The sequence below is a fragment of the Balearica regulorum genome, chromosome 27 (assembly GCF_011004875.1).
Source record: "Balearica regulorum gibbericeps isolate bBalReg1 chromosome 27, bBalReg1.pri, whole genome shotgun sequence".
Classification (NCBI taxonomy): domain Eukaryota; kingdom Metazoa; phylum Chordata; class Aves; order Gruiformes; family Gruidae; genus Balearica; species Balearica regulorum.
In genome coordinates this window covers 4278118-4549986 of record NC_046210.1, presented here as the reverse complement: position 1 = coordinate 4549986, position 271869 = coordinate 4278118, and the positions used below count along the sequence as shown (strand labels likewise).

The 271869-nt window shown below is 52.9% G+C and overlaps 19 protein-coding genes, 3 long non-coding RNA genes and 1 other non-coding gene across 34 annotated transcripts; 13 read left to right on the top strand and 10 right to left on the bottom strand.

The window, feature by feature from the left end:
• Positions 1 to 33105: 33105 nt before the first annotated feature.
• Positions 33106 to 37730, top strand: LOC142598290 (uncharacterized). The gene is made up of 3 exons (XR_012832566.1): positions 33106 to 33214; positions 36691 to 36757; positions 37449 to 37730. It is a non-coding gene; the product is annotated as an uncharacterized LOC142598290 (long non-coding RNA).
• A 15655-nt stretch (positions 37731 to 53385) lies between these two features.
• TGFA (transforming growth factor alpha) lies at positions 53386 to 60022 on the top strand. Of its 4 annotated transcripts, XM_075736628.1 has the most exons (6): positions 53386 to 53534; positions 56450 to 56503; positions 58318 to 58441; positions 58667 to 58816; positions 58947 to 59056; positions 59140 to 60022. In XM_075736628.1, the coding sequence occupies exons 1-6, from the start codon at positions 53501 to 53503 to the stop codon at positions 59145 to 59147; spliced, it is 480 nt and encodes a 159-aa protein (XP_075592743.1). In that variant the 5' UTR covers positions 53386 to 53500; the 3' UTR covers positions 59148 to 60022. The 4 variants fall into 4 exon arrangements, with proteins under 4 accessions (XP_075592743.1, XP_075592740.1, XP_075592741.1 ...); XM_075736625.1 differs by having other exon boundaries at positions 58947 to 59226; XM_075736626.1 differs by lacking the exons at positions 53386 to 53534; positions 56450 to 56503 and having other exon boundaries at positions 58043 to 58441.
• A 1924-nt stretch (positions 60023 to 61946) lies between these two features.
• Positions 61947 to 63171, top strand: FAM136A (family with sequence similarity 136 member A). The gene is made up of 3 exons (XM_075736603.1): positions 61947 to 62064; positions 62745 to 62885; positions 62983 to 63171. Exons 1-3 carry the CDS (start codon positions 61978 to 61980, stop codon positions 63169 to 63171), a joined length of 417 nt encoding a protein of 138 aa, XP_075592718.1. The 5' UTR covers positions 61947 to 61977.
• An 854-nt stretch (positions 63172 to 64025) lies between these two features.
• Positions 64026 to 65433, top strand: SNRPG (small nuclear ribonucleoprotein polypeptide G). The gene is made up of 4 exons (XM_075736604.1): positions 64026 to 64154; positions 64396 to 64418; positions 64856 to 64980; positions 65241 to 65433. The coding sequence occupies exons 1-4, from the start codon at positions 64123 to 64125 to the stop codon at positions 65289 to 65291; spliced, it is 231 nt and encodes a 76-aa protein (XP_075592719.1). The 5' UTR covers positions 64026 to 64122; the 3' UTR covers positions 65292 to 65433.
• A 763-nt stretch (positions 65434 to 66196) lies between these two features.
• PCYOX1 (prenylcysteine oxidase 1) lies at positions 66197 to 70033 on the bottom strand. Its single transcript, XM_075736767.1, has 6 exons — positions 69862 to 70033; positions 69575 to 69781; positions 68857 to 69031; positions 68185 to 68396; positions 67767 to 67919; positions 66197 to 67614 (listed from the first exon to the last, which is right to left on the bottom strand). Exons 1-6 carry the CDS (start codon positions 69950 to 69952, stop codon positions 66956 to 66958), a joined length of 1497 nt encoding a protein of 498 aa, XP_075592882.1. The 5' UTR covers positions 69953 to 70033; the 3' UTR covers positions 66197 to 66955.
• A 27-nt stretch (positions 70034 to 70060) lies between these two features.
• On the top strand, positions 70061 to 70131 carry TRNAG-CCC (transfer RNA glycine (anticodon CCC)). Its single transcript has one exon. It is a non-coding gene; the product is annotated as a tRNA-Gly (tRNA).
• Positions 70132 to 70350: 219 nt separating this feature from the next.
• Positions 70351 to 85080, top strand: TIA1 (TIA1 cytotoxic granule associated RNA binding protein). 4 transcript variants are annotated; one of them, XM_075736768.1, is made up of 13 exons: positions 70351 to 70560; positions 75489 to 75585; positions 76050 to 76148; positions 76699 to 76753; positions 76925 to 76957; positions 78241 to 78328; positions 82050 to 82125; positions 82554 to 82662; positions 82821 to 82916; positions 83008 to 83092; positions 83670 to 83793; positions 84204 to 84343; positions 84802 to 85080. In XM_075736768.1, the coding sequence occupies exons 1-13, from the start codon at positions 70535 to 70537 to the stop codon at positions 84923 to 84925; spliced, it is 1152 nt and encodes a 383-aa protein (XP_075592883.1). In that variant the 5' UTR covers positions 70351 to 70534; the 3' UTR covers positions 84926 to 85080. The 4 variants fall into 4 exon arrangements, with proteins under 4 accessions (XP_075592883.1, XP_075592884.1, XP_075592886.1 ...); XM_075736769.1 differs by lacking the exon at positions 76925 to 76957; XM_075736771.1 differs by lacking the exons at positions 70351 to 70560; positions 75489 to 75585; positions 76050 to 76148; ... (1 more) ...; positions 76925 to 76957; positions 78241 to 78328 and adding an exon at positions 79156 to 79232.
• Positions 85081 to 86491: 1411 nt separating this feature from the next.
• Positions 86492 to 95989, top strand: C27H2orf42 (chromosome 27 C2orf42 homolog). Of its 2 annotated transcripts, none has more exons than XM_075736583.1 (9): positions 86492 to 86595; positions 88144 to 88987; positions 89802 to 89912; positions 90279 to 90383; positions 91837 to 91941; positions 93311 to 93418; positions 94290 to 94390; positions 94473 to 94635; positions 95678 to 95989. In XM_075736583.1, the coding sequence occupies exons 2-9, from the start codon at positions 88156 to 88158 to the stop codon at positions 95887 to 95889; spliced, it is 1737 nt and encodes a 578-aa protein (XP_075592698.1). In that variant the 5' UTR covers positions 86492 to 86595; positions 88144 to 88155; the 3' UTR covers positions 95890 to 95989. The 2 variants fall into 2 exon arrangements, with proteins under 2 accessions (XP_075592698.1, XP_075592697.1); XM_075736582.1 differs by lacking the exon at positions 86492 to 86595 and adding an exon at positions 86680 to 86862.
• Positions 95990 to 99976: 3987 nt separating this feature from the next.
• On the top strand, positions 99977 to 101643 carry LOC142598279 (small ribosomal subunit protein uS3m-like). The gene is made up of 4 exons (XM_075736436.1): positions 99977 to 100027; positions 100888 to 100956; positions 101030 to 101141; positions 101313 to 101643. The coding sequence occupies exons 1-4, from the start codon at positions 99995 to 99997 to the stop codon at positions 101594 to 101596; spliced, it is 498 nt and encodes a 165-aa protein (XP_075592551.1). The 5' UTR covers positions 99977 to 99994; the 3' UTR covers positions 101597 to 101643.
• A 223-nt stretch (positions 101644 to 101866) lies between these two features.
• NPC1L1 (NPC1 like intracellular cholesterol transporter 1) lies at positions 101867 to 109786 on the bottom strand. 2 transcript variants are annotated; one of them, XM_075736663.1, is made up of 19 exons: positions 109717 to 109786; positions 107951 to 109488; positions 107616 to 107716; positions 107349 to 107521; positions 107142 to 107270; positions 106868 to 107050; positions 106460 to 106574; positions 105965 to 106092; positions 105564 to 105701; positions 105145 to 105234; positions 104490 to 104680; positions 104285 to 104412; positions 103658 to 103778; positions 103511 to 103566; positions 103266 to 103416; positions 102936 to 103167; positions 102447 to 102560; positions 102182 to 102344; positions 101867 to 102085 (listed from the first exon to the last, which is right to left on the bottom strand). In XM_075736663.1, the coding sequence occupies exons 1-19, from the start codon at positions 109768 to 109770 to the stop codon at positions 101940 to 101942; spliced, it is 3951 nt and encodes a 1316-aa protein (XP_075592778.1). In that variant the 5' UTR covers positions 109771 to 109786; the 3' UTR covers positions 101867 to 101939. The 2 variants fall into 2 exon arrangements, with proteins under 2 accessions (XP_075592778.1, XP_075592779.1); XM_075736664.1 differs by having other exon boundaries at positions 102447 to 102504.
• Positions 109787 to 110861: 1075 nt separating this feature from the next.
• Positions 110862 to 115640, bottom strand: DDX56 (DEAD-box helicase 56). 2 transcript variants are annotated; one of them, XM_075736764.1, is made up of 14 exons: positions 115552 to 115640; positions 115071 to 115232; positions 114672 to 114838; positions 114390 to 114560; positions 113716 to 113806; positions 113246 to 113490; positions 112756 to 112878; positions 112208 to 112324; positions 112006 to 112100; positions 111842 to 111915; positions 111664 to 111753; positions 111435 to 111540; positions 111176 to 111273; positions 110862 to 111085 (listed from the first exon to the last, which is right to left on the bottom strand). In XM_075736764.1, exons 1-14 carry the CDS (start codon positions 115612 to 115614, stop codon positions 111005 to 111007), a joined length of 1683 nt encoding a protein of 560 aa, XP_075592879.1. In that variant the 5' UTR covers positions 115615 to 115640; the 3' UTR covers positions 110862 to 111004. The 2 variants fall into 2 exon arrangements, with proteins under 2 accessions (XP_075592879.1, XP_075592880.1); XM_075736765.1 differs by having other exon boundaries at positions 114672 to 114832.
• A 298-nt stretch (positions 115641 to 115938) lies between these two features.
• TMED4 (transmembrane p24 trafficking protein 4) lies at positions 115939 to 117769 on the bottom strand. Its single transcript, XM_075736559.1, has 5 exons — positions 117583 to 117769; positions 117250 to 117350; positions 116603 to 116728; positions 116378 to 116524; positions 115939 to 116280 (listed from the first exon to the last, which is right to left on the bottom strand). Exons 1-5 carry the CDS (start codon positions 117752 to 117754, stop codon positions 116131 to 116133), a joined length of 696 nt encoding a protein of 231 aa, XP_075592674.1. The 5' UTR covers positions 117755 to 117769; the 3' UTR covers positions 115939 to 116130.
• A 273-nt stretch (positions 117770 to 118042) lies between these two features.
• Positions 118043 to 119675, top strand: LOC142598306 (interleukin-36 receptor antagonist protein-like). Of its 3 annotated transcripts, XM_075736563.1 has the most exons (5): positions 118043 to 118247; positions 118464 to 118524; positions 118626 to 118714; positions 118803 to 118927; positions 119318 to 119675. In XM_075736563.1, the coding sequence occupies exons 1-5, from the start codon at positions 118244 to 118246 to the stop codon at positions 119654 to 119656; spliced, it is 618 nt and encodes a 205-aa protein (XP_075592678.1). In that variant the 5' UTR covers positions 118043 to 118243; the 3' UTR covers positions 119657 to 119675. The 3 variants fall into 3 exon arrangements, with proteins under 3 accessions (XP_075592678.1, XP_075592676.1, XP_075592677.1); XM_075736561.1 differs by lacking the exon at positions 118043 to 118247 and having other exon boundaries at positions 118257 to 118524; XM_075736562.1 differs by lacking the exon at positions 118043 to 118247 and having other exon boundaries at positions 118258 to 118524; positions 119358 to 119675.
• Positions 119676 to 120355: 680 nt separating this feature from the next.
• LOC142598307 (interleukin-36 receptor antagonist protein-like) lies at positions 120356 to 122597 on the top strand. The gene is made up of 6 exons (XM_075736564.1): positions 120356 to 120448; positions 120634 to 120670; positions 120782 to 120936; positions 121357 to 121506; positions 121589 to 121713; positions 122297 to 122597. The coding sequence occupies exons 2-6, from the start codon at positions 120642 to 120644 to the stop codon at positions 122495 to 122497; spliced, it is 660 nt and encodes a 219-aa protein (XP_075592679.1). The 5' UTR covers positions 120356 to 120448; positions 120634 to 120641; the 3' UTR covers positions 122498 to 122597.
• Positions 121586 to 122303, bottom strand: LOC142598308 (uncharacterized). The gene is made up of 2 exons (XR_012832580.1): positions 121794 to 122303; positions 121586 to 121763 (listed from the first exon to the last, which is right to left on the bottom strand). It is a non-coding gene; the product is annotated as an uncharacterized LOC142598308 (long non-coding RNA).
• A 4151-nt stretch (positions 122598 to 126748) lies between the features above and the next one.
• LOC142598287 (PH and SEC7 domain-containing protein 4-like) lies at positions 126749 to 132221 on the top strand. Its single transcript, XM_075736473.1, is given in 12 exon segments — positions 126749 to 127495; positions 128434 to 128577; positions 128665 to 128745; positions 129424 to 129536; positions 129773 to 129831; positions 129948 to 130037; positions 130137 to 130306; positions 130308 to 130414; positions 130809 to 131085; positions 131174 to 131318; positions 131420 to 131563; positions 131656 to 132221. Coding segments are annotated over 12 exon segments (1980 nt in total). The 5' UTR covers positions 126749 to 127100; the 3' UTR covers positions 131911 to 132221.
• A 1023-nt stretch (positions 132222 to 133244) lies between these two features.
• On the bottom strand, positions 133245 to 141112 carry STARD7 (StAR related lipid transfer domain containing 7). The gene is made up of 8 exons (XM_075736474.1): positions 140677 to 141112; positions 136888 to 137093; positions 136563 to 136612; positions 136154 to 136264; positions 135979 to 136061; positions 135727 to 135826; positions 135070 to 135154; positions 133245 to 133642 (listed from the first exon to the last, which is right to left on the bottom strand). The coding sequence occupies exons 1-8, from the start codon at positions 141066 to 141068 to the stop codon at positions 133455 to 133457; spliced, it is 1215 nt and encodes a 404-aa protein (XP_075592589.1). The 5' UTR covers positions 141069 to 141112; the 3' UTR covers positions 133245 to 133454.
• A 794-nt stretch (positions 141113 to 141906) lies between these two features.
• On the bottom strand, positions 141907 to 146513 carry TMEM127 (transmembrane protein 127). The gene is made up of 3 exons (XM_075736496.1): positions 146117 to 146513; positions 144839 to 145003; positions 141907 to 144080 (listed from the first exon to the last, which is right to left on the bottom strand). The coding sequence occupies exons 1-3, from the start codon at positions 146511 to 146513 to the stop codon at positions 143773 to 143775; spliced, it is 870 nt and encodes a 289-aa protein (XP_075592611.1). The 3' UTR covers positions 141907 to 143772.
• CIAO1 (cytosolic iron-sulfur assembly component 1) lies at positions 146512 to 148627 on the top strand. The gene is made up of 7 exons (XM_075736495.1): positions 146512 to 146650; positions 146866 to 147014; positions 147104 to 147215; positions 147335 to 147423; positions 147620 to 147821; positions 147935 to 148022; positions 148123 to 148627. The coding sequence occupies exons 1-7, from the start codon at positions 146512 to 146514 to the stop codon at positions 148361 to 148363; spliced, it is 1020 nt and encodes a 339-aa protein (XP_075592610.1). The 3' UTR covers positions 148364 to 148627.
• A 368-nt stretch (positions 148628 to 148995) lies between these two features.
• On the bottom strand, positions 148996 to 169666 carry SNRNP200 (small nuclear ribonucleoprotein U5 subunit 200). The gene is made up of 45 exons (XM_075736847.1): positions 169518 to 169666; positions 168901 to 169064; positions 168302 to 168473; positions 168034 to 168226; positions 167767 to 167822; positions 166477 to 166575; positions 165948 to 166100; positions 165444 to 165543; positions 165120 to 165256; positions 164352 to 164435; positions 163960 to 164133; positions 162355 to 162492; positions 162056 to 162211; positions 161530 to 161700; positions 161085 to 161278; positions 160340 to 160463; positions 159928 to 160077; positions 159648 to 159758; positions 158948 to 159079; positions 158421 to 158609; positions 157735 to 157932; positions 157113 to 157265; positions 156926 to 157006; positions 156617 to 156700; positions 155976 to 156082; positions 155649 to 155767; positions 155236 to 155390; positions 154914 to 155103; positions 154567 to 154740; positions 153806 to 153966; positions 153313 to 153540; positions 152838 to 153029; positions 152578 to 152756; positions 152232 to 152383; positions 151844 to 151952; positions 151529 to 151637; positions 151197 to 151386; positions 150905 to 151069; positions 150592 to 150713; positions 150334 to 150477; positions 150061 to 150237; positions 149811 to 149971; positions 149639 to 149720; positions 149457 to 149549; positions 148996 to 149337 (listed from the first exon to the last, which is right to left on the bottom strand). Exons 1-45 carry the CDS (start codon positions 169560 to 169562, stop codon positions 149194 to 149196), a joined length of 6411 nt encoding a protein of 2136 aa, XP_075592962.1. The 5' UTR covers positions 169563 to 169666; the 3' UTR covers positions 148996 to 149193.
• Positions 169667 to 174246: 4580 nt separating this feature from the next.
• On the bottom strand, positions 174247 to 203549 carry LOC142598301 (uncharacterized). The gene is made up of 3 exons (XR_012832578.1): positions 203459 to 203549; positions 188183 to 188332; positions 174247 to 177737 (listed from the first exon to the last, which is right to left on the bottom strand). It is a non-coding gene; the product is annotated as an uncharacterized LOC142598301 (long non-coding RNA).
• A 2172-nt stretch (positions 203550 to 205721) lies between these two features.
• Positions 205722 to 210518, top strand: NEFL (neurofilament light chain). The gene is made up of 4 exons (XM_075736602.1): positions 205722 to 206833; positions 207448 to 207572; positions 208542 to 208858; positions 209928 to 210518. Exons 1-4 carry the CDS (start codon positions 205778 to 205780, stop codon positions 210113 to 210115), a joined length of 1686 nt encoding a protein of 561 aa, XP_075592717.1. The 5' UTR covers positions 205722 to 205777; the 3' UTR covers positions 210116 to 210518.
• Positions 210519 to 215274: 4756 nt separating this feature from the next.
• On the bottom strand, positions 215275 to 220047 carry NEFM (neurofilament medium chain). The gene is made up of 3 exons (XM_010302064.2): positions 218871 to 220047; positions 218476 to 218600; positions 215275 to 217234 (listed from the first exon to the last, which is right to left on the bottom strand). The coding sequence occupies exons 1-3, from the start codon at positions 219930 to 219932 to the stop codon at positions 215863 to 215865; spliced, it is 2559 nt and encodes an 852-aa protein (XP_010300366.2). The 5' UTR covers positions 219933 to 220047; the 3' UTR covers positions 215275 to 215862.
• Positions 220048 to 271869: the final 51822 nt, after the last annotated feature.

Below are 271869 nucleotides of genomic sequence, written 5' to 3'. Positions count from 1 at the left end.
TTCTTACCATTGCAGTTTGACTTGTGAATTATATTTTTAATAATTTTTTACTGTGCTATGCGCTGGAGCATAGAAAGAAGCAAAGCTGTATATCCGAAAGCAACAGTTACAAAGGGAACTTTTTAACGGAGCTCTTACTAGCTGTCCTGCTGGCTTTGACCACTGCCATCTCCTCCTAAACGGGAATGGAAAGCATAAAATGTCTGTCTCCAAAATTCTTGCCTAGCACTATTATGAGTGTCTTAATTAAAAGAGATTATGGAGTGCTACAGATGATGGACAGGGTGGAACTAGAATAAAAGTTTGTAACTACGACGTTCATATGCATCTTTTAAAACTGTTAATTAGATGTCTTTCAATAATAGTCTGGAGTTTTTTTACAAAACAAATACCTTGAGAGATGTAATATCCTGCTCGGAGTTCATGACGCGGTAGTCTAGTGCGTATTGGTATGGGAAGGCTGTAAAATTATTTTCTTTCAGAGAAAGGTTCAATATTGTATTATTCTTATTATTTTTTTGCTTCAGGCACTGTATCTCCCACAATGCAACGTGGATGACAAGAAGTGACCCCTTCTTTTCCCCTTAGAGTTATAATTTTTTCCGAAGTCTGATGTGAACAATGAATTACCATTCCTGGAGCTCTGTATTTATCAGGAGTGGCAGAGGAGTTAATTGCCCAGCCAGGGAGCTATGCATTAAACAATGCCTGGCGATTTGTTTGGAGGGTTGTTCGTCGTTATGGCTCCGATCAAACACCGCTGTGCTTCCTTTTGTGCTGTTTCAGCTTCTCCTCCACTTACTAAAAATAGTGGATAACAGACTAGTGAACAGTAGTGTCAAGGGATTCTTTTTTTTTTCCCCCAGGAGCTAGTTTCTGTAAAGAAATATTGTTTCTTAGTTAATCATTTATCCACTTCATTAGGTATTGTCAGCAACCGAATAAGAAATAGGGCTGCTAAGATGATGCATGTTTGTATTTATTTTGTTTTCTGGGGAGTTGGAGATCGTTTAAACGAGCCGATGTGTTAGAAACGCTAAAAGCAGAGTTTTCTGATGGGCAGAACAGGGCTTGCGGGTCGGGGCAGGGGTTGTCCATCCACCAGCTCAGCTCTCCAGACGATGCCCCAGCCTTCAGCCCGGCCCTGAGGTACCCTCTGGGAAGAGCGTTTCTCTTCCCACCTCTTGCTTCTCCAGGCATCTCTTACTGCACCTGCAGACCTTCGGTCTTTTTAGGGATCTGCTCTGCGAGCTATGCTCTAGCGAGGATAGAATTGATGTGGAGGTGACATCTCTAACTTAAAAGATAAACAGCTCGGCATCGGAAGGTGCTGGGCTCCCCCAGCTGTCATTGACTGTATCGAGGTGTCTTAAAAGGTTGGTCGGAGCCGTAGAGCGTTCTTTTCATTAGCAATTACTTAATGCGTGATTAAGAAGTGTTAGGAGCGCATTGCAGGCATGAATAATCTGGGAAAGACATAGTCATAAGTATCCTCTTGAGTGACTGCAATACTGTAAAGATGGATTTGCCATGTGTTAACTCTTTATAATCTGTATAATTACTCTTTATACTCTGTACATTTTCAATACTTTATCTCACGTTCCCTTTAGAATGAGCTAAACCTGAGAGATCCTTACCACTTTCTGAACGATATGGAAGACAAAAGATGGAAACAGGGAAATGAGCTAAGCGTTCGTTAGACTTGCTGTGGCCTCTGGTAGAGCCAAATGAGACCTGCCTCAGGAGGAGATCTGCAGTGGGCACCTTTGCTGCAGGATTCAGGCGTTAAGCGAAGCGGGAGGTGCTGAGCTCAGACCAAGTACTGCCCGTGTTAGGGGAAAATTGGGACTGTGTGAGGGCAGAAGCTGCAACACGCTGGTTTCCTTCTCAGTGGGAAAGGCGAAATAACCAGGGAGGAGGAGGATGGGACCTTTCACATCTCCGTTTAGTGCCGCGCGTCGAGCCAGCGGTGTGGGGATGGCCCGACAGGGAGGGTTATTTCTCCTGCTCAGGGTTTATCCTTTATAAACTCGGTAGCTCTCAACCAGGGCTCTCCAGTAAACTTCATTTTAATCAGTTCCCAAGTGATTCTCACGTCCGGAACCCAAAGCGTCTGCTCTGCTGATGGCACGTTGGTCGCTCAGAGGCTGGGCAGATGAGCAGCAGCAAAGGCTGGCTCAGAGGCTTGGCTGGGGGCACGCAGATCAAGCAGGACCTTAAATGCTTGTCCCAGTGGGCATCGCTGTCGCTCGGTGATCTTCGTCATCTCCCTCGGAGGGGCTGAACAGCTGCTCCTTCTCCCCTCTTCCTCCTCCTGCCTGGGGGCCATAGCCAAGCTCGGTTTCTTTCCTCCCGCTTGCCACGTTCCTCTGGATCAAAGGTCTAATGGGCTGTGGGTGGAAAACTGCCCAGCAAGAGTCGCGGATAGCAGTAGTGGCAATTCCAGCTCTTTGTTGGCTACTAATCACCTGTCAGATGTTAACGTGGGGCTGTTGCAGCTCTGGAGCCCCAGCTGGCAGCCAGTCCGGTCCGCGGCAAACCTTTTAACCCCTGCACCGACTTTCACTGACAATAGCTCATATTTGTATAGTCACCTCTCCCCTTGTCTCTGTTAAATGAATAAACATCTCTCCTTGTTATTAATTCATCCCTTTTTTTTTTATTTTTGTTTTCTGCTGCTGTCACTCTGTCAATCTGTTTGGTGGCAGAGACAGGCATGAAATCCATTTGACTAAATAGAAATGCAAAAATAAGATGGCCCAAAGGACAAGCTCTGGGAAAACACAGGAAGAAATAAAAGAAAATGAACCTGTAATGCAGAGAGTCCATTCAGTGATTTTTATATTTCTTTAATGATTGTCTAGTTTCCTAATGCTTCATGCAAATAAAAAGGACATGGTACAAATGAAACATGGACTAACTTTTTATGCATTCATCATCAGCAATTACTCTTTGCTCCATATATTCCAGACTTATATCTAATGACAATAGCTGAACACACTGAATTGATTATAATCAATTAGGAACCCTTTTTACCTAAATAGAGATTTCTTATTCATGATGGTTTTTTATAATCTCAAAAGTCCTTATTTAAAATTCAAAATCAAGAAACTTTGACCGAGAAGAATGTGGGATGTATTTTAAAAAAATCAAAACCAGAAAACCCAGAAAGATGACTTAAAGCAAACCAAATAATTGAGCAATTTAATCATCACGCTGCCCATCAATCTTTGCTCTTATCATTGCACTTTTCAGCTGCGTGGAGGATGCAATGCTCAGGAGCAGATGTACGTTTCTTCTGTTGAAAAGAAAGCAACGGTGCCGGCGATGCTCCTTGGGAAGGCCTGGGCAGAACCCACGGGTCCCTGCAGCATGCTCCCACGGGCTCACGGTGCGGACCTTGGCCATGACCATCTAGATTCACCGACAGACTGGCCTTCGGTGCCCTCGCCAGTCAAAACCAGTGCGATGTAGGCATGCAGTTGCATTGGAGTCATGCCAGGAAGGTTCTTTGAGAGGATTGATGCGGAATATGTTGGCCGTATTTAAAAACGTAACGTTGACCTGCATCTTCCCTGACTCTATTCCCGTACCCTGAAGCAGCAGCAGCAACGAGCAAACTCTTTCAGAGACCAGCTTTGGAATGGACACCCCAAGGATTTAATTATTTCCCTGGGTCCGATTCTTGACGATTTCCAGTGCAACTCTGGCTGCTCACGTATTAATTTCAGTTGAGATTGCTGGCATGCAGCCAGAGCAAGAAAGTATATGGATTAATTATAGGCCTGGCCACCTGCTTCACCCAGCACAAGCTCTCTGAGTTTGCAGCTAATTTCACGTTGGCAGGCTCTATCCTTGTGACGATGGAAATGGAAGCAGGCTTGTACAACGCTGCTTTCACCAGCGTAATAAATTCTGAATGCTCCGCTCAATATTCTGCAAAATAGATTGGAAGCTCAAAAGTAGATTTTGCTCATTAGATCCGTGTACATTTCTGGAATGGAATAGGGAAGAAGTGATTAGGTCCCGCTCAGCCTCTTCGAGCTGCCTTTCCCTTGGGCTCTGATGACTTATGGAAGGAGAGCAGGATGTTTTGGGGTAGGTGACTGCAGTCCAGGGAAATTTGCATTTTTAGGGCATTTCCAAGAAAAGTGAGGCCAGTGATCACTGGCAGTTTCTCTTACTGAGGTACTTTTTCTCCTTGTCTGCTCTCTCCTGTCACTCTGACTTTGTAGGTTAAAGGACTGAAATGGCACTTGAGATGAAGCTTTGATTGCCTGCTCTGTGTCTTCTCAAAGCTTTTTTATCAGGATACTGAGTTTCTCTATGCCTTAGTTTCCCATTCTGAGGGGAAATGAGTATAGTAGTTCTTAATCCTTTCTCTGTCCTTTGTCTTTTGTATAATTTAAGTTGTAAGCTCCTTGAGGTAATGAAAGTTCTTGCTGTGCCAGTACAAAGTGCTTACACGTGTGCTGTGATCTTGTCCTGGGCTTCTAAACCCTACTGCAATGGAAACAATATAATGATGAAGAGTCTGGGAAGCGCTTGGGATTCAGCGATGACCTCTGTAATACCTGCTCTCTGTATCACACCACAGGGAGCAAATCAATCAAAGAACAAGAAGTAAGGAAATAAGGATACTCAACAAGTTCCCTCACTCACCTTAACCTGCAAGGAAAGGAAACAGCAGAGACAACCCTCTTTCCCTCCTGGATACAGGATAAGACCATTGTTTCTCATGGCAAATTAAACCAGGTTCGTTTTCCTTGCTATGTTCGTTTCCCTACCTCGGCTAACTGCGCAAGGCTTCTCGATCTCTCCAGCCGCAGTCTCTCTATCGGGGCTGGGTGACGCACCGGTCTCTGCCACAGGAGAAAAGCTGCTCTCCGCCGGCTGGTCCCGTTCCTGTTAAAGTTATCGGAGCTCTTGGACTTTTGTGAACGCGTGGTGTGCTAGTGGCTGATTTATGGGTGATGTTTTGCTGTGGAGTACCACGCAGGATACTTGCAGGTATCAGCAAGACGATGCTGTGATGATAGGGTAGCGTGGATACCCGAATAGACAGGTAGAACATCTGGAGAAGGACCTGAAGGTTTGATCCTTCTCCCGCCTGCCGGATGTCTACCCTGTTGTAACTTTACTGATGTGAATCCTCTTTCTTGCGGTTCTTGGTATCTTTGCTCACGCCTTGCTTGTTATGCACCACGCTTGTGGACTGAGCAGTGAGAAAATCGCTCCTGAATGCTTCGGTCTTTTCTTACCCATAGGTTTTAAATTGCTTGTCCAGTCCTTGCTCTGTACAGCTATCTGAAATGTAGTTTTACAGAAGACAAATGGTGTTTGTGCAAACTCTGGGTTAAAAAGAGACATTTCTCTGTTCTAATATATGAATTGCCATTGGTCATTTCTTTCCACGCACATGAATTAGAAGGGGGTTGCCCTATTTTTAAAGAGGGTGGAGAAGATAGATGCTGGAGTCTGATGTCTGAAATGAAATTTAATTAAGCTTTCTGCTTCTTTATGGCAGCCTGGAGTTTGTTTAGCCTGTCCTGGTATCTGAAAAATCATTATTAGACCAATAATTTCTGATGAACATGTCCTAGGAAATGGTGTCAATTATAACTGTGTGGGACTTGGTTATTTCAGTCTATTACCTGTAAATGAGTTATTCAGGAACAAGAAGTTCAATTGATAAAAGGCAAAAAATCAATAGGTAAGATTGTTGAGATTAATTCTGAGTTCGTAATGGATTTTCCCCCCACTGAAGTTTCCAAAAGCTTTTGTAGACTATCTCTCTCAGACCTAAATTTAAGTTTCTTGGAGCCGAATTTGTGACTGAACTCAAGTGAAACTTTTGTAAATCCTCGGTTTTGCATTAAGTTTGTTAATAATTTCAAAATTACAGCCATTGGGGTTAAGTGATGAGAGCTATAAAAACGCACTGGACCTTCTTTAGCAGAAATTGCAGCAAGTTTTGTGGCTGCAGTGCATTAATGAATGAAGGGGTAATTTAGTTTAATATTAAGGCTATCGTGTGTGTCAAAGATCAGGATGCTATTGTGCAGGCTGCTGTACCGGCTCAAGGAGAGTCATTCAGTCAGACTCTCATCTAAATCGAGAAGAAAAAGGGAATATTATTCTCAGTTTCTACCTGGGCATGAGGAGCCTAAATGCTTTGCTAAGGGGATGCCGTGGCAGACTAAAAATCTGAACCTCCAGCATCCCAGCCAAGAGCAGGATTATTGCGGTGCTTGTAAACAGCAGGTACCACCGTTAGACTCCAGTTCTGACCTCGTACTTCTACACACCACTGCCTTAAAAGCAAATGGGTGAAAAGAGCTTCATTGTACTGGGTCATTTTGATCTGACATGGAGAAGACTAGGAAAAAAAAAAAGTTGTTCTGGGTGATGTTTTTGTGTAGGTTATGGAGGAAATGGTGAAAGATGGCAGGATGTAATTCCTGTATGTTGAGACCGAGACCCTGGCTCATTAGAGAGTTGGAGCGATTGCCTAACTGTAAGTAAATGTGCGGAATTTCTTTTGAAATCCATTTTCTCCTAACACGTGTGAAGCAAGATGGGCTTAGCCTTGGCTGTAAACTTGTCCCTCCTCTCCAAAAGCCAGCACGCGCCTTGCCAGCCTGCCTCCCATCGCCCTCTTACTGTTCTCGTTGCTGAACAGTCCGTAAATTCTGGGAACCCGAAGACTGGAGAAGCGTTGAGCATCCTTGAAGATTCCTTCTTCAGTCTTTTCATGTCACCAGAGCAGGTCCCTCAGGATGTTTGGAGAAAGTGCTGCTGACTCTAGTCTTGTCCTACTGGCGTTTGCACCGGTGACACCCAAGTTTCTCATTTCCTTTTACCTTTTTCTGCTGAACCAGCGTTGCCCGGCTCTCTATCCAGCCACCTTTCACTGTCACTGGTCAGAAGCTTGGAGCCATCATCTGCATCTCCAAGCCCATCAATTAGTTTCTATTTTAATCAAGGGATCATATCCTTCTCTTCAGGTCCATCAATCATCTCTGGCTCTTTGTGAAGCTGCAGTCATCCATCCTTCACCTGCCTCATTACTCAGAGGAAGGTTGGGCTGCCACGGTGGGCAGGGAGGTTGCTGTGCCAGCACTCCCCGGGAGATTGCAGCCCGCGAGGCGTTCCTCTCCAGCAGACAGGACCTCAGTATTGCTTCCTTTCTTCTCCTCTTTCTTCAGGGGACTCAGACCACTTGGGATGAGCTGCTTTTTCTTCTGCAGCCGTAGCTCATTCCTGCTCAGGCTGGGCAGGGATCCCCACGAACTAGGATGTCCCACAGTATCGTCCAGCATCAAACAGGCTTTGGCAGCGACTCTGCCTCTGCAACAGGGAACGGCACACACAAGAAACCCGCTCCAAACAGGCAGTATCATCCATCAGGTCTCAACTGGTGTGTCTCTAATTAATTAAGCATATAGTAGACCTAATTAAATGGGAAACAAGAGTTTACCTGCACGTAAATCCCTTTTTAGGGTTAAGGAGAACATGACTAGGTGCTGCCAGATGTCTTGTGCTCCTGGCTGGCAGTCCCGGTATCGCGACCTGCAGTGGGATTTGGGCAGAAAACAGTTCTGACTACAGAGAGGTGTCCCCACGCCCCGTGTCCCCCATTTGGAGCAGGGGACGAGCTGCATTGGAGCTTCCTCTGCCGCACCCCGTGGCTGGCTGCGAGCAAAAGCAGGGCTGCGACGCTGCTCGAGGAGACGAGGGTTAACAAACAGATCCTCTACCTTACACGCAGACACGCGAGGTGAGCGAAGAAGCAAATAAGACAAGTGTAGTGAGGCATATTTCTCATTAAATATAGCAACTGGAAACCCAGCTACTGGAAAAGGGAGCTCATTCATCATATCTCCTGGGTGACACTGTGTTTTATTACTTCTGGGGCTGTAGGTAAACTTCTGTCTTACTGGGTAAGACGAGGAATCAGAGTGGTGTAGTTGCTAGGCTTTCAGCTCCTGGTTTAATATTTCCCGTCTGCTCCGTTGCAGCTCTTGTTAATTGTGTGGCGTAATTTTGGGCATCGTCATCCAAGCCTGATAGGACGAAACCCTCTGTGCGCCTTGCGGTGCTTCTGTTCCCGGGCACAGAGACCTCCGTTGCCTGCAGGGACTTAACGTTTGGATCCTGAAGCTTTGCACCCCCAAATTGCTGCTCTCCCCACCTTGCCTGCTCTCTTGCGTTAAGCCCATCCCTACAGAAAGTGATTTTTTCAGTGCTCACACCAGGCCTTAGCTGACATGTGCAAGACAGTGACAATGGCTGCTGTATCGTGTATTTATTTCTTTTACAGATGGCAGCAGCTACAAATTTAGGCCCTTCCAGTGAAGTTTCTGACAGTAATTGTCCTATTAAATTTGCGTGCGAATTTTATACCAAGAAGTTATCATTTGATGACTAAACGTTCCACTAACATCTCATTTGTATCAATTGTTGGGGTATGCAGGCATTAGTATGGTTGCGCAGCCTGTGAAAATGTCTGAAGACTGGCTGAGTAGAATAAACCGCTGCTAAAACATCTGATCTTTGGTTTAATTTTTGCCGCTGCTCGCAGCACTGCGCATCCTTCAGGTGCGGGAAGATACTGCAGCTAAACCCAGAAGGGTTTGCCGCGCTCCTCTGCCGCAGAGGCTCCAGCTGACTCCAGAGCACCTCTGCAGCCCAGAAGCGTGCGACCCTTTGGGGTTCAGCCTTGGCGTCTGTTCCATCGTGTCGTTTGACTTCGCGTGATGAGAGGACAGAGATGCGGCGGTGCTATATCACAAGGCAGTCTAGGGAAGCTAACACCCATGGTGGTTCCCGGTCAACCTTTTGCTGCCACGCACGAGGTGCAACGCCGGGATCCCTGGTCCAATTTTGAGGTCAGCTTGAGGTCCGTGATGGAGCATTACTTCACCATGGCTTTGCTGTACGGACCCAAGGGTGCTGGTGGGCAGGAGAGTTGGTTTGCAAGCAGGGGATACGGAGGTGGCTTGTGTGGCGAGATTTGGCTGTGTCGAAGCATTCCAGGCAAATCTGAGCAGGGATGCTGACTGCGTCGGTGCCTTCCAGAGAGGACACCCAAATGTCATCCTGGCAATACATAAAACACGTAGCATCTGTTTTAAAACTCGTATATGAATGTATGTTTCAGTCTACGAGATGTATAGGGATCAATAGAAAAGTTTGTTGCACATCAAAGGCTGACAAAAGGCTGCCTCTGCACGTTATTGCCTAGCGGTGTCTTAATTTGCTTTATACATTTTCTAACCTTGTGTGTTTATTGGTCTTCCCTGATTTGTGTATCAAATGCATATCTTGTATTTCTGCCATGCTTCACCTTGGACATCTTACAGCGCTGATATATTCTGGCTGATATGAAGCGCCTGATTCCTCCCTTCCTCCTTTCCTTCCGTGCGGTAGGATTAATTGCTCCATTTTGCCCAGGCCTAGGATTAGCCTGGGCAGAGCCGCTCCTCCTTCGGGCTGGCCCGAGCTTTGTCCTGCTAATTGCTTCCTAAACATATACCGAAGAAACTGTAATCTAAACGATGGCCAAATCCAAGTGGTGCCAGATAAGGGTTACTGGTTATGAACCCGCTGGAGCTTCGCTTGCTGTTTCCTCTCTAAAACCCAACTTTTTTTAACGTTCAAGATGACAATTCTTTAACTCATCCCTGGTACTTTCCCCTCCATTTTTCAGGGCACTGGCCCTGGTGGGATGGGTGTTCCAGTGGCTGGAGACGCGTCTCCGTGGCTCGGTTCACCTGGGTTTTCAGCTTCCCGGTGAGGGTGAATTAGAAAGGCAGAACAGATCTTCATGCATCAGCTGCAGCCCACTCAGAAGTGGAAAATTGTAGGTGACGATGATAAATCTTACGAGGAAAAATGTCAAACACTAGTGAGCTTTCTAGTTAAAACATTGCTACTCATAAGTGTCATATGGAAGGGAATCACTCTTTGCATGTGATATAAAAACTCATAGATATGAGAAAGCTGCACAACCCAGGCAGAAAAATCTATTTTTGCATTTAGTGTGATTAAGCACAAGGCAGTTCTGCTGACATGAAGTGCCTGCCCAAGAGAGTTATGCAAGCCAGGTGATAATAGCCGCGGGAGATGAATTTTAAAACACCGGGACATCATGTATGGATAGTGGGTGGACTATTCATTAAGCCATAGTTTTATTGCAGGGACAGAACTCATCCGTGTATTTGATGGGAGAAGAGAAAACATGGTCAATGGATAACAGAGTAATTTTCCGTATTGTTGCTTACCATTATTACAGCAGGTCACAAGGAGGACTAGGTACCGTAAAGGTCATATTTCTAATTTTAATGGCTTGAATTTGCTCTCTGGACTGAGGTCAAAGATGGCTGTTAATCTTTGTAAACAGTTTTGGTGTATAAATGAGTTTAATCTTCCTTTCTGTAAGGAAATGTGTACTCTAGATTAGGTATAAAAATAAACAATTTTTTGTTCTTTATTATCACATCTCTGCAGCAAATGCCTAAGTTATTGGTTGCAGTTACAAAAAGCTAGATTTCTTCCTTGACTGGCTCAGGCTATATTCAATGTTGAGACTCAAACAGAGCTTATATAATTTAAAAATATTATATGAATAAAATGTGAAAGTGGCATTCTCTCTAAGCTATCGGTTTGCCAGTCTCAGTTGGAGAGAGAGTAAATGATTTTTACAGATTACGTGCCTTTATAGCGTAACAAAAGATGTAGGGTAGAGTCTGAAGAAGAATTTTTTGTCGTCTTTTTCTGCCCTTGAAGGTTTCGCTGAATCCACCCAGGAATAAAGAATCGGGTGTTAGAGTGGAGGGAGAACCTGGGTGTCTAAAGGAACCTGAACTGCCGTTCTCAAAATCCCTCATCCACCACCTCGCCTGTTGGGTGCTGTTCAGGGGTTCGTGCCGTTGGGCACAAGTCAAGATCGTTTTCAGCCCTCCTACTCTAGCAGCTTGTGATAGAAAAAAGCCCCTTTCCTTTTTCACTAATTCTGTTGTTCCACTTGAAAGCTGCCTTCTCCCCCGGACCCCTCAAGTGGCTGAAGGAAGCCCAAGAAACACTTTGTTCTAGGAACAGCTTTTTAAATGGAAACTAAACCATATTACCAAAGGCCAATTTTGTACTAGTGTTTGAATCAATGTAGGCAGGAAAGGCATATTTTCCCCTTGAGAAAACAGTGGAAACACATGATGCTTCCCCTGATTTTTATTCTAATGCTAGGTCCCTCTGTAATAAGTATATTGTCTTTTCCCTACTACGGTTGCTTTGCTCGGCTTTGCCACATCTGACCTGGCTTCGTGGCCTCTTCCCATCACTATAGCCGTGTCTTCTTCCACGCAGCTTTCTCTGCCACCATATTTCCCCCTGTTCAGCATTTCTGAAAGAGCCTGAAACCTCTTAGCTACTGGCCCGTGCATGGGGCTGGGTGATGGAAGCTGCTTGTGGTCGGTAGTCTGTTGGCTAACGCGTAGGTCCGGAAGTCCGTAGGCATGTCCGTTGTTCTTCATTTGACCCAGTAAGTGCCTGGAGACAGAAAAATTCCTCTGCCACAGCCTCAGGTTTCCCTCTCTGGAAATTGGGAGCAATGATAATTTTTCTCCCCCGAGTACTCCAGGAGAAAATCAATGTTTAATGGCTGAACCTACGACCTTAAAAGCTCCTGAACCGCTCTGAACTGGGACTTGGGCATGGAAATATCGCACTAGCCAACGCCATCCATGCTCTCTAGATAGTCCAGGGATATTGCAGCGGTGTCTGTGATTTACAAGCGCAGAGAGGGAAATATGTTGTCAGCGAGTTCCCACTTAATTTGCATTCTTCCAATCTAATCAAACCTTTGTAAACACCAGCTCTCTGAAAATAATAATCAACAGCAAGAGACACATTGGCAGGCTAAGGGAAGGTGAATTAAGATGCTTTTCTTTCTCCTATGCTAATCTTTTCCTAATTATGTTTTATTAATATTATGATGCAGACGCTCCCCTTCTTGTTTTCACTCATCTTGTCCGTAGTTAAAATCAAATTGCAAATGAATGAGCTATATATTTGACTTAATCACTTAAGCCTCTGACTTTCATCATTTTCATAAGCAACCCCTACAGTCATACCAGAATTGGGTGCATTTCTTCTTTTCTTTTTTTCCTCTTTTTGAAGTATTCTCGCATGATTGTTCTATGGGTGACATTGACATTTTGTTATGATAAATTGCCAGAGTCATTATCATCAGGAGATGGTTGGGGTTTCTTATATTTATAATAAGGTGCTTTTCATTCCAGAATGGGGGGGTGGGTGGAAAAAAAGCAACTCCTTTTTGTTTTAAACAGTCTAATATTGCAGCTTTTATGTCAGAATTGCTGTAGAATAATGTTATATTCTTCCCTTTTTATTCTTGAGGGATGCTTTGAAAGGCCTAATCAAAAAGAAATTGGAGTCTTGAGCTTGGTTGTTCTCTGTAGATGAGCAAAAGTCTTTGAAGTTGAACAGTTGATAATCCAGGCTCTTCCAGACGTATGGAGTCCTCAATACCCCTGGCGCAGGCCATTATTTTTGTGGGAATGTATGGCAGGACCCAACGTCCTCAGATACCACGCGGTACGGTACCCAAGACCCCGGTATTTAGTGTATAAGCTAGTGACTCGGTTTCGAGTGGGCTGAGTGATGCTCATCGCGTTGCAGGGTACCACAAAGTGGCTAGAACAATATGTTTGGGTTTGTTTATACGTTATTGTTCAGGTGCGGCAATGGAGTGGAAAAAAAATTGTAAAAGAAATGTAAATGTATGTCACGCTGAATTTAGAAGCTTTTGCTGGAGATCTGTTGTGATAGAAGTGCCAAATTCTATCAGCTCAGTTTATTTCAGGTGGCTCTTGCAAATCTTCCCGCTGGCTTGTCCATCTGTTGAGGCTGATGTTTTTTATTTTCTGGATGGGGTTTTTTTTTCTTTTAATGGAGAAATGAGGATACCCTTCACCACTACGGACAATTTTGAAAATATTGCCGATGTTCTGTAGCTTGTCAAAGAAATGTCAGCCCATGAGTTTGTTTCTTTCCCAGAAGAAACAAAATAATGCCTTGAGAAGAGAAAATATTTCTTGGTTGACAGAAACAATTTAAATACATAATTATCACTGGGAGGGAGTCATTAAGATGAAACTTTTTTTTTTTTTACTCTGATGAATGTATTGAATTATTAGTTGCATCAGAACCATTTATAGATCTAGCTTAAAGACAGATATGCAAATAAGACATGGTGGCATACACTCAAGCTGACGTACCCTCTCCGTGGTTGGCGTGATGATTAAGGGCTCAGTTCTGATCCCGCAGCTCCTAAAAACGGACGTGAATCCGTTATTACCCAGGCGGTTGTCCTGGATTTGCCCAGGTATTTCTGAGATGAGTCTGCGGACCTCCGTTTATCAGGGGGTGAAATTCAGTTTGGGGCGGAGGATCAGTTCGAGCCGCGTGCGTGCTTAAACACCGCTCGGCGTTTGAGGAGAAACGCGAGGTCTTTTGGAAAGCATAGTTTTAAAGGCTTAAGCGGAGCTGAAGAGGCACAGAGGCCTCCTGCAAGGACTCTGTTTTCACCCTGATGGCGAGGAGGAGAGGATCCTCATCGCAGAGTGCTCCTCAGCGCTTTTTCCTGCTCTCTCTTCCACTCCACAGATCTGGCATTTGCTGCAGAGTCAAGGAGATGAGCAAGCTGCTAAGAACGGAGCCGCTCTTAAAGGAAGATTTATTCATGGCTGAGGAGCAAATATTCACATTAATGTGGAAAGAAAAGGACTGGTGTTAAGAAAATGCTGCAGCAGTAAAGGCTCCGTGGAACCCGTTTCTCATCTGGCACTAATCGACACAGTCGTCAGGTCACACGAGTTGACCTGGAGTATTTTTGTGCAAACGAATTGCTTTATTCATCCTTTCTTGCTGTGCATTTTCCTCTGTCTTATCCAGACTTTTTTTCTTCCCGTTAGATCCAGCTTTTATCTAATGGCAGAGTTCTCTGTTTTCTGTCTGCGCTAAATGGTGGTCACAAAAAGATAGAGAACAGTCACCGACACAGAGAGGCAGGGACTCAAAGAGATGTTTAATGGACTTGTACTCCAGAAAGTGCCCCAGAGCCGGTGTATATTGCAATAAATGGCCGACATTCTTGATTAAATTGCCTCCATTGACGGAATGAAGTGTGCACATCTTGCCAGAAGACTTGATTTTTCTCCCGCTATGCGCGATATATTTGCTTTCAAAGATGCAAATACTTTCAAGAGGAGCAATTGAATATGCAGCCTGTCACACCGATCTAGGGACATTCTCAGGCTGAACGCTGTGATCTATAGCATAACATGTTGGAACGGGGAACCTGTTCCTGTTACTCATTAATCTTGAAATGCTGAGAAGAGATGCCCTATGCGGTGTGACAAAGCGCTTCAGACACGTAAAGTTAAAGAGCGGTAATTAGCGTCGCCCCTGGCTTTCCAGCTATTCCCGCAGCACTTCCCTGCACACGCCGGCTCTCCACGTGCATTTTCCCCGTGGTCCTGTAGCTGATAGACCAAGCCACCGGGTCATTTGGATCGGATACATCTCAGATAATGTCTTAAAACAAGCCGTACACGTGGTTCCAGTTGGCTTCAGTAACAATTAAGCGTGCGTAGGAAAAGAAAAAAAAAATCAAGGGGCCTGCAATGAGTATTTTTTCAACCAAACTTTAAGCAGGCAGGTTTCAATATTGTCGTCACTCATCTTAATTGCAATTATTCTTAATTGTAGAATTCTTCTTTGGTTTATAGATAGTACGAGTGAGTCACTCCTAGGCCAGAGATGACTACCGGCTGTAAAACAGTTGATGGATGTTCAGGGCCGGCATAAGACGATTTGGTCGCAGTCCAGCTCCCAGCAGACGTGTGTCCACATTACAAAAACAGGACATTATTAAACAGCCATTGAATTGATGGAGTCAGAACAAAGACTCAGCAGGCCGTTGATACTGAGCCGGGATGCTGGATGCTTCAGTGCGTAGGGTACAGCCTCCCCGCTCGGGCAGCACGGTGCTATGCGCACCCGTCCGTGACGTCTGTGACATGCAGATTGCCGCCCTTGCGGGAGAGCTGCGGAGACGATCAGCTAAAGGTTGTGATGCGTGCTGATCACAGAGGAAGCTGTGAAAATAGGTAGTTTCTTATTTCTCGTTACCGTGATAGTGCTTTTGATAGCTAAATGGGCGCGCATCCGTGTGTCTGGCCGGGTTGTTGGTTTAGTGTACGCTGTCGCATCCTGCTGTAGAAACCCAAAGGAACATCTTCCCTGAGAGGTACCAGGTACTTTCGTACTTTCTGGCTGTGCTTGGGAGTACGAGAGCTGGGCTGAAAAGGGTGGACGCTGGCATTCTTTTTTCCTAAATTCCAAATTTCATGATTTATCAAATACAGACGAGCATTAAAAGATCGGGCAGCTCCAGTGATGGAGAGGAAACTCTACGGAGGAGATTTCACCGAAACCTTAATTGCGTGTTGTTCGGCATTGTCAGTTTGACACGCTGACAGTTGCCGATACTGAGCATCTCTTTTTACAGCGCAGCAAAGCCCTAACAGTGACCATCGATTATGCCGGTAGTCGCCGTCTTCCACTATTGTAGCATGAACGTTTACTTTGTAAATTAAAGAAGAAACTCTATGACTGAACAGCCAAAGAGGGCTCGCATCTTCTTCTGAAGACGCGTGTTCTTCTCTGTACGCACATCGCAGAAACACGGGGGCAAGTGCCGCCTTTTTGCCCGTTTGGTTCCGGCTAATGCCGTGCGGTTCAGGGGTCGAAAGCCTGGTTGCTCACTATTACAGCTGAACAAGTTCTCCTTCATCTTCAGCAAAGCCTCAGAGGGAAAGCAGAGATAAAAATAAAAACCTGGTAAGAATAAAGGTCACCATGAGAGACAGGGATTCAGGATGAAAAGCCTCGAGAGAAAACAATTGGTAATGGCTCTCCGGGTGTCAGAGAGGAGAGGAGGGAGGTTTGTGCCCACGACCTCTGCTAATAAGCTGCTTGAAACGAAAGGCAGCGGTGCTGGTGAGGAGTGTTTGCTCTTGTGCTTTCGCATCGAAAGACGACCAGCAGCAGCGGAGCGGGCTGCAGCTCACGGGGCAGCGTGACAGCGGCGGAGAAAACGCGATGGAAACATCTGTTTGTGCAGGAAAGGGGCAGAGAGGTGGTGGGAATGTTACTGATTTAATTTGATTACAATGGCAGTGATTTTTCCATTGTGTTGGGAAGTGCCAGATGGTTTTGCTTTTCATTTCCTTTTTATCTGATATAGATAATAGTGAAAAGTCTTTGAAGGATGGGAGGAGTAAGAATTACCGGCCCAGATCGTATCAGGGGGTCTTGTCTCTTGGGTTCTGGCCACTGCCAGGCGTTGGAGGGGAAGGTGGGATGGGAGAAGCTCCACTAGTGTGGGATAAAGCAGCCCCCTCGTGAAAGCTTCATCCGTATTTCATCATGGCAAGGGAGGACTTCAGGGGCTAAATCACAAGGTTGAAAGCTGGAGAGGGGCTGGTGACAAGGGCAGGGAGTGACAGGCCAAGGGGAATGGCCTGAAGCTGCAGGAGGGGAGATGGAGATGGGATGGGAGGCAGAAATCCTTCCCTGTGAGGGTGCTGAGGCCCTGGCACAGGGTGCCCAGAGAAGCTGTGGCTGCTCCTGGCTCCCTGGCAGTGTTCAAGGCCAGGTTGGATGGGGCTTTGGGCAACCTGGGCTAGTGGAGGGTGTCCCTGCCCATGGCAGGGGTGGCACTGGGTGGGCTGGGAGGTCCCTTCCAACCCAAACCAGTCTGGGGTTCTGTGACTCTGAGGTTTTGTATCCCACTGAGCGGAACGAAGTACGACTGTGGTACCCCAGGCCACGTTTGTCTTCTGCCCACGTATCCAAGGACTGGAAACACATTTGGTATTGGGGGTGGTGGTACGGACTTTTGTAGGAAAATGGAGGAGCTTTGCTTTTTGCTAGAGAAGGTCTCATGTACTGGATGAAAAACGTGAAGTGCTAATGTATTCATCCTGAGGCGGAAACCTGAATCTAAAACCTCAGAGCTCAGCACGGGTGCGCGTGGTGGACGTATTTCTGTGTTCTGCGTATATGAAGGGCTGAGCCCAAAACACCCATGGCTCCTTCAGGACACGTCTCACCCTCTCGACCCTCTGAAGCTCAGTCTGACTCCGATCAGGACCACAGGAGCCCTCGGTGGCCTCGGACAGGTCATGAGCCTTCCCCAGGGGGCACGTCCCTCCCCGAGTCCTACCTCTCTGTCACCCAGGACCTGGATCCTCCCCCTGGATCTCCGGGCGATAGCTGCAAGCCGCTGGTTTGTTGTCTGTTTACTCTTTTCTCATCTCTTACATTCATGTATATTTATGTGAAGCTCCAAAATAGCCAAGAGCACTTTAATCAGAGGACTATCTGCAACCTAATCAGGGATAATACTAATCAGGAAGTTCAGAGCACGCTTTAACACTTACTGCAGGAGGGGAAAGTTTACTCCCAACTCCAAAACAGAGTTTGGCGATGCGTCTTTTGCATTTGCCCCAGTTACCAGAAGAAAAAACAAAGATTTACTGTTTACATCTGGTGTTTTAAAGCTTCACGGCAGGAGCAGGGAATGCTGGATATGTCTTAGGAGCCGGTGTTGTCATGAGGAAATTATGCAAACAGCGCAATGCTAATTTAGATCCAATGTCTCTTGTGTTTCCAACCATAGGGATCTCATTTTTTGAGCCAATCTCTCAAAATCCCACTTTTTCTTTTTTCTTTTTTGTCACGTGGCTTGGGTTGGATACATGCTCTAGCTTGCAGGAGGATAATTTTAATGCAGAAAAGCTGGTGTGCTCCTTCTGTGTAAGTTTTGGGTTTGTTTTTTTTTTAAATCACTGACTTTGCAATCTTGATAACTAGGATTTTCCAACAGAGATTGTATTCAAAAGGGAGGAAAAAAGCTCTGATACAAATAAAAGTAAAACTTTTTAAGGTTTAGCAAACTTAAAATTAGAGCTCAATGAGGGTTTTAGACCTGCCGGGCAATATTGTACGTCTGTTTAACAGGCTGCCCTTTCTGGAGTTGAGATTTATTTTTTTTTTTATTCTCACTCAGACACAGTTTTGCAGAAAATCCTTTTACATGATTCACATGAAAGTCTCTGCTTCCTGAAGTCTTCTCGGCTATGAATGACAAAAGCTCACATTATCTGCCCCGTTTTTCAATTGCAACTTTATGGGATAAGGAGCCACAATGCCACTGGATTATGTCTTTAATGCAGATTTTCCAGTAAGGTTTTATTTTTAAAGCATTCATCTTTAGAAATACGTGGATTTGAAAATAAAGAAACCATCTCTTAGGTCACAATCCTGCTTCAAGTGAAGCCGAAGGAAGCAGCGTTAGGCAATAATTTCCGTCTCGTTAGCGTGCATCTCTGCTTGCTGGGTGTCTGTCTTCCCTTTCCCTTGGATAATAAGAAGCCGTGGGCCCGATCCCCTGCGGCGCCAGTCACGCGGACGGAGCTCTGACACAACGTGCGGTACCCCGTCGCGGGGGGACGCTGTTCCTTTCTCCGCTCTTGAGACCGACCCTTCTCAAGCCGAAGCAGCAAAGCAGGTACTTGTTTTACAAACGGCGAAACGCGGTGTCGATGCCGAATGGTTAAGTTGGCTCCGGCTCGGTTTGGCGTCAGTGTAAATGTAGTTCTGGCCGCGGCCGTCGTATTGTCGAGTGCCGGGTATCGCTTTGTGGGGGGAGGAAGGCTTTTTGCCGTGTTCTGCAGCGAGCAGAACCGAAGGCTTCTCTGTTACCGTCGCCAGGTGCCCTGAGGTAGATTTTTTCTCAAATTCAGCCAGCGTCAAACATAATGTACGGCCCAACAGCTCGCGGTATGGACTGACCTCAGTCGAGCTGCCTACGCCTTTGTCTCTGGCTAAAGCGGCCCATGGGGTGGTTGCCCCCCGTCAGCCGCAGCAAATTGGTGGGTTTGGATTTGCAAGGGTCAGGTGGGCCGTACAAAACAAAAAAACCAACCCGAGCTGGCTACGCGTGCCGATCCTCTCAGATAATTATCCTGTTCTCCCTCTCGCTTTAATGCCGATGCAGTTGCATGGACAAATTCTCAGTAGCAGTTGTGGTAGATTTGAAGCCGTCACAGTCCTGATGAGCTGATAGTTTATAGCTCTTGCAAAAAGATTTTTTTTCTGTTGTTTTAATCGCTAGCACAAAATAATTACGTTCCTTTCTTTCCCCCTGCGAAGCAACAAAATGACAAAGCACCAAAATAAAAATTTTGTGTGATCTTCTTCACAGAGCAAGCAAAATTGGGTTTGCAAAATAAAATAAAGGAATCAATCACTTTCCATACAAAGACTAGTTTTAAGTCATTCTTGAAGCAGGAGATGTTTTAGGATCAGAGAAGTGGCTGTAATCAAAATGCTGGAAGAAAATGGGATTTGTTCAGAAAACTAAGTACCTCATTAAAAATTAATCTCTTTGCTCCTCATTCAAATGGTGTATTGATTATAATACATTAGCAGATCTCTTTATAGTTACGTTTCCTTGGGGGGGGGGAGAAGCACGTTGTGTCATGTTTGCTGAAGTATTTGGCCGTCCATAGATGTGGTGTAAGGCTCAGATGATTTATGAAGGCAGTTAAGTACCTACCACGATGGTTGCGTGGGGAAGGGCCGTTATGCGCGGGGTTTATCTCTGTTGCTCAGTTCCTAATTGTCACCCTGACCCTCGGTGACGAGTTGGTGGCCGCCTCGCGCTGCTTCGGTCGCTCTTTCTTCAACACCAGGGCTGTTCTCCCAGGGAGACGCGAGATCCTCCTGTCCTTGCGAGGTGCGTTGCCCAAGATTTGCAAGTGAAAACAGGGAAACAAGCGGTTGAGGGGAAGAAGGTTCATTATTCAAATTCCATTTCCTGATTACCAGCGCGCGAACTCTTTTAGTTTACATGGGGGCAGCTCCCTTGGGTCTCGGTGCCCATCGGTTATTTTTCTCCTTTTACCCAGCAAAGCTGACGCAGCAGGTACGAGACTTCGTTAGCAATATCGTGGTGGTCCTCCTTTTCTTACTGACAAAGCCTCTGAGCGTAACCTTAGTGCGAATCGAGATCATGGTATATATCTGTCCCTGAGTTAGACTTTAAATGGTGCTTCTGAATATATAGGTGTGAGCCTAGATACGAGTCTCATCTGACCACCCAAATGCTGATCTCTCCTCCTGCGCTGAATCCAGCAATTGCTCCGTATAGCGGACACGTTCTCTGCTTGCATTTACCTCTTTAGTCCTCAATAATTACAGCTGATGGTACCCCCCAGTGACACTCAATTCTCTCAGAAACTCTCTTTTTATTTCCCTATCTGCTCTGAACTGCTAGGGACCGGAAAATCCGACGGAGCTGACAGTGTAATCTGCTGATGATCGGCATTCACAGATCTAATCTAGAATAATCTCAAGCTTCCTTTAAGTGCCAGCGAGTACGTTATTCGGTTGCAGTTGCCTCGCTGCAAACCATACCGCCGAAGTCGCTCTCGTGCTGTCTGGGACACGGGCTTTGCTGTCACTGCCCTGGTGCCTCCACGGGAGGCTCAGCCCAGGATCTCCAGCCAACAGCATCATCGGGGGCACATTTGTGATACCGGGGAAAAAATGCAAATGCGGCAGAGCTTCCCAGTGCCCTGCTTGCGAAGCCATGGCAGGCACTGATTTTTATAAGACACAGGTGCTAATTACTGGGAAACAGTTTCCTGAGAGATACCAGTCCCCTAAGGGGAAGTGTTGGGGGAGGCATTATTTTCCATCTCATCTGTTAAATTTAGAAGCTAGGATGGCTGCCACCTGGGAGACCCCTGTGATTATTGACTTATGCAAGCACACTAATTTCCACTGCTACCTTGTCTCCACTCTCCTCCCACTGCATTTTCTCCATTTATATGTCAGCTGCATATTTCCAAAATCGTAGACTTTTTTTTTTTTAAATACTACACGAGCACCCTGGAGCTGTGGCCAAGATCAGGTTTTTTGCTGTGACGAAGTGCACTGAGAGGGACAAAGTCTGTATCTACCCAGGACATACAAGGTAGGAAAGAGCAAAACCAAAAGCAAGCCTAGTATCTTGGTCTGATAGCTCTGAAAATAATACGTGGTGTGGTTGGGTGTACGCAAGGTAAGGCTGTGAGCAGCTGTGGGTGGGGTGTAGTCAGCACGTAACAAAAAAGGACATTTCGTGTGGAATTTCAATCACAGACCTGAGTCATCTCCAGGCTTCTTGATCTTGGTATATAAAAAAAAAATCAATTTAAAAAAAAAAAAGTGACTTTCTAGCTCTTCTTCCCAAACGTTACTCCCCACAAGATACAGAAGTTTTGTGAGGTTCTTGATTTTACTGTATTGTAATGAGTACTTGAAAGAAACAATGATGGATAAAACTTGCTATGAAGATGCAAATTGACATGAAGAACCTTATTTTAAGTCAGAGGTACAGTCAGGGTCATCTTTGGTGATGATCCAAGCTGTGTACATCTTCCACTCAAATGCCGACCCTTTGGGACAGGAGGCAGCCGCTATGGAGGAGCTGGACCTTGGAGCTGCCATGGGAAGAGCAGTACCCTCTGCCATCACCCAATGCTTCAGGGGACACTTCATCGCTCAACCTCTCCAAAGCTTGCTCTGGGCAGGCAATGTCCTTGGGGAACCCTCCCAGTCCCCATGACATTCACCATCTACCATCTTCTTTCTGCTCTATCCTGTTGTTGCCTACACCTACCCATATGCTTACCCAGCCCAAGGACGTTTCTGCCCAAGGTGGCCTGTTCCTCAGCAGCACGTACGCGTGCTCCACGGCACCCTATAGCCCAAATAGATCTCTAATGGCCGAGTAATGGGCTTCAGCTCCTTCTGTCACTGTGCCGTTGAGTTCAGTGGGCTTTGGATTGGACACCAAGTCTTTACGATGTGTTTTACTTCTCACTTCCTAGCTCCTTGCTTTTTTTTCCTTTGGTTTAACGCAGGCCTTTCCACGTTACTTTAACAAAGTTTTATGTGTTTTAATTTTCTTTTATTACTTTGTAGCCAATTTCCAACTGCTTCACAAGACAAGTCAATGAGACAGAGCTCCTAATAAACCTGCATTCATCAACGCCTTGTTTTACTCTCTTTCATCTCTAACTACTATCCAATCACTTGGACAACCGATGCTTCTGAGCTTGCAATTAGACCCATGCTTTCTGCATCTGATGAAGGAAGATTAATTAAATCAGTGCTTTTCAAGACCAGAACAAATGCAGGAACATTTTTTGGCAATTTTCTCCTTCCTTTAAACCTGCAGCCTATTAATTTAAGACACCTGGCACAGAACTAACATTTTGCCCTGATAGAAAACAATAAATGGAGATTTATACACTGGAGCCTTATGGAAAGGCTTCTTTTTCCTTCCCAAAATGCAAATTACAGAATAAAACAACATGAGATCAGGGGAAAAGTTTATAACCCTTCATCCAAAGAATAAGACAGACTTCTACAATGAACCTTTTATTTTTTTAACCACACCTAAGAGAGAGAGGATAACACAGTGGTATACCAGTATCATGATTTATCCCATGGAGCATTCATACTGCTCTGTCATCTGAAACTCCCCAACCACAACTCCTATGAGGAGCCGTGAGGGAACTGGGGTTGTTTAGCCTGGAGAAGAGGAGGCTGAGGGGAGACCTTAGAGCTCTCTACAACTACCTGAACAGAGGCTGTAGTGAGGTGGGTGTTGGTCTCTTCTCCCAAGTAACTAGTGAAAGGACAAGAGGAAATGGTCTCAAGTTGTGTCAGGGGAGATTTAGATTGGATATTAGGAAGAATCTCTTCACCAAAAGAGTGGTCAGGCATTGGAGCAGGCTGCCCAGAGAGGTGGTGGAGTCACCATCCCTGGAGGTGTCCAAAAAACTTGTAGCCGTGGCATTTGGTTTAGTAGGGACATGGTTTAGTAGGCATGGTGGCGTTGGGTTGACGGTTGGACTTGATCTCAGAGATCTTTTCCAACCTTAAAGATTCTATGATTATGCCAGCGCCGTATGTGTCCACGTGCACATTTAAGAGCATATCTCAGCGAGGCTGCAGCCTAAATAACCAAAACAAAATGGGTAAGAGAAAGAAATCAGTGTGATTCCTATTGTATAGAAAAAAGAACTGAGTTGCAGCAAGATTTTAGATTGAGAGAATGGGAACTTGGCTAAGGGGCAAAAAGTCAGAGGCGAATGAGTGCTGGTGTGCTGCAGAACAGGGTCCCGGGACTCTCTATACTTTTCATTTCCCTTCACGAGCTGTCCACTCTGGCGTTCAAGCTTTGATGCCGATAGATGAATTTGAGCGCGATTCTGCCCAGGGCGACTTACCTACTGTGGGCTCTGTTGTAGGCACTACAGGTGACACCAAACGCTTCCCCCTGTAACTCCTGGAGAAGACTTTTCCAGCTCGTTTGTGCTCTGGTGACAGTGGGTTTTAAGTGACCTTGGCGGATTTGCAAGTGGGCAGTTCCCCTTTGCTGAGGCTGAGAACAGCTTGTGCCTTTTCATACATCATGCTTCTCAAAGACAGGCTTTTCTGGGAAGAAAAAGGAGATCAATTGATCTTTTTTACAGTCTATTTGTGTGAAGAAACATCGGAGATAACAAAAGACTAATTATTTTCCTATATTGGCAGTTGCTAAGAGGAAACTTCCAGACAGCGCAATTAGCTTGTGACAGGTATTCTCCATTTACTAATTACTATATATTTAAGACCCTTTGTTCAGGGTTGGTCATCCGTGTCCCAACTGCTGATATCATGTGGACTTCTTCGTTTTGTGGTCACTCTTACAGGTTCAGCCAGTCTCTACTGAAGCCAAAAATAAAAGCTTAAAGAATCCGGATAGGAGTCATCACGTTGGCTGGAATTCACCCAGGGTTCAGTAGATTTTCCCGTGTGTTGTTAAGTCACTTAGATGTGAAAGGCCTAAATCCTCCTCTTCTCCTCATGTTTTCTGTTAACTGGCGCTTCTGAACAATCCAGAGCCAGGCGTTCAGTGAGACGATTTCAGCTGCCGGGTTTGGGTGGCAAATTCTAACGTTGCTTTGAGGTGGTACGTGTGTCTGTGCACCTCTGCGCTGATCCGATAACCGTAGCTGGGTGGTTGCTCGGTAGGCGTCATTGTATTTGTAATGACCATACATGCAAAAATATATTCCTGACATCATCTCTCTAAATACCAGTGACCACGCACCTGCACTGAAGTACAGGGAAGAGACTGCAGATAATTTTCCTTGGTTTAAGTACCTTATAAACAACAGAATAAGCTACATATACTGCCCAAACCTTTGTGAGAGATTCCCTCTCCATTGCCCAAAAGCTAATATTCATTATCATGCTCGTTCAGCGCTAGCCGCCTCTTTGTTATCAATCTTTTGGTTGGTGCGGGTGCAATTTGCACAATTCTGTGTGTTGATATCCATCGCCGCCGCGAGTCCCCTGGCTGGTTTGTCAGTGTTGGCCAGGGCAGCGTTTTTGGGAGCTTGGGAACAGTTTTGGGCGCTGCTTTAGTCAGTCTTAAAATGTGCAGAGTCCTTGTTGGCATCTGTTGTCCACCCGTAACCTGCACGTTGCTGGGCTTGGCTCCAAACGCCGCTCGACGGTGGCCCGCGTGCCGTGTTCGCTGGACGAGGCAGTCTTTGCGTGGCAGAAGCTGCTGGCATTAACGTCCTCTCCTTTTGGAGCGGGCGAGACGATAAGCGCGTTTGTCGATGTCAGTTGTGTTTTTCAGACACAGATGGCGTGTGAATCCCGGCGATTTCGGAAGGTGTGCTGAAGCCTTCCCTACTTGTCCACGCTGCAGGAACAGTTTGCATAAGATTTAGGGCTCCTTTCTTCGCAGAGATAGCTACGAGAAGAAAAAAAAAAATGCAAGCCAAGCGGTACGCTGCGTGTGTCGGTTCCAAGGCAACGTGCTATTTTATTAGCGTCGGCAAATTTTCCCTGGGTTTGCGTTCCAGCTCCCTGCTACGGTCGGTGAGACCTGACAGTGCTGAACCTGAGGCAGAGCACAAAGATACCTGTGTTTTCAGCTCTGGGGTTTTTTTTCCCTTTATTTATTTATTTGTACCTGTGTTTTAAGGCCTGGAGAGTGCTGGTGAAATACCACGTTGTCCGTGTCCTTTATCCGGGATGCTTTGAGGTGTTCAGGTTCCTCACGGCGATCTTTGATTAGCTTGAAGCGTAAGAGTTCCCCAGATCTTAGTTAATTGAAACACACATCAAGTAAGTACATTCATAAATGAGTCATTTATAAATAAGACAGCCAGGGAAGGAGCTTGGCAGGAGCAACAGCGAGAATTGCTAATACGTACCTGGGCTCCTCCAAGTGCGCAACGTGGATGGGCCCGCATCACAAATTCTCTGGCGCCACGAAAAGAAGAGCAGAGGTAACAGATGGATGAACGCGACCGATACGATGTAATCCAATTTTCGGTTTGGTGGCAACCTTGGAAAATCCAGTAGCGTATCAGAAGTCTCTGCTTTGGCCCAGGCGTTGGCACCTGAAGGCACCTGGCTCGTGGGCTGTAAGCAAGAGACCCCTACAGAGAGGAAGGCTTGAGTAGGATGCTGTCTGATTTGGGTCACTTACACCTCTGAGCGTTAAAATATTAATTTCAATCTCTGATTCTTTGCCCCTTCGGTATCATTTATAACCTCTCCAAGGTCAGAGAATGCCTCTTACTCTGTGCACACGCAGTGTGTATCGTCAGAAGAACTGCACTTTGATGTCTCCTTTAGCATTGCTGCAGTCTAAATATAGACGTAACAAGGTGTGTCAGTGTTGTAAACCATCATTATCTGTAAGTAAAATGTTTTCCAATCCACAGATGAAAGAGCTTTTCAGTGCGAAGCATTGCTATTACTGGAACTTGCTTCTTGTTGGGTTTTACTGGATTTTTTAAAAAAAATTTTGAATATCTTCTCTGGTTTTCTGGCTAATGTTTCACATGCTATGCCTAGACACGCAGATAACAGACACTAACACTTGCCACAGTTCGAGATTTATAAAAGAGGGTAATACTGTTCCATATTTTCCTTAAAAAAAACCTTCTCTCTGGAGTCTTGCACTATTTGTGCAAAATACTGGGGTTTCTTTTAAAACTACACCAATGTTGCAACTGAAAAAAAAAAACCCAACATGCTAATCAAAGGTAAGCACCAGTTTGTGTCAGTCGTTCTCAAGAGCTTTTGGGAAGATTTTTCATGTGGGGAGGCCGAGGCATGAATGGGCAGAAGGATTTGCTTATGAATGCTGCTAATAGACGCGACTAAATACTTTGGGTTTCCCTTCTTGGGACCAGCATTGTTGGCCCCGGTGGCTGCATCCTTGGTGTCTCCTCTTGTTTTCCTATCGAAGGAGCCTTGTGCGTCCCGAAGCTGGGGCGGACATCTCTAGCTGGTGTAGGAGCAGGACTGCAGGACTCTTCCCACTTCAGCATCACGTTCCCACCAGCAGCAGCCAAACCTTTGTGTGTGCCGTTGAGGGGTGCGAGCAAACGAATGGGCACCTTAATCAAAGATACTCAGTCTGTATCTGTAAAAGTTAAGCCATATTTGCGTGTTGGGTAGGAAAGGAGGCTTCGTAACTGCAATAGGAACTGACAAGCGAGATTGTCCATCTTCGGTAAAATTGCCGAAGGGTTGCTTTGGTGTAAACCCACCATTTACTCGATGCGGGGGGAGTGGGATCCACGGGGTGTGTTGTTTCGCAGGGTCCCACCCCGCTTGCGTCCGTTCACTGCACCCTGATGAAGCCACCCTAAGTCAAGCGAGCCCTTTGTGGCTGCTTCTGCTCACCGAGGTGGGGTTTATGGAAGCGAATAAAACAGATCCACGTTGGAATCGATCAAAGTCGGATGTGCCGAAACAAATCGGGTACCCGTGAGCGTCGCAGCTTTGCTGAACAAGGTCTCGGAGCCCCGAGAACGGGGGTCTGCACCCCCGTAAGGGACCGTGCCGCCCTGGGTGAGCGTAACCAGGGTTCTCCGTCCTGGGAATCCCTAACCGTACCGGCGTGAGAAAGGTTCTGGTTCCATCTCCTCCGTGGTCCGTAGGGAAGGTCAGGCTCCAGAGCTGCCAGTCCAGCGTGAAATTCCCATTAAAGCCCGTACAGTTCACACCTCCGAGAGCCGGGGGCCGTTAGCCCTATAATTGGGCGGGTTAGACTCGCACTGGAGTTTAATGGCAATTTAAATCTCTCCCTCGCTCCGATGCAGAAGCATTCGCACTTTGATCGAGGCCGCTCAGTCTTTCAGCTCTTTATCGAGCACGGTGCAGAGCCGATTCTCTCGTAATGAACCAGGGGACCCAAGTGTTTAAGACATCAAAACTAGGCAAATTTCTGTTGTCTTTTATTTTAAACCCTCCAGTCTGCTGTTCAAACCTGCCCTTTTCATACTTCTTCACAGTCCTTGTTATGAATGAATAAAGCAATTGGGGATATTGTGTTTGTAAGGCTAATAATAATTAATGCATTGATTAAAAATAAGAAATGCAATTGGAGCAGAGAAGAAACCCAAACCCTTTTCTACTGGAGACTGTTTCCTAGGAGGTTTCCTTCTGTTACAGAAATATTTATTTGCAATCAGAAAAGCATTTCTTTCTAGGGGAAGAATAAAAAATTATTTTCTCCACAGCCTAATGGGCAGAGGCATATGTTTTTAGTAAACATATGGAAGGGTATTTTTTCCTGTAGTCAGGAATTAGTATTCAGAAGCTTTACAATGCTTATAAATCTCTGTGCCTTTTCTTTCTTTTTATTTAATTAAGGCAGTTTTCAGTCTGTGTCCTCTGAAGTCCTAGTAGTTTCACCGAGTCTTTCCACGATCTTTTCGGCTGTGCGAGTGTTTTTGGCATCTGAGCTTTAATTACGATTTGAAATTTGAATTTTACTCCTTTCCTGTTCTGGCAGGTTTTTCATTTGCAATTTTTTTTTGGATTGTGGCCTTTGGTGGAGGGAATCCGCTGCGATCTTTCAAACTCAGTTGTCTTCACACAATGTCTTTGCGTCCGCTGTAGAGCCCCATCGTGAAAAGAGACAAACCCCCCCCCCCCCCCGGTTACATCCTTGGGTCCGGTTTTCTTCCGTGTTGTAGGTGGTTTTGAGAGACACGAGGGTGTCATTTTTTTAAGGGTCTGATCCTACCTCGATAGCTTTGCAAAGAGGTTCGCACCGGTTTGAAAGTTGGGTCATATCGTAAGGCGCGAGGATAATACTCGGTTTACAAATGCAGAACAAGATGATGGGTTTTGCCATAGAGATTGAGCAGCCTGCCCGTCTCCTGGTGTCTTTTAACCTCCGATGGGCCGAGGTGCCTGTAAGCATCCGGCGATCACCGGCTTGAGAAGATGCTGGGGTGGGTGGATGGGAGCCTGCGGTACCTTTCCCTCCTCATTCCTTTTTATTTAGAGCACAGCGTCGTTATTAGCAATGAAGTTTTTATACTTTACAGTTAGCCCAGCCAGGTCATGATGTGTTATAAATCTTTGAGAAGTCAAGTGCTGCTTTTTGCTGGGTACAGTATATGCTTGGCCCCATTAAGAATAATAGCGTGAATAACCATAAGCCATTAATTTTGACGAGATCAGGCCCATATCACCTTAAAAAGAGTGCGCTGATACCGTGGGAGACATTTGGCTATTTCCGCTGCTCACTCCCTTAATGAATAAAAATAGGACAGTAGCTGCAGTTTGCCTGACGGACAAGCACCCGGAGCCCACGAGAAAGTTCATCCTGTCAGCACGCGCGGGGGAAAAATGCCGAGAAATTACTGCCGGTGCTCCGAGAAGCTGCAGCGTGGAAAGAGACACTAACCCCCTGCGCCCCGGACGGACAGCTCCGGGGTCTGGCAAAGGCCTTCTGCAGGGTGAGCGGATTTATTTCCTGCAATAATAAGGAATAAAAAGCTTTCTCCTTTGAGATTGGCCAGAGATAAATCCGTCAAGATTCCCAGGTTTTGGGGATCTTACTTTATGGAGAGCCAGCCAGAACTGCCATTCAACACCGAGATGTTGGATGCATCTCCCTCCTTAGCGCCCGTCCTCGTTAGCGCGGTGTGCCGTTCGCTAGCGCCTTGCTTTTACCTGGGGGGGGTTGGGTGCTGGTGTTGGGTGCTGGGTTGGCTATTTTCAGATTTCCCTTCAAGAAAAGATCCTTTTTGGTATTTTTTCTCGGGGGGAGGGGGGGAGGAAAAAAAAAAACCAAAAAAACCACCCCAGGCTGGGACAGTTTGTTCCCTTGACTTTCAAATGCTCAGAGTGAAAAAAAAAGAAAAGGAAAATTAAAAGGGGGAGGGGGAGGGCAGGAGGAGAGCTGCTGTCAGTCCCACATGTCGACAGCGTTCTTTGTAAGGCTGCAGGTATCGTAGCTGCTGCTGTCATTTAAAGCAAGGTATTGTTTTGTTTAAAAGCAGCATCTTTCCTGGTTATTTTAAGTAACTCTGTGCAAGGCTGCTGCGCGTTCGCTGGATACACCAAGTTCCTCATCAAAGTAAACACCGTTGTGCCGGCATCGAGGGAAACGATGTGCAATTACGAGCTTTTCTCATCCCATCTCTTCTTGGTTCCAGTGCTCCTCTGGGATCCGTAGTGGAAATGAGGAGGGCAGGAATGGCAAAAACGTATATACCGTGCGATGGTAATGGAGCCTCTATGCTTGATTTGGAGGGTGACGGATGCTGTCATAGCGGGCGCGCGGATGCCTCGTTCTATTATATGGGTGAACCCGGTGAGCCGAGGATGCGTGACCTCGTGCCAGGGGCTCTGGGGCTTTTGGAGGGGTCCTGCTTCTGCCTGCATGCAAACCTCTGTGCTTTAACACGCCTGGTGCGCAGCAGAAGCCCGCGGTACCCCGGTACCCTCTTCGAGAGAGGGCCACGTCCGCGTGAAGCTTTCCAACCAGGCAGTCGCCTGCAAAGGACTCGCGACTCCCTCAGCCCTTGAGGTGAGAGCAAGCAGGAGGCGTGCGGACCGGGCGCCGGCCTTTTCTCTCCTTGGTTTTTGTTTCTGCGCAAGATAAAGGCATAAATGTCTAAATATTTGGGGCAGGACTCATTCCTTGTATGTCTTCCCCATGAACGGTGTTTCCCATGATTAAGGAGCCAGGCTTAAGGCGAAGGGGGAAGGATAGAAAGGTTTTAACCTGTGTAATTATTTCATAACGAGCCTCCGGTTTCTGGGTTTTGCTATTCATTTATTGCTCTTATTCTTACGTACGAGATCGGCAGTGACGATTTTGTCGCGGCGGCCCGCCGCTCGCTTCCCCGCTCGTGCCAGAAACGCATTGGGTTCCCAGGTAGCTCTTTGAGTAGTTGGCAGGCCACGAGCAGCCCGTCTCGGATCAGACAAAAGTCGGTGCTTTCACTCTGGCGTGGCTGTCATCCAAGCATTTCAAGATGTAATTTCCACTCATTTGCAGAACTGTACCGTTAATTACATGAAAGATTTACTTAGAGCTACCCCTTCCGTAATGTTCTTAATGCCTGCATTAACTGTGTTGCTTCTCGCTTGTAGTTCTTGGTTGCTCGCTGAGGTTACGGTGATGGAGCTGATGCCCTCTGCTCGCTCAGAACATACCGTACCGAGCACGGTGTGTCCCGGCTGCCCTCAGAAACCGGGCACCATTCCGACATGGGCAGGTGGGTTGAGGCCATCGAGTCCCTCTGAGCTGAGGAGAGACGGTCCAACAGCAAATCTGTCTTTGCTGGGAGATGAGGGCTCTGCAAACCACCGTTAAACACCTCCCGCAGGTACCCGACCTCCTGCACCTCACTGTAGCCTCGATCTTCCCAACAGCAGCCTTCCTCTTCTTTTTCCCTTGGGTCCTCCTCTTCCTTTACCAGAGGGTAAGGACGATGACAAGCGCCTGCCCTGCAGCCCCACTATTTGGGGCACTCTTGCTCCCAGTCTTAATTTTTCCATTGAACTATTAACTCAGCTTTGATCAGGGCATCCTTACAGGACACGGACTCCCGTATTCCACCCGGTCACTAATAGATCCCCTACAGCCCTGCGCCGGCACGGGCAGCGGTGCCGATCCGGCTCCTCTCTTCGGTGTCCGCATCGGGCAGTCCGTCACCGGCACAATTTCACACTCAATTTCAGTAATTGCTTGGCATAATTTCTGTCAGGTGAAGAGCAGGAAGATGGTTGTGCTTCGTGAGAAGATGGGCTATTCATCACGAGAGCTATCCGACGCCGGGACACGATCTGATTTGTTCCCGTCTCCCGTAGGACACCTGCCAACACGCTCCTCTCCAGGCAGCACGAGAGGGACAGCAGAAAAAAGAAACAAAGTTCAATTGCTTGGTAGTTTCCCATCTACACGCTCCTTTTTAACGTTATTTATTTAAGGTTGTGCCCACTATGGGCGAGGCGCACTTAGTCAGAGCTGCTAATCGTGGCAAACGCGCCCAGCCGGTACGGTTTATCTCTGCGGAAAAACAGCAGGCAGATGGACCTAGAGCCGGTTGTTCAGCTGCGAATGCCGCGTTGTCAGCTTGTGTTACCGGTTAAAATGGAAAGGCACGACGCAACCGAAGCCAGGCGTGTAGAGGTGCCAAGAAAAAAAGGAAAAAAAGGGTGAAAGCCGACCTGGACTCATCAATAACCTGACGCACGTCCTCGCCCGTGCTCTGAGTTGAGAAAACGCAGCGATGATCAGCACGCGGGTCAGGGTTGCACCGAGCTGCCCAAGGAGAATTTACTCTAGCTTCTTCCTGACAAGAGACAGAGGTATAAAAAACAATGCAGTGACTTCTGTTCAAGCGATAGCCGTGTAAAATATTGTTCATCGGAGCTATAAAGGTTACCTCAGTAGGGAAATAACGTCTGCAGCAGCTTTCGGCTTGGTATTCCTTTGGGCGACACGTCTGCGAGTTTGAAGGCAAGGAGAAAGAGCTGGCAAGAGGCGATGCAGCACCCCTGGTCTGGACTTGAGCATCGTCGAGGAGTTGCATTGGGTTGGTGCAGGTTTGTGAAACAGCCGGAAGCCATCCAGTTATAACCCTAAATATATATTCTATAACACGAAATACCTTCGTGGGGCCGTGTCATGCCACACGCCAGCCTGGGGACGCAGTTAAGCGTCGATGCTTCGCACTGGGTGAGCAAGGTGAAGGATGAAGAGGGGTTAATCACGAGATCCGACCACCCTACGTCCCACTTCTGGCTGTCACCAGATGGTTGAGAGGAGGTCAAGCCTGAAATCGTTTGCTCTAGAATAACCTGATGACAGGGAAAGTTTCCTAGTGCTGATGATTTCTCAGTGATTCCGATAGAAGGCCAGGAAATCCTGACTCGGAGCAGATCCCTGTACGTATCCAGCCCATGAATCCTGTCTCGTATTTATAGGCTGCACAAATGGCTCCAGGATGCGTAAGGGCACCCGATATTCGCTGTTGATCGCCCACTTCCACCTCTTCAAATACGTCAGTTCCGTCCCAAAAATCCAAGCGAGTGCTAGGGAAGGAGACTGGTGAATAATTGACATAACAAACAAGATTTGTATTTAGTTTGGAGCTTGTTAGGTTACATTTGCGTAGCTACAATGTCAGATTCATTATTCCTGAGCATAAACTGCAGTGACCCCCGCCTCCCCCACTTGCACAGACGTTCGCAAACACCGGCTCCCAGAGTCCCAAGATTAGACATCTTTCTTGCTGCTTTAAGCAATTTCTCTTTAAAAGGAGCACGGCAGAGTGACAGCCTGATTTTTTATTCATGTGTGGGTCTTTTCAAGGCATAACATTTACCACAGTACATAAAAATCAAGCTTGCGGGGGGAGAAATGACTTAAGCAAATTGTGTTTAAGAGGAGTTCTCAGCGCTCGGTGGTAGCGGGGAACGGGCACGTCCCTCCCGTGGTCCCGTCCTTTCCCCGGGCAGGTCCCATCACCCAGCAGCTCCTTTCCCACCGGGTGACACACCTTGTGCCCCAGGTGACGTGGGAAAAGGGTCCCCAAGCAACGAGACTGATTTCTGTTTGTGTCTCCTAAGCAGGGGGACAGGCGAGCCCGTCCCGGGGCAGACGGAGGACGGACTGACGATGCAAAAAGATCCCGTTCACTGGAAAAATGGGCTGGAGTTGAGAGGATAAAGAGAGGTGGGTGCAGAAATACCCAGTGGGGGAAATACCCGGGTGCGTTAGCGCAGAAAGGGATGAGGGGTAACAGCACAGCCCGCAGAATAAGCCAACGCTCGCGCACCGCCAAGAAAGAGTAAGAGAGAAGCACGCGCGGAGGGGTGTTCAGCCCTTTCCCTAGGGGAGCAGCCGGGCAGAGCCCTGCCAGGAAGGAGGAGGCAGCGGGAGGACAGAGCGCAGCCTGAAATATCTCCGTGCATCGCAGCGCTGACCATCAGGTCCGCTCCGTAGCCACTGAGGCAAAGATGTTCTTGGCTTCGTTTGCAATCAGGGGAGTTGCGTTACCGCTTTAGGAAGACCCTCCTGGGAAAGGGTGCCGAAGCTGTTTCACGGGACCCTTCGAGAAACGCCTCTCCGAGGTGGCCGGGGCTGAGTCTTCCTCTGCGCAGGAGGAAGAGCAAAATGACCTTGGGGTCCAGCCACAAACACCGGTAGGAATGAGCGTCGGAACAGCTCCCTCTATCAGTACGTGGCCTGCAAGAGAGAAATAAAAAAGATATTTGGAATTGTTTTGCATTGTTTCAGGACCCCATTAGCATGTTTAGCACCAGGAGGGGGTGATCAGAAGCCGTTCTGGGAAGCGCTGCCAATCACACAGTGATTTGCTCTCGGTGTGAGGCACTCTCCTGCTCTCTTACCCAAAGAAAAAAACCGTAATCAACAGAAACGATGCTAAGAAAAGTAATTAAACATCTCAAAAATGCTAGAGATTGGATTTAGCATGTGACAGGCACAAAAGAAAGATGATGAAAGGGAGCGTTTCCAGTAGGCAAAAGCGAGACTGCAATAGGATGCTAATTGCTGGATATCTTGACCTTTTCTTGCCGTTCAGCAGCAAGTAGCGAGAGGAACGTGTCACCCCCCCGTGTCCCTTCACCTCTCGCAGAGCAGGGCTCTGGGGGGGCGAAAGGCAGCAGCAGAGCCTTCACCCTGTCCTCACCCCCCCTTCACCCAGGTCTCATTCACGGCGACTTCCCTCCCTGAGAAACTCTGCGCAGCGTCAGGCGAAAGGAATTTGAACGAGAAACCGGCAGAGGCTCGGGGCTGAGTTACTGCTCGGGGGCTGGCTCAGATTTGCTCCCAGTTTTGGCCACTCCAAGCTCCCCCATCTCCGCAGGGGGTGGTAACGCTGTTGCACAGGGGTAGAGGGGAAACGCGGCGTCTTTGGTGCCTGCCGGCCAAATTATCAACCTGACCAAAAAACCTCTCCTTTATTATCATTTTAACCAAAGGGAATTTATTCTGGAGAGATGCACGGTCGCTCGTTACAAACAGGAACTTACCTCAAAGCCTCTTTCTGCTCCTGGAGCCCAAATTTAATTCCAGCATCGACCTCTCCCCCTGGCCAGGGCATTGCGGGGGGCTTCACCCCCATCCAGGGCCGGGCTGTCCCCCGCTGACCCACCGCTGTCCTTCCCCGCTCGCCTGGTGCGTACGTGCCATCTGCTGGCAAATTGGAGGAAAGAAAAGATGTTTAAAATTATTTTTGCCAAAAGTCTCTGTTAAAGGAAAGGGGCCGGAGGAGAGGTCAGCTTTCGGGGGAACGCAGCCTGCGCGGCCCTTGATCCGTCCAGGCGCTGCGTCATGACAGCTCTGATCAATATTTGGCCAGGGGGTTGGGTTTTGTTGATGGAAGTAGTAATTTGTCTCTCTAAGAGGTATTCTGATTTCTGATTCTAAGAGTTGAAAGCTAAAAGCCACCTGCAAAGGCTGGCTTTGAAAACCGCCCCTTTATCTTCACTTACAATTGGAATTTCTTCCCCGTTACCTGGGCTTCTTCCCCTTCTTTTCATACTTTTTCCCTTTGCCATCCCCTCAGTGGATAAATGAACAAAGGAGAAACAATCAAAACTGGACACCAAAGTCAAGAGTCAGAAAACATCCATGTATTTTCTGTCTCTGAATTTTTATTTTTTTTTTTGCTTTCTGGTACAGGAAGAAAGCAGGGAAATGGGTATTGGGGTACTTGGATATTTCTCTGTAAAATACATTTATCAAGCACTGATAATTATATTACATATTATATTTAAACTCAGAATGAGGTATGTAGATTTATGGGGAGGTTTTTTAGTGTACAAAGTTGGTTGCCAGCACCCAAATATGAGCTGTCTGTCTGAAAATACGGCGACAGAAACAAGAAATAAATGCAATGGGTTATTATCCACTTGGTATTGAACAGGATTACAAGGAGAAGGGACGTGCGGAGACAGAGATTTCATAAAGCTGTACTTCACCCCATGTAAAGGAACAGTGCAAGGCCATGCATCACTTACGCCTTATTTATAGGTATTAAATAAGACTTCAGTAGAACACAGCTCTTGCGCTGACCCTCTGCAGATGGGTGAATTGCACCCTAAAGCAAATATAGGAAACTTGTATTATTCATCAGCCTCCGTTGATAGGGTTACCGCAGGCTGAGATGTTGCCCGTCTTGACTGAAGAGCAGACGCTGCCCTCCGTGACTTACGTTTGCATAATTATACTGTAAATTCTGTCCCGCTGTGTCTGTCTAATTACATTTTTAAATAAGAAAAAAATATTTATACGCATGTAGGGCTTTTTTCTGAAGCTTTCAAGGCCAAGTTTTCAAGCGTTCAGGTGTAGGGGTGGCGGCAAAACAACAGAAAAATGGAAGTTAGGATTCACATTTGTGTTATTTGGTAGCAGAAGGAAACCAGGCGCTTCTGCCCGCCCAGGAGGACAAGCCTGGCTTTTTTAGGATGTTCAGCCGGGATGAAACAGGCTCCTTCCCTACTGAGAAGTTCTTGGGAGACCTTCAAAGACCAGCTCCGCTTGGCTTTACACTTTTAGTGATGACTTTAAGCACTAAAACAGTAACGAGGGTCCAGATAAAGTTTTCTGAGAAGAAAAACAAAACTCAGGAGAAACCCCAAGCCCGGAGGAGTGGCCTTACGGTAAAAAGGGATCAAAGGGCTGGTCTCGCAGTCTCACGAGGCCCTTTCTAGACCAGTCTCCCTATTTTGACTTGATACCTGAAGTTTTCCTAGGCGTCATTTTCTCTTTTAATAAATGTAGAGCGTTACCCTTTAGCATAGTCGCCTTGTAACCAACACATCGCTGCCACCACGGAGACGGACTCTTCTCGGGGGAGTTTGCTGAAAGGACAAGAGGCAATGGGCACAAATTGAAATACAGGGGTTCCAGTCACACACAAGAAAAAGCTTTTTTTGCCACCCCCCCCCTTTTTTTTTTTTTTAAGCATGGGAGCTGTCAAACACTGGAATGGGTTGTGCAGAGAGGTTGTGGTGTCTCTGCCCTTGGCAATACTCAGAACCCAACAGGACACGGCCCTGAGGAACCTGCTCCGAATGATGCTGCTTTGAGCAGAGGGGTTGGACTGGGGACAAACCTGAACTATTTTACTGTTATTTTAGTGATTTAGCAGCAGAACCTCCCGTCTCTTGCTTCCTTCCCAGGTATCAGCCACTGTTGGTGCCGCTTCGTGACTGCCTGCGTCTCAAGCCCCCAATCTCCTGTTTCCAGGTAAGGAAACCCAAAACCATCCCATCTCCGCATCCCTTTTTGTCTGTTTTCCTTTAGGGACCAGAGCAAGTGGCAGCTCAGGGCTAGAGCCTGCATCACGTCAGGGGCTGCAGCTGCAGAAAGCGGTTCTCTGCAGCCCTCTAGTGCTTATTAAATACCGAGGAAAAGCAGAATTTGCAACAGCCACGGGGAAAAGGGCGAGGGCAGCCCGGGCTCAGTGTCCTTTACCTCCTGCGGCCGGAGTTTGCCAGCCCAGCGACGGTGGGTGCTGACCCCGCAGCAGGGGCTGGGGGCTCTCACAGCCTTTGCCCCAAGCAGGCAGGGATGCAGGCAGCTGCCAGTTTTTACTGCGTTTCTATCCCTGCCTCTGCTGCTGGGGAACCCGAGCAAAACATTTTTCTGTGCCTCCTTCACCACGGCCATAATCCTAATTGTTCTCCTGTCCCTGTCCCCGCAGCGCAGTGCGGCGACGATGCTGATCTCCCGGTGACCGCGGCGGTTTAGCTAGAGCATTTTCCCCAGGAGTTCCCTGTGCCGTTCGTATTTAAGTTATTTATTTTCCAGGAGAAGACAATGTAACTACTTAAACATTGTTCTTCCCTGCAACACTAATTTAAAATAGAGGCTTTTATTTGCTAACAGGACAGAGTACCAGCTGGTATTTACCTAAACAGTTTTAATGTTTGGACAGGCTCCTGATCCGCAGAACGCGTTCCCACCAGAGAAGCTGTGCTCAGCCTACAGAAAGAGCACGTTGGCCGCACGGAAGGGTAGATTGGTTTCGCAGCACCAACATCTGGTGTGGAAATGATCTAATAACTTCATCCCACGGAGCATCACTGCGGGGTTCGTTATAAGCCCCCTCTCCCCTTCTTCCCGCCCTGTTCCGCTCCCTGGACCCTTTTCCGTTCCTTCAGCCTTCCTCTCCCCGAGCTCTAGTTCCCCACGTCCCACAGAACCAGGGATGAACGCAGCACGGCCGGGAGGCCCCGCAAAGGGAACAGATTGGGAAAAGGGTACAAGTTGCCTGTCCCTTTCCTGGCAGCTTGTGTGTTAGGATCCCGCTGTGTCATCTCCTTGATAAAAATACAGGTGGAGCCAAGTTGGGAAACTTTTTCTGCCTGTGTTTCGCTTCTGACAGAAACACTCCTCCAATTTTCTTTAAAAAAAACAACCCCTTTTGCCAAATAACAGCTACAAAAAATTAAAAGTTAATTAAATGAAATACCTTTGCTTCCCAGGCTCTTTCTGATAAAATCCTGAAAAGCTTCTTTACAATTGGATTTCTCCCACAAATCTCCACTTCGACAAAAGAAGTCGTCTGCATATAAAATACTTTGAACGATTAATTCTCCGGAGCTCCGGAGACAGATGTTCTGATACCAGCTACACCAAGACTGTGCCGTATAGCTCTAGGATTAAGCTCTTCCCCATCCCCACGCTGAGGTCCAGGTCCTCCCACACGGTGCAGGCAGCACGAGCCCGTTCCAAATTTTCACTCCCCCCCCCCCCCCCAAATCTAATGGAATAGGGTTTCTGTAAAACGAGTCGCCTGTTCTTTCACTTCATGCTTTTGCTATTAAGGATCTGAAAAGCCGCAGCGTTAAGTTTTTTTTATCCCTGGCAAAGTTCAGAGGTTTAGCCAGGAAGGAGCTGCTGGAGCCGCGATGCTCCGGCTCTGCCAGGGCTTGGGCTGGGACCTGCGTGTCGGTGGAAGGAGCAGGGAAGGTCCGTGAACCACCACGTGCCCCCCATGAAGGGGACAGCGATGGCTTTACAAGGGCCAGGTCTTTGCAAAAACTCAGAGGCAGAAGTAAAAAAAAAAACCACCAAAGTAAAAAGCAACTAGCGGGGGTACACCCGTGAAAACTTAAGTTGAAAAGTGCTTTGGGGTGTCAGAAGATGTTGTATAAACCCTCCTCAGTAGAAGAGGAATCTCAGCTACTCTCCTCTACCACCTCTCCAGGCTGAAGCTGCCTTTAAAAAAAAATAAAAACAACCTGAATAACCTTGTCATTTCAATTTTTCACACATTTTTCTGTGCTGTGTGTTCTCAAGATCTGGGAAGTTTAATTTTCCCAGCACGACTGCTAGAGGCTGCTAGTTCCTATCAGGGCTCGCTCAGCCACATCAAAGGGAACAGGACACATCAGAGGGGAGCAGAAGGGGCCGCCAGTCCCGTCCCGAGGGGATGCTGCAGGCTCTGAAGCATCCCTCGGCTCCTGGAAGCAGGGTTGGATTAGCAAAGCGCGTTACCAGCACTGGGGTAATGCCCAAGCCGAAACAACAGAAATGCTGTTGCGTCGCCTAGGTTCTATCTGAGCAGCACCGGCCGACTGCAGAGTCATGGTGAGACCCTCGTCAGGGTGGTAGAGGATGATGCTTCTCAAAACTCACTCTTCTTCCAAAAAGCAACAGGAAGACAACTACATGATGACAGCCTTTGCAATCATTGCACCATCATCCCAGAAAATGGATGCAAGGAGAGAAATCAAGAAGGTTAAAAGGCTCCGTTTTTCCTGGCGTGGGTCCCTGAGCTAGCTCAGATGCTGAGCGCAAGCCCTGGCAGCGAGAACAAGCTCTCACTCACCTCCAGCAGAAGCCAAACCTAGAGTTTGCCACCCCTGCCCAAGCACTGCATAGGATGGAGTCCCAGTCCCCGGCCGAGTCCCGAAAGAGGACTGGCATCCACATGAAGCCATCTCAGCTTAAAGTCAATGAGGATGCAGACAGTCAGCAAGGAGGGTTGTCAGAAACCCGGAGATTGAAGCCACCTAACGCAAGAGGGCTGGATGCCTCGGCAGATTTGCATCCCTTTGTTTGTCCCAGCTGGGTCTCTCCAGAGCCTGCTGCAGTCAGCAGCATTCCCCGATGGTTTAGGGCAGGGGGGGCTCCCTTTGAAGGCTCTGCTTGCATAGGAAATGAACTTCTTGGTTCCTGTTGACATTTGCAGCAAGGTGTAGGTGGTGCTTGTAGCATTTTATTTTTTTTAAAGCTCCCTAGCTCTGCGTGTTCAGCCACTTCACACTCCTGTGAAATGTGATAATACTAAGCAGTGGGTGGAAGGAGCAGCACAAGTGTATCCCTTCAGGAGACAGTGGGTTTCTAAACTGCTCTGTGTGTAAAGACAATTCCCTCTGTTACCAGCTTCCACTGTCACCACGGTCCCTGCGCACACGGAGCGTTTAACTGGGGGGGGTGGCAAGATGCACCGCTGTATTTTGTTCCAACCCTGCAGCAGCCAGAGTGACCCTTGTGTTGGCTTTTCTCTGGATTCCTAATAAAAAGGCAAGAATGAGGTTTTGCCCTCCCGGTCTCACGGAGTGAGGACTTGTCTGTTACAGTAATACAGGAATATTATCACTCCCGAGGCTAAAAAAAAGCCCAAAGCAGTAAAAACTGCACCATGAGCAGTAGCACAGCTTTCATCAAAGCTATAGCAAAGTCAGTTAACAGTTTCAGGATTAGAGCATAGCAGTGCCACTATGTGTCCAGCTCTCCTTTTCAAGCGCCAGCTCCTGGAGTCAAGTTATTAAGTGGAGATCCTACCTGGCCCGCCCATCCCTACCTTGGTTGGGCTTGACGATCTTAAAGGTCTTTTCCAACCTAAACGATTCCAACGCTGGTGTTTGGTGAGGAGCTCGCAGTGACAGTGCTATGGGATGGCCAAACCCAGGCCCTGCAAGTCTTGGCCTCAAAGCTCACAGTGCCCTTGAGAAAGCACTCAGCATCCCACAGGATTGTGGCCCCTAGCATTAGGCTGGCTGCAAAACTAGGCAGCTGAAGAGCAGCCAATTTGTATTTTTGCAAGACAGCAGCATTAGAAATACAGTGTCTAGATGTTGCAACACTCCTTGCAGTCACAGATCTTTTATATTAATGCTGGCCACTTCTGACACCTACCTTGTTTCACCACATGCTCTAAATTCACACTCCCTTTTGTTCTTTGTGTTGTAACCCACCAAGAGCTGTTCTTTCTCCCCACAAATACCTTCTTTTTTGCCTTCCAGGTGCCTGGGAAGCTCTGCTCTTTAAACAAGGCAGCTCCCTGCAGCCCCCACCAAGACCAGGCTCTGAAGGATCCCAGTCTGCATTTGCCCCACAACTGCGCCATGGGGCTGATCGAGCTCCAAGACCCCCTAGAAGCTGCGCAGAAGGAAGGTGCTGAGTTTTGCTATCTGCTTCCCAGAGCAAAGCAACCTGCCTTAAATCCTCCCCAGCAGAGCCTGTCCTGGGGCTGAGGGCACGCTGACATCCAGCGGCGTTCCCTGCTGCTGCCAAGCCTTTCCAAGGAAAGGGAAGAGCCCCCCCACATCTCACCTGGCTGTAAGGAACACCACAACATCTGGAGAGCAGAACAGGGAGCACTTATCTCTGGAGAGGCTTCTGTCCTGACACCTTCTTTAAAAACATCTGCACAGGATTGATTGATTTCTTAACAAATCATTTTAAAAGCCTACCTCATAGAGCAGGGAGGTCTAATGACCAGAGCCCCAAAACCCCCACGTTCCTTGTTGTGTCCTGGGGACTCAAGACACAATACCTAGGACATACTTCTTCTTTTGCACTGGCAGAGTGAAGTGGGGAAGCAGCAGAGGTTTCATACAGGCTGTATGATGATAGTATGGACTTACCCCTCCCAGAACTCATGGCCCAAGTGACGCATCTTGCTTAATCAGGGAGTGGCCTTATGCTGCTCGTCGTCCCAAGGAGGATCACTGACCAGGCACCATCTCTGGAGCCAGCTCCTGTCCTGCCTGTAGGTGCTGAGCACCAGGGACCTCCCCAGGAGGGATGGATGGAGACCCAGAGATGATCCTAGTACTGCAGATAGAGCTTCTGTAGCAGCACCCCACACCCAGCACATAGGTGCAGCAGGACAGGGTGCCTCCAGGGTCTCCCCAACAAATGCACCATGCAGAGGGATGGCTTCTTCTAGTCAGGGCCACCCACAGCACCCTGCAGATGAGAGCAAGGGCCCCAAGGCTGAGCTTAAATTGAGCTCCTGGGCCGTGGGCGGGGAGGGTGGAGTGGGGGCTCAGGTGGGGCTGCTCAGGGCAGGTCGGGTTTATAATGCACCCAGGGGCTGGGGGGTGCTGGGTGCTTCTTGGCTTCTCTCAGCAGGTGGTAAGGGGGTGCCTGGGCTTGTCCTTGTCACTGCCAGCCCTGGTGTTTGCAGAGGGGTGCCCCATGGTGTGTGTCACGGTGGTGTTCAGGCTGTCGGTCAGTAAGTAGTGCTGTGTTTTGGGTTGCTTTCTTTACAAGCTGGTTGGTTTGGGTTTTTTCCTGTGTGTGACTGTAGCTTTTCTTGAGTTGTTATAGCAAGAATTTAATTTGGGTGCAGCAAGAAGGGAGGATAATCAAATGTTTTTCCTGCTGTGTTGGTTTTGCTTTTATTTTGGCTGAAGATTATTGTTTGCTGGTAGTGATGGTATTTGTGGTTGTTGCCCTGTTTACAACCTGGGTCTCATGTACAGCTCTGGTAAGGGGGGAATAATTTTATTGTTCAGATATAAACAAGGTAGGAGCTCTGAAGGATGACATCTCTGGATTAAGCCTCTCTGGGCAGTGTAAGACAGCCCCTCCTAATGCCTATGAGGATATTTTGCTTCCTGCAAGTGCAGATGTTCTGTGCTCCGTGTGCTTCCTGGGCTCAGGCGCTGACTTGTGCAGCTCTGTGCTGGGGCTGGCTCCTGGCAGCAGTCTGAGATGCAAAATAAGTGGGAGAACTCTGCTGAACAGCGTCACGGGGGGATGTACGGGCACTTAAAGGCTTTGCAAAGCCTGGTTAGCCTTCCCCACTTTGCTCTTGGAAAATGGAGGGAGCCCTCTACAAACCTGAACAGAAATGCTAATTCCTGCCCATTTCCTTCAGCATCCCAACCTGCACGTATCCACCTCGGGTCTGGGTTTCGTTTAACCACCTGACTCCTTCAGGCTAATTGCTCCCCATGATTATTGGTGCTGTAACTAGCTCTGGCACAAACACTTCCCAGCTGGCTGCCAGCAGCGAGGGGCTGGTCCCCAGCCAGCCCTCACGGGCTACAGACCGACGCTGCTCGGGTTAGTTAGACCCCTTTGCAGTTACTCTGAGGTGACAAGGGGTAGTTGTCCTTGAGCAACTCTTCATTCTTCCGTATCCCTTTGCTGTGGCTCAGTGGAACAGGACTGGCTCTGCAAACAGATTTTTTTTACTTTCTCGCCGCTTTGCGTACAGTAACAGAGTTCCTTGCCCACAGCTTGATTGCTGTTTGCCGTGCGGAATCGGGATATGCCCTTAGGGATGAATAAGATGATTTATTGCCCTGCATTGCTGCTTCAGGCCCTGCTGAGCCCCGCAGGGAGGGTTTATGTACTGCTGCAGCCCGTGCTCGGGGCAGTTGAGATAGTTGTTGGCAACGGACTTTGCCCTTGCCGCGGCTGGAGTGCACTTGGGAGTAAATGTTGGTTTTTGGGGACCCTGTGCGGTATTTCATAAGGGGGACGGAGCTCCTGCAAAGAGCTCGGTGTTTGTTAGTCCAAGCCGCTGTCGGCCCCATTCCCCCCCGCTGGAGCTCGCTGAATTTCTTTATTCTTTATCTTTTCATTAGAAAAGCCCAAGCTGCCAGTGCGTGAGTGTCGGAGGGATGTGGAAACCTTTCTGCTGCGGCCAAGCAGGTTGTGGACCGCGAGGAAACGGGAGTGATGGCAGAGGAGAGCGAACCGAGAAGCAGGAAAGCTGCGCGTGTGAATAAAGTGTGGATAACGCTTTCCGAACCGGGATAAGCATGGTGCAGACGTGCCACTGTGTATTAGAACCCATTAAAAAGAAATTAAAAGTGTATTGTGTCTGGATCTTCTGGGCTTGTTAGTGATTAGTTAATGATAAGAATTGTACCGGGGCTCTGGGGGATGATTTGTGTATGGTAGAAGGCAGTGAAACAAGAAAAGCTGAGGAGGGTATCTATCGGGAAACTTGGGTGGTGGTGAAAGCTAATCCTGTTAAAGCTATAATGGAAATATTCCAGGGAGTGTTTGTGCTGGCTAAAGGGGAGGGGCGCTCTGTGTTTCTACCCATGGTTCTGCAAGGAAATTCAGTAGTTTCCCCTTTTTGCCCCACGTGTCTGCTGAAGAACTATGGCAATCTGGCCCGTTCTCCCCAAAAAGTCAATGTATCGTATCTGCAAATCCATCGCAGGGTATAACGCATCGGGTGTCTGCAGCAGACCAGAGCGGCATTTCAGGAATGCCAGCGGAGCTGCTTGCGATGGAGAGGGAATTCTTGGTCATCCCACTGCGCGTGGCCGACACGGCGGAGGTGGGTTCCCCCATGGGGACTCCTCCGGTAACTAATCCAGAGGAGGAAACTGCTTACCAGTGGCCGTCTTACACGGGCAAATTTCTCAATCTAATCTAAATAGGAAATACTATGGTCTTGTGGATTCTTGCCAGCCCCTCGGAGCTTTAAAGCAAGTTTGAGGAGCAAAGCAAAAAAAAAAAAAGAATATGGTATTGCATTATTCATGCATGAAAACAATTCCTTGTGAGTGCTCCCTGGGGATCCACCCCACCTCCCAGCCCTCATGTCCCTGGCAATTTATAGATATCCTGAGAGCGCTAAGGGGATGGATCCTCATGCTGGTGTAAATCAGGGCAGAGATGAAGCGTTTGGCTCTGTACTGTGATTATTCCCTTTCCACATGATGTACATTCCTCGAAAAAGGGACCAAAACTTTTTGTGAACTGGATTTAATGCGACAAATCATCTTGGCTGAAGAGGGGGCAATACTTGCAAATGTCAAAACATTCCAATCTGACAATTAAAAATATGCATTTTGGAAATGCTCCAGTGCTGCAGGCAGAGATTTACGAGCGGAGTGCTTTGGTGGAAAGCGGTGGTTTTCACTTGGAAACAGCCCTGAAGCAAAACCAGGGAAGTTGAAGGGAGGACAGAACCTGAGCGTGACGTTTGGTGCCAGCGCCGTTCTTTCCGGGCTGACCCGTAGCTCCATGTGGGCTTTGTCCCTTCCCTGAAAACCCAAAAGCTGCTGGTTCTGTTTCAGCCTGAACTAAAAAGTTTGATTTTCTATAGTGCTTTTCTTTTTTTTTTTTTTTTTTTGCAGTTCAGCTATTGAGCTGCGCATCCCCTGTTATGTCCATTCGCGTGGTCGTGCTGGAGGAAGATGAGGATTTCTTCCCTGACGTGGGTGTAAATAGGAACGTGCGTGGGGAGGGGTCTCGTTCCTGGTGTTGCTTTGCAGGGGATGGGTGGGCTCGGTGGCAGGAGGGTCCCCGGCTCTCGCAGCTACGGGCGCTTATGGGCCCTCTGTGCCTCAGTTTCCCCGCCTGTACAGAAGGAGATTCGCTCTGGGACTTTGTGGAGACGAGCATCCTTGGTCCCTGCCGCTCCGAGGTGTGATGGCGGGGTGGCACAAGCCGGTGATGCCAGGAGATGGCACCATCCTCCCGGCTCCGGGAGAGCCCTGGCCCGGGGTGCCCGGCTCCTGCAGATGGGCACAGGTTGGCCTGGCCCTTGGCCCGGCTCTTGGCCCGGCATTTCCGCAGGGGCTGTTGTCCCTGAGCACCGCAGCGAGGCCTCGGAGCACGCTGCCCGCGTACGCCCCGTAAAAGCCTCTTCCCGCCAACCTGCACCCGATCCGGCGCTGCTTTACGGGGTGAGGTCAGCGGCCTCGGCCGCGTCCAGGCTCCGCTCGCCGCTGGTTCCCTTTTCAGTCAGACGGGATTCCGGAGGCGCTGGGAAGCGGCGTTTTGCGTTCTGCACCCGCCGCAGCCGGGGCAGAGATTGTTGTTTCTGCTTTCTGGTGAGCAGCCCTGACCGGAGGCGGGCGGGCAGCCTGCCAGGTGGCCTTTCGTCTTTTAATTCCTGGCGTTCGGTGTTGAACGGTGTTTTGGGGAACAAATGTGAGAGAAAAAGGAGAATTGCGAAAGCCGGATTTGAAGGAAGGTGATCTTTGTGCATCTCGGGCCAGGTCGCCCAGCAAAGGCAGGCGGTGGATGCCTTTTGCTTTTTTGGGGGGGCAGGAGGCAGAAGCCCCGTTTCAAGAGCGTTTGGGCTTCGCTGAGCTGGGACACGATGCACGTCGTCTATACGTACCTCATCCAAGCACATCTTTGCTTCTACTCCAACCGAAGTGTATTTTTAATAGGGCATTGTTGTTGCTGGGTGCGTGGTGGTGTAACAGGTGTCTGTCGGGTGCAGAACAAACCTTCAGAAATCGCTGGCCAAAGGACCGCGTGGTCACGTAGGGATTTTCTTCCTCCTATTTTTTTATTTTTCTCCGGTTCTGCCTGCAGAGCTGCCTGCTCACCTCCCGTCGGTGCACGGCACGCGCGCCTTCAACCCCGGACCAAGAGGCTGCACCGCGCCGCGTCGGCTGCGCCCGCTTCGCCCTCACTGCCGTCCCCGCCGCGGGCGTCCTGCCGGCACGCATCCTGCCGGCACGCACCTGCGAGCGGGGTGGGACGCCAGAGAGGCCGGCCCCAGCCTCCCCGGCCAAGGAGCTCTCCCCGGGCCCGCGCTGGGACGTCTCCCGGCTTCCCGAGCCAGCCCACAGAGAGATTTTTTCCGCCGGGCTCCTCGCAGGCGCTGGCTGGCAGCCGGCCGAGGAGTTTACCCGGCTGTTCAAAGGCTTTTCTTGTTCTGTGCCCGGGCTCCTGGCGAGCCCCGAAGAAGGGCTCCTTTCACAGCCCTGCCTTTCCTAGACAGAAATTGTCATTTTTCAAACACAGCTTCCCTTCTCTTGGCCCGGAGCCTTTCGCCTCCCCGCGCCCTGACGTCAGGGCGCCTTTGTGATGCTCGGGGCGGCATTTTGTGCTCCCGTTTCTTGTCAGCGGTTTTAAATGACGGCTGGGAAGGGCGGCCGGCGATGGGCAGCCGGGGCGGCCAGCGTGTGCTTCCAAAAGAGCCCGTTGAGTTTGCACCTTCACCCGAGCAGGGCGCTCAGCCCCAGGTGACCATCAAAGAGCCCTGACGGACACGGCGAACTTTGTTACCGAGTTTCTTGATGTGATGGGGAAAGCAGAGTTTGGGGTTTTTTTCTGGTGGTTGTTTTTGTTTTTTTCCGCCCTGGTTTGTAATACTGCCCGGGATTTTTAAGGCCGCCTGCAAGGGAGTTTTGCAGCGTGGTCACGCAAGCTGTGGTGCACGGCTGGTGGGACCACGGTTCTGTGTCCCGGGAGGGCTCCGGACACACTCAGCTCCGGTGCATCCCCCGCGGGGATGAAGGGCTCCCGGCACCTTTACTGCAATAGGGAAACAACAGCGAGGAGCCATCGCAGCCCTCGGGCGGGCTGCCCGGAGGGGAAGCTGGAGCAGGCGTTGCAAAGGGCGTTTTCCTGGGGCGGCTCTTGTGAAACAGGGCATGCCGGCACAGATGCCGTCACCGGGCCAAGGTACAACGTCACGGCTCAGGAAACCATTGCAACACAATCCCCAAATAGAAACAATCCCCAGAAAACCAATTCCCTCCTCCCTGCCCGAATTCCCCTTCTTGCATCAGCTGCGGCGCCGCGTCCTCGGCTCGCACGAAGGGCAGAGCTCGCCTGGCGGCCGCGGCACCATGCATCAGCCCAGGCTGCCGCGGTGGAGCGCGGGCTTCGTGCAGCTCCGTCCGTACACACGCGCAGTCGTTCTCGGTGACTTCTCAACTTTGCCCGCGCTGCTCCTTGCACTCGAAATTTTCCAGGCTTGGCGCGAGCCCAGCGGGTGAATTTTGTTTTGCAACCGAGCAAAATCGGCTCAGTGTTGTCGAGCTCGGTGGCCACGTGAGCGAAGTGCGGGTCTCCCCGGCTCTTCCCGCTGCGATGTTTGCTTTTCATCTGGCTTCCCGCTGCTGCCCTGGCACGGAGCCGTGGGCAGGTCTGTGCAGGGTCCCCGTGGCCGCAGGGCTCCCGTCCTCACCGCGGTTACGCTTGTTCCTTAAAATGGGTCTCGGGGGCTCCGTAAGGGCCCTGAGCGGGCTGGCACCACGACTCCTTGTCCGCGGAGGGGACGCTGGTGGTGTCACCAGCCCGTCCTTGCGGTGTCACCCCTTCTGCTCGAGTGTCCGCGGGCAGGGGGCACAGCCCCGTCGTGGTCCCTGCTCCCCACCACCGCAAAAGGACAGGGCCACCGGCGGGGGGGGAGCAGCAAACCTTCCCCTGGCCGGCGGATGGGGGGGGGGCGAAGGCGAAAGCACGGCCAAGGGTGGCCGCTGTCAGGTCTCGTTCTGCCCGTCTGTCGGCGGTTTGCCGTATTCTCTTCCCCACTCTGTTTTGAGGCAAGTTCAGAGCATTTAGGTGTTTCACAGTCAAACGGAAGCTATGGGCTCAGGTGCGACTGTAAGCCTTCCCCTCCTGGGGTTTGTCTCGTTTGAGAGACGCAGGTGTGAGATGCTGCAAGATCTCGGAGGATCTCCAAGCTCTTGGGAGCATCTGATCCCTCCAGGGTCTCCCTCTCCTTCCAGGAGGAGTTACGGCAGCAGAGAACGCCTGGACCTGTTATACCTGTGTGCGATTTCCCTGGGCAGGTACAAATTCCAGCCGTTCCTGCCGGGCTGAGTCACGCGTGTCTCCTCCGGGTTCCCGCACCGTCCCCGGAGCTCCCAGCCTTTGCAATCCTGCACCTCCATCTCCGCTTCCGAAGGTGGCGAGTGAGTCATTCCCGTGGGAGATGAGGTCGCTATCGCACTGGGGAGTCTCAGCCCCGGGGAGGGTATGGGGTGGGGGGGGGTGACGACGTGTTTGCTTTCCCACGTTCCCCGGAAAAGCCGTGTTTTCTTTGCACGCTCCGGTGCAGCCGAGCGGCCGAGGGGGGCTCCGGTTGTGCCGATGTTATCCCAAGCCTCCCGGCTCCGTGGAGCTGGCTCGGCAGCAGGACCGGCTGTCGGCGGATGCCCGGGAGGTCGCTGCGTGGGGACACCGGGCTGCGGGCGCTGACTCAGCGCTCCCGGCGGCGTTGGACGGGCGCGGGGCGGCGAGCCTGCCAGGCAGGCACAATGCAAATGGTAGATAAACAAGCAGAACAAGGACAAATACATCAAGCTCGGGCATGTGCCATGCATTGTGACCTGCCGCTGCCCCTTTTGTGTCACCGGATTAATGGCCCAGAGACACGGGGCCTCTGTTCGGCCGCCGGCTGCTTTCCGGCCGGACTCGGGTGCTTTTTTCCCAGCCGGACACTGCGGCCCCTTTGCCCTGCTCCGGCGGCTCGGGGAGAAAGGAAGGACACGGGGACGCTTCCCAAGCCTGAGCACCTCGGCTGGATGTCTCGGGTGGTCCCACCTGCATCGTGAGGGCACCCCGAGCCGCCCGCCCCCTTCCCGCTGTGTCGCGCAGCCGGTTGGGGGGCTGCTCCCCCCACAAGCCACCCCAACACCCTCCTGCCCTCCCCAGCTCTGTCTGTCTCCCCCCCTCCCGCCCCCCCGCTGCTGCTGGCCGCGGGCTCCCACTGGAAAGCCCCCGGAGGGACCCCGGGGAGGAGGAAAAACAGAGCGTGGCCTCGGGATTTTTAAGGGCACGGCCAGACGTGCAGCCGCTCGAGTGCTCGCCGCCGCAGCTGAATGCCCCTTGTGTCCGGCCGCTCGCCGCCGCACGGACGAACGTGGCTTTTCTCGACCGCGGCGGGTTACGGAGAGCCGGTAAACCCACGGCAGCCAAAACACCTGGCAGAGGGACCTGACGGCCACCGGCTCCGGCCGTGGGACATCGGCCCCTCTGCCCTCCTCCCTGCTCCCAAGGAGAATTCCTGCTCATGCTGATCCACGCCGGACCACGTTTATCCTCCCTCCACCACTGCTGGATAAAGATAAATACATATATATATATATATATACATAAAAAATATAATCTCGCGCTAACCGGTCCGCTATTGACATTAGCCCGAGAGGTGCCAGCCTGGACCCAGCTGCGCTGCTGCAGCCAACAAAGCCCTTTTTAGTGGCCAGGCTTGAACCGGGGAGCCCGTAGGTCAAAAATCCTTTATTTAGAGAGGCTTTCTGCAAAGAAGAGCCATAAACAGAAATGGGGGAGCTAAAGAAAATGTCTGGCAAGGAACAAAACCCCAAGAAGTTATTTAGGAAAAGAAAAAAAAAAAAAAGAAAACAAAAAACTTTGAATAAAATGTACATTCACGGGGAAAATCCCGGCTATGAAAGAGCCTTTTAAGCTGGCAGAAAAACAGAACCGGTGGCTGCAAGATAAAGCCAGGAAAAAAAAAAAAAACAACCCAATAAGGCCCCATTTTTAGCAGGCAGGAGGATTACAGGCCGGAGGAGACGTCAGAGGCGCTTCCCCTCGGGCAGCAGCCCCGGGATGGGTGCACACACCCCCCCCACCCCCGGCTCCGGGTCCAAATTCAGGATGGGGGAGCCCCGGGGGTGCTGCATCGATCCGAGCATCCCGGGGTTGGGACACGTGGGCAGCAGCAGTCGGTGCCTGATCCTGGCCATGATATTTAATTTATCCTGAGCCCATACATTAAGAAAATAAACAAGTGGGGGGGAAATGGGACTGACCTCCCTTCCCCGGCTGCTGCAGCCTGATTGATTTCTGCGTTCAACAGAGAAGCCAAAAACATCCCGGCGGCTACAATTTGGGTTTGTGTGAGCCATCGGGGAAGGGGCGGGGAGGGCGAAAGGCGATGTTTTCCCTTTGCCTAATTTTCACGTTCACAATCCAAAATAAACAGGCGGCCGGAGGCTTTTATGCCGGACACCAGCACACAGCCCCCTTGTTACAGGCTGCTTCGGGGCAGGATACAGACGGGGGGGTTTTTTTGGGGGGGGGTTCTTCTTTTTTTTGTGGCCACGTCAGAATATTTTAAGCGATTAAAGGGATATCTGTCGCGGGAGGGAAGCAGATAGAGAGTCCTTGGGACCGATGGGTGGTGGCACTCGCCAGCGATACTCCCCGTCTGTCATGGGGACGCGAGGCTCCTCCTCGCACGGTTTGGGCACAGACGGTGTTCTGCAGCGGGGAGGCACCGAAAACAGCCGCCGAACCCGGGCTCTGCCGCGTCGGGGGGTGGTTTTCCCACCGGCCCCCCGCCACCCTCTGACAACGGAGGGGTCCCAACCGTCGCCCTCCAGCCTCGAGAACTGCCCGCCGGCGGGGAGATGGGGCGATGCAAGGGAAGGCGTCAAAAATAACCACAGACCGACCGCGTCCTCCCCCATTTTGTGAAAGGCGAGGGGGTTTATACAGCTTTTTTTCAGGGGTTTTGTCCTAAATGGGTTGATTTACCGGAGCAGAACTCAGCTCGCTGCCGGCCGGCTCTGCCTGGCGTCGAGCAAGGGAGGATCTGGCCCCGGTTTCACGTCGCTGGGGGGGGGAATAACCCCTTTCATCTCCAAACCCAGAATAAGCCACTGACAAAGAGCGATTCGAAAAGGGGGAAGAAGAAAAACAAAAAACCAACCCCAAACCAAATACCCACAGAGGCTCCCAGCATCGCGCACCTTGCCAGCATCGGGGTGAAACAATTAAATAATTGGGTTTGTGGTTTTATAACAGCGGGAAAAGCATAAAACCCTCGAGCGGGTGCTAGAAGGGCAGCTGGAGCAGCGATGGGCGCAGCGATGCTCTTGGCTGGTGCTTCCGAAGCAGCGCCCGGCCGGTGAGCAGCCGGTGGGTGCCGGGGCTGCCAGTGGGTGCCGGGGCTGCCGGTGGGTGCCGGGGCTGCCTGCACACAGCCAGCCCAAAACCTGCAGGCAGAGCGCCAGGGGTGCCGGGCAGCGACCTCGGCAGCGCTCTGCACCTCTCTGCAAGCAATATATTCCCTTGCAGGATTGCTCCTGCTCTTCCAAGGTTACAAATAAAAAAGAAAAAATTTACTAAGCGGGGTTTTTTTTCCTTTTAATCAGAGCAGTCTCCATCCAATTACCCCCTTGTGTCATACAACCCCAAAGCCAGCCTTTTTTGCCCCATTATAGCATTGCTCTTTTGCAGCGCATCCTCATGCCGGGAGGCGAGAGCCGCCTGTTAGTGCGACTTGCCCGTGACTCCTGGTTTTCTAGGTACTCGAGAGCATCCCCAAATTCCTTTGAGCTTAGTGCTGTGCCTCGCTCCTGCCTGCCCTGCCTGCAGCGCGCTCCTCCCTGCCAGCTTTGCCGCCCCGACTCCGCTGGCCCTGCCACCATTCCAGTTCTTGCGGCAGCGGCAACTGCTTCCACCGAGTGATTCACGCCGGGAGTGGGAGGACTATTGCAAAGGAGGAAGTATTTATTTACAAATAAATATCCCGGTTATCAGCCCAGGGGAGGGGGGGGAAAGGCAAGAACCAAGGGAACAACACAACCGTGCCCGCACCGGGGTCGTCTCCCGGGTTGGTGTGTCCTTTGGGTGGCTGGAAAGCGAATCACCGGCTGCTGGCGGGGGGTTTGGTGACCCTTGGTGGGGACGGTAGGAAGCCCTGACCGTCACCGCGGCCGCCCCGGGGCTCGGCAGCCAGCGGGGTTTGTTGTTTCCTAGGGGGGGTCCTGTCAGCCTCTGTCAGGGTTGGGGTGCCCCGAAGGGTGGGAGCGCCGTGGGGTGCGCTGAGACGCTTGGGCTTTTGGGGTACAACTCGGTGCTGGGGATTTGGGGCTCAGCAGCGTTGGGAACAGCCGGCTCCCAGCCCCTTCAAAGAGCTGCTTTCAAGTGCTGAGGCGAGATGGTATCACCTGGGAACGCCGGGAAGGCTCGGCTCCGCTCAAACCGCAGGGCTGGGAGCAGCTCCCGCAGGGACGCTGGCTTAGCACCGGCACGGCTGCGGGGGCTCCGGAAACCGGGGGGGGGGTGTCCAGCGGGGTGCTCTGCCTGACCCCACGCCCTCAGACCGCGCTCGCCCCTGGCCCATGAGGCCAAACCCATCTCAGGAGGCTTCGAAGCCAGAAGCTGGCTGACCCCGGAGACGAGCCGTCAAGGGCCACGGGGGATGCTCTGGCCACCGGCCTTTTTTTTTTTTGGCCACGACCGTCTTTCTGGTCCCCATCTCCCCGTCGGGACGTGCTGCCCCCCCCGCCACCGTCACGCAATATTCCCCCCCTGGAAGGAAACCCGGGCTCGGCCCTATTGATTTCGGGATGACGAAGGCTGGGATCGGCGAGGTGGGCGAGGAAGGGGCGTAGGCGCTGGGCCAGCGGCGGGTGAAGGAATGTGCCCGCGTTCAGTGAGGCAATCGGGGCGTCTGCGCCCGGTGATGCACGGGGAGACACGGGGGGGGGGGGGGGGGCTGCCCCTCCCGGCCCCCGCCCCCCCCCCCAAACCGCCCACGGGTGGCCAAAGCCGAGGGGGGTGCTGCGGCGTGGGCTCGGGCCGGCCGAGGGCGGCAGGGTGGGTTTGGCACTGAGGGGGTCCCAGCGGGAGCCGGGACTCACCCCACGGGTGTCACCCCACCTGGCAGCAAAAGCCACTCGTGGCGATGACACACGGTGACCCCGAGCCCAAACTTCGGCCCCAGCCTGGGCGGGGGGGGGGGCAAGAACCGGGTGGGAGCCGCTCCCCGGGACACCGGGACACGCGGGGCTCTTCCCCCCGTGGGGGTGGGGGGGCACGGCAGCGGGGGGGTCCGGCACGGACACGGGGGGGGGACCCGGGGGCGGCGGGGCCGGGGGTGGCTCCGCCCCGGGGCCGCAGTGGCTGGCGGCGAGTCCGCGCCCATTTCCGCCGGCGCGGAGCCCGGCCCCTCGCCCCGCCGCGCTGCTCTGGGCGCCCCGGGACCGCCGCCGCCTCCCGCCGCCTCCCGCCGCCCTCCGGCCCTCCCGGCTCCCGGCCCCACCGGCAGCAATGCCGGGCGAGGCGGCGGCCGCGCTGGCCGTGGGTAGGTGCGGGGCGGGGGCGGGGGGGGGCACGGCGGGACCCCCGGGACCCCGAGCGGCGGCTCCGGAGGGGGCGGGGGGGGGGGGGGGGGAGGTTGATCCGCCGCCAGCCCGGGGCATGCGGGGGTCGGGGTAGGCAGCGGGGGCTCCGCTCCCCCAAAGTTTCCGAGCAGCTGGGACGGGCGGGCAGCATCCAGCCCCGGCATCCCGCAGCGGGTTTGGGGGGGCGGGGGGGGGGGGGGGGCTGCGGATCGGTCGCCTCTCGCTCCTGAAATCCTACAAAATATTTGGCTTCGGTCCCTCCCGGAGTTATTTGCTTACCCGCTCCTCGCTGTGGGAACGCGCCTCCGTGGGGGTACGGCCTCGGCGGGGGGACGAGCCCGCCGCGCTCCTGCCTTCATTTTCGGGTGCATTAGCGAGAGCGCCCCGCGGGGTGCGGGGGGGTGCGGGGGGGTGCGGGGCTGGACCCGGCGATGCTGCAGCAGGACGGGCCGCATCCTGACCCGCTGCCCAGCCCGGAGCTGCGGTGGCTGGAGGGGCGGGGGAGCCGGTGCTGGCTTGGGACCGGGGAAGGCGACCCCGGGGCCGGCGCGGGGCTGGGGTTTGCTGGATGCTGGCCGGCTTTTTCGCCGGTCCGAAGGAGGAGAGTTGTGCCTTCCCTGCCCGCGTCGCCCACGGCACCGGGGCTGTGCTGCTCCTCGCCACGGCTCCGCGGCCCGGCCGGGACCGGGGGCGGGGGGGGACGAGGCAGCGCCAGCCCGGTGGGAGCGGGGCTCTCTGCAGCACTGGGGTTCAGGAAAGAGGCCGGTCCTGGCCCCCTCCCACCCTGCTCTCCGGCGCTGGCTCTGCCACGGCCGCGCCAAGATGCCTCCTTGCTCCGCTCCGCCGAGCATCCCTCGGGCGGGTGGGCGCCCGGTTACTCCAGCAGCCGCATCCCTCCTCGACTTGTCCGGAGGCTCCTGCCAGCTGGGGTTGGGGACCCCCACGTCCCCTCTGCTCCCGGCCGCTCGCGTGGCTCTGGACCCGTCCAGCCCCGGGGATCGCCTGTCTCGGGGGCTGAGCCGTGGGTTTCCCGCCCGGCCGGGCACCCCGCTGTCCCCAGTCCCCCCTCCAGGGGTGATGGCTGCTCCTGGCCTCCAGCCCGGGATGGGTCCCAGCCTCCGCGGTGCCCCGAGGGGAGAGGAGCCCTTTATACACCGCATCGAACCAGCAGGTTGGAGCATCCGCTTAAAGTACCGGGAGAAAGGGGAAGCTCCTCCGGCCCGGTGTACGTGCACCTTATAGCTGCCAAGGGCCGAAGCCGCGGGGAAAATCTGAGCCAGGCGGATGAGGAAGGAAAACTTGGGGCAGGGAACAAACCCCAGCGATAACCGGGAGCTCCTCAGGAGGAGTTACGGGTCGCTGGGGGCGAGAGGAGTTGAGCCCTTTGCTGGTGGTGGAGGAGAAGCGGAGGCTGGTAATTAATGTCGCGTCGGGGACGGAGTCGTTAGGTGCGTGTTTGTCCATCAGCAAGGCTTGGGGGGGTCCGTCGGCAAGTTGGATGCTCCGTGTCTCCGTAAGGTGCGCGGTGTCCCCACGCCGGCTCTCGGGGAGACCACCGGAGCCCTCGGCTGGCAGCGGAGATGCAGAAGTGCCGCCGCGGGCGGGGAGGCAGCGACCGGGGAGCCGGCGATCGCACTGGGCGAGCAGGGCTGCTTCCTTGGCCGGGCTCCTCCGGCCAGCGTGGCTTTAGCGCGAGCAGGATGTTATACCTGTCGGCAGAGAGGAGCGGGGACGAGGTGGTGCCGGCGCTGAGCGGGGTCCCGGCAGGAGGACGGACAAGCTGGAATGCCGGAGGGGGTGATACGGCCGCCCCGTGACACGGGGATGAGCCATTTCCCAAATACCACATCGTTTCCTCGGCGTGTGGAGGTGCAAGTGTCGGCGGGAGCGGGGCAGGAGCACGAAGCATCTTCCAGCAACGAGCTGCTGGCAGCGGCAACAAAACGAAGCTGGGAGGAGACGGGATGCTTAAAATCAGATTTCCACGGGAAGAAAATCCCCAGGGGCTGGCCGGGTCCGTGGCGGCGCGGGGAAAGGTGCCACAGGGACGATGGGGAGAAGCCGGAATGAGGGAAGCTGCCGGGATAACTAAAGCCGTCGGTCGCTGGGTGGTTTGCTGGCTGCGAACCCCAAGGGCTGGCGTGCGACTTGGTCTCTCGCCGGTCGCCTTTCTGCATGATTTGATTAAACCCATGGAAGAAATTGGGTCAAACCCAGCCGAGGGGCTGCTGGCCTCGTCTGGCCTCGCACCCCGGGCTTGAGCCGCCCCGGCAAAGCCTCTTAGCTGGGGTCCCCCAGGGGTGTCGCGGGGAGGTTGTTCTGAGCCTGCCCGGACCTGCAGCCCCCCCACCGTGCTCGGCGTTGCAGGGGGTATTTCTACCGGCACGGGGTATTATTTCTGCCGGCGCAGGACCTGCTGTGCCCGGGCGTTTTGCAGCGGGGAGCCCCCTCGCACCACGGGGGTGCAGCCCGCGGGTCCCCGGGGAGCAGCAGCAGCACGCGCAGGTCGGGCAGCGTTTGCAGGCAGGGGCAGGCAGGGCAGGGGGCTGGTGGGGCCGTCGCGGTGCCCGAGCTCGCGTGGAGGCTGGACCCGGTCCCGCTGTGCAGACGCGGGCAGGAGGAGCTGGTGGGGTGACGCAGGGGGTGCTGCGCGGTGCCCGGGGGCGGTGGCACGGCTGGCAGCTCCACGGCTGTGCAGGCGGGCGGCCGTTGGGTGAGCCAGCACGTATCTCCAGTACGTACCGATAACAGACTGGTTTCGGGCTCCATCCTGGCTTTAAAACACCCCAGCAAACAGCGTTGCGTTTTCCTTTTAAAAACAATCCCTTGTAAATCTGAGGGATTTTGTGTCACCATCTCTCTGGCCTCTCCGCAGGTGTGCTGCTCGCTGCCTGCCACGCGCTGGAGAACACCACGGCGGCCTGGAGCGGTGAGTTTGCTGACGGGGCAGAGCCGGCGCGATCCCGGGGTTGGAGGGGGGGGGCGGTTTGCGGGGCGGCCGCGTCGTCGACCTGCCCGGGAACGGGCAGCAAAGCGCGGGGCAGGTAAAGCATCCTCACTGCCAGCGCGGGCTGGATCGGCCGGGGGGACGCTCTCGCGTCCCATCCTTCTCCCTGGGGGATAACGGGTCCCTGGGTGGGACCCTGACCCCACGGGTGCTTTATCCCTAGGGAAAAACTGGGGAACGGGGCTCTGCGGGGAGTATTTCCCATGCACCTCGTTTGGGGGGGGCAGATCCTGGCGTGCGGGGAAGCTGCTGGTGCCTGACGCCGGCTCGCGGCGGCACCGAGCCGGTTGTGCCTGATAAATCGCTTCATTCATAAATGCGGCACAATGGGCTGCGACGGCCAAGAGCCCTTCGCTTCCCCCGGCACAGCGTGGGGGGCTCGGCCGTCGTTTGGGGATGTGCCGGCTGCGGGAAGGGTCTGCGAGCAGGCAGGGGTGGAGACCCCTCCTTTTGGGGCCGGAAAACGGGACGGTTCAAGGGCATCGGTTGGGAAGCGTTAAGGGAAACGGTGCTCCCGCAGCGGGGCAGGCACCGGCGCTGCTGAGGATGCTCGCGGCCCCCTTCCCGACGGATGCCGAACCGGTGGGGGACGGGACGGGGACAGGGTCCGTGCGGGCGGCAGCAGCGGGAGGATGAGGCGGCCGCAATGTGGCCGGCAGCTGCGAGCGCGCCGAGGTTTAATGCAAGCCAGGACGCCCCGAGAGCCAGCGCTGGATCTGGGGACGTGCCACCAGCAGTGGCAAAGGGACGCGCTGCCCCGTGCAGCCCCACGGACTGCCGGGCTTGGGGGGGGGTGGGGGTGTTGGAGCCCGGGCTGGGGGGTGGGGGGCGGCGGGTGCTGGCAGCAGAGATGTGCAAAGCTACGTTTGGGGCTCAGCTTTGTGGGTTAAAACCCCCAAAAGGGTTATTTTGGTGGGGGTATTGAGGCCGGAGGCAGGACTCGGGGGAGTCCAGGCTCCCCTGGGATAAAGCCATCCCTGGGGAGGGAGGCGTCGGGGTTTTCCCGGCGAGGGGCTGTGCCCAGGCACGGATTTCGGCAGCGGTGCGGGTGGCGGTGGCGTTTCTCACCAACGAAGCCCAAATCCTGCGGACGCTGCCACCGGCTCCGACATCTCCCACCCCCCCCGCCGATGCCTTTCTCCCCACCGCCAGGGTTGGGGACGTGTGGTCGCTGCCCCGGCTGAGCCAGCCCCGCTCCGTCCTCCCTCGCTTCGCCTCCCCGAAGACCCGGAAGCATTCGGCAGACGTGGGTTTAATTACCCCGGCCTGCCATAAATTCACGGCAACAGGAACTTGAGGTGGCTTTGAAACGACAGCGATCGGATGTGCTTTATACCCGGGCTAATCCGAAAGCAGGATATTTGTTTTCCGTCTCGGCTGCGGAGGATAATTTAAACCAGCGCGGGATGTAATGGAAAACAGCATCCCCGGCAAAGCCACCGGTCCGGGGCTGCGGCCGGCCCCACCGTTATTTAACTCTCTCCTCCTCCATTTTAAGCTTTAAGCTCTTTAGGAAATTCCTCTAGTGCCAGCGAGGCTTATTTTCAGCGCTGGTTAAAGTGGGACCCGTCTGGGCTCCTTCGGGAGGGTCCCGGCCGGGATGCAGCCGCTGGACCACGTCCCACCCAGCAGCCCCGAAATAAATACATCCAGCCCTAAAACCGGTGACGGCCGGGTGGCTGCCGGTCTGGCAAATACCAACAAAATGCCGTTTTTCTCCTTGTTTTTACTCCCAGCTCCGGGCCCGCCGGTGGCGGCGGCGGTGAGGTCCCACTTCAACGACTGTCCCGACTCTCACAGCCAGTTCTGCTTCCACGGCACCTGCCGGTTCCTGGTGCAGGAGGACAAGCCAGCGTGCGTGTAAGTGCCGGGGGGGGGGGGGGCAAAAACCCCAAAACCTCCGGCGATTCAAAGCCAGGCAGGTCCTTTGTGTCGCCCCTTGGCCGTCCCGTGGGAATCATCCCCCTCCTCTAAAAAAAAAATAAAAATAATTGGGCTTGAACTTGGTTTTGGTGGGCTCCGAGCGGATGCGCTGATCCCCGGGCGATGCTGATGCGCTTCCCGTCCGTCCCCCGCCCGGTGCAGGTGCCATTCGGGGTACGTGGGGACGCGGTGCGAGCACGCCGACCTCCTGGCCGTGGTGGCCGCCAACCAGAAGAAGCAGACGATCACCGCCTTGGTGGTGGTGTCGGTGGTGGCCTCCGTGCTGCTCATCGGCGTGTGCGTGCTCATACAGTAAGTATGTGGGGACGGGGGGTCGGCTCAGCACCCCTCCTGGCTGGTTTTGGGCAGGATGCAGCCCGAGGGGGGGGGGGGGGTTGAGACCCCCCCAAGTCCCTGAGCCCCCCCCCCCGCTCCCTTGCAGCTGCTGCCGGCTGCGGAAGCGCTGCCAGTGGTGCCGGGCGCCGGTCGGTGGCCAGGAGAAGCCGGGTGGGCTACTGAAAGGCGGCACGTCCTGCTGCCACGCCGAGACGGGTAAGGGGGCCGGGGGGGGGCACCGCGGCGGGGCGCCGGCTGCCGGCGTTCCCGGGGTGTAACTGTGCTCCCCTTCTCCGCAGGGGTCTGATGGAGCAGGGGGGTCCCGCCGCCGCCCCCCCCCAGCCAGGACGCCCGTGCCGGGGACCAGCGCAGCATCTCTCTTCTGGTTTTGGTCTTTTTTGTTTGTTCGTTTTTGTTTGTTTTCCCCTTTTTTTTCTTTATTTCTCCCCGCCACGGCAGGCGGCAGGCGAGCACCCCGGCAGGAGATGCGCTCGGCAGCACCGTAAGCGTGCCGGCAGCAGCAAAGCGCTGGCAGAGCCGGGCATCGCCCCCGCCACGGAGCCAAACCCCGGCCACGTGCAACTGGGGTTTGGGCTTTTGGTTGTTTGGTTTGGTTTTGTTTTTTTTTTTTCTCTTTGGTTTTGGGTTTGTTTTTCCTTTTTCTCAGATTTTTTTTTTTTTTTTAAACCAGAACCCCCCACTCCCACAGGATGGGGCTTTATTTTTCTATAGAGACAGAAGCGCCAGCGAAACCTCTGCCTTGGCAGTCGCACAGACCGCGCTCACTTTGGGGACAGATATGAGCTTTTTATTAATAATAAAATGAACCTTAATCCTAGGAAACCTCCTCAGGCCGGTGCTCTAACCTCCCGGTGCAGCGTTAATCCTTCCCGTAGTCTTTATCATAACCAGCCCGAAGCTTTTTTCTTTGGTTTTTGTTTTTTGGTTTTGTGGTTTTGGTTTTTTTTTGGTTTGTTTTTTTTTTTTTTTACAGTCATGGTTACTCTCATGTCTTCTGTATATGTTGCACTGAAAGTTAATATTTAATGTTTTAATTTATTTTGTGTGGTTAAATTAATTTTGATTTCTATAATATGTTATTGTGATCAGCTGTTCTTTTTTTCCCCCTAATACCTGGATTATAGTTATTTAAGTGATATAAAGGACACTTTTTTCAGAAAACTTGTCTCTTGGGGCTTTTTTAAGGGGGATATTTGCAAAGGAGCAGCTGGGTGCCATGGCTGGTCGGTGGGGCAGCATCCCCAGGGTGCAGATCTGATGCCCCGGTGATGGGCTCGGTGCAGCCCAAACCACGAAGTGAAGAGGGAGGGAGGAGGGGATGGACAGGGTCAATTCCAGAAGGGGTTTAATCCCCCCCCTTTTTTTTTTTTAATATACTTTGCCATTACAGCAGCTGCAGCCAAGCCCCCCCCACCCTGCGGGCCGGGGTGGGTCTGCAGCCCCCCCATGTGGTGGCACCTCCATTGGGGCTGGGCCCCCCCCGCCGCCTGCAGACATCCCCGGAGGAGCAGGGGTGCTGTGCCTGGGTGCTGTGCCGGGGGGGGGGGGGGGGTGTGTGCATGCCATGTTTGGGGGGTTGTGCGTGTGTGTGCACACCCTTTCCTCCGCACACCCACTGCCGGCCCAGCTGGTGCGCAGGTGCTGGAGCGGATACGGCCTTCCCGGGGCCGGGGGGGGGGCGGGCAGCACCGATGCTCCCCCACCAGCGAGGTCATGGGCTTCATCCTGCCCGAGGAGCCCCCCAGGGGGTCAGCATGTTTCCCCCTCTCCGCCCCCAGCCTGGCCTCGGTGTTTCGGGCTGTGAAATGGGCTAAGGCAGGCACAGGATAGCGCTGGGGGGGGGCCGGCAGGGTCCGGATCAGCCCAGAGCGCAGCACCGCTGCTGCAGAGCGTGGCCGGATCCTGCCCTCCCTCTGCCCCACCGGGACCTGCTCAGGTTACTGGCACGGGGGCGGCCGCGGGGCTATTTTGAGCCCCCCAGCTCTGCCACTTCTGGGACGTGGGTTTGTTGCTGCAGGGTATAATTCGAGCAGGTTTTTGAGGAGGGGTCTAAGCCCCCACCCCCCACGCCCCCCCGCGTGGGGCAGGGCTGGTGAAACAGGGGCACGTCCCCGACCCCCCAGCAGTGCAGGGCGGTGTTTGCAGGGACGTGATGCGCTTTGGGGGACCCGGGGCGGGGGGGGGTGGGTGTTCGGTTTGGTCACTTTGGCTCCATGGCTGGTCGGCCACAGCCCGGTGCCGGGGGGCAGTGAGGGGTGTGGGAGGCAACCGGGGCTCTCCGGCGCTCTCTGGCGTGCCCCATGCTCTGGATTTTTCCCCGCCACCGTCACGCCGGTGCCGGGGGCTGCCCAACGCCACTGCCCAACCCGGGACGTGCCCACCGTGACCATGCCCGGCTGCTGCCATCGATCCTGGGGGCCGCAAGGGCTCCGTAATGCCACGGCCACAAATAACCCAGGTGGGGAAATGTCACCCGGGGCTGAGCCGGGCCCTCGCTGTGGCGTGGGGGGGCTTTGCAGCACGTGCGGGGTGGTGGGTTGCAGCACGGCGGGGCCGTTGCATCGCAGCGGGGAGGCTACAGCGCGGCGGCATGTTGTAGCGCAGGCGTTGCGTCACGGTGCATCGCGTCGCAGCGCAGGCGCTGCATCGCAGGAAACTTTGACAGTGAGGGTGCTGAGGCCCTGGCCCAGGGTGCCCAGAGAAGCTGTGGCTGCCCCTGGCTCCCTGGCAGTGTTCAAGGCCAGGTTGGATGGGGCTTTGGGCAACCTGGGCTAGTGGAGGGTGTCCCTGCCCATGGCGGGAGCGGTCGGACTAAATGACCTTTCAAGGGCCCTTCCGACCCAAACCCTTCAGTGAGGCCATGATTGCGTCACGGTGCAGGCATTGCGTCACGGTGCAGCCGTATTGCATCGCGGTGCAGCCTTGCAGCGGTGCAGACAGACAGACAGACAGACAGAGCATCGCGGTGCAGCCGTGGAGCGGCCCGGCCCGGCCCAGCCCGGCATTTCAGGCCTCGCACCACCGCCCGGGCCCCCCCCCCCCCCCGCCGGCAGCTCCGGGCGGTGCCGGGGCTCCGGGCCCGTCCCCCCGCGGGGCGGTGCTGCGCCGGGCCCGGGATGGCGGAGGCGGCTCAGGGCCGGGTGCAGGCGGCGGTGGAGAGCGCGGTGCAGGGGCTGGAGCGGGAGCGCATCCGCGGCATGCAGGTACCGGGCAGGCACCGGGCAGGCACCGGGCAGGCACCGGGGGGGGGATCGGATCGGGATCCCCCCCGGGGAGCTGCTGCCGCCCCGCCCCGCGCGTGTGCCCGGCGTGACCCACGGGTGTGCTCTGGGCAGGCGCTGGGCCCCCCCCCCCCCGCAGCCCGTGCCCGGCCCGTGCCCCCCCGCACAGCCCCGCAGCCCCCCCCCCCACCCCGCGCACCCCCCACCCCGTGCATGGCCCCTGCCCCACCCCCACGCAAGCTCTGTGCCCCCCCCGTGCCCCCCCACGTTACCCTGTGTGCCCCCCTACATGCCCCGTGCCCCCCCACATGCCCTGAGCCCCCCAGTCCATACCCTGAGCCCCCCCATACCCTGTGCCCCCCATGCCCTGTGCCCCCCATTCATTCCCTGTGCCCCCCCATGCCCTGTGCCCCCCTACATGCCCCGTGCCCCCCCACATGCCCTGGGCCCCCCAGTCCATACCCTGTGCCCCCCCATACCCTGTGCCCCCCATGCCCTGAGCCCCCCTCGTGCCCCCCATTGCTGGGCAGACCTCGCACAGCGGCAGGCTCAGGGCGCAGCCGGCTCCTCGCAGGGTGCTCCCACAAAACAGGGCGGGGTGGGGGGGGCAGTCCCCGCAGGCTGCACCCCGCTGACACCCCCCCCCCCCGTGTCCCCCGCAGGGCGCCATGTTCCGGTGCAGCGCGCGGTGCTGCGAGGACGGCGCGGCCTCCATGCAGCAGGTGCAGCGGTGCATCGAGCGGTGCCACGCGCCCCTGGCCCAGGCGCAGGCCATCGTCACCGCCGAGCTGGAGCACTTCCAGGTGAGAGACCCCCCCCATCCCGGGGCGGGGGGGCACACGGGGAGGGGGGGGGGCGGCGAGCACCGGGACCCGCTGACACCCCTCCCAACCCGCGCAGGATCGCCTGAGCCGCTGCACCCTGCACTGCAACGACAAGGCGAAGGACGCGCTGGAGGCGGGGGGCGCGGAGGCGCGGGTGCGCGCCCAGCTCGACGCCTGCCTGGCCGCCTGCGGGGACGATCACCTGCGCCTCGTGCCCGCCATGGCCAAGAAGATGAAGGACAGCCTGGCCGCCCTCCAGCAGTAGCGGGGCGCCGGGGGGCCCCCCCCCCCCCCAACCCCGCGCTCATTAAAGGCGAGGTGCCACGCTCCGACCGCCCGCGGGTGCTGCGGGCTGGGGGGGGGGGGTGTGTGTGTGACCCGCCGAGGCGTGCGACGTGTCGGGTGGGGTGAGCCCTGCGCGTGCGTGTGCGAGGTGACGGGCACCCCCTGCACGTGGGCGGCGCGTGGGGGGGTGGGGGGGGGTGAGCCCCGCGTGCGAGGTGTGGGGCGGCCCCTGCGCGCGTGCAAGGCACGGGGTGAGCCCCGCGTGCGTGCGTGGCGTGGGGCAGCCCGAGCGTGCGATGCGCGTGTGCAAGGCACGGGGTGAGTGCGGTGCACACGCACGGTGTGAGGGTGATCCCCTGCACGCGTGCAAGGCACAGCGTGACCCCTGCGCGTGTGTGTGCGTGTGCACACGTGTGCAGGGCGTGCCCCCCGCCCGCGTGCGATGCACAGGGTGACCCCGACGCGCGTGTTCGCGTGCAAGGCCTGGGCCGGGCCCCGGTGTGCGCGCGGCGTGGGGCGGTGCCCGCACGTGTGCAAGGCCCGCGGTGACACGCGCACACACGCGCACACACACACACACACGCACCCCCCCCCCACGCGTGTGCGGTGCACGCGGAGCCCCGCGCACGTGCCGAGCCGGGCGGGAGGCGCGTGGCGGCCGTGCCACCGTACCTCCTCGTGGAGCCGCGCGCCGCCCCGCGCTTTTCCTTTCCCGCCGCCGCGCCGCTACTCGGGAGAGTGCGGTAACGCCCCCCCCCTCCGCGGGCCGTGATTGGCTGCCGGGGAGGCGCGAGGGTCGTCGGGAAAGGGGAGAAAAGGGGAGGGGGCGCGATCGCTATTGGCTGTTTGAGGCGGGGGAGGGAGACGCGGGCGGCGCGGTGACGTCAGAGCGCGGCGCGAGCGGCAGAGCGAGGGGTCCTGAGGAGACGCCATGAGCAAAGCGCACCCGCCCGAGCTGAAGAAGTGCGTCAGGGGCCGGGGCTGGGACCGGGACCGGGACCGGGGCGGCGAGGGGGGGGAAACGCACCCGCGGGGCCCGCCGCGATCCACCCCCCGCCGGCGTCCCGGCGTGCACCGCGGGCTCCCCGGTGTCATGGCGGCGGTGGGAGCAGCGGGAGGAGGGGGGGGGTGTGTGTGTGTGTGTGTGTGTGTGTCCCCCTGCCTGCCCCCGCCGGTGCTGACCCGCCGCTCCGTCTCGTTGCAGGTTCATGGACAAGAAGCTGTCATGTGAGTGCCGCCCGCCCGGAGCTGCTCCCGGCCCCAGCCGGAGGGTAACAGGGCCGCGGGGACACCCACCCCCCACGCACCCCCACGCCGCGTCCCCATCCCCCCCAGCCCGCCCCGCTGTCCTCCTCACGGCGCCCTGCAGCGTGCGGGAGGGGGGATGCCGGCTGCCTGGGGACCGGACCACCCAGAGAGGGCCCTGACTAGTTTGGGGCTTCAAAATCAATTAATTAGGGTCAATATTAATTTAAAATTTGCACTCCTAAACTCTTAGGGCAGTCTTTTCTTAGCACATCGGATGCGATGCTGTAAATGCTTCCGATTAACGAAAGAACCTCCCTCATTGCGGCCCCGCTCATTTTTCAACCTGCAGTTCTGGTGAGAAGACATCAAAGGCGCTCGGCCATCCCCTTCTTTAAACGTTACTCCATTTCTTGTAGTGAAATTAAATGGCGGCCGACACGTGCAGGGCATATTGCGGGGGTTTGATCCCTTCATGAACCTCGTCATCGATGAGTGCGTGGAGATGGCGCCGGGAGGACAGCAGAACAATATCGGCATGGTGGTGAGTGCCACTTGGGGCCGAAACAAGCGGGAGGGTGCCCGCAGACATAGCTGGGCGGTGTCAGGCAGGATTTTCAGTCGATGGGTTTACTTTAATAGCATGGAACAGTCTGTGGGGTGTTAGAGTTAATATTGGTCAGCGTTCATCCTTGGGGTGGAGGATTCCAAAATTCGATGTGAATTTTTAGCGCAGATTCAGCTTTTTAGGAAAATAAAGTTGAGGGGGGTTAACCACCGACTGCTCTGACCTTCTGCTTTTAGGTAATACGAGGAAACAGCATCATTATGCTGGAAGCCTTGGAACGAGTATAGCACCGGAGAAGCCTGCGTCGTTACCGGCTGTGACAAGACCTAACCCACCTGTTTTCTTTAGTCATCGAACGTGCTGCGAAGTATCCCTGAGTGCAAACTTTTTTTTGTTTTGTTAAATAAATTTTTGTAATGATTGACATAACTTGCTTAAGTCGTACTTGTGTTTTTGGGTAACAGGGCAGCTGAAACACATTGGTTCTTCAGCGCAGCCGGGGCGGTTGTCAATTCTGCCTCCAATAGCTTTAAAACTCAGGGAAGGCTTTCAGGAGGCTTAATTTCTTGAAGCGGATGTTAAATTTTGGTGTTCTTCTCCTTCGTACCTTGTAAAGAAGGAGCTACAAAGCTGCGTTCCGTTCGTTCAGTGAGTTACTGGTTCTTCGTCGGCAGGAAAATGGTAAAATTCCTGCCAATGAAGGAATTTTACCTGCAAAGAGTGACGTAGAGTATTTGTACCAAGCTGGGCTGCCTGAAAGTAGCAATTTTTTATATTTTTTTAAATAATTTTTACTCTGTTTCTGCATCACGGAGTCACGGTGCAGGCATCAAAGGATGAATAAACCTCCAGATTTTTCCCCTAAGTGGGACTGGAGTAGAAGATTGCCTTTTTTCATTTGCTTTTTTTCATTTGCTTTTGTGAGCAAATTTCTGCTTTCAGATCCTTTATTGACAGAGCTGGGGTTGGTTTTTTTTTTTGTCACTGCGTTGTTAATACAGAGGTGCCAAGTGCTTCAAAGTGAGCTTTTTCTCAGAAAAATTTGATCAGTTGCTACCTGGAATGATCATACAAATCCTGAGCTTGAGGTTTTTTCAAAGTTCCCCCCTGCCCCCAGCAGCGGGAAGTCTGTTCTGCTGGGATGGAAAGTGTTTTGTGGGGATAACGCAGACTGTAAGTACAGTGATACCTCTTTTTCACTAGTTTTATTTGTTATGGCAATATTCAGACACGGGTTGAGGTATTGCGGCGATATTAAATACAGTCTAATTATTCTCCTGAAAAGGGTTTTTTTACTTACTCAAAGCTGGTGGTGCCCCACTGTAGTGTCAGGTCATCTAAATTATTAATGTTTTTGCTTATTTCCCACCTGTTTTGGCAACTTGTGTGCTCCCAGACCGCTCCCCCCCCAGCCCGTAAGCTACAGTACTTATTCTAGTAGCAAATTAAGAACACAGCCCCGATTTCCACAGCACTAGTCCCACCCCAAGGAATAATTACATGATGCACCCTTCAGAAAATAGCTGAGGCAATCAATATGTGGATTTTTTTTTTTTTTACTCTTTCCCCCCCCCGCCTGAAACGCATCCAGCAAGGGAAAGTGACGTGTGTGGGTTAATCACAGTGATGCAGATCCTGAGTTTGGCAGACTCCTGCCCGCGGAGGGCACTTCTTGGGGTCAATATGGCATTTAAAAATGTCATCTTTGATCGCGCGTAGGGATAGATCGAGGAGTTTTTGCTCGAGGAAGCGCCAGCTCGCTTGGGAAAGCTTCCTCTGCCTTTTCAGTGCTGTTTTAGTGCATCTTGAGCTGGCTGGGTGTCTCAACTTCCTTAGGGGCTAAGCAAGGAGTTCCTTGTTCGTTAGCTTTAATTGTGGCTAAACAGCTACAATCTGTGATCCGAATTTTGGGAGGTTTGTAATGTGGCTGTTCCTGCGAGCACCCGGCCGCTCAAAGCTCCGTTTTCAGCTTCTCGTGCAGATCTTCCTGGTCAATCATGTCGGTGTTCCCGTACCAGCGGTGGTAAGCAAGCAGGGCGGCGTTTTTGGCTGCGATGACGCTCATTTCCATGGCGCTCGCGGCCCGCTCGATGCCGTTCAGGTAGTAGATTTTGTCGTGGAGGATGACGGGAGGGCATTTTTCCGGGGGGCTGTAGTGAGGATACGCCAACCATTTCTTCACTTTAATGGAGTCGTAGGAGGAAAAAAGCAAATTAAGCTGCTCTTTGGTTAGCACCTCCTTTGAAAACACCTTCCAGACGGCCGATTGCAAGGGCAGCTGTCCTTCACCGCCAACGTCTTCCACGGGCGACACAACCCCCAAGCTATTGATGAACAGTTTGGGATTTTCTGTAGTGAAAATGGCACCGAAGTGAAAGGCAGATGGATCCTGGTAACCAAAGAAAGAGGAGTTTAATCGTCCGTGTACTAAGGTTGTGACGGTTTGGTGGTAAGGATTTGGGAAGTCTGGGACAGGAGGGTCAAAGTTTTTGAAGGTGATGTTGGCCATTTTGCGGCTGAGCGGAGCAGCGATGATGACGATGTCGTACGTATCCCCCGTTAGTCCCGACGTAGTGTTGTAAGTGACCTGGTAGAGCTTCACCGGGTCCCCTGGGGAGAAAAGCTCTGTTATCCCACTCTGTAGCCGGAGGAAATCCCATTTATCCCTCTGACAAACATCAGGCTTTTAAAATACTATCCCATTTTGGCTAATTACGCCTCGTTATGAGCTGAAGTAGCTTTATAAACTAAACCCGACTCACCTGAGGGTCTGGGTCTGACTTTCGGCTCTATGGACAAAACCGTACCAGGGATAACTTCAGCTTTGGAGGCATAGATCAGGCCGGTGCAGACAAGTTTGTTCCCCCCTTTTACTGACCAAAGCCCTGATTCCACCCCTGCCAGAGAAACGGCACCTACAAGGAAATCGAGATCGTTAGAGGGGCTTGTTGTGTAGGGGAGTGTTTGAAAGGGAAAGTGGAAAATTAAGGCAGGAAGCGGGGGGGGAAAACCATCCCATTGGGTCACGGAGCTTGCTTGAAGATTCATTAAACTAGCAGTTTGTGGGAGTAAAGGCACTGCTGCACGGCACCAGCCCAGGGAGCGGGAACCCCAACGCCCGCGACGAGCACGGGGTCCCTGGGACAGACGTGTTGGGAGGTTGACATAGGAAACGCTTACCTACAAAACTGTTGATGCTGATACCTTGCCCGTAATTAACTCTCATGGCCGGACAAACCACCTCGTTTATGAACTTATGGGAGAAGCCGGCTTTCTGCATGGCTTCATCGATGGTTTGGTTCAGCATCTGGGTGAAGTCGCTCCCTCCGAGGGCGTGAAGCAGGCGCTCGTTACTGCTGAAGGCGTAGTCGTGCGTCTGGTAGCGATAGATCCTTTAAGCAGAGACAAGAAATAGCTTTGCGCGGGCACGGCTGTCTTACTTTGGGAAGGAACCGCGCGTGTTCCATCGCTGTTAATTATCGTTGCTGCCCGCGGAAGGTGCGGAGGGTCCTCCTAGCCTGAGGAGATCTAGACCTTCGTTATTAATTCGCTGATCTCCCCTAACAAAAGCACTTTGTGCACAGTTATGCATTTAATTCTCTTGAGCGCTCAAGACGCCAGATCAACGGGACATCTAACCTGCGTTTCCACCGCAGCCTCTTGCTATCGCTCTGTTTGAAGATGACAGCGCTTACCGCAATCTTTTTCCTTAGAAAATTGGCGATGGAGAGACGCCAACCAGAGCCTCCTTTCTCAATGGCGATGGGATGATTTCACCCATTTTTTTACAACTCAGCAGCAGGTTTTGCACCTTTTTTTTTTTTCCCCCCCCCTAGCAGGGGCCTGACGTACCGCATGAACTTGTCCAGGATGTCTTCCACCCACATGTACATTCGCAGGGGGTTGAGCCCGTAGCGCCAGAGGAGCTTGAGAAGGTTGACGATGTACCAGCTGCTCTCCTCGAAGACGAACTCCTCCCCGTTATAAATGCCTACGAGGCTGTTGTGCGCTGGGGCAACCGAGAGGCCTTGAGGAAAGGGGGTGGAAAAAAAAAAAAAGGTAATTTAATGTTAACGGCGGAGCTCGTGTTAAAGTATATGCCTTGATTTTAACTTCCCGAGACAACCTAGCTGCGCGGTGATAAGGGTGAGCAATTAAAGATTGGCTCCCCAAGATGTGGACGGGGGAATTAGTCCTTGAGCAGGAGCCAGGTCGTTATTTACTTTGGTGACTTTTGGACCCTCATGACGGGATTAACGTATCGCCCACGGGGGGTGTAGGGGGGAGGGTGTCCCATTTCCGTGGGGATGTGGGTCTCCTTTTCCCTGGGGGGCCAGGATACTGCAGGGGGGGACTGGGCAAGGATGGGGGGGCATTGGGGGAGTGGATATTGGGGGGAGGGGCACACGGATATTGGGGGAGGATATTGGGGAGGGAGGATATTGGGGGGCAACCAAGGCTTGTTCTTTTTGGGGTTGTCCCCCCAGCAGAGCAGGACAGCTGGAGCCGGAGCATCCCTGGGGCTGGGGGGGTGATGTTGGGGGTGCCGGGGGGGGGGGTCCCCACTCACCCAGCTCCTTGACGAAGTGCTTCATGTGCAGGTTGAGGGGGTGGAGGACGGACCCCCCCGCCTCGTAGCCGGCTCCCTCCATCTCCAGCGTGGCCAGCCGCCCCCCCACCGCCGCCTTCTCCAGCACCTCCAGCCGCACGCTTCTCCCGAACTTCTGCCGCAAGAAGTAGGCGGCGGCCGCGCCCCCGATCCCGCCGCCGACCACGGCTGGAAGAACCGGTACCGGCCGTCAGCGCTGCCCCCACAGCCCCCGTGGCCCCCCCACAACCTCCCCCCCTCCGTCCTACCGATCTTGCCGGGGGCATCGCGCTGCGGCCGGCGGCCCGGGACGGGCGGGCAGAGAGCGGCGAGCAGCAGCAGGAGGCGGAGGGCCGGCATGGCGCTGGCTCGGCGGGCGGGGCCGCCCCGTCAGCTGGTTCCCGCCGCGGCGGCGGGGCCGGGAGCGCGGGGAGGCCCATGAGGGCGGGCGGGAACGCACCTTCCACCGCGCCGCTGGTGTAGTGGTATCATGCAAGATTCCCATTCTTGCGACCCGGGTTCGATTCCCGGGCGGCGCAGAGCAGTTTTTTTTCATCCCCCTCGTTAATGCTTTTTTTTTTTTTTTTTCTCCCTTTCCTTTCCCGCCCGGCGGGGGTGAGAAGGCGCCAGGCCCGTACCCCGGTACCCCCGGGATAAACGGTACCGTTACCGGCGGTCTGTGACGGCGCGCATGCGCGGGAACGGCGGCGGGCGGGAAGCTCGGCTTCCTCCTCTGGGCGCATGCGCGTTACCGCCCCCTCTCGGCCGGCCGGGCCCCTTCGCCCGCCACCCGCCATCTTGCGAGAGCCATTGGGGTTATTGTCCGCCGCTCGGGCTCGGCGGGGCCGGCGGCGCTCGGGCTGCCCAGGCGCTGACGGGGCCGCGGGGCCGGCTCGGCGTGAAGAGCCGGGGCGGCGGGGCGGGGGCGGCGGCGGCGGCGCCATGGAGGATGAAATGCCCAAGACCCTGTGAGTGGGGAGGGGGCGAGACCGCCTATTGTTCCCGGCTCCGCGGGGAGGGGCGGCCCGGGCTCCCCTCACGCACGGTTCCTCAGGTTCCGGCGGCGCGATCGGGCCTCCGCGACGGGTGGCGGCGGCTGCCCCGGCCCCTCGGCCGCCTTCAGTGCCAAAGGGGGGGCGGCTGCGGAGCACCTGGCCCCGGCTTCCCTCACGGCGGGCCGGCGCTGGCAGTGCCCGGGGGAGTCCGGCCGGGGCCGGATCCAGCCCCTCCGCCCGTGCCCCGCTATTCTAGTCCCTTGCCTTGCTTCCCAGTGGTGTTCACCGGCTTCCCCGCTCGCCCCCCCCGGGGTTTTCTCCCGGGCCTCTCCAGCTCGCATCTGCAGGGGAGGGGGCTGGGGCGATGTACACCCCACACACCCCCCCGCCCGACCCCGGTACTTGCTCCATGTACGTTTTCGCGAGCATCTGACGGAATTTTACCATTTCTGGGTTATATTAGCACCGTAAGCTCACGGGCGGCGGGGAGGGGGGGGGGGCGAGGAGGGCTGCCTTGGCCTAACAGCCAGAGCCCCGCTGCGATGTTCAACAGCTTGATGGAAATAAACGGGGGGCGCCCGTGAAACCCGGCGCTTGTCCAAGTGTTTAAAGCACACTGCGAGCCTGTTATTTCCCAAAGAATTAATTGTAGCTGTAGGGCAGCTCCTTGCCTTGTTAAAATCATAAACGAGGTTCCTTAATTACAAGCAACTTTTCTGGCGGTGTGAGGCAGCTGACGCCCGCCGCTGTCAAGAGGGATTTGGACTTTCAGTCCTGTGTTTGAGAGGCGTGGGAGAGCTCCTGTGCACGTTTCCCGTGTGCGTTTCTCTCCTTTTCTCTGGCAGGTGTTATCTGGAGCGGTTTCCCTCGTTTAGATCAGGGAAATCACAGACTCCAGGCTTTCTGTTCCACTTCGTGTAAAGTTTTGGTCTCTCCCTCAGTGCAGGAGTCAAGGGGAGGAAAGGCGGGAGGGAGAGGGAATCTTTCCAAGATGAGGGGGAAGTTTTCCCCTTGGCCTGTGCACCTACCCCAAGGGTTGATAAATGACTTGGCCGAGTGACCGCAGGAAAACAAGACTCTTACGTGACTTATGCCAGCTCCTCTGGTCCAGGCTTCCCTTAGTGGTAAACACTCTGCCTCCCTGTGTATATGATCCCGCTGTCTTTGTAGCACGTGTATTTTTGGAGCTATTCTTGGTGTCTGCAAACATGGGGCAGACCTGTTGGCGTATTTGTGTGCTTATTTAGAAAAGTGTTTTCCCCCATTCCCCCCCCCATCCCAGTGAAATTGTTGTCTGGAGTCCAGTGGTCTTGGCGACGTATGCTTGAGGGAATGAATTACCTGTCCTCGAGCACGTGCAGCTCGTTGCACAAACATGGCCGGGTTTCTGAGCTGTAGAACTGAGTATTGAGCAACGTACCGAGAACAGTGTTTCTCTGAATCGCTCTGAGTGACTTTCTCAAGTCATACGGAGGATTGTCACGAGCCGAGTTTCACAGATTGGTTTTTAGAATGAGCAGCTTGAAGGAAGAAATCACAGCTAAAAGTAATCTCTTTTCCAGCTCAGGACTGAAGCGTGTGTTCAGTGTTTGATTGCACGAGGATTTCTGTAGGTAGTGCTAACAGAAACCCCATCTGGACGTGGGTTACGGTGCTCCCTCTTAGCTTGCGTTGCCTTGCTGGGTGGTGAGGGGCCACCAAAGTGGCCTGCAACGTGCCTGCCTTTTTCTTTAGTTCCCTTAGCGCGTTGAAGTAGTTTTTCTGGAACAGATAGCAGACGTTGTTGGAAGTAACGGCTTGTTTTTTGCCATTTCCATGTAACCTGTTTCTTTGAAGGGGGGTGCTAGAGTCTTGGTGTTTCAAAGCACGTTAGGAGCCATATTACTTATGTAAATGATTTTCTGGAGAGGCAGCTCGTTTTCACGTGGCCAGTTGCCTTGCTTGAAAGCCACTCTTCAACGGCAGAAGTTACAGATTTGAAGAGCAGGTACAAGGCAGACAGTGTTTTTGAACTTTACAAAGACCTCTTGTTTGCGCTTTTTATATAAGCACGTAGATCCTTGTGGAATATGCGTACTTGTAAGTGACTTTGTACGTCTAAAAAGATGCAGAAGTGCTAACACCTGGTCGGTGTTACTTTTCAAGACACCATATACTGATCAATGTGCAGTGAATAAATGGAGCTGTCTGCATAGTTTGCCTTATATAGTATAACCCTTCATCGGCAAAGAAGCATCGGCCGACTCATTAATGAGAATCCAATTAGCAGGAAAGAGAGGGAAGGCAAGGTGCAGGAGATGACAGAACTGTCAGGCAGGAGGGATCTCCCTCTCCCGTATTAGCTGTCCCTACCTGGCAGGGTCACCTCAGCGCTCGGTTATTTCATTGTAAAACTGGTCTGGAACAAGGTCCGGGATCTACACAGAAGCAGAGCTGCAACGAAACTCCGTGGAAAGGTTCGGACAGGCAAACGGCTCGAGTGTAGCAGGGGGAGAGTACGTCAGAGAAAACAGCACGGGGATTGTTGCTCAGGGTATGTTTTTCCCATCTGTCTTGGCACGGTTGATCGTATCGCAGGACTTTGTTGTAGTTTGTCAGCTCGTGGATTGGAGAAAGCTCTGGCCGCAGAGAGCAGGCAGCAGGTGTAGGCAGCTAGGGGTGACGAGGAAAAAAGCTGCTGATTTTGTGCAACGTGAAGCGGCTTTTTTGAGTGACCGATGTGCTTTACGATTCCTTCTCCTTTTTTTTAGCGTTTTACAGAATGCTCGTGTTCCGTGTGTCATTACTGCTTGCGTGGCAATTAGGGGATGTCTTGACCATGTCTGTGCACGAGGAGCTGAGATTTGGGTTTACCTTTGTGCGGAAGCAAGTAGGTCAACATCTAGTATGCGATTACACTCTCTCTTTGTGTGTATGTACACATATATGTTGCTGCAATCGATCCTTTGAGGATGCATTTTGAAAAGTCTGGCCATGCAGAGATTCATGGGGCTGTCAGAGGTCGCTTACCTAAGTCCTGCTTTTTCCAGCTAAATCCAGTGATAATGCTTTTGGAGGTGCCTGTCTGATTATCGGGGTGAAAATCCCGCGCAAGTGCAAAGGTCAGGGTGTGGACACCGTGTCTGGGAAACTTCTAGTTACAAATAAACTGTTAATAAACTTAGACCTAGACAGTCAGGTGAGAGTCTTGTTGCTTTAGTACCTTGGCTTATGCATTGTCCAAATGGTGATAATATTAAAAAAAAAAGCGAGAGAAGCCTCGCTAGTTATGACTCTCGGTTGAACTTGATGCAGGGTAGAATGTCCTGGTGTTATGGAGCACAAAGTTAATTGCCTTAATTGAAGTGCGCCATACCCTCCTCTGTTTAAGGGAGCATCGCTGGAAGTGCAGGAATTACTCGCTTTGTTGAGCGAGAGGATGCCTCTGAAGATCTGATTCTGGTGAAGCATGTGTTGATTTTAAAAAGGAGTACGATTCTGACTCCGACCTAAAATAGTCGGTCAAATTATTAATACAGAGCTTGCTGGGTCATTTCTGACCGAAAAATAGAGGCTGTGTGTCCCGTTCCCCACCTCTCTCTGCTAAACCAAATATTGGAGTGGATCCATCTCTTCAGGAGGGCTGTTCACAGCCTTGTGTCAACAGAAGGAGCGCAAGAAGTCGCTGGTTTTGCTGCCTTGTTGTTTTCTTATGGCATCTTTGCAACTCTTGCACCGAGGTGGGGAAGACTGCTGATTTATCGACGTGGTTTCAGCAGCATGATTTGGCCGGGGTTCTCATGGCAGAGGCCGCGGTTTGCCACATAACGTTCCTTTGCGGAAAGGTGGTGCCGCGCCTTTGGAGCTGAGGTTTCTCTGTGTGCTTTTTTTAAAAATCCCGTGATTCTGGCTTAACAACAACAACAACAAAAACCCCACCTGTTGGTCAAGGATGATCTTTGTCGCTGAGAATGCCAACACCCCGAATCGGAGCAGGGGTTCGGGTTCTGTTTGTGCTGGAGGAGGCTGATCCTTTCAGTTGGAGGAGGACAGGGGAATGCCCACGCTTGAGCACGTTTGCCCTCGGTTGTTTTAGGCAGATGTAGCGCTTTCAAACGATAAGCCTTTTTTAAAAGGAACTGACTAAATATTGTGTAATGTGCTTGCTAAACACCAGATTGAGCTGCTCGGGCAGCTGGGGAAATGGTGCTTGGTGAATGATGACTGCGTATGGTTATCGTAACTGCCGTTTCTATACATGGAAATCAATTTGGCAGGTCAAGTTGTCCCTATCTGGCTTTCCGTCCAGCTTTGAACCGAGGTGAGGTTTTAAAAACGCAGACCTTCGGTGGGACCGAGGACAGGCGCTGCTGCTGCCTGCTGTCACCGAACAATTTCTGCCCCGTTGCTCTACGAGTCGGTATATAATCCTTCCCCGCTGTCCTGGTGTTTGGCTGGGATGGAGTTAATTTTCACAAGAAGTGGGGAGGGGATGCAGCCAGGACAGCTGACCCAAACTAGCCGAGGGATATTCCATACCATATCTCGTCGTGCTCAGTATATAAAGGGAGCTGGCCGGGGAGGAGGGGTTGCTGCTTGGGGATGGGCTGTGCGTCAGGTTCTGGCCAGTGAACAATCTGTGTTGTGTGTTGCTCGCTTTGTATATTCTTTTATTAGTATTGTTGTTGTTTCCCTCTCCCTTTGCTGTCCTAGCAAACTGTCATCCCAACCCAGGAGTTTTACCTTTTTCCTCTCATTCTCCTTCCCATCCCACCACAGGGGAGGCTCAGCTGCTGACTGGGGCTAGACCACGACACACGTGCTTTGTTTCAACAGGAACAGCTTTGGGCCATGTTTGTTCAGTTACTGACGAGCAGACTGGAGTGTCAGGATGACTTCTACCTTTGTCTTTGATCCTGTAGATACGTGGGGAACCTGTCAAGAGACGTGACCGAAGCTCTCATCCTCCAGCTGTTCAGCCAGATTGGACCATGCAAAAACTGCAAAATGATAATGGATGTAAGAGCCTTTGCCTAACGTTTTTCATGTTTCTCATAGCTATTGGCTTTGGGCCGTACTGGCATGTTTCAGAATTCCACTGAAAATATGGCATGACCACGTTAAAGGGACATAATCTGGCTGGAGATCACATTTGTGTACTTTGGGCATCATTTCCGCCTTGTATCCGATGCTAAATTTAAGGGTGGGTGGGTATTGTGAAAGGGAGCAGGCAGGTTACTGTATGTGGGTGTTGTAGGTGAGATTTGAAAAGTTCTTCTTTGCCATACTTTTACCTTTTTCAAGCAGAACTGAAATCTCCTGGAGCATTGTTGTGAGCACATTGACTGTGGTCTCAATGTAGGATGAAAAAGCCTATCTATTTTGAGGAGTTTAGGTGTAACGAATAAAGAGCCGAGTATAATAGCAAGGGTACGGTTTGAAGAGGTTTGTATCCATAATCCCTTGTTTATGTCTTTTATCAGACAGCTGGAAACGATCCGTACTGTTTTGTGGAGTTCTATGAGCACCGACATGCGGCTGCAGCACTGGCTGCTATGAATGGCCGGAAGATAATGGGTAAGGTAAGCTGTCATGTCTACAGGGTGAGTAGGAGTTGAAAATCAGGCTCTCTGGGATGGTGCGGGTGAAATAGCAGTGAGGGAAATATCTCTTGAGGCAAAGTGAATACGCTGCAAATGCTAGGCACTGTGTTTGGGCGGAGGTGTTAATGTGGCACGACTAACGAGAAGAGCCATTTAGACAGTCATAGCAAGAACGCCACGGGAGGTGGGGATGTAGAACTGAGGAGGGCTCAGAGACGGCGGGTATAATGAGTATTTTATTTCTGCTGCCGTTATCAGGGCAAGGTCCCTCTCCCTACCCGTGCAAAAAAACCCCCCTGCCCAACCAAATAAAACTCCCCGACCAGGTCTGTTTCCCGTCTTTGCCCTTAACCAGCAGAACACAGTTTGGAAGAATGAACCCTCTCCCCAGAAATGTATCTTAAACTTGAGCTTTCCCCCACCCCAAACTTCCACATCTGGTGCCCTTGTGGCATCACAATGAAATGCTGGAGGAATCTGAGCTTAGTTGGGATTTGTTTGATCTAACGTGAGCGACTAACGTTTGCAGGAGGTCAAAGTGAACTGGGCGACGACCCCCAGCAGCCAGAAGAAAGATACCAGCAGTAAGTGTCACTTATGCTTTGAGTACGTGTTTGATTTGTACAAGTCATTTTTAAACATAAACCGTAAGCACCGTACAATTCTATGCAGTAATGTTTTGTTCGTAATCCTAAGATATTATTTAATGTGTTTGTGTTAATAAACTTAAGAACAAATCTAATCTTTGTCATCAGGTAGTACCGTTGTCAACACACAGCGTTCACAAGGTAATTGTATCTTCTTAAACATAAAATGAAATCTCTCAAGGGTATTCACTAACCACCTGAAGCTATGTGTGGGGTTTTGTTCATTACACATTTATTTTTTATGGAAAGACTTCCCTTTCGTTTCCCCGTGACATCAGAAAGTGTGATCTAGCGGCCACTGTTTAGTTCTGGTGCTAATCTCCAGCTGTTTGTCACGAGCGTGATTGTAAAAAAACCACCAAACCCAACCCCCCCCTTGTCCCCCGCCGTTGAGGCAGAATCGTTGGCTCCCTGTGAGACCGCAGTACGCGCTCCTGCACACAGGCCCCTCAGGAGTACCTCGACTGTTTCCAAAACGGGGCTCCATCACTCCCGGTGAGCCTACGAATTGCTGCTTTCCTCAGCAAGCTTTGAAGTTCTTTAGTCCAGTGGGGCTAAACTACGTCAGCGTCCGAGCGGACTCAAGAGTTTTGTGCCTGCTGTTGCACCAATAAGTCTGTGTATTGCTCGGATGGTATGTGACCTATTACTTGATTGTAGTGGAGAACTCCTTAGATACAGGACTTTTGTTTCTCTTTGCTGCGTGTGTTTTAAGGCTCTGATATAAATTGAAGGGATCACTCTTTCCATTCTGTTGCCTTCAGTCTTAGTTCACTTGCACGTGGATTCACGCACATTGAATTCACGTGGATCCACACAGTGTATTGGCTGGGCAACCAAAATTATTGGCTTTTGTGAACTCAAATTCTTTAACAGCAACCTGTTGCAATGCAAGGTGCTTTTTGATTCGTTCTTCACGACCTATGGTGTTAACCCAGACGTGGTGGCTAGGTTCGCAGTATGTCCCACTCTAGAAGTGTTATCCTGCCTTTCTTGAAACTGGTAGTCATTTCAGTTGATCAGATTTTGAATAGCTAGCGGTCTCCTGCCATGTTGAAGCTTAACAGTAGTGTACAGACAGAAAGATTTTCCTGTAGCCTGGGCACATTAGCTAAATAGCTGAAGACTTTGTATAGGCAATGCTGACTGGTCTTAAAAGCAGTTTCTAAAGTAGAAAATGTAAATGCTATATGTCACCGTAGTATCCTTGAAATCACTGACTCTGTAGCGCTGCCAGACAAAGGATCCGTTACGAAGAGCAGCGCGTTCTGTTTTGTAGTAAGCTCTAGTCTTCCTGTAGATTGTCGTAATAGCTGGAAAGCCATGCTCTCTGAGATAGCTGTGCTCTGCGCGTGCGCGTGTTCAGGGTTGTCTTCAAACGCTAAGATCCTTTTTTTTTTTTTTTTTCCCTTTTTCCCCAAAAGACCATTTCCATGTCTTTGTCGGAGACCTCAGTCCAGAAATTACAACTGAAGACATAAAAGCAGCTTTTGCGCCGTTTGGAAGAATATCGTAAGTAATTTCTTAGGGCAAATAAACTAAAAGTTCTCTCTCCTAAATGGAGGCAGCCTTATGTTTCAGTAAGTAAAAAAAAAAAAAAAAAAAAAGAGTTGTTGCAGTGCAGGAATGTACATCATCTGTTCGTACAGCGACTTGAGTCTGAACGGTTAAGCAGGGATGTGTAACCTGGTTCATTGGTAGTAGTTTGTTCTGCTTTCCTAGAGAAGTTGCATCCAACTTGCTTTGGTTTTATACTCCTTGCCTTGTATCGCAAAGCAACGCAGGAAAAAAATTGACTCCTCAGCTGGGGGTTTGCATTTCACCAGTCCTCTCAGCAGTCAGATCACCATCGCACTGTGCAGTTTGTGACCGAGTCTGCACGTTCACGTCTTGAGAGGCTTTGGATTTTTTGTTAGCTGTGCTGTGCCGGCCACCGGCAGCCAATGATTTTTGGATTGTGTTTTTTGTATTTTGGGTTTTTTTGCAATTAAATCCCCATTTCCCAAAAAACAAACCTTTTTTTAGCACAAGACTCATTGGGGCAACCCAGTGGCTGCCACTAGAGCAGCCTTGAAGCATTTGGCACTGGTCAACGTCAGCCCTTGACCCGAAAGGGCCCGGCCAAAGCCACGGAGCATCTCAGGTCGAGGACTTGCCCTCGTCCCAGCGGCGCAAAGCGATGGTGTAACAAGCGAACGCGTTACAGATGGGGAATGGTGCTCGCAGGTCTCCGCCTGCCAGTTTGTTGTATTCAGAGTGTAGCAGAGTAAGGAGCGGTTCGTTCATTCCATCCTCCAAACGTAAACCATTAATTTTCCTTGTAGTGTTGTCTGTACTGGACATTGAAGTTTCTTGATGGTGATGTAAGAGAACATAGAGTGCTTTGGAGTGTTGTGTAGTGAAGCATTTAATTGAAGTAAGTTTGTTTTTTGTTTGTTTTTTTTTTTCCCCCCTCAGAGTCCAGTGTATTACTCTGTTAATGCCGGCTTGATTTCCTCTTATGATAAGGCTTTTAAAAAAAATTTTTAAAAAACATGTGATCTGAATGTGCCTTGCTTCAGACAACAATAATGCTTGACTGCATCTTTTGTAATTGTCATCTGGGAAACGCGGAGGGTTGGACTCCTAAGGAGAGTCAGTGTATCCTCTGGCCAAACACAATCTGGATGGAAGGGACGAGGGACTCTTAAAATAGAGCTGAACTGCTGGAACGAGCGCGAAAGGGAGGCAGAAATCCACGGCCGCGCCGGTGGGACTGCGAGGGAGCTGTGCAAGAGAGTTTCCCCTAACCCAGTCAGCGCTGGGTTTCTGGGTGACTGTTCAATGGACAGTCGCCTTTAACGAACGACCCCCCTAAAAAAACCAGACCCCCTCCTCCTGAAGCAAAAAGTAATGCCTGAGTGTCGGCCAGGGGGAGTCTTAAGTATAAAATCACAAGGACCGTGGGTCCGCCGTTCGTATTTCTGGGGCCGTGCCCATTGTCCCATCTTTTCTAGAAGGGCTTTTTGGAGGTGGAGCTGTTGCTGCATGTTGGCGGTGCTGGGGAAGGAAGGGGGAAGCGATGCTCTGGCTTTTGGGGCACTCGGCGCACGGCCGTAGAGCTGACACCTGGAAGACTCGCAGTTTGCCCTGGCCCAGACTGACTGCCCAACACAAAACTCGGTTCTTTTTCTCCCACAAAAGGAGCAGGTTCAGAATTGTCCCCATAATGACTCTTTTGAACTCTTGTTCCAAAGCGGAGGAGTTAAGTAAAGCCGAAGAGACCTCGGTGCTCTACTTGGGTAAATTTAACCTGAAAAAAATAGCGCTGCTGTCTCTTAAGTGGTTGAATGAAGTTCCTTGACTTTACCTGTACTTCATCAGTGACTAGTTTCCAGAAATGGGGTGCTAACGGAATATTTCCTGATTATTATTTTTCTATTATTATTATTTTTGGTTTTTAACATTGTCTTCGTTGGTGCTAAACTGAGCTTTTTTTTTTTAATGACACCGAGGTTGAACTACTGCATGATTAGCGCATCAGAAGTTTTGGTAATTCTTTGTATCTGGATTTTTTTTTAATCACTGTAAAAAGCACACTTTCATTGTGGTTTCCTTTTATGCTTGCTGTACGCATGTTTTCACTTGTTCTCAAGTCTTTATTTTCAAAGTTTTCGGTTGAGGGTAAGTAGAGATGAGTTTTTCCCCCCTTCCCTCCGTAGGCTCTTCAGAGCAAACCCGTCTAAGCTTACCAAAGTGGCTCTTCTCAGGCAATTTGTTGACCCAAATTCTGAGCTAACCCAGAAAGAGGGAAAGAAAAAAGGGCGAAGGGGTGTGTGTTGGGGGGTGTCTCGTGAAGAGGAAAGAAATACCATTTCTGCTGGAGCTTTGGGAGAGGTACTTTCCTCACGCTTTTGGCGATGGTGTCAGCGCTTTGGGCTAACGTATGCCAGAATTAGGCTTACGATGCAGCATTTGCGGTTACCGTAAGGCTTAAAAAGAAAAACCAAACACCCCCGAGCGTAACGAACCTTCTCTTTGTCGTGACTTTCTCGCCAGTCTCGGAATGCTAAATGTTGTGCCCGCATTAACACTAGTTTCTCTGAACCCTGTTGTTTTATACAGCCGTAAGTGACATTGCATGACTTTCTGACTGGTTTTATGTTGTTGTTTCTGTTCTCTTAATGCCTGTATGTGTGGGGCGAAGGAGGGGAGGAGAGGGTGGCCTGTACGCGAGAGCATCTCGACCCTCGGCTAACTCATACGCAAATTGCCTGAGAAACGCCATAGAACGGCGTTCCACGAGTGGGGTTTAGCTCTTGTAGCTGGGTTCTCTTTTTTAACTCCATCTCAAATAATAGGGCTCTGGTTATTTTGCAGAGTGTCTCTGAAGAATGGACAGAATTGCCATGGCTAACTACAAGCTACAGTTCACAGTGGACAAACGTTGTAGTTTTCTTATTTACTTTTATCAATTTTTTATTATTTTTCTCTATATATATAATTTTTTTTTTTTTTTTTGCTTTTTTATATCTTGTAGTTTCCAATCAGTCCTGTATGATTGCTGTTGTGCAAATGCAGTTTAAATGATGTGTAATATGTAGTTTAAGACGTGAATGTTTCGGTGTTTTATTTTCTTCAATAATTTCTGAAAATGTCAATCTCTCAAAATTTACAGCTGCCCACAGTCCAAAAAGGGGGTAACGAATTGACCCGAGAAAATTAAAGAATTCGGTTAACAGGCGACGTATGCCTTTTAATTCCTATCTTTTTTTTCCTTTTTTTTTTTTTTTTTTCTATTTAATATTTTGAATGAGTAGGTAGAATGTGTTGGCGAATAGCGGGTTTAAAAATTGCATGGTTAAAGAGAGCCGTTCAGCTAACGTTAGTCAGCTACTTGCCTTAAGTGATTCTTTGGAATAGCTGCTTTGACCATGCTTTGTGTCTTTAACAGTCTGTAAAAGCATTCTGAAGCGGGGAGCCAACTGTCATAAAGTACATCCCTTTGCTAGAGAAGCTATTGATTTGCATGTTTACACAATTAAGTTTAATTTTGCTACTACCTGGCAAAGCCTTAGTAAAGTTCTGTTTAGAAAAGAAGCCTTTTGCTTTGACTGTGTGTTGCCGGTGCAATAAAGAGTTGAGGTTAGCGAAGGCGAAACATGACAATAAGCTGTACGCGTGACTCAAGTTGTCGTTTTGGTACGGTCGTCTTTCGAAGGCGCTGAGCTGCTTCTCCTTTCTGCTTTTTTAGAGACGCGCGTGTGGTTAAGGACATGGCGACGGGAAAATCTAAAGGATACGGCTTCGTTTCCTTCTTCAATAAATGGGTAAGCTGCTGCACGGTCTCAAGCGCCTCTGAAAAGCAGACGACAATTTTTGGCGGCCGCTGAAGGGAAAGAGCGCTCTCAGTCCCGATCTCTGTCCGGCCTCGCGGGAAGCTTTTCCCTCTGCTTGTCGCGACGCTCCGCTATCGCTTCGGTGCTTCTAAAGCATGTGGCGAGCGATGTCCAAGCGAGTGATGTACGGACGTGACAGAGTGAGTGACGTGTATCGTGAGGGTCTTGGATGCGTTCGGTGAGGCCTAACAGTGTCCCTCATCCTGCCTAAAACTCCTCCTTTTGAAGTAGGATTCTTTCGGCACATCGCAAGCGTCAGATGGGGTGGGCGTGTGGCACCGCCGCCGTTCATTCGGCTCTGTCACCGAAGGAAGAGATGCCGACGGCGGGTTTGTCTTCTCTCCCTCTCTCATGGGCAGGACGCAGAGAACGCGATTCAGCAGATGGGTGGTCAGTGGCTCGGCGGAAGGCAAATCAGAACGAACTGGGCGACAAGAAAACCTCCGGCTCCAAAGAGTACATACGAATGTAGGTTCTCAGTTATTTGTGTCTGTGCAAACCTCCCGAGCCTGGGAGACTGCAGGAGGAGGGAAAGCGGGTGCCTTAAATTAGGTATATCGGCATTAGAATTTCTACGTTGCGGGTGCGCCCGATCCACTGAAAAACTCTGTAAAATCTCTTTTAAGCAAACGCCAAACAACTGTCTTACGACGACGTGGTCAACCAGTCCAGCCCGAGCAACTGCACCGTGTACTGCGGCGGTGTTACTTCGGGACTGACAGGTATCGTGGCTTCAAACTGCCGTTGCGTTGAACGGCTCCGAGTACCACAGCGGTCGCCTCATTTCGCTGCTCTCTTTTCCTCCCGTTTCAGAACAGCTAATGCGCCAGACCTTTTCTCCCTTCGGGCAGATCATGGAAATCAGAGTCTTCCCGGATAAAGGCTACTCCTTTGTACGGTAGGCTGCCGTGTGGTTTGCACGTCGGTGAATTTAGTAACAAGTACGGGTTGGCACGCTTGCGGTGTCGGCAGAGCAGGGGTTGGCCACGTGCCGAACCGGAGAGGAGGCTTTCTCCGACTGCAGCCGGAACTGAGGAGCAAGTTACGGCTTGGAGCACTCTCGGCACGAGTGGGAAAAACCCCTTAACCCAGCCTAAACTGGCGCAGCGCCCGTCAGCGTGAGAAATCTCTCTCTGATCCCCCTGTCTCACGCCCCAGCGGAGTTACTGAGGCAGACGGTTGGCTTTCAGAATCTGTTCCAGAACTGGCCTCATCATCGACGAGGCTCCAGACAATCAAAAAATAATCGTAAATCGACCCGCTCTCCTTGCTGCTCACTTTCCCGTTTTGTTTAGGGAGAGTTAGGACACAGAGAGACAGGGAAAGTGGCCGTGGCCTCGCTGTCCCTGTGGCGGGGGGTGACAGGAGAAAGTTCCTGCTCTGCCAGAGCCCAGAGCTGTGCTGAGCTGGCGGGGGCTCTCTCTCGGGGTTACTGCTGCCCATTGTTTATATTGGCGTGACTTGTGTTTCGACAGGTTTAATTCTCACGAGAGCGCCGCGCATGCCATCGTTTCCGTCAACGGAACAACCATAGAGGGACACGTGGTGAAGTGCTACTGGGGCAAGGAGACGCCAGACATGATCAGTCCTGTCCAGCAGGTCAGAACTTCTCCTCTGCTAAAAACCAGGGCTTTGCTCCTTGGTCTTCACTAGAAACACGTTAAGTGGCTGTGAAGTCCGCATGCGTGCCGCTTAGAGACCCCGCGTAGCACGCGTGACCCGCGCCATGGCGTATGTCATCAGGGGGTATTTCTCTGAAGTGCAGCCTTTAAGTTTTAAATCCCTTGTTCGGTAAAACCAAAATGACTCTTGTTAGGTAAAAAAGCTCTGACCTAAAATTCTGGAGAAAGCTCGCAAAAGACTCTAATGAAGACTAATTAACTCCAGAGGGGCCTGCGTGGCCGTTGGAGTGTCGTTTCAGCAAGCAGACGGGCTCGGCAGGGGGGAGTTGACGTAAACTGCCGCCTTCTCGGGCACCGCTTAACTGCGCGGGTGTTTTGTCCCCGCAGAACCAGATCAGTTACCCGCCGGCGTACGGGCAGTGGGGCCAGTGGTACGGCAATGCCCAGATCGGGCAGTACGTGCCCAACGGCTGGCAGGTCCCTGCCTACGGCATGTACGGGCAAGCGTGGAACCAGCAGGGCTTTAAGTGAGTATTGGGGCTTATTTAAGGGAACATTTGGGCTTTTAAGTGAGCATTTGGGCTTGTTTAAGAGAACATTTGGGCTTTTAAGTGAGTGGGCTTTTAAGGGAGCCGTTTGGGTTTATGAGAGAATTTGGGGTTTTTTAAATGAGTATTTGGGCTTTTCAGTGAGTGAGCTTTTAAGTGAACATTTGGGCTTTTAAATGAGTGTAGGAGCTTTTAAGTCAGTATTTGGGCCTTGAGTATTTGGGCTTTAAGTGAGCATTTGGGCTTTAAGTGAGCATTTGGGCTTTTTGCGAGGGTTTTCCCCCCAGGGGAAGGCGACAATCCCTAGTGCACAAACCCCTCCTTCCTCACGCAGAGGCTTGGGGCATGTAGGGATCCAGGCCGGCTCCGTTTACCTCTCCCTCATTACGCATTTACCTAACGAACTATTTAATTTCTCCCCCCCCCACCCCCGACAGTCAGACGCAGTCTTCGGCGGCGTGGATGGGCGCCAACTACGGCGTGCAGGCGCCGCAGGGGCAGAACGGGAGCGTGATACCCAACCAGACGGGATACCGCGTGGCCGGCTTCGAAACGCCCTGAGCGGGAGAGGAGGACTCTGAAACCGGCAGGCCGCCGGGAGAGGAAACGTCGCGGAGCCTTTGTCAGGATTTATCAGATCAAGCGTCAGATAACGATGTATTTATTTAAGAGAGAGAGAGAGAGAGAGAGAAAAAAATGAAAAAACACACACACACACACCAAAAAAAAAAAAACCCACGCATTTTTAATCATGAATTGTCATCCGCGTTGTTTAAAAGAAAACAAAAAAAAAAAAAAAAAGAGAAATCACACAAAACGAGATGCTGGATGTCTGCCAACTTTTGCCTTCTTTTTTCCTCCTTTCCGTGTTTCTTAAGATCCACGTTTTTGAAACACAGCAAATGCAGGGACCTTCTGCCGCTGAAAACTGGGGCAGCAAATTGCACAACGTCGACCTTTTCTGTTCTTGGGGTTTGGGTTGGGGTTTTTTGTTGGTTTTTTTTTTTCTTTTCTTTCCTCGGAAGTAGCGTGCCGTTCTAGTTTGCGTTCCGAACGATTTCAAATGTATTATAAAACAAAACCAAGAAAAATAAGAAGCCAAAAGCATGTGAATCCTGAAGCCGCCGCGTCTTCAGCCTTCGCACCGTCTGTTTTAAAAGAGCCTCTTGTATAAAGCCTCCGTCTCTCCGCCTTTGTTACACCGGGTTTTTTCAACGATAAATTATTAGTTTACATCGTTTTTGTATCTCAACGTGGTTTTCAGGGTCGTCTTTGCCTTACGGGAGCGAGGATTTCCACCCTGGGACAGCGAAAATCCTGTTACTAAAACGTGACAAATTCCTACGAACCAGCCGGGGTCGTCGTTTTGGGGTTTATTTTATTTTTTTTTGGTTGTGTTTTTTTTTTTTCTTACCGATTTCTACATTTACATGTACTGATTATGTAAAATATTTTCGCAAATTAATATTTTGCACAACCGTTAGCCGCCTTTGTACGTTTCCTTATTTAAAGGTAGGACGCCAGGTCCTTGGACAGGAATTATGCCTCAAATCTTTTTTTTTTTTTTTTTTTTTCTTTTTCGGCACGTGGATATCAAATAGACGCTCTGGTAGTCTTGGAATTTTAAATAATTGTATAAAACTTCCCCCGATATCCCGATTCCAGCCGGGATTGCATTTCACCCGGATGCCCGGAGCTTTGCAAACCTGGCCATGGTATTATTATTATTATTATTTTTTTTTTTTCAATGTTCAGAGGCCAAAACCGACCTTTTCTGTCCTACCTCCTTCCCCCAAAAAATGCAAAAAAAAAAAAAAAAACCCAAAAAAAAAGGAAAAAAAAAAAAAAACACGAAACCGAAGCTCGTTGTGTGTTTTCTTTTCTTACTCCGTGGCCCCGCCGTCGGCTTTCGCCTTCCCCGGGCCGAAGCGGGCGGGAGGGGATCGGCCGCTGGGGGAATTTGGGGACAAAAAACTCAAAATCGGTGAATTGTCGTTGCAAGCTCGCGCGCGGGGGACGCTGGGAGATGTAGTCCGCGGTGGCGTCGCAGCGCGCATGCGCGCTGCGACGCCACCGCGGACTACATCTCCCAGCGTCCCCCGCGGTGCCCCACGTGGCGCCGGCGGACCAATGAGAGCGGAAAAAGGGGGCGGAGCCCTATAGCGGAGGCGGGGCGCTGAGCTCCCTCGCGGCGGTGCGGGCAGGAGCGGGGGGCGCGCGCTGCCGCTCAGGTAAAGGGAGGGGAGGGTCCCGCGCCCGCGGGACAGGAAGTGACATCAGAGGGGCGCGGAGGATGCTGGGAAACGGCGCGGGGTGGGGGGGTACGGCGGAGCGGGGGGGGGTAGTGCCCCCCCAACCTCGTGTCGGCGGGGTGTGACGTCACGGCGACGCCACGGCGGTGACGTCAGCGCAGCGCACCCCCCCCCGCGGGGATGGGCGAGGCGTTGTGGTTGAGGTCGCCCCGGTGACGGGAGGTGGCATCGGGGCCTGGTCGTGAGGTGATGGGGGATGAGGGAAGGCCTCGCTCGGGGTGTCACCGGTCCCACCGCGGCGGGGGGGAGGGGAGGGGAGGGGGGGGGGGACCCGGGGCCCGCTGGGACGGGGGTGTCCCCGGCTCTGCCCTCGGTGCGGGACGGGCGGCTGGGCCTCTGCGGCCCTTCCGTTCACCCGGGGAGCCCCCGCGGAGCACCGGGCCCGGCGCAGACCCCCGCTGCCCCTTTGCGGTTGGGCCTGGAGCTCGTTCCTGCCGGGACCGACAGACTTTACCCCACGTAAATAACCGTGCGGGGCCCGGGAGTGGCTTAAACCACCCCGGGAGCACCGGGAGCCGCTTGTCGGTATCCCCACGCGAGACGTGGTGGCTCCAGCAGTGACAATAAACTTCCCTTTCGCCTCTGCCCGGTGTCTCGGTCTCTGGCCTGCCGCCCTTGCTGGAGGCGAAAGGCTGGCTTGCAGCGGCGGTTGCGTTCGGTGCCCGGGTCTTGCCCCGGGAAGGGGGTTCTGGGGGCGGGGGGGGCACCGGGTGGAGGCAGGGGCGAGCGGGGGGTCCGTGTCCTCACCGGGAGTCACCGTCCAGCTCCTCGGCTGCCCAAGCTGGTGCAAAAACCTGAAGCAGGTGGACGAGGAGGGAATCGCCCCGTTCCCGTCCCTTCACGTGGGGTTTTTTTCCCCCATCGATGGCGATTTCTGCTTTGGCGTCGCTCGGGGTGGCTGTGACGCGCCCGGTAAGCGCTTGGGGGCTCTGCGAGTCCCCTCGCCTGCACGTCCCCTTGCCACAGCAGGCAGGCTGCCCGGCTTTATTTACATCCCACATCCTTTATTTAATTCTGTTTCCCCCGGGAAGGGTGAACACGTGGCTCAGGCCACGCACCAAAAGCTCTCTTTTTTAGCCTCGTTCCCCTCCTGCGCAGCTGAGGCTGGGGGAAATAGCAGTGGGTGGAGGCGTCGGGGTCCGGCACTTCCAGGCGCTGGCACTTTGTCGCTGCGTGAAGAGAGGCACGCTGCCGTGGTGCGTGGTGTCACACCCGGGCGTCCCTTGGGGCCCGTAGGCAGCGTGGGACTGCGACAGGGCGGCACGGTGACCGGCAGGAACCTTCGCCTGTCCTGCAGGCACTAGGCAGCCAGTGGCTTCCCCCTCTCTCTCTTTCTCCCCTCCGTCTCTGTCGCTGCCGGGGGGCCGAGGATGGCCACCGCTGTCCCTCTCCCATCCCGTCCACCCCCCCGCCGGGCTCTTAACTCCCCCCCCCCCACCGCTCACACCCCAATCTCTGCCCTTCTAGGTTCACTGGAGGATGGAGCCAGCGTCAGTGAGGACCAAAGTGCCCTCCTTCCTGTCCGACCTGGGGAAGGCCACGCTCCGGGGCATCCGGAAATGTCCCCGCTGCGGCACTTACAACGGCACCCGAGGCCTGAGCTGCAAGAACAAGAACTGCGGGACCGTCTTCCGCTATGGCACACGCAAGCAGCCCAGCGTCGACGCCGTCAAGATCATCACCGGTTCCGACTTACAGGTTTATTCGGTGCGGCAGAGGGACCGGGGACCGGATTACCGGTGCTTTGTGGAGCTGGGGGTCTCGGAGACGGCCATCCAGACGGTGGACGGGACCATCATCACGCGGCTCAGCTCCGGCCGCTGCTACGTGCCGTCATGTCTGAAGGCGGCCACGCAAGGTGTGGTGGAGAACCAGTGCCAGCACGTCAAACTGGCCCTGAACTGTCAAACCGAGGCCACCCCACTTGCCCTGAAAAGTTCGGTGCTTAACTCCATGCAGGCTTCGCCCGAAACCAAACAAACCATATGGCAGCTGGCAACCGAGCCCACGGGGCCGCTGGTGCAGCGCATCACCAAGAACATCCTGGTGGTGAAGTGCAAGGCCAGCCAGAAGCACAGCCTGGGCTACCTGCACGCCTCCTTCGCCCAGAAGATGAGCACCAAGACGCTGGCAGACCACAGGTTCTCCTGCTCCTGCCAGGCTCTGAAGCCCGGCAAGGGCGGCCCGGCCGAGGACGAGGAGGCGGCACCACCGCCGCGCTGCATTCACTTCTTCGCCTGCATCTGCGCCTTCGCCAGCGACGAGAGCCTGGCGCAGGAGTTCGCCGACTTCCTCGCTTACGACTCCGGTGGTAGGTGGGGGGGGGTCACGCGTGGAGGATTTTGGGGAGGGCGCGTGTTGATGGGGCTGTGTCTGGCTGGTGTCACTCCCTCCCCTCCCCTCCCCTCCCCTCCCCTCCCCTCCCCTCCCCTCCCCTCCCACTCGTGCCCTGGCAGCTGCCCTCACTTTGCCTGGGCTGCCCTTACACCTGCTCCTTATCCATGCTTCGTTAGCCATGGCTTCATTTCCTGCCCCGTCCCTCTGGGAGCAGGGAGTTCAGTGATTCTTCCTGGGCTGCTGTTTCCTCTTGGTTCCTGGTGTGTGGGAGCAGAGTGGGGTGCTCCCTGCACTCCCCTGGGAGCTGAAAGAGGGGGGGTAGATTCCCCCCGCTGGGCTTTGCTGCGATGGCACTCAGGGCAAGTCAGGTTCCTCCTCCCTTTGGGCCGGAGCAGCACTGTAGCTGGGAGAAGCCCAGCTCGTTGTGAGCCTCTGCCCTGGGGTTTGGTCCCCCAAGGGGGGCTGTGCACCCCACCCTGAATAATCCCACCCTGTCTTTAGGCACCCAAAGGTGAAAATCTGCCCCAAGGAGAGCGACCTGGGTGATGTGAGTGAGTTAAAATCCCCACTCGCCATAATGTTCCCCCTTCTTCCCCCTGCCCCCCACCCCCCCAAGAAGCGTGTCTGCAGGGCCGGGGGGGCTTTGGGGTTTCTCTGAGAATGTTTGGGGTGTGCTGGGGGGGCTGAGTGCTGGTGTGGGGAAGGGGATGTGAGAGCCCCACCTCCCCGCAGTGCTGCTGCACGTGGTTGAGAGGCTTTTAAGGACGGAGTCTTGTTGTTTCTCCTAGGTCTGAAAGGGATCGTGGTCCCGCAGTTGGTCGGCAGCCCCGAATCCACGGTGCGTGCTGGGGAGGTGGCTGCAGCCAAGCCCAAGAAGAAGAAGAAGGACGGAGCAGCTGGTGAGTGTTGGCAGGAAGCTCCGAGGGATGGGGTGGACAGGGTCTGAAGCCCAAAGCCGCTGCCCAGCCGGCACGACCGCAGGAGGGGCAGTCCTGCCGTGACCTGCCGGACTCGTGCCGTGTCCGGTGCCAGCTGGGAGCTTTCGGAGAGGCTCTGGGGTGTTGGGCATGCTCCTCCCTGAGTCTGAGCGGGTCTTTTAGTGGCAGCAGCGTTAAAGAAAGAGGAAAGAACTGTGCTGACAGCCTGCCTTAAGGAGAGGGTTGGTTTCTCCGTCCCACCCCAATGCCTGCGGCAGGGATGCCCCCATGGGGTGCCCGTGGACCCCCGGGACTTGTGCACTGACGCTCTCTGAAACAATCCCTCAGGGGCACAGGTGACCAGCCCTCTCCTGGCTCAAGACCCGGCTCGCAGCAACCCCAGGAGAAGCAGCCTGAAGAAGCCGGCTGTCACCGCCTCACTGAAAAGACAAGGTGAGCCTTGGCCGCGCGTCTCGCCGGCAGTCGGGAGCTCTCGGGGACGGGGCGGACGCCTGCAGCCGTTCGGTTCGTGCTGCCGTGACCCCTGTGGAGGGGACGGCTGAGCCCTCTCCAGCTGTCGCTCGCTCGAGGAGGTGAAATAGGGCTCAGGCACCCCCCGGTCCCTTGGCATCGCTCGGCGTGCGGCTCACGCAGCTCGGGCTGGCAGTGAGCGTGGTTGGGAGAGAAGGCTGATGGCAGTGTGTGGTTCTTTGGTGGCATTCTTGGTGCGGCAAGCTTAAAGAAGGTGTCTTGTGGTGGTGCCAGCACTGTGGGCAGGCATGGTATTATTGTCTCCTGATGGAATTTATTGCCCTCGTGGATAAAATGGATAGGCGAATTGGTTCGGGTAAAGTTGTGAGATGGTTTTATGTTGTTTTGTGGGGTGTGTTGGTTTTTTTTTTGCCTTTGCTGGTGTTTGTAGTATCTCTTAACGTACAGAGCTGCCGGTGGGGGGACGTGACTTGTGGCCAGAGTAGCTGTGGTCTCTGGTGGCAGGTTCTTGCTCGGAAGCTCCATCTGGGGTCTGGCCAAGCGTAGGGAGCGTGCAAGCTGCAAAGGAGAGGGGAACTTAGGTAACTCCGGCCACCTCAGGGAGGTTGTGGTGGCCATGTCTGTAATTAATAACTGTTGTCTCTGAGCAGAGGGCTGTGTCGTTGTAGATGTAGATGTAGATGTTTATGTGTTTGTTTATATATGATGTTTGTTCAGAGAGGGAAGGGCCAGGGCAGGGCCCTGACAACCTCTGGGTTTTCCCAGCAACTCAGAGCCCTTCAGAGAAAGCCGCTCTCTGTGCTGGTTATGATCTGGGCCTGGGTAGGAGCCTTTGGTGCTTGTCTTCATCTTAGTTTTAGTTTTTGCCTAGAAAGTGGTACAAATCTCTTTTGTTTCCCCTTTTCCCTCTGCCCTGAGATGGTTGGTTGGTTGGTTTGTTTTTTTTTGTTCCCCAGGGAGCATCGGTGCTCGTGTTGAGTGCAGCTCCTGGGCGAGACAGTGTAATTGTGTACTGTGCTGTGGGGGGGCTGCACCTCTCTTGAGATCTCTTGCTCTCTTGCTGAAACCAGACGAGGGGTTTAAAAGCAGATTGCTGCTGTGAAAGCAGTCCTGCGTTTCCAAGCCCCCGGAGCAAGGTGCCCGAGGCAGCCGCATCTAACCCCTTCAGCTGATGGAAAGCCAGTTTTGTCTGTCGGCCTGCTCTCGGAGCTCTGTTTAACATGGGTTGTGGTGGCTGACACTGCTGGGAACACTCATGCGGGTAAAAGGGGGAATATTGGCCTGGAGCTGGCTGCTGAGGAGTCGTGGCAGCCGGCACGGCTGGCTCTCAGTTATTTCTCCTGCCCATCTGGCTTGGCACTTGACTTCTTGTGTGCTGGTACAGAGTCCCATTTCCCTTCCCGTTTTCTCCTAGGCTGTAACCAGCTGCTGGATGAGTCGCAGGTGACCCTCTCCTTCCAGGACTGGCTGGCCAGTGTCACCGAACGCATCCATCAAACCATGCATTACCAGTTTGAGGGTAAGGCTTTGGGGAGCACCTCAGGAGAGGCTCGGGGCACAACTCCACTCTATCATTGAGCTCTTGGCAGCATTAATTGGTAGCCCCGAGGGAGGCGAGCGTTGTGCCCAGCTCAGGGCCAGTGTTATCTTGCCCTGGGAGGTTTCTATTGTCTTTGAGTTATTCCCTGAACACAGACTTAATGCTCATCAGTAGCCCAGTGTTGGTGTTCATGTTCATGCTGGGGAAGGGAGATGATATTCCCTAAGAGGTTATTAATGCTTGAATTTAAACTGCCCAGGGCCACATAGACGAGATGAGGTAAAGTGAGATGCCTCGCATGACTTTAGGTCTCAGGAATGCTGGTACTCCAGTTTTCCTCCCATCCTCGTGCCCTGAAGGCAGGGCTCCAGTCCAAGCAGAGATGTTCCCTGTGCAAATACAGCTCGTGGCTGTAACACTTGGGGGGGTACCCTCACCTGCAGCACTGCCCCAGCGAGCAGCGCAGGACTGGTGCAGGCAGCAGGGCCCTTCTTCTAGCCAGAGGCAGCAGCTGCTGTAAAAACCCTTCCTGGGGCTGCACTTTGTAAGTCTTGGGGCTGCTTGCAGAGCTGTGCTGGAGAAGACGACCCCCAAGCACTGCCTGGAGGGGAGCAGCTCTTTCAAAGTGATGCAAGAGCAACGTAAGTCTGTCACATGAGTGCAACAAACACACACCCCCAGCCTCCTGTCGCAGCCCAGGGAGATGTCACTAACTGCCAGAAGCACATGAGTACACTGGCCTCCAGCAGCAACAGCCAAGAGCCACAGGCTGTAGTGCTTGGGGCAGGGCCGGACCAACTGACCTTAAGGGCCATTTCCAACCTACATGATTTTACAAGGTGGTGATTCTTGGGTATAACAATGTTGTCACCACTCAGCCCCCTTCAGCAGCATCACCCCAGCTGAGCAAACAGAGTTACCAAGGGGCACAGTCCCCCCCCAAGACAACACAGAGAAGGGAACCCTAAGACAGGCCCAGTACAGGACACAGAGGCCATACAGAGAGCTGGGGGTGTCACTACTGGAAAAGATTATACAGTATCTCAAAAGGATCACCCCCTCCCAAGATGAGACAGGGCTGTTTTGCTCTATCTGGGGGAATAGAGGGGTGTGTGTGCATAGAGGCAGCAGCACAGGCTCTGCTTAGCAGTGCCCAGAGAGGGGATGAGAGGCAAAGGACACAAAGAAGTGAAACACCAGACTCCAAACACAAGAAAATATTTTACTGCAGAGGTTGTCAGACACCAGCCCCACTCTTCCAGGCAGCTGCTGGTGGCCCCAGTTGCAGAGCCAATTAAGACAACATGGCCCCCCCCCCCACCCCCCATCCCCTTGTTTGCACCCACAGGCAAGCCTGAGCCGCTGGTGTTCCACATCCCTCAGGCTTTCTTTGATGCACTGCAGCAGAGGATCTCCAGTGGGAGCACAAAGAAGAGGCTGCCCAACTCCACAACTGGTAAGACAAGCACATCAGCACCAGGAGACCCTTTGCCCACAGTTAAGCCAGGCTGTAACAACAGGGAAGATTCCTCACTCCCCCCTGCTGCAGCAAGGGGAAAAGCTAAAGTGGAAGTGCTGCAGCAAGGGGAAAAGCTAAAGTGGAAGTGCTGCAGCAAGGGGAAAAGCTAAAGTGGAAGTGCTGCAGCTGTCTGAGCAAGCCCCAGGGCAGAGGACACAAGCTAAGTCAGACACAGCCTCTGCCGTGCAGGGGTTTGCAGGCAGCTCCCACCTAAGCCTAGCCTAAGGCCAGCCTGCAGGTTAAGTGCCCAACTGCAGGCAGGGCCACCACTCACAGCAGTTGGAGCACAAGAGCAGCACAAGCCTAGTCTGCCAGCTAGTCTGCCAGAACAAACCCAGCCAGGCTCAAAGCTGAGACTTTCTTCTCAGTCACCCCCAGCCAGGCTGCCTTTGAGCCCAGGGCAGTTCACAGCCCTTACTGCTTTACACACACACACTCCTACACAAGCATGGAGCATAAAGCCAGGCTTAAGCACACACTCGGGGCTCTCTGCACAGTTACATGCATCAGATCAGCACTACAGGAGCCAGAGCAAGGCCTGGGGGACCACCAGCTCCTGTTGTGCCCCCTTTCCCCTCAGCTGAGCATCAGCACCAACCCAGACCAAGCAGCTCTCTTAAGCCCAGGACCAGTTAAAGTCACTTAAGCCAGAGCTGCTACTCAACAGAGTGCCAGACAAAGCTAAACACTCAGACAAGGCAGATTGCCTCCCCCTTTGTCTTTGGCCTCAGCTGAAAAGGAAGAAGAGTCACCCCAAGTGTCACAGCAAGCACAGCCCCCCCCTCAACCACCCTTTCCCTCCCCACAGCTTTTGTCCGCAAGGACGCGCTTCCCCTGGGCACCTTCTCCAAGTACACGTGGCACATCACCAACATCCTGCAGGTCAAGCAAATCTTCGATACACCTGAGGTAAGGTGGGGAGGCAGCCCCCCAGCCCCACACAGCCCCCACACCCAGCCCCTCACCCGGGTGCCCCCATACTTGCCGGCAGCTGCCGCTGGAGATCACGCGCAGCTTCATCCAGAACCGGGATGGGACCTACGAGCTCTTCAGGTGCCCCAAGGTGGAGGTGGAGAGCATCGCCGAAGCCTACGGGCAGCTGGAAAAGCAGCCGGCCATCCGGCCCCTGGAGCTCAAGACCTTCCTCAAAGTGGGTAAGCGGAGCAACCTGGGGGGAAATGACCCCCCCACACACCTGGGCAGCCAGAAGACTCTCCCCCCACTGTGGAAGCACCAGCCCAAGCCCCCTGGGTGAGCTGCAGCACATGGGGGGGATCCCCCCCCAGTTCTTCTAAGTGCTGCATTGCTCCTCCCAGCTTGGGACTGGGGTATCCCCCACTCTAACAAGGGACCCCCCCACACACACACACTCACTCTCTAACAAGGGACCCCCCCCCCCACACACACACTCACTCTCTAACAAGGGGACCCCCCCCACACACACACACTCACTCTCTAACAAGGGGACCCCCCCCACACACACACTCACTCTCTCTCTAACAAGGGACCCCCCCCACACACACACTCACTCTCTCTCTAACAAGGGACCCCCCCCACACAACACACACACTCCAACAAGGGGACCCCCCCCACACAACACACACACTCCAACAAGGGGACCCCCCCCACACAACACACACACTCCAACAAGGGGACCCCCCACACACACACAAACAAGGGGGGGCCCTTGTTCTTACCCCCACACAGGGGCCCCAGCCATAAGGGGCCCCCCTCAGACCCCCACTCAGGGGACCCCGAAGCCCAAAGGGGCCCCCTCTCACCCTCCACTCAGGGGGGCTCTACCTCCCCACGGAGGGTGGGACTGTACCCCGGGGGGAGGGTCCCACCCCGGGGGGAGGGTCCCACCCCGGGGGGAGGGTCCCACCCCGGGGGGAGGGTCCCACCCCGGGGGGAGGGTCCCACCCCGGGGGGAGGGTCCCACCCCGGGGGGGGGAGGGTCGGGTCACCCCTACCCCAAGCCGACGTGTTGATGCCCACCCCCCACCCAAAAAAAAATCTCAAACACGTGAGATAGTCTCTGCCACACTCTCCAGCCCCCACCCACAAAAAACCAAAACACTCACCCCGATCCTGCCGGCACAGCCCTTGTCCTTCCTCCGGGCACCTGGAAAACAACCGCGGGGGCCTCCCCGAGGGGACAACCCCGGCCCATCCCCCTCCCTCCCTCCCCCCCAGGAAACACCTCCCCCACGCAGAAGGAGCCCACCCCCTTCATCATCGAGTGGATCCCCAACATCCTGCCCCAGGCCCGCATCGGCGAGCTGCGCATCAAGTTCCAGTACGGCCACCACGGCACCCACCAGCCCGGCACCGGCCGCCAGAGCCCCCCCGCCGCCGAGCCCCCGGCGCTGGAGCTCACCCCGCTCACCACCATCACCTTCCCCTGAGCCCCCCGGCACGGCTGGGGGGGGGCCAGCCCCAGGACTGCTGCACCAGCCACCTGCAAGGCAAAGAGACACAAAACCAAATAAAAACTCTCACTATCGAGGTGCCCTCAGCCTCCCTGCACCCACCACAGGGCAGGGGGCTTCCCCCTGGGAACCCCCCCAGGCAGGGGGGGCACCCAGGGAGAGGGGGGGGGCACCCAACCACCCCCAAAGGGGCTCCCAGGGTCCTTACCTGGACACTCCATCCCAGCATCCGCTCCTCAGCTGCTGCACCACATCCTGGGGGAACAGAGACAGAGTGAGCCCCCCCCAGGGCAGTGGGACCCCCAGGACCCCCCCGAGGGGCAGCCCCCCCAGCCATACCTCACTCCATGGCTCCAGCACCTCCAGGGACACAGCTTCAGGGCTGAAAGACAAACACAGGGCTGCTGCAGGCTGGGGGGGCCCATCCAGGACCCCCCAGCACAGAGCCAGCCACCCCATCCCCTGGGGGCCAAGGCAAGGGCCCCCCCAGCCACAGCAAAGCAGCTCCCCAAGCTGCCCCCACCGAGGCATGGGGGGGCCCCCAGCAGCCACTCACCACCTGTGACCCCCCACCACAGGAACCCCTCCGGTTCGCTCCAACAGGGCTGGCAGCACCTGCCGAGGGCCTCGCTCCACCTGCAGGGAGGGGAAAAGAGAAAAGTCAGTCGAGTTCCCCCCCGTCTCCAGAGCCCCCCAGCACTGCTGCACCAGGCACCCAAGCAGAGCCACACTCACCAGGCACCCCAAGCCCCCCACACCAGGACAGGGCTGGGTGCTGCACCCAGGAACCCCCCAGGCAGGGTGGGGGGGGTCACACCAAGGGCAGCCCCTGCCCAGGGCTGAAGTGGGGGCTTCAACCAGCACCCACCCAGGGTGGGGGGGTGAGAGCACCCATGAAGGGGGAGGTGAGGCTCCCAGGAGGTCCCAGAAGTTCCCAGGAACCAGCAAGCAGCCCCCCCAAATCTCCCAGTAAGCATCCAGGAGGTCCTAGAAGCTCCCAGTTGTTCCCAGGAACCAGCAGCAACCCCCAGAAGCTCCCAGTAAGCACCCAGGAACCAGCAGCAGGTCCCAGTAGGTCCCAGAAGCTCCCAGTAAGCAGCAGCTAAGTCCCAGAAGCTCCCAGTAAGCCCCCAGGAACCAGCAGCTAAGTCCCAGAAGCTCCCAGTAAGCCCCCAGGAACCAGCAGCAGGTCCCAGTAGGTCCCAGAAGCTCCCAGTAAGCAGCAGCTAAGTCCCAGAAGCTCCCAGTAAGCCCCCAGGAACCAGCAGCTAAGTCCCAGAAGCTCCCAGTAAGCCCCCAGGAACCAGCAGCTAAGTCCCAGAAGCTCCCAGTAAGCCCCCAGGAACCAGCAGCTAAGTCCCAGAAGCTCCCAGTAAGCCCCCAGGAACCAGCAGCTAAGTCCCAGAAGCTCCCAGTAAGCAGCAGCTAAGTCCCAGAAGCTCCCAGTAAGCAGCAGCTAAGTCCCAGAAGCTCCCAGTAAGCCCCCAGCAACAGGTCCCAGAAGCTCCCAGTAAGCAACAGCCAGCCCCCAGAAGCTCCCAGTAAGCCCCCAGGAACCAGCAGCAGCCCCCAAGAAGCTCCCAGTAAGCCCCCAGGAACCAGCAGCCAGCCCCCAAGAAGCTCCCAGTAAGCCCCCAGCAACAGGTCCCAGAAGCTCCCAGTAAGCAACAGCCAGCCCCCAGAAGCTCCCAGTATGCCCCCAGGAACCAGCAGCAGCCCCCAAGAAGCTCCCAGTAAGCCCCCAGCAACAGGTCCCAGAAGGTCCCAGAAGGTCCCAGAAGCTCCCAGTAAGCAACAGCCAGCCCCCAGAAGCTCCCAGTATGCCCCCAGGAACCAGCAGCAGCCCCCAAGAAGCTCCCAGTAAGCCCCAAGAAGCTCCCAGCAGCCCCCAGTAGCTCCCAGCAGCCCCCACAGGGGTTTAAGAGGCCCTGGGAGTGGGGCCCTGCCCAGGCCCCGATGGGACACAGCTGTGGGGTGGGGGGGCCCAGCCCCCTGGCAGCTGGGGGCCATTGCTTCATTAGCACAGCTGGGCTCGTTAGCCCTGGCACCCGGCACCCAGCACCCGGCACCCAGCACCCAGCACCCAGCACCCAGCACCCAGCACCCTTCCCGGGGGCGGGGTTTGCTCTTTGTCCCCACAGATGACCCATCGCCAACGGGGGGGGGGGGGGGGGGGGGGGGAGCTGCATCCCAGCGCTGGGGATCCCCAGCAGGATCCGGAGCCCCCCGGGGCTGGGGGGGCCCCTCCCGGGAGCAGCGTGGGACGGGAGGAGGGACGGAGGATGGAGGCTTTGCACGAGGGCAGAGCACAAGGGACATCGCCTCGCACGGGGGGGTCTTCGCATGGGGGGCGATGCACGGGGGCATTGCACGGGGAGCATCGCACGAGGGGCACGGCAGGGGGAGCGCGGCCTGGCGCGGGGCTGTGCCTCACGTGGGGACGCAGCCTCGCACGGGTACCTCGCACGGGGACGTCTTGCACGAGGGCAGGCCGTGTCCGTGGGGTTGACCCTGACGTCCCTGAGCACCGTCACCACCCACGTGCAGAGGGCACGGTGTGCTGCTGGGGGGCAGCCCGCCCCACTGCCATCCCATGCCATCCCACGCCATCCCAGTGCCATCCCAGTGCCATCCCAGTATCCCCCAGTATCCCCCCAGTACCCTGTTTCCCCAGTGTAGAGTGAAATTCCGTTGCAGGTCTTTAAGCCGAGCAGCACTCGAGGCTTTGTTCCCGTTTCTGAGAGGGGCTCTGTACCTGCCAACGGCACGGAACCGCCGGCCGGGCTGCCCGAGCCACGCAACGGGATCCGGTACCGCCAAAAAAGCGACTTAAAGATTCGAGGGGGGCGAAGGTCGCCAAAACCTCGCAGCAGGGCGGCCCACGCGATGGGGGGGTGAATCGGATTGCACGGACGGACGAACGACCCTGGGTGAAGGGGCACGGACGGGCGTTAGGGTTGAAACCGCCCTTTTGGTGACTTCCCCAAATTACTCGTTTCACGTGCCGGCGTTCATCGCCAGGCGGTGCCCGTGGTGAAATCGGGCCCGCGAGTCCGCGGGAGTCACGGACGGACGATCGGTGACTCGCAGGACGTGGGCACCGAGCAGGGTCCCAGTGCGGGGGGGACACGCTGGGTGGCAGCTCCGGGGCTCCGGGCTCTTCTTTGGGGCGGCCGCCGGTGGGACCCAGAGACACCGGCCGCGCGCAGGGTCCCAGTTCTGGTGGACAAGCCGGCAGCAGGTGGCTGGGGGGTGGCCCAGGGCGGCCCCGAGGTGCCCAGGGTGGCCCAGGGGTGGCTCAGAGGTGCCCAGAAGTGCCTGGGGTGGCCCAGGGGTGGCCCAGGGTGGCCCAGGGGTGCCCGGGGTGGCCCAGGGGTGGCCGGCACCCATATGCCGGTGCTTGGATCCAACATAAGGGCACAATGGGCTCCCTCGGATCCCAGCGTGGTCAGACAAGGGGGGCTGCACCACCACACCCGGTACCACCAGTACCCCCAGTGCTCCCAGTAACCCCCAGTATCCCCATTACACCCGTGCCCTCGGTTTCCCCACTAACCCCTATTACCCCCAGTATCACCCAGTGCTCCCATTACCACCCATTGCCCCCAGTATCACCCAGTGCTCCCAATACCCCCAATAACCCGTTACCCCCCATTGCCCCCAGTATTCCTAGTGCTCCCAATACCCCCCAGTAACCCCCATTACTCCCAGCACCCCAATAACCCCCATTACCCCTCATGACCCCCCCGTATCCCCCAGTGCTCCCAGTACCCTCAAAACGCCCAGTACCCCCCAGTGCCCTGTGATCCCAGTAACCCCCAGTATCCCCGTCACCCCCATGCCCTCGGTTTCCCTGCTAAGCCCCATTACCCCCCATATCCCCAGTGCTCCCAGCACCCCCCGTTACCCCCAGTATCACCCAGTGCTCCCACTACACCAAATAACCCCCAGCGCCCCCCATTCCCCCCAGTCCCCCCACTGCTCCCAGTCCCCCAATAACCCCCCGTCCCCCCATTCCCCCCCGCAGCCTCCGGCCGCCAGGGGGCGCCTGCGCCCGCCCGCCGCTCCGTCCCGTGTCAAGATGGCGGCGGCCGCGGCTGCGCGTGCCCTGCGGGTGAGGGACGGGACGGGACGGGACGGGACGGGACAGCGGGTGTGGGGGCACCGGGTGTGGGGGTACCGGGTGTGGGGGCACCGGGTGTGGGACAGCGGGTGTGGGGGTACCGGGTGTGGGGGCACCGGGTGTGGGGGTACCGGGTGTGGGACAGCGGGTGTGGGGGTACCGGGTGTGGGGGCACCGGGTGTGGGGGCACCGGGTGTGGGACAGCGGGTGTGGGGGCACCGGGTGTGGGACAGCGGGTGTGGGGGTACCGGGTGTGGGGGTACCGGGTGTGGGACAGCGGGTGTGGGGGCACCGGGTGTGGGACAGCGGGTGTGGGGGCACCGGGTGTGGGGGTACCGGGTGTGGGACAGCGGGTGTGGGGGTACCGGGTGTGGGGGCACCGGGTGTGGGGGCACCGGGTGTGGGACGGCAGGTGTGGGGGCACAAGGTGCGGGGATGGCGGGCATGGGGGACAGCAGCTCTGGGGGACAGCGGGGACACGGGGCGTAGGGGGGCACGGGGGGCACTGGGAATGGGGGGGCAGGTAGGGGGGATGCTGGGGACACCGGGTGAGGGGGGACACGGGGTGTGGGGGACACAAGCTATGGGGGACACAGTTCAGGGGGACACCAGGGACATGGGGTGTGGGGGACACTGGTCGCAGGAGGCCACAGGGACCCCACGGGTGAGGGGCTGCAGCGATGGGGGCTCCGCGCTGGTGACAGCGGGCAGGGGGTCACGGGGGGGGCTCCAGGCATGGGGTACCCTGGGGACACCGGCCCAGGGGGACACGGGGGGACCAGGCAGGGCCAGCCCCCGCCCCAGGGTGCTGCTGCAGGGTGCCCGCTGTCCCTCACCCGTCACCTCACCAGGCGGTGCCCCACATCCGCCCCGGCCCCACGGCCCCCCGGCACCTCCACACCACCCCCGCCTGCCTCAAGGTAAGCCCGGGGGGTGCCCCCTCCCCACCACTCCCGTGGGGCGTCCCCCCCTCTGACACCTCTGTCCCCACAGACACGGGCGGCGCGGGTGCGCGTGGGCAAAGGGGACAAGCCGGTGACCTACGAGAAGGCGCACGCCCCCCACTACATCGCCCACCGCAAGGGCTGGCTCTCCCAGCACACCGGTGGGTCACCGGGGCGGGGGGACACACACCGTGACGTGGGGACGTGTGGGGCACCCGTGGGTGTCGCGGGAATGGGGCGGTGGGGACGCCTGGGGCACACGGTCATGGCGGGGCCGACGTCACCCGTGACGGGCGCGACGATGCCGACGCCGACCGTGTCTGTTCCCGCAGGGAACCTGGCCGGGGAGCCGGGCGCGGCGGAGCGGGCGGTGGAGGACGCCTTCCTGCGCCGCTTCCTCTACGGCACCTTCCCCGGCATCCTGGCCGACGAGGCCGTGCTGAAGCGCCGCGCCAACCTGCTGGTGGTCTGCGCCGTGCTGGTGCGGGGCCTGCCGCCCGCCAAGCTCTACTTCCTGGTGGGCTACGCCGAGACCCTCCTCACCCACTTCTACAAGTGTCCTGTGCGCCTGGAGCTGCAGACGGTGCCCGCCAAGGTGGTCTACAAGTACCTCTAGTGCCGGGGGGGGAATAAAGCTGGGCTCTGCGCCCACCCTGCCCCGCCTGCGGGTCTCAGAGGGTTTTTGGGGGGGCACCCAGCGCCGCGATGGCCCCGTGTCCCGTGGGGCTCCGTCCCCTCGCACCGCACACATCCCCATCCCTGTGGTGCCCGAGCGCCCCACGCGTCCCGTCCCCCTGTGACGCATCAGAGCCGAGGTGCGGTTTCTCTCTACAATGCCCCTGTCCCCCCCACCTCAGCCTGTCCCAGTTAAACCCAGTCTGGAATCTGAGAAAACCAGTTTAAATACGACAGCAGTAGAAAAAGCAGCGGTGGGAGGGGGCGGCGAGGGGCAGCGGGGCTCAGCCCTGCCCGGGGACCGTGGCCTTGTCCTTGTCCTCAAAGCAGGGGTTGCTGAGGGCCAGCCCCGCACCCTGCTCCGCGCCGGCCACCGCGTCCCCCGTCGTGTCCCCCGCCGCGTCCCCCGCCGGCACCCGCGGGCTGGGTCCTGTGGGGACAAGAGGGGACGGTGCCAGGCTGCCTCCCGGGCAGGGGGACATCGGGGACAGGGCATTGCCGCGGGGAGGGGACGGGGGGGTCGTACCCATGTAGCTGAGGAGGACGGGGAGGAAGACGAGGCCGTGGGCCAGCCCCACCAGGGTGATGATGAGGTTGAGGCGGAAGAAGAAGATCTGGATGAGCTGGGCCTTGGCGAAGGCCAGCACCACAATGCCGGGCAGGTTGGTCATGGCCACCCCGGCCACCACCTGCGCCCAGGACGGGGTCAGCGACAGCCGGGTCACCCTGTCCCTCCCGTCCCCAGGGAGGCCAGGGGCCCCCGCGGCCGTCGCCCCCCGCCCCGTGCCCACCTTGCTGCCCATGTTGACGGTGGCCTCTGTGGCTCGTTCCACCCGGCTGGGCTGGGTGCTGTGGGCGAAGGCGCAGGTGAGGTGGGACACGAACTCCACCGAGATGCCCACGGCCTGCGGGGACGGGCTGTCACCCAGGGGCACCCACGGGTGCTCCCTGGGGCTGGCACGGCGGGGTGCCCGGGGCCGGGCAGGGCGGTGGGCGCCCACCCTGCCGGCCCTGTGTCCCTGTGTCGCCTCGCGTGTCCCGGCTCCCCGTGCCCCCTTGCGAGCCCCCGTGCCACCCCTCGTGTCCCCGTGCCATCCGACCTCCCAGTCCTTGGTGCCACCCTGCACGTCCTGGGCTGCTCTGTCCCTGTGTCACCCTGCGCGTCCCAGGTCCTGCTGCCTCCCGTACCCCCACAGCCACCCCATATGCCACCTGTGTGTCCCACGTCACCGTGCCACCCGTGTGCCCCAGCTCCCCGTGCCACCCCGCGTGCCCCGCACCGCGACGAGGTTGATGAGGGCCACGGCGTTGTAGGGGACGTCCCAGAGGGCCATTGCGCCCACGGTGTCCAACAGGATCATGGTGATGGTGAGGAGGGTGGCGGCGCTGGAGCGCAGGTCCATGCCCAGCAGCAGGAAGGAGACGCCGAAGGTGGGCACCAGGCAGAGCGCCAGCGTGACGACGCCCTCGGCCACCACCGTCAGGTACTGCTCGTAGTAGACGTAGGTCACCCTGCCGGGGAGCGTCACCGCTGCGCTGGCACACCGATACGGGCACCGAGCACCCGCGCCGACCCCAGCGGAGCACCCCGACCCACGGCAGGTGCTTACGTGTAGGGGAAGACCTTGAAGTCGGGGTCGGTGCCGGGCACCTGCCGTAGGTTGGTGGTGATCTCCTCGGCCAGGGCGCGGGCGGCCCGCAGCGCCGCCGTGTACTCCTGGGAGGTGCGCAGCGGGCGCTGGTACGCCATGAAGCGGGAGGCTGACGGAGGGGGGGGGGGTGGAAGGGGGGCGAGGAGGGTCAGCCGGGCACCCTCGGGTGCCCCCTCGCCCCGCACCACCCACCCTGCGCTTACCCAGGACGGTGCCGTCGGCGTCCATGCTCACCGCCGTGTCGTAGGCGCCCAGACCGCTGCGGGGAGGGAGCGAGGGGTGAGGGGGGCACCCGGAGCGTGTATTGGTGCCCCACGTGGGTGCTCCCCCCCGCCCCGGGCTGCACCTACCCCTTGGCGCACTGCAGGGTGGGGCGGTCGTGGAGGAACCAGGGCAGGAACCGCTCAAACTCCTCCACCGTCGGGCGCCGCGTGGTGTTCAGGCATTGCCCCCCGAGGCAGCTGGGGTCACCTGCGGGCACAGCCGCGCTCAGCACCCCGGGGACACCCGCCGGGAACCACAGCTGGCACCCAGCAGACCCCCAAGGGGCACTGCAACAGGCACCCAATGGACCCCCAGTGGGATCCCAGTGGTGTCCCAGTGGGACCCATGGTGGGTGTCCAACGGGCACCAGTACAGGCACCCAACGTACGCACGTGCCCGCACCTAACGGGAGCCCAGCGAGCACCCACTGGGCAGCACAGCGTCCACCCGGTGGGCACCCAACGTACACCCACAGCGGGGACCTTACGTGCACCCAACGGCCACCGTGGCGGGCACCCAGCGTACACCCAACGGGCACCATGATGGACACCCAGCGCACGCTCAGTGGCCACCACAGCGTAGACCCCCATGTGCCCCTTGTGGCCACCATGGTGGGCACCCAGCGTACACCCAACGGCCACTGCGGTGTAGACCCCCACGTGCCCCAGTGGCCGCCACGGCGTCTCCCCCCCAGCGCCTCGGTGCCCACTCACTGCTGGTGGAAGGACAGAACTCCCCGCTGAGGTTGCCAAACCGGTGGATGCGGCAGCAGCGGCCGGTGGGGTTGAGCCAGTCCAGGAAATCGTCCACCCAGGAGGTGGCGGGGATGGCGAGGTAGGACCTGGGCAGAGGCAGGGCTGGCAGGAGCCCCGCAGGACGCCGCCCGCCCGCCCCGCGTCCCCCCCGCCCCGCACTCACACGTTGGGGAAGCGCGTGGCGTACTGGATGGTTTGGGTGAGGGAGTTGTTGGCGCAGCCGGCGCTGGAGCAGATGCCGTTGGTGCCGGCCGAGGAGGAGAAGTTGTAGCCGCCGGTGGTGACGAAGTAGGTGGGCACCCCCACCGCCAGGTACTGGTTCAGGGCGGCGAAGTACTGCAGCATGTAGGAGTCCTGGGGGGCACCCGCCCCGTCAGCCAGGGGGTGGGCACCCACCCACGGCACCCGCAGGCGCTGGTGGTCCCCGGGTGGGTGACGCCAGCCCCACGCTGGCCCTATACGGGGTCCTGTGCCAGGTGTCCCTGTCGGGGCCGTACCACCCCTGCGCATCCCTCTGCGGTGCCATAGGGAGCCACGGCAGCCCCGTATGGACCCCCCCCCCCATATGGAGCCGTGCACATATGGCCCGGGGGGGGACACACACTGACACAACGCGCCTGTAGGTGCCACGCTGTCCCCATGTGTCCCTGTTCGGGGCCGTAGCACCCCCGTGCACCCCCGGGGCGGGCCGTGCTGTGCCCACACGGTGCCACGCTGTGCCCCAGCATCCCTGCAGAGCCGCAGCACCCCCCGCACCCCCCGCACCCCCCGCAGGGCTGTCCCCGTGCGGCCCCAGGCGCCCTGCTGTGTCCCCCCACCTTGGGCATGGCGAGCTCCTGGTCCAGCCCCACGGGCACCTGCAGCGTGAGGTAGAGCCCGGCGCAGGCCAGGAAGAGGAAGAGCAGCACCTGCCAGCAGCACCCCCGTGAAAGCCCCCGGGACCCCCAGGGACCCCTCAGGGCCCCCCGGGACCCCCAAAGCCCCTCACAACCCCTCCGTGTGCCCTTGGACCCTTCCAGAGGTGCCCCGAGCCCCACACCCCGCTGTCTCCCACCCCCCCATGTCCCCATTGTCCCGTGTCCCCCCTCCAGCTCCTCAGCCCCCCCCCACCTTCCAGCACCCCCCATCTTCCCCCATCCCCCCGGACCCCCCGACGCCTCGACACGCCTCAGGACCCCCCAGGACCTCCACACCCCCAGGACCCCCACACCCCCTGGCCCCCCCCAGCCCCCCTCACCACGACGGGGCGCGCCAGGCGGTGCAGCAGCAGGGGGGTGTAGCAGCGGCGCAGCAGCGGGCGCAGCAGCCGGGCGCCCGGCCCCGCGGGACCCTCCGTGTCCATCCCGCAGCAGCAGCAGAGGTCGAAGCGGGCGGCCTGCGGGCAGCGAGGGGCTGGCACGGGGCCTGGCACGGCCCCCCCCGCCCCCAGAGGGGGCGTCCCCTGCCCACCCCGGGGTCCCTGGGCACCCCGTGCCAACCCCAACAGCCTTGGGTGCACGGGCACCCCGTGTCCATCTGGGGCACCCCGAGGACTTCGGGCACCCCATGCCTGTCCTGGGTGTCCTCGCACCCACGGTGCCCCATGCCCACCCTGTACCCGCCCTGGGCACCCCTCGGTCCCCCCCCCATGCGCCGTACCTCCTGCCGCCGGGCGTCGAGGGCCAAGAGGGCGACGAACCCCGACATCTGGAGGAGGAAGTCGAAGGCGATGGCCACGGCGGCCGTGAGGGCGAAGGTGCGGACAGCGGGCATGGAGGAGAGGGCGCCTGCGGGCACCCGGCATCAGCACCCCCCACACCGCACCCACCCCCTGCCCCCAGCACCCGCTGCACCCAGTGGGTGCACAACATCTGGGGGGGGTGTGTGTGTGCACTGTGCCTGCTGCGTGTGCCACGGCCATGTCCCCCCCGCACCCTCTCTGCCCCCCCGTGTCCCTGTGTCCCCCCGTGTCCCTGTGCCCCCCCGTGTCCCTGTGCCCCCCCCGTGTCCCTGTGCCCCCCATGTCCCCCACGTCCCCGTGCCCCCCCTGAGCCCCCAGCGTCTCTCGTGCCCCCCACGTCCCCGTGCCCACTCTGTGCCCCCCACGTCCCTGTGCCCCCATGTCCCCATGCCCCCCCCCGTGCCCCCGCTCACCCAGGAAGAAGCAGATGACCTCGGAGAGGCTGCAGAGCAGCATACTGGGTGCCACCTGCGCCAGCACCCGCCCGATGTGCTGCTCCCGCGTCTCGTCCGGCTCCCGCTGCGACTGCTGCTGGTGGGGGCGGTGGGGAGGGGGTGCCCGCCATGGGTCACCCCACCCCGGGCACCCGGCACAGCCACCCGCCGCCCAGCCTGGGGGTGCTGCCACGTGCGCAGCCGGGGCCGCTGCGCCCCTTTGGGGACCCTGCGCCCATGGGTGCCCCGTGCCACCGCACCCTGGGGGGGACACCCCCACCCAAGGGTGCCCACCTCCCCCACGGGGACACCCCCCCAATCCCACAAGTGCCCCGCTGGGGACCCCTGTTCCCCAGGGTGTCCCTGTGCCCCCCTGTGCCCACCGACCTGGTACTCTTGCACAAAGATGAAGATGTTGTCCGCGCCCACGGCAAGGACGAGGAAGGGCACGACCTCGAGGATGATGAGGGACGACGGCAACCCCAGCAGCGCCAGGAGCCCCATGGAGGCGAAGACAGCGCCCAGCACCACGGCGATGCCCCCCAGCGCCAGCGTCACCTTCGACTCCACCTACGACGGGGTGGGGGGAGGCACCCGCTCAGCACCCAGAGGGGCACCCCAGGGTGCCGGCACCGCCCTGACCGCCCCCCCCGCCTCGTACCAGGACGCGGCGCCAGGCCGTGTACTCGCCCAGCGCCAGGGCGATGTAGATGAAGACCACGAGGTAGCTGACGGCAAAGACGGGGATGTCCTCCCCCGTGGTGCGGTTGATCTCATCCTCCAGCGAGCGCTGCCGGAAAGCAGAAGGGTGAGGGGGTGCCGGGCACCCCAGGGTGCCCCCCACCCAGCCGGCCGGTGGGCGCCTGACCTCGGCCATGAAGGTGACGGAGAGGTTGGGGCCGTGGGTGCGCTGGAAGTCGCCCACCACCTCGAGGAAGCGTTGCTCCCAGCTCAGCACCCACTCGTGGCGCGGGTCCCCGCGGGGGAAGTTGTTGAGGGAGTAGGTGATGATCAGCGCCTCCGCCTCCGTGTACTCGGAGCCTGCGGGGACGCAGTGGGTCACGTCCCCGGGGTGACACGAGCCCACCCGCCGTGCCCACCCAACCCACCCGCCCCGGCGATGCCCGGCGCTTACCCGGGTAGCCGCCAAAGGCGATGTAGGGGAAGACGGGGCCGCCGTACTCGGCCATGCAGCTCAGCTCCAGCGCCGTGATGTCCTTGAAGGAGAGCGGGGAGCTGGTGGGGACACGGCGCCGGGTGAGAGGGGGCTGTGCCCGTCCCTGCGCCCGCCCCGATCCTGCTGTGGCACCCCATGGGCACCGTGCCGCGCTGGGTGCCTCACAGATATCACCCCAACCCCAAAACTCAGCACCCCACGCGCACCGTGCCGTGCCCAGCACCCTGCGGGCATCCCCCCAACCCCACACCCCCCCACACTCCCTGTTCCCGTCCCCGGGGAGCGGCACCCACTTGACGCAGTAGATGAGGTGGTCGCGCCAGTCAACGGTGCCCGTCACCTTGCCGTCGATCTGGGTGGCCGTCATGGCCAGGTGGGTGCCGTTGTTCTGGAAGTACTGGGTGACGCTGTTGACGCAGCAGTCGCCCAGCCCGGGCTGCGTCGGGTTGAGCGGGGCGTAGCAGACGTCGCTCAGCGTCACCTCCCTGCCCGACACCGGTGCCCACGCCGTGGTGGCCGCCAGCCGCTCCTGCAGCTCCAGCAGCACCCGCAGCACCTCCTCCGACAGCACCCCGCTGAAGTTTTTGGCACCCAACACCACCGATTCGTAGCTGGAGCTGGGCCGGCCCGGTGCCGTCACGATCACCTGGTTGGTGCGGAGGAAAGGCCCGAAGTGTTCGTCGTGAAACGCTTTTTCTTGCCGGGCGCGGCTGCCCGGCGCCGACCACAGCTCCACCGGGTCGGTGGTGAGACGCAGGGTCACCAAACCGGCCGACAAAAGACCCGCCAGCACCGCCGCCACCACCAGCACCACCACGGGGTGCCCGGCCACCAGCGTGCCCCACCAGCGGAAAGCTCTCGCCAGGACGCGGTGGCTGACGTCGCCGAGGCACGCCGAGCAGCCGGTGGCACGTGCCGGTGCCGGCTGCAGCGTGGCCTCCTTCTTAGACCGCTGGCACCGGCACATCAAGGCGACGATGAAGATGAGGGCGAGGAGGCCGAAGAGCAGCCCGCAGAGGACCAAAGCGCCGTCGGCGTTGCCCAGGCGGAAGGGGGGCGGAGGGCCGGAGGGGGCGATCACCGGCGGGCAGGATTCGGCACAGTCCTGGCACGAGCAAGGCTGCTCCTGGTCGCTGAGAGCCTGGTCGCACCGCCAGGCCTGCCCGCCCAGCGGCACGATGGCATCGCCGGGCTGCGTGCCGTTCGGCACCAGCTGGAAGTCGATCTGCAGCGGTGCCAAACCGTTGTTTTTATCCCCTTGGAAATCCAGCCAGCGTTGGGTGGTGCAGAGCCGGGCGCCGTAACGCCCGCACATGGTATCGATGGCGTAACCGCCGGTGGCCGGTAACCGGACGCCCCGGCAAGAAGTGAAAGAGGCGTCGGCAAAATCCTGCTGGTAAAAGCACTGGTACTCCACGACGGCGAGCTTGGTGGTGCCCTGTATCGTGGTGTAGTTGACGACGCGGGTGACGTTGGTGAAGAGGCTCTGGTCGGGGCTGCAGATGTTGTTGCAGTAGAGGTTGGCGAAATTCCTGGCACACGCCGGGCAGCGGGAGAGGACGGCGCCGGACAGCGCCACGCTGAGCTGGAGGGAGGTGAGTTGCGCCAGGGAGCAGCAAACCCACGTCGTCTCGTTGTCCCCCCGCACCAGCTCGGGGCAGACGGAGCGGAGCAGCGCCAGCACCGTGCCCGTGGCCACCTGCGCCGGCTGGTTGGACAGGCACGGCACTTTGGAGGGCACCAGCGAGACGTTCACCTCCGGGTTGCGACCGCATTCCCCGTAGAAGGCGCAGTAACCGGCGCGGTGGATGGGAGTCAACGACGGCGCAGCCTGCGGCGGTCGGAGGGGGGGGGGTCAGCGGGCAGCACCCCGGCCCGTGGGGCACCAAACCCGGCTCCCCCGAACGGCGCCTGACAGGCACCGCGCCGGCGTCCCCCCGGCTCTGCCACCCCCTGTCCCGCCGAGCCTCACCCCACGGCGCCGCCGCGGCGTTGCCACCAGCGGTCACCGCTTCCCGGCTCCCCGGCATCGCGAGCCGTGCCAAATCCCAGCACCTACCAGCGCCAGGAGGGCGCAGAGCACCGCGCCGGCCAGCGCCACGGAGGCCGGCATCCTGGGCAAAAGGCTGCCGCCGGCTTTGCCCGGCCCCTATAAGACCCCACATCCCCTGGGCGGTTGCCCGCCGCCGGTGAGGTCTTCTGGCCTGACGGCACCGAAGCCAATCAGCCCTCGGCGGAGCTGTAAAGCCCTTGTGATCATTAACCCCGATCGATAACCGCTGCCAGCCGGCGCATCCCCGCCGGGGAGGTGTCCCAGTGCCCCCCTGCCCGAGGGGCACCTCGCCTCCCCGGCAGAGCCGCGGTTTAGGCTGGAAAAGGGGGAGTTTTGGTGCCGCACCCACCCGGGACGCCCCGAGGGGGCCACGGGTTTCGCAGGGCGGAGGAGGAAGCGGAGGGGCCGTGCCAGGCGTGGGAACCTCACCCCGGCAGCCTGGCACCGGGGAGACGGGCACTTCGGCAGTGCCAGCGGGGACACCAGGCCGCCGGGAGCGAGGGGGAAAGAGAAACCAGCTCCGTCCCCGCCATGCGGGCGGTAAAACCTCTGCCGTCACTGAAGTGGGGCTGCCGTGCCCGCGGCGGGGTGCCAGTGCCAGAACCCTCCGCCCCGGTGCTGGGAAGGGCTCAGGGCGGGCAGGCGGGCAGCCTTGGACCGGAGCTGCGGCCCCCCGATAAGATGCCGTAACCTCGATAAAATGCCTCGACGGGCGATAGGGGCACCGCAGCGGGTAACGCCTGCCTCGCACGCCACGGGGCAGGGCCGGGTGAACCTGGGCATGCCGGGTGGCACACGAGCGCCGGCCAAGCGGCACCCGAGGCGCGGTGCCAGCTCCACGGCAAGACATACCGGGCCGCCGGGCTCACGGCAACGCCGGCACAGGGGCGGCGGGGCGCCGGAGAGGACCCGAGCCCCCCGCCAAAGCTGGCAGTGCCACCCCCGCGCTGCGTCCTTGTCCCAGTTTATGGCCCCTGTACAGTCCTGGCCTCGATAAGGGGGGGACGATAACGCCCTGGCACCTTTGCCCGGCATCAGCGGGAGACGCCGCATCCCGCCTCTGCGTCACCAACCTTCCCCCGTCACGTAGCCGCAGGGGGGGAACCGCACGCAGCCCGGCAAGGCAACAGCACGACGCGGCACACGCCTGGCACAGTCCCTTGACACCTTTATTGGGCACAACCGCCCCACGGGGTACGGCGCGGGGGTACCCCGAACCTCGGGGAGGGGGCTGCGAGGCAGCTGCGGTGCCGCCCCCCCCGGTGCGGGCGCAGTCCGTGGGGCAGCGGCGGGCTCAGGAGGGCGGCGCGGCGGGACGCTTGGCACCGTGGCGGGCGTACTTGAAGCTCTGCAATGGGTTGCCGGTGCCACGGGACTGGAGAAAGAAAAAACAGCGTCAGGCTCCCAGGCAGCGAGGGGGACGGGGGGGACGGGGGGGGCCCTTCCATACCCGTCCCACACTCACCGTCGAGCTGCCACGACGGCCGGCACCGGTGCGCGGCACCCGCAGCCACTTGCGCTTCTTCAGGTTGGGTTTAGCGATGCCGCGGAGGCTGGGGGGCACTGCGGGCAGAGAGCAGCGGGTAAGAGGGTGCCGGCAGCCCCGGGGGTGTCCCCGTCCCCACGTCGTGTCCCCCCCACCCCCCCGGCACCGTTCTGCCTCTACACCCCAGGGTCCCCATCCCGCCCCTTTTCTCCCGGCAGCGGTGGGCGCGGGGCCGTACCCAGGTACTCGGGCACGTTGCGGAGGTGAGGCTTCACGATGGCGGGGTGCAGGGGCTTGTCGTGGCGCAGGACGTGCAGGTCGCGGGGGTTGTCCTCAAAGTACGCCTGGGAGGGGAGAATCGGGGTGGGGGGGGCTGGCAGCACCTGGTACCCACCTCATGCTGCCCGCGGACCCCCCCGAGACGCTGCCCCCTGCCCCCCAGGAGCCTGCCGGGAACCGGGAGGTACCTTGAGTTTCTCCGAGTTGAGCAGCTCATCCTTGATCTCCCGCAGCCGGGCTTCCTTCACCGCCTGCTTGGTGACGGAGCGCATGGCGTCCTGGGGGCGACACGGGGGGGTTTCAGAGCCCATCCCCCCTCCAGCTGGTGCCGCCGGCACCCCCCGGCACTGCCCGGCGCCCACCTACCCGGCAACGGTAGCGCAGTGCCTCGATCTCCTCCATGGAGAACTTGTAGGGCTGCAGCATCGACTCGCCATTCTCTGGGGACACACACGGGGTCACCCCCACACCCCCCCGATGTCCCTTGGCACCCGCTGCCACCCCCCGAGGTGACACAGGGTCCCCCTGACCTGCGGCGAGCGCGTCCTCGATGCGGGCCAGGCCGTCCTGCTCCTCGGGCAGCGCGAAGGTGAGCGCCGTGCCGGGGTTGTCGGCGCGCGCCGTTCTGCGGACACGGAGGGGGTACGGTGGTGGGACGCCCGCCCCGGGGGGGGGGGGGGCCACTGGCCGCCATGGGCACCCCCCACGTCCCCTCCCCGCGTCCCCACGTACCTGCCCACGCGGTGGATGTAGGAATCGACTGTCGGCGGCACGTCGAAGTTGATGACGGCGGCCACGTTTTGGAAGTCGATGCCCCGCGCGACGCCGTACTCTGGGTCCTTGCCTTTGCTGCGGGGGGGGGCACGGGGACATACGAGATGTTGGGGTGGCTCAGGGACCCCCAAGGACATAGGGACACCCCGGGCGAGGGGACATCTGGGACACAGAGACTCAGGTGGGCGCAGGGATGCTGGGAAAGGGGATCCCCGTGGGTACAAAGACACTGTGGGCACCGACACCCGCACAGGCATGAGGACAAACCCCCTCCGGGCAAGAGAAACACCCCCCCGCCTTGGGGACGTGGCGGGTACAGGACCCCCTGGGGACAAGGACACCCCTGAGGGCACGGGGACCTCCCGTGGGCATGGGCCCCCCTGGGGGACAGGGACTCCCCGGGCAGAAGCACCCCTGCACCTCCGGGTGACATTCCCTGGCCTGAGCCCCCCCCCGGCCACAGCGGGACATGGCTGGGGTGACACGGTGGCACCCACGGGTCCCACCTCTGGGCAGCACCCTTGCGCTTCTTGCGTGGGGGCTGCCCCACGGGTGCCGCCGGTGCCTCCTCGTCGGTGGCCACGATGTAGTCGTAGATGCCGCGGTTGAACTGGGTGATGACGTGGCACCTGGGGACATGGCGCGTGCCCCTCAGCATCCCCGCCGCAGGCACCCCTCTTTGGCGTGCCCCCCCAACCCACAGGTACCCCCTGCCCTTCCTCCACAGGCACCCTGCACCCCCCTTACCCCCAAGGGCACCCTGTTTCCCTGGGCACCCCACAGCACACCCGGGACACCCTCGGGCACCCCTCGTCCCCAGGCAGCACCCCGCTTTCCCCTCATCTTCTTCCACGAGCCCCCCAGCAGTCACCCTGCTCCCCGGGTCACCCCCCGGCCCTTCGCAGTTGCCCCATTGTCCCCCTCGCCCTCCTCCAGACCGTCCCAGGGGTCCCCCCGACCCCCGGCCGAGCCCCTCGCCGTTCCCTCGGGCCTCACCGGGAGCGGGCGGGCAGCTCGGAGTTGAGGGCGCAGGCGGGGATCCCGAACTGCTCGAGGAAGAGCTTGAGGCGGTAGCAGCGGGCGAGGGTGCTCACGAAGAGCAGGGCCCGGCCCCGCAGCAGCCTCAGCTTCAGCAGGGCGCAGAGCAGCAGGAACTTGTCCTCCTCGGTGCCGCAGCGCACCGCGAACTGCCGCAGCTGGGAGCTGCCCGGCAGCCGAGGCTCCGGCGGGCGCAACGTCACCTGCAGCCGGCGCGGCGGGGTGAGGGGAGACGCGCCCCAGCGGCCGCTGTACCCCCTACCCAACCCCCCCAAAATGTGCCCCTACGGGTGCCGCGTTCCCAAGTCCCGGTGTCCCCCCCCGCCGTCTCTGTGCCCACGCCAGACCCCCTCACGCGCCACAGATCTCCCCCCCCTCCGTGCACCCCCCGGCCCCCCCAAAGCTGCCCCTGTGCCCCCCGAGCTCACCGGGTTGTGCAGCACCAGCTCTTTGAGGGCCTCCACGTCGGCGCTGAAGGTGGCCGACATGAGCAGCGCCTGGTAGATCTTGGGGAGGTGGCTGGGGGCCGTGGGGGGGCTCAGAGCCAGCCCCCCGTGGCTGGGGGTGATGGGCCCCCCCGAGCCCTTGGCACCAGACCCGGCCTGGCCCAGTTCCTCCCTCTTGAGCCCCACTGTGCCCCCCAGCCCTGGCAATGTGCCCCAAACGCCCCCCCCCCCCAGCTCTGCGAGTGCCCCCCCAACCCCCCCCCGGCTGTGCGAGTGCCCCCCCGAGTTGTCCTGCCCTGGCTGTGCCCCCCAAACCCCGGACCCCCAAATCCTCCAGCCCTGGCAGTGCCCCCGAGCCCCTGTTTGTGCCGCCCCGTGCCCTCTAGCTCTAGCAGTGTCCCCCCAAACCCACAGTGCCCCCCAACCCCCTGGTTGCACCCTTCATGTGCTCCAGCCCCACCAGTGCCCCCCAGCCCCGGCAATGCCCCCCCCAACCTTCAGTGCCCCCCAAGACCCCAGCTGTGCCCCCCACAACCACCAGCAGTCCCCCCCAGCCCCTCAGTGCCCCCTAAACCCCCAGCTGTGCCCCTCCACGTTCTCCAGCCCCCGCACTGCCCCCCACATCCCCATCCCCGTCCCCCCGGGGCGTCCCTCACCACAGCAGGGACTTGATGTCCTCGCCGAAGCCGAAGGAGAGCAGCAGGTCGGCCTCATCCAGCACCAGCAGCTCCAGCGAGTGCCGCAGGCTCAGGCTGCGGGCGCTGAGGTGTGCCAGCACCCGCCCCGGCGTGCCCACCACCACGTCCGGCTTCTCCATCAACACCGGCCTGGTGACACGCTGCGTCACCCGCCTTTGTCGTCACCCTCGCCTGACGGGGCGGCGGGGGGGGGGGACGCACACGACACCCGGGTGTTTGGGGGAGGGGGGGTGAGCTTACCGCTGGGCGGCGAGGTCGGTCTCGGCACAGAGGTCGGCCACCCGCACGTCGCGGGCGCAAAAAGCCGCCAGCTGCCGCAGGCTGCGCACCACCTGCTGCCCCAGCTCCTTGGAGGGCACCAGCACCAGCGCCCGCACCGCCTGCGCCACCGCCGAGGGCGCCTGCGCCTGCCCGTGCCCCCGGCCGCCGTCACCGCCGGCGCACGGGAGAGCTGCCCCGGTGCCCCCCGCGCCCCACAGCGTCCCCCCCCCAGTCGATACCCCGCAGCGCTCAGCCCTGCCCCACGGTGCCCACCCACACCCAGGCACCCCACAGAGCCCGTGTGCCCCACAGCCCCGCCCGCGTACCCCCCGTGCCCCCCTCCCGGTGCCCAGCCGTGCCCCCCGCCGCCTCGCTCACCTCCTTGACGCGCAGGAGGTGCTGGAGCAGGGGCAGCCCGTACGCTCCCGTCTTCCCGGAACCGGTCCTGGCCCGGGCCAGGAGATCACGGCCCTCCAGCGCCAGGGGAATGGCCTCGGCCTGGATGGCCGTGGGGGTGGCCCAGCCCAGCTCTGCCACCGCCTGTGGGGTCCGTCACCTCGGGGGTCCCAGCCGGCTGGGCTCCCCGGCGCCCCCCCGGCACAGAGGGGAGCACCCCCGCCCCGAGGGACCCCAGAGTCCCGGCCCCTCAAGGTCTCCCGCTCTACAAGGGACCCTGGCGGGCCGGCCCCCTCCGCACCCGCACCCCCCTCCAGGGCCCGCCACGGCCTCCCCTCCCTCCGGCGGGCCGCAGAGCCCCGGCCCTCAGGGCCTCCCCGCCACCACCAAGGGCACGCTGACGCCCGCCGCCCACCCCCCGTCCCCGATCCCCCTCCCGCAGCCCCCGCAGCCCCCCGCGCACCCGCAGCAGCCGCCCGTCCAGCCCCATGTGCTCAAACCCCGGCGCCGCCACCGCTGCCGCCATCTTGGCCGCCCGCCGCCGACTGCGCCTGCGCCAGCCCCGTCCCCGCCCACGGACACTTCCGCTGAACGCCCAGAGCGGCCACAGGGCCGCCACAGCGCCCCCTGGCGGCGGAGGCCGAAGCGCGCTCGCACACACCAACACCCCCCCCCCGGTCCTGGGGGGGACACGGACACGGACACGGACACGGACACGGACACGGACACGGACACGGACACGGACACGACCCACTGCAGACAGGCAGCCAAACGCCTGAGCCCCCTTGCCCCAGAGCCACCCCCACCCCACCATCACCCCCCCCAAAAAAAAGCACCAGCAAACCCCATCGGGACCCCCCAAAAAATCTTTATTTTCCCACAAAACGCCACAGCAGGGGATGGCCCCCACCCTCCCCCACGGCAGGCAGGACCGCGCCCCCCCCCCCCCCCCCCCCACCCTGCCCACCACCTCCGGGGTGCTGGCAGGCAGCAGGGGGTCCCCCCGGGGGCCGTGGGGGCTCCCCCAGGGTTTGGGGGGGGGCTACACCAGCTTCTTGGCCTCGAAGAAGCTTTTGAGGTGCCTCATCTGCCAGATGCCGGTGAGGATGAGGATGATGGTTTGGGCGATGGACCACCACAGCACCCGCTGGTTGGTGCTCTCGCTCGTCATGCGGAAACGCTCCTCCCGGTACTGTCGGGCAAAGAAAAAAAATAAAATGTAGGAAGAGTCACGGTGAGGTGGGGGAAATAAAAAGGGGGTTCGCCCCCCGCCGGAGCCCCCTCCTCACCCGTTGGTAGTTCTGCTCCTTCTGGATCTGCTCGACCTGGTCGAGGAGCTGGCGGGCGCGGAGCTGCAGCTCCGTCAGCTTGTCCTTGGCGGCGATTTCGGGGTAGTTGTTGGTGTGTTCACCCACCTGGATGTCCAGGTGGACCCGCTGTGGGGCAAACAGAACATCAGTGGACCCCCGCCGCCGCTGACACCCCCTCCCCAGGTTCGGCCCCCCTCCAGTTACCAGTTTGCCCCCGGCGAAGAGCGCCATGCGGGTGGAGTTGGAGTGGAGGCAGATCTGGTGCTCGCCCGGCGTGTGGGAGGTGAAGGTGAAGCGTCCTTCCGAGCCGTACTGCCGCGACAGCACCACCTGCGCCGGGACACGGCCGCCGTCACCCACCCGGGGGAACACCGGGACAGCCCCCGCCTGGGCCACGGCCCCCCTGTCCTGGCTGGTGGGGCACCCCACGGACCCCACGCCCAGGCTGGTGGGTGCCCCGCGCACCCCAAGGACCCCACGCCCCAGCTGGGGGGCACCCAGGGATCCCCTGCCCCAGAGACCCCACCACACCCAGGACACGGGCACCCCAGGGACACCCTGCCCAGGCTGGGGGGCACCTCATGTGCCCCGGGGACCCCCACCCCTGGGTCAGAGGGTGCCCCAGCCCCCCGGGGACCCCCACCCCTGGGTCAGAGGGTGCCCCAGCCCCCCGGGGACCCCCACCCCTGGGTCAGAGGGTGCCCCAGCCCCCCCGGCGACCCCCACCCCTGGGTCAGAGGGTGCCCCAGCCCCCCAGGGACCCCCACCCCTGGGTCAGAGGGTGCCCCAGCCCCCCCGGGGACCCCCACCCCCGGGCCGGGGGGGTGCCCGAGCTCTCTCGGGACACTCACCTTGCCGTCAGGGTCCTTCACCTCCACGTGCATGCCCAGCCCCGGGGTGGAGGGCAGGAACGACTCCGACTGCTTGTCCCACAGCTGCGTCCGGTAGTTCCCTGGCGGGGGGGGGACGGACGGGGACGGCGGGTCGGAGCGGGCCCAGCACCCCCAGCCAGGCCCGGCCCCTCATCCCCCCCTCGCCCGCCCCTCCCGGTTCCCGTGAGCCTCTCCTGCCCCTCGGGGAGCCCCCCACTGCCCCCCGGCCCCTCCCGGTGCCCCCCCCTCAGGTCCCCGGTAGTCTCCTCACCCCCCTCCCCAGCCCCGGACGGCCTCTCCCGCACCCCTCACCGATAACCATGGTCTCATCTGGGATTTCCTCGATGAAACAGCGTTTCTCCGTTTCGCCGATGTGAAAGTAGAGGCCGTGGGCGCTCCAGGCCGCCAGCACCACAGCGGCAACCGCCGCCCGCAGCGCCCCGCCGCCCGCCATGGCCCGCCCCGCGGGGGACACACTGCGCATGCGCGGCTATATCGCCTCACGCACTGCGCATGCGCCTCTCCTGCGCCGCGCCACACCGCGCATGCGCTACCCGCCGACGGCCACTCACTGGTCCCCACGATACACCTACGGGTGCCCGCTAGGTTCCCGGAGACGGCCCGCGTCGATTCACTGCGCATGCGCCGTTGCCACAGTGACACGCATGCGCAGTGCGCCCCGCACGGTGGCGTAGCGAGGAGGGCGTCGCGCCCCCAGGGCTGAGGTTGACAGTTCGAGGCCCGACTCTGCCAGCTGCGAGGGGCCCGGTGACCCCCGGCTGTGTCCCCGTGTCCCCCCCCCCGGGATGATCGGCCTCGGTCGCCACCCCCGGCCGTGCCGAGCCCTCCGGCGGGGCGGAGCCAACCCTTCACACCCTTCCAGCAGTGTGGCAACACCATCACCAACCTCCTTCCTTCCTTCCTTCCTCCCAGCCGCTGCTGCCCCGGGGCTTGGCCGGGGTGGGGGGCTCCCATGGGTGAGCGGGTGACCGGAGACCCCCGGGGAAGGGCCTCGGCGGGGCGGGAGGGGAAGCGGAACCACGGGGAAGATTGCGCCACCGGCAGCCCCCCGCCTCCGCAGGCTGGAAATTTTGGGAGGGGTTAAAAGGCGGGGGGGGGCACGGGCGGCGGGCATCGGGGCGCCATGGCCTGCCAGCCCGCGCTCACCCTCGCCCTCCTCTTCCTCTGCGCAGAGGCCGAAGGCTTCGCCCTCTGCCACACGCCCGCCCTGCAGACCACGGTCTTCCAGTATCGGTGAGTAAAGTGGGGGGGGGGGGGGAGCACCCATGGGGGGACAGCTCGGGTGGGGAGGGGGGTGTCAGGGTGGGCACCGCTGTCCCCGCTGTCCCCGGCAGGATTTGGGACGTCAACCAGAAGTCGCTTTACCTGCGCAATGACCAGCTGGTGGCCGGGCACCTGCAAGGGGCCAACGCTGCCCTCGAAGGTGAGGTGGGGACGCGGGGACACGGAGCCGGGGGGGGGGGACGCACACACGTCAGACGTGCCCTGATGGCCCCGTGTGTCCCCTGCAGAGAAGGTGTTCTGGGTGCCCAACCGTGCCTTCGAGCCCGCCCGGCTGCCCGTCATCCTGGGCATCCAGAATGGCACCCGCTGCCTGGCCAGCCCCCCCGCCAGCCAGCCCACCCTGCAGCTGCAGGTCAGGGGACACCGGAGGGGTGCGGGTGCCACGGGGACACCGTGGGGACAGGGGTACCAAAGGGATGGAGACATTGTGGGGATGGGGATGCTACAGGGGTGGGGACACCATGGGGACAGGGATGCCATGGGGATGGGGGTGCCACAAGGATGGGGACGCCATGGGGATGGGGACACCAGAGGGATGGGGACACGGCAGGGATGTCACGGGGATGGGGACACCACGGGGATGGGGATGGGGACACGAAAGAGACGGGGACACCACGGGGATCACAGGCATGGGGCATCGTGGGGCCGGGACGCCACGGGGAGGGGGACGCCATGGGGACAGAGCCACCGCAGGGCTGGGGACCACCGCAGATCTGGGTGCGTGCGGTCACCCCGTCTCCAGCCGGCTGCCGGTGACGTTGCGGCGCCGGTGCCCGCCACAGGACGCCGACATCAGAGAGCTGCCCCGCGCCGGCACGGCCTCGGCCGCCTTCACCTTCTTCCGCTCCTACAAGGACGGGCTGTGGCGCTTCGAGTCGGCCGCCAACCCCGGCTGGTTCCTCTGCACCTCGGCACGCGGCCACCAGCCCCTGGGGCTCTCCCGGCACCCCGATGCCACCCACCTCCTCGACTTCTACTTCCAGCTCTGCTGAACCCCCTGGTCCCCGGGGACGGTGACATCCTCACCCCGGGGATGGGGACATCCCCCCCCCCCCCGGACCGTGGTATCCCCTGGGAATAAAGATGCTCTGGACACCGTGGTCCCCGTGCCGTGGGGGGCAGCGGGGGGGGGAGCGGGCACGGGCCAGGGCAGGGCGAGCGGTGGCCCCCCCGGCGCCTGCGTCACCGCGGCGGGATGGCCGGTGTTGCGCCACCGGCTCGTTAGGGATGGGAACGGGACATCCCCGGGGGGGGGGGTGACGCTACCGGTGGGGCTGCCCCATAGCCGGGCGCCTCCCGGGTTTGGCCCCTTCCCGGATTTGGTGGTGGCAGACGCCTCCCGCCCGGCGCGCCCCAACCGGTGCCGGTCCCGCACGGCACGGCACCGCGCGGCGTAGTGGGGACGGGGCACGTGGGACCTCGGGGACAAGGTGCACGGGCGTAGCGGGGACGGGGCGTGCAGCACCGTGGGGACAGGACGCGTGGGCACCACGGGCACCGGGGCTGTGGGCACACGGTGGGGACGGGGCTCGGGGGTCTGTGGGGATGGGACACACGCGGGTGGCACCTCGGGGACATGGGTGTGCAGGACCACGGGGACACGGCGCAGGGGACGTCCCGGCCGCGGGCATCATGGGACACGCACACACGTGTGCAAAGGACAGAGGAACCAGGTGGTGTTTCACCATCGCTCCGTGTCCCCGTCACCCCGCCATGCCAGCGCCCGCCCAGCCCAGCTCGCTCCTGTACAATTAGTGGGGCGGGCTCTGCCCCCCCCACCCCGCCTGGCCCTATAAGAGCCGCTGTCACCCGGCGGGGGCGTACACAGCCCAGAGGACACGGGACGGGATTTTGGAAGCTGACGGATTTGCAGGTATCGCTGGGGATGGGGACAGGGACAAGCTGGGTTCTGCTTGGGCAACATTCTGAGGGCGTTCACTCTGGAGCCTACTGACAACTGGGAGCCTACTGGCAAACAAGAGACCGGGTGTGTTGAGCGGGGGGAGCCCCTACTCGCATCACCCATGTCACCCACGCGCTACCCTCTCTCTCACGCAGGCTCAGCCATGTCTCACACGTCCAGACCTGCCTTCAGGTGAGCGGTGATGGGGTGGGGACGGGGTTGTCCCTCCCCTCATACCTGGGGCCCGAGTCACTCAGCGTGGTGGCCGCCCTCACCCCTCTCTCCCCCCTCCCTGGGCTGCAGCAGGGCCCAGGGTCCCAGGGGACAGCGGGAGCAGTCCCAGGCTTGCAGTCACCCAGCGGGTGGCATGGCGGAGCTGAGCGCGGGGCCTGGGGACGCGGCGGAGTCTGTCGTCGACCCTGACATGGTGGCCTTGTTCGAGGAGTTCCTGGGGGAAGGTAGCGCTGGTGGGCATGGGGGCCCTGTCCCCACGTGTCCCCCGTGTCCCCACCTGCCCCCTGTGTCCCCATCCCCACGTCCCCGTGTCCCCAAACCCCACGTCCCTGTGATGCCTGCATGTCCCCATGTCCCCACGTGTCCGTCACACCCGTGTCCCCCATCCCCGTGTCCCCGTGTCCCCCATCCCCACGGCCCTGTGATGCCCACATGCCCCCATGTCCCCATGCGCCCGTGACACCCCTTGTGCCCCCTCCCCATGCCCCCGTGTCCCCATACGCACGTGCCCATCACTCCTGTCCCCCATCCCCACGTCCCCACGTCCCCCGATCCCACGTCCCTGTGATGCCCCATGCCCCCGCGCACCCATGACGTCCCCGTGCCCCGTCCCCACGTCCCCACGTCCCCGTGTCCCCTGGCAGAGACCCTGTCTGAGGGGGCCTCCTTGGAGACGCAGTCCCTGGCGAAGCCCTACCACTACGTGGTGCGGGACACGCAGCAGAAGGGGCTCTACCTGCACAACGGGCAGCTGGTGGCCACCAGCCTGCAGGGTGCCAACGCCGCCCAGGAAGGTGGGTGCCCTGGGTGGGGAAGGGGTGGCACCCCCACCCATGGGTGCTCCCACCCACCTCCACCCACGCCATCTCCTCGTAGAACCCATCAGCGTGGTGCCCAACCGACACCTGGAGCGCCGGCGTTGTCCCCTCTTCGTGGGCATCCGTGGTGGCAGCCAGGCCCTCTCCTGCGGCACCGGCCCCGAGCCCCAGCTGAAGCTGGAGGTGAGTGTGGGGGGCATCATGGCGGGGGGGGCCCTGGGGTGGGGGACACCCTGGGGTGGGGCACCGGAGGTGGGGGGCACCCTGGGGGGGGGCACCGGAGGTGGGACAACCCAAGGTGGGTCAACTCAAGGTGGGTCAACTCAAGGTGGGCAACCCCAGGTAGGGGGCACCCAGAGACGGGGCAACCCAAGGTAGACAGACCTAAGGTTGGGGGCACCCTGGGGTGGTGGGGCAACCCAAAGTGGGGGCACCCGGAGGTGGGGCATCCCAAGGTGGGTCAACTCGAGGTGGGCAAGCCAAAGTGGGAGCACCCTAAGGTGGTGTCATTCCAAAATGGTGTCACCCTGAGGTGGTGGCACCTGGAGGTGGGGGTTCCCTGGGACGGTGTCACCCCATGATGGCATCACCTGGAGGTGGGGGTTCCCTGGGACCGTGTCACCCCATGATGGCATCACCTGGAGGTGGGGGTTCCCTGGGACGGTGTCACTCTGTGATGGCATCACCTGGGGTTCCTGGAGATGGGGGTTCCCCGGGAGGGTGCCACCCCGGGATGGTGTCCCAGTGACACCCCACCCCATGACAGGAGGTGGGGCTGCTGGAGCTGTTCTCGCGGGAGGACAAGGCCACCCCCTACACCTTCTACAAGACCTTCAGTGGCTCCACACACACCTTCGAGGCCGCTGCCTTCCCCGGGCACTTCCTCAGCACCGCGCCGGAGCCGGGGGAGGCGCTGCGCCTGGGCACCCCACCCGCCATCACCAACTTCTACCTGCGCCGCAAGTGACCGCGGCACCCGTGGGTGGGTGGGGAGCACCCATGGGTGGGGGGGTTCTCCCCGCTGCCAGTCCCCCGGCTGGGGGGAATAAAGCCACCTGTTCGTCCCAGCTTGTGGCGTGTGGTTTGGTGGGGAGGGGGCAGGATCGGGCCCATATGGGCACAGTGGGGGGTAGGGTTGGGCCATGGAGGGGCAGGATGGGGCCCCGTGGGGCAGGATGGGGCCACGGAGGGGCAGGATGGGACCCCCTGGAGGGGCAGGATGGGACCCCGTGGGGCAGGATCGGTCCGGGGAGGGGCAGGATCGGTCCGGGGAGGGGCAGGATGGGACCCCGTGGGGCAGGATGGGGCCACGGAGGGGCAGGATGGGACCCCCTGGAGGGGCAGGATGGGACCCCGTGGGGCAGGATCGGTCCGGGGAGGGGCAGGATCGGTCCGGGGAGGGGCAGGATGGGACCCCGTGGGGCGGGATCGGTCCGGGGAGGGGCAGGATGGGACCCCCTGGAGGGGCAGGATGGGACCCCGTGGGGCAGGATGGGGCCACGGAGGGGCAGGATGGGACCCCCTGGAGGGGCAGGATGGGACCCCGTGGGGCAGGATCGGTCCGGGGAGGGGCAGGATGGGACCCCGTGGGGCAGGATCGGTCCGGGGAGGGGCAGGCTCCCGGTCCGCAGCGGGACAGCACCAGGGGCCGGTCCCGCCGAGGGGGGCGTGGCCTCACCAGGGGGCGTGGTCTCACCAGGGGGCGTGGTCTCACCGGGGCGTGGCCTCACCAGGGGCGTGGCCGGCCCCGTGCCGCTTCGCCCCGCCCACGGTGGGAGGGGCTATGGGGGGCGGGGCCTGCAGCGGACACGCCCCGCGCCGCGCGCCGGCAGTGCCGGTAAGGGGGGGGCGGGGGGGGGGCGGGGGGGGACCCCCGGGGAGGGCGGGGGGGTCCCCATGGCCCGGGGGGACACTCGGGGACCCCTTGGTTCCCCCATAGCCCTCAGCGCTCCCCAGGGGCACCGCCCCCGGCCCTGGAGGGTGCCCCAAGCCTTGAGGGTCCCCCCCAAAAACCCCTTTGGGGCTCCCCCCACCCCGGGGGGCTCCCCATAACTCTTGGGGTCCCCTATGGCTCCTCTTGGAGCCCCCACACATCTCCGGGTCCCCCGCACCCCTTTTGGTGCCGCCTACACCCTTTGGGGTCCCCCGAACCCTCGAGGACCCCTCAAAGCCCCCCCATAAGCTTTGGGGCCCCCATACCCCTTGGGGTACCCCCACACCCTTTGGGGTGCCCCCCCCGGAGCTTTCTTGTAAACTTTTGGGGTCCCTCACCCCCCCTGCCCCCCAACTTTTGGGGTCCCCCCCACCCCTTGGGGGGGCACTTGGGGGGGGCGCAGGGTTTTGGGGGGACCCCACCGCCGCGGGCACCCCGCCGTGCACAGGCAGCACCCACTTTGGGGTGCACGCCCCCCCCCTCGGCAGGGACCCCCCCAAACACAGGCAGCACCAGCTGGGTGCAGGGACCCCCCCCCGATTTGGGGGTACCCCCCCCAATGCTGCAGGGTGCTCCCCCCCAACTCGGGACAGGGGTGCTGGCGTGGGGGGGGGGGGGAGACGGACACGGGTGGGGTGCGCCGTGACACACACACACACACCCCCCCCCCCCCGATGGTGGTGGCTTCTCTGATGGCTGCTATGGGGTTGTGCGGGGCGCGGCGTGGGGTGCAGCCCCCCCACTCTCCGGGGGGTCGGTTGGGTGTCCCGGCCCCCCCGCCCCCCCCATCCCCCTTTCCTGCCCCGGCAGGGCCGGAAGCGACAGCGGTGGCGGTGACGCGGGTGACGTGGGGGCCGTGACGTGGGGGCCCTGGGGTGACGCGGGGGACGGGGACGGGGTGCGGGTGCTGGGGTGCGGGTGCTCGGCCCCCACCCCTGCCCGGAGGTGCCCACCCTGACCCCTCCGCCCCCCCACCCCAGGCTCCCTCCTCCTCCTCCTCCTTCCATCCCTGCTTCTTCCTCTGAGCCCTCCTGCCTCCTTCCTCCTTCCTCCTTCCTCCTTCCTCCTTCCTCCTTCCTCCTGCCTCCTTCCTCCTGCCTCCTGCCTCCTGCCTTCATCCCTCCTCCCTCCTTCCTCTTTCCACCTCCCTCCTCCCTCCTCCCTCCTCCCTTCCTCCTTCCTCCTTCCTCCTTCCTCCTTTCCTTCTCCCTCCTTCCTTCACTCCTCCTCCCTCCTTCCTCCCTCCTTCCCTCCTTCTTTCCTCCTTCCTTCCTCCCCTCCCTCCTTCCTTCCTTTTTCCTCCTCCCCCCTCCCTTCCCCCCCCCAGTGCAGGACCCCCCACCCACCCCCCCTCTCCTCCTGCTCCCCCCCCCCAGGACTGAGACCCACGGCCATGGGGCCCGGCACCGGCACAGCAGGCAGGACGGGCAGCTGCCTGCACACGGCGGGCAGGCAGCCGTAGCGGCGGGCACCGCGCCATGGAGCCGGGGGGCACCCCCCCCCCCTCCCGGGGTCCTGGCGGCGCAGGATGCCATCGTCTTCTCGGGAGCAGGTACCGAAGGGGTGACCCCCCCCACCATGGCACCCACTGCGGCACCCACCGCGGCACCCACCACGGCACCCACCGTGGCACCCACCATGGCACACACCTCAGCAACCACCATGGCACCCACCATGGCACCCACCACAGCACCCACCGCGGCACCCACCATGGCACCCACCGCGGCACCCACCGCGGCACCCACCATGGCACCCACCGCGGCACCCACCGCGGCACCCGCCGGCACCGACATCTTCTGGGCCAGCCTGGTGCAAGCCCAGCTGTGCGTCTGGGAGCTGCAGGGAGCCATCGAGGGGGACGCGGACGGCGGCGACCGCGACCGAGCGTCCCAGGACACCCGGCGCCATGACCACGCGGCCTCGGCACGGAGCGTCCCACGCCGGTGGCGCGGGGCTGGGTCTGCGGAGGAGAGCGTCTCGCCCGCGGACGGGAGCGTCTTGCGTGAGCACCACGGCTCCGCGTACGAGAACATCTTCCACGTGTCCACGGGTGGGAGCCTCTCGCGGGAGCACCGCGGGAGCGTCTCGCAGGGGCACGTGCCCGCGGATGAGAGCATCTCCCCCAGGTCCACGGCCGTGGATGAGGACACCTCACGCGAGCACCAAGGCCGTGGTTCCACGTACGAGAGCATCTTCCACGTGTCTACAGATGGGACCGTGTCACCCAAGTCCGTGGCCGTGGAGGAAAGCCTCTTCCACGAGCACCAAGGCCATGGATCCACGTACCAGAGCGTCTTCCACATGCCTACAGATGGGACCACCTTCTCCAAGTCCGGGCCCGTGGATGTGAGCATCTTCCACGAGCGCCAAGGCTGTGGACTCGCATACGAGAGCATCTCGCACGTGTCCATGGGTGGGAGCATCTCAACTGAGCACTGTGGCCACGTGCCTACAGATGGGAGCATCTCGCCCAGGTCCATGTCCATGGATGGGAGCGTCTCGCCCGTGTCCGCGCCCATGGATGAGACCATCTCGCAGGAGCGTGTGCTGATAGATGGCACCATCTCGCCCAAATCCATGCCCACGGATGAGACCAACTCATCCAAGTCCGTTCCCACAGATGGGACCATCTCAAACAAGTCCGTGCCCATGGATACGACCATCTCGCCCGAGTTCATGCCTGCGGGTGGGAGCATCTCGCTCAAGGCCATGACCATGGATGGGACCATCTCGCCCCAGGCCATGACCATGGATGGGACCATCTCGCCCCAGGTCATGACCATGGATGGGACCATCTCGCCCAAGTTCATGCCCACGGGTGGGACCGCCTCACCCGAGCACCGGGACCCCGAATGCAGCGAGGAGGAAGAGGAGGAGGAGGATGAAGATGACGATGGCTGCTCTTCCCGGGAGGAAGATGCCGAGGAAGAGGAGGAACTGGAGGAGGAGGAGCCCCACTTCCACACCAACCCCCTCTTCCAGAGCCGGGTGCTGGCACCCATGGGTGCCCGGCAGGTGCCCGTCTACCGGCCCCACAGCGCTGCCCTGCAGCCGCTGCTCATCACCGAGGGGGATGACGCTGGGGGGGGCACCGGAGAGGAACGGGGGTGTCCCCCCCCACCCCTTGGGTGCCGCCCGGCAGGAGGGGACGTCGGCGGGGACGTCGGCAGCGCCGCGGAACAGGGTGAGTGTGGGGACCCCCCAGGCTTGGGGTTGGGGGGGGGACACACACTGTTGCTGATGGGGACCACCCCCCCCACTGTGTCTTCTCCCCCCCCAGGACCCCCCCGACCCCCAGGCCTGGCGCTCTCCACCCCCCCGGATCTGCCCCCGAGATCTGGGGACCCCCCCAGCCCCCTACAGCTGCAGCCAGAATGGGGGTACCAGGACCCCCCCGGGCCCCCAACCCCTCGGGAGCTCCTCCCAGGGGGGGGTGACCGGGCCCCCCCCCCCCCCCGGTTACCCCCCAGGGGGGACCTCAGCAGGAGGAGACCAGGAGCTGCCCCTCCCCAGGCCCCCGACCCCCCCAAAGCCGCCCCTGGGACGGGGGTACCAGCCCCCCACCAGGCCCGCGGCCCCCCCGGACTTGCCCCAGGGAGGGGGGGACCAGAGACCCTCAACCCCCCCATACCAGCCCATGAGAGGGGGGTACCAGCCCCCCCCCAGCCCCCTGACCCCCCTCAACCTCCCCCCGTCCCCCCCCAGCCCCCCATACCAGCCCTTGGCGGGGGGGTACAGGCCCCCCCCCAGCCCCCTGCCCCCCCTCGATCACCCCCAGCCCCCCTCCCCGCTCTCCTCCCTGCCGCCCTGGGGTCCCCCGAGAGCGGGGGTTATCGGGGGGTCCCAGGGGGGCCCCCCCGTGCCGGGCCATGGCTGTGCCCGGCTGCCGGCGTCCCCGGGCGCTTCCTGCCCGGGGGGGGAAGTGGCGCAGGGCCCCCCCCCCGCCACCCCGCCACCGCACCCCGCCATGGAGGAGCTGCCCCCCGAGACGGGCGAGGAGCCCCCGCCGGACCCCCCCGCCAGCACCCATGGGTGAGGGATGCCGGCGCCGGCCACGTGGCCTCCCCAGCACCCCCGGTCCCACGTGGGCGTCGTCCTCCCCACCCCCTGTCCCCCCCCAAATCCCATCCCAAAGCCCTGTCTGCCCCCCCAAACCCCCTGTCTGTCTGTCTGCCCCCCCCACCCCTGTCCCAGACCCCCTGCGTGTCCCCCCCGACACCTGGCTGTGCCCCCTGACCCCCGTCTGTCTGTCTGTCCCCCCCCGACACCCCCAGCCCCTGTCCGCCCCCCCCCAGCCCCCCAACCCTGTCCATCCATCCACCCCCAGACATCCGTCTGTCTGTCCACCCCCCCGGACCCCTGTTCCTCCCCCTGACCCCCCCCAAGTCCCCCATCCCCTCCCAGCGCCGTACCAGCAGGGCAGTTAAGGGGACACCCCCCCCCCCCAGTGCTGGCTGACCCCCCCAAACCCCCATCTGTTGTATCTGTCTGTCCCCCGACCTCCCCCCAGCCCCCTGCCCACCCCCCCAGCCCCTCCCAGCCCCCCCATTCCCCCTGACCCCCCCATCCCCTCCCAGCCCCCCATTCCCCCTGACCCCCCCATTCCCCCTGACCCCCCATGCCCTCCCAGCCCCCCCATTCCCCCTGACCCCCCCATTCCCCCGACCCCCCCATTCCCCCTGACCCCCCATGCCCTCCCAGCCCCCCCATTCCCCCTGACCCCCCAGCCCCTCCCAGCCCCCCCATTCCCCCTGACCCCCCCATTCCCCCTGACCCCCCCAGCCCCTCCCAGCCCCCCCATTCCCCCTGACCTCCCTCCCCTCCCAGCGCCCCCATTCCCCGACCCCCCCAGCCCCCCCTCCCCTCCCAGCGCCATACCAACCAGCGGGGCAGAGTTAAGGGGATCCCCCCCGCCCAGCCCCTGCAAAGCACCACCCGACCCCTCCCTCGTGTGTGTGTCCCCCCCCCAGGTCCCCTCCGGGGGGGTCAGCGGTGACGCCGGCGCTGGCCAACGGGGGCCAGGGGCGCCGGGGGGAGGCGCAGCGTTTGGCCACCCGCCTCTTCCACCTCGACGGCTTCAAGAGGTCCCAAGTGGCGCCGTTCCTCCGGAAGAAGTACGGATGGGGGGACACACATAAACCTTTTGGGGGGTCTCCTGGGGTTGGGGACCCCCCCCCTCAAGCTCGTGTGCCCCCTCCCAGCAATGATTTCAGCGGGATGGTGGCCCAGGAGTACCTGGACTTCTTCCAGTTTGGGGGGCAGACGCTGGACCAGGCGCTCAGGTAGCGATGGGGGGGACGGACTGTTGGGGGGGGGGGGTGAAGGTACCCCCCCAAATCGAGAGCCTGGGTGGGGTTTGGGGGGGGAGATGGGGGTGGTTTTGGGGGGGAGGAGAGATTTGAGGTGGTTTGGGGGCTGTTGGGGTCTGGAGTGGGGGGGGTGGGGGGAAGATTTGGGGTCTGGGGGGGCAGGTTTGGGGTCTGCTGGGGTCCAGGGAGGCAGATGTGGGGTGTTTTGGGGCTGGGGGGGTAAATTTGGGGTGTTTTGGGGTGTGAGGGGGCAGGTTTGGTGTATTTAGGGCCGGGAGGGGCAGATTTAGGGCATTTTGGGGTCTGCTGGGGTCCATGGGGGGCAGATTTGGGGTGTTTTGGGAGGGGGGTGGCAGATTTGGGGGCTCTCAGCCTCTCTTGGGGTCCAGGAGAGTGATTTTAGGGTCCATTGGGGTCAACAGAGACAGATTTGGGGGCTGTCTGCCTTGGGGGGGGGGGCAGATGTGGGGGCATTTGGGGTCCAGTGGGGTCCCGGGATGGGGGGGGGGGGGGTGTGTCCCAGTTTTGGGGTCTGGGGGGGGGAGAGAAATGCATTATAGGGGCAGGGGGGCAGCCAGCATGCCAGGGCAGGGGTTCTGGGAGGGGGGGAGGTGTTTTGGGGGTCCCGCTGCCATCGGGGGGGGCCCCCAGGTGCTTCCTGCAGGCGCTGGTGCTGACGGGCGAGACGCAGGAGCGCGAGCGCATCCTCGGCCACTTCTCCCGGCGTTACCATTGCTGCAACCCCGGCGCCTTCCCCTCCCCGGGTGAGACCCTGCGAGGGGGGGGGAGCACCCCCAGGCCCCCCCCGTACACCCCCAGATCCCCCCACCCAGCTCCTTCCCCCACCCCCATGCCGTGCCTCAGTTTCCCCACCCAGCACCCATCCATCCCCTCCCAGCGCTCTGGGGCACCCCCAGCTGCACCCATTGGGGTTCACGGTGATGGGTGTCCTCAGCTGGGGGGGCCCCCCCCCACCCTGACCCCCCCACGCCCCCCCCAGACGCCGTGCACTCCCTGACCTGTGCCATCATGCTGCTGAACACCGACCTCCACGGGCAGGTGAGGAAAGGAGAGGGACAAAATCCCCTCCCAAAATCCACACCCTGCATTTCTGGGGGGGCTTTTTGGGGGGGGGGGAAGAGACGGACACCCCCACACCCACCCTGCTCCCGCAGCGCCTCGGCCGTGCCATGACCAGCGCCGAATTCGTGGCCAACCTGAGCGGGATGATGGACGGGCAGGATTTCCCCCGGGAGCAGCTGAAGGTATTTTGGTGGGGGGGGGGGAGCTGTAAGGCTCTAAACAAGGTGGGGGGGCACCCCCCTGGACCCACTACCTGAACCCCACTTTCCCCCCCCCCCCAGGCTCTATATGGCTCCATCCGCAGCGAGAAGCTGGCGTGGGCAGCGTGAGTACGGGGTTCTGCGGGGGGGTGTGGGGTGGGGGCACCCCCTGATGCTGAGCCCCTCCGTAGGGATGAGGAGGAGGAGGAGGAAGATGCGGGGAGGGGGGGCAGCCTGGCCCCCCCCCGGCTGTAAGAAGAGCAACCCCTTCCTGGACCTGCCGGGGGGGGCCGGGGCCGTCACCTACCGCCGGGGCTGGCTGGCCAGGAAGGTGCTGGCTGAGGCCGACGGCAAGAAAAGTGAGTGGGGGGGGGGGATTTGGGGTGGTTTGGGGGGTCCAGGGGGAGATTTAGGGGTTTGGGGGCAGGTTGGGGGTTTTGGGGGGGGTCCATGAGGGGGATTTAGGGTAGTTTTGGGGTCCAGGTGAGGAGATTTTGGGGCAGATTGTGGGTCTAGGGGGGATTTGGGATGCTTTGGGGGGATTTGGGGTTGGGGGGGCAGATTTGGGGTATTTTAGGGTTGGGGGGTGCAGATGTGGGGCCATTCAAGGTCCATCAGATGCCTGGCAAGGGGGGGCACACCACCAGGGTCTGTTTGAGCCGGGGGGGGGGTCCCAGCTTTGGGGGCGTGTGTATCTTTTGGGGGTCAGCTGTGGGGGTCCAATCATGCCCCCCCCAACTCCCGCCCTCCCAGCACCATGGGGCAGACGAGGCTGGAAACCCTTCCAAGCCGTGCTACGGGGGACGGTCCTCTACTTCCTCAAACCCGGGGGGCGAACGGGGGTCCCCCGCCGTCCCTCTGAGCCGGGACCCACCCCGGCCCCCCAGGAGGAGGAGGAGGGGGGGCCCGAGGCCGAGGAGCCTTTGGGGGTGCACCACGCCTTGGCCGAGCGCGCCAGCAAATACACCAAGCGCCCCAACGTCTTCCGCCTGCAGACGGCCGACTGGCGCGTCTTCCTCTTCCAAGCCCCGTAAGTAACAACCCCCCCCCCGCCGGGGGAGGACGGAGATGTCTCCACAGGTGATGACATCACCTATGACCTCATCTGCTCACACTAGGACTCCCGAAGAGATGTTCTCCTGGATCTCCCGCATCAACTTAGTGGCCGCCCTCTTCTCCTCGCCCCCCTTTCCCGCCGCCGTCGGTTCCCAACGCCGCTTCGTCCGCCCCATCCTCCCCGCCGCCCCCAGCCACAGCCCCCCGGTGAGCCCCCCGCGGCCGGGATGGGGCGGGTGAGGGGGGGGGGTGAGCACACCCACGGGTGCCCACCGTCACCCGCCTTGACCCCTTCTCCCCGCGGGCAGGAGGAGCAGCACCGCTCCCACGAGGCGTGGATGGAACGGGCAGCCCAGGAGCTCTTCGAGCATCAACGCAACCTCCCCGAGAAACGGGGACGAGCCCGCGACCTGGACGAGTACCGCTTGAAGAAGGAGTATCTCCTCTATGAGGTGGGGCCGATTCATTCCTAATTAATTTAATTATCCAGGACGCCATCCCCATGGCGGTGGCTCATCCCCATCCGTATCGTTTCCTGCGGCAGAGACGTCGCTACGAGACCTACGTGCAGGTGCTGGAGACGTGGATCAACGCGGGCGCCCAGGACCTGGAGGGGTGGGAAGCCCAAGCGGGGCCGGCGGTGGCCCCCCCGGACCACCCCACCCTGACCAAAGCCCACTCCAGCCCCTCGCTCGTCCCCGACGCCCCCATCGCCCCCACCGTCCGCGTCAAGAGGAACATCTCCGAGCGACGGACGGTGAGGAAGATCGTCCCCAAACGCAACAAGAACCTGCTGTGATGGACATGGGGGGGGGGCCACACGTGGGGACATTTTGGGGGGGCGGGTGGCACCCCCCCACCCCACCCCGGTACGAGGTTCCTTCGGGCACCACCAGTATTGAGCCAACCTGGGGGGCTGGGGATTAAGGATGGGGAAACTCAGGGAGACACAACCCCCTGCCCCCCCCCCCAAAAAAAAGGGACAAGGGGGATGGGGGGGTCGCAGCCCCCCCCCGCAGCCCCCCCCAGCATCGCTGCTGCGCCCCCTCCCCGCGCCCGCTGCCTGCTGCTCTCCGTTGTGCAATAAAGGTGTGTGTCCCACCACTGCCACCCCGTGTGTCCCCAGAACTGCCCGGGGGGGTCAGGCTCAGGGGGGGGGATGTGGCAGCGGCCCCTGTCCCCGTATCCGTCACGGGCCTCACCACGGGGTGGGGGCAGGGGACGCTGGAGGGTGACAGTATATACATTACCCAGCTGTGTCACCTATAGGGTGACCCCCCCACACACACCCTGGGGTGTTCACCCAATCTCTGTGGGGCCCAGCCCCCCTCAGCACCTATGGGTGCCACCAGCCCCCCCAGCATCGCCCCGACACGACGCAGGGGACAGGGACACCCCCCGACACACCCATTTGGGCTGGGGAGGGGTCCTGGGGCAACCCCCAAACCCGGGGGAACCCCGCAAAGCTAACGCTGCTGCGGGGGACAAACCCCCAACCCGGTGACTGGGGAGAGGGACCCATCAGACCCAGGGGGTTCGTTAATGGGGGAAGCTTAATTAGGAGCCCAGAGGCACCCCCCTGCCTGTGGCTATGACAGATGATTTATTAGTAGTTTGCTGCTCCTACAGCTTTCCCCCACCCCAAAAAGGCCGACGCTGACCCCCCCCCGTGCCGCAACCCAGCGGGATCAGCCCCGGTAACACCACAAACCGCGGTGGGGGGGTCGCTGGGGCCCAGCTGAGCACCCGCAGAAAGGTGCCCCCCCACTTCCATGAGCTCTACCCTCCCCTACAACAAACCAGCAGCTAAAAACCACCCTAAAAATAGCATTTCCCCCCCAGTTTTACCAGTTCAGGGCTCCCCCCCCCGCAGCGGGATGAGGTCGAAGGGTCTTTTGGGGGGGGGGGGAACCCCACGCCGAGGTGGTGACATGGAGCATCTTCATCCTCATCCAGCCGCCACGGTACAAAAGCGAGACCCAAAAATATTTGGGATCAAAAGTCCAAAGGGGGATGAAAAAACGAGGGGGTGGGCAGGGTGGGGTATCCCTAAAATGGTTGGGTTTTTTTTTTGGGGGGGGATAATCTTTTTCCTTTCTGGGCGGGGAAATATTTACCGGTACAAAGAAACGATTACACGACATGAGATTTCATCGGCCTGGCCACGAACACACACGGCGCGGGGGACGGGAGCCCCGTCTTGGCGAGGGAGCAGAGCTTTGGAGATGAGACGGGGAGGGAAAAACCAAACGAAGCTCCGGCGGCGGCGTTGCGGCACGGCGCGGGTCCTTCTCCGGAGCTCGGCTCCGTGTCCCGGGACCGGAGAATCCGAGGTTCGGCTCCTCAGGCGTATTCCAGCTGGGCAGGGCCACGGGTTCCGTCGCTCTTGTGCTCCGCTGCAGCCATACTCGCCTTCCCCTCGCTGCCGCCACTCTCGATGGGCTTGGCAGACATATAGTCCCGCACTTCGATTTCCATTTTTTTAGCTTTCAGGGCTGCCATGTGCAGTTTTTCCAGGAAATCCGGCATACCTGGTGGGAAGGAGAAGCGGGAGATGGTGAGCAAAGCAGGAGAGGGACCAGCATCCACATCTGCTGGGCTCCGGAGATGCCAGAGGGCCCATCCTCCTCCTCCAGCCCCGTTCCCATTTTTCCTGATTTTTCTTTCTCCTCCTAATAACGCCGCTCTGACGCTTTATTCAAGGAGGATCCCACAACCTCGCTGGCTTCTGCCGCTCCCCGTCCCCTTCCTCAGTTATAACCTCACTGTTAGGGTGGGGTTTTTTAAATTTAATAATAATAAAATCAATTCTTATGTGACTCACTATGATTCACTCTGGAGCCTGGGGAACCTCACCACCTCCCAGCTACATTATAAGCGACCTGATAACGAGCCTGCGACGCATTAATTAATATTTAATATTTAAAATTATCACTTCTGCCCCAAGCAGGGTTGCACCAGCAGCACCTGGAGCTGCCGTTCTGCCGCCACTCATCAGTTTTATTCTAAATAAAACAAGTGTTAAGCGCACAGAGGCGGCCCCTACGTGGGCGACGCCAGCCCTCCTCCTCCTCCTCCCCCCTTGAGCTTTAGGCGCCGTTTTAGGCGCGTTGGAGAGCGCAGTCCGGAAGAAAAGAGGTTTCAGTGGTTGGCGACGCAGGGAGGTGCAAGAAAAAAGGCTGGTTTGATGCTCGAGCGCGTTAAATGAAAGTATTTCAGCACTTTCTTGCATCAGTCTCTACCACGAGCCACGTGACGGTAAGAAACGGGGCGGGGGGGGGGGGGGAATCACCACAGGTGACATTTCTGGTTTTATTTCCCACTCCCCAATGAATAAAATGAGAGTTAAAGCTGGCGACGGTCCCTTTTTTCTCCCAATTTCACAAGAAAACAGTGCTCTCCATCTTTCCCCCTGCCTGGAGGGGAGCGTTGAGCCAGCGGATGCTGCGGGACAGCCGTGGCCTTGGCTCAGCGCCCTTCAACGCCGGTTTCCCCCCCAGCTTACAGCCAAGCTCCTTCGCAGGAGTCTGAGCGCAGGCACCGCACACCCCTAAAACCAAGAGTTTTCGCTTGCAGAAATGCTTCAGAGCCAACGCTGCTCTGAAGTAAGGAAAAACCAGCTCATTTTATTAAAAAAAAATAATAATGGAATGCTGTTTGTTTTTTCCCCCCTCTGCCTGGGGTAGAGAAGGAGCATCCTTGTGCACAGACCCCTTTCCTCCTCACAGCCAGGAAATCCAGGCAGGACTCCCTCGCTGTGAGAAAGGAAGAGCAGCCTGAGGCACCAAAAATACCCCCAAATCCTCCAGATTTCAGCTTTCAAATCTTCTCCGTCTATTTTTCGCCCCGGAGGGGGGTGCAGGAAGTGGAAGGCAGGAGCGCGCAGGCTCACTCCAGAGCAAGGAGCCGGTGGGAATTCTCCCCGAGGGGTGAATTCTCACCACCAAAACCAACTCACCGCTCGAGACCATCCAGCTGACGCAGTAACGGGGAAACACGGTCTGCGGGTTGTCGCTGTAGGTCAGCAAGTAATCGAAACCATTCTGGGAAAGGAAAAGACACGTGAGCCCGAGCCGGCAGAGAAAACTCTGCTGGGCTTTTGCATCCTCACTTAAATTCCCTTTAGGGCCACGGAAGCGATGCAGACGTGTAAAGAGCCAGTGAAAACACACAGGGACAGTTGGTTTTGTGTTTTTTTTTTTGGAGAAGGTGTCATTCAGGCTCTGGACACCCTGCAAAGACCCAGAGATGCTTTTTATGAGGGCGGGAAGTGCTAGGAATGAGACTTTTGAGGCTTGAGGCTTTTAAAAAAAGGAGCCTGGTGCTCTGAAGCGGTGGAGTTGGCTCACCAGGAGCACCACGCTCCGGCAGGAAGAGTCTCAAGCTACTGGGATGGAGCTTCAAATCCTTCCCAAGCCGCACATGGATGGGTTTCCCTTGCCTTTGGGATACGAACTCATCCCTCTTTTCCAACCCTGGACTATTTACCCCAGTGTAGTGCTACGCATGACGGCCAGAGGAGGAACGGTTCCCCTCAGAGCAGTGATTCAAGCAGGAAGAAGCAATTTTGTGACAGTTTTTCCGCTTAATTTCCCAGCCCAGCCCCCAAACTTACCTCATCGAAGGTTTTGTGCGGACGGATGACCATTTGGGATTCGTAGGTTCTGACTCGAACGTACTCGGGGTCTTCGGGGACACTCGGATGCTCCACTGCCCTGGAGGGAACAAGAAAACAATGTTTTCACCCCAAAGAAAGCGGCTGTATTTTCAAGACAGATCCCTGAGGTTTTGACATGGTTTAAAATACATAAAAAAGCTCAGGAAATTTATTCACAGCTTGTCAGGAGGGTGGCCCGGCAATACCTACCGCGACACTAGTACCATCAGGTTGTTCTCTTTGTCTACGCTGTACCGTCGGACGTATACGTAGTCTCGCGAGTACATAGGGTACTGGGGAAGAGAAAGAACGGGCATCGACCCCGCTGCTGGCCGTTTGTCTGGGGTAAGGAGGATGACCGGAGAGGGAAGAAGGGACAGCTCACCGGGAAATGAGTGACCCAGTGAATCACTTCCGATCCAGTGGCCAGGTCTCTCTCGATTACGTCCAGTTTGATGACCAGCGAGTCCCACTTCTTCCTATATTCAGTGTCGAGCTGGCGAGAAAGAGAGACTGAGTCACCACGAAACCCAACAGCGTCGTTAAAGGAAGGCAAGCGGCCCTTTTCCTCATCCTGTGGGAACACACTGCGTCACGGGCAGGCGTTTTACCCACCGGGAAATTAAAACCCAATCGGGGCGTGGGATAACCCGCCCTGCTTCTGGTCTACACTGGGATCAGCTCTCAGTCATGTAAATGATACCAAGAGAAGAGAATATTCGATCCCACCCCTCGGGCAGAGGCCGTGCTTTATTTCTAACACGCCACGCAGCCCAGATTTCGAAGGCGCTCACCTGTACGTTGAAGAACTGCCGGGGCGTCACGTCTGTGTACGAGCCAAACACTGCGGTAAAGAGAAAGGTTTCAGTCCCAGACGTACGCAAATCTTTACCTCGGCACAGCAAGATTAAAAGGAAAAAGCATTTCCTAAGGCTGGTGACAGGGCTGGGACAACTCCGAGGGGCTAAGGCAGGGATGGGATCTGTGGAGAGGGAGGCAAAGGATGACAATTCCCATTTCCCCCCCCCCATTTTTCTATAAACACAGGAGGCACCCCGCCCTGCGAGGACTCGGCGCAAGAAAAACGAGCTACAGGCAAGGCACGGGGAGCACCGTTACCTCGGTACTGGTATAAGTGGGTGCCCTCGATCGGTCGCCGCCAGAGTTTAAAGTGCTTTTTGTCCATGATCATCTCCCAGGGCTGCTCCCCGGGAACGGCGACCGCCTCTCGCTCTGATTTGGGATCCGGTCGTTGATACTCGCCCGGGGTGCCGCCCTGTAACAGGCTGGATATGTTCTCCATGTGCTTCATCTCCTGCGCAGACCTGGGGGGAAGACGAAAACCAAACCAACCGCTTAGTAACCAAAGCCTCGGTGGAGACTTTCTGCTGCAGACAGAGCTCCCCCCGCCCCGAGACCAGCAAAATCCTTCCAAGCTTCATCTAGAGGGTTTTTGGTGTGGAAAGAGCAGCCTGGGCATGGAAAATCCACCCCTGGGGCCATTTTCTTTCATCCTAAGGGGCTTGTGCTTGTAAATATTATATAGCATTGAAAAATCGCGCCGTGGTGTGTCTGGGCGGGGGGGTGGTGGGGGTGGTGGAGCTTCCCACATCCTCTTGCAGGGTGGAGACCTAGTCTGGGGTTGAATGCAGCTGCCGGGGAGTCCCCAAGCCAGGTGGCCCTTGCAGGGCCACAAAACGTCACCCGCAGCCGCAGGACTTGCTCTTTAAGGAGAAAAAAGGGGAAAAAACCCCCACGGGACGGTAGCAGCGGCCTCAGGCTGACTGTTTCTCAGGGGAAGTGCGCAGGGGCTTGTTCCTCATACGGATGGGAAGTGCTTCTCCCCCCGTCCCGGTGAGATCCGGCAGACAAACAAACCCTCCGTCCTCGGCAAATACCAGCCTTTCCACAAAGAAGTAACACCCAGAAACCCGCAGCGGTTGCCATCGGATGCTCGCAAGCCAAGATTTGTTTTCCTGGCTGAACCGAACAGAAGCAGCGGGGGCTCCCCACAAACGTGGGACCATCAAACACCACCCCCCCCCCCCCAGTTCCAGCATCCTTCACCTACAGAAACTGGATTCAGATCTCGGGTCTCAAAAACACAGGGTGGGGGTAGAGGAGAGGGCAGGAAAACCTCCCAGTGCCGGGGGAAATCCCTCCGAGCCACGGCTTCAGCCCCCCAAAAGAAAAGGAACGGCTGGTTTATCGACACCTGGAGTCCTCGACCTGAAGGAAGGAGGATCACTCGCTGTCTGCAGCGCTTTCAACCCTCCTGGCGGTGCCCGAAAATGCTAATTATATTAAAGTAATTAGCATCAGCCAGATCTAAAGCACCAATTTGTAACCTGCAAGGCGGGTCTCACAAGTCCGGCTGAGGTAATGTTCGCGGTCCCTGGCAGTCGCCAAGCTCCCAGCCTCCCCCGGACTGGTCTGAAAGCGTCCCAGGGCACACCTGATCCACAAACCCCCGCGTCCGGTGGGCACAGCTCCAGCACGACCCCCCCAAAACGCTCCTCCGCACCCCTACCGATATCCTCACCAAGCAGGGAGAGCCCCAAGCCCTCCGTCACCTCCTTCCCACCTCCGGCTTATTTATTACAGCCTTCGCTTTCATTTCTAAATGAAGCCAATTGCTGGAGGAGGCGGCTCCCAGCTCATCAGCAAAGCTCTCACCTCGGCCGGGGCTCCCTCACCCAGTGCAGCCCCCTCCAACCGGCCGCGCAGACAACGAGGCACCTTCGTTAGCCAGCGGCAAACACCGACAGCAGCCTGAGCCGCTTCCCTGGCCGGCATCCAGCCCCGGCATCGCTTCACCGGGGGGGCTGCATCGGTGTTTCTGCACCAGCGGCGGGCGGGATGCCACCGCGGGGGACGCCAGCCACGGGCAGAGCTCTCCCTTGCCGTTTTTGACTCCCTGACAGCTACAAACCACCGCGCCAGAAGGTGAGGGCGGCACCGCCAGAGCAGGGACTGGTTTTAACCAAGAGAAAAAAAAAAAAAAAAAGAAAGTAAGAAAAAAATAAAAGCCTCCCCCAAAGTTAAATGAGAGGGGGACAGAGGAGGAGGAGAGCTGGGAGGGGAAGAGAAAGATGATACCGAAGCCGAGAGCTATTTTAAACCCCAGGAGCTACAGCAGGAGGAAGACGCAGCTCCTGGCCTTTTACCGCACAGTTGTATCCTATTTATTTATTTCTGTCCTCATTTTGAGCCTGTGTACGGCGTGCTCCCACCTGTCTTGTAAAAATTACATCGGCCGTCAAAGAGAAGAGAGCAAAGCTCTCCCGCGACTCCAACTCGTTCTAACAGGCAAAGACTTTGCCGAGAACTTTATTGCTCCCGTAACTAGACTGAAGCCTAGTGAGCTGTGACAGGGAGTAAATGATTAAAGGAATAAGGAGAAAGTAAATAATAAAGAAGAGTAATAAAAGGGAACTCTCCCTCGCCTGCTCAAGTGTGCTACATTGGGCTTGAGTCCTTAAATTACAGTGAGGAGGCTTAAGCGTGCGAGGAGTAACCTTGAACAAGAAAAGATCGACTCCGCTTTTAATCCCGGGCCTAAGCCAAGCTCTGCTGAGCCCGCTGGAAAACATCAGGCAGGGTTCATCCTCGGCGCCGGGACCCAAAAGGCCACGTGATGCAGAGCAGCGGCTCCTCGTTAAGGAATAAAAGCAGGATTTGGATCTCTTTCACAGCGTTGGCCACGCGTAAAGGCTGGGGATCTCTCTAAAATGTTTGAAGGTGTCATAGATCGGGGCGTGAGGGTTGTTTCTCATTACCTGGAAGATTTAATTAAGCCTTAGGTAAGCTACTTAAACAAATACCAGGTATTTAACGCCCACAGGACAGCCTGGACGAAGCACCTGGATGCAGAATTTAAGAGAAGGGAAACCCGGTGATGCCCCATTGCACCCCAAGCTTCTCATTAAGTCTTAATTACCCTCTCCTGACTTACCCCCACGCTGGATAATTATGCCCAAAGCCCCGCGCTTCCACGGCTATCTCAAAAAGCAACCGGGAAGGTCGGAGGGTCCTTCCGTCGTCATCCCATTGTGGGGGCACCATGTGTCACCCCCCCCGTGCCAGCACCGTCCCCCCGGGTGTAAATGCAGTAGGATGGGGGGGACATCCAGTATTGGGGGGGAACATCTTTCCGCAGCACCCCCGGGGTGGGGGGGAGCGTAGGGGACCACCCTGAAACCACCGCGAGGAGGGAGGCATCATGTTGAGGCAGGATTTGGGGGGTGGAGGGCGCACCCCCAGATCCCAAGGAAGCAGGAGAGGGAGCTGGGGGGGCACCAAGGAGAGACCTGGGGGGTAGGGGGCACCCCAAGGCCCTAGTCAATTTGCAAGGGGTGCAGGGACAGGATTTAGGGAACCTCCTACCCCCAGAAAAGGGCTGGAGAACACACACACACCCCCCGGACAGCCAGGAGAGGAGTTGGGGGAGCACCCTAGTAGATTTAGGGGGGCACCCTGTGGGGGAAGGACCTGAGGGGTGCACCCCCAGGTTAACAAACTGGGCAGAACCTGCAGAGGGGGGCAACGCCAGGCCCGGGGAAGGTTTGTGAGGGCACCCCCACCCAAGAAAATTTGGGGGGGGCACCCCCAGGGATTTGAGAGGGCACCCTCAAGCTTTAGAAAATCGAGGTGTACCCCTAGAGATGGGGGACCGGGGGGATATCTCTAAAGAGCTTGGCGGGGGCACCCCAAGCCCCAGTGCTCCCGGCAAGGGGGGGCATCCCTGAGGATCGGGGGGGCACCCCAGACCCCAGGAACTGGGGGGTGCAGGGGCCTTGGGGAACCTCAAGCGCCGGGAACCCCGGGCCACCGAGGAACCGGGGGGGTTCCCAGGGCACCGAGGATGGGGGTGAGGGGTGTCCCGGGGGCCCCGCGGCGGACACCCACCGCTGCAGCTCCTCCTCCTCGATCCGCTGCCCGTCCCAGACGAAGACACCGGCCAGGGTCGCCATGAGGCGGCCGGTAGCGGCGAAGGCGAGGCGGCCTCGGAGCTGCCCCCGCCACCACCACCACCCGCCGCCGCCGCGCCTCGCCCGCTCCGCCGCCCCGTCCCCGCCGCTACCGCCTCCGCGGTACCGGGCCCGCCGCACCCGCTGCCCCGTCACGCAGCTGCACTGCCGCGCCAACAGGCCCAGCAGGCCCCGCCGCCCCGCACCGCCCCCCGCCTGACCGCCGGGAGCGGGGGGAGCCTCGGCGGGCCCGGGCGGGCGGGGGCCCAGACGGGCGATACGGGCGCAACGGGCGACGAGGCCGACGAGCGGCCGCCGCGGCTGCAACATGCCGCCGCTCCCTCAGCGGGCCGCCCCGCGTCGCTCTCGATGCGTCATCACGCCGCGCCGCCTCGCCATTGGCCGCCTCCTCGCCGACCCGCGCGGTCATTGGGCGAGGGCTGGGGAAAGCCCGCCCCCTACACCCTCGCGGACGCGGAGGAGGGAGGGCAAGGGCGCGCGGGACGCTGGAGGATGGGTGGGCGTGGCGGCTCGGCTGGGGGCGTGGCTTACCGCCGGGTGGGCGGGGCTTCTAGCTGGAGGGGCGGGGCTTGCCGCTGGGACACGCCCCCAACAGCTTGCGGGGCACTGGGTGCAGGCAGGGCCCCTTATTGGGGTGCAGGCAGGGCCGGCTATGGGGGGGCACTGGGTGCAGGCAGGGCCGGCTATGGGGTGCACTGGGTGCAGGCAGGGCCCCTTATTGGGGTGCAGTGGGTGCAGGCAGGGCCGGCTCTGGGGGGCACTGGGTGCAGGCAGGGCTGGCTCTGGGGGGCACTGGGTGCAGGCAGGGCCCCTTATTGGGGTGCAGGCAGGGCCGGCTATGGGGGGGCACTGGGTGCAGGCAGGGCTGGTTATGGGGTGCACTGGGTGCAGGCAGGGCCCCTTATTGGGGTGCAGTGGGTGCAGGCAGGGCCGGCTATGGGGGGCACTGGGTGCAGGCAGGGCTGGTTATGGGGGTGCACTGGGTGCAGGCAGGGCCCCTTATTGGGGTGCAGTGGGTGCAGGGAACATGGCAGGGATGTTTATCGGAGCAGAGCACAGCGGGCACAACGCAGCGCTGGGTATCGGGGCACAGAGTGACGAGGGGCACCCCCTTTTCCGGAACAAAGCGCAAGCTCCCACACATGGCTCTTTGCACCCCCTTTATTTCCTCTAGAGAAGGGCGGGGGGGAAGCCCCAAACCCCGCGGCACCCGCGCCCCATCTAGAGTCCATCGAGCTACACGGATCAGTGGAGGGAAATGACATCATTCATCTCTTTTGGGTTTTTTTTTACAGAAATACAGTAGGTTTATGCACAGACTATTTACACTGAAGCCCCTCTCTTGCATATAAGTCACCGGTGGGGAAACCCAAACCCTTTTCCAGCCGGATCGCCGGGGGATGTTTTCTTTGGCCGAGGACCCAGAGGTGGGATGGAGGAGGAAGAGGAGCCGCCCTGGGGGCAGCTAAGCCCCCCCAAATCCCCGCTGCTGCCTTCTCCCCACACCCTTCCATCAAAACCCTCGAGGGTTTTAAGGGGCTGATTTTACTCCTCGGAGACTCGCAGTGCTCTCCCCGGGTTGAGTTTTTGGGTTTCACGCCACAGCCTGAGCCCCGGAGAGCGGCCGAAGCTCTTGCATAGCCAGTGCTGCTGTGGGTGCGGGGGGGGGAAAGGGAGGAGCTGGGCAAGAAAACAGGTAATAAAAGCGTTAGGGGGATGGTTGAGAACCTACAACAAGCGGTACTCCTGCCCTAAAATTCCTTCCCTAAACCACCGCACTCTCCGCGGAGCCAGCCTTGAGCTTTTTGGTGCGGGGCACTCGGGTCAACATATCCTTCTGGGTGATTTTTATTTGTTTTTTCCTATTTGATTTGGTTTAAACAGCCCAAAACACCCCGCTCTGTCCCTGCCAGCTACCTCCTCCGGGTTGCGCTGCAGGTCTGGATGCACCGGATCGGCTTTCCGGCACCGTCCAGGGAAACGTTCGCTCCTCGAGGTCCGTCGTCTCTCGGGACACATGGAGGGAATGGGGTCATAAACTAAGAGCGGGACAGAGAAACACTGAGGTTAAAAGTGAAGAGCAGAAAGCAGGAGAGTCGGATTGGTGTGGAGATCAGGAACTTGCATAAAAGCTACAGGCAGAGATGCCGGTTTTCCAGCACAGGCTCAACCTGCTTCCCAGGAGCTGTTGCAGAACCAAAGTCTGGTCGGATCTTGGCTAAAAAACCCCCAGGATTTGCTCGGTGAGATACCGACAGGAGCCGGACGCGGCGGCAAAGGGGGATGGAGCTCCTCCAAAACCATCGCCGGCATCAGAAGAACTTCTTTAAAATCAACCTGCGTTGTGCCGCTTGTTCACAAACCTCGCTCGGGGGTTCGACGGCGGTGACGGTTCCCGGCAGCCGGTCCCGAAACTGTCACTGTCCTCCCCCCGAGCCTGAAATAAAGTGCAAAATGCTCGTGTGGTCAGCGCCAGTCGGAAAAGAGGAGCAGGTAGAGCGGTGGGGGGGTTTGCTCTACCTTCCTCCTGCCGTACAGCTGCTATAAAGGACTGTTCCTCTCCCACCGGCACGCCACGGCGGGCGTTTTCCCTATATATCTATAAATATATACACATACACACGTGCGCCACGCCTTTCTCTGGGCGTACGTCACGCCTCGGCGGACGAAGGATCAAGTTCGTCGCGCGCTGGGTTGGGAATTCAACGTGATTTTTCCCCCACCTCCCTGCCTGGCACGGGGTGGGGATGAGATCTCTGACGAGGAAGAGCAGATCTCACCCGCCCCTCGTGCCAGGGGATGACGGCGGCGTTATTTCAGCCAGGTGAGCCAGCGCAGGGTTAAAAACCACACCGTGGAGTTAATAAAATAAGGGATAGGAAGAAAATACCAGTCATCTGACCCAAAAAGTTCTTTCCTCTGCGTAGGAGAGATCAGAAGAGTGAAGGAGGTGCCGAGAAAGTGAAATTTAGAGGTGGGAGAAAGCCATGACCGCGTCCCGGTGCCGGCGGCATCAGGGGGTGTACGCCGGCGGCGGCTGGAATTGGTTGATCACTTCGTACTCGGCCGGGTAAGGTTCGTTCTCCTCCATCTCGGACAGGAGCTCCAGGGCTTGCTCCTCTTCCTCGGTGGGGTAGTGACGGAGCAGGTTGGCGGCGGTGGCGAGGATGGAGGCTCCCCCGGCACCCGCCACAAGGTAGAAGCTGACGGCGAAGGTGACGTAAACTTGGGAGCCGTGGTATTTTTTGTGCTGCTGTTGTTGGGCGAGGATCAGCTCCGAGGCCCAGTAGCAGAATCCGATGACGGTGGCACACTGCAGGACTGAGAGAGAGAAAGAGCGGGAAAGACGTTGAGCAGCCAGCAAAACCAGAAGTTAATTTTACGGCTGACGCGGCGAAGGAACGCCGAGCCCCGCTTGCCGGCGGTTTAAGCCAGCAGAGCGTCTGCGGTGAGAGGGGGCAGCGGGTGTGTGAAACCCAGCCAGAGAGAGGGGAAAACACGGCGGAGGGCCGCAGGCTGAGGAACAACCCGGCTGAGCGGGGCGACCAGCAACGCAAACTGAAGCTGAACGGTGTGGAAGGGGACTTTTTTGTGATCTGGAAGGAGCGGCAGGGACAAATCGGTGCTCGGTGTTTCGGGCAGACTGAGAGCTTGGACTTTCCCTGAGCCGCTCAGGTCTGACGTGGGTAATTCTGCCAGGGATAAGGGATATTAAAGCTCCTTTGACCTCACGAGTCAGAAAAGATGACCTCCTTCCTCAGAAAAGCACTACGGGACCTCTTTGAAAAATAAGACTTGCTAATAGATGCTTAATATTCATCCTTGACCTCTCCCCCACCCCCCAAGATTTAACTTGAATTTTAGCTATATGAGGGTTCTGTTGCCCTTCAGACCCGAAATGCCGTAAAGGGGAAGTTCTGTGGGTAAGACGGGTGCCGCAGCTGCGAACTGAAGGCTGGAAAAACCCCCAAGAAAACTCTTCGGGGGCTTTTTTCCCTCCCCTTGAAAGTCTGGAAGAGGAAAAAAGAAAAAAAAAAAAGGCAAGCAGGGGCTTTATTCCCACGCCGTCGGGGATTTACCCGTAAGGATGTGAGCGAAAGCGTAGCGACGAGTGATCTTTAATGCCGGGTGCTTGGGGCCGAAGACATCCAGGAGGAAAGCCGAGAGGCTGCAGATGATTCCCAGGAAGCAGAAAGCGGCGATGACTCGGAGCAGCAGAACGGTCTGCGGGTTCATGCAGTAATCTGCGAGGGGAGGAAGAGAGGCAGGCGCTGAAAACTTCTCTTTTCCACCCAAATCGCTCACCAGACAGAGCAACTGGTATCACGACGTTCCCTGTTCCGATCCCACCCGGCATTTCGAAGTTTAGAAATGCAAAAAAAACCAGAGTGCAGCGGGGTGCTTTTAATTAGGGTCTAGAAAACAAACCTCCTTGATACAGCAGCCGGCCAGGCCACTTTATAAACTATTATTGCCATGGAAATTAGAGGTAAATAAACACCGAACCAGCTGGGATAACAAAGCAGGTCGGTGGGTTCCTTATTTAAAAGGGGCAGCGGGGAGAGGAAGGAGGGGAAGGGGCTCCGGTCGTCTCCCCCACTGCGAGCCATGAGAGATTTTAATAAAAAGAGCCAGGCGTTAATTAAACATCACATTAAAAAGCGTTAATAAAGATGCCGATGCGACACACGGCTGGAAATGAGTCACAAGTGCGCGGCTCTGACTCCGTCCGTGCCGGGAGGGGGACAGAGGTAACCGAAAGCAGGAAAACAAAGACGGAACGCGGCCGCCCTGCCGGCTTTTACCATCAGAATTGCGCATTCGACAGCTTTATCGGCACCGGCTTCTTGTTTTGACTCATAACCGCCCCACGCAACGACGCACAAATCCCACTGCGGGGATTCCGTCGCCTGTTAGCTCAAAAAATAAGTTGGAAACGATGTTTTTATGCTGCTTCTCCTTTTTTCTCCTTCCTAACCGATCGGACAGGACCAGGGCTGCCCAGGCAGGGGGTGAGGCCCCTCGCGCTGCCGGTAAGCGCAAACACACACGTTTATTGCTGACGTTTGGAGCTGAATTTGCGCGGCGGGGCAGCGCGTGCCAAGCGCCGAACAGTTTCGAGACTAAAACGGGGAAAAAACCACCTTATTTTGGTGACGGCGGAAGGCAAAAACCTTTATTAACTGTTACGGAGAGGTGCGAGGGGGGCGCTGAGGCTCAGCCCTGCGGCGGGGGTTTGGGGCAGCGGTGGGGACGGCCCAGGCGAGGCCCGAGCCCCCCGAGAACCGGCCGTCCCCGCACACACCGGGCCCGGCGCCCCGGGGAGGGAGGAGGGAACACAGCCGGCCCGGCCTCACCTCGGAGCAGCTCGGGATCGACGTAGCCCAGGACATCGGCGACGCCCAGCTCCTGACGGGCGCAGGTACCGCCGTGAATACGGAGCCAGGCGGGTTCGGCCAGCGCCGTGCAGAGCGCCGTGATGGAGAGGGCCCCGGGCAGCGCCGAGGCCAGGCTGCGCTCCGGTTGCTTGGGCAGCCCGCTCCCCGCCGCCCCGCGCCGCCGCCGCCCGCCGGGCAGCCCGGTCCCGCCCGGGGTGTACATCCCGGCCCGGCCCGCTCCGCTCCCACCGGCAGCGGCTCCGGCCCGGACCCCTCCGCCGCCGCCGCCGCCGCCGCCGCCGCCCCAACTTCCGGTCGGTACCGCTTCCGGTTCCGGCGCGCTGACGTCATGGTGCGTCGCCGGCAGCCTGGCCATGAAGGAAGCGCTGGAGCTGTTGTGCCGCGTACCGGCGCATCCCGATTCCCGCTGCTGGTTCCTGGCCTGGAGCCCCGGCGGCGGCCTGTTGGCCTCCTGCGGCGGTGACCGCCTCGTCCGCCTCTGGGGAAGGGAAGGTGGGCGGTGGCGGGCCGGGGCGGGGCTGGACGGGAGGGGCTGGGGCCAGAGGGGAATGAGGGAGGGGCTGCGAGGGAATGGCTGGGGAGGGGGCGTGGCCAGAGTGCCCGTGAGGGGGCGGGGGCGGGGCCGGGGGCGGGGCCGGGGGCGGGGCCGGGGCCTGGGCCGGGGGGCGGGGCCTGCCCCCCAGCGCGTGCCCTCCCGCTCTGCCCAGGCCAGGGCTGGTCCTGCCGGGCCGTGCTGGGCGAGGGGCACCAGCGCACGGTGCGCAGGGTGGCCTGGTCCCCCTGCGGCTCCTACCTGGCCTCCGCCAGCTTCGATGCCACCACCTGCATCTGGAAGAGACAGGAGGATGGCTTTGAGGTGAGACACCCCCCCCCCTCCAGCCCGGGGCCCCCCCCCCGTGCCCCCCATGTCCCACCCCACCCCTGTCCTCTCCTCTCCCTCCCCAGTGCGTCACCACCCTGGAGGGGCACGAGAACGAGGTGAAGTCGGTGGCCTGGGCTCCCTCCGGCACCCTGCTCGCCACCTGCAGCCGAGACAAGAGCGTCTGGGTCTGGGAAGGTGAGGGGAGAGGGGGAGCAGCCCCCCCCCAGGCTGGAAGGGAAAAGGGGGGACGGTGGAGGGCTGCTCCCCCCTGGCAGGGCTCCCCTCTGCTCACTGTAACAGTTTGCTCCCTGCAGTGGATGAGGAGGAGGAGTACGAGTGCGTCAGCGTTCTCAACTCCCACACACAAGACGTCAAGCACGTGGTCTGGCACCCCAACCAGGAGGTAAGGAGAGCGCCTGGCCAGGGGGGACACGCTGCTTTTTCCACCCCAGCCCCTACCCCAGCCTGGGAACGGGCTGGAGAGTGCTGACCTGCTCCTGTCCCGGCTCCACCAACCTGAAACCGGGAGCAAAGAGCAGCTCCACATGTGCAGGCAGCTGCCTGGCCCCTGCCCGGTTCATTCCTCTGCCTTCCCTCAGCTCTTGGCCTCGGCCAGCTACGATGACACGGTGAAGCTGTACCACGAAGAGGAGGACGACTGGGTGTGCTGTGCCACGCTGGAGGGCCACGAGTCGACGGTGTGGAGCGTGGCCTTCGACTGCAGCGGCGAGCGCTTGGCTTCCTGCAGCGACGACAAGACGGTGCGCATCTGGCGCCGCTACAAGCCGGGCAACGAGGAAGGTGAGGCTCCTAGCCCATCTTGCGTGCCGTGGGGCTCGGAACCTGCTGGGGTGAAAAGAGAGGGCAGGGGAAAAGAGCGAGTAGGGAGTTGAGGGTGTTCTCTCACCTGCCAGGGGTGGCCTGCACCGGCACTGACCCCACCTGGAAATGCGTCTGCAACCTCTCTGGTTACCACACCAGGACCATCTACGACGTGGCGTGGTGAGTGGAGGGAGATGGCGCCTGCGGCCGAGCCACCTCGGCTCCGTTTTCTCCCGGTGGCGGCACGGGTGACGCACCCGGCGCTGCCCCCTCGCTCTAGGTGCCACCTCACCGGGGCGTTGGCGACAGCCTGCGGTGACGACGCTATCCGGATCTTCGAGGAGAGCGCGTCCTCCGACCCGCAGCAGCCCACCTTTGGCCTGGCCGCCCACGTTCCCCGGGCGCATTCGCAGGACGTCAACTGCGTGGCCTGGAACCCGAAGGAGCCGGGCTTGCTGGCCTCCTGCAGCGATGACGGCGAGATCGCCTTCTGGAAGTACCAACGTCCCGAAGTTTGCTGATGGGTTCAATCGTTTTGCTCCTTCGGCGCTGCCACCGGCACGCGGCCCTGCGCCGGTGCCGAGAGCATGGCAGGGGAGAGGGAGACTGAGCTCTGCCGCGTGGGTTGGGACTTTTGCGTGCCCCCCCAGGACCGTGGGGGGCCCATAGGTCTCCCTGGGGATGCGCACCTCTGCTGGCACGTGGCAGGCTCTGGGAGAAGGGGCAGGACTTGCTCCCCGGTCCTTCCACCCCACACTCAATAAATCAGCGTTCTCCTGGCCAAAGCCTCCAGCTCTTCCTTTCGGTGCCGTCACCGACACCCCCGGCACCCTCAGGGCGAGCGAAACGGGGTGCGGGTGCTCCAGCGGGAGCTGGACGAGGTGACGCAGGAGGACAGACCTGGGGGAGCAGGTTTTACACCGCTGGGGAAGCACAGCCCCAGGGGAAGCGTTTAGGTCTGGCTCCAGCAGGCTGGTGCTGGCATAATGCTCCTAGAACTGGCTAGCAAGCTAACTCTGCCTTAATTAGTTCTGCTAACGAAGTTTCTTGAGCCCCACAGTGAAGGCACAGAGCTGCTCGAGGCTGGGGTACACCTTGGCATCGCGCCTGGTTTTCCCATCCCCCTTTCCCCCCCGCAGCACAGAGGACAAGATGGGTCTCGAGATTTATTCTTGTCTAAAAACACTGTACATCAACATCTTAAAAAAAAAAATACCAAAACAACGAAAACCCAGGAAAATACACAGAAGCCACACAAAGGGAGGTGACACAAGCGCTACCGCAGCTGGGGTTTGGTGGCTGAATGACAGGGGGAACCTTGCCGGGATGTGCGGCCCCTCGGGGACCGTCGTTAGTCGGAGTCGCTGTCGCTTTCCGCCTCCTTCACGTCTACGCTGAACTTGTACTCCTGGTCGCAGCCCATGTAGGCGTCGCTCATGAAATACAGCGTGTAGTTGTGCGTCCCCGTGGCCGGAGCCACGAAATCCAACTTCACCTACGTAGCGAGGAAGAACTGGTGTTGGCATGGCGGCAGGGAGACCGGGCGCAGGCCTGGCTTAACCAAACCGTGTCCGTTTGGGTGCCCGGTGCCCCCCCAGCCTGGTCAACGCTCACCTTGGCTTTCTGCTGCAGCGTCAGCCGCTTGATGGAGATGAGGCTGTTGGATTTGGAGTCGCCGATCACCACCCACCAACCCTCCTCGCGTTTCTGCCGGAGAGGGAAGAGTTAATGGGCTGGGGGCGGTGGGGGACAATCCACCCGCCCCTCCCCAAAGCGTCACCAGGTTTGGCGTGTACCTGGGGGAAAAGGGGAGCGATGACCGGCCCGGTGACCTCCTCTTCACGCTCCAGCTGCACCAGCACCACCACAGGCCCCCCGCTGTGCCAAGAGAACCGAGACCGAGGGTCAGGGCGGCCCCCCGGTACCGGCGCAGTGCCGAGGGGGCCGCGCCACCGCTCCCTGCCTCACCTGCGGATGCTCTCCTTCTCCACCACCTCGTAGGAGAGCTCGATGTTGGGGTAACGGTTACAGAATCGAGCGACATCGGCGATCTGGGCGTCCGAGAGCTGCAGCAGGGCGTTCCGGTCCTCGTCCTCCATCTCCATGATGTCAAAGACGCTCTCCACCCCCTGCACGGAGGAAGTTTTCAGCCCTGCGCTTACCCGGGGCTCCTCGGTGGGCGAGGGCAGGACCACGGTGCTTCCTCCCCGAGCTTTACCTTGTCTGTGCAGCGTTTGATGTGCTCCGAGGTGAAGTGAGGCAGCTGCTTGAGGTAAGAATCCTTCGACCACATCGCCTGCGTCACCATCTGCGCCAGCTCCATGGCGGCCAGCGCGGGGCTGAGCCAGCCGTTGCTGGATAACACGTCCACGCAGGCCTGGATCAGCCGGATCGCCTGGATGCGAGGGATGGGGACAGGTCAGAAGGCAGTGACGCGACACAGCGACGCGGCGCAGGCAAGGCGGGCAGGTTCCCACCCGCCCCGTCGTACCTTGCTGAGGATTTCCTCGGTGTCCGACTGCAGCTCAGCGCTCAGCTGCATGCGCGACAGGTGAGCCTGCAGCAGGAGGTTGGTCTTGACGTGAGGATCGTTGAATTTAGGGTTGGTCAGCTTGTGGGGAACTTTTTGGGCCAGCTATGGGGAGAAATGATAAATCCATCAGTGGTGAAGAGGCGGGCAGCTTCCTTCCCCCCGACCCTGCAGGAAGCCACATTGCCCCCCCCAGCCCCACGCCGCGCTGCTGCTCACCTGCCGCAGCAGGTTGTCCTCATGGTGCCTGATGGGGATGTTCTCGTACTCGGCAGCGTTGGAGATGATTTCAATCAGCCCTCGCACCTTGGTCTTGGCGTTGAGGGACATGCTGAAGAGCTCTGGGGAGAGGGAAAACCGGACAGCATTAAACCCCATGGTACAAGAAGTGCCTTTAGGCAGAGAACACGCAGCCTCGTGCTCAAGGACAGAGTGTTACACACCCAACCTCACAGATGGCACCTTCTCTCCATCGCCCGCGGTGCAGAGAGGGGACAGAGAGCTGGAACGCCATTCCTGGCGGAGCCCTTACCGATGGTGGTGTAGTTGATGTAGTAATAGGCGGCGATCATCCCCAGGTTCAGAGGAGCCACGTCCATCTCGTCCTCGATGCTGATGCACTTGGACTGTTCCAGGTCACTGAGGGTCTGTTCCACCAGCTCGGAGAGGTGATCCGAGAGATGCCTGTGCGACACGCCTGCGGGTACGGCAGCGTTGTGACGGGGATCAGAAACTCCCCAGAGGGAGAAAAGCTGCTCCTGTGAAAGCAGAGCCCACGGGTCCCCCGATATCCTCCAACCCCGTACCCGGAGCCCTCCGCTCACCTTGCAGGTTGTAGTAGTTTGGATTCTGCGTCATCCTGCGATACAGGAATGTCCAAGTGAGGTAGTCCACCGCGTCCTGCTTGTTTTCAATGGTCTTGGTGACAATCTCGGCGTTGAAGTGATCGTGCATGCAGTGGTCCAAGTGCGACTCCACCGGCAGGGGCTCGTAGAGGAATTTCTTGAAGAAATCCTACAGCGGAAGGAGTAGAGGGAAGTGGTAAAATAAAGCCCAGCACCTCCAGGGCTCTGAGTGAGGGTTATACATCGGCCTGCCCAAAGCTGGGAGAAGAAATCCACACCCCAGGCAGGAGATAGACATTCACAGGCCCCACCTTCTTGGATCCCTGGCACATGATGACACAACGACCCTCGTCGTCCTGCAGCGGGCGGTTAGCATGACCCACCATCTGCAGCACGTCATAGATGGGGTAATCCACGTACCTGGGATGCGGAGAGAGAGAGTTAACGAAACTCCACGGAAAGCTAGCACCGCTCTCCCGTGGTTCCCAGCCTCTGCTTGGGCAGGGATGAAGGCTTTTGGGTTTAGGGCCTCGTTCCTCCATGCACAAGCACAGCCTGAACTAGCAGGGTGGACACCAAGGGTGGACGCAGCGGTTGTCTTGCCCGTGACACAACAACAGACTCACGCGTGGATCTTGCCGTTGTAGTACTGCGTGTCCATGATGATCACCAGGTGAGCGGAGATGTTCATACCCCAGCAGAGGCTGCGGGATGCAACCATCACCTGAACGGCACCTGGAAGGTGCAGCATGGGGAAGAGCAGTCAGCCCGTGGGCAGAGCATCTCTCTGCGTCGTGGAAATCGGGGAGGGGAGAAAGATTTGGGGGTTCTGCGCTCAAGCAGACAGGTCTCGTCATATAGGAAGGGCCAGGAAAGATGGTGATGCGGGAGGCAGAGAAGTGACAAGAGGCTTGGGCAAGCTGTTATCTCCAGTCCAAGGACTGCAGGGCACCGCCAAGCTCCGGGGAAAAGGTTTTACAGGTAGAAGGTGTGTCCCCGTCCCACCCCGCTCACCGGAGCTGAAAAGCTGCTCCACCACCCGCCGTTCCATGGCGGTCAGCCCCTCGTGCAGGTAGCCCACCCCGTTGACAAGCGTCTCCTTCAGAGTGTTGTCGTTCAGCTTGTCCAGGTACGGTACCAGATCCTTCTCTGCGCAGTGCAGGAACCTGCCGGAGACGGGGAGTAAAGAGACCGCTGCCAGGCCTGGCAAGCCTCTCCCTCCCTGATGTCATGACAGATGCCCGAGTGACATCTAACCAGATCATTCCCATCACTAGTTGTCCCTCAGCCCAGCAAAACAGCCAAAAAAACCTTACCCTTGCCTCTGTCAGAGGAAGGATGCAGGCCAGAGCACCGTTACCTTTGCCTCTGGACATCCGAGGCGCACGTGGTGAGGATGTTGATGGCTGTGAGCCGCGTTTGCTTGCGGGACGGGACGAAGACGATGACCGGCTTTTTGGGCGAGTGCTTCATGATGGCGTGGTAGACGGGTTTGGCCATGGAGAGCAGGCGAGTCTGCGTGTGGCTGATGTTGAAACCCTGCAGGGGAAGAGGAGCAGGCAGTGATGCCATCTGGAAACCAGGCAGAAGGGAAAGGAGATCAATTTGCCCGAACCCTACCTGAATGTGCAGTTCCAGGGGCACGGGGCGGACGTTGGGGTGGAAGTTGAAGGTGGAAGTGGCGCTGCAGCCCAGCCAGTGAGCCACGTCCTTGGCGTTGGACAGGGACGAGCTCAGGGCCACGATACGGATTGGTCGCTCGATTTGGGAGGAGATGTAACGCATGCGGGAGCAGATGACCTCCAGCACCGGCTGCAGACGGGAGAGGGTGTGTTGTGGCAAGAACGGGAGGGGAAGCACTGTGCTTCTCCTGCCTGCGCTCCAGCCGCTTCAGCCCCAGCACCCTCACCCACGGAGACCCCAGGCAATACCGCTGCCGAGCTTCCCAAAGGATACAGCCCTCCCATCCCAGCCCATCCTGCAGGAAAAGCCGAGCCTACACCTGGTATTAGGAGTGAGCACCCATCCACGCCACAGTGGTTCTAGTACCGAGACCAACACGATGATGAGTGCCCTCCTCCCCTTGCAGACGCACCCCATTTTCACCCCCGATGAGATGCACTTCGTCCACGATGAAGAGGTTGACGTTCTGGACGTTCTTGCGCTGTTTCCAGCGTCGCGAGAGGATGTCCCATTTCTCTGGGGTGCTGATGATGATGTTCCCTTTGCCCAACAACTTCAGGTCGGTGCTGGTCTCTCCCGTCAGCAAAACCACCTTCTTATTGAGACGCTCTTGGAACTTTTCGTACCAGTCCAAGAAGACCTGCCAAAAACACAAGGGATGCTGTTGTCAACGTCAAATTAGAACAAATCCTACCAAATCCTTGGAGACACACACCGACATCAGCATGTCGGTAGTGGGACAGTGTCTCTTTGCTCCCAGACAGACCACAATTAATCAAAAGACTCTGGAGTCATCCTGAGGGATTTGACAGCAAAGAAGGGACGAGGAAAAGTGAAACAGGGGATGAGGAAGCAAATCTAAGCCGGGGTAAGGCTCTGGTTCCCCCCCAGGATGCCGGGCGTACCTGCTCTGCCAGGGCCTCCATGGGAGTGATGTACACGCAGCGTCCCTCCGAGTTCTGGAGCAACATCCTCAGGATGGCGAATTCAGCACAAATGGTCTTTCCACTTCCCGTGGGGGCACCCACGAACACGTTGTCATCGCTGTTATACACCGTGTTAAACACTGGGGACAGATGGACAACGCAGAAGAGGGCGGTTTAGCAAAAACTCCATGGATTTCTATCAAAGCTCTAGAAACAGGCAAGGAAAACACAGCCTGGACCCAGCCCACACAAGGAGGAGCTAGAGAAAAGGCTGATTAAGAGTTTTAGCTCAGGATCCAGCGAGGAAAACAGGCTCTAGTCTGTCACAGTAGCTCCTAAGTGTTAATCCCCTACTCTGGCTAAGCCCAGGCAGAGAAACATGGACAGGGCAGCTTTGGTTCGCTCGTAAATCCATCCCTACAAGCAGCACAGATGAAAAGTTTGGGGCCACCCGGCTCTGTGAACCTGAGGAGCAAACCTGTTGCTGCCAGATAGACCTGGGACTGGCTGCTGGATGCACTTGAGGAACGTATCAAAGACTTTCTGGCCCATGGAGAAAGATTTCAAGCCATCAAACCTCTATGGCTCAGGGAAGTAGAGGGGATACACTATTTGCTACAGAAGTTCCTCATGTTACATGAATAAACCCCACAAAGTCAAGGCTACGGGACTGTGAATACCAAAAGGGTCAGGGCTCGCCGAGAGGCAGTTTGGAGGAGGTGAGCTGAGGCAATACCCACCCTGAGTCTGGATAGGGTTGAAAAATGGGAATTTGTCCTGGTAGAGGCTCTCGAAGGCACTGTTTCGCAGAGCCGACACAGGCAGCGGCTGCAGATCCAGCAGCTCGGTGGGAGGAGGGTACTTCTCAGGGAGGATCAGGTGGCGGAAGGAAACAGGCAGCTGGGTCTCACAGGCTGTCAGAGACAGGAAAATAACATTTTCATCTCTGAAAGCATTCCAATGGTTTCATCCCCAAGCTTCCTCTGCCAACAGGATCCCCAGCACAGCACCAGGAGAAGGCCCGAGCTATTCCCCAGGGAGAACCGCTGCTGTGTAACCAAGGTGCCCCTGGCAGAACGAGACTTACAGAGCCAGCGGTCAGAGACCACCCGGATGAAGTACTGCGGGGGCAGCGGCTCAAACACGGGCACGAAGAAGGTGACAAGGTGCTCGTCCTGCGCGTACTTGGCTTTCAGCAGGAAATACTCGTGGTGCAGGATCACTTCGCTGTCCACATCCTCCACCAGGATCCAGAAAGCTTCAGACGAACCGTGTACCTGAGAGAAGGCAGCCGTTAACCTTCGTATCAGAGCCCAGGAGCCAAACACCAGCCCTCCCAACAGCAATCCTGCCCTAAAAGTGCCCTCCACGGGGTATTTAGCCTGCTGATATTTAGCTGCACAGCTCACCTTTTCATCCCACTGGAAGTCAGGGGCAATGGTGAGCTCTACTTTCAGGGTAGAGCGGGTAATAGGCTGCAAGTGGACCGAGAGTTCCAGTTTTGGAAACAGATGAACGTATTTGTGGATTGTCTTACCCATCTTGGGCATGCGGATCAGTTCCCCTGCAACAGAAAGGCACTGTCGTCAGGACAGATGGACAACAGGGTGACCAACAGCTTCCCAAGTGAACAGGATCGATGTCGGCAACCCAAGCTGGGAGGTGTCAGGGCAAAGCCTCTGCCCTCCTCAGGCTGTACTCGCACCAGCTCTGCCCCTTCAGTCAGACAGCAACAAGCCCCCCAGTTTCTGGGTCAAAACACGGCGGAGGAGAACAAAGCGGCAGACACCTCTCCCTGCTGTGTTTGCCCACATCTCCGTACCGATTTCGTTATGGTTCAAGTCGTAGAGTCGCTCAAATGGGAAATTCTTCTTCTCGATTTTCTTCACCACTTCTTCAGGCAGTTTCTTGAACTGACGCAAAGGGCACATGGACTGCCACCTGCGAGGACACCGCGGGGTGAGACAAGTAAAGAAATGCCAGACAAAGCCTTCAGAGCACCGAGGTTCCCCATGCCGCCAAAGCCCAGCCCCAAAGGCAGCTCCTTTACACCCCAAGTCTCCTTCCCAAACTCTGCAGACCTAGCCAGGCTACGCTGAAGAATCTCATCCAGCCTGCAATCGGAAAATACCTCCCAGATCTCACTTACATCCGTTTGTCAATCATCTTGCAGAGGTTAAGGGTCTTGTCGGTGAGCTGGGCCCAGCCACGGTTCAGGACGATCTCGAAGATGGCACGCATCAGCCGCCCAGCAGACTGGGGGAACAGAGAGCAGCTCTGAGCTTGGTTGCAATCATCACATTTAGCTTTTCCTTCTTTTCCACCCACATTCCTGCCCAGCCTCATTGTAACAGAATGATTTGGTCCACTAGCCCAGGTTGCCCAAAGCCCCATCTGACCTGACTTTAAACTCTTCCAGGGATGGGGCATCCACAGCTTCTCTGGGCAACCTGTGCCAGTGCCTCACCACCCTCAGAGAGAAGATGGTGGAGCAATTACTTGATTCCCAGCCTTGGGAACTCGGCCTCTGGGGTAGAAGAATAAGGCTACACTATAATCCTCTAGTGCCAAATTATTTTGATAACAAATTGGAGACTCCAGTGAAGATCTAATTCGTGTCCTGATAGGGATTAGAACTTCTCACCGCTCGCAGCTCGAGTTATTTTCAAAGCCATTTATGACCACAAACTACATTGCTGAGGTGCTAATAGTTGTCTGAGACTGAGACACAGCTGGACTGCACACAGCTAAATTGAGATGGAGAGGCCCCAGCCGCGTTTCCTCACTCACCTGGGTAACGTACACCATGTCTGCCATAAGAGCAAACCCTTCCAGCTTCAGCTGGGAGATGAAGGCCTGGAGGAGCACGTTGATCTGTGGAAGCAGAGCAGAGAGGTTCTCAGTGCCCGATTCTGGCGAATCAACAGGGACAGACGTGATCAACGGGGACCGACTGTCCTTCGCCACAGGACGGCACACTCAACCAGAGACAAGGAATCCCCCCACAGAGCGGCATTTGCCATGACAGCTCTCCCCCGAGGATCACTGCACCCCTCCAGACAGGGGGACGTCCCCTCGAGGGGGGCAGGCAGGGCTCACCTTGGCACTGGGCTCCTCTATGCTCTCCTTCACCGGGATGGGAACACGCTCCAGCAACTTCTGAAGCTCGAGCTTCTCTTCCTGCAGAAAGCCAAGGCAGGAGAGATGAGAACAGTCTCACAGGGCGACCTCCGCATCTTCCCCCGTAGCATCAAGCCCCGTCTTGCTCAGGTGTCTGGCTCCATACCTCCCTCACGGTGATGTTCCTGAACTCCGAGGACAGCGAGAAGACCCGAAACAGCTCAATTTCACTCAGGGTAGGTTTCAGGAGCTGATTGTAAGTTTGCATCGTCTCGTTGGTGATGTAGTAGTGGCTGGCGATGCGACCCAGCTCTGTCACCTGCCACAAGGACAACAGCCAGCGTGAAGCAGCAGAACGACACCCGAGTGTTCATGGCGCAGATGGAAGATGCGGAGCAGGAACTAGGCTGCAGCAGGGGAGACATCTCCAGACAAACTAAGCATAAACTCTCAGGCTACAGATCACCTGGGAAAGCTGCTTTACCTGGCACACAATTCCATACATCACTGCCTCCCCTTTCTCACCTCACTGCCTCTGAAGCAATCAAGATCCAACAGGAATGTAAATTTGCTTCGGAGGCAGCAGCAAACACACAACAGCGTCAGACTGAGGCTCAGGTTTTACACCAGCGCTCTCTATGCCAGCAAACAGACGCGTAAAACAGCAGCTCTGAATGACGCAGCACCCCCTGGGACCCGTATTTCATCAGCAAGATGCCTCTTGCATCCTTTCTCTCTGCCAGAGGATGCTCCCACCCAGCTCCGCTCGGTCCCAGGGCCTGTCTCACCTGGAAGTTCCCCGTCTTCTTGTCGTACTTCACCAGGTTGTTCTTGTCCAACATGAGGGCCGCTGTGTGAACCAGATCCAGGCGGCGCTGGTCCAGCAGCGGATCTCCCTTCAGATCGTCGTGGGATATCCCGTAGAGAGTGGGGGAGCGCAGCATTCGGATGTACAGGTAGGTATAGCCCAGCCAATTCACCGCATCCTGAGGAAACATCAAATGCTGTCAGGGCCGATGAACGCACCTCCTCGGCAAGCAAGGGCGACGTTCTGGCTCAGAGCTCCCAGCGCTCGTGTGGGACACAGCAGGCTGAGCCCAGCTGAATTCTGCCGGGTCAGTGTTAAACCCGAGTTCTCCGGTACCAGAAAAATATTAAGCAATTAAAACCCAAAAACCCCCACCCTCCACATGCTGACTTTTCCCCGGTGCGCTTCTCCATGTGGAGAACTCTGCTCTGAATTACAGAAGCCTGACACACCAGCCGGCCTGACAGGCTGCGAGTTCTCCTGGCTGCCCTTCCAGATCTTTAAAATTTGCTCCCCAGGCACTGGAAGTTGCAAATTTCTTTACTCCCCTACAATGACGGCATCCTTCCCCAACATGGATCATCCTTTGGCCCCTGCAATTCCCACCAGTTCTCTGCGTGCAACAGAGGGCACGCGTACATGGGGAAGGCAAAGATTCGCACTCGCCTTTGCGTTCTGGACGTTGCCGAGCACGGTCTCTGCATTCAGCATGTCTGGGAGCTTCGACACCATCTGACTTTCAATGGGGAGCTGCTGGTTGAGCAGGGACAGGTAATACTGCAGCTCACCGTGGGATGTGATGAGAATCCCCTCTCCTTTGGTATCATACTGAGGCCTCCCAGCACGCCCCAGCATCTAGAAAATGGAAGGTGAGGTCAGCAAAACCTAAATAAAAAGCTTTTGGCTTGGCAAAACGCTGCCGTGTCCTGGGGCTTTACTGCCAGATTGCTGGCAGGAGACACATAGAAATCTCTCAGATGTGTCTGGGCAAGATACTGGGAGAGGAACCATTTGTCCTCTTCTCCTACTGATCTGCTTCTCCTCTGCCCTCACAGCAGGGCTGCTCCCAGAACAGGAGAGAACAGGGAGCAACTGCACTGAGAAAATACAAAAGCAGACCTCAAACATGCCTCAGTGGGAAAGGAAAAATCCTGCCCCGGGTCCCGGCAGCGTATCTGTTACCAGAACTTCACCTGTAGGATGTCCAGAGCGCCCAGCTCAGTCCAGCGCCCCTTCTCAGGGCTGTACACCTGCGTCCCCTTGATGATGACGGTGTGAGCAGGGAGGTTCACGCCCCAGGCCAGTGTAGCTGTGGAGACCAGCACCTGCAGGGGCAAAACAGCAATCAAAGCCAGGCAGAAGCCTCTCCCTAGGGGGAAAAAAAAGGGTCTAAAATGCTGGTCCTGACATTAGAGACACACACAAGAGACAGAGAATGAGAACTGTGACTGTCTCGACAGCTCAGCAGAGGAAGGTCAGATAAACAGCAAGATCTTCACCCAAATTTCCCAGCTCACTGCACGACTCCAAGAAAATCCTTTGCCTTCCATTTGTAACGCAGCCAGGGAATTGTTTGGATGAGGTTTTGCCAAAGTGGCAACTGCAGAGGACGCAGCCCGCTCTGGGACAGACTTCTGGCTTTAAACACTCAGCTAGGCCTAGGGGAGAAGTTCTCGACCTCTCTGCTCCTGGCCATATGCTTTCAGTTGCTATTCTTTAGGTGAAAAATCAAGACCGTCTGCCTTCACCAGACACCAGCTTCAGTAGAGTGGGACGTGGGTTGGCTACGCTCGATCCTCTTGGTTTTGCCCAAAAGAAAACATGGCTCAAGCAGTGTTCGTGAAGTACCTACCCCAAACAAACATACAATTCCTCCTGATAAGTGAGGCTCACCTGGATGTGCTTGTCAGCAAACAGATCCTCCACCAGCGTCCGGTCCACTCGCGTCATCCCAGCGTGGTGAATGGCGAAGCCGTAAGGAAGGAGGTCCTTCAGCTCCAGGTTCTGCAGCAGAAACACAAACCAGCTCTAGGTTTTTCTACCCAAGCAGAGTAACACCAGGAAGAAAAGAAACACGGATCCTAGAGGAAAGGCTGGACAACTGCATCAAATTGGCAGCATCTTTGTAGCTGCGCTCCTGGCTCGTGCTGCGTCCGAACAGCCGAGCAGTTACCTTGCACTGCTCAGCTTCCGTCCTCAGGACCTCGGTGGAGGCTGAGCCCTCCCGCAAGAAGAGGCCCAGGGTATCTTTCTCCAGGCACATATCCCTGATGGCCCGGGCGGTTTTCCCAGTCTCCTTCCTGGAGTGAACAAATACCAGCACCTGTTAAAACAAGCAGACGGTACCGTTGCTGAGAGAGGAATCACAAAAAAACTCCCTCATCCTAAAGGGACAGGTCATGCGTTAATCAGACAGCTGGCAGAGAGACAAAATCTGTCTTCCTCTCTCAGCTGCCATCGACCATCCAAATCCACCCTCTTCTCCACCGCAGCGTTTCTGCAGCGACACACCTCGAAAGGGTCTCACCAGCAACAGACAAACACCAGGATTGAGTGTGTCAAGCCCAATAAAATAAATATCAAACCTGGTTCTTTCCAGCATGCTCCATAATCTTCTCATAAACAATCTCATTCATTATCTGGAAGCGTTTGATTGCTTTCTTCTCTGTAATCCCCACATAAGTCTGCTCTAGGGGCACTGGTCGGAAGCTGTAAGGAAAAAAACCCCCAAGTCCATAAAAGAGCAGAAGAATGGAGAAACCTTGATACAAAGGTCCTGTCAAAAGACATCTTGTATTTTGTGCTACCGAGTTCAATCGCTTCCTTTGTGCCTCAATTTACTCAGAGATTTGATGGCTCCAGTTCTGCTCAGTTAGATTAAACAGTGAGGAAACAGTCATACGTATTCCCATTTCCTGGAATTTGCTACACGCACACTCAGGGAGCAAAAATGGTGTTTCAGCAGCTACCAAAATCCTGGTTTAGGCTTCCTTCAACCAGCTGATACAGCACGCAGGTACAGCAGAGTTTATCTGCCTTCTCTAAAGCATCTTCTTGCAAATATGACACGGCAGGAAGGCTGGCACACATTTTGAGGCTGTATTTAACTGCTCTAGTCCTGAATGTGCATTTACCAGCACATGTAAGAGTAAATAAATGTATATTGAGAGTAGGCTGAAGGTCTGGTGAGACCCTGGCACCGTCTGACAGATAAAAACCTGTCTTTTTTAAGGAAAAGGCAGGTCTTTTAAAAGAAAGACAGGTCTTTCCCAGCTCTCAAGAGCCACCCACCAGCTGATCAGAAAGACCTCCCCAAGCTTTCCATGGTACCTGTTATCGAAATAGAACAAGCCCTTGGCCGGGTCCACTCGCAGGAATGTAGCCACGTCCTCATAGTTGGGGAGGGTGGCACTCAAGCCAACAAGCCTCACGTCCTCCTGAGTCATCTCGATGTTGCGGATGGCTCTGGCCACCAAAGACTCCAGGACAGGCCCTCGGTCATCGTGCAGTAGATGGATCTCATCCTAAAGAGAGGAAACAGAAACAAACTGGCTCCATTTACCCATTTTTGGTTTAGTTTCTTAACAGACCTGCTCACACAGACTGAGACACACTCATCCCACAGCTGAAAACCCGAGTCTCTCCACAACCAAGCACCAGAGACATCTTCAACCGCTAATGCACGTTCAGAAACCGCAACGCTGCTGAAAGACCCGGCGCCCGTCCTCACCCCTCTCCTCCTCGCCAGGGTTTTGCAGGCACCGGTGCTACTCACCAGGATGACCAGTCGCACCAACTGGGTGTAGGTACGTTCTCCTCCCTTGCGGGTGATGATGTCCCACTTCTCCGGGGTGCAGACGATGATCTGGGTAGCGCTGATTTCCTCCTTGCACAGCTGGTGATCTCCAGTCAGCTCAGCCACGTTGATGCCGTAAGTCGCCAGGCGCTAGGAGGAAGCCCACAGGCCGTTAAGCTGGATAAAAATGTGTGTTCCCCGTTGCAGACATAGAGCAGCACAGCCCTGAGACACTCACAGACAAGCTTCATACTTGTCCCGCTACAGCGCTGCAAGAAACGCGTGGATTTCATGGCCCACGCTGACATCCAAAGCCCGTATCGATACGCAGAACCCAGAGAGTGCAGACCAAAGATTAAAGGCACAACCCAAACCCATCCTCTCCCGACAAGCTTCTGCCACAGCTTATATCCTTCTGTAAGCATAATAGAAGGAAACCACTGCAATAAAGCTCATCTTCCCCAACCTATGGTTCAAGCAGGGCCAGGACCAAACCTCTCCTTACCTTCCCGAAGCTGCCCACCATCTCCTGCACCAAGGACCTCATGGGCGCGATGTAGATAATCTTGAAATCGTCCACGTTGATGGTTCCGTCGATATTAATGTGTTTCCCTATCTCTCGCAACATGCACATGAGCGCCACGTTTGTCTTTCCAGCACCCTAGAATGCAAGGAAAACCAGTCCCATCAAATTCCTGGCTCCTCCAGAACAAAGTTTTGCCCGCAGCAGCCAGTTTTTTCTGCCCAAACAGATCACCTCCCTGAATTCCCCATCGCAGAAGACCTGAATATTGGGATCCTTACCGTGGGAGCACACAGCAGCAAGTTCTCATCCGACTCCAGCGCAGCACGATAGAGTTTGCTCTGAATACGGTTCAATGTTTTAAACCCCTCGAATCCAGCCTGGGCGTATTTGGGCAACTTTTCCACAGAAACTAATTGCTGAAAAGGGAATAGATCAAGTTCAATGCCTTTGCTTCAGCACCTTGCAGGCTGCAGGGCATATGTGAGATCTCAGAGAGATCTCACATATGGAGAGGAGCAGGGTCACGTTGTCTCCAGATGGCCAGAAAAGAAGTCCCGTGCCCAGGGATTGTGGAGCAGGTTAGGAAGAGATCAAACGAGCTGGCCCGTGTGCTCCAAAGAGTACAAGTCATTGTTGGCTACACCATCAGAAAAGCAAATCCCCACCATGTTCTCATGATGGGACGGATCAGACCACATTTCTGCCACCAGCGCTGATCAAAAGAGGCAATTTATCAGAAGGAATGCCACGAAGCAGCCAGATCTCTGGCCCACACTGCACATCGTAGCAAGGAGGGAGCAAAAGCAGAGCCGAGGGCTCAGCAAAGCAGCTGAATGGGGCAGGGGAGCCCTGAGATAGAAACCACCAGCACAGGATACACACTCCAGAAATGAGAAACTAGAAATCAGGAACCTTCTTCAGCCACAGAAAATCTCTTAGCTTAAAATAACGATTCTTCAAGAAATCTGAGAGGGTGTCACAGCCACATCAAAGCATGTGGGGTCCCAGAAAGTATCTGTCACGAGATCAGCAACAACTCATAGTCACAGAAGGGTTTGGGTTGGAAGGGACCTTTAAAGGTCCAACTGCCGCCACCATGAGCACGGACACCCTCCACTAGCCCAGGTTGCCCAAAGCCCCATCCAACCTGGCCTTGAACACTGCCAGGGAGCCAGGGGCAGCCACAGCTTCTCTGGGCACCCTGTGCCAGGGCCTCAGCACCCTCACAGGGAAGAAGTTCTTCCTAATATGCAATCTAAACCTCCCCTCCTGCAGCTTCAGGCCATTCCCCTTGGCCTGTCCCTCCCTGCCCTTGTCACCAGCCCCTCTCCAGCTCTCCCGGAGCCCCTGCAGGGACTGGAAGGGGCTCTAAGGTCTCCCCGCAGCCTTCTCTTCTCCAACAACCCCAACTCTCTCAGCCTGTCTCCATAGCAGAGGTGCTCCAGCCCTCGGATCATCTCCGTGGCCTCCTCTGGACTCACTCCAACAGCTCCATGTCCTTCTTGTCCTGGGGACCCCCGAGCTGGACGCAGCACTGCGGGGAGGTCTCACCAGAGCAGAGGGGCAGAATCCCCTCCCTGGACCTGCTGGTCACATTGCTGGTGATGCAGCCCAGGACACGGGTGGCTTTCTGGGCTGCCAGCACACACTGACAGGTCATGTTGAGCTTCTTGTCCCCCAATACCCCCAAGCCCTTCTCCTCAGGGCTGCTCTCCATCCATTCTCTGCCCAGCCTGGAGTTGTGCTTGGGATTGCCCTGACCCATGCGCAGGACTTTGCCCTTGGCCTTGCTGAACCTCAGGCGGTTCGCACAGACCCACTTCTCGAGCTTGTCCAGGTCCCTGTGGACACATCCCTTCCCTCCAGTGTGTCAGGTCACCTACCTCTTCGGAGCCAAAAGGCTTTGGCTTCAGGGCAGGCACGTGCACCTCCTCATAGCCCTTGCGCTGTCTGCGGAAGGAGCCGTCAGGGAGCTGGCATCGCTTGTTGGCCATGAAGTGACTACCTTGGGCAAACACCAGATCCTCCAAGTCCAGCACCTGCCGCGGAGCCAGCGCCTGGAAACAGGAACGAAGAAGGGGAAGGGATTAGAGAACAACGCTCTCCTGCCATTTTCACCCCAGGACCGAAGGAAAAGCAACGGCATCCAACTGGCAAGTGCCTCTTTAGCACATCAGGGGCTTATTCTTGGTATCTTCCTGCCTGTGCCACTTGCCAAATACTCTTTTTGCACTTGTCAGAATGGCTAGGAACAGATAACTTCAAAGAGTTTTACCTCTCCTCCTTGGTCCAGATCCATGGTTTCCAAGTCAGTATCCATCCGGGACTGACGAACACGTTCCCGGCGAGAACGTTCCTCCTGTGCGAAGAGAGGAAGAATTCAGCCCCAGGGAAGAGCTGCTTTCGAGTACAGACATTTCATGTAACCAGAAATACTAAATTTTGACTGTAGAAACCAGTGTCCCTAAGGCTAGGGCATAAACCTGCCTTCCAGGAGAGCAGATGAAAGGAAACAAGAGACACAAACCCGCAGCGCCCCAGAAAAGCCCAGCCTGCTGCTGAATATGGTATTACTCCCCCAGAAAACAACCCCCAAATTGTCACAGAACTCCCGTTCTCCTAACTCTCTCTCTAATCCTGCGTGCCAAGAAACCTGTCGAATGTCACATTCCAACCCTAAGTAATCAGGAGCTGACTCGAGGTGACCAGGGTGTTTTATTGTGGCGAGGAGTCCCAGGATGCTGTTACAAGACAGTTAATGCCAGCGTAAAAATGCGAAACTTGCAGATATTGACATTTTCCTGCAAAAGCAGACATCTGAGCGACTCAAAAATAAGAACTGGTAAATATATTACCCTCTCAGCTGAGTCTGAGCCGCCGTCACCTAAGCAACATTTCCTACAGTTTCAAGATCCCAGCTGAATCAGCAGGCTCCTCTCTCACACACAGCAAACAAAACCCACAGCCCAATGACGACCGCAGACGGCAACAAGAGTCCCACGGTTTCTCCTCTTGTCCTGCCTGCGGTTCCCTCTAGCCTTACCCGGATGAGATCTTCCTTCTCTGTCTCGTGCAGCTGATACAAGAACTTCGACAGCTCAGGATCCGCTTCCATCTTCCCCATTATCCTTTCTTTTTCGGCTTCGCTTTGTGCACTGGCCAGCAAAGTGCAGTACAAGACTGAGGAAAGAAAATCAAGGGATGGCAGGACGGGTTAAGGGTTGAACCAAAAGAAGTGCGCAAATACCAAGGCCCAGGCTTCACAAAGCAACACCGATGGCAGCTAAAAAGCTTCAGGTTCTGCTAGAATCATGTCAGAACAGCAGGGAAACAATAAAGCAGAATGATTAAAGCGAACGCCACTCACTCATCATCCGGTGTTGCCGCAGGACTTTAATGAAGTCGAAGGTGTTAAAGCCCAGGAGCAGAACAAGCTGGTTCTCACATTCCCGGTCATCACTTGCAGTCTGGGAGGAGAAGAAACGAGGTATGAGCGGTTACCTCTGGGCCCCACAGAACAGGAATCCCATCCTGACTCCCCTTCTTTTCTGGAGAATCACAATGCCCAGCGCACACGGGCATCAGCACCGAAATAAACAGGGAAACAGACCCGACTTACAATGCTCTCCCAGCAAAACGCTGACAAAACCCCAATCGTCTTCCCCTTAGGAGATTTCTTTGTGAATTAAAACTAAGCCCAACCTAGCCCAGTGCTTATCTATCTTATTGGCAAACATGGCGCATCCATGATTGCATTTAACGGTTTAATTTGAAGAAACATAGATAATGAGTTGTTGGGGAAAATTCCAGTCTTCCAGACAGAGGGGATTTGTGAGACTGCTGCGATCCTGCGGATCAGGTGGCCACTGACCTTCAAAATCTCCAGCACTTCATCTGCTTTCTTCTGGGAAACAATGGCATCGTCATAGAAGCGGCTCAGCTGCCGCTGGAGCCAAAAGGCGTCGATGTCTCGAGGATGCAAATCCTTCTTCTTCGAACTCATCAGCTCACCGGATGCCACAAGCTTAAAAAAATCCCACAAAAACATTATTTTCCTGCGAGAGGAAAGCAGGGCCGTGACCTTTGTGTTGTGGAGCGAGGTTTGGGGCCCTCTTGACTCAGAGAACCAGCAGATGCAACTGTGCAGCTGCCAGACCTGTTAATTTTTTAAATGTTTATTTTAGCCTCCATCGAACAGCTTCGAGGCTCCTCTCCACCCACAAACGACCTTAACTCCATCCATAGACCAAGAGGATCCCCAACCCTCCTCCGGACGACCCCAAAACCACATTTCACGCGTTCCTCGTTGTGGTGGGTTGACCCTGGCTAAGGTGCCACCCCTGTAGCCCCCCCCGCTACCAAAAGCTTGCCACGCAAACCCAACACACTCGTCAACTCACATTGGCCGAGAGGGTGCAACGGACAACGGCTTCATCTCCCTCCATGTCATCATCAGACGCCTCGTCACGCACTTCGCCGTAAATATCCTCATCGCCTTCCTGTTGAAAGAGGATTTCCAGTCAGCGCGTTTTGCAAATATCAAAGAGATTATTTTCCTTGACCGAAGTTAAACATCTGGCAACTTGTTGCTGAGGGGAAACAGCCTCAGGATGAAACGTTATAGTTCAGTCTAATGGATACAGTCTCAACTCCAAGCATAAAGATTTACATACGTGGGTATAATTACTGTTAATGGCAATCACAAACATAAAGCTTCTGAATGTTGAGAGGAATTAGTCTCCCCAATCGCAAGTCAAAATATTAACAGGCAGAAGCTGTTTCCACTGGAATCATTTCCCAGTGTGGGCTGCTGACACTTAAATTATTTGGAAAGTAACAGGTTAAATCCGGAACAGTCTGTTTTACACTAACTGTCCTGGATAAAACGTACGCTTCTAAATCAAGACCTATACCATGAACACAGTGCAGGAAAGTCTAAGGATAAATACGTGAAATGAGAGTGTCAAAGCAACGAAGAGGACTTAGCCATACACTTTCTATTAATCTTTCCTTCACCGCTCTGAAAATCTCATCCACGATAGAGTTCTTTATATTTGTCTCTCTGCATGCTTCCAGGTACCAAAACCTTCCACTTATTGTAAATGTTGAAACAAAATTATCCTGCAATGGTAGTTCCTCAGAAACACGTTTTCAAAGCAGCGTGAATGTTTTCACTGTGACACGCATATTAACGTCACTAACATTTGGGCTTTCGCAGGAACAGAACGCCGCTGTTCAGGTAAAGGACCATGTGATAAAGATTATTTCTACTCTCTACACAGAGGTTTTGCCAGTGTCTCCTTCAACAATCTCATATTTCTCTCTCTTATTGTTCTCTCAGCCTCTTCCAAAGAGCAATCCCAGGGAGCATTTCCATGAAACACTTCCCACCGGTGCGTCTGAACGTTTCTCTTCTTCCCTATCTGCTAAGTTTCCCCACGAGATCTAAATATCACCATCTGTTTTCCATCGTACTGACTCACGATAAGCCTTGGATTAGCAGAATAATCAACAAATCCTCCCCAAACCAGGAAACAGCCTCTAAAATAATCTGGCTTCTCCTTCCCGACAGAGACATCCCAGCCCGAGTCAACGCCCGCTTCTCAACAGGACAGCTCCCTGCGGAGCGGCTCGGGGCGAAGGGACGGGGCAGAACCTCAGCTGCCACCCCGCAGCCTCTCATCTCCTACCTCCTCGTCGGACTCGAACTGCACGTTCACCCCATACGTCTCATCGATGTTGTCATCTGCAAGGGAAAAGGGAGTTAATTCACCCAAAAATCCGCACACAAAGTTCACAGATCCGCCCGCCTGTGCCTCTGTGCATCCGAAAGATGAAAAGAAAGTGGGTTTGGGGGCTTGAAAACTGTCCAAACGTGGAGGTTTTTGGCTTCTCTGTATGCAAACGCTACCCTGGAGCAAGGCTGGGTTTGGCCCCAGGACAGCGCCATCCCATACCCATGTTCTGGATTTCCTTGTCTCCGCCATAATCCGTGATCTTCTTCCCCAGGTTCACCAGCACGTGGTAGCGAGTATCATCGGTCTGTCCCAGCAGCAGATCGATCTCCTTCCTCCTCTCCTTATCGCGCAGCTTCTCGTTCTTCAGCACCGCCAGGACCTCGTCGGCGGCTCCGCAGAGGATGTCGCGTGGCTGCGAAAGGAATCACGTGTCACATGGGAGAAGAAATTTGTTCTGTGAAGGTTCCTGAGCCGTCCCTGTCCTCACCTGGTCCCCAAGAGCCGCCTGAATGAAGCTCAGCAACACTTCATAGGTCTCGCGGGTCTCCTTGGTTTTGGGTTTGTAGATGATGCCCACCATCTCATCGATGCCCTCGGAGAGCAGGGTGTAACCCTTCATCTTGTTGATGTCGTGTCTGTCCTCGTCACGCTTCCTTCTCCTGCAAAGAGGGACAGGGAGAACGCCCGGGTCAGCCCTGCGGCAGAGCCCTGCTCCCGCTACTTCCAGTACGGCTATTCTCTTTTACTTGAAAAATGAAAGAGGAAAAAAGAGATATTTTTTATTTTTTCACTTCAATTTTAGTTTCCTGACACGGAGCAAGCGACTCCAGAGGAAGAAAAGAACATTTCTGCATCTTCCAGGTTGGCGGTCCTCAGGCTGCAGCCCTGCGTTCGCACCACCAAAACGTTCCCCGCTACAAAACGTTCCCCAAACCGTTAAACTCCACCTCGTTTATAGCACTAAACCAAACCCGCCTTATCCAAAGACAGGACTAAAACAAAAAACAATTTCCTGGAGTGTTTTTCACACAAATAAGAGTCCCGAGCCGGGGGCCCTGCACCCCTCGACGATGTGCTCGTACTCACTTTGCTCGTCTCTCCTCCTGCATCTGGGGTTTGGTTCTCTGCGCCTTGTCCCCCATGCGCGTCCCCTCCAGCTTGCCCACCAAGGACAGGACCTCTCCCGTCGGCTCATCCCGCCGGGTCCGGTCGATCAGCGAGCGGTCGGCTTGGAGAACGAGGTTGGAGTTCTGGGAAATGAACCGGAGATGAGGGGGGGGCCGGGGAGGGGGTAACGCAGCCCCCGCCGTGCGGTCACCCCCATCCGGGACCCATAAACGCGGGTTTAGGATTTAAGCTGAGACTTAAACGTGGGTTTCGGTTTTAAGCTGGGACTAAACCACTCGGCGCCGTCCTTGGCGTTGTTTCGGCCGGGAGAACCGGCAGGCTCCTCGCCTGGATGCTCTGTTACCTCTCAATACCCGGAAAGTCCCTTTGTAAGGGGGAAAATGTCCCGAAAACAAACTACCAGAGGGGTTTAGGTCCCCAAATCCCCTCCCCTGGGCCCCGGTAAAGGGCCGTTACACCGGGCTCTCCTCAGGCAGGCCGCTACGGCGGGGAGAAGCGGGCCCGCCACAGCCCTGGGCTAAGGGGAGCGGAGGGGAGCGGAGGGCAGCGGGGCGGGGCGGGGAGGCCGCACTCACCGCCTTGTACTCGTACTGCAGGCTCCGCGCGGTCACGTCCGCCATGGCACCGCCGGGCCGCAGGCCGCGCACCGGGTCAGGCCGCGGAACGGCACTTCCGGGCCAAGCGGAAGTAAGTCCGGCCGGCGGTGCACCGCGACCCGGAAGCGCTTCCGGTAGGGCCGCCGGGCCTCTTCCTCGTGAGCGCGTTGGCCGGTGTTTGAGGTTTGAGGCCAGAAACACCTTTAACGGGTTGTTCTCCGTAACGGGCCGTGACGCGGATTCCAGTTGGAGATGACGTGACTGACGTAGCTGAGGTGGCGATGCCGGGCCCTGTCCCAGCAGCTGGATATCAAAATCGTTTTATCTCGCTTCCGTCTTCCCTCGGGAAGGTCGGGAGGAGGCCCGGCGGCGGTTAGCGTGCAATTCCCCGGCTGGAGGAGCTGCCGCAGGTTCGACGAGAGCGTCGAGTGAAAGGCGACAGGAGGAGTCAACGCTCCAGGCGTGCGCGCGTTGGCGCTTGAGCGGAACCGTTACCGCGCTAAACGGCGATGAAAACTTCCCAACGGGGAACGCAGCGTAGAAAGCCGGCCTTGGTTTAGTCAGCGCGGGGTGCGCGGGGGATCTCTCCTCCTAAGGCGCACGCCTAGCCTTAATCCCTTACACGTTTATACCCTTCGCTTACAAAATCATTGCAAGATTACATTGACATCACATAGTTACCTTACTGTGATGGGTTAAAAGTTTTCTCGCTTTGATTTAAAGCTGCGTGCTTAGAGAAATTCAAAGAGCATGCCCGGTGAGGGGTGGTCCTACCTCGAAGGCGGGTAGCTTGTAGAATGGAGGTGTGTTTTGGTATTAGAATTAGATTATAATGAGCAAAGTTCAGTGGAAGGACATGATTCTGACAGAAAATATTACTTGTACCCACTGCCAGCTATGTACTTTATCGTCCGTGTCAGGCTGGGGCTATACAGTGGGCATAATTGGCAGCCACAGATTGGTTAGCAACATCAAAGAAACGCAACCACCCAACCATCGCCACACCGTTCTGCTCAGAACGTTCCCTTCCCATGGCCATGGTTATCCATTCGGTTACAGAGCAGCAGGCCGTCCTTGGAACCCGCGAATGTGTTGAATTAGGAGGAGGTGTACTTAGAGAAGATGTAGCGAAGGAACCTCGAACAGAGGAACGCTTGTTAATGACAAGACGCACGTCCTTCGGAGCCAAAAGTCAGCGATATTCCTCTAATCGATGTCCCTAGAGTGAACCGTCTCATTCTAATACGGAAACCACACCTCCAGTGCTAACACCACCCCCTGCCAGATACAGACCCCTACTCACTGAACGTGCGCAGTGAATTGAGAAGGTACTGTCTTTAAATCGAAGCGAGCAAAGAGTTCACCAGCTATAGTTTGGAAGGTGTGCACAGCAGGCAGAACTGTGTAAATACAGGATGGAACTGTAACGGTGCGCCAGCTTTGTGGGAAACTGCCTAGCACCCATCTTTGCGCAAATAGGGAATAAGCAATATCGCGTCTCTGCGTGTCAGATCGGCTTACTGCACACCGGGCTAACGAACCCAATTAAAGGGACAACAAAAAGTTTTGCAAGTCGGTGGCCGTGGGTAAAAATCTCATAATCAAAACTGCGGGATTAGAATTTGTGACTATTTCCAGGGAATAAAAGAACAAAAAAAACGTTTTACAGAAATAGACCTTTAGTACGTAAAGCATTTCTTACAAAGCCTGTGAAGATAAAGATTTGTTACCTTGTCCTGTCAAGAACCGATCTGATGAGGTCCGAGCTACCCGAATGAAGCCAGCAATAAAATGCCACGAGCGAAGTCGGCAGATTTCAGGAAACAGCAGAACACGCGTTGTCAGCTGCTGGAAACGGGCAGTTCTCCAGCAATGCCAGCGTTCCCGTGCAGATGTCCATCCGCTGAGGTTCAGACACACGATCTCTTTACAGGTGACTGAAAGGGAGCAGAACCTCCCACAAGAGACGGCCGTTACAAACTCATCCTTACAGAAGGAAAGCTGCGTATGTGTCTGAGTCTTCTACCTAGTTAAACTTTGGGTTATTTAAAGCTCCCTCAGCTACTGACTTGAGCTTTACAAATTAAGGAGGATGAAAAGCAAGCAGCAAGTAACTCTTGCTTCAAAAATACCAAAGTCATTTCCTTTCCATTCTTCACAGTAAGTCAGCCTAAAGGACAGGCCAAGGAATATACAGAAAATGGGCTTAAAGGAATCGATTTCACTGTTTTTTGAAAGGACACTTGAACTTGTAGAGGAAGAACTGTTGAGGTGGCATTGCTGTTTAAAACTATATTCCATGGCTAATTGCTGTGAAGGTAAAAAGCAAAAAATAATTTTTTTTTTTCCTCAATCTCTGTGTTAAAAGAAATTTTCAGAGCCTGGGATATAATCTAGGGCTTCTAAATTCCCACACTTTGTTTTAATCATTGTATTTTATTCTTTTGCTGTTTTATTAAAGAGCATTTGATGCTGGAAGAAAAACTCTATTTTTATAAATTCAAGAAAGATTACTTTCACAGCTGGTGGGCTGATTTAAACTCCTCTCTCTCAAAGTGGTATTTGTCTATGAAAAAGCCGTAACACTGATGGCTTTTCTTTCATTGAGTTGATTTCTACAGAAGTAAATGGCCATAGGGTTATGGTTTTCGCCCCTCGTTCCTAACTGTATTAAAAAACCACATTCATACCCTTTCTAATACTGTTTTCTGTGTGAGCAATGGCATATAGCAGCTCCATGAATACTTTGGAACCGTGAAAAGGAAGCATAGAATTCTGCTAGATATGGAACAGCAAAGACGTGTCCCCAGGGCAGTATCTGTTTTATGACACCATTCACACCGTGAATGTGCCTGGGCACCCTTGTGCTATCTGACTGAATAATTATTGTGGAGATAAATGTTTTGTAGAAATGTATTGCTGATAAAATACTTAATTTCAATGCCAGTGTACTGTGGGGGGTTTTATGTTATATTGTTGCCATTTACGATGGAAAATTAAACCTGTTTTATAATCAGTGAGATACAAAAGAGCTCCGTTAATTTCCTGATAGAAGAATAAACTTTGTTATTGCTGCTACTGTGGCATTCTTCACCTACCCATAAGAGACATTTCATTGTAAAAGACTAAAGGATAAAGGAAAAAATTACTGAATACGTAATTACTCTGTATTTACAACGCATGGAACAGCAAGGAAAGCTGTGATGAAAGTTTGGTTTAGCACTAAAACCAGATAGAAAGGTGGTTTGCCAATGCTTGAGGAGCTGGGAGGCAAAGTCAGTAATAATGCTTATACTAACTTTAATAAGATGAAAATTACAGCAAAATTCTTGGTGTAACAGCACGAACTGCAGGCAGTATATTAATCAACGAAGGATACATTTTGCTTTAGACAGTAGTTTAGTATCTTAGACAGAAACTCTGCTTATTTCCACCAGTATGAATCCAGGTTGAGTTTTTCTTACCTCTTTCCTGTTCCTGCTTTGCTATGACAAAGGCCAGATTCCCCAACTGGAGCCACGGTGGCACAACTGCAATAAAACGACAGGTACCAAGAGACTTGCAAACTCTGAATTTATATTTTACTTTTGTGCCAGTAAGCCTGCTCCTCCCTCCTTTTCGAGATCATGTGAAAGACTGAAAGGAGGAAGCGCTGGTAGGAATTTTTATTAAGAATCACTGGCTAGTTCCAGAGTGCCTATTAGTAGAAGCCCTCTTGCAATGCCTGTGGTATCTATCCATCACAGCTGAATCATGGATATCGACTATTTTATATTTAATGTATCTCTTACATCTTTAATGCCTGAAGAGCTTGTTCCCGAAAGTGTTCTCAGCAGGGGGTAGCATGGTCAGATTTAATCAAAATTTCCAAGGCTGGAAATGAGCTTCCAATAATTCTTAGCACTTGTTTTCAGCAGATGCAATCATTAATTCCTTTTTTAAAAGCAGTACTCTTTTTCTTTCTCTGCTCCTGGGAAGTCTATATGAAAAGTATTACTACAAAATCAAGCCTCTGGTTTTGGCAGTCACGATACCAGAAAGCTAAACACACCTATTTTAAGTTGGAAGCCTGTTAGATGCAGGAGTAGCATGTTTTTTCCTAAGGAAAACATTTGCTAAAAACCAGTAATTGTTTTTGCCTTGCTTCAGAGGTTGCTTCCATACAATAAAAAGTCACAAACATTCAGTTGGTGATGGGGAGATGTAGATTCAGCTGGAGTGGAAGGAGCTGACTCTGATCTCACAGGAGTTTGATGCCTGCTTGTCTCTACTGTCATACATAATTATTTCTCAAATAATAAATCAATGCTGATAAAAAGAAAAATCAAATCAGGATCTTAGACCTGATGAGCTCAAGCTAAAACTAACCGCTACAGTTTCTAGACCTAATCACAAACCAGAAGCTACCCAATCTAATACCCAGATACGTATTTTGTGGCTCAGACTAATCTCTACTTAGTTATAGTTACCTGAGTTATAAAGATATGGATGTGCTTTATTTTGTTGCAGCAGTTAATGGTTACATGCAACTCTTCAGAGGTATTAATCTACAACTTAAGTGTTCTGAATACTGCATATTATTTGCACCCTCAATAAAGACAAACCCACTATATTTATTTACAGGGCTTGATTTATTTGCATAAGCAGCTTAGAGATCTTGATAGGAAATGCTCTGAACAAGCACAAAGTTTTATTACATGATGCACACTTTCAAATGAAGAAGATAAAGACAGTATGCTTCTTATGACTCAGTGCCATTTGCATAGGAATAGATGAGCACATGAATTCACAGCCCTACGAATTTCTCCATTCACCTAATACTGACTCTTTTTACGAGTTTTATCTTTCTCATTTTTTTCTTTCAACTTTCTTATTTCCCTTTTCTCCCATTGAAAAAGAGGAAAGAGACATTCACAATACGGAGAACCAAAACTGAGAAACAATACCAATACACTAATCACTTTTTCTAGGGTACTGCCTGATGCACGCAGTACTGCTGATAACAGACTGTCTTCAGAGCTTTAAATGTCCTCGGTGCAAGTCGATTCTCTCTGGCTTGAAATAGGCTTTCATTTTTAAAGGAAATTTCTTGTGATGTCTCATTCAGTTTTGATTCTCCAGAGGTAGAATACTTCTCCTGGGAACCCCTCCATTCTAAAACCAAAAGTTTAGATGACATTCAAAGTTTTGCACCTCTCTCTGTACCTTCAAGAGAATATGCCGGCTCTGTGTGGTGTGTCGGTTGCATGACATCATATACTGAACGGAGAGCTTTTTTTCTCTTATAAAGGGGACCAAAAGAGAAAAAAAAGAAGCAAAGTATGCTTGGTTCAAACTGCTTGCAGGAATGGGGTGGAACAGCCAAAACCATGAACGCCACTGAGCAATATAGTCTAGGGGTTTGAAGACCTCCGGCATTAACCCTTATGATCTCTCTTAACTTACAGTCTGCTTCTCACGGCTCTTCCACGTATACTGCTTTCTTCCTCTGCCCTTCCCGTGCAAACCTCACAAAAGGGGCACAGAGCTTCAACACAGACTTTCTGCCAGTAACATTCAGACACCCTCTTTGTTGTCTTGATGCTCCCATAGCACGAGGTTTGTTTTAACAAAGAATCCATTGGATTGTTTCATCCCTGCCAAAAAAGCAAAATTTTTACAATGGTACCGGGAGGAAAAAAATCTCTGCTGTGGGGAAATGGAGATTAGCACTGAGGGCTGTGGAGATCCTAAATCCCTAAGAGTGAGAATTAATGACAAACGTATCAAAGTTGAAGAAAAGACTAAATACCAAAATCAAAGGCAAGCACTGGGATGTAGGGAGAAGGAAGGGATTAGAAATCGTTTCTTTTAAAAGGTCTAAGCCTACAGCCCTCACGTGGGAGTGGCTATTCTGCATAAAAAGAGATCTACAAATGCTTTATCTCAGGGGAAGTCCTCAAGGTTACCGCAGCCCCAAACCTTTGCGAGAAGACGCTATTACATGTGTTAAACACTAGATGCCACTACGAGGAAAGCAATGGTGCTAGCCCAGCCTCACAGGGAACAGCCCAGCCTCTGGCAGGAGAGAATGCTCTTCACTGCAGAATGGCAACAGCCCTGGACCATTTTATGGCAAGGCTGCAGCACAGTCTGTGATATTTGGGCTGGCTCCTTGGCAGCAGCAAAAGAAAATGCTGCTCCAAATGAAAACAGCTCCACATAAATCCCCCAGTTTGCACAGCTGAAAAGTTAACATGCAGTATTTTGGTTTCTGCAGGTTATTTCCTACTGAAGTCCTTGCCTGCCTCAAGTATTTCTGCAGCAAGCATTAACAGCAAACAAGATGAGATTTAATCTTCTTCCACATGAAGAACTACCTCCTCCAACACAGAGACATAGGATGAGATAAAATTGCCATTCAGTTACGCTCTCGGTATTTGCTGCGTGAGAACAAAAAATGCATGTGTGGAGTCATGCTCTGTGAGGATTCTGTATAGATGTGCACATGAACTACAACTCAAAACATCTTTACTTTTCAAAGCCATAAGAGGCAGTCCTAAATTTTAAAAATTATTACGTGGCCATTGGATTTTTAAAATCCACACTGTAGACAAACTTCATAGCAATGTAACAAATACCCTCTGCAGGTTTCTCTCTGTATACTACGCCAACCCCATTTTATTTTGAAGATGTCATATGTTTGGTTTTTTTTTTTTTTTTTTTTTTTCCCTAGTAAAACTTCATATTCTGAGTAACTGTGGGAGCCCAGAAGAACCAAGAGTCAGCGAGACGAGAGACTGCCAACTGGCTGAGTGGTAACTCACTACGGCAGATCGCTCCACAGGTCCTACGGGAACTGAGAGTGCTGCCTGGCATGGAACGGTGTTTTGCTCTGTGGAAGACAGTGGCTCTGCCACCTTGCTATGCACAGGAGTTGTCATCAGGTGACAAGCAGTCACTCGTTCCTGCAGGGAAACGGCTATTGCCGTGCTCAGATCCGTGCCCTCAGCACATAGCGGGCACCACGCACCCACCGCCAGCACCGTTTATAACCCCCCTCCCCTCCAGCCAGGCCAAGCATCGTGTTTTCACTTCTCTATGCAGCCAGGAAATCCAAGACACGGTCTATCCCTGCAATAGCGTAATGGAGCTCACTCGCAAGGAGAACACGTTGACACGGCACTCTATTTCTGTTGCTCAGGAGTGTGCCTGGACTGACGTCAGATCACTGTTGCCAGGCATTTAGAAATATATGCACTGCCTGAAAATAAAATTACTTGCTGGCAACTGATAACTCTATAGTGGGTAAGAAAAAGCTTCCTTCTGTCTTCCTATTCGTCTGGATTTTAATTAGAGAGTTTAGTATAGACATCCCAGAGGAACACATAGTCAATACCCCGCCCAAGTAATTCAGCCCAAATAAATCTCCAACATTAACTATTTTTTTCATCAAAACTGCACCGCAAGAAAGGCAGGAAGACTAGATTATGTTATTGCTTTACCGACATCAAAGACTAATCAGAGTAAGACAAAGCGCTTGATCCAACACCAGCTTTCAGGGTGGAGGATTCAGCACTGTGGGATTCTAGAATCAGATGCACGTTCTTTTACAAACCTATGCAGTAACAGAGAGATGACAGCCTTTAGCCTGGAACATTAGTTTAGTCTTGAGATACAGAGACACACTTACACTACTTAAGAAATGGAAAAAACCCCACAAAACTGCACAAAAAGGATGGAGCCTTTTGTCCTAAGGGAAAATATGTGCATTGCCTACGTGTGCTCATGTGCAGTCTGTAATTACTAGTCCAAAGTCTGCATTAGAAAGCAAATGAGAATGCTGGATCTCAGCTGCTGTCAATCAGCACCACTCTGCTGCCTTCAATGACATGCTGACACCACGCAGGCCTCTCAATGTTTCTCACATCTTAACATATAAATCCATCAATTAAGAGACCAGCTCTGACACTTTCCAATTTGGTGATTCAGCGCTCTCGTTGCAGCGAGTACCAGATGGGATGACTGATTCGTAGGTAGCAGTTCAACGTATTGTTTCATGGGAGGGAAGGCAGAAGCAGACTTGATCTGCAATTTGATGAAGCCAACCCCAGCCCTACGAACACGGAAATGTTTGTTTCATCGCTGCAGGGAACAGACTGATCTCCTGGTGAGCGCATGATCGTCTTGCCTGGGCTAAGGGACTCTGCATTCTTTCTTCTAAGAAAAAGAAAATTCAGAGAGCTTTAGCTACCACAGTTTATGCTCACATAGGAAATGTAAGATTCATGTGCAAGTAGTGATTAGAAAATACACTGTAGGGAACAATTCTTCACTGGGCTAGAGTCCCCATTCTGAGAGGGATCCCCTGCAAAAGACTCAAAGCTATCTACTTACACTGCAGTCAATAGTTTTAATTTCTTATACAAATACTCCAGTCTTATTAACAGGACTGCTCTAGTAGTGTGGTATAATTAGCCAGTATAAAATCTTCCCAATTTTGTTCAGAAGAAATCAAGGACTACAAAAAGACCCAACTCTTGATAATACACTGCCAGAGATGGCGCAATTCAGTAGAGCTCTACCCATGGGAAGAAAACAGCAAGAGGTACCACCTAAGCTCTAAAAGCCAGGCATCATTCCCTTCTCATAACAGAGCAGAAGGAATGCAGGACAAACCTGGATCACCTTGAGTGGTACTGAAAAAAAAATACCAGCACATTGAGTCCTGGCAGATACAGTCCACTTGAGAATCAAGAAGAATATATACCTAAAAATGTTCCGGCTCTCTATTTACGTCAGTTCTGGCAAGCTTGCTTCTCTAAGATTACATAAGATTAATGCATTCATATGATGTATTGTCTCATCCATCATTGCTTTAAGGCTGCCACAATTTCATACTAGCACCCTTTCTCCTTCCCTTTTCTTTTTCTGTCACCTGCAGAACTAGCATTTCAGAGGCCAACAGAGCAAGGTCCTTTCCAGCTCCTTCCCTGTATGCAAAACCCAGCCCAGCCACTTCGCATTGGCTTTCAGGCCACCCCTTCACGATTCTGCCGAGAAATCTGCTGAATCTCTGGCTTGTGAGGAAAAGGACACGACTGTGAACAAAGCATCTGGTACTTCTTTGGCCTGTAACTGTGCTGTAGGATCTATGTCTGGTATATTAACTGCTGAACCATTGTTTCTATCATTTCAGTCAACAAATTTAAGCTGAGAACATGGCTAAATTGTTATTAATAGCTAGGTTGCAATAAGTTTTAAGGCTTTGGAAGAATCCACGCTGTAAATCCGAACTTCAAGCCTTAATATTTCCAGGTTTCAGAGATCATTTTAGCTCTGATCCCACCTGCTGCAGATCACTGCATTCCCTGAAAAAGATCGGTTGGGAGTTGCGTGTGTCAGTCGGAGAGAGCTGGTTTCTTCCTGTGGACTGGCACTTGGTGGCACTAGAGTTCACATAAGTGAAAGTAAAGATACAGATGAATCAGCAGCATTTCACTGTTCATATAGTTGATGCACAGTGTCATCTATATCGGTTTGCTCTGTAACATCACTCAATGAGCTCTGAAGTCTGGCCCTGCACTTGCTTTGAAAATATATGTGCTGTATAATTCTAAATGAAATGCTACCAGCTTACAGTTTTCTGCGATCTTCTCTGAAGTCTCCACAGGATTTAGAATTGTAAATTCTCACGACATCAGAGGAAATTGAACAACTTATCTCATTTCCAGTGCCAAAAGTACAGTGAACACTTCACAGACAAGCAAAAATTATGTCTGCCGTGTCATAATTACAGAGGCTGATCTTGCAATCAGTCCTTAATATTAGCAGGCAGCCTGATCAGTTTTATCTGGATTCCACATATTCTGCAGGAGCCCATGCATACAAATGAGCTAGCAGCATGAAATCTGTAAGAATGTGCACGTTGCTATTAAACAGATATCCCAAATTAGAGTTTTGTTTTGGTTAAGTATTACCTTTGAGTTTCAGTTAACAAAACATCTGCCACTGCTTCAGTTTCTTAGAAGACAGACCAAGTCTTGGATGCATATTGTGATCAAAACCTCAATTAAGAAAGGATGAGGTTTAGGCAGGAAACAGCAAGTACATGTGGTGACATTGGAACTCTTCTTAGAGCAGCACTTTGTGTCAGAGTAGTAACAAATTACAAGGTAGGCTAAGAAAGGGTCGTCTTTTTACATAAAAACAAATGCAAACACTGTCTCCCAAGTTTGTAATACACAAATTCATATGATTTAAATAGGATGTTTCTGTAACAGATGGATGTTTTTAGATAAAGAGAATAAGCACTCAAGAGACTATGGAAAGCTTTGTATAACTAAACCAATACGCCATCAATGACCGCCCAGCACAGTACAGCCAGCACTGCAGTTGTGAAGGCAGAGCATACCATTTCAAAATCACTTCTGTCTTTTAATCCTCTAAAAACTGCATCTCAGTACTTCTAAAAGCCAGCGTCTTTCATGGCTACACATAAAATGAGTTTAAGGGACGGTTAAAAACCTCAAGGAAATTCGATAGCCTAATAATCTCCTTCCTGTAAGTGCCAAATTGATTCAGCAAATTTCAGCAACTGCTGCAGAAAAGATTTGATGACTACGTGAAGTTACTAACAGGGTAACACGCTACAGAGTGCTGAAATCTCTGGCTAGCTCCTTCCTATATCCAACAGAACCTTTTAACTTGCTAAAGCACAGAATCAGTGAAAAATTTTTTTTTTGGACAAAGTCAAGTCAGGGGTGACTAAGCAGGGAATATGTGCTGTACAAAGTTTCCCATCCTTCGCGGGCTAATTGCCTCTTTCAGACCAAGAGCCATTCTAGCACTCCGTCTGAATATGATCACCAGCTCCAATTATCATTAAAAAAGGAGGGTTAACAAGACAGACAGTCAGAGCCCAATTTCAACCTCACTGCAGCAGAGACTGCAGCAAGTGGATCGGACACACCCTGTTAAAGATGCAGTACATCATTTCTGCCCTTCAAGCTTACTTCATCCCCTTTGCTGCAATGCTGTCGACAAACACCAAGCTTAACCCTTTTTAGAGCATACTGCCTCAAAAAAGCAGGCATCTAGTATTTAAGCTAGAAACTTATATCCTAAGTGATCTAAGTATTCACTATAGATACCCCCTTTCCTCAAAACAAAGCTTCAATATATACCTGCGTGTATATGTGCAAAGAATACTTTGGTTTGTTGTTTTTCACATCGGAAGTGCTTGCCGCAGAGAACAGGGTTTGCAAATGCCTGCCTGAGATTCTTAATTCCTGGATCTTCGTTGCAAAGATCCAGTACAAGGCAAGCATGACAGTGCAAGTTTCCCAACCTCACCTGGGTTATATGGTAAACTGAGGCACAGGTTCCAAACAAATTCTCTTACAAGCTTTGATTAAACTTTTGATGAAAAATCAGCTATTTGTAAATCTAGGTCAACTTCAGTGAACAGTTTCAGTCAGAAGAATGAAGGAAAAGTAGAACTTTGCCGAAGCTAAAGCAGAGGAACATTTTCTACAGGAACGCCTTTGACTTTTAATTTCACAACTGACCTGAATTTCTTCCCAAGATCAAAATTTCTTCTGCATCAGATTACTAAACAAAGCAATCTATTACACACAAATATTTATCTTTGATTGCTGTTCTTCCTTGCCATTGACTAAAGCTACCGTGCAAGGAGCTGAGGAAACCCAGACAAGATATTTTGTAGTTCACCTATTCTAGGTTGCCTGCCGCTGGCTTGCAGGAGAGCTGCTGTAGACAATAAATTAGAGCAGTCCCAGAGGTCAGACCTACTTGAATACGGGAAGAGCCGAACCAGCATCATCCTTACTCCCCTGTGAAGGGCAGCCCAGATTCTGAGCCTGAGAGCACGCGGTGAGAAACCTATGGGACTTTATTAATGACTATGCAGCATGGACAGGAGGGATGCACTGCAGAATCATATGGCTTGCTGTTCTCTTTCAGAGCCTAGATTTCTGCCTTCCTCCCATCCCTCATCACAAGTAACTATGTTAACAGTCTAATTGCCTGAGGCTCCAGGAAGGAAAAGAAAATCAAGACAGAACATCGTACAGTGCGGAGGAAAGCAGTGAAACATTCCTTTCAGAAAGTGTCCGGTTATGGAGGGAAGAAGAAAACCAGATGCCCTGTGAAAATGCAAACAAGAATGACATTGAGCCCTTGGGCATAAGCCAGGCACACATACCTAATGGAGAAAACGATGTTCTTTTGTATTCACATCAATGCCTAAACCTCCCATTAACAGAAAAAAAAAAAATCTGTCAGTAGCTTTTCAGTGCTCTTGCTTGTCTGTATCAGCTCCAAGGGTGATATCTACTGTCTCACTGCTGACAGCTGAAGCACCGAATCCTTCTTGCTTCAGTCAGAATGAAAATAAAGTACAGTGGTTTCTGCTAAGCAGGTGGGGCTGATTCTCCTTTTACACTCAGGTAATTTAGCAATGATTCAGGCAAGCCAGTGGAATCACTGGTGGGTATAAAGACATACATATATACTAAAAATATATTTATATTTAATATTAATTATATTTATATTTAATTATATATATGAGAGATTCAAAGCAGTTCGTGTCATGTAAGACTGCCGTACAATTTTTATACCTATATTTAGAGATCCCTTTTCCTGGTAACTGTGCCAACGAAAGCAAACCCCTTGTCTAGTCATGGAGACTACTGGGTACAGGACCCGATGCCGTAGGCTGGAATAGCGAGGAAACAAAATAACAGAGGGTTCCTTGAGCACTTGCAAACCAGGCTACACAGACATTTACTTTTGCATGTATAGATCCTTTAAAATTTACAGACAGAAGAATCAAGGTCCAAACTAACTCAGAGTTCAAGGATGTTTGCAGGGGATTATTTGGTACTGACCAATATAAAGTGACGGCACAGAACCAGTGTTTTGTCTCAGATCTTCCAGCTGCTAAAAAGAGGATTTCTGTAGAGCTTTCCTATTTCCCTGCAGCTGATGAGACATGTTATTACATTTAGTGATTTATGAGAAGAAAGCAAAGATAAGGTGTCAGTTCTTTCATCTTGTTTTATTCCTTCCCCTCCAGACTGGACAAAGCTACCTGGACTAGAAATTGGTTTCTTCCTACTGTCGACACTGTAAAAACAGCGTCCTTAACCTCCGCGGGCTAAAGATGCTCTGCTTGAGACCCTTGTTTTGTTCCTTTTCAGTGGTTGACCGGACACATGAAAAGCTGGCTTCCATTACTAGAGAATTCACCTCTGGACATCCAGTATGAGAACGCTGTGGGGTTGACCACTGGAAATTCTGGTCACTTCACTAGCAAGCTGAATGGGAAAGGGGGTTATCTGAACACAGATCTAATGATAGGAGGAAAGAGACCTAGAGATGAATATTCCTGGTTTCTTTAATAAGCTTTGGGAGTGCAAACAAGTCATTAGGGCAGGAATGATTAATCATCTGAGTTAAAAACAACTTCTGCACACTTTGACCTTGTCATTGCCAGGTTTCTGCCCAAATGCCCAGGATGTATTTTGCAAGCTACTGCATCTACTTGGCTCCCAACCCAGTTTTTCACCTCCAATCCTTATCTGAAGTTTAAATGCCAGAATTTATGGCTACATGTCTGTTAATTCTCCTGGATGTGATTAGCTGCTCTGTCAAAGTAAGATGATGCATAGGTGTTCTTTCAAGACCAGCGAAGCTCAGGTACTAACTCATTTAAGGCACCGTAAATCATGCTATCAAGAAGCACAAAGGCACTGACATTAGAGAGAGAGTCCAGATACCTAGTGAGTAGGATCAGGGGTACGTTGTCTGCCTACTATTTTCTGAATAATGTGTTGTAGATGCCTTCCAATGCTCAACTACTGAAGTCTCAGATACGCAGGCTCTTAGGCATTTTAACCTTTTCCTTACTTATCCTTGTTCTAACAAAAAAGTCCCCAAGAAACTGCCTGACATGATGTAATTCAATTTAAAGTGGGAACTGTTCAGGAAAAGATCAGCTAGTATATTGAGTGTCTGGTAGAGAAAGGAGTGTATCGTGAAATTCAGAATGTGGAAGAGAAAGAGTGAATTTGCATTGCACAAAATAAATCATCCTCTTTTCTGTAAGGCTTTTGTAGAGGAATAAAGGACACCTAAATGCAAAGGATTCTGCTCCAAGATACTCCAAGGTTAGGTGATACACTAAGCTACTACTGGTCTCAGAACCTAGAATAACACACAGCAGCCTTTGGCTTCTTGTCTTCAGAATGAGCACTCAAAACTGGAAGATTTGTAGCTTGCTACGTGAAGACTATCTAACCCAAACCAGAAATGTCTACATTACACACCCTTGGTTCTACCTACTGGGGGCAAGAAAAAAAAATAGGTGGGAGGGAAGAGAGAATAAGCACGGAAGACAGAGAGAGCAGTTATCTTCAAAAGAATAGAGTTGCTTGGTTTATTGACATGCACGATACATAAGGTCAATTTGTTTGCTGTTATCTGCCAACGCACAACAGTGTCATGTTCTGCTGTCACTGCTGATCGCTAGACAACTCACTGGCACTTCTGCAGGCATGGCACAGCTAGGCTAGACAAAAATGATCTTGTGAAAGACACAAGGCCAAATCCCTCTTGAACATATCCTTACAAAACACTCTTTGGCTAAAATAGAAGTAAGCAGGATTTGGCGCACAGTACCTTACTACTAAAAAATTAAATCCTATAGGATGATTCTTGATTTTTCACATTACATTTTATAACCTACAGTGGTCCTGTGGTCAGATATCCCTTTCCTTTAAAACTCACAGGATCTATAAAAGGTTCAGGCTGAAATGTAATGTATACTGGAACATAATGGCTCAAAGCAGTTGTGGTTGGGAATGCGTATATTAGCAGCCCGGTAAGAGAGAGACAAGCTTCTCTGCCTCAAAAGCTTTTCCTTTCATGTTTGTTAACCCACCTGTTACTAAAATAAAGATTCAGCACAGCTACAGACTCTACTCAGAGTTCTCTCCACACAACAGTTTCTGCCACTGTTTTGCATTTCAAAAGAACACATTTGTTATAAATGCGAAAGGGTAAAATATAGGAAGTGTTATCTGTGGAAAAGCAAGTAAGGAAGGACATTTAGGTATGCAGAAATAAGCATTCCTGAGCACTGAAACACAGTATTTAATAAACAGATATTTAGAACATGAGGTTAGTTTTAATGTCTGTGGACCTCAGCCACTGCTGTTATTGACTTGGAGCTGTCATGCCAGTGCTTTTAAATTTTCTAAGCATTTATGACCCTTCCATAGGAGGATGGAGGTGCACAGAGATGTCCCCCATTCCACAGCAAGACTCCTGCTGACTTAAAAAGAAGTTAGGGGCATAAATATTCTTCTGAACTGGGCAGAATTGTTCACAAAGCTCCCAGTAACTCAACAGATTCAGGCAGGTTTGTGTGAGGACCTAATTAAAAGTCCATAGAAATCAATAGAGAGTCCCACTTTCTTTAGCTACTTTAGGATACAGTAATATGTTAGGACATACTGCTGGTAAAGATGGAGTTAAACACTTACGGCAGAGATCACAGTCAGCACTGGAGTCTGCTTTCTTATATGGAATCTACATTACTGCGTGGGATTAAAAATTACAGCCGGGTTCAGATTGGTCTTCCTTACTGCACTGTGTCATTTCGGGCCAAACTTCTTCCATTATTTGCTTACCTTATCAACTTAAAACATTATTTCTGTGGGAATCTGTGCTTGTACAGTTCCTCCTACAAAACTTTCACAAATCTGTTTATTTCATTCTCAGCTTTTTAGTATCATCTTAACATTGGAAGGACCCTCAAGAATATTATTAGAATGTCAAAATGTCACATAGAAGAATGTCAAGAAGTAGCAATAGAGACACTTATTAGAAAAAATAAAATGTACACTTTTGCACATCAAATGAAGGGAAAGAAATCCCGATTATGGCATGTTAAAAGATCCACTGAATTACTTATCTCCATTACAAATGCACTGAGTCGACACTGCTTCCTTCCGCCTAGTCCCTTCAGGATGGGAAACAGGCAAAATCATGAGAGTTAATTGCTTTGCCAGTGTATATTGGGGCACTGATAGGTCCAATGATACCGATCAATGAAGACGGGCTACAGTAGGCTTCTAATGTGAAATTCTTTTTGCCTTGTTCAGAACAGAATAGCAAAAAAAGCTGAAACAAATTTCTGGTTGTGCCAGCCTCATCACATAAACTGGTGTTCAAACAAACGCATTCTAACAAGCAATGGAGTGAACAGGCCATTTTTGAAACCAGGGAGCTGAGATGCAGGGAGACACTGTTTTATTTTTAAACCACATTTGCATGCAAAATCGCAGCTTGCAGCCACATCTGCTGAACCTGCAATAGCGGCTGCCCTTGTAATGTGATCTGCAGACTTTTAAAAACTAGCCCATTGATTAGCTGCAGGACATCGCTCCAGTTATTTATTTATTTATTTGTGCCTGGAGCAGCACACTTAATCAATAAACACTGGCAAAAAACTGATAGGGGAAAAAGCAGCAATAATCTCGTATCAAAGATGACTTCTGTGCACAAACACTACTAATCAGATTGGCCTTCATGACTAACTAGAATGAAATTTAACCTTAAATGTGACTCCAAGTTACTAGTAAGACTGCAAATAATTATGTTCTAGACAGCTTCCTTCTTGACATTATATATTATTTCTACTATGGAGGTACACTAGAGTCAAGTCCTAAGCCAGGAAACCATAATGTGAGATATCGAATACCTCTTCAAATAAAAGCAAGATAAGGTGGTCTGAAAAGAAGAGTCTAAACTGGACTGAAACACTCCAATAAAAAGCTTTTGAAGGAAACAATATCAAATAGCTAGAACAGGGGTCTGCTGGTAAAAAATTCTGGATTTTATTCCCACTTTCAGAAGGTAAGGACTAATTAGAACAGCCTCAAAACCCTTTGATTATGTTTTACTCTCTGGGCAGGAAGGTAGACTAGTAATTAGGCCACTACGTGGGAGAAGCGAACTGAAAGTCATGAATCCGAGGGGTATTTCTCAAGGTGCAACTGTACAGCAGTCATTTTAGAGCAGAGAATAAAATGTTGTAACCCTGGCTTACCTTTCTGTGAAGCAGTGACAAGAGCACGTACAAATGTTGTTACTGGTGGCTTTGTTCTTAAAAAGAACAGGAGCAAAACTGTGCAGTAATGACATTACCCGATGCCCGATATTGAGCCTTATTCTGCTGTCTTTCCAATCAATGGCAAAATTCCTGCTGGATGCAAAGGTGGCAGATTTGGCTCATTACATTTTGAGTAAATTCACAGCAACATGCTCAGCACGAGCCGCTCTCCTCGGCTATTGTTCATGCCGTAATCAGGCATATCCATCACACAGCTTTGCATCTGTCTGCGTCCTCTTTCCCTCGCCCGAACCTCAGCCCTTAGTCTGCACGAACAATGGATGTGATGACCCTCTTAAGTCTCTTTCATATGAGGTAACTACAAATGGGAATATGCCTTTGTTCGTAACTTGTATTATAGCGCGGACAAGGCTGAGGTTAGCATATGACATTTACTAATGGTCCCTCCTATCCCACATTTCTCATAGGCAGATAATTTAATAGAGCTGATGTCTATATCCCTTAACAAATTGAATTAAAAATGTTGCAGCAGCTGCACATGTAATAGAATCTATATGCTTTTCAGCAACCTACTTTATTATGGGCTATTGTTTTAGGCAACAATAGAAGGTGCATAAGCAAAGACTTGCAGAATTTGGGGCAATGGACAAGGCAACACTTTCACTGTAATACCAGCTAAATGCACTTGCCTTGTCTCTGTGACGAATGTAGCTATGCACCCATTTGTCTTCTCTCATTTATTAGAGCCATTAGTCATGTATACTAGAAGAGGGTATTTCTGGGGTAACAATGTAACTCAATTCAGGTTCCGGCTCTCCCACGGACATCCTCAGAAAATCACTTGCAGCCATTATTACAAAGATCTTTAGTAGCACAAAATTGCTAAAAGATGCATTGTGGGACTCACAGAAATGCATAAAAGTGTGTTACATGACTCGCTCCCTTTGAAGGTCCATAAATACGTATGCCATTCCCAACTGCTAAGCAGGGAATTGTGTGCCATTACAGAGACGCGTACAGAGGATACGTGCACTAAAGTTTTGTGAAGTTCAGATGCTATAGAAATGGGAGCCAGTTGGCTCATGCTCTGATGAAAAGCGTTCATTAACAATTGTACATTATTTTCTAAAACCAGGCTTGTGCTTACATATCTCTCTAAACTGGGATGTGCATGAGAGTTTTTTCCAAGCTATACTGCCAATACACCACCAGATTCACAGAGAGAGAAAAATATCCTTGTTATAGCCCGGTAATAACAGATCTGCTATGACAGGATCCAGCAAATTTCTTCTTGCTACAACTTCAGCTAATACATGACATCCATGTAGGTGATCAGCCTATCCTTACAACAACTCGTAATCAACTCTACTACCCGCTGATGCGTCTGTTTCATAAACCATTGTACTATGGTCTGTAAGTGAAGCTGCATACTCATGCATTTTTTCCCTTCATCAAAGCCTCCAGGACAACAAAGAGTTGGCATAAATAATTCATAGTATGTTACCAAGAAAAGCAGCAAAGCTGCAGCACTTCCCTATCTTCTTAGATGCAGTATTAGTCCAGCGATGTGGCTTGTAAGAGCTAGATCTTGAAAAACACGGAGGTTGGAATGATCTCATCATGGAAGGCAACATTTGAAGAACCGAAAGACAACCTGTCTGAAACAAAAACAATCATGCTGAGTCTCTGTATTTATTTATTGCTATGACAATAGTAAATTGGAAGATTTAGCCAGAGCCCCAAATGAACGCCCAACTTCTGCAAGAATTAACCTACAAGTGTGTGCCAGAGTCCTGGCATGTCTGGGTCATGAGGTCTAGCAGCAATGCTGATGTCCCCGTGTGGGGGGGCTACTGTCTGGAACGCTTCCCTATTTAATACTACTGCTACCCCTACAACAACTATTCATGCTTGGATTTTCTGAGGAGGACAGGTGAAGATTCGGTCTCACTACTCAAACTTGTAAAACTGCCTGCTCAGTGAGTGCCTGCTCAACAGAAATAAATCTTTGGTAACACCAACCTTGGGACCAAGTTCATTACCTTGAACTACTTACATTGACATCTTTGGCTCTGAGGCTCACAGATTCAAATTTCAGCCCTGAGCGAGGCAGCAGGTAATAACAGACAATGTCCTATCCACAGTGCAGAGGTACCCTTAGCTGTTAATAAACCAATGTTGTTTAACGTGCTGATAGACAGACCCCTAACGTTGTATTGTTAGTTCATGCTTCTTTCCTTTCCAATGAAGTAATTACATTCAATCAGCATGTGCCTCCTGATGCCCATTTATAAACTCCCCGATTGATAACCTGCATCATGCTTCCACACACAAAACATCTGGGATCCAGGCTGAATCCTAGCACCTCTCCGACTCTTCTCAGTTGCTCTTCTGTATTATCTCATACAGATGGAGCACTGTAATTAAACCTGTCAGATCCAAACACATGCAGTGAATCATTTTTAAACACAGCTCCTAGAGAGTGGGTCTCTGGTGTGTGGGTTGCATTGGTGGAAGATAGGGAGATAAATGTTTCACAGGGTAAAGTAACCCATAAGAAATCCAGACATAGGTTAAATGTTACTTAGCTCCGTGTACTAAACATTTTATGATATTATGCTGGGCAATATTATCCTGATAAATAGCTAGAGTAGGACTGAGCCATACCTCAGGTAAACTTCATATTCCCTTTCCTTCCTGACCATAATACTGGATTTATGATTTATGGAAAACAAAGCTACTTTTTGTTATCGACATTAAAGATTCCTGTAATTAAAAGTTATAATTTCTACATTCTTGTCCCATTTCCAGACCTCTGATCCCATAAAGTGTGAAGGTCAGGATGTTAAAGGGTACATATATTCCCCCATCCCATCATATACATACCGTGCCACAACAAAGGATGCTACGCATACAGAATCCCTGGACCTCAACAGAACATAAAGCTTTTTCTCTGCTGGGTTGATAGAGGCTAGAATAAACATGGCCTGTTCTGCCTCCTGCTCACCCCCATCCACGTCTGCCTGTTTTGCCACACAAGCGCGCTGGGCATGTTCAGGGATTTTGAAGAAGCCCATCTGTAATTCCCCAGCCCACGAGGCAGTTTAGTCTGTACACGTGAGCACTTTTAACACACGGTGTGGCCAAACCTTGCAAATCTCAGTCTGTACTAGTGGCTGCAGCAAAGGCTCAGATGGCAGATATTTATTCCAATTATTCATGGGATAGCAAACCAATTCTGTGCCTTGTTAAGTAAATTACTCCTTTAATAGGATGGGTTTACATATCTGGTGTCCTAGCCTGGGGAAATAAAGAGTTTTCATTTTGCACATAATCATTCCAAATGTTGACAGACTGCGAGAAAGACACAGCTAGTATTTTCCATTTGGAAAGACGCTGATCGGATTCTTAACCAGAATCAATAATCAAATGTATTAACATAAGACACTAACACAAACATCCTCATTTTGTTTTCACTTTGCAGTGGTGTAATTTTGGAGCAACTCATGAGAAGCCACTAGGTGACCCTGGTCTTTATAATAAGCAAATGCAATAGAACCATCTTTAGAAAACATTGCCAGCACCACTAAAATGTTCTTCAAGTAATATTTAGGTAGGACAATCCAAATCTCCTTTGAAGCTGATTAGTATTTGTGATGCATCTTGAGATCTGTAGATTAAAAGCTCCGGAATAAGACAATGTTTTACTCTATTATTAGTCAATGAAACATACAGAAACACACATTGAAATTAAATCGCTGGAAAAACCTTGAAAAAACATGGCCTGTTCTACCTCCTGTTCACGTCTGCCTGTTTTGCCATACAAGCGCACTGGGCACGTTCAGGGATTTTGACGAGTCCCATCTCACGAGGGCTCCTCTCCCCTTTCTTTTCCTCCATCCTTTAATTCTATTTCTTTGATACACTATGACATTTCAAGAGCCCGGTCTTTAATACTCCTTTTGTAACTACACAAAGCGTGTTAGGAACGATCTGCCCATTAGCTACCAGAGAAGAGTCACCGGCATCAGTTCCAAGTGTTCTAAAGCAGTTTACGAGGCTCAGAGACTTTGATGGTAAGTGTGGGAGGAAGACAGAGACACACAGAGAAGGGAAGACCGGCAGTCTTCCTACACACACTCCTTATTAACTTGAGTAATCCCCTTAAAGCTATTGAAATGAAATCTTGAAGCCTGATGCAACTGACGTAACAGGCAGACAGATAGATACTTCTGTCTATATAAATAACTTTATGAAAATTGCAGGATTTGACAAAAAAAAGATTTCCTAATGCCAAGCCTCCACTCTAACTCTCTTGTCTTTCTACAAGAGAAATAACCTATGCATTATGCAACATCTGCATACCCCTAAAGACCCGCAGCTAGCAAAGGCCGAGCTAAAAACAGATTTGAAAAAAGGAAACAAGAAGTATGTGAGCAGATTCTGGAACACAGGCTGAGAAAAAGGAAAAGGCTTTTCCCTGCATCTGACCAGCAGCTCACTAGAAGCCAGAATTTCAGAGCTCAGAAACAAGTTTAAGTTCTTACCCTTCTAGCAAATTCTCCCCCAAAGTCATGTTCCCAAACACTTTACGATTAGGACTCGATGAGATTTAGAGCAGGTCTGTGCCAAGGACAGCTGGCTAGATTTAGATTTGTGGCTAGCAGTGGCCACTGAACTAAAATAAATGCCAGAGTTAGCAGCAGGGACTAATGATCAAGATTTTTTTCATGTGTAGCTGATGTACCCCGCTAGTCTCAGGGCTATTTTTAAGTTAGATTTCAGCCAGTAAGAGCTAATGAGCCAGATTTATTGTGGGACTGGCCACAACTGGCCTTGCTTTGTCCTCTAACTTGGAGGAGGAACTGGCTTTCGACAGTTTGTTAAATAGTAAAATGTTTCCTCTTGCATATATTTCACCATTTTATGCTTTCTAGAATTAATTACGGTGTGATAACCATGGGGGAAAAAAAAACATATAAAAACTGAAGGTATTCCCTGAAGAATTTGGATTGCATGCTGTAAACAGTACATGGGGTTAAACACTAGAGGAAGAGGATTTAAAAAAGTATATTAATATATAAAGTTTAGTTTACTGTATAAATCTACAAGTGTTCTGGAAAATACTGTGCATGATCACTTAATTAAAATCATAACATATTTATCATAACAAAACAAGATATGACTGTGCATTATTAAATTTCAAGACACTGCTTTAGAATATGGGAAGGCAAAAGAGCTTCTAACGCAACGAATCATCATTCACCGACAAGAAAGCTTGCTTAAGCATGTACTTTGATTTTCAGAAGACCAGGATCCTTCATTTAATAAATTCCTATCTGGTATTGCAGATGTTAACTGCCACTAATGTCTGGAAAGGACAAAGAGTGAAATGTTGATGGAAGCTTTTTTTTATGCCAGCCGTCAGTGTTCAGTCAGCACCCATTTCTTCCCAAGCCCCTGCCTCTGGGAAACAAGCACAGTCCTGCACTGAGATCCATCCTTCACCTTCCTATTTTCTTGCAGAGCATCATCGCCAAAGCTGCAGGCTGGGTGATTTTTGAGTTTTACTGAGATGTTCTGCAGCAATCCCTGAGGAAAAAGAGGTTAAAGGAATAGCTTGTACAGCAGACAGTGGAAAGTAGCGGTACAGAGTGCTTTATTGCTGCCTATTCCAGCAAAACACACACACACACAAAAAAAATCATGTTTCCCCCACCCCAGCCCTTCTTCCAAGAAACGTCTGCCCGATGGATAATCATTGTTGATTCAATGCCCAGGAGGGCTCCTTTAAAGAAAAAAATTGCTGCAGCATTCACTGCATTCATCAAATATTATTGCTGCTCTCTAGAGGAGCAGGAAGATCTATTACCAAAGAAGAAATAGATTCAGCATCACCTTATGGTAGCTACAGTGATAAATTTTTGTTTTAAAGCAATGCTGCCTTTTAGTTGCGACCCAGAAAGGGAAAAAAAAAAAACAACAAAAAACAAACAGAGAACAAGAGAGAGAAAAGAGAAAGAAAAGTCTGGCTAGAGGAAAAGAGGAGTCTGTCTCCATCAGTTTCACTGCGGGAGACTAGGAAAGACTGGGAAGTTCAAAAGCAGGAGCAGGCGCTGCAGGAGTGACTCAGCATCCTTCTGCGGCAAAAAGGGAACATGTCAGCAGCCACCGCCCTTCCCTGGCTGCGAGCACAAGGCCTGCCCTTCCCCGTAAGCAATAGCTGCAGGAGAGAGCCTGCAGCCATGCCAGACCCCCTCCCACGGAGAGCTGGTCTCCTGCCCAAAAATCTCCCTGCAAATAACTGCAAGAGCCGCAGCTCCCTCCGTAGCCATTCCCTCCCCAGAGCAGCCATGGAGCCTGCTCCCTAGAGCCCGGCTCCTGGGACAGCGTCAAAGCTGCCGTACTCCCATCGCCCCACCGCAACCCAGAGACCACCGCGCTCCCTCGGAGCTGCAGAAATGCTAGTAACTCCCGCTCTGCCACACTCACCTCCTACTCACTGGGAGCAGCAGAGCAGCCGATTCCTCTTCCTCTCCCACACCCCATCTAATTCTCCCAGAACTATATACCACTGCCTTTAGTAACTGTCATGGGACAGAAAAGGCAAAAAAAGGGCCAAATAGTACTGCATGTCCAGGCCCACACAGTCGAAGCTGCTCTCCTACAGGGTGTACACACGAAGGTGCACGTGGGAAAGGAATCTCGTGCTTTTCTTTGACAGTCACCCAAGAGCTGCTCAGTGTGCCAAGGCGGGCAGAGAACTTGATCCCCTCGTGCTGACCAGAGTGGGAAACTGGGCTCTTCCCACTGGAGACGCGGGTCCGGTTCCTGTGGGGAGAAGCACTTGCGGTCCTCAAGCACCGTCTTGCGAGGTACTGCTTGGCAAAGGCTGCGGGGAAGTGAGGGAGGCCACGTGCTCATGTTCTGCTAGGTTTGGCTTTATTTCCTATCCTACCTTTCCACTCCTCATTTAACACCTTCCTCTTGCGTATTGTTGATTTTTTTGGGAGCGATAAATGGACTTTTTACTCCTCCTCCCCCCCACCGAATTTTACCTGGCTCCTTCTCTCAGAGCACTTAGGGGAAAAAAACCCAAACTTCCCTGGGAGACAATTCTTCTGATCCCATGGATACCCCAATCACTCCATTTTGATGCATCGTTTTTGGCTACTTTGGGGAGAGTTTTATGGCATATAAGCCACAAAGCCTACATCTTGGCGTAAGGCCTGGAGACGATAAGGCCACTGAAAACTTGTTAATTTTATGAAAATCAGGGCAAAGCAGGCATTGCTGCTGAATGGGAAAGGGGAGGCTTGCTCTTTCCGATTCTTTTCTTGCTTGCAGCAGTTCGGCTTCTGGCCAAAGGGAGCCTGGGACATGGTAGCTCCTCCTCTATGCGGGACTCTCCTCCCTCTCTCCCCTCTCTTTGAAAGTTGGTGCAGTGTTGAACTTTTGCCAGAAACTGGACCCGCTGCAGGAGCAGCAGCTTCCCAGCGGGAGGAGGGAAGAGGCAGATTGAGTAATGCTTTCTCTAAGCTCCACTTGACAGCAGCTAGTCACACAATCCCTTCTCCCTTCCCCTCTCTGCTTACAGCAAGCCCCTGTCTCTCCTTTAACTCCCACTACAGGGAAGGCAGCGCAGGGTCCGACCGTCACATCCCTGCAGTGGCAGGCAGAGGGCACTGCCAAGGACTGATGCAAGAGAGTTTGCTCCCTCCTTTTTCATTTGCAAAAGGTCAAATCCCCTTTATCAAGTCCCATCCCTCCCTAAGGATGCACAGAGAAGCTGCGCTTAAGTTTTTCCCTCGGGCTGCACCTGCCTCTTGCTATGCCCTCCACACCAATCCTAGGCCCGTATTAGACCTCATGCAGGCATTCCATCCCTGAAAAATCCAGGGGTGGTGGTGGGGGAAGTTTCTGCTCCCTTTCTGCCCTCCCTTGTCCCCCTAAATCGCAGCTCCCTGGGGGTAATTCCCGGCTGGAGGAGCGCACCAAACTACTGCAGTCCTCCGCAGGGAATGGGAACCCAGGGGCAGCCCTTCCCGCAGCCTCTGGCTTCCCTGCTGTGCCCACCACTTCTCGGTCCTCCCCACTCTGAGGCATGGCAAGCCTCCTGAGGGAATGATTTAGGTCAGGTTATATGGATAGTAACTCTGCTCCTCAAGGCAAGCCCTAGATGCAGTTGTGGAGTCTTGGCCAGCCTAAGCGAAACCTGCAATGCGTTGGTTTTTTTTCCTCTCAACACAGCAGCATCAAACCTCGGGGGCCATTGAACTCCATAGGTTGCCTCCTGTCTTACTCATCAGGCTGCATTACTATAAGAAATAACTCCTCCCTTTCTCCTTCCTCCCCCTCAGCTATCCCACACACATGCACCTCGAGGAGACAGCCCAAAAACGCACCTTCGCCTCTCGCTGACTGCGCTGTGCCTACAAATAGCGGCATTTGTTTCCTACGGGCTGTGCAGCGCTGCAGGAGCAGCTGTTTCCAGGGCTGCACGCTGACAGAACGGCTTCTCTTTTTTTCAGCAAAATCTGCAGACTCATAGCATCTAATCAGTTTTCTGAACATCTGATCTCCAGGCTTACTGGTTTTAACCCAAATTTCAAATGTTACCAGATTTAAAGATCATATTAGTTACAAGAACAACCCAGCTCGTGCCACTTCTTTGCTCAGATTGATGGAAACAAGAGCCCTGCCACACTCACAAATCACCTGAATGAATACAACAGAAGGAGCATCCCAGCCTAACAGAGAGTTACACGCGTCCCTAGATGTTGCGGATAATGTGACAATTTCCTCTTTGCTATCTTCATGCACACATGAAAAAGAAAGATTAAAACCAAGTTGCATGTAGCCACTCCTGAAGTAAAAAAAAAAAAAAACAAAAAACAAAAAACAAAGGAATTGATGAAACTGCTTTCCATGTTGAGCAGGTAATGAGTATAACAAACACACTCAGTATCTTTTCCCGGAATCATAAAAAGGTATCTTGAAATCTTTTTCCCAGTACTTCAAAAGCACAAGTACATCTTAGAGCTTGTACAAATGTCTTCACCAAGATCTTTTAAAGTGTATTCCTCCTTATGATGATGCACCACTGTCTTCACTGATCAAGAAGTGCTACTTCTATGCTTTATTTTTATTAATATTGCCACACACTGTAGAGCTCCATCAGTCTGCTAGATACTCTATGTATATAAATTCAGAGAGAGCGCCTGCTCTTAAGCACTTGCAATGTAATTAGGCAAGCAAAAGCTGGAAAGGAAAAACATTAGCTAGAAGTCTGAGGCATTGAAGACTCAGCCTCTAAGCTGTTGCTTTGCAGAGCAAAGGAGCTGCGAATGCGCTTCAGGAGTACCTGACTTGCTCAAGACAACACACAAGGACTTCCCCAAGTCTGGTTACAATCATTTTTAGTCTGTGTCTATGGACTGTGCTTAGACCTGTTTTTCTCATGGTATGAGAGGGCTTTTTAGCCCATGAACATAAAGGAGACATTTTTCAACAAAACAACAAAGCAGCATGCACACAGGATTATTCCTCTAGACACAGTGACAGCATATAAACTACTCGTACCACTTCTGAGGTGCCCCGAAAGACGCAATACACTCTCCTTATGGCACAGTATGTGGTGCAGTAACACAAAGAGATTAACAGTGTTTTATCCTGTGGTTTTATCCTTTACCAATTGAAAGTTTCCAAAAATTCCAGTTCAAAGCACGGAACTGGAAGAGAGAATCTTGGCTGGATTTATAATGCATGAACTGATGCAAGTGTAGCAACTCCAACGGGCACAAAAAACCTCCTGGTTTGATGGTTTAGTGAATTACATACTTGAGAACCCTTTGCTACCATCTCTTGTCTTGTGGTAATTTCCTGTTCCCATCCATTTTTCATTTTGATACCCATATGCCAGAAAAAGAGAACATACAGCCATTACATGATGTGCTGTAGATGAGAAAGCCCTCTCACTTTTCCCACCGGTCATCCCATCAGGCACGAACCGGGAGGCAGTGAGAATCCACCCACAAAACTCTTTGCTACAAACAAATAGCTTTTACGCTCCTGTCCAGCTCTGTTATTCTGCAGTGCAGACCGCTGCATTCAAAGGTGAAACATGACCTTTCATGTTTGGCTTCAGTATTTGAAATATGCTTATTATAGCTTCACAAACATCCTCTTATGGATTCCATCAACAGACGCAGAAAAATGAGAGATAAAAGGATATATCTGGCTACCTCATCTTTCCTAATCCCCTGTCTACTCAGAGCTATTCTCTACAGCACCATCTCAAGTGCTTTATCCTACCTCATAATAAATGGCCAGGTTATTCTCCTCGAAAAGCAAAGTTAATACCATTTCTAGTCAGTTCTGATGGCTGTGTTTGTGAATCAGCAGACCCTTGAAGATTTATCTCTTTTTTTACTGTGGAGGCCTAGAAACTGCCCTCCTTTCAGCTGCTGCAGGAATTTCATCCCAATTGCAACGGAGCAGCTAGGTAAACCAAATAATCTCCTACGCCCCCGTTGGTTAATTACTGGGGCCAGTGTAATTGCGTATTTCACCATTTCTGCTGCAGACAGGAAGCAGACTATCACTTAGAAGGTAACGCTTAAAACCATCTGCTCGACAGCACAACAGCCCTTTGAGATTTTGGAGTAACTAAAACAAATGACTGAGTAGCTTTTGGCAACGCCAAATAAACAGACTGAGACTGGTTAGTTAGAGATGCTAAGTGCTTCTGAAGTTGTTATTTCAATAATACGTTTCGCTTATACAAAAGCCAGATTCATTCTGCAAGCTTCTACTAACCTGAGGGTCTTTTAAAGGGTCTAAGATAGTGACAATGTCAAGTGCTGAAAATACTAAAACTGAAAGTCCTTAAAGTCCAGATCTCCAGAAAAAAAACAGGCTCTGAACTCCTACTGGCATCAAGTACAGAGGAAACATATCCTGGGAATAGGACTAGACAGAGGTTAAAATTGTAAAAAGAGTTAATGAATGTACATTTAACAAACAAAAAAATATGATTATGATGATTAAGCCAACTGAAAAGAATCAGTGGAGATTTATTCATGTAAACATTTTGCAAATGCTTAGAAGATACAAACAAAATGTCCGGCACAGCTAAATCTAGCTCACCATTTAAGTTTTTACCACTAGTCACAGAGAGGGCTAAGAGCTTATCATCAGGATAGGAGAAATTTTAAGAGTGAGTATGATAGATACTGATCTAATCAAGTCCTCCCTTCTGTTGTGAGAATGATGGAATGCCTAACGGCAACGCTTAGTACCTGCACAGGGCTCCCTGACACACGCATCACGTTCTTGCTGCTAAACAGCAAACCAGAGACTATTCCCAGGCTGAGCTGATTCTCCCACAGTATGGGACTAACTATATTTTAGGCTTCGTAATCATAGAAGGCAATGGCTGTCACATAACATTATAGCTCTTCAGATGTAGTAACATAAGACAAAGCCTGGGAGCTTGTCAAAACTGCAAACCATGAAAAATTAAATCTTTTTATTGTTCAGCAAGGAAAGACCACAAGATCTGCCTATGACTCAAAGTTTCAGGGTTCCAGTTTTTGAGCAATTCCCTTTTCACTCCCCCACACTAAAAATGGGAAAAAAAACAAAGGAAAAAAAAAAAACCAATAGCCATTTTAATGGAAGTGAAATATTTCTATTTCCCTCAAAAAATTGCACAAATAAAAAGAAAAACCAGCAATTCCTCATCTGCCCTGAGTAGTAGTATCAAGAAAACACTTGAATTCTCACAGCTAACATATGCCATGAGAGCCCCTCCATTAGGCTGTATGATTTAATCTATACGTTAGAGTGGTGCAAAGCCATTTTCTCTCTGGGAGGAGTAATGCCAGAGATTAACCCCCTGCAGACCTCTGCAAATGCTTCAATTAAGTTATAGCAGCGTAAAACCAGAGCGACAGGCTGCATTTCGTATTCCATCCCAAGCATAAGTCCTTGACTATCATCCTTAATAACCAAATATAATACCAAGAATCTGATGCATGCAAGAAGATCTGATATCGGAAATTAGGCGCACTGGCTGCAGAAGTTCAGTAATTTTATTCATATACTGCAGAGCTGAGCAACTTCAGCTCGCTGCTGTGAACCTTAACCAGTCAACACACTGCAGTACAACAGTCAGACAGTTTTATTGCTCACTTTCCTTCTATGTTTTATGGTCAGCAGTACACGCCAGACTATTAAATAATGGGATGCTTATATCTTGCTAAGAAATGCTTGCACATGTGCATGGAGGGAAGATTATACAGATACTAAAAGGTAGAGGGGGCTTTGTGTACACCCCACATAAATTTTATTGCTGCATATGCAGCGAGGAGAAAAATCTCTCAAAGGTTTAAAGAATAATTGAGTTGTATGGAAAGTATTCCTCAATTGTTCATCCAGATTCTGTGATCAAAGGAAGAACACATCCTGGTAATCAGAAATTCAGACTATGCTTAAGTTCCCTGCAGACCACAGATAAAATATCTCTGCCTTCTAATTGTGCATGCAGTCTACAAATAAATACTCTTTTGACCCATATTTTATCCTTATTGTCATTCATACTGGAAAGTTTTTGGAAGGAAATAGAGTCTCTGACTGCATTATGAGCCTTTCATATGCTCTCAATTGTACCGCAAATGCAGTCTCATCTGTTCTACCCACTGCATCACCAACAGAACTAACTTCAGCTGGCGCGGCCAATATGTGGTCAGCAGAAATGGGAAAACTGGGAAATACCGACACTACTTGCCTCTGGATATTGCTGCTGATATGAGTATTCAACTTCAAAAATATGAGGGATATTAAATTTTTCTTCTTATTATAATCTACAGTTGCTCAAGCACATGTTCTTAAAGCATACATCCCTCAAACAAAACTACATATGCATAATGATTGTCACTGAGCGTTTAAAAATTTGCAGTAGTCATAGAGCTGGTTTCCCAGAGCAACTCTTTGGGTCATAGCAACACTTACGGTTCACTTTGTCTTTCCTCCTTAATGTTCAGGTAGTTCACTGTTCTGATGAGAATGTCTCAGGTCTTTAACTGAGTCCGTTGCTTAACACGCACGAGTACAGACTGTACTCCACTGACGCCACTGTATAAAGGCACAGGGAAATAAAGATTTGTAGGCATACATATTCAGCTGCCTCTACAGATAAAGACATATGCACGGAACAAGGCATGTAAAAGAACTCATCTTTTTCTGCAAAAACAACTGTAACAAGTTGGAATTTTTCAAAGGGGTTTAGAGGAGTTTTGTGTCCAAATTCCTTTAGGATTCAATGGGAATTAGGCATTTAGAGACACATGAAAATCTCATTTGAATCATTATGCTTGGTGTATATTAATTATGTCGGCAGAGCACTCTGCTTTCAGTCAGCTCAAACAACTATATTCACTTCAATTTAATAACACTTTGAGAAGGAACCGGGTAAGAACAGTAAGGCAGAAACACTGAAGACTGAAAACTATTACAACCACATTGTGAAGAACATTTTAATATGCTAAAAAAAAGGTTTCCAAGGCAAAAATTAAAAAATACAAGGAGTGACTTAGATAAGCCACTGGAAGGGGGAAAAAAACATGCTAGAGGTTACAAACACCAGCAAGGTAAAAAAACCAGGCACCGATCCTATCGCTTTCTTCCAACCCCAGCATGTTACTGCTATGGGATATCTACACGTCTATCGGTTGCTCTGTGATGTACCATAAGATCTGATTGATTCCAATCGTGCACAATCCAGTGTAAACTGGATGTTACAACCATTAAGATTGATGAGTTAATACTAACGAATACAAAGAAAGAATTGTGTTCTATAACTCACCAAATCATGGAGCGGGTGGCAGGAATATTTGTTGCAATTCATCAGAAGTTGATTCTGAGAACTGCCACAATTACTCTTTCATGTTTTATGGCATCGTAAGATACCACTTTTTGAGGTGACAGCTTTACGACAGGTAAGATCGCTCACAAGGAGACAAAAGGAAAAGATGAAGCTCAGATCATCAGGTAGCCTTAAGCGACGGGACTTCAGAGAAGCCTGCAGCCCAGTGCCAACTTACAACAAGCTTCTGATGCGGCCCTGGGTCTCTGAGTAACTCCTTACTTCTCACGTTGGTGGAAGACCCATTCAAGCAATGAGACTTTGCAAATGAGTAAACGATCTCTTTCAAAATGGGCTGAGTAGGCTTTTTCAAACCATGTGCGTTGCTCTGCAGCTGGCACAATAGGGGAGTTTTATCTTATTTGTCCAAGAACCTTCTTGTTTATGCTTAATTGCTGGAATCAAATAAAACCAGAACATCTATTTAACTGATTCTGGGAGTTAAGATCTAACCCTTGAAACGGCGAGGAGGAATCTGCCATCAGATTTTGTGGCCTAGTTTGGAGTCCTGATCCAAAAAGCAAACAAAGCTAATGAATCTTCCAATTAAGCATTCATTGATAGAGCTCTGATGAAAGAAATGCCCGGCTCTTTCCTCTAGCTCTTGTAATCAAGAGACAGAACAAACTCAAAGTGAGCAAATCAATGTTACTGTGCGCAGCAAAACAGAATTGGTGTAAGCAATGATAAAATAATGAAAGCTGCTCAGGCACTTACTATGTATGGCACAAACAAAGCAAATAGCTGTTCAAAAGAAATAAATTAAATGTGTATTAGCATTTCTTCTGTGTCTTCCAGATACTGTATTTTGGTCCTTGCAGACAAAATTCCGCATGGACTTTGACAATTCATGTTAGTGTTGTCTCATATTAAAAGGACTGTTTGGAATATAGAAAGCAGACTTCCTAAAATGCAAGATTCATTCCAATTCATAAAAGAAAAATTCAGCAGGATTAAGAGAACCTAAGTAGAACAGAGTATTTTCATTTGCACATTTCAATTCAACTCATTCAGAGATTTTGATTTAATTTTAAATGTACACATAAGATCCGGTTGCCTAACTTCAGGACAAGGGAAAGAAAACGGGACCCATTACTGCTGCGTGGGATTTTCAAAATATTCCCCCCAATAGGTAATTAGTAACATACGACAGCAATTTTCACATGCATTCAGCATAGGGTCAAAACTTAAGAACAGCCCAGACAGATGTAGAAATTCTAGCACACACGAGAATAAACCTCAAAGAAAGTTCTTCAGGGTTCTTCCCCCCCCCCCAGAAGTTTTAAAGAAAGAAGTAGCTATAAGCACAGAAAGCATTATAGAGCAACTTCAAAATTATGAACCAGACTTTTCTCAGATGTAGTTCCCAGAGGCTTCAAGGAGAATTCTCTTTTTCAGTTTTTCAACACAGCTCTCTGTGGTAAGATCAATAAAAGGACCTATGGGGACAGCTTGGCTGTTGGCAGGCTTTACTGCATTCCCAGAGCACTAAATCCTGGCACAAAGCATTGACTGCTACAATGGACCGGTTCCAGCTCCCCCCTTTCTCCTTCAGAACTGCTCTGATCAATCTTATCAATAAAAATCAATCAATCCATAAAACATGGTGCCACTGAACGCCAATACGTTGATTTTTGAATTTGCAGTAAATTTATTAACAATTACAGAACACTGGGAAAGGAAATTGCTTAATCCTGCTTTACTATGTATAGTATCTCTCGGCTGCCTGTTTTGTGAGTATAGGTACCATGCATAGATCAGCTCTTGCCATCTCGTTTTATATATTCTATAAAAAATTACGATGTTGCACCACACATCAGAGCTACGTAACATTTTCAACAGCGGAGGTGCCCGATTCCCCACTCTCTGACCTGTGCCTTTATGGAGTAGAAACAATTAAAAACAAAAAGTACAAACAATCCTTTTGCTTTTCTGACTTGGACTACTCAATTTCTGTGCAAGTTCAAACTAAGCAGGCACAGCTCTCTTTACGCTTCTGCAATAAGACCAGGAGCAGACAATGCAGACTTTGTTCTGCCATCCACCTCAACCCCAAACGTACCTGTCACACTGCTGGGGAAACCATTCTTTGACAAATTAAAAATAAATTTAAAAAAAGGCAGCAAACCCCACGAGACTTCAATGCCCAAGTGTTTTGCGGCGTAGGGGAATTTTCACTGACTCTGGTTGCATTCAAGTAATTTCTTGGTGCTGAATGAGGCCCCAGCACAGGGCTTAGGCCTGACTCTTCCCTGAGGAAACGCCATTTACAGACTGAGTGCGTGTTAATTATGTAGTATGTAGCAGAGGAAAATGTATGAACAAGAATGTATTGTCATGGAGTTGCTTGCTTTTGCAGCAGGAGCACAGGACTGCACAGCTGCCATTTTATCACATCCCTACTGTTATTTCTGTATCATTCATCACGATAATTTGCATTATTTAGGTCAGCCAGCCTAGGGGAGGTTTTATGGGATGAACCTGGACTTGGGATTCTTCTGCCTAAAGTCTGTGTTAGATGAAATCATGATACTCACACCTAACTAAAACAGCAAGAGAGCAGCTTTAGCTTCAGCATATGGAAAGGGACATAAAGCTGGGTGACTCAGCTCATCTCTGGTGACCGCCTGCCTGTTTATTTCAATGCAGCCTTAAACAGAGGTGAGACAAATGGCACAGACCATTTCATTCTAGTTGGAAGCCAATCTTTATCCTGCTCCTCTGTTCATTACTACTTCAATGATTTTTCTAACAATGACATATCAAGGGACTAGATTATACTCTGCATTATGGCAAAAAGCAACAAACGGGAGACAAAGGGAATGGGGAAATCAGAGTCAGCGCTACATGTACCTGGAAATACAAGTTTCCCAATTAGGATGCGTTCAGTAGTAGCTTTCTTTTCCTTATAGTAATAAAGCTTCATCCTTACTCTGAGTCACACTGAAACTCAACACTGCAGGGCTGTCTGCAGACACGCTTCCCCATCTTCCTGGCACACACTGCTGGCAGAGAGGAAGGGGTTTTCCATTCATTTTCCCTCTCTAAAAAAATACAAGAAAGAATATTAACAGCCTACAATCACAAAGCTTACTTCCCTGGGATATGAAGGCAAGTTATTTTAGAAGCTGAGATAGATTCCTTTATTAATACACAGCATAATAACCGATACCATTAATAATTAAATCTTACACTCAGATTGAATGCAGGGGGGATTAACATAAATCCATTGGCATGAAACAAGGTATGCCAATTTGCATTAGCTGAGTATCCCATAACAATTTGCGTTTAGAAGCTCACCAAATCCCTGACCAAGCCCGCTGTGAATCTTTCCATCTGCTATATTGCTCATTTCTTCCCCAGGTGCTCTGCAAGCTACACAAGCTACCTTTTGGGGGGGGGGCAAAAGTCAAAACCAATCTCTATTAGACCTAAAATTCATTAGCACATAAAACTATACCTGTGCTGCTGTACTTTGAATATTCAGAGTCTGAATAATGGCTAGCTGTTCTAACATGCATGAATGCAACTGAAATTTAAATCACAAATTTTGAATAAAACTTTGAGTAGAAGCCTCGCTTGCAGTGCTTGTAAACCGAGAGCGGTTCCCTTGATCTTTACGGGGACACTTTAGATTTGCAAACTAAAGTATCTCATCAGCTCTACTGTGACGTAGCGACGCGTAAGCCTTTACCAGCTCTTAGTGCGGTTCATTCCATCCAGCACGAGCTCAGATGAAGAGGCTGGACCTTTGTACCTCTGACAGGCCACTGCCCTTCCCAGCTTAATACCCCTCAAATTCAAGCACCCTAACACCTATGGAAATGATACCGCACAACAGGTACGTTTGAGATCACTAGAAGTAAGAGACATAATTAAACCAAACCTGCTCTACCTTTAGCAGGTGATTGGTATTAAGCAAACATACCTCTGTGCCAGAAATACTTGAGTACCATTGTAATTAGCAACAGGCATACAGATTAATTTATGTATATTACTAAGCCTTTCCCTTTCTTTAGGGAGCAACTAAGAATTTTTGTGGTATCTCTCTTAATAAACATCCACCAACCCACGCCTACATTTATTCCTTCCTCAAGAAAACTTTGAAGAGGGTTGTTTTGGTTTTTTTAATAAATTTGCCCTTCTGACTCAGAAAGGCAGATTATCATTGCCTCTTTGAGCATCCAACAAAGTCTGCGCTCAATATATTCTTAGCTTACTTCTGATAAATCCCTACTGCATAAATACTGTTTTATTTTAGTCAACCGGTGGCTAATAATCTGGGTCAGAGGTGGCTGCAATGCAGCTGTCCAGTTTTACTCTCTGTATTAGCCAGATTAGGCAAGGATAAATATTCAGTTTCTGTGGTCCAGGTCTCAGACTTGCCTCTAGAGGATTTCAAGGAGCAGAGGAAGGAAAGCCAGATAACGAGGTATTAATGCATTCTGCTAGGACTGCGAACCACACCCCGTATTTGTTTCTTCATTCATGTAATTACCTGGTTATTAGGAACCACTTGCAACGAGGACACGGTGAGGACAGCAGGAGCTGGAAGAGCACAGACACCTTGTGAAAACTGCAAATTGGAGGAAAAAACCTCCCACACTATTCAGGAACGCAGTCTGGGGGGTTTGAGGTACAACGAGGGCTGCTGCACCCCGGCCTCACTGAGGCACCGGGCCTCCCCAGGACCCCAGCCACCAGACGGGGTCCGCATCAACCTCCCCAGGGCTCCTGCCGGGGCACCTCACGGGGAAGCAGAGGACGAGGAAAGCGGGGTGTTACACACAGCCCCGAAGCGAGCCCCAGGCGGGCCCGGTGGGGAGCTGAGGCAGAGCCGAAGGGCGCCCGAAGCAGCCCGCAGGTGGGCCCGAGGAGGGCTGAGGGCCGGGCCGGGGCCGAGGGGGCCACGCCGGAGTGGCCTGACAGGGAGCCTGAACCAGCCCGGCCTCACCCCCCGAGCCCGCGGCACGGAGCGGACCTGCGCCCAAGGCGGGGCGGGCCGTACCTCAGCGCGGCGGCGGCAAGTGCCGCTCCTCCCCGCCCGGCCCCGGCCCCGGCCCCGGCCCCGCCCGGCGGCTGCGCCCGCCCGCCCTCCCCGCCGATAAATAGGGGCGGTCGGTCAGCGCCATTCCGCAGAGCAGCTGCTGATCCCCCCCACCTCCTGCAGCCATGACCTCGTACGGCTACGACCCGTTCTTTCCCTCCTACAAGCGGCGGTACGCCGAGCCCCCGCGGCTCCATGTCTCGGCGATGCGCAGCAGCAGCGGCGGCTACAGCTCGGCGCGCTCGGCGTACTCCAGCCTCTCGGCGCCCGTCTCCTCCGTGTCGGTGCGGCGCAGCTATGCCACCTCCAGCGCCTCGGGCTCCCTCCTGCACTCGGTGGACAGCCTCGACCTAAGCCAGGTAGCGGCCATCAGCAACGACCTCAAGTCCATCCGCAGCCAAGAGCGAGCGCAGCTGCAAGATCTCAACGACCGCTTCGCCTGCTTCATCGAGCGGGTGCATGAGCTGGAGCAGCAGAACAAGGTGCTGGAAGCCGAGCTGCTGGTGCTGCGGCAGAAACACGCCGAACCTTCTCGTTTCCGCGCCCTTTACGAGCAGGAGATCCGTGAGCTGCGCCTGGCCGCCGAGGAGGCGACGAGCGAGAAGCAGGCGCTGCAGGGCGAGCGGGAGAGCCTGGAGGAGACGCTGCGGGGGCTGCAGGCGCGGTACGAGGAGGAGGTGCTGAGCCGGGAGGACGCGGAGGCCCGGCTGCTGGAGGTGCGCAAGGGCGCGGACGAAGCGGCGCTGGCGCGGGCGGAGCTGGAGAAGCGGGTGGACAGTCTGCTGGACGAGCTGGCCTTCCTCAAGAAGGTGCATGAGGAGGAGCTGGCGGAGCTGCAGGCGCAGATCCAATACGCTCATCTCTCCGTGGAGATGGACGTGTCGGCCAAGCCCGACCTCTCCGCCGCCCTCCGCGATATCCGCGCCCAGTACGAGAAGCTGGCGGCCCGCAACATGCAGAACGCCGAGGAGTGGTTCCGCAGCCGCTTCACCGTCCTCAGCGAGAGCGCTGCCAAGAACACCGACGCCGTCCGCGCCGCCAAGGACGAGGTGTCCGAGAGCCGCCGCCTGCTCAAGGCCAAGACGCTGGAGATCGAAGCCACCCGCGGCATGAACGAAGCGCTGGAGAAGCAGCTGCAGGAGCTGGAAGAAAAGCAGAGCGCTGATATCTCCGCCCTGCAGGTCTGGGGGTTTGCAGGAGTTGGGGGGGGGAGGTTGTTAGACGGGGCGGGGGGCATTGCTGCAGACGGGGGGGGCATTGCTGCAGACGGGGGGGGCATTGCTGCAGACGGGGGGGGCATTGCTGCAGATGGGGGGGGCATTGCTGCAGACGGGGGCATTGCTTCTGGCTCGTCCTACGGCTGTACCGCAGGTACGAACCAGAGGGTATCCTGTCGTTACAGTGCAAAACGCCACAGAGCTGTAATGCGTGGCATATCGTTTATCTGTATACCGAGAAAGCCTTAACTCTATCATTACACAAAGATACCCTTAAGCTAGAACGAGAGAAAGCACATAGAGGCTAAAAGCGAAACAAACCTCGTGCTTGCATAGCAGAAAATCGGGTTCCTAACGTAAAATAGGGACGGAATAACGAGGCGTAGGTACAGGGGTGGGAAACCCTGCCAGGGAAGGTGGGATTTGGTACAGGGTGCCTTTTCGGCTGAGGATGGAGTTGGAGCTGTTCGTTTTCTCGGCTAGAGCAAGGTGACGTTAATAGGATTGGAGAAATTCCTTGCAAGGTATCATTGCTAGACATGGGAGAACTAAGAATTTTATGCTGTCCCTGCCAACAGGATACAATCAACAAATTAGAGAACGAGCTGAGAACCACCAAGAGTGAAATGGCTCGGTACCTGAAGGAATATCAAGATCTGCTCAATGTGAAAATGGCCCTGGACATTGAAATCGCAGCATATAGGTATGATTTGGGGGGGGGGGATATTTAAATAAGTCAAACTTGCGTCAGGTTCCCCTTCTCCCTTCAAGGTAATTTGTTTACCTAATGTCATTCCTCCAGCAGAAATTTTCATAGATAGCTGTCTGAGTTGAATCAGGTCTCCTCCATTGTCTTGCTATTGGAAGAAGCAGTGCTTTTGAGGCAAAAGATTTGCTTTAAGCAAAATCTTCAATATGCAGCAAACATCTGTGAATATAATAGTATGTATATGCATACAGAACTCTTTGCTCAGCAACGCGATCTCAGTTCTCCATCTTTACAAAACCTCTTAACTGCAAGTACAGAACAGGTATTCGTATCAGTGACACTTCCTAATACAGATGGCTGCGTTCCCAAAATTGGAAACCCCTTACGTGCTTTTAAGAAGGAATTTTGTTTCTGATTCACAGAAGCAATCTCCCAGAAAGTAAATATTTTACAACAGAATTGCTGCTAAATAGCTGTTTAATGCTTTGTCCCAGATACTGTTAGAAATTGTAAATGCTGAAATAGACTTTCTATGAATGCCACAAGGGGGAATACTGAGAAGGTGGCTATAAACCTTATCTAATAGCTAAATATAACATCAAATTGTTATATCTGCATTGTTCTCGGCAACCCTGCAGGCTGCCAAAACACACCTCTAACTTCACCTGCTATAGGAACCTAATCCTAGAGGTTTTTTCCCCCCATTATTTCTCCTAACAAGGAAAAGTATTAATTCACCAGTAATGCACACCTCAAACTTTTAATTTAGTCCCAGAAGATAGGGTAGCATTGCCACGTGGTTATGCTGCAGCAGTATTGAGCAGATAACAGCTATGAACCAAAATACTGTGATGCTTTGAGCAGCACAGGTCCTAGAGACTGCACACTTAGGAGTGCAAAAACTAGCCCATAATGAATAACTAAGTCATTTCTGCTTGGTTTTGTGGTTTTTTTTTCTGCTAGGAAACTGCTGGAAGGTGAAGAGACCCGGCTCAGTTTCACTAGTGTTGGAAGCATCACCAGTGGCTACACCCAGGCTGCCCCGACTTTTGGCAGGTCTGCCTACAGCGGTCTCCAGTCCAGCTCCTACTTGATGACAACCCGTTCCTTCCCCACGTACTACTCCAGTCACGTCCAGGAAGAGCAGATTGAAATAGAGGAAACAATTGAGGCCGCTAAAGTGGCGGAAGCAAAGGCAGCCCCTGCAGAAGAAGGTGAGGAGGAGAAAGAGGAAGGTGAGGAAGAAGCAGGAGGTGAAGAGGCTGAAGAAGAGGAGGAAGGTACTTACAGTTACTCTCAAATCTCTCTCTTTCATGCTTCACCCTGCTCATATGGGCTAAAACCCAGAAATCCTGATGAATTAACACTGATCAGACCTCTCCCATTGTCTGCTCACACAAGCACAGGATCGTGGTGTTACGCCCACAACATTTAAGCAGGAACGGCTGAATAGTGAATGGAAGATAAGGTCGCTGTTCACTATCAGGCAGGTTACAGGACTGATTATACTCCCTTGGAAACCACTAGCTGTTTTTCCATTCAGGCTTCCAAAATTAAGAATGAGAATACTTTTAACAGTGTGTAATGCAGTATTCATGTAGCAGCAAACAGTACTTTGCTATTACAGATGTTCTCAAAAAGAAGGAGCAAGAACATCTTGAGCTAAGTACTAATTCTCAGAGTAGCCCGTGACAATAGGAGCGTCAGCTGGTGTCTGTGGATGTGACTGTTGGGTTCAGCAGATAGCAACATCTATTGTCTGAGGTCTAGGTAGTTTTTTTGTTCAGCCAAAGTATATGCCACTGCCTTGCTGCCCCATAATTTATTTACCAAACTCACATTTTTAAAGAAAATGTAGAAGTAACGTTATCCAGAGTTGCTTTTCCCAACTTCTGTTGCGTAGCTCTGAAGGATTTAACCTAAATGTATCTGAAATGCATTGGTTACTGCTGAACTATCCTAGGAGTTTTTTAGCCTAGAGATTGATTATAATGAAATGATAAAGAATGATGACAAGATCCCTTTTTGAACTCAAGTCTTTGGATAAGGCTTAAAGCGATGAGTCCACAGTCAACTACTATTTTTCAAGGCCATGACTTTGGAAAGGCCTATGTAGCATTCTGCTCCCTCTGAAATCCAGGATAAGTTGGTTGTGTAGTTTTGTCGTTCTCCCTTGCAAATCCTGGACAAACATCCCTGCTTTCGTGCCAAATCCGTTGCCAGCCCCATCATGTTTAGCTGGCTGCTGTCCAGGGGTGGGGGATCGAAGGGTGCAGGGATGCCAGCTCCCCTTAAATTGGGGTTAGGAACAGTACGTAGTTGTGAAATGCTGCTTTTTGTCTTTTTAAGGTGCTAAGGAAGAATCTGAAGAAGCCAAAGAGGGTGAGGAAGAGGAAGGAGAAGGGGAAGAAGCAGCAGCTGAAGAAGGGGAGGAGTCTCAGGAAGCTGCTGAGGAAGCTGGTGAGGAGGAAAAGGAAGAGAAGGAGGAGAAAGAAGCAGCAGGAAAGGAAGAGAGTGAAGTGAAGAAGAAGGCTTGATTTCTAGGCAGTCTAGCTTTCCCATCAGGTCAACAGAATAAATGACAATTGACTGAGCTAAAATTGCAGTCTCACATATTTAATTCAGTGACCACTAAGGTTTAAAGTTAATGATCTATGATGTTTCTCTCTGTGCAGAGTATCAGTATGCTTGCAGAGCACCCACTGGCTTGCTCCCTGAGTGCCGCATGGTCTACACGTATGAATTCAGGGGTTATGTCTTTCTTGGGTGATTCAGAACCTTAAAATTTAAAATGGGGGGGGGGAATAAGTCATGGGAATGAAAGTTATCTTTAACTTGCAATTAAAATAATTATGGAAACCTTGGGTGGGTAAAATAATGGAGGCTTCAATAAGTATGTGCAATAAAGCTAGTCAATAAAGTTACGGAAATGCTTACACAGATTCCTTGTGCGTGTCATGTGTCACTAATGCACTTAAAAGGTTGATAAAGTGGTGTGTCGCGCTCATCTTTCAAGCCCTTGTAACAGGAGATGGGATATTGGTTCCTGTCTCTGGCCGATGTGCTTGGGGGACTAATAGGGTGGACAAAATTTCTTGATGGGGCTGTAAAATTTCACGTGGAAATCTTAAAATAGTGAAAATACACTGGGGTCCGAAGGTGCTGTTAGATTTGTGATGGGTCTCACCGGGCTGTTGTCTGCATGCAAGCTCCCTTGTGGCCTTTGAAAGAGAAAATTTAACAAACCAATACGGAAGCAAAATGCAAATGCGTTTAGTACCTGAGGCTTGGAGCGATGTCTGTATATTAAGAAGAAAAAAAGCTGTGGTGAGGGGTGTGTGTGGGGGGGGGTGTCTCTGCTACCTGGATAAGCTGCTTCTCCAGGGTCCTATCGTAGTTCCTATGGACTGAAGAGGCTCATTTTCTTACCAAATTTGTCAGAGCCTGTTAAAGTTTTGGGTGCGAGCTAAAGAAAGGTCTAGTCTGTGAGCAGGCACAAAGTGGGAATGGCTCAAAGAGCAGCAAAGCCTGGCAATTCTGACAGCCGCACCAGCGTCCAGTGGCCTGAGCCTGTCTTCGGTCAGCTAAAGCTGATGCATAAAATTAAACCTTGTGCTAAGGGCAGGTACTGGACTAATGCTGCAGATTAATCCGTTTTAAATAAATGACACCCATGTTAAAATGGGCATTACATGGCTGCACTAAAATGTTTCATCATCACGTTTAGCTAGGTGGGGTTTTTTGCATAGAATTTGGGGGAAATGTTTAATTTTGTACGCTGGCTTCGTGGTATCAGTTGACTTGCATTGGTTCTCCTCGATGGCTCGTTCTGAAAGGAAGCGTGTTATACAAATTTTCGGGGTGTTCCAAAAGCATCTCCCTTTTCTGTGTTGAAAGAGTTATAAAGATGATGATGATGAGGTAAGCACTTAAAACAGTTATTTCCTTCTATTCCCAGGAAAAACAGCAGGAGAAAGAAAAAGAAGCTTCGGTAAGACCATTCAGGAAACAGAGCTTATATGCGTATGTAGTAATTCCAGTAACTCCAGGGAGTTCCAGTATCACTTCCAAATGCTTTATTTTTCCCCCTACTTTCTTGGGCTTTTTGATGCTTTTGAGAACCAGAACACAAATTAATTTTCCCTTTTTTTTTTTTTTTTTTTCCAGCGTCTCTTTCAAGCCTTACTTTTTCTATTCCCCTTCTGCTTGTAATGGAGATTTTTCTACATGCGTTTATGCAGAGTTACTCTTACAAAGCAGATTTTATTTTCTATCTCCAGGGAAGTGGGGGTGAGCAGCGGGGGGTACTTGCAGTCCCACGGGCCACAGACTCGGCCTTTCCCCAAGCACTCTGAGCTCCTTTTAACTTTCCAATACCCGATTTCGCTTTCTTTTTCCTGTCTCTTTTTTGCAGACAAACTCCTTCCCTCGGCCCTTTGCATCCCTTTCGCTCCCAGGAAGCGATGCAGCTCTCCGAAGCGTTGCAGGCTGCTGGGGACGCTCCCAAACCAGCGCGTTTAGAGACACGCCAGCAAAGGCATTTCTCCTCGCGGCGTATCTCGATCCTATCCCCTCTCCTTATGTTATTTTTAACGTATTGCAGCTAGAGGAGAGATTTCACGTAGGGAACGTGCGAGTCACAGCCGTGGCAATGAGCTGCGCTGACCGGCCGGGTTCGTTACCCCCGGTCCTGACTTGCTGCGGAGGAGAACTGGTGGGAGGGAGGATGGAAGCGCGCGTTGGCGTGCCGAGATGCTCTGGGGGTCGGGGGGATCCTACTGGCAACACGTGTTTTACCTCCGAAAAGCCAGGAGCTCGCTTTGACGCAATGCAGTAAAAGCAGGCAGAGGGAGACACCATAGAAACTTTGACCCAAGTTGCAGCTGCAAGTAAAGCCCTGAATTTTCTGTTTTCTGACCCTGAATTTTCTGTTTTCTGACCCTGAATTTTCTCTTTTCCACCCCTGAATTTTCTCTTTTCCACCCCTGAATTTTCTCTTGCTGTTTGGGCAGACGGGGTCTGGATCAGGCCGAGATTTCAGAGCAGGGAAGAGAAATACAATCCCGAACGCTTTTCTTGAGATACACACCCCCCCCCCTTCCGCTCGGCAGGTATAATGCTAGAAATTTACCTTCTAGTAACTAAATAATTGCCAACTCGTCATTCGCTGCCTTCCTAGGTTAGTTTGAAGAGTAGCTGAATTCCGAGCAGGGAAGGAAGAAAGCCTGCAGCGATGGGGAAAGCACAAACCCTGCTGCCTGGAGAAAATTCTAGTGCCTGACTCAGCTCCCTGGCCATTCCGTAACGCTGTCCGGGTTGGTTCCGCCTGGGATTTAGTTCTGGGATGCTGCAAATCTCTTAATCGTAGCTCTTCCACAAGCCTACAAAGATCCTGGGTTAGAGCCCTCCAGCTCCTGAACTCACGGGGGTCTTGGTGCCCCACCTTAAATGAGACACATAAATCTTCACGGTAAATCCCTTTAATTATTGTTTTTCCCTTGCGTATTGATCAATGAACTTCCGTGCCTGAAAGTAATTAATCCCTTCACTGGTTATGCACAGTCTGAAGAAGTAATTGGTGCAGAACAGGCAAATAAAACGCTATTTATGCATCTCTGCCCTGGAATTATGCTATCTTTTGAAACCGTTTGATTGCAGATGTCAGTAGACAAAACCTCTTGGCAACATTAAATATTAATCAGTTCTTATAGTTTTATAAATATTTAGAAATGTGTTAACCAGTTGCTTATTTCTCTTAGGAGTTGATGGAAACATTTGCAGTGGGAGATAGTCTAAACTCACAAATTTATTTTGTGTGTTGGAGCAGAGGGGGGAAAAAAAAAAAGGCAGTTCTGGGTAATAACTAAAGGCTGAAGTATGTTTTGGGTGGAAAAGGAAGGGAAATGAGGATACGCACCAGTATTCTGGGGTATCAGCTCCTCCGCAGTTTGTGACATTTTAGCAGATTCTAGGACTTATTTGGAAGCGCGTAAACAGAAAGTTTTATGTTAAATATTGGTCTCTGGTTTAATTTTTGGTTTTAGTCGTGGTGTTCTCTTGAAAATTTTTATTAGATCCAAGAGAAAAATAGCTTCGGTGCTCACCAAGCATCGGGCGTGCCCGTGTTTTAACGTGACTCGGTGCGAACACTTCCCGAGCGTGACCGGGCTGCTCAGCTCCTTGTTCCTGAAGGTACAGTTATTTTTGTGTCACACACACACGTCGCTTCCACAAATAAGCTCGCTGCAGAGAAGCTGCCACTTAATTTGCTAACTCCGCTTTAATTAAACGTCGCTCAACCAGCAAGCTGTTGAGCACAGATTTCCATTATTGGTATCAGCAGGAGAAACATTCATTCCTTTGCTACACAAAGACATTCAAATTTATTCGAAAGGCTTATCTGCCGTGGGCTCCTGACGATTTTGCCAGTGAAGAACATGCAGAACCCTTTCAATTAAAAACTCCTTGATCTCCGGTTATCGATAAGGGGAAAGCATTGGAAGGCGTATGCAAATCGGAGAGATTTTGATCAGACCCTCAATTAGGGAACAGATTTCGGGGCAGTCTGTGTGCTGAGCCCAGGCTACCGTAAAACTCATGTGCATTTCTTCGCTGGCTATGCTGGGCAGTAGTCTTTGCTTTCCTTCTGCAACGTGGTAGAAATAAACACAATATTCATCCCATAATAAGCCCTATTAGCTCCCCAAATTGGAGCCCTCCTGTTTTTCCCTCTGTTTCATTCGTCTCCGTTTATTTTCTACGTAGTGGGATGTCAGAGGGCCCTTTAATTGGCTTTCTTCCTCATAGAGGCACTCTGGAAGGGGCAGCAGACGTAGGCCAAAGCTCAGGAGGCCTTTCTACTGGAAATTAAAAATTGCTTTAATTTGGTTTTATCCATCAGTTACACCAGGTATGATCTGAGCCCTACCCAGCTGCAGTTCAGCCTCTGAAAGGGTCTCATTTCTACAGTTATTTTTAAACAGACAAATATGTTAAAAAAAATGAGTTAGGGATATTTTTGATACATGATACCAGTATCATCTCTGGGACAGTTTCCTTTTTCCAGGAATTTATTTGCTCTCAATTTGGGAGTTTTGTGTTTAGAGGCAGATTGCAGCTGTTGATTATTTGAGACAGAAATAATATAATTAAGGCAGAAGGGGAAAAAAATAATCAGTAGCTACCCCATTTTAATGAACACATGGTGTCTTGGTTCAATTAGTTAATGGATCTTTGCACACTTAAGTGACAAATGAGTGCCCTAGAAGATACCACAACCAGTTGTGGCTCACAGACAGGCTAGCTTCTCAGGGAAAAAAAAAAATTTTTTTTAAAAAAATCAAGGAATGGTCTAGAAATTGCCACCTCTCTAAGGCTCTGCTTGCTGAGCCCGGTGTGCAGGGAGGGAAATTACCCCCGCAGCCAAGTTTATAACACCATTCCAATTCTAGCGGTTCCTCTCTGCTCCAGAAAGCGTGGGACGCAGCTCCCGAGGATTTGCTTAAACCAGCTCAATAGCTGTGTTACGTTACAGGAAGAGTGTTCATCATAGCCCATTTCGCTTATTTGCTAAATGAGGAAATGAAAAAACACCTCAAGCAACTTCCCACCCCACACAACTCTCTTCCTGTTCAGGACCGAGTATCAAGCTCCCAATCCCAATCCTTCCTTGAAGAAAGTCACCAGACGAGTCATATTTTCAGTATTGACCTTTATTGAGCAAGAACTGCTGTGACTGTTTTACATCAAACAACAAAAGGTTGCGTACTGTGCATGTCAACTAGGTTCTCCCATGAGCAAAAGTCCACCCTAATTGCACCAGTGAGGTAAACATAATTATTTATAAGTAGCTTTTTTATTTTTTAAGGCTAGGAGAGTTCTGGTTCTCATGAATATTCTATTACTGTTTTCTGTTTGGTTTTGGCTCAGTTGGTTCTTTGCATAATACATCTTAAGTCATCCCTCAGATATGTCCCTCCAACAGCTCAGGAAAATCAGAAAGCTTCCTTTGCACATTTCATCTCATGCACTATTAGTAGTAGTATTTGTTTTAGATCCCCAAGCTCTGTGGAGGGAGCACATCTTGAGCCTGCATGCATTCCCCCCCCCTCCCCTATATTGCACAAAAAAGTAAAATACTGTGTGTCTGGAGCCTCCATGAGAGAACCCGTTCTGCTTTGAAGCCGTCACTCACATGCATTTTGCAGTTGTCATATGGCTTAACCTTTTGCACCAACCCAAGCTCTTTAATTAATTTTTTTTTTTAATTTAGCTATGATTTATTTTATTCGGTCTCTTTAATCTCTTTTACTACAGCATGTGAAGTAACTTTCTCCACTTTCTTGGTGGACACTAATTTCTCCTCAAAGCTTTCTTCGTGTTCCTCTACCTTCTGAGTGACTGTCACTGACTTTGTGATATACGTGGTTGTACTGTCCCCACCTTCACCAGTGATTTTCTCTGCTTTTTTGGTTACTACAATTTTCTCACCCTTATCATCGGTTGGGCTCACATCTAGGCCATTGGTGACAACTCCCTTGTCTTCCTCCTCAACCTCCTTCTCTTTGGACTCTTCCTTTTTCTCCTCCACCTCACCATTCACTGCAATATCTTCTTTCCTGGACTCCTTCTCTACCTCTGCACTAATTTTTGTTACCTTTGTGACGGTGACGGTCTCCTCCACCACAGCCTTTTCATCTTTGGCCGGGGAAGCTGGCTTCTCTGGAGAGCGGGGCTTCTCCGGGGTCGCCGGCTTCTCTGGAGAGCGGGGCTTTTCTGGGCTTGCCGGCTTTTCCGGGGTCGCCGGCTTTTCCGGAGAGCGGGGCTTTTCTGGCGTTGCCGGCTTCTCCGGGGTTGCCGCTTTCTCCGGGGTTGGAGGCTTCTCTGGTGTCGCAGGCTTCTCCGGGGTTGCTGCTGCCTTGTCTGGAGAGGTTACCTTTGGTGTCGCCGGCTTCTCCGGAGATGGGGCTTTCTCCTCCTCCTTGGCTGGTTTCTCACCACCCTTCTCCACCTTCTGTTCTTTTCCTGCTTCTGCAGCCGTTTCCTTCTGGACAGCCTTGGCCGGCTCTGTGACAGGGGACTTCGGGGGGGATTTAGGGGGTGACTTTGAGGGAGGTGTTTTGACCTTCTCTACCTTTGCTGCTACCTCTTCAGCTTTGCCCTTGGCCTCAGCTTCTCCCGCCTCTTCTTCAGCCTCCTCTCCTTCTTCCTTCTCCTCTATTTCTTCTTTTTCAGAACCTCCTTCTTCTGCAGCATCAGATTTTGCGGCTTCTTCCTCCTCTGCTTCCTCTTCCTCCTTCTCCTCTTCCTCAGGTGCAGCTGCTTGTTCTGCAGCAGCCTTCTCAGAAACAGTTTCTTCCTCTACAGCTTCTTCTGCTTTTCCTTCCTCCTTTTCTTCTTCCTGGGCCTTGGCTGCCATTTCTTCTGCAATGGCTGCTAGGGCATCTTCCATTTCAGACTTCTCATCCTCTACTTTTGTCTCTTCAATGATTTCTTCTACGAACTTGTGCTGGACCTTCAGCTTTGGTGGTTCGATTTTTGTCTTCTGAATTTTAGTGGATGCTATTGTGACAGATGGTTGCCTGTGTGTGAATATGGGTCCAGTGATGCTTCCAGAGAAGGCACTGAATCTTGTCTCTTCACCCTCCAGTAGCTTCCTAAGGGAATCCAGAGGAGAAAAAAAATGAGCATAGAAACCCAACGTAAGGGACAGCTGTTAGAATATTTCCCTCTGTCAGCAGGATGAAAACAGTTTTATGATGTGGAATATGCTAGAGCTGATCAGCGCAATCCAGCCCTCACAGCCCCAGTTCGTCTTTCCTTGACTCAGCTCTTTGGTAAGATTCATATTCAGCAAACGGCGTTTAGCTTGGTTTGCGTACGGCAAGTGGAACACCTTTGGCTGGTCAGTTGAAATCCAGCCTTAATGTCAAGAGCTTTAGCATGGCGTAAGTCAGCACAGAGTATGATAAAATAATTAACTTCATAAGATGCGTTATGGCTTAGGCAAACTGATAATTTGACACAGCCGCAGACCCAAATCGAATATTGTGGCTGAGCGGTTCAAAGCCAATTAGAGCGTACGTCCTAGTTCGGTGGTTGGGGCATCACCTTTCTCATGTGGCTATGAAAACTGAAGAGACTTTTGTTCAGCTAGCGTATTTGGCAGCAAACGGCTACAGACCCGAGGGCGTCTGTGTTTGTCTGAACAGCCTCAGGAATTTAAGCAGATCTGGAGATTTTTGTTTGTACTTATATTCAAATGCATGTTTTTCATCTAAGCCTGTGACCCAAAAAAATCAGCAGTTCTGATGAGAGTTCTAAAGTGATGCAGAGGAGACTAAAAAAACCTGCCAGGTGATGGCAATAGCAAGCAACATTCCTGCTCCAGATTGGAGCGGATGCCTTTGAAGGAAAGTTGAGCAAGAAAAGCAAAAGTGTTTGTGACAGGCAGATTGGCACTCCCTGCTTGAAACCATGATCAAGCGGCTGCACCGTCTCTCTCAAGCGATAAAAGGGAATTGGAGTGACAAGCACCGACTGCTTGGCATATGCAAAGCAAGCAGGAATTAAAAATAAAACTTGTCTTTTGTAAGGAAGGGCAGGATGCGGCACCAGGGCGGCACTGCACTGAGTCATGCTGTCTGTGCCCACCGAGCTGGCTGGGAGCTTTGCCACTTACCACCAGAGACGAGTCCCTAACGAGCTCTGCTTTCTCATTGCAAACGCTCCTTGGGTCAGTGTAGATTTTTAAAACGTTGTGATAATTTAGTCAAGTTCCAATTTTACTTGGGTTTACTGCATTCAGACATTTCTTGTCTGTGACAAAGCTTCCCAAGCCAGCAGCATCTGCAGTGCTATTAATATTCTAGACACGTCCGCAAGGATCCTACTGTACCTGTATGCAGCAATTTCAATATCCAGGGCCATCTTGACATTGAGGAGGTCCTGGTATTCCCTCAAGTGACGTGCCATTTCCCACTTTGTTCCTCTAAGCTCGTTCTCCAGCTGATGGATCGTGTCCTGCAACGGAGACGCAGAGAACCTCTGTGACACAGACACAGGCTTCACACAGGGCAGGAAAAGTTCTCGAAAGGGACTTTCACAAACTCCTTCCCTGGGAGGCAGTGCCAGGATCAGAGCAGGACCCGGCCGGTTCCCACCGCCCTCCCCGACATCTCCCTCCCCCTGCACCCACCCCAGCATCCCTCGCTGCAGAGCTGGTACCCAGGCACCCCCCCACCCCCCCCACCCAAACTGGGCTTGGCAGAGCCCAGGACACCTCCCCGCTACCTGGTAGGTGGTGAGATCGTTGTTGTGACGCTCCTCGATGTCGCTGAGCTGCCTTTCCAGCGACTCCTTGGTGCCGCGCACCGACTCCAGCTCGATGCTCTTGGACTGCAGCTGCCGGCGGTACTCGGCGATCTCCTCCTTGGCGGAGCGGATGGCCTCCTTGTTCTGCTCGGCCGCCTCCGTCAGCTTGGCGTAGCGGCACTTGAACCACTCCTCGGCCTGGTGCATGTTGTGGTCGGACTGACACTCCAGCTGGGCGCGGATCTCCTTCAGCGCCGTGGTCAGGTCGGTCTTCAGGTAGTCCTTCCTCTCCACGGTGGCGTGGGACGCCTGCAGCTGCGCCAGCAGCTCGGCCACCTCCTCCTCGTGGTTGCCCCGCAGGAAAGCCACCTCATCCTGCAGCGACTGCACCTTCTTGTCCAGCTCTGCCCTCATCAGCGAGGCCTCCTCCATCTCCTTGCGCAGGGCGCGGATGGTGGCCTCCGTCTCGTCGCGCAGCCGCGCCTCGTCCTCGAAGCGTTCCCGCAGGCGCTGGATGTCTTCCTCGATGTGCTCCGAGTCCAGCTGGATCTGCGCCTTCTCATGGCTCACCTGCTCCAGCGCCCCGCGCAGCTCCCGCAGCTCCTGCTCGTAGGCATCGCCCAGCTGCGCCCTCCCGGCGTGTTTCTGCCGCAGCGCCGCCAGCTCCGCCTCGATCTCCTTGTTCTGCTGCTCCAGGTAATGCACTTTCTCGATGTACCCGGCGAAACGATCGTTCAACCCCTGCAGCTGCTCCTTCTCGTTGGAGCGGCTCAGCTTCAGCTCCGCCGCGCCGTTCAGCAGCGAGGACTGGCTGACATCCAGGCTCTCGGCGGAGCTCAGCACCGTGGAGCCGTACGCGGCCCGCGACCCCCCGAGGTTGGGGCGCTTGTAGGAGGAGGAGACGGTGCTGCCCGAGCCCCGGGACCACGACTGCGAGCGGAACCCGCTGGACGGGGAGGCGCTGGCGCGGCTGTAGGTGGCCCGGGTCTCGGTCACCCGGCGGTACGAGGGGTTGCCCAAGGGCTCCATGGTGTAGCTCATAGCGGGACGCTGAGGGGGAGGAGGGCGGCAGCGCAGCACAGCTCCGGCCGCCGCCGCCCCTTATAAAGCCCCGCCGGGCGGCAGCGGGGCGGCTCCGCACACGTGTACGGGGGGCGGCCCCCCCCGGCCCGGCCCCGGCCCCGCCTCCGCTGCTCCGCCCCTCGCCTCCCCCGCTCCTGCCCCTCGCCCCGGCTCCCCCCTCCCCTCCCCTCCCTTGCCTGCTCCGCCGCCCCGGATGCCCCCCCTGCTTCCCCTCCTTCCCCCTGCTTCCCCCTGCTTCCCCCTGCTTCCCCCTCCTTCCCCCTGCTTCCCCCGCTCCCCTCCCGCTCTGCCCCCTCCTCCCTGGCCGCGGCTCCTCCTTCCCCCTCGCCCGTCCCTTTCCCCCCTGCCCCGCTCCCCCCATCCCCTTCTCTCCCCCCTGCTCCCCCTTCCCCTGCTCCTTCCCTCCCGCCCTGCTCCCCCCCTTCCCTGGGCCATCACCCTCTTCCCTTCCTCTCCTTTGGTATTCCTTTTATTCCTTTTAGTGCTTTCGTTCCTTTTCTACCTTCTCCCCTCTCCCCTCTCCCCCCCCCCCGCCGCCTCCCGCAGCGGCCATGGCGGAGCGGAGCGCGGTGCCGGCCCCGGGCCGCTGCCGGGGGCGGTGGAGCAGCGCCCGGCGGAGCCCGCAGGGTAGGGCCCGGGGCCGGGGCCGGGGCCGGGGCCGGGGCCGGGGCCGGGGCCGGGGCCGGGGCCGGGGCCGGGGCGGGCAGCGGCCGGTGCAGCACCACGGGCAGCTCCCGCGGGGGAACCCCCGGGCAGCCCGGCGGGGAGCAGGGGGCAGAGGGGCCCCGAGGTGCCTGGGCCCCCCCTCCCCTTCCCCGGCCGGCTCTGACATCTGAAGGTCGGAGCGGGCAGAGGAGGCAGGCCGGGGGGGGGGGGCGGGGGGTCCCCGGGTTGCTTTGCGGCAGCGATCGCTCCCTGCAACGGCTTCGCCTCCGCCCGGGGGGAGGACGGGCGCCGGGTCTGCGGCAGGGTGCAGCCGGGCAGGAAACAAGAGTTTGAAAGAACCCCCCCCCGGCATCCAAAATCCTTGATCTGGATTCTTCTTCCCCTCCCTTTCTTCCCCTCTTTTCCTCCCAGCCTCACATTTTAATCTAACGCTCCGTGCATTGCTTAGAAATGAATTCTCCTCCTCTGAAACCTTGTTTAAAACCACGTTTACACGGTACAGCACGCTTTGGAGGGGTTGCATCACGGTGACTAGCAACCATCCAGACTTTGAACTCCTCTTGGATGGATTGCAGCTACACGGGCGATTGATTAGTAAGCTGCAAAGAAAAAAAAAACAAACCCACAAAACCCCAACAAACTGCTGGTGCTAGAAAAAGCCCTGCTACAGCTCCCTTCGCAAAGCAGAGGAATGCTGAGGGGGGGAGATTTTAACTCCTCGTTCAGAAGGGTGCTGAAAAGGGTCTGCCTGCGTTCAGCGCTCTATGGATTTTTTTAAGCCGGTGATCTTGTTAACAGGCAAAATCCTTCTCAAAAATCACCTTCTTGCCTTTAACCCGGGACACAGACAATTCCGGGGTTTGATGCTGCTGTGTCTTCACCGCGGAGAGTTTGGGAAGTCTGAGGGACAGGGTTAAACTTTGCAAACCACATGGAGCATCGTACCTCTGCTGGCTCATTAATATGATGCTGTCATAGGACTGCAGCACTGCAGTCAGTGGAGAAGTCAGGATAATCCAAGGCATCTGCTGAATTGTATTTGCAAACACAGGCAGTTAGATCCCCTGTTTAACCTCTCTGGAGTTTTATACGATAAACACAGAGAAAAAGGTTTTATTAGGATTGAAGCAGTCACGGATTCTAAATCTGTTCCATTAATTTTGCTCAAAGTTTTCTCCATGGGCAGAAAGCATCCCTTTGGATTTGATCGGAAGTCAAACCAAAATGACTATTATGGCATTGCATTTTGTTGCCTTTTAGGGAAAAAGAGATGTTATGAACTGGTTTATTACTGCTTTTTCCCCTGTTGAGTAAAGACTGGGAAGGGGGGAACAGATCATGGTTTTATACATAGGGAAAACTTACTGTAAAAGAAAACATATGGTTAACAGAGGTGCTTGGGTGTTTTTATCGTCCTTTTAATCTTCTGAGAACAAGGGAATGGTGTTGAACAGCAAGCAAGGAGGGGCGTATCGAACTCTGTAACAGAACCTTGATGCACAGATTGGTTTAAATCCATTTAGCCAGTATGCAAAATAAATCCTGGCTTTATAATCAAGCAGTGATAGCATTTGACTTAATACTGACATTCAAGCAATGCAAACTTTTACAGACTACAGTGATTCTCATAATACATATTGGTTACCTTAAAAATCAGGATATTTAGATGAGAAAAAGTTTGCATTCACGGAGGCATTTACGAGCACGTACAGAAAGCCTTCTGAAGCAAAATACCCGGTTTTAATTTAAAGCACATTCCCGCAACGTTCGTTTCTGATCTATAACCAGGCGCAGGTGGACAGCACTCCTGCTACGTTATCCTGAAGGTGACCTGAAGGTTAGAATGAGTCAGGGAAATCACTCGAAAATGTTGCCTTTTTTCGGATGAGCAACTGATCCCTTTTCCTATCAATCTCCACTTTGGAGATGTTGAAGTGCAGACTGCTATTTCTGCTTATAGAGAAGTTTTTGCCTCAAAGTTTAACAAAGGAGCATTGCTACTTCGGAGCAAACTGCAGCCTGATGTCTCAGGCTTTGGAGCAGCAGGGAAGGAACAGGCACTCCCACAGGATCGAAAAGCAGCGGCATTGATTTTCTTCTTGATTAGACGCTATTGACAAACCTGCATTAAAGAAATAAAGAAATTCTATAGCAGGATGAGACGAAGTTCTGCAGCTTCCTTAAAAAGAAAAAAAAAAAAAAAAAGGAAACCAGATACAGAAGGCGGAGTTGCACAACAGCCTGACTGCTTCCAGATAAAGGAGTTTAAGATATAGCCAATGATAATGAATTAACATGAATATCTTTTAAAAAATGATAGAGTCAGATGAGTGGAAGAAAAGAGGGGGGGTTTTTTGGGTGGTTTCTTTAGGTTATAGAGAGTCGAATGAAGAGGACTGGGCAGGTAGTACAATGCAGTTGGTTGGAACTATTTAAAAAATTATTTATCAGCTTAAAGGGCGCTTACCTTGGTAAGTGGCTGCTTATTTTTAATATAAGCCTGAATTAAGCTTAAGAAATTGAAGCCTGATCAGGTCTTAGTGATATCCGTGCAAGGAGGGCAAACGGTGACATCAGAAGGAGTTTTGTCAGAGTGAGAAAAGAGTAAGGAAATGGGAATTTGGTCCACTTTTTATGTTCCACACCACAATGGGGTGGCTCTCCAAGCCAAGGGTGTTATACCGATTTTTGTCAGCTGAAGACCTCGACGTCCTAGAACCTTATCCGGTCACCATAAACTTACAATAAATAATAGCCCAGATAATCAGCTGGAGTAAATTGGTCTCGTTCCAGCAGAGTCAAGGGAGCAAGGACGGGCGTTTCAGTCCTGATAATATTTATATAGCGACAGATGAAACCACTTTTTGATTTATGCACTAAGAGCCTAGTCCTGTCCGGTGTTGGATGCTTCTTGAAAAAGCCTTTAAGTCCCCAATTCCTAAGGAAACCCAGAAGCGATCAGCATGCACAGGAGTGCACAGCACACTGCAGGATCGGGCCATCCCAGGAATAAGCGGGGCTGGTGTCCAGCTTCACGGGAACCTGAAATTTTAAAAGGGTTTACTTATTTTTTTTTGGTTTGTTTGTTTCTTTTTGTCATTCCTTCGGGATCTTGCGATATGAAAAATCGGATTCTGTGGGGTGTTTAATGGCGGGTTATCAGGAGCGTGCCGGGCTGGCTAACGCAGCGACGGCGAGCTTTTCGATAGCGTGCCACAGCATCGAATACAAAGGTCCTAGTAGGGAATGCTTCTGCTTTGAAAAATTTGTATGTTCGTTTTCTTTCTGTTCTAAACTGGAGTTTCTCGAGGCAGAACTGTAACACAATAACATTTCCCTAACGCGTCCCGTCGTCATTCCCATTCAGCCAGCGGTCGTGTTTCAGGACCTTAAATCAAACATTTCCAGACACTTGCATTATTTTCTTCACGCAGAAACGCTTTGTGTTGCGTTTGAAGATAACAAATTCCTGAAAGCACAGTCCTAGGGCAGCTTTTGGCATTCAGTTTACCAGCGAATGAACATTTCTTGCAAATTCCTACAGCTCGCCCCTGAGCTCACGGCTGCTGTTCGCTTTCCCCGATTTATTTGCTGCAAGGTAAACGTACAGACCTCAGTTTCCTTCAGTGCCAACACCAAGAGTGACCCCACAGCTACAAGCGTACTTCAGTCATTTACCGACTTTAAAAAACTAAACATTTACTGCACCGCCTGCATTTTTCAGCGGTGTTTTCCTTCCATTTCCTTGCATTTTGAAAACGCTGCATTGCGCGCGCGTTTCATAACTTCTGTAACGCAACGTTCTCTTTCATGGCCACCTCCTGCCTTGTTTCAAAGGACCAATTCTCTAGCTCGTGTGAATTCACAAAGGACCAGCGATGCCGAATTACTCCGGTGAAGGACTTAGCCTAGAGTCTTATGATTAATAATAGAAAGATATTCAAGAAAAGTTTCAGATCCTGCTAGAAATTACTGCAGCTTTCTCTGGCGTTACGTGGGATAACGGCCTTCGCTCGGGTCAGAGGGAAAGGGAGATTTTGTGTCTCCCTCTCTGTGACAGCCATTCCTGTCCCCAGTTTTCCACAAGAACGTTCAAGCAACGTACGGAGCCCTTGACCAGCAAACCCCCGTCCATGCTACTTGAACTGGGCGTGGAACCTTCTTGAAGCTGCTCCTTGACCAATTAACTGCAGACCTGTGATGAACTTGCTACGTGAAAAGCAGATTCAGCACACAAACGAACCGTGACCCTTAATGACAACATTTCTGAAGCGATGGCCACGTACATTAGACAGATACTGGAAAACTTGGTTCCTACCAGAGAATTGCTTTGTAGATTCCCGTATCAGAGAAGCCCAAACCTGACAAAGCAGAAATAAGGCTGCCTAGAACAGCTTTTTTATTAAGGCAGAAAGAGTTTGGAGGTGAAGGTTAAAGAAATAGAGACAGAAGCAAACTTGCACCTACTCAAGAAGAGTGTCCTGGTGCTCCAGTAGAGTTTCCTGATGCTCCAGGAGACTGTCCCAATGCTCCAGAAGAGTGTCCTGGTGCTCCAGAAGACTGTCCCAATGCTCCAGATGGATATTCAGCCCCAACGAATATCCCACGCAGCCTTTGATAAGAACAAAAAGTACTAATTTACCCCTGGGCTGAAAAACGGGTTCGTAGCAGAGATCCATCCGCAGAGTTTACATGGTTTAAAACAAGTTTCAGTGGGTTGTTGCAAATTAATTTGTCAGAACAGGGCTTGATGAGGGGGTACGCGGTGGGGGAGTCAGGGTGTGACTGCACATCTAGAGGTTGCCTGGGGTTGGAACAGCGTCGGGTCCGGACCTCACGGCTGAGGTCCGTTAGCTTAAATTGCCTTGACTCTTTGGTTAAAATTCAAAGCAGAGTTTCTCGATCCCGTGGTGAACTACGTGCTGAATTTCACATGTGACATCTTTTAAAAGCCGTGACTCGAACAGGAATCGTGCGCTGCTGAGAAAACGCATGTCATAACGTTGAATGGTAGGATTAGCAGGATGGCAGAGGCGTGAGATGGCATCACGCACTGACGTTCTCTAATCATTCGTTAAGAAATGGTGGAATTCAGGTTTTCTGATGTCTCTTGGAAAATTTGTCTGTATTCAAGGTATTAAATCACCCAATTCTGCCTTTTGTAGAACCGGCCGATTCAGGCACACAATAGACCAGACACTGCAAAGATCAGCTCTGAGCCACAGCCCGGGCAAAGAAAAACTCAAATTTAATTGCTTTAGATGAAAGGCAAAGGAAGCAAGATGGCTTTGTTCCCTTGATGCTTCTATGCTCTGCCTGGTTTTATGGCTCACTGGTCATTTTTTTTTTTCCTCCGTGTATTGTCTGATGTTTCAAACTGAACGATCGTGAAAGTTGCCGTCCAGAAAATAGCACAGGTCAGGATAGCAATCTTTCAGTGATAAAGTGATCAAAAATAGCTCTTCCTACCTCGTTTTGAGAGGTTTCTTCCCTAGCCCTCCCTTTCTAAAAATATAACTTTGAAAAATGGCCGCAATGCTTCCTTTTATGACCACTTTTCCTGGAGTCATACATACCATATGACAACGCTGCCATAGGGCAAAACTATTTCTAGAGTGCTGCTTCCAAGGAATGACGGAGAAAAATTACTGCGGGCTGGACATCAGAGAAAGTTAGGCGCAGCCACGGCTAGCTTGACATCGGTTATCACAACACATACGTCACGCTAGCAGTTAGAGCCCTTATTGGGATAGAAATCCCATTTTTCAGTATGTTTAGGATGGGTTTTTTTCAAAATGCCTCCTCTCTGGAGTAGTTTGCTCAGAACACCCTGGGCGTGACACATAACCTGAAACTCGGTGGATTTTAACACAGCAAACCTGCTGATGGTGAAAACGGGCTGAGAGCTCGGGGTAGCATCTAGGCTCGGAGGTGGGGAGCTCTTGGGCAGATTGAGAGCAAATATAAACCAGTGTTGCTCCACTAATTTCGGAGAGATGCCTACGTTTGCTCTAGTTGGGAGTAAACCCTATAATCTATGAGGATTTATGCTTATAACGCACGGACCGAACTCCGCAGGCAGTTACTAGACGATATACGGCAGCTATTACCGATTTGTTTGTGGGCTTGGCTCCTCCATATACGTCGGTGTTTATCTCCTCTGGTTACCGTCACTCTGCTTCTCCACTCAGCTTTTCTTTAGTCCCGATTACTCAAAGAGCAACTCCTGCTTCTTCCTTGTGACATTTGACTTTTCTTTCTTTTATTGACTTGTTTTTAACCTAGACAAAAAAGTGCACTTAAATATGGATGATTCTTATTTCTGAAATAAAAGTCCTGATGCAAGGAAACATGTTCTCCCTGCTAGTCTAATTTGTATCTAGGTTAATTGCTCTCAAGCTGGATGTTTAATTGATTTGTGTAGAGAAAGCCAATGAAAGGCTGTAACTCAGTGACGGCTCTACATAACTGCAGTGACTCCTTGTTTTCCTTTTAATTAGTGCTAAAGGAAGAGTCTACCTTGCACTGAGATCTATTATTTAGGCGCTATATATATAAAGTTTATTTTTCTGACGTAGACCTCCACCGTAAACGTTGAACAGAGCTGAAGAGGTTTTTCAGGCAAGAATGTTTAACAGCAAAATTAAGAAAGAAGGGATGATTAACGTAGTCCTGCTTGGAGGACTTACCTCGTGCGAAGGCTTTATGGGTGAAAAATCTGAGAATTTCATGATACGAATATATGAATTATCAGTTTGGCCAAGGAGCTCAAAGGAGCCGGGGCAACCTCGTCGTTCCGCTTGTCTTTGAATTGCGATAGCATGGTGGCGTTTCATCTCCCTGCTACGACTTGCTTAAGCTTTCCGGACAAAACAAACGCGAGATTCAGATGTTCCTCCAAGAGCATATCAAATATTGCTGGAGGAGACCCGCACGATAAACTGCAAATCTTCAAATTGTGCGAGGGCCTCAGTTAAATACAGGTGGCCCTTTGTGGCTACTGGACCAACTTTCTTATCCGTGGTCACAAAATGCAACGGCAGAGTCCGCGTTTTACCGCGTCATCTCTTGAAACCGCCCGCGGTCCGAGGCGATTGCCCTATGGTTTTGTGATGGAAACGCGAACTCTGTGCATGAAGCTCATGATCTTTGCTTGAACCACGTCAACTGGGTAAGGAATTACGGGGATGGGCTTGTTCCTTACGTTTTTAAAGCTACGCACAGAAATCTGAGCTGCTTTTTGGCTGGAATGTCAGTTCAATTTCTCCAGTCTTATAACATCTAAAGAGTATTCTTGGTAGAAATAGCTGTAAGCTGATTAGGAGGGAAGCAATAAATACAAATCAAATTGAATCATGAAAACACTCACAGTAGGAAAATCAATAATTTTAGTAATATATTTTGCAAACTCATTTTATTGTAAAAAATAGATACAGCTTCTTTGAAGTCTTGATTAAGCAGGAACTATAAGTCTTCCTTTTTGTCTCAAGGTCCTCAGCTGGAGTAAAATTCAGAAGTTTTTAAGCAAGTTTAAAATCAATGGTGTCAGTTTGTACTAGGTAAAAGCTGGAGCGTACAGAACGTGCACAAAGGACAGCCTAGGAAGGCCATCCATCCTGATGGGATGGAGTAGAAGAGAGATGTTTATAGGGAGCTGCCTGTGGCAGTTCTGAAATGATTCCATAATGTGATTTAAAAATGGAAAAAAACAAAGGTAATTTTTAGTGCCCCCTTTTTTTCTTTTAAAATCAATGACTGTTCTGGACAGCTGTACATTTGATTATATCAGTGACTCTAAGTCTGTGATAAGACAGGAGCTTGTTTTTCATTTGGAATGGAATGAAAGGTCATCAAAAATGTGTTTTTCTAAATTTGCCAGCATAAGATGTAATTCTATATTCCTTGAAACCGTTATATTCATTGGAGCCCTTTCATGGCTTTGAGGCTCCAGCATTTCTGCTCTGTAAGTATTTGGCTAGCTGATCCTCTATCAGCACGCTCACCGCTCAGACTACTTTCTTTCTTACCCCCCGTAGAGGTGAGTGGGAAAAGGACCTACAGGGGCAGAAAACATATCAATATCCAGAAAGTCGAGTGACCTTCAGTAACGCTGTGGTCACCGCGATGCTGCAAGACCACGGCACGCAAACTTGGTGGAATTCGCTGCATTGCTTTCTTTTTCATTTCCAAGCTTCGGATTAGCATCGTCTCTCAACAACTGGCTCCCTGTCAATTAAATGCATTTAGAAAACACTTTGAGAGAAGAATTTAAAAGTTATCACCTGTAAATTTCAAGGTCGGAATATTCTGCATCGTCATTTGAAACGCTCCTTGCCTTGGCAGTGCAGGTTATGCCTGAAATTTTGTCGGATGTAAAGTCTGTAGGCTTTAGAATAAAAAAATAAAGCAAACAAAACTCTCCCAACCGATCTCTTAACCCGATTTTCTTAAATAGCCAATGGGAATTATTTAATGTTTGTGGAGAATGAGAGAAAGCTTTATCTAATAATCTCATTTCTTCTGATACGCCACAGTCTGCTCCCTCTCCATCAGTGCATCCTTTTCCCCGGGTCTCTGCCTTGCAGTGACCTCCGTTATTATGCCAGTAGCTGAAATTGCAACAAACTTCTTCCAGTGGCTCACACTGGTTTTTCTACTGATTTTTTTTCTTGCTATGTCAATGCAACGTCCTTGCCTATCAACAGCAGAAACAACACCCGTTCTGTAGATGCTGCTGTTCCCTCTTAGTCCCCCATAAATTTAATCATGTGCTATTATTTCAGCTGTGTCCGATAGTTAGAATTTCATGACGTGAAACAGAGATGGTGCTGTGGTCCCAGTTTATAGAAAACTCCACCCCGCGACCACCATAACGTTTCTCACCTTTTCCTCGTCCACGGCTCTCCCCGGCTCAGCACCCCCCGGTCTGTGCCCCGCGGTACCGATTACCCAGGTCACACAGCTTTGCCTTCGAAGGGAATCCACTGGAAGTTTCCCTACGGTCGGGCTGGGGCAGGTAGTGGGATGGCACTGGGATTTTAATGGTCCTTTCCATCAACAAACCTCAGCTCTGCTATGACAGATCTTGCGCTGCCATACATCAGTCTCCTAAACTAGCTTCCCCCCCCACTTTTAGCTTTTTCTAAATGAAATTACCTATTCTGCAATCCCCATCATTCGGGGAATACAATCCTTACACGCTATTTTGTTGGAGGCATTAATCTGATATCCCAGAGCGAGTGGTAACAAACCCTTCAGGAAGGGGCGTGATGCATCACGCCGTGCAAAGGAGCAGCCACACCGGGACGGGCTGTGGCATCGGCGATCGGAATAGACTCTTCCTGCTCAGGCCAGGGAAAATCAGGAATAAATTCATGCCCTTGCCAGAGTGACACGCTGCAGAACCGCAGCGGAAAGAGAACAAAGTCCCAGGGGTTGGCTGCTAACGTCAGTGGCACCAGCGCGAATGAGAGCAGCCTCCTGCCCGGAGCGCGGGAGCCTGGCGAGCCGATGAGCCGGGCGGAATTGCATGCCCTCGTTAGCCCCTGATGAGAAGGAAAGGAAAATAACCTTCCTTTTTAAGCCAGGCTCGGATGAGGACCTTACCCTGGACACACCACGTAGTTGACCTCCCCCAGTTGCTTCCCTACTTTTCCTCGCTACCGCCCTTTTTTCCCCGTCGGACCCCGCTGCCCCGCGCCGCCGCTCGCTCTACACTCCTACTCATTCCTCAGTCGGCGCCGAGAAGCCCCAGCGCCTGTTCCTGGGGGCCTGATCGCTAACTCCGAGCGCGATCGCGCCGTGGGGCGGGCGTGGGATGCGGGGAGCGCGCCCGAGCCCCCAGACAAACGGTGGTGGCAGCGCCGGAGGCACCAGCCCGGGGCAAGGGCTGACCCATCAGATGGAGCAAATTCTGGCCAGTTTTACGGCTCGCAGCACAGCACCGGCGCCCGGAGCCACCCTTCCCCACCGCCTGCTGCTGAAGCTCGGAGAAAACCCCGTCTGGTCGCGTGTGTGCGGGTTAGTCTCGTCCCCCGTGTATTTTTGCCTACCAGGGAGGAGTGGTTCCCGTGCACCGCGGCCGCCTGACCCGTGGGCTGTGATTTGGTGTAGTTGTGCACTTCCTTCCGCTTGCGGAACGGGCGTTATTTGTACAACTGAAATGCAATCCGTGGCGTATTTTTTACGTGCGTGGTGCAAAGTGACAGAGCCTGCCGGCTCTTCCGTGGGACTTGGAACTTTTTCTACGAGCACCTCTTATTTCAGTAACTGTAGTTCTCGTTAATAAAATCTTTAATCCAGTAAGGAGGTTGCACGTTTTGCGTGCTCTCCGAATACGGCCCCTCTTTCCACCTCTGCCACTTCTTCCCTGGGGGCTGTGAAGAACGCACAGCGTTTCATCTTGCTGGGCTTCTGTTCTTGCCTAATGAATATGGAGATCATGAAACTAATGAAACCGTCTTCATTGCAATTTTGAGGTCGCTGGTGAGAATTTCCAGATAGAAGGGAGGTGGGTTTTATCCTCTCTCGGTAACGAGAACAACTCGCGCACAAAGTTCTCCGCTTTAAGTTGCCGCTCGGTGTCATCTCGATCCCCTACAACAAAGTCAACTTCACTCTCTGAGTAGGGTTTGCAGAACCGGCTGCCACGCTGGCGCGCATGCTGGTGATTAAACGCCTTTCAATAAACCAAGGATAACTTAGCGTGGAGTTATTAAAGCAGAATTTTATGGGCCGTAACCTGCCGTCATTCCGTATGCAGAGCTCCTCCCGAGTTCGTCAAGACATCCGTGCCCAGAGTGACGGCGCAGGGGGAACGGCCTTCTGGCTCTCTGCTCGCTCCTCCGACCTCTCCTGGGACCTGAGCGGTCTCAGAGAAAAGCAACCGCACGTGTGCTAGAAAGGCGTGTGGAACTATGCCGTCCAGCTGAGGCTGCTGTCTGCGATATAAAAAAAAAAAGAAAGAAAAAAAGAAAATATTTAATATAATATTGGATTTATTAGACACGTTGACAACCCTAGCAATTTTCCTTGGGAACAAACACCACTTCTCCGTCATCTCTCCAATATTTCTCTCTTCTGCTGACTGGATTACACATCACAGGTGCTGCCTTGTGCATAACTTGCTTGTAGAACCACACGAATGCTGTTACGAACATAGACTGGTGTTCCCAGTGCTCCTAGCGTCCACCAAAAATGATCGTAGGATCCACTGGCTGTGTCAAATAAAGTCTGTATTTGAAAAGAAAAAAAAAAAAAGAGCTTTTTCTTCTCCTGAATATTTTGTAACATTATTACATCATCCCCACCGCTCCCCTCAGAAGTAGGGATGAGCAGACATCTCGTTACTTTACACACAAACAATACGGTATAGAAAATCTAGACTTTGAGTGCAGGTCCAGGATCGCTTCGAGCTGCCCCCAAGAAACCGCCGCTCTGCTCTTCTGCATCCCCAGCAGCGCATCGCTGCCCCTGGGGCTCTGAGTTAATAACTCCACCGTGCAGCGGCCAACAAACTCATTTGTTTACTCTGGTGTGGTGCATTTATTAGATCGTAATGTTCTCCACCTCTTTGCTAACCCTAATTATAACGATTTTTTTTTTTTTTTAAAAAAAGTTCTCCCTGTGAGTTTAGTGGTTCTGGAAGGGTTTGTAAAAGGGGGATGAACAAATTGGTTGGATTGAGTTTTTAGTGCATTCTCCATCATAAGCCAAACCCAGCCCCTTCTAGTCCCTGATTTTCATTGTTTCAGCTAATTGTTTGAACAGGTCATTAAATCAAAAGATGCAATACGAAATTTTCTGTCGAGATGAAAGGCTGTAATGAAAAGCTAATGATTCTCATCAGTCGTCTGGCTTCGCTCGTGCTTTGTCCTGATACAGGCTGGTCACAGGGAGAAATAACTCTGGGATTAACGCCAAAGCACTTTGCCTTGTCCAAAAGAAGCCTTATGAGCATTTTGCATCGGTGAGGATGACTGGTTTCACACCCAAAGTGTGTGTCTGCTGCCCTCAGTGCCCAGTTTGTGACCAACATGCTCGTACAACTTCTTTTAGGCATGAATCCTGCTCACAGAAATAGATTAATAATATTTATTTACTGTCTGGAGGAATCCCCATCCTCTTTCCTGCCACTTCTTGGCTCTTTCCTTAATCCCATACCTTTTGCCGTTAATAAAAGAGAAAAAGGTGACGGCTGGCACCTTTTTAAGCATTGCCTCTGTCCTCGATGCTGCCGTGGTCCTCTCCAGGGCAGCTCCGGCAGAGTCCCTGGGGCTGGCTGTGGGTGTGGGGACCACCTGCCCTCCCGAGATGGGGAGATGATAGAGAACCGCCTGCCCTCCCCAGATGGGGAGATGATAGAGAACCGCCTGCCCTCCCCAGATGGGGAGATGATAGAGAACCGCCTGCCCTCCCGAGATGGGGAGAACCACCGCTGCCTTCCACAGGGACTCGTGCTGAGGAGCCCATGTTTATCTTATTGTTGATTAAGGCTGAGAATAGCCGCTCTTAGCGTTAAAATATGAATGCCAAGAACCGGTTTGCTGTTGTTTTGGGTTTGGGGTTTTTTTTTTCCTTCTGCAGAAAGGGTTGGATTCTTTTCAGATTGCTATTTTTCACCCACAGGAACTGCGTTACCTCCTTTAGACATAGAAAGGAAACCTTCTACATGCCAGATCTCCTCTTCGTTTGCAGTTTTTAACATCCTTGCATACTAGGGAAAAATGCCTTTTAATTAGGATGGAGATGTTTGGAAAGCAGTATGGACAGGAAGGGAGGCCGGCTCATTCGGAGCAGCTACGTGCGATAACTCTGTGTGGGGGCTCAACGTAACCTTCAAACGTCGTTCTGCACTAGCAGAGGGATAGTCGGTAAGTATCGATGGAGCCTCATTTCTTTTACAGAGCAGCAATCAATAGGTTTCAGAGGTCAAGGAAAATACGTACGCGCTGCTTCAATTTTTCTTCTTAAATAAATAACGCGGTTGGGACTGGCAGTGACAAACCAAGCGGGGCCGGTAACAGCCCCCCGCGCTGGGCGAGCTCTGGTGCCCTGGCAGCCCGCGCCAGCTTTCTCATCGCATCCCGCGTCTGGAGCCTCGCTGTTTCCCACGGCGAACTGCTGCACCCCCGCAGCGTGCGAGAGACCCCCAGTCCCTCAGGCAGAACGGCAGTGACTTGGCAGTGCGCCGCACTCCTGGGAAGATTTTAAAAGATTCACCTTGCTTTCTCCTTCCTTTTGTTACCCGGCAGAGCAGCACGTTCCTCGCCCCGAATCCCGCATTCGTGATTTTATCTGCACTTCGGGCTATTTAAATGGCACGGTCGCTAGTAAACCTCCTTCACAAACCAGTGCGGTTAGGGATGCGTTTCACAGATGAGACATTTCCCTTCGCCCACATCCAAAAACTCACCCGCGTGATGGAAATCTCAGAGGATAAGTGACTTGACCGAGTCCAACCGGTAAGCCAGCACCCATGGCCTGAACACCGGAGAGGGACCCCGTTGTCCACCCTGCTTGTCCTCGGGCTTCACTTCTTCCCTCCTGTTCTTCAGAAGCTGGGGACTCATTTCTATTTTCTACGCCTTTATTAGACTCTCTCAACATCGTTCCCTTTTCAGAGCAATTTTCTCTCGCAGAGTCATTTCCGTTTGCTGCAGGTAATTGTGCCACCTCACCGGAGCGGTCTGGGAGGGTTTATCGCCTTTTGTTCAGGCCGGGCGATTTGGGAGCAAATTGGGTGCTTAACACGGCTGGTTGAAAAGCAGGATTAAAATGTGCCGGCAAAAGGCTCGCTCTGCGGAAAACCAAGAACCAGGGAAGTTCATGGAGTAGAAATGCATTTCTGGCGGGGGGACGGCATCCCGCGGTGCTTGGCGGGACGGATGGGCTTCAGGCTTTAGGCTTGACCTGAGGCTTTGCCCGGCGCGTTGAGCTGAGAAATACAACTTGAACCTCCCCACGTGTGACACGTGAGAGGAACTCGCTGTCTGGGAGGGGGTGAGTCCCCTACTCCCCCTACCTGAAAACACCTCTTTGTATCAGGGCATTTTAAGGCAATTTATGTTTAATATGAAAAATAACTAGGTTTTACCTGTAGAGGGCGAGTAGGGGAAAAAAAAAAGAAAGAAAAAAAAAAAAAAAAAGACTTTCTACCAAGGTTCAGGTTAAGGGACACCCCCAGCAGCAAGAAACCCACTTGGCGCCTTTCTATAGGTTTGAGCGTTGCTGCCGTCGTGGATGGGTACGTGGGTCACCCCTCTCCCTCGTCCGTCCGCACGGCAGCCTGTGCTGGAGCTTCTCCTTCCAAAACTCTCAGGAATTAAACACGGCCGAGTATTCGGTTCATTGGTGTGCTCTGCACCGGACAGCTTTCCAGGCTTTTTTTTATGTTCCACCTTCAGAAAGCTAGGCAGAAAGTGGGAAATCCTCGATGCGCGGTTTGTGAACGTGGAAGTTAACAGGGAGAAGCGGATTGCAGAAGAAAGGCGGCTGCCTGCAGAGGGGTGCTGGGGGGGGGCACATGCTTAAATTCCTGGGGGTTTTATACGTTTTATCCTTAAGAAACTGTGAAAAACGCCTGGACTGAACAGCTGAGTGGTGCTGCTGCACATCTTACAGACGTGCGTGAATCAGAAGATGGTGAGAAGAGAGGTGTGGAGGATGTTCTGGATAATGGATGTCTAAGTGATAATGGGCTTGAAGCATAATTAATGTTAATGGATAGCATTTATATGTAATGCAAGGAACACGTTCTGAAAGACAGATACAAAAATAGATATTTTTTTTTAAGACATGAAGTTTTAAACTCAGAGGACCAGACATCGGAGCTACTATGCAGTTATTTTATGCATTTTATCTACAGAAAACCCTTATTCTTTAGAAGCCTGTGGGGACTGGGAAATGCGTGGCCTAATTTTTTTCACATCTTGACAAACGAGGGATGCTCCATCTACCTGGCAGTGTCATTAGGCTAAAGGGTTTGGGTTTTTTTTACTTTTTTGTGCATTGAAATCCAGCACAAAGACGATCAGAGCCCGAATAATGAAAATAAAGAGGACGAGGTGTCCTGCAGAGGGTACGAACCGTCAGGGAGGAGGTGGTGCTGCCGCCCTTGCTGGCCAGGTATCGCCGGGTGGTTGGGGATGTGCAATAATTCTCCGCTGGTAACAAGAGGTGGAGAGAAAGGTCTGCGTGTCTGTACCGAGAAACGCTTCCAGCTAGGCTGCACAGCTCTGTATTGCTTCCCTTGATTTGTATTCCTTGGGTATAAAGTTATTAATGCTCGCTGTATATTTCCCACCAAATATTTCATGGCTAGCAACTTTCCATGAATATTTACCCTCTGTATTCCAGACTATTTCCCTTCTGTGGCAAACATTTCATTACATTAAATTTTGCTGACTAATGCATAGGGCTAATGATTTCTTCAAAAGAAAAAAGGGCATAGAACTTTATGAGAATATTATGAGGAAAAGGCTTTGTTGTTGTTGTCGTATTGAATTCTTCAGAACTTTAATTTCAGAAAAAACAAACTCAGGTGCTAACCATTGGTACCCTTGCTCAGGGGACTGTATGCTAGCACGCAAGGGTTCCTATTTATTTACGGAAGGACTACACAAACAGGGCTGAAGAGTTTGGTTGTTTTTTTTCAAATTGAAACCCAGGTACTGAGCGCTGGTCCCTCAGCACACCTGGTGCCCAAAAGAGCTTTTATTACTACGCTATTGCATTGCAGACCACAAGATTGCATTTCTTCCTCCTTCCCATAGACAAGCCCACCGGGGAAAAGGCACGCACTTACGACGAGGTGCAGAGGAAGATCACGCTGGATTGGTGAGCTGCTATTAATACGTATGGAAATTAATGTGCCAGACAAATAATTAAAGGCTAAAGTGGTCCAGGAAAAGCAGGTGATAGGAATAACAATAAAGGTCATTTTTTCTGGTGGCTGAATCAGCCTCCTCAGCCCTTTGCCTCTCTATTGATGGTTCCCGTCAGGTTTCTGCCTGTTAGCATTTTACAGTCCCCTTCTGCAATGACCCCAAAGACCAAAGCTTGAGGTGGGATTAATAGGAGCTCAGCTTTAGCACCTGCTGCATTCGATGACTTCAGTTTTGCAGAGCAAATGATGATTAAGTCTTTGGACCTGGCAACATTAATGGCGTAACTTCCTCGATGTGAGCTGGAACAGAATTACCTCAAGCATTAGAGTGGGTGACTGATCCCTAAAGGTCGGAGCACGGAAAGCCGGTGGGGAGCTGTCAAGGCAATTGCCAAAAGCCACCAGGTTTGCGGCAGTCCTACATCTGGGAGTACCCCAAGGAGCAAAAAAATCTCTTTCGCTGCCTGTAAGAGCAGCTTGCTTCAACGGCGCTCCTGAAACAGGGCTGTGATATAAAAGTATGAGCTAACCCTCACTTCCAGAGGGGGTTTTTAGCCCAAATGTGTTCCCTCTTTCTCTCTTCTTCTCTTCTCCCAGATACAGTCTGCCTTCTCTCCTGGCACGTCTGCTCAGCGCTGCGTTAGGGACACTCCGGCAACAAATAATCCCCAAACCCGTGGGAAGAGCTTTAAATCGGCGATGCTTTGCGGGGTGTACCCCGAGCGAGTGGCGTGGCCGGGTACTAACCCCAGGCAACGAAACGGCCGTGGGACGCAGCGACCTCAGCACCGCCGAGGCGGGAGGGAGCGCTCAGCAGCGCCGTGAGTGGGAAGGATGCGATGGCGACCGCATGGCGCCGGGAACCGGGCATCCCCCGGGTGCTCGCGAGGGTCTGCTCTACCCCTCCTGCTCTGCGTGCGGGATGTTACGAAGGGGAAGCTCGTGTCCTAGTTTCTGCCTCTCGGTTTCTTTTCAGTGCGTGTTTTCCCGCAGGAAAGGGGCAGACCTTTCTGGTTTACCTCTCTGGAAACTCAGCGATGCTCCTGGCAGGGATGTACTTGCTCATGCAGTGACCTTCTGCTTTTCCTCTGCTTCTATACTGTATTGCTGCGGCGCATCAGCACTAAAATGTCTTGCCTTCTTTCCTGCCTCCCTGGAAGAAACTCTCCTCTCTGTTGATCACCTCTATTTTTGCTAACCCTGTGTTCTTTCTCTCCTACCTCTGCAGCGGTGCTCAGGTCTCGGGGGACGTCTCTGCTATTGCCAAGTGTGAAAAACATCACGCGCTGAGGAGCGGGGAGAAAGCACACACGTTCGGGTATTACTGCCTATGCCAATTAAAAAAGCACCAAGAGCAGGGACCGTTAGCCACAAACCCCCAGCCACAGTGACCCACTGCCTCGCCGCATTTGCACGTGGCTCATAAAACATCGGGAAGAGAGCAGCTCCCCTAACGCATCGCATCGTGGCAGTGAGACCTGCGTGAGGTCCCCAGCGGACGCTGCCCCTTTGCATTGGGGCACATTTAACTAAAATACCAAGTTGACCATAATTTCTGGATGGCCGGTACCCACTGACAATAACTGCTCGTGGTGCTTACCTCCTTCTATCGCATTTTTCATGACTCAGTCTCAAAACGATTTTTAAAAGGGGGGGGTGTCACTATCTTTAAGCCCCTTCTGCAGACACGGCGATGGAGCTAAGAGAGAATTAGGAAAGAAACGAGCCTTAGGAGCTTCGTGCCCTGCCCGTTAGGAAACGCTTCCATCTGCTGCACAGGGAATCAGCCACAGATTTTCAACCAGAGAAGCTGTTCGGATTCCTTTTGTCAGTGCTGGCATATTTACAGTACTGTGCTGGCACACTGCTTGGGGATTACAGGCAGATCCTCTCCAGCATAGCGGGAACAGGCGCATCACATGCTACATACTCCTGTCTAGAGGCTGTTGGCAAACCGCAACTTGTAGTCAATCAAGGCAGGATTTTATAACCACTTCTCCCCCCACCCCCTGCTCGCATCCCTTATTTTCCTCCTTGCTCTTCAAAGCAGGATGATTCACACGTTATAGTAACCTACATTTGGCTTGGCACCACTTATGGGCTATATATAGATGACAGAGTCACCCTGTTCTTCCTCGTTGATTCATTTTGCTTTTTTCCAGACAGGGAGCAGTGCTGGGTGCCCCGTGGGCTCAGAGAGGAGCTGGGAGGTTCAAAGAGACGTCCAGCATCACATCTTTCATCTGGGTCTGGTCCAGGGCTACGGTGACTGCTAAGATCGGGTGGGTGCCCCCCTATTACAGGGGTCTGTGTTTCTGAACGCCCCAAGTGCTCTCCTTCCAGCAGTCATCTCTCCCCGAGTTGTTTAAATCGAGAGCCTAAAAATACAGCGAAATGCAATCGCACTCATTCGGTGGTATAGTGGGCAGCTTGTTCCCACGGGCGGATGTCGGTGGCTTGTGCGTTTCTGCGTGTGCGTAATGGCTCTGCCGTTATCTTTTGCACCTCTAGAACCAGACCATCCACAAAAGTGTGTCTTTTTTCTTTTCTTTTTTTTTTTTTTAAAAGCAAACTGGCTCAGTTCCTCTTTTCATCTGAAACTGCAGGAGCCTCCTTTGTTTCTGTGGCTGCCCACTGGGAAATGCTGCCCCGGGTCCCCTGAGCCTCATGCCCTGATAGAAAACGACCCACCGACAGCACCGCGGAGGAAAAGAGCCCAGCTGATCTCCCCCTTTCCCCCCCCAGAAACAGCCTCGCTCCTCGGCGGTCACCGTCCGGGGAGATGGCAGCTGTGCTGCTAAACCAGCTTTATCGGCGCCCGGTGCGATTAGCCACGGGCTTGCCTGGCTCCTGGACATCACTTAGCGGCAGCCTCTCCGTACATCCTAATAAAGGCTCCGTGGCCGCGGGGACCGAGCCGAGGAGCGCAGGTGCTTCCCGGCCCCTCCGCCTGCTCGGCGATCGATACGGCGTTGCAGGGAGGGTCTTGATGAGAAATCTGTCGGTAGAGGCGATGTTTCGCTAATGGCAAGCGCGGTACCTGCCAAGATCTTCAAGGGGAATTCAACCTCTGGCTTTTAGCTGGGTAATATTTGTTTCAGGTATGGGGAAAAGACAGGATGAGATATGTAGGTACGAACAGTATTGGATTTTTCTTATTTCTGGCAAGATCTTTAAAGCAGTCAGACACAACGGCAGGTGTAAAATGGCATTGCTGTAGATGAGGATCAGACCCAGGGGACGCTGCGTCCAAGTGCTTGTGTTTTGCCTGAAGGCAGCTCTGGTTTAGCGCCGTTACACCAGTCACGAAATGGGGAACCGAGAACGTTGCACGGCATCCTGCAGACCCTCGGCCTGGGTCCCTGCCCACCCTGGGGGCTCTGGTGGCCCTGCTCCCCAGGGGACGCAGCTGGTGTATCCACGGGATCTGGTGCCTGGGAAGGCATCTTCCCCCCAGCCCCGTGATGTGCTGCTCGTGTTTCGGATGTGGAGGGTCGAAGGAGCTGCAGGAAGGGATGTGAAGTTTGCTCACAGCTTGCTCACCTTCTGCTTTCTCTGCAGGCACCTGTCGAAAGATGGATGGCTCAGTCTCGAGGACGCCAAGCTCTGGTTAAGGAGACCCAGGTTTCATTCTGGTCAACATGTTCTTTGGGATGAACCTAAACTCTCTGCCTCTAAAAAAAAAATAAATTACTGTTACAGTAGCAGTAATTGTCTCCTTAGAGAGTTACCAGGAGGGGAAATGCATTAGACAGTGTTGGACCCCAGATGCCCCGGAAGGCGCTGAATCCTGCCTGCTTTTGTAACGAGTTCCCTACCCAGCCCATCACAGGTTTACACTCTATCCCACGCCTGTAGCCCATTGCCACTTGAAATATTACAGCAAGTGTCAGGCCAAAACTTGCTTTCCTGGCTCAGTGTTTTATTGCTTTCTTGAGCAGACTCCCATTAATCAGAAATGTCTTAGTCATCTGCAGCGTGCTGACCACGACGAAAAACCCGCCTGCGGGACGGCTCCAGCGCTGGCACCGGCTCAGATAAACTTTGTCTGCCCGTAAGCGCACGGGGGCACAAATCGGTGACCGGTAAGTTAGGGGAGAGGCTGAAACAGGCAGAAGAACGAATTCAAGTTTCTGTCTCCCTTTTGCAGCCCAGCTTGCATCGGACCGCCTGCGTCTCCTTCTGCCCCAGCTGCTGAGCACCACCGGGAGTTTTCCTTTCTTCCTACTTGACGGCTGTTTTCCTCAGACCAGATTTGCCCTGGCTGTAGTGCTGGGGCCTCATCTCTCTCTAAATAATTGATAACCGGAGGGTCAGAGAAAGCCGTTCTTCCCACCTCTGACTCCTGGGTCCCGCCGCGCAGCGCTGCGGAGGCCGTGCCTGGGCGCAACGCAGCTCTCTGACCCTTTGGGAGGGAGCACGACTGCTCACATTATAACAGCAGCTGCGCGGAAGTGAGAGGTCAGTGCCTTTAGCCACTGCTAACGCGCTCCGGGCACTTCAACAGACAAGGGGCGGGGGAAAAACCAATTCTACAAACTTTTTGATTGACTGCACGGGTTTGTGTGCAAATCTCAATGCTAATCACTGACACCATTGATCTCGATGTCCGGAGCAGATGGGCACAGTGGGTACGGTTTTAAGATGAATGCAGGAGACAGACCAGCAGCCTGATACCAGGGAATGACTGCCACCTCAGAAACCCCCAACGTCTTTAGGGTCAGATGCCCTGAAAGCATAAATTCGCCCGGTTCCTCTGGAGGCAGGTCTGCCGGAGGGAGCAGATGCTTCGCTGGTGCAAATCAGCTTTGGTTTGCAAATCTATTACAGTTCCAAGGACTTCCCAGTTTTATGTCAGGGGAAGATCAAGCCCACGTGAGCTGCCGGTCTCAGTGAGTCTTAAGTTTTGGATCAGGCTCTGCACCCCTAAACTCCTCAAGGAAAGCAGCAGCCAAGCTGCTACTTAGGAGCTGCAGCTCAGACGTCATTGCGCAGCCCGGTGGCAGCAGCCAGCATCCTTCAGCATCCATCAGACCTCACCCAGGAACAAACTTCCCTCGGCTCCCTGCTGCCTTCCTGGCGTGGGCTGTCACGAAAGCAAAAGCCTCCTGCACAGGAAAACATTTCTGTTACTAAAGGTCTCGCCTGCTCTGCAGGCATGCTGCCCTTGCCGAGTCCCGCTGCTGAGTTGATGTATTATTCTCATTCCCCTTCCTGCCCCGACACGGCGTTGGCAGGGAGTTTTCTTTATTGTGCATCACTCGGTGAGAAAGTGGGGCTTGGATGTGCATCAGCTCTCATTAATCAACACAGTTCAGGCTCCTCTCTGCTGTAGCCTGGTAGCTGATACCGTTGGGTTTTTTTTTTTGTTTGCTACCCAGAGACAGAGCCTGACGGGAACCCTGGGCTCGCAGGGGACCCCCTGGGCTCGGGGCAGAGCCCGGTGAGGCAATGTCTGCTGAGCGCTGCGTCGTGCCCTGCGCTGGGCGACGTGGCCGTAACGCCACCAAGGACGCTGCAGAAAGAGCAGAGGCAACGTCTGCCAGGGACCACGGGACCGGGGAGAAAGGGAGCGTTTCCTTTTTCAGGTGCTGTTACTTGGTCAGGGAGCAGATTTTTCCTTTTAAAGGGACAAACCCAAGCAAATACACACATAAATAAATAAATAAACGTGCCTTTCCTTTTCTGTAAGATTAAATGCTTTCGTGTAATTGTGCATTAACCTTTGGTCCTGCATTAGGCTGCTGTTGCTTTGCACCCCCGATGCTTTTAAGCCAGGATTGCAATTAGCCAAAGTGGCTCTTGACAGCCTTCCAGGCAACCCCGTACCCGGGGCCGTGTTCCCGGGGGGACATGGATCACCGCTCTCAGGGCTCACCGGAGGCGCCTGGCCCGGAGGAGGCTGGAAAAGGAGGCACCTTCTCTGCAGGCTGGGGCTGGATGGAGCCTTTTGAGTGTCGGGGGGGTTCAGGGCGGCTTTCAGGCTGAAAAGCTTCCTGCTCAGATGCATTTCTTTGCTGAAGTCCCACTCCCACAAATCAGATTACGAGAGTGCAGGAACCCTCCCCTGGGTCTTGATGTACAGCGGGGATATTTATAGGAAAAGCTTTTTAATAGCCTGGCTTGAAAAATCTGGTTTAAAACAAGCCCATCCCCAGATAATTAAATAACCCAGCTATGACTACGAATATTGATCAGGCGCTCCGGCCCTCCTCCCACCCTCACTTCGACAGGAGGCAGAAACCACGCGCCCGAGTGGGCTGAATTTGGGAATTACCGCCGACTTCCCCGCTAGGACGCAGGGCCCGCCCCGGGGAGCTGGACGCGGGTCCGTCCTTCGCAGGGTGTAAGTGCCGGTGCCGCACAGCGACACGACCCAGAGCTGCTGGGGGATGGCGTGACCTGCGAACGCAGCTACCCGCTCCTGTCTTCCACGGAAATATTCACGGGGGAGATTTTTCCGTGAGCTCCACAGCGGATGCAGCGCTGCGCCCAGAGCCGTTCGCTGTGGCTGGTTTCAGCCGCTGGCTTTTAAAATAGTCTAGTTTGACTTAAACCTCACATTTCCTGCTTAAAACAAGGTTTTTTTAAAAAATCACGCAGGGATTTCTATGGGATGTTTTATTCTCAGACATCATCTCTATATTCACTAATTATTCTGGAGAGTTGCTTACTCCCAGAAACCTCAGCTCCTCCAAAAGCCCGTGTAGATAAAAATAAGTGAAACATTCCAAATTTTCTGTTCAAAGTGTGTTTTCTTTTTTTATTATTACAAAACCTGCTTAAAACAAAGCATTAAAGTTGCTCCTAAATGACTTTTCTGTTTTAAAATTTTGCTTCATAGATTCCTGCCTCATAAGAATGTAAATAAAAAAAAAAAAAAATCAAGGTAAAGGGTTGTTTGCAAATACCAGTCCCAATTCTCATGCAGCTATTTGCCAAGTTAAATTAACTGTCAACTTTACACATTAGACTCCATATCCTTCGGTAATCTAAATTTTTATTTGGTACTAAATGTTAATCGCCAGAATTGATGTTCACACTTTAATATTACTTTTCATTATATAGGCTCACGTATGTGCAGTTGCACAGAGGAATCCTATATTTCCATCGGTGTACGATGTGGCCTAAACACTATAATACGCTTTATATTATTTAGGTCACATATTTGCAAAGGATAATGCAAACCCACAAACCTCTCTTGTCGAGAAACCCTGTGCTTGGTCCAGCTCCTTCTGACACCGGCAAGAGACTTGTCATAACGTTGGATTCAGTCGTCAGCATGGGGAGAATATAAAGCGTGAAAAAATAAATGTGTTTGCAAAACAGACAGCCTAATTTTGGCTCTTTGTGGAAAATAGAGAGATTACTGTCAGGAGCGGAACGTGAGTGTAAGTGCAGCGAGTTCGTCCCTATCATGAAAATTGTGATCTGTACTTTGGAGCCTGCATCTATTTTTTGCCATGTCACACGTAAAATAAAAGAGAAAATGGATGAAACCTGTTCATCTGCAGCTTTGTGGTTTAGGCTTCCAACAGAAAGGAGCCTCTTACCGGTCTGTTGTCTACAGGCAACGGATTCCAACTGGTACAGAAATAAAGAGATTAGAAAGTGTTTGTGTCAGGCTTTGTGTGCCTTGGTTTTCTTTTGTGTGCAAAAATATCTCTGGTTTTCTAAAAAGAAAGCTGGGTCAGAGGCACCTTGAACTCTCTAGAAAAGAATTGCTTAGTCCATGCGTGCCTCGCTTGGAAAATCTAATGGGGAAGACTGACGCTCGGTCAAAGTAAGTGTTCACCTCGCTCCCAACCACGGTCAGATCCTGAAGGTCAAACTGCAGCCTGCTACGCTGGCTGGGTTTGGGGCTTTTTGTAAAGCCAGAAAACAAGCAGCTCACGGCGGAGCCACGCTTCCTGCCATCGCGGGAGCAGGTGACACTGAGCGGGACGTTTCCGAAGGCAACCCGGGTTTCCCACTTGCCCCCTGTTGCTCCATCGGGCGACAGCAGGGATTTCTGTGCTGGTTTCTGCGCTCCTCCGATCGCAACGCTCCACGGACCGCCTGCGTTTCGTGCCACTGCAATACGAGCTCCGTGGAAGCAAAGCGACAAAAGCCGCTGTGCCGGAAACCTGGCACGTGAGAAGTGTCAGCACGTGGCAGAACCGGGAAGGTTCCTCCATGGAGTAAACGGCATCTCAGGGGTTTATTTCTAAATGTCTCAAATCCCAAACTGGTGGTGTACAGATTTGGGAGCCCCCGTGGTTCAGACTCACGGCTCAGTCGCAGAATAACTAAACCGAGGGGCAAAGAGCAAATGCCGTCAAGGCAATCTGACCGCAGAGATGACATTTTCATAAAAACAAAAACTCCCAGGCAAGCACCTTCCCAGGACCCCGCGTGGTCGTACGCGGCCGAAGGACATCACTTACTCAGCACAGGTAGCTGGAGCGATTCAGCGCCCGCCCTGCAGTAACGAGACGTCCGGGCAGTGCTCGGCACCGGCTGCTGGTGCTTGGACATCGTCTGCTCATTACCCGACCTCGGGGAAGGCAGATCCCCTCCTCGTGTGTCCCCTGTTCCGTTTGCAAGCGCTCTGTCATATTTGTAAAACATTTTTGGGGTCAGGAGCTGAGAAAACTCCCGTCGGCAGCGTTCAGTTGCCGGGAGCTGCGGGAGGCTGCGACTTCCAAACCAGGCTCCTCACCCAGGCAGACTCTCGCTGAATTTCTGTTTCTTAATGTGTTAGTTCAAACTCTTTGCTATTCAAGATCAGCTTTGTTAATACGTCACATTCAGATGGAATTAGAGGTTTAATTGACAGCCAGCCACTTAGTGGTTTCTACTATTTGGTAAAAACCTCCTAATTAGCCATTTGTCCCCTGATGTTTCAGTGATTATAACAGGCAGAGAAATGTTAGCTTTCCCATGACTAACCATCGCACTGGTGATTAATGGAGCATCAGCCTTGCTGTTCAACGGGGGCTTGATGGGAATAGGAAAGTATTTATTGTCTTCACGAAATGAAGTTGAAGGTAGAAATGCTACAGCTTTCCAGCTGCAAGGATGTTTCAGCAATTTATTTCGCAGCTCTTGACTTGTCTGATGTGTTGAATTCAGGAGACAAATAAAACGCAGTCGGAAGTATCTTGCTATACACAAGACATTTTGAAAATTGAGTTATAAATGGAAGCATCGAGGGTTAGACACCACAGTCTCGCTCCTGTTCAGAACACAAAAAGTCAAGCCGTTGTTTCTTGCTAAAGCATCTGCAGAATCATCTCCGGGCTGCGTGACGGTGAGCCGTATGCCGACCCACGCCGCCACTTCATTTCCACGCGGCCCTTTGAGTCTGCCGGCATCTCAGTTCGCGTTCAGGGACCGCAGCTGCCCGTGGTGGGACCCTTCCTGATGGTAATTTGGGGGATTACACCATAAAAGAGAACCCAACTGCTCCTCTTTTAGCACAAGGCACTGGAGGGTAAGAAAACCCATACGGACTGGCACTGGCACGCAGGAAGATCTCAGCGTCAGGAGCTCGTCCGTGGGTCTGTGTTCGCAGGCGACGACTTTGGCCAGAGCTTGGTCTGTGCTTGCAGAGCACCAACCACAACACGAACCCTGGGGCCACCGAGTCCGGGGCGAGCAGGAGCCTGGCCGCAACGCAAGGACCACGCATTGCAAACCCGCACTCAGCTCTCTGTTGAGCAGTACTGGCGTGGAGGAATTCATTTCATCCTCCGTGGGCAAACCTGTTGAGGAAAAAGGGTTCAGTTCTACGGTCGCTTTCCCAGCTGTAACTGCACCCTGACTGCTAGGAAAATTTAGCTCTACGGGTTAGATTTATGGCACTTTTTGAAGCTTGTAAAATCATTTGCTTCTATTAATACCATTCATTGCCCCACTGCCATTTTTATGACGGACAAATCTGCAAGTCACAGATGGAGAAATACCAGAAATTAGAATAATCTGAAGAACCTGATTTCAACCCACACAAATTCAACTGGAAAGCTGGAATGAGAGCCCAGGGACTTTCTAAGAAACGCATTTATCCCTGACAATTAGGTGCCATAGCAAAATCGTCACTGACAAGGGGGATGAGGCTCATAACCTTTTTTCTGGAGATGAAAGGGAGAAATGAACAGGACACGAAAAGCCAAAGAGACGCAGAGAGTTGAGAGTTGCGTACGCAAGATGCTCTTTCTTGGCAAAAAGCCCAAATCTGGTCCTAGATGGGCTTTTAATGTCCTAGTGGGTCTGTACGAGGCCAGATCAGCCACCCCGTGAGCAGTAATGTGAAGTTTGCCAAAAAGCCTCAAGTCCTCCTCACACTTAATTTATTATTTCGGGTGACTTCCAGCTGAATTTCAGTGTCGTTAAAGACTCAGATTCTTCCTAATTCTATGGGGAAGCCTTGGATATCTATCCCACGATGAATTAACTATAGTCATCATCTGGAAAATGCAACTTTGAAAACATTTTGTTTCAAGACTGTGGAAATGCAAATCAAGCTAAAGCCACATTCGCTCCTATTCTGTCCGCGCTGCTCTTCATGCAGCAAGCCAAAATCCTTTATTTTAATATTAGTCTGATCTTTCCTGCCTGCCAAGATTCAGCTTTCAGTTCTGAGTGGATTTGTTTGTTGTATCCAAATTTTAAGTCCATGAGGAAGCAATATAAAGGAAAATGTGACACACTTTCCTACACCGTAGGAATGAAAAGAGATTTGCAAAGCCTGTATTGCTTTGTACGTACTGCATTGATTTTGTTTTCTAAACTAATCAGAAAGAAAGAAAACAGAAAGTCAGCTGCAGTCTCCTCTGTTTATTTTTTTGTATGAACGCCACTTCCTGAATGTAGCTTTTCCTATCCCCTCTCTTGTTTGGTCTGGCTTAAAATACAACGTGTTTTGACTGAGCCAGGAAAGCTTAAAAAACCAGGTGATTAGAGATTGAAAAGAGAACAAAGGGAGCCCGCAGCCCCAGTGTCAGCGGGGCGGTGAAAGGGCCGCCGAGGGAGGGTTCGGGCCAGAAGCATCTTCTGGACGGCTGGGATTTGTGAGGTGCAGGAAGGACCAAACCTCCCAGCTGTGTGCTGGGGCTGGGCAGCCCAGGTGGGTCCCATCAGCGTGGGGCTGGGCCCAGGCTTTAAAAGGCTGGAGGTGGGGAAGGGCCAGGGCAGCTCTTTGTGTATGGCTGAGGATGAGGATGGTCCTGCTGTGCTGAGGGCTCTGGCTGGGGAGGGGGCTGCCCGCCCTTGGGAGCTGGCCTGGGAGGGGAGGGAAGGGGCTGCCTCAGGCAGCTGCCTCCAGCAAGGAGCAGCCGGTCCCTCTGGCAAGGAAGGATCCCTCCCAGCGATCCCCGACTTCACGCACCACCAGCACACAGTGCCGGGAGCTCGGTGCCTCCGTCAGACGTGCATGTGAGCTGCCGTGCGTCCGGGAAGCCTGGTGGGAGAGGAGCGTGGAGGCACCTGCCGCCTGCTCCTGGGTGGGCGAGGGTCGGGCAGCTGGCACTGTGGAGGAGGCAGGGGGGAGGCAGAGAGAGGCCTCGAGGTGCTGAAGGTCTCCCGTGGGTGCCAGGAGGTGGGGTGAGTCGTGTGTCCATCCCTGCCATGCCTCTCCAGATCTCTGCCTGCCTCCTTCCTCTCCTGGCCTCCATCTCCCTTTCTGCCTGGATGGATCCCCCAAGATTGTTGCTCTTCTGCCAGTGCTGCCCTGTACCCTGCTGCCTTCCACTTGTCCTTTCTCTGCCTCTCCTGCTCTGGTACCCACCCTGCTATTATTTAATTCTTCCTACGTGGCTTCTGAAAAATGCATTTCTATGTCTCTGTCTATCCAGCATCCTGTCTGTCTTCAGTGTGTCCCCCTGCTCTGTCCCCTGTGGCTCTTCCAACGTCCTTTTCCCTGTGGCTGTCTGCTGGGCTCCCTCTAGTGATATTCAAGTTCTTACCTGTACGGACAGGACTGTTGGACAGGGAGAGACGTAGGGGACTGTTACGTGGCGTGGTGAGCCTGGAGCCCCAGCGTAAGCGGGGCTGTGAAAGGGCTGCTGAGGGAGGTTTTGGGCCAGAAACATCTTTCAGTGCTGAGATCTTTTGTCTGGGAGCAGGGGCTGGGATGTTTTGAGGATGGACTCTGGTCTACTTAAAGCTTGCTGCTGGTGAGGTTCAGATCATAAATAGACTCCTGACCTTGAAAAAAAGCCCTGCTCCAGGATCATAATTTAAACTTTGACTCTACCTAAGGCATATCTAGGACATTTGTATTTTAAAGCAATTTAAAAGTGTTCATATAAAGTACTTGACATTCTTTATGGTTTACTTTTAATAATCCCTTCAGTATAAAAACTGCAATCTCATCTTCAAGTACACCAATTTTTAGCAGCTGGGGATTTATCTCCAACCCAGTGCCAGCACAGACACTTCTGGTCCATCCCACATTACCACCTGCACTGGTCCTTGCCCAGTGCCACCAGTGCCCTCCCTCCCTCCTGGCCAGTCTGGCATGGCCACACCTTGCTCTCGGGGTCTTTAATCCCCTGCATAGGGGGAGTTTATTTGTTTCAGTGGTCTCAGGAGCTCTGGGGTTTTTGGGGGATGCTGTACAGCCAGTAAGTGTGGTCAAGCTTTTCAAAGGTGATTCTCTGTGTTTGTTGCCTGAAAATAGCTGCAATGCCTTCAAGCAGCCTGGATTTTTAGGCAGTGCTGTCCAATTTAGGAGGCAGCTAATTGTGAAGCATCTCTGAGGGTTTTTCTGGCAAGGAAGGAGCTGCCTTGGGGTGTCTGGGTGAGCTAGTGTCTCTGGGTAACCTGTGCCTGATTTTTTTTTTTGTAGTGTGAATTCTGAAGTCTAGTTTAAAATGTTTAGCCTGATCTCTGGCTTGGTGACATTTATAACCTCATGGGTTGTCATCAAGGGCAAAGCTTGGAAAGAAGCAGCAGCCACCACTTCAGCAGTGCCCGGGTAGTGGCTAATGGTCACCTCTGATTTTCGTAGCAGGAGGACGGAGGATCATGGAGCTACGGGCTTATGATCTCGAGGAATAACTCATCCTGCCAAATGCTGAGGGTTTGGGCTTCTTAAAGGCCAAAAAATTGATCAACACCACTTCTGATTTCACAGCAGGACCCAGAGACGACTCCTTTGTTTGTATGTTTCCTGGCCCGAGACTTCCTCCGCTTCGAACTGCGTTACCCCGGTCAGTGTGCGGACAATGCCAGCTTGGTTACAAGGGACATTGGGGTACCGTCACTAACGGACACATTAATAGTAATTTCAGCTGTTACAATCGACTCAAGCCTGTGTTTAAGGCAGCCGGGAGCAGCAGCCTACCCACGAGTGCTGAGTGATTCTGAGATATGTGAGGGATTTCCAAGTGTTAATTAAGCTTTCTTTCACAGGTCACTGGGGAAAGGCTTGCTGTCTGTTTTAACTTGGCTTTTTCTCTCTTTACCAAGACAGAAATCAAACATTAAGAAATTAAAAGATGGTGGAAGGGAGATGCAATAATCAATCAAACACTTTCCCAGGCAGGAGCGACTGACTCAAGGGAAACTGAGAAAACAGAAGCCACTTCCTTCCTAGATTAAAGGTGAAGTGAGAAGATCTTGTTAGCATATTTTAATGAGCTTCTGCCCTTTCGGCTGCGAGATGGTGACTTCCATGTGTGCTCGGTGCAGCTTGCTGAGGAGGGGGGTTGGCGTTGGCTCCCTGTACTGCTGTGGGCTCTCCGTCTGCAAACGGAGACATGCTGTGCCCCAGAGCTGGGAGGGAAAACGTGCTAAAGTAATCAGGGTGCTGTCTGATCAGGCCTCAGTAAATGAGGGGTGACAAAGCAAGATCTGAGTAAGCAGAAAGTCACTGGATTTGAGATCGAATCCAAACTTTCCTAGAGCTTCAGCTCCCTGACGGAGCATTTGATGCTGATACCTTTGTGAAGATGCCTCATGTTCTCAGTCCTGGTGCTCGCCTCAGGTGAAACATCCTGAAGGTTGAATAAAATTATCTGATAATGTTTTCTTTTTACCTGCTCTAAATCTTCTTACACTAACTTATTGTAGATGCAATTGGCGTGGCTTCCTGCTCAATATCCTGGAGAGAGATTAGAAAGTAGCCATGGGAGATAAGGGCTGGTTATTCAGTGTGATCTAAAATGGATCCTGCCTGAGACTAGCAGTCATCTAAAAATAAATGATCCCTAAACAGACACTTAGTGCACAGAAACAACCTGTCTATCCAGAGATATATTCCATTTCTTCAGTTTAAGATAATCGTCAGGAGTCTGTATCATAAATCTGTTTCAAGTTCTTTTTTGGGGGTGAAAGTGTTTTTTTCTTTCTGGAAGCCAAGAGCTCAAGGTTGCCTTGCTGCAATGACAATTTTCTTCTGCACTTCAACTTGGCAGGGTGGTCTGAGATGGTGTCGGATCAGTTGAGGATCTGGTGATAAATTGTATTTTGTTTACAGGATCCAAATTATTCTTGCCCCTGCTCTGTTCATGCACGCTTGCTCTAAGGGAGCTTGCTTAAAAGTAACTGGCTTCATTTTGTTCTAGCAGGATAACTCGTACTGATTTCAATCTTTAAACATGCTTAATGCCCCAGTTCAAAGTAAAAAGGCACAAGTGAGATCCCAAGTGATGGATATGGCTCTTCAGCGAGGCAAGCTAGGGGGATTTCACAAGCCACCCCTTCCTTTATCACCATCTCAGCCAGGACATCATACAGGAGTGATCGGGAGTGTTGGCCCCCCAGAACAGACAGCTTCACTGCTGGCCCTGCAAATTAGGGCTTTCTGTTGTCTAAGCAGTTGATCAAAAGCTTCCTGTCAGGAAAGATTAGTAGCTATGGAAAAAGCTAAAAATCTCTCGCTTCAGGCAAGCTGATAAATGATGTTTTTTCTGGATCATCCATCAGTTTGTTTTCCTGATCATACGGAAGCAAAGGATGGATGAGGTGTTTTTCTTCGTTTGCTTGACTCACCATATGCGAAACGTTCATGAGTAGATGCTGGTCTCTATTCTCAAATGAGCCTCTGCCCTAAGAAAAAGGTAGTAAGTTAACATCAGCAATCTAGCCATGGTTGGGCACCTACCTTCATGATCTGCAAAGGATCTTGGATGGAGTCAGGTGTAGATGTTTTGATCTGCCCTTGCTTGGGCATTGGTAGTAGAATTGGGTACTTGAGGCACATCCTGTTCAAAAGGTTTTCTCACTTGAGACTTGAAGGACCAGACCTCTTTCATTAGCCAATAGAATATATATTGTACATAAGATAGACTACTGCAGAATTGCTCAAAACAGTGAATGGAACTGCAGTCTTGCCTTTTTTCCTCATGAAAGTGTATGTCATGTTTGGTACCTGCAGTAACAGTTGAATGCTTGGATAACTATACCAATTCATGAAGCAGACTATTTTTAGTTTGTGGCTTGCTTCAAGTGACTTACAGTTGATGTCTTTATTTGACATGGCCTTCAGGAAGGATATCTTAAATTCATTTATAAATCTTGAAGTGTAAAATTGATCTTTTCTGGCTGTTTCTGCTACTTCTCAGCAAACAAATGCTTCTTCGCCCCAGGAAAGGGCTTTATATACTTAGGTTAATGATATGTGGAGTAACAGAAACTCTTCAGTCAGCAGTCTAAGGGATAAGTATCGAGACAGGACTGTTTCCTAGCATATTAGGTAAGGAATGAACTAATTTCATTGAGGCAAACAGGAAGCATTCTGTTGTGATGTTTATCTCTAGTAGTGCTGTGTATCTGGATGCTGTTAAGTGATTTAGTTAGCTGCTTCTGTCCTCTACCTACAAACTGAAGCCAAATGCAGTGTTTGGGAGTAAGTCCAGGCTAATTCATTATTGGACCGTTTTTCAAAGGTTATTTGTGCCACTGCAGCTTTTCTCCTTGTCAAAATAGGAAGCACTACACTGTTTTGAGCGTTCCAGAGTCTCAGAGCATGTAACTTCTTCAGGAGTAACTTCAGGACATGCGTAGTCCTTGATCTCTGCAAGAGACTTGGCAATGTCTACTCTTCTGGAAAAACCTGTTAACACTGAGGACAGGACAGGTAATGTAATACAGTCCATTATAGTAATTGTATTTGAGCTGCAGTGTATTTCTAATTACAAAGTGTAGCTAAACCATGTAGCCCTTAGTTTATGCTAAGGTAAAAATGAAGTCTTCAAAGTCCCAGACTCTCTAGTCCAAACAGTGACTGCTTCATCCTTCCCTACGCATTACAGGCGCTCAAATCTCTAGTGAAAAGCTTCATCTTGTCCATCAGAAACTTCAAATATGGCCAAGATGCCCTGGACAACTCAGACTGAAGCAGGGTCTCATGTGGGCTTGAGTGTTGACACAGAAATAAGTATTTGATGGAATAAATCCATACTGCCAGAATGCAATATGGATTTGTTTTGTTTCTGGAGGGATTTGATCTTCCCTTCTGCAAGAACTGTGAGTGGCATGTATAAGCAGCAGGAAAACACTAGACAGCAGGATAATTCTTCTAGGAAAGAGAAAGAAGGGCAAGTCAACTCATGTATTTTAATAGAAGTTCTGAAAGATGCTTCACCATGGCAAGCAGATAACACGTCAATAATGAAACCACAGAAATAAACCCTGCGTGGCAAACAGCCTTGCCCCTTGCTAATTAGCAATTCTGCTAGAAAATGTCAGGCATGAGCTGTTCAAGGGAGTTATGTTGCTGTCATCCAGAGGTGTCAGCAAGGCAATGTAGAATTTCACATGTGCTGTGCAGGCAAAGAAGAATTGAAACAGATTACTCATCTGGATGTTATTACAGCTTCTGGAGATGGCAATAAGGACTAGAGTACTCTAACCTGTAATATTTGGGTGGGGTTAGACCCTATTTTCATTTCTTCCTTCACTTTTTCCTACCTGTCAGTCTAATCAGAGGCCATGTGAACTCAGCTGTTATTTAACCCAAACAGGGGAGTGGTTTGTTAAAACTTCTGTACAGGGATCGGCATGGTCCGTATTTGTAACAGACCCTCCTGTTTGTTCTCCGGCCACTGTAATAGCCTCAGAACAGGACAGCAACAGCACTAAAAGCCATCAAAGCCTGCTTACAGGCATACAATGCCAAAAGCTTCCATAAAAGCATGCGCAGAAACAATAAGCCTCTGTTGGAAAATAAACTGGAACACGGCTGGCCTTGGACATTGTATTTTTAATACTTGTGCAAATTGTTCTTGAAGAAATGTTACAATTATGGAGTTCAGCGTGTACTGAAGTCTTCAGAAAAGCTCTGACTACCTGGGGAAAAAACCTTCTTGAAGTCTGGTGACTGTTTTCAGTCTCTGCTATGTGAAGCCAAGCTCTTAAAGCTGATCAGGCATCTGGCAGGCAGAATTCTTCTGCAAAACATACGAATTGCAAGCACTGTAGTAATTGGCACAATCCTGATGTCTTAAGTCTTACTGAAAAGCTCTGGACTTCTTCATAACAATATTCTATTTCAGATTCTCTACAAAGAAGCTCGGTGCCACCACCCAGCTAATGCAAAAACCAAAGGGGAGAAGATGTATTGGGGAAGCTTCCAGTGACAGTGCTTCTGTATCCCGTACCTCATCTTCCGTGGGGTTTCAGTGACCGAAGAGAAGTACATAGATGACTGCACATCTGCTAAGAGCACAGCAAGGGTGACCTTTCTGCTTTCCCATCTAAAAACTGCTTCAACCAGAGCAGAATCCTCATGTCCTGCCTCATTACATATTTACTTGCGTGCTATAATGAAATGTAACAACCTGATGTCTGAGGTATCTCAAGTGTGTAACGCATACAGATCCTCGAAGCTGGAAATGCTTTTAGAAGGTCTGGCAAGCTGGCCTTTGAGAAACCAGCTGTGCGTACGGCAAATGATGCGAGTCACTAGAGTAGTCATTGAATAATGCTGAAGCAGCCACGGAATTGTGCGCATGGTTTAAGATAACCTTGGCTTCCAAGTTAAACTCCTGGAGTGCTTCAGTCTGGAGATCTGATTAAAAGTGACTAGGCTGGTAGCGCTCAAGCAAATTACAGCAAAATAAATGAGATAGCAAACCAAGGCAGGAAGTATTATTGATTTTTACTTTTTAAATAGCTTAATAAGGATTTTCCTTCGGAGACTTTACCCCTACATTTGCTATCAGCTGAGAGTTTGGTGTAACAATTTAAACTTCCTTCCCAGTGGCTTAAGTATTTCAATTTAAAAAAAAAGTATTTGGGGGCTGAAGTAATATTTAAGGGGCTCAGTATTTTTCTGATGTGTCTAGATGAGACCTCCTTAGGAATCAGAAATAAGAATGTGTTCAATGTGGTTCCTGGTTAAAAATTCAACTCAAAAGGCTTTTAGGAGCAGCGCTCGGCACTTTCTAGAAATCTAGCTTTGAGGGGATGCTCAAATTGGTCATTCAAACCCTCTTATTCTTGAGAATTTGGGGTACTGACAGGTGAGGCAAAGCCTCTAGGACCTAAGGACCACGATAGCATAGTCCGTACCCCTGCAAAAGAGCTGGTAGATTATTCAAATCACAAGCTGGGTGGGACTGTCTCTACTACTGTTCCAGCTGCAGCAAAGCCCTGAAGGCTGGAGACCTGACTGCAAAATTCACTTATAGCTCATGTAAACTGGGACTGTTCAGGAGGCAAAAGGAAAGGAGGTAGCAGAATTGCATTCCCTCACAGTGAGGAAGGAGAGAGACTATTAATAAATGGGTTTTCTTTGTCTCGCATAACTACAATAGAAATGTTCAGGCTGCACAACCATAAAAAGAAATTCATTTTGTGGACTATGCAAGGAATTACGATGAGATTTCTAGCTAATGGCCTTTGACAGATGGAAGGGGTAATAGAAATGCAACTGTACTTTCAATCAAAGAAGCAATGAAATGAGGTTTTTAAATGATAAACCTTGTCACACAAGCTATCTGCTTGTTTTGCAAAGGAAGCAGTTTCTGACTGAGCAGGAGGGGGAGCTGGGGAGGTCAGTGGAGCAAACTTCAGAGAGGAAGGCAATTGGGGGCAAACAACCTCAATTTAGTGTAGTAAAATTATTGCTTTTCCCCCTAAAGTGATCAGTATCTGGGTAAAGATGCAGTATACTTGTATGTAGTGCTGTCCCAGCTTAACTAAACTTCTGGGTAGTGGTGTATGTGTTAAAAAAAAAAAAAATTCACATGCTTGACCACTTTAGCTCTAGCAGAACAAACCCACGTGCTGCCTTGCTGCTACACAAGTAGGGTTGGAACTGAAATGGACTGTTTGCAGTAGGAGAAAACCTGAGTGGAGTTATTGTCTGGAGTGGGAGGTTGAGTGCTGGTGGGCAAGAAACAGAACGTACAGGGTGTTATTTACAAGTTGCTTCAAGGCTTTCAACATCAGATTTTCCTATAACCAGGCATTAGCTGCCACTAGATTGATCTGTCTGATGCAGGAGAAATAAAAGCCCTTGAGCTGTGAGGAGAAAAAAAAAATAGTGATAGAGGCAAATAGTGCTTCTGGGAGTTAGCTCTCAAAAGAAATGCCAAAAATGATAGTTCTAAATACATGAGTTTTTCCTGCCCCAGCAACAACAGATTAACAACAAAGGCCATTAGATTAACAGGTGAAAAACAAAGAAAAAAAAGTGGTTGGCTGAACAAGTAACGTTAGCGAAGGATTCATTTTTGTACCCCTGTGAACTCACGTAGTTTTGCGATTGTTTTCCAGCGGATGCCGACTCGGACACTAATACTCTGCTTCTTGAAGAGTTTTCACCAAAGCTGTGCATTGGCTGGACCACTGTTACCCCGAGTGTCTTTGCAGCAACGTGGTAAGTGTGTTATGGGTGACTCAGGCCTGATAAATCTTCAAACCCAGGACACAATTTACAGGAAGGAAAAATAAACCCTTTGAACTATGAGATGAAGAAAAACCCTGGGTCTGTTGCTAAATATAGCCCTGGCTGTGAAAGCAAAATTTGATTTGTAGAAATTTACTGAGGTAGGAAACTGCAAGAGTGAATGCAGAGTAATATAACAAGGTAAAGTCAGCAGCATGCATAGGTAATGGCAGAAAAGGAGGGTGAAGACAAAAACCAGACTGCTGGAAATGTTAAAGAAGCGGGACTAGACCGTGCTTTAAGGCTTAAAGCCGGAGGTGGTGCGTTAGCTTCAGCAAGATGGCAGAGGCCGTGGGAGGCATCTGAGTTTCACCGATTTCCATCGGTATAAAACATCTACTGCTTCTTCCTTACCCTAGGGTATAACAATTTTTACCGCCTGAGTGTCTGAAGTAATACCCTGCGTTTCACTGGAGTGGTGCGTAATTCATGCCTGGTGAAGTGGGATGCTCATAACTCCGACCCAAGGGCCAGATCCAGAGCTCGTGGATTTTGGTGCGGTGTCAGCAGTCAGTGACGCTGTATCAGCTGAACGAGCTTAATCTTTGCTGTATATCGCACCCTGCAAATCCACTGCAGCGTTTGCCGCTGCTGGTTGTCCTAAACACCCTATTACGGTGTACTAATAACGATGAATACTTTTTATAGGTGCCATGGAGTGCTGTAAAGAACACTGGTGGCACAGATAGGAATAATATTTTTTTTTCCAGCAGACTATGTAACTTTTAAATGTACACAGAAGAGCAAATATTTTTGTCAGAGAAAGAAAAAATATCAACATAAGTTGAAAATAACCATAGCAAAAACAAGACTTAAAGACACTATTTAATGCTAACATGAGCAACTGTGTTGAACTTGACATTTTAAAAGGAATAAAACTTGGAACTGGGTTGCTTTATGACAGAATGATTTTTTAAATTTTTTTTTCCTTTTGCTCAATAGTGGAGTGCATCCTGAAGAGTTGGAGTTCTGTGAATCTGGAAGATTGAGCGCTAGAAATACTTTTTTTTTTAACTGAGATTTGGTGTATGGATATTAAATGTATAATTGTGCTAATATACCAGATATGTGCCAAATTTTTACTGGATCTGGAAGCATAATTGCTGCTGAAATATAAATGATTGAAAACCACTATAAGTTTTCAAAGTCTGCTAAGGCAGAAATATGTATTCTGGCTCTTTATTCTTACAGTGACTGCATAGCCGTTGAAGTCAGATAAAACAACCAGCATTACTCACTCAACACTTGAAAGACTGGGTGGTATTTGTGCTGCAGTTGAATTGTTCTTAAGAAACTACTAGAATTTCAAATCCTTGGCTGTTTTCCTACACACTGGTACTGTTCCAATTTGTGCAGCCTTAATAAAAATTGGTGTCCTTTTAACGAGGAAAAAATTCAGAAGAATCAGGTGTCCTTGTTTTGTAAAGAATCCCAGCCTGGTTTGGGTGGGCAGGGACCTCACAGCCCATCTAGCTCCACCCCCCTGCCATGGGCAGGGACACCCTCCACTAGCCCAGGTTGCCCAAAGCCCCATCCAACCTGGCCTTGAACACTGCCAGGGAGCCAGGGGCAGCCACAGCTCACAGGGAAGAATTTCTTCCTCGGATCCCATCTCCATCTCCCCTCCTTCAGCTTTAGGCCATTCCCCTTGTCCTGTCACTCCCTGCCCTTGACAACATTCCCTCTCCAGCTTTCCTGGAGCCCCTTCAGGGACTGGAAGGTGCTCAAAGGTCTCCCCAGGGCCTTCTCAACAACCCCAACTCTCTCAGCCTGCCTCTTTTCTGCACACTGCTAATCTAACCACGTGGGGTTGGACACATATCATGAAGTACCTGCACTGATTGACTCTAAGTGAGATCCTGGTCTGATTGGGGGTCCCATGGCTATGTGAGGAATTATGAGGATAAAAGGTATAGAAAACCGATCTAGAAAAATGTGACACTAGGTTTTCTTAGAAGACCTATAGATTCTTTTGTTACACCTAACTTGAAAGAATAACTGAAATGTAAACAAATTATATCAAAATCCCATAAACAGGACATTTTAAAGCACATATATTGAAAGGCGCTTTTTTTTTTCCTGGGTAGAATTTGGTGCAAAGATTTTTAAATTTTTTAATGTTCTGTATAAAAAGCTAATGTAAGTCTCCAGTGCTTAGCAGTGCCAGAAAACTAGCCTTTCTTATTAGAGCCATAAAACTTCACCCACCTAAACTCGATTGCTTATTGAAGCAGTTGAAATACATCAACCTTAAGGCAAATTATTTCCCAATGTTATACTTTTATTGTAACATTTTGTTAGAAAGACTGGGTGGTATCTATTCCCAGCCATGCCCTAATGCATTTATCTTATTTGTTCCTCCCTTCTTTTATTCTGGGTAGAATTCAAGGATTTGAAGAGCACTGTTAAATGGAAACTTTTTTTTTTTTTGCCATCTTCCTTTGTTTTTTTCTCTCCCAGATTATCTGTGTAAGAGCATCTATAAATATCAGAGCAAGTCAGGCATGAAGCAGCCAGAGACTAAATATAAAGCCTAAGAAAAATATACAGGCAAAAAAGAATACCGTCAAGAGGAGAACACCTTGACTTCACGTGAGAGACATTCCATGTATCCACAGCAGGGATCTGTTAACTTCTCCTCCATGGGCCAGGTCTTGGTTTCGTGGAGGTGTTGAGTGCTTCAGTAAGAGTTAGATCATGCATAAAGAGCCAAATTTGTTTTCAAACTTTCTTCACTAGGGCTAGATTTTCAAAAGATTTGAGCCCTATCAGACTCCAAAACGGGATGCAACTTTTCAAAGAACTCTTTGCCAGCACTAATGTTCAAATTAAATATTTTAAGAAGTGATGGGAGGAGATTAAAATCCTTCTGTGAGGATTTTGTTAGGACTCCAGGATCAGCTTCACCAGGAACAGATGCTTTAAAGGTACATGTCCCTGGTGTAGAATTGTGCGTTTCAAAAGCAGTACATTTGCCCTCAGAAATTATCTGCAGAAGTAGAGTAGTACATGAAGACTTGATGGGATCTGGAGAGAGGACTGGACTGTTGTTTGTCACATCGGGATGTGCTACAGCAGAGGAAATGAGATGGGAGTCTAGGCTACTGTAGTGAGGTTTGATAAATGCTGTAAAAGAATAGTAAATCACATATTTCAGGGTTTATGTCAGTCTTTAAGACTGAAGATCCTGACAGGCCTTGCAGTGCCTGAGACCCGGGAGTAGGGGGTGAGATGGGATGAGCCCCCCACAGCCACAGGATCCAAAAATCCAGTGCAGCTGATGATGTAAATGCTTTTGTTACTGTTTTTAAGACCATTAGATAAAACTCATATTAGAAATAAATTTCTTAAAGCATCCTTCATTTGTTTGCTTAGTGTTGATTCTAAAAATATGAGGAAATTAAGAGATAATTTATCCAATTCCTGTGATCCTGAAATGCCTACGAGGTTTTTTTTTTTAATAACGGAAGTAAACCAGATTGATGTGTATTCCACCACCTACTAACTTTGACGAGTTTGTTTATATCTGGGATAAATTAGCAAAGGCTTCATATAAACAAGGTATCAGAACTGGCAGCTTGCAAAAAATCCATGATACAAGAGGATTAATATGCTGTTAAATTTGTTTTGAAAATGACATGGATGTTAAAGTGATCAGCTCAGCTGCAATGTTCTTGTCAAAGGGCTTTGCAATCCAATGGTCACAGGGAAGATTTTCCTAGAGATCTTAACTGGTGCCAGACAGCAAATGGTGGACAAAGAGGAAGGCAAGGTGTGGGATGAAGGGTCACCTCAGCTCACTGCTGAGGACTGCATATCGGCAACAGGACAAGGGGAGAAAAGGGGATGGAAAAACTCGTAGATTGGCATCGAGACAGGCAGATCAGCGACCAATCACTGCCATGGGGAAAACAGACTCGACTCGGGGAAAATTAATATACTTTATTGCCAATGAAAAGATTTGGGTGGTGATAAGCAGAGACAAACACTAACCCACCTTCCCCTCCACCCTCAGGCCGCACGTCATTTCCCACTCCCAGCCCCCGAGCCATGCCGGGGCCAGGGGCTGCACCCGGTTCCTACCAGCTGGCTCCTACCAGCTGGCCCTCTCCAGCAGCTGCAATGTTGCCAACAGCAATGCGGGGCCTGGCGCAGCCCCGGCCTCTCACCGGGCTGTCTCTCGCACCTTTTCCCTCACATCCCGGCCGCCCTCCGCCCTGAGAGAACCGTGTTCTCACTGCGCTCTCACCCGCTGCTGCCGGCGTTGCCCTTGGGCTCAGCTGTGGTGGCGCAGAACCAGCTGGAACCGGCTGGAACCGGCCGCATCCGGCACAGGCCGGCCCTGGCCTCTCCGGACAGGGTCCCAGCAGAGCCCGCTGCCAGCACCGTGCTGGGCGTGGAGATGCAGCATGTTTAAAAGCATTTCTGCGGGTGTTTTGCTGGTGAGGGGTTGAGCAGCTCAAGGGCTGCCGGAGCTGGGCCTGGCGGAGCTTCACGGGAGCCGGCGGGTGAGTAGGACAGCGGTGAGCCGCCTCCTCTGTCGCTGGTCCCGTACTCCATCTCTGGGACTCCAGCACCTTTGGTTTGTGTAATAAAATAGTGTTATCTTGGGTATGATTCCCTAAGTTAAGGAAAACTTCTCTTCAGCAGGCCTCTGGGCTCTGTTGCCCACCCCGGCCAGGTTGCTCTGTTTATATGAGGTAAGGCATGCCTCCATCTGGAAGGCATTTGTTACTAGAGCTGTCAAAGTCACTTTTGACTTGCTTATGCAATATACAATGCCTTTAATTAAATGGACAGAAAGTCAAACGTTGCATTTAAGATCCAGGCTGGTAATTTATTCAAGATGGCTGCAGCCAGATAAACTACATAAGAAGGTGTTACTGGTTTGACAGAAAATGTTCTGCTGATTGATCTCCCTGGATTAATTTCATTTTGCAAGGGAAACAGGCTTGTAATTTTGAAGACAACAATACAGCTGGCTTATCTGATTTGAGTGTTTTAGGAACTGCAGTAACTAAGGGCCAGAGCTTCAGCTGCTATAAATTAAACTTATCTGCATTGGGGCCCAGTGATTGCAGCAGCCCAGCCCATTCCCCTGGGATTAATAATGAGCTATTTAAGGGTTTAATTGCCCCTTAATTTTCAAACAAGGAAATAAGATAGGGGAGGAGTATTGTCCTGATTTGTTTGACCTAACTTCCTGTTAGTCCTACCTTGGGTCAGCTTTGAAGAACCAACCTTTTCCCTGACTGTTCCCCTTTGTGTGAGCAGAAGAGGCCTAAAGATGGATAGCAGCCTGTATTGTTGCTGCTTTGATGTAATTACTTTGATCACATTACTGGTTGCCTAGAGGCAGAAGAATAAGCTATAGTCTCTTCAAGGGTCCGGCATAAGTCCAGTCTCACTGGGTTTCTGTTTGTTTCCCAGTATCTTCAGAGCTGGCTTTACCCCTGTGGATGCTACAGAAGAGTGCTGACTTGTGAGCAGACCAGATACAGAGAAGTGAAATGGGAAAAAATACTTTTCCAGCCTTCCTACTGCCTGTCTGCAGCTGGAATGTAAGTGTCTGCTCCTTTTCTGGCTGTTGTGAGCTGCAACTCGATGATGTTCTTGGGGGCCCTGTGGTATAAGGCACTGTCTCTCCCTATCGAGTTTATTTGCTCTCACTGCTGCAGCTAATCCCTGAAGGGGTCGTTGGGACGTTTACTTGTTAAGAGTGTTCTGGTCCTGGAGGGATGTGTATCAGTTGTCTATAAAAAGCAATGAAATAATTCTGCAGGTGGCATCTTGTGCAGAACAGTGCTAAGCAGGTGTCTGGCCTGAGGGGTACTGGGAGAAGGGCAGGCATGCAGGCACAATGGGGTTCGCTTTGGTGCTGTAATTAGGTACAGGAAGGAAGACAGTGAAAGCCCATTGTTATTCTCCTCAGAGCTCAGTTTTGCTAACGCAGCACAGCCTACGCTTCTGACTCACTGGTCTCTGCTGAGCAGAGGACTTCCTTCCAAACAGAGCTGCTTGACTGAAAGTCTGATCAGAGCAACCAGGAGCGTTCCTGGGGCTACTCAACAGGCAGCTGCCATCTCTTTTTCTTCACCTCTCGCTTTGTTTCTGGACAGCTTGTCATTCCATTTTATGAAGTACGCAGTGAGGGAGGGTGGTCACCAGCCAGTGCTGACTTGTTTCTGTTAATCTATTGAGTTTTCAGAGGCATCTGAAATAGGAACATCAAAATTAGAAGGTCCTAGATCATGTAATGTGTATAAGTCAGTCAAACTGGCAACGCTTTTGCACCGTGCCTTGTTTGGCTCAGCAGGAGGTATTTTTGCAATATTGCAGAGATATCTATTTAACTGCTATCCTGAGCTGCCTGCCTGTGTGGCTGCCTGTCCGTCAGGCGAGCAGAGCAGGTTAATCTATGCATAGGAGGGTGAAGCTGTGAAAGGGAGCAGCTGTGCCCCTGTAAGTGTACAATATCTGTGACTTCAAATCCCTTTTGTGCAGAGGACAATTTCAATGTGGGCATGGCTAGGGGGTTAGCATATCATCTGCTTTCTTAGAAAGAAGATTTGCTACCTGACACTCCTTAAAGTGTCATTTGGGGGCCTCCTGTGCTTTGAAAGGAGTTGTCTTGATGCCAGGAGCTAATCTACAATTGGTGTAATTGGTCCACTGATGTACAGAACAACACTGATTTGTATCTGCTGAATATCTGTCTGATAGCTTCTGGTTTTTTTCAAACATTACCTGAACTTCTAGTTAACAAGAAGTAGAGATGCCCCAAAGCTGTCATCACAGGCTCAAAGACTGGACTGAGAGTAAGATGGGGATGGTGTGATGTATTTTCCCAGAAGAATCTTTCCTCCTGGTTCCTGTGGCAGCAATTCTTGTCTGTACATTGTGAACAGCCAGAGAGGTTGGCTCAGACTTCAATGTGAAATTCACTTATTTAGTCTTATAATTAGCTGTATCTGTGGGGTTGATTCTTCTCACACCTACTGTAGAAACTGGGAGTCATACACTGAGCTGCAGCAGTTTAAATGTGATCTGAATCCATCACGTTTCAGCACAGGCTAAGCCAAACTGAATGTCAAGTGTCTGATTTCAGGCTGTTAAAACAGAGAGGCCATACTGAAGGAAATGTGCCATTCCCTAATAGAATTGGACAAGACTTTATAAGGTTGCTTATTGGAATGATCTGAAATTCCATCTTTGCTCCAGGGAATTGGAGAACTGATTATGATACAGCAATAATACCTCTTTGCTAGAGGAATGAGAACGCTCTATGAATATTCATTATGCCCCTTGTGTGATAGGTAAGAATAATTGTGTTTCAAAAAGGGAAAACCAGTGGACAGGGTCGTTATTACAGGCAAAGGGTGGGTTTCCCAAAATGAACCCCAATCCTTTGATGTAATCCTCTGTTCTGAAGGATTTCAGCACAATGCAGGGTGACGGTTATTTTCTCTCCTTGGGGCACGCTTTAGACTGCATTGGTAGGTATTTTGTGGGCTGTGTTGCAGGTCCATCTACACTGAGTTTACCACTGGTTTTATATGGGTGTACCTTGTCAAAAGGGCTTGGTCTAAATCAGAATTGAGAAGGGAACTTGGGTTGTTACATATCTTGTAGTTATTATCTTGAATGTAAAATTGAATGCTATATATTTTAAGTAGTGTAGTCATATTGCTATGCTGTGATTTGGTCTCCATTTTCCTTTAGATATTGATTGTATTTTGGGTGGCTAAACAACTCCCTTTAGAATGATTTTCTTGCTAACACACAGGATATTTTCTCTACTGACAAAGATTACCTTGGACTTGGTAGCAGATATTTCTTTGGGCAAAAAGTTTTAGCTATGTGCAGTATTGAACAGGGACCTTGTGACTCATCTGCCTAACCATGCAAGTGTGTTGAGGCTTACCACATACAGTTTATCAAAGCCCTTTAACAATGAAAAAACCCCCACATCATTATGTGGTCAGAGAACTAAGCGCTTAAATATATATATGAGTAACTTTGACTGCTAGCAATGGTCAATATGTTGTTATGTTTGTATGCGTTGTGTGTAATTTTAAGGTTGTGAATGCCAGATCTTGTGCTTTGGCCTCCAATTTTGCAAGGAGAGGCCTTGTAAAGGGATAGAGCGATAACAGTGAATATCAGCAATTCTGGCATGGCCCTGTGGAACTTTCTGCTTTTGTTTGATTGTGGGGAGGCTTCTTTTGATAAGAAAGACACAGAGCAGAAAAATGACCAAGAGGAGAGTCTTTGCCATACAAAATGATGGTGGAAAAATCCTGCACTGAGACTTTTACAGGCCTCGCTTTCTCTGGAGGAGCTGGAAGGATGTGTGGTAGCAGGATACCCTTTTCTTAAGTTGATTTGCTCTTGTAATACCTTTGAGAGGATCTGGACTAGAATGTGTTAGTGCTGGTAAAAGAAGCTGATGAAATAATCTGAGATATATAATTCAAAATCAGATTCTCACTGCACATATGTTTTTCTGAAGTGATCTAAACAACCAGAAATAACTCGTAAGAAAGTCTAAAATAAGATTACAGAAATTGTGTAGTTTGGGAAAGTAACCAAAACACCAATTTTCCTGAAGAGCAGGGTGGCAGAGAATCTTAGGAGGAAAGCTGTTCTTTCTGTCAGAGCTGAAAGTAGTGTATTGACTAAGACAAGTCTGGCGTTTATTCTGTATTGTGTATTCAATCACTGGTAAGGGTCTGAGTCAAACCAAAACCAATGCTATTGACTAGGCATATTTTAAAGACTTAGTTCCAGCAGTGTTAATAGGCACAGTTGTATGCCAGCTGCTCCCAACCTATATGTCTCTTTGGGGAAAATCCTCAGCTGGTGCAAGCTAAGAACCATCTCCTCCAAGGAACCAATACCTTATTGCCAATGGAACTGTTCCTGGGTCATCCTCAAAAATGGAGTGTTATCTGTCTGCTATAATCAGTGTCCTCTCAGCTTTCTGCCTGCTGCTGCAGTGGAGTAGACATTTAATACTGAATGATACCAGCAATAGACTGCAGCTGTCTGTAGAAACTCGGCGTATACACTGGCCAGCAAATATTGGACGAGGTACAAAGGTGACTGTCTATCCCTTGCCCCTTTTTCACCTACTCCTTGTCACAAATGAGCCCTCAGTGCAGAAGTTCAGTTAGGATATGTGCTGCTCTTCACTCTGCTCATTCATCTCTGGGGGCAGGAGGTTAATTTGGATAGCCAAGAGAATAAATACAGACTCTTGGATGTGTTTGAGGAACTACTCTGGCATTAGAAATACACTAGCTGCTGCCAGCACTGTTTCTTGCCGTTCCTTTCACTGTATTCCCAGTTTGCAGAGCACAAAATTCAGCAGGTATGAAAAACTGTTACTGCAGTGTGGGGGGAGTGTTCATGGAGCAGGCAGGAAGCTGAGCACCCACAACCCTTGTGACACAGCGTCTCTGCCCAGCTGAAATGGCTCATTGGCCATATGCTCATACTTGGCTATGGTGCAAAATGGCTGAAAGGCAGTCACAGAGAAGAGATAACAAGCCTGTAGAGATGCAGAGAGACGGATAGGGACATGTGAGAACTAATAAAGCCTTCTGAAAAATTGATTTAACCCCTGCCATACTGCCTTTGTTCCTCTAAGTCCTCATAAAGTATCCGTTTTCCAGTAGTATTCATGTCACCCTTCCCCAGGGATACATGCCAGATTTCTCTAATGGGCCCTGCACATCAGATGACTTGAGTCTTTGCACGGGACTGAACTCCAGTAAGGAAGGCCAGACTTTTATTCCTTTTTTCCAGACATGATCAGGAATCGGGATTTTTAGGCTACAAAGCAAATATTTGAGTACATCAAATCCCCAAAACAGGCAGCACTGGAATTAAGCATCAGGTATCAACTCTGCTAGAAACTTCCTTTGTGATCCTGAGCAACTTAAATCCAGATTTATAAAACTGTCCCAGGGAGGTTTCTGTCTTTCATAGCTTTCAGTGAGACTGTGGTTTTGTATTTGGGGGCATGAACTCTTTGATTATCAAACTCAAGAGATCAGTGGGAGTTCAGAGCCAAAGCAGTTTTATGGCTGCGGGCTTTAGTCTCTTCTTTGTCTGTAAAATGGACCTCCTAATCTTCCACTCCTCCCACCCATCCCACCTGTAATTCTCTGACCTGTTTAGCCTGGCCTTTCTTTGGGAGAGCAATTGTTTCTACTGATGCAAAGATCCTTTCTCAGCAGTTTAGCAGTGAAAAAGGCCTTATTGTGATGAGAATTGAGTCTTCAGTGCTGTACAGTGCCCAGTGCAGATACTAGCTGGTCTTCTGGTGTAGCAGGAACATCTGAAGGCTTGGCAATTAAAATATCCTCATATGAAGAAAAAAAAGCTTGTCCAGACCAGTGCAATTAGGAGGTAAGTTTTTCACACCATGGATAGAAACAATTTTTGTGTAAAAGGGAGTTTTTCAAGAGAAGTTGTGTTAGACTGGGCTATCACTATTGTGTAACTTAATGTATTGCAGCGGCATGACTCTACAGTTCTGTTACGTCTCTCTGCTGGTTGCAACATTTTATTACCCTGTGGATGCCAGGATTTGGAGGTAGGGTTTTATGGATTGCTATTACAGCAAGCTGATCTTCAGCCAGTTGAAAGTGATTTCAAAGAAAGCTTATTTTGCTGATGCGTGGGGGTTTTTTTTGCCTTAAATCTGATCTCAGTCTGGTGTTCTCATGATAGGTTTTAGCACTGTAAGACACCTTCATATCGAGTTGGCTGGTGTCAAGGCATTCACATAAATAATGCTTGAAGTTTTCTTTATGACAGTAGATAAGGGAATCTGGCACGAGGTATTGCATAGACTATGGGAAAAGGCAGACAGAAAGGTTGACACTGCAGACTTCACATGTTCAAAGTGAACTTCAGTTAGAACATCACACAAATAGAATCAAATCCACGGAGCATAACATTCCTGATAGCATGGGGAGGAGCAGGAGCTGAATCCTGAAGCTTTTAATGAGTCAAGGCTACCACTGAGGTCCTGAGGGTATAATAGCAGGATGGGTCAATTGCTATAAATCCTCTGCATGCAAAATAGAGTTCAGAATTTGAACAAATCCAAAGAAGTTAAGTGCTAGTGAACATTTCTTCTGCTGTTGTTATTAACTTGTTCTGCAGAATGTGTGATTTAAACACTAAGCAGAAACCTTCCCTGCCATCACACGTTGCCAAATTCAGAACTTGTCAGGCGTTCCAGTTAGTCATAGTAATCTTTGAAATGAGTGCCTTTAGTTCTGAGTTAGTGGATCATGTAAAACAATAGCTCTGACAAGTGTCACAAAACAGAAGAGATTTTTTTAATTTTAAATGGTAGATCTGTTTTTCTCAACTTCTCAGTCTTTCTCATTTGCCTTCATGAGGCAGGAAAGCAAGTGTAAAGTGAGGAAAGAATAGGATGTTTCTTTTTTCTCTGAGGAAACATTTCTGGCTGCAAATTAAAAGGATGTTTATTTTCAGATTGTCAGTTTTGTTTCAGCACATTGTGTTACATATGAAATGCAGAGTTGGCCTCTAGATGTGGGTCTGGATTCAGAATTTCAGTAAATTCATTGGAGAACATTAGGGAACATCAATGTTTTCTAGGGAAAGATTAATTTTCTTAAACTTGAAATCTTGCAAGACTACTGAGGTTTCATGTGGGTTTTTTCTGATAAAGAAAAGTAGGAAAATATCACATAGGAGGCATAAGTGGTAAGTAAAAAAGTTAAGGGTAAAATACTAATATGAAACACTTCAGCAGCCCTAAGATCTCTCCATTACACTCGGGTCTGAATCTGGAGTCTTGATGGACAACACTCTCCTTTGGAAGTAACAGTGTTTTGAATGTTTGGATCCTTTGGGTTTTGCAAATTTGGGGTGGAAATGACGCAGAGAAGCCCTTGAAATTAAATTTTCAAGCTCTACTCAGGCCCAAATGTTAGGAAAGCAAAGTGCATTTAGAAGGAAGCTACACTGAGCCAAAGAAGTGTGAATAAGCCTGCTTCAGTCTGATTTAAAAAAGCTTAAGTGGGACCTGACTTCATGCTAAGCTGTGGAGTTGCAGCAGTATTCCCTCGGGCCATCAGAGCTTGAAGAGATGCTAGAAGTTGTTTTCATCTGAGTCAAGCAACTCTGGAGAAGCTAAATCTGTATTCATTTCCTTACTGAGTGGCTTCACTCTAGCTAGGGAGGCAATGTGATCTAGAGAACACATGGAAAAGCTGGTGAGACACATTACCTGTTCTTTTACCTGTTTCTTGTCACCTTCTTCCTATTAATATCTGTAAATTGTGCCTCTGAATCCAGTGAGAACAGGTTCAGGCTGTGTTTGACCTGGGACCCTGAAGGGGACTGCAGTGTCACTTGTATTCCTTTGTCTTGGTTTCCCTGTGTGCTCAACAGGGCTAAAGATACTCTTGTGCTGTCTCCTGGAGTATACAATTAGCTGCTATATAAATGGTAAAATGGACAATTAATATAATTATATAGGAGTGTTGCCTAATTAAATGATTACCTCTTCTGAAAAGACAGAGTATTTACATTAATATGAAAGCTGGACTGAATCTCGAAAAAGTCCAAGCTGTGTAAAATGGCTGTAGGGTACTTGCATGCATGTAGTTTCTAAAGCCAATCTTTGGTATTTAAAAACATGTTAGCCATGTGGGACAAGGGAGGGAGGAGAAGCAGGAACATATGTGTTTCCATCCCAGAGACAGAACTCCTGCTCTCCACTCCAACAGGCTTGCTGCCAAAACAGCTCGGCTGATCTACGTTTTATCTGCAATGCATCAATAGTTTGTGCAGCTCTTTTTTTTTTTTTTTTTGCACTATTCTGATTGCCTGTGCAGAGATGCAACCTCACCAGCCTGCCCCACCAAAATGCTGCATTCATCTGTAACTCCTGGATTGCTGTGTGGCAGCCAACTGATGCTTTCCTGCGCTGAAATTGCTGTGTTCTAGAAAAAAACAAAGGACAGGCATCTTTATCTGAAGGAGAACTTTTTGTATTGAGGTTATGTGAGAATTACAATAGCTATGAGGAGATGCTGTTTATCTGTAGAAGTATTTTTAAGATAGAACACAGAATGGGGAAAATGAAAGGCTACCCAATGCATCGAAGTCCTTGAATTGCTCTGTCAGAACAATGGCATATTTTACTGAGGAGGGATGAGGTATAGAACAGAAGGAATTGAACCATGGTAGACTTTCAGTCGCTGTAACACCGATCAGTGCAGCTCTCTGCTTGGTCCGAGTGGCTTTGGTCTGCTTATGCTGTGCAGAGCCTGGAAGCTGTTGAACTGTGCTTAGGTAGCTGCCCTGCTTCTTCCCATCCCATCAAGGTGTTTAATGAGGATATAGAAAACAGAGTTTCAGAGCAGCCCTTGGGGTGTGATGTGAGAAAATCAGATTACTGTAGTGCTACACAGAGCTGTTCCAAAGGCAAATTCACGGCATCCCAGGAATTTAACTGAGATGCCCAGGGAGTTATTAAGGTATTAGACTGTTTATAAATAGCAGAGGAAAGGTGCTTGGAGAGGGTGTTGACTTGGGCTTTGCTGTTAAGAGGTGATGCAACCCCAAATATGGAGCAGAAGAATGGGTTGCATCTTGGTCTGTCATTGACCTGCTGTGGGAGTTTAGGTGAAATAGAAGAATATTAAACTAGTGTGGAAATCTGGGATTAAAGTGGTGTTGCCTGTAAAGTGATAGAGCTCATGGATCTTGTGTTGTTAACTAAGAAATGACTAAGGGTTTAGTGGCAGGGAAACTGGGAGCTGGTTGAATAAAGAATTGAAGCGGAACAAGATAGTCCAGACTGGAACTTTGTATCAACTTCTGAATTGAGCTTTGAATTTGAGGCCTAGCTTTTTTTTAAGATTGCATTGTAACCTATAGTCAAGTAAATAGGCCAGTATAGGCACAATCACCAGGGTCGTGGAATTCATGCAGGTAATGGTCCATTACCAAATTCCCTGTGCTTTGTAAGATGCCTCTTTTAGAGGTGGCCACGGTATATAATTTACCTCGGCATTTTATGAATCTGGTTATTTTATAGCACAGGTTACAAAAGGAGATAAAAAGAGCATACGGTAATCAAAAGTCTCTCGGGTGTATAAAATGAGAAATCTTTTGCCTATGCTAATATTTGAGGTTCACGGACACCCGCCTGGTACTTTTCCTGACCTCCTAGGTAGCGTTTATCATAAGACATGTGGCTCTGATCAGAAACCTCTGTCAAACCGGAGGGAGAACAGGCAGGTTTTCGGCGGATGTCTTGTATGCTAATTCTATGCCATTCTTCGGATCCATTTCTCTGAATAAATGAACAATTTCATGGCCATTCATGAGTTCACCCATAAAGCACTTCAACTCTAGATGAGGGAATTAAGGCAAAGAGAGTCCTGTTTTTTAAAGGTACCAAATGCTAAAGATAATAAGACTTAGCAGAAAAGGTTGCAAGAATTAGTTGCCTATGTGGTTTTGTAAATTCAGTGAAATAACTGATGATCTATCTAGATGCATACGTGAGGTATTGAGCCAAGATTTATTGAAGGCTTTTGCTATTCAGCAGAAGCCTTGAACTAGCATAGAAAAATCTTCAACTGACAGTCCCAGTCCAACCGATACACCTCTTTTGCCTCTTGCAAAACTGGGCATCCTTTCAGAAAATTCACTGCATTTAGTGTAAAGACAGTTTTACTTGAAGAAACAACCAAAATCATACTGGAGGCTGTAGAGGTAGGAAAGACTAATATCAAAGAAAGGCCCTAACCAATATTGTTTCCCTTTGCCGAAGGCTGAGTAATTGGCGGTTAGATGAATCGGTAATGAATTAGGCTCATTTAATAGAACGTGCAGAAAGCACAGAATTGAAGTGCCATATCCAATGCCTACGGTGACTTGGAAACAATTACATATAATCTGTACCTAAAATATTAGGGGGCATATCCCAAGGTGGTGTAAATCAGTCTTGATGTAGATACTTCTGTGCTTTATACTGTGAAGCTCTTGAAACATCCTTTTCGGATTTTAAATCTGAATATTTTTCTTGTGTGTTGCTGGTCAGTCATGACAGTGGTATTTCCAAAATGCTACTTCAGGAATAAGTGATCCATTCGGTCCCAAGCTTCCCATGAAAACATCCCATGGTTTCCTTACAGGTGCAGCTTCTTGATCTTCAGAACTCTTGACCATTTCAAAGCCAAGCTGAAATTAATGGAAAAGGGTCCTGAAGATCAAAGATGTTTAAGGCTATTAAGATTTATAACATTATGACTTAAAAAACCATGATGTGCTTTTTGCACAGTTCACATTTTTCCTGATTGGAAGACTTAACTGACTTGACGGTTCTTCATTAGGTATTTCTGGAGATTGAAGAAACAGTAAGAGTGATTTAACAAAATTAAAAAAAAAAAAAAGCAGCA

What these genes read in the sequence shown, in the direction of transcription:
- LOC142598279 (XM_075736436.1), top strand. Translation starts at nt 99,995, where the DNA reads ATGGCGGCGGCCGCGGCTGCGCGTGCCCTGCGG. An exon ending in CGGCTGCGCGTGCCCTGCGG is followed by an intron (nt 100,028 to 100,887) that starts GTGAGGGACGGG and finishes TCACCTCACCAG; the next exon opens with GCGGTGCCCCACATCCGCCC. An exon ending in CCACCCCCGCCTGCCTCAAG is followed by an intron (nt 100,957 to 101,029) that starts GTAAGCCCGGGG and finishes CTGTCCCCACAG; the next exon opens with ACACGGGCGGCGCGGGTGCG.
- NEFL (XM_075736602.1), top strand. Translation starts at nt 205,778, where the DNA reads ATGACCTCGTACGGCTACGACCCGTTCTTTCCCTCCTACAAGCGGCGG. An exon ending in ATTGAAATCGCAGCATATAG is followed by an intron (nt 207,573 to 208,541) that starts GTATGATTTGGG and finishes TTTTTCTGCTAG; the next exon opens with GAAACTGCTGGAAGGTGAAG. An exon ending in GGCTGAAGAAGAGGAGGAAG is followed by an intron (nt 208,859 to 209,927) that starts GTACTTACAGTT and finishes TGTCTTTTTAAG; the next exon opens with GTGCTAAGGAAGAATCTGAA.
- LOC142598306 (XM_075736561.1), top strand. Translation starts at nt 118,415, where the DNA reads ATGGCCTGCCAGCCCGCGCTCACCCTCGCCCTCCTCTTCCTCTGCGCA. An exon ending in ACCACGGTCTTCCAGTATCG is followed by an intron (nt 118,525 to 118,625) that starts GTGAGTAAAGTG and finishes TGTCCCCGGCAG; the next exon opens with GATTTGGGACGTCAACCAGA. An exon ending in AGCCCACCCTGCAGCTGCAG is followed by an intron (nt 118,928 to 119,317) that starts GTCAGGGGACAC and finishes CCCCGTCTCCAG; the next exon opens with CCGGCTGCCGGTGACGTTGC.
- TMED4 (XM_075736559.1), bottom strand. Translation starts at nt 117,754, where the DNA reads ATGCGCAGTGTGTCCCCCGCGGGGCGGGCCATGGCGGGCGGCGGGGCG. An exon ending in AGATGAGACCATGGTTATCG is followed by an intron (nt 117,351 to 117,582) that starts GTGAGGGGTGCG and finishes CCCCCCCGCCAG; the next exon opens with GGAACTACCGGACGCAGCTG. An exon ending in TCTTCGCCGGGGGCAAACTG is followed by an intron (nt 116,525 to 116,602) that starts GTAACTGGAGGG and finishes TTTGCCCCACAG; the next exon opens with CGGGTCCACCTGGACATCCA.
- TIA1 (XM_075736768.1), top strand. Translation starts at nt 70,535, where the DNA reads ATGGAGGATGAAATGCCCAAGACCCT. An exon ending in GCGCCGTTTGGAAGAATATC is followed by an intron (nt 78,329 to 82,049) that starts GTAAGTAATTTC and finishes CTGCTTTTTTAG; the next exon opens with AGACGCGCGTGTGGTTAAGG. An exon ending in TCCAAAGAGTACATACGAAT is followed by an intron (nt 82,663 to 82,820) that starts GTAGGTTCTCAG and finishes ATCTCTTTTAAG; the next exon opens with CAAACGCCAAACAACTGTCT.
- NEFM (XM_010302064.2), bottom strand. Translation starts at nt 219,932, where the DNA reads ATGAGCTACACCATGGAGCCCTTGGGCAACCCCTCGTACCGCCGGGTG. An exon ending in ACGATCTCACCACCTACCAG is followed by an intron (nt 218,601 to 218,870) that starts GTAGCGGGGAGG and finishes TCTCCGTTGCAG; the next exon opens with GACACGATCCATCAGCTGGA. An exon ending in ATTGAAATTGCTGCATACAG is followed by an intron (nt 217,235 to 218,475) that starts GTACAGTAGGAT and finishes GGATTCCCTTAG; the next exon opens with GAAGCTACTGGAGGGTGAAG.
- CIAO1 (XM_075736495.1), top strand. Translation starts at nt 146,512, where the DNA reads ATGAAGGAAGCGCTGGAGCTGTTGTGCCGCGTACCGGCGCATCCCGAT. An exon ending in CAAGCCGGGCAACGAGGAAG is followed by an intron (nt 147,822 to 147,934) that starts GTGAGGCTCCTA and finishes CTCACCTGCCAG; the next exon opens with GGGTGGCCTGCACCGGCACT. An exon ending in ACCATCTACGACGTGGCGTG is followed by an intron (nt 148,023 to 148,122) that starts GTGAGTGGAGGG and finishes CCCTCGCTCTAG; the next exon opens with GTGCCACCTCACCGGGGCGT.
- STARD7 (XM_075736474.1), bottom strand. Translation starts at nt 141,068, where the DNA reads ATGTTGCAGCCGCGGCGGCCGCTCGTCGGCCTCGTCGCCCGTTGCGCC. An exon ending in GAGGAGGAGGAGCTGCAGCG is followed by an intron (nt 137,094 to 140,676) that starts GTGGGTGTCCGC and finishes TCTTCCCCCCAG; the next exon opens with GTCTGCGCAGGAGATGAAGC. An exon ending in GGCAGTTCTTCAACGTACAG is followed by an intron (nt 136,265 to 136,562) that starts GTGAGCGCCTTC and finishes CTTTCTCGCCAG; the next exon opens with CTCGACACTGAATATAGGAA.
- C27H2orf42 (XM_075736583.1), top strand. Translation starts at nt 88,156, where the DNA reads ATGGAGCCAGCGTCAGTGAGGACCAAAGTGCCCTCCTTCCTGTCCGAC. An exon ending in CCTCGCTTACGACTCCGGTG is followed by an intron (nt 88,988 to 89,801) that starts GTAGGTGGGGGG and finishes TGTTTCTCCTAG; the next exon opens with GTCTGAAAGGGATCGTGGTC. An exon ending in GAAGAAGGACGGAGCAGCTG is followed by an intron (nt 89,913 to 90,278) that starts GTGAGTGTTGGC and finishes ACAATCCCTCAG; the next exon opens with GGGCACAGGTGACCAGCCCT.
- SNRNP200 (XM_075736847.1), bottom strand. Translation starts at nt 169,562, where the DNA reads ATGGCGGACGTGACCGCGCGGAGCCTGCAGTACGAGTACAAGGCG. An exon ending in TGCAGTACGAGTACAAGGCG is followed by an intron (nt 169,065 to 169,517) that starts GTGAGTGCGGCC and finishes TTCATTTCCCAG; the next exon opens with AACTCCAACCTCGTTCTCCA. An exon ending in TACAACGGCAAGATCCACGC is followed by an intron (nt 151,638 to 151,843) that starts GTGAGTCTGTTG and finishes TCCGCATCCCAG; the next exon opens with GTACGTGGATTACCCCATCT.
- TGFA (XM_075736624.1), top strand. Translation starts at nt 58,182, where the DNA reads ATGCAGCCGCTGGACCACGTCCCACCCAGCAGCCCCGAAATAAATACA. An exon ending in GAGGACAAGCCAGCGTGCGT is followed by an intron (nt 58,442 to 58,666) that starts GTAAGTGCCGGG and finishes CGCCCGGTGCAG; the next exon opens with GTGCCATTCGGGGTACGTGG. An exon ending in GGCGTGTGCGTGCTCATACA is followed by an intron (nt 58,817 to 58,946) that starts GTAAGTATGTGG and finishes GCTCCCTTGCAG; the next exon opens with CTGCTGCCGGCTGCGGAAGC.
- FAM136A (XM_075736603.1), top strand. Translation starts at nt 61,978, where the DNA reads ATGGCGGAGGCGGCTCAGGGCCGGGTGCAGGCGGCGGTGGAGAGCGCG. An exon ending in AGCGCATCCGCGGCATGCAG is followed by an intron (nt 62,065 to 62,744) that starts GTACCGGGCAGG and finishes TGTCCCCCGCAG; the next exon opens with GGCGCCATGTTCCGGTGCAG. An exon ending in CCGAGCTGGAGCACTTCCAG is followed by an intron (nt 62,886 to 62,982) that starts GTGAGAGACCCC and finishes CAACCCGCGCAG; the next exon opens with GATCGCCTGAGCCGCTGCAC.
- NPC1L1 (XM_075736663.1), bottom strand. Translation starts at nt 109,770, where the DNA reads ATGCCGGCCTCCGTGGCGCTGGCCGGCGCGGTGCTCTGCGCCCTCCTG. An exon ending in CCCTCATCAACCTCGTCGCG is followed by an intron (nt 102,561 to 102,935) that starts GTGCGGGGCACG and finishes CCGTCCCCGCAG; the next exon opens with GCCGTGGGCATCTCGGTGGA. An exon ending in CCGTCAACATGGGCAGCAAG is followed by an intron (nt 102,345 to 102,446) that starts GTGGGCACGGGG and finishes TCCTGGGCGCAG; the next exon opens with GTGGTGGCCGGGGTGGCCAT.
- DDX56 (XM_075736764.1), bottom strand. Translation starts at nt 115,614, where the DNA reads ATGGCGGCAGCGGTGGCGGCGCCGGGGTTTGAGCACATGGGGCTGGAC. An exon ending in CGCAAGGGTGCTGCCCAGAG is followed by an intron (nt 112,325 to 112,755) that starts GTGGGACCCGTG and finishes CCCCCCCCGCAG; the next exon opens with CAAAGGCAAGGACCCAGAGT. An exon ending in CGAGGACGCGCTCGCCGCAG is followed by an intron (nt 111,916 to 112,005) that starts GTCAGGGGGACC and finishes GTGTGTCCCCAG; the next exon opens with AGAATGGCGAGTCGATGCTG.
- SNRPG (XM_075736604.1), top strand. Translation starts at nt 64,123, where the DNA reads ATGAGCAAAGCGCACCCGCCCGAGCTGAAGAA. An exon ending in CATGGACAAGAAGCTGTCAT is followed by an intron (nt 64,419 to 64,855) that starts GTGAGTGCCGCC and finishes CATTTCTTGTAG; the next exon opens with TGAAATTAAATGGCGGCCGA. An exon ending in AGAACAATATCGGCATGGTG is followed by an intron (nt 64,981 to 65,240) that starts GTGAGTGCCACT and finishes TTCTGCTTTTAG; the next exon opens with GTAATACGAGGAAACAGCAT.
- TMEM127 (XM_075736496.1), bottom strand. Translation starts at nt 146,513, where the DNA reads ATGGCCAGGCTGCCGGCGACGCACCATGACGTCAGCGCGCCGGAACCG. An exon ending in CGATCCCGAGCTGCTCCGAG is followed by an intron (nt 145,004 to 146,116) that starts GTGAGGCCGGGC and finishes CTCCCCTCGCAG; the next exon opens with ATTACTGCATGAACCCGCAG. An exon ending in TTTCGCTCACATCCTTACGG is followed by an intron (nt 144,081 to 144,838) that starts GTAAATCCCCGA and finishes TCTCTCTCTCAG; the next exon opens with TCCTGCAGTGTGCCACCGTC.
- PCYOX1 (XM_075736767.1), bottom strand. Translation starts at nt 69,952, where the DNA reads ATGCCGGCCCTCCGCCTCCTGCTGCTGCTCGCCGCTCTCTGCCCGCCC. An exon ending in ATCCTGGACAAGTTCATGCG is followed by an intron (nt 68,397 to 68,856) that starts GTACGTCAGGCC and finishes CTCTGCTTAAAG; the next exon opens with GATCTATCGCTACCAGACGC. An exon ending in AGTCAGACCCAGACCCTCAG is followed by an intron (nt 67,615 to 67,766) that starts GTGAGTCGGGTT and finishes TTTTCTCCCCAG; the next exon opens with GGGACCCGGTGAAGCTCTAC.
- LOC142598307 (XM_075736564.1), top strand. Translation starts at nt 120,642, where the DNA reads ATGTCTCACACGTCCAGACCTGCCTTCAG. An exon ending in CGAGGAGTTCCTGGGGGAAG is followed by an intron (nt 120,937 to 121,356) that starts GTAGCGCTGGTG and finishes GTCCCCTGGCAG; the next exon opens with AGACCCTGTCTGAGGGGGCC. An exon ending in AGCCCCAGCTGAAGCTGGAG is followed by an intron (nt 121,714 to 122,296) that starts GTGAGTGTGGGG and finishes ACCCCATGACAG; the next exon opens with GAGGTGGGGCTGCTGGAGCT.